The sequence below is a fragment of the Loxodonta africana genome, chromosome 14 (assembly GCF_030014295.1).
Source record: "Loxodonta africana isolate mLoxAfr1 chromosome 14, mLoxAfr1.hap2, whole genome shotgun sequence".
NCBI classification, from domain to species: domain Eukaryota; kingdom Metazoa; phylum Chordata; class Mammalia; order Proboscidea; family Elephantidae; genus Loxodonta; species Loxodonta africana.
The window spans coordinates 2,185,314-2,473,671 of record NC_087355.1 but is presented as its reverse complement, the minus strand read 5'-3'; positions in this window follow the sequence as shown (position 1 = coordinate 2,473,671).

Below are 288,358 nucleotides of genomic sequence, written 5' to 3'. Positions count from 1 at the left end.
AAAACAAAGGAAATGAACCATATGGTCATATCAATTGATGCAGAAAAAGCATTTGATAAAATTCAACAACTCTTCCTGATAAAAATACTCAGCAGAATAGGAATAGAAGGGACATTTCTCAACATAATTAAGGGCATATATGCAAAACCAACAGCCAACATTTTTCTCAAGGGAGAAAGATTGAGAGCATTCCCCTGGAGAACAGGAATGAGACACTCTTATCCAATATTGTACTGGAAACCTAGGCATAGCAAAATGGCAAGTAAGAGAAATAAAAGGTAATGTTTTTTTTTTTTTTACGCAAATAATGTGTACCTTTTACGTTTGTTTGCTAACCATGCCCTCACCCTGCCAGATTTTTTTAAGTGTGTTATGCCAATTTTTTAGAAACAATAACATGTAAAAAAATTGGCATAGTGGCACTTATGAAAATATCTTGTGGAGGGAGCCCCAGGTTGGCAAACAAACAGAAGACATGCATTATTTATGTAAAATATGGCATCCAAATTTGAAAGGAAGAAATAAAACTATCTCTGCTCAAAGATGACATGATCCCACACCTAGAAAACCTTAAAGATTCCAAAAGAAAGCTGCTGGATCTAATAAAAGAATTCAGCAACGTTGCACTGTACAAGATCAACACACATAAATCAGTTGGATTCCTTTATACTAACAGAGAGTTTCGAAAAGGAAATTAAGAAAACAATACCATTTACAATAGCCACAAAAATGATAAAATGACTAGGAATTAACCTAACGAAGGACATAAAAAAAAACTTATATGACGAAAATTACAAAACACTACTACGGTTTTACTACAAGAGACTAAAAGAGACTTACATAAATTGAAGGACATTTGACGTTCATGGATTGGGAGTCTTACTATAGTGAAAATTTCAATACTACCTAAAGCGACCTACAGATACAATGCAATTCTGATTCAAATTCCAACGATGTTCTTTATGAAGTAGAAAAACTAATGACCAATTTTATATGGAAAGGAAAGAGACCCTGAATAGCCAAAGCACTATTGAAGAACAAAGTAGGAGACCTCACACTCCCTGATATCAAAACATACTATACAACCGCTGTAATCAAAACGCCTGGTAGTGGTTCAACAATAAACACATAGATCAGTGGAATAGAATTGAGAACCCAGAAATAAATCCAACCATTTATAGGCAACTGATTTTCAACAATAGGTCAAATATCAATAGGGGAAGAAACAATCTCTTTAATAAATTATGCTGGCAAAGCTGGATATCCACCTACAGAAAAATTAAACAGGACCCATACCTCACACCATGTGCGAAAACAAACTCAAAATGGACCAAAGACCTAAATGTTAAACCTAAAACCATAAAGCTCCTGGAAGAAAACATAGGTTGAAAACTATGGAACCTAATCTTTTGTAAAAATAGAACAGACAACTATGAATGCACAAATAGGAGGAGACAAATTAGATAAACAGAATCTCATAAAAATTAAAAACTCAGGCACATCAAAAGATTTATCAAGAATGTTAAAAAAAAAAACCTATGGTCTGGGAAAAAAAATCTTTGGAAACCACATATGCACATTCATGCAGCCAACAAACATGTGAAATTATGTTCACCATCATTAGCCATTGGAGAGATGCAAATCAAAACTACGGTGAAATACCTTCCCACCCAGGCTAAAATGGCACTGATAAAACAAAAAAACAGATAACAACAAATATTGGGAAGGATGTGGTGGAACTAAACACTTATCCATTGATGGCTGGACTGTAAAATGGTAAAATAACTATGAAAAACAATATGGTGCATCCTCTAAAAACTAAAAATAGAAATACCTCATGACCCAGCAATCCCACACCTAGATATCTAATAAAAGACACACAGACAGACATATGTGCATCTATATTCATTGTAGCATTATTCACAATAGCAAAAAGAAAAAAAAATGGGAATAACATAAGTGCCCATCGACGGATGAACGGATAAGCAAAACTTGGTACATACATACAGTGGAATAGTACGCAACCATAAAGAGCAATATTATAACATGGATGGACCTGGAGGACTTAATGCTAACTGAAATAAGTCAAACACATAAGGATAGATTGTATAATCCCTCTTTTATAACACATGAACAGATACACACGGAGAAATCAGTGTTCATTGTCAGTTACCAGGGAGGGGTAGGGAGAAAGGGGGCATCACATTCTAGATTGTAGATAGTTGTTATTTGTGGTGATGGGAAACACAGCACTGAATGTGAGTATAATAAGCACAGCTTGACCAAAGCAGACAATATCACTAAGAAGCACTTAAGAGAAAAGAATACTTGTAATAAAGAAATTGTCATATATAATTTGGCAACAACACCAACAATGACCACAAACCATGAGTATGGTCACCTCTGTATGTGTATAAACACATACATATATGGGTAGGTAAAGGTGTATACACATGTGTGTACAAATAGAAGTATCTCTATGTATAGTCCAGAAGCTCAGGTGAAACCTGTCCCCTATGAGTGACCCTGCTGGTATTTGAATACTGGTGGCACAGCTTCTAGCACGAATCTAGGAAAATTGGAAGTCATCAAAAATGAAATGGAACGCAGAAACATTGATATCCTAAGCATTAGTGAGCTCAAATAGACTGGTATTGGCCATTTTGAACCGGACAATCATATGGTCTACTATGCCAGGAACAACTTGAAGAGGAATGATGTTGCATTCCTTGTCAAAAAGAGCATTTCAAGATCTATCCTAAAGTACAACACTGTCAGTGTTAGGATAATATCCATATCCCTACAAGGAAGACCACTTAATACAACTACTATTCAAATTTACTCACCAACTACTAAGGCCAAAGATGAAGAAATTGAAGATTTTTAGCAACTTCTGCAGTCTGAAATTGATGAAACGTGCAATCAGGATGCATTGATAATTACTGGAGATTGGAATGTGAAAGTTGGAAACAAAGAATAAACATCGGTAGTTGGAAAATATGGCCTCGGTTATAGAAACAGTTCCAGAGATCCCATGATAGAACTTTGCAAGACCAACAACTTCTTCATTGCAAATACCTTTTTCACCAACGTAAACACCTCGCCAGATGCAATACACAGAAATCTAATCTACTACATCTGTGGAAAGACACAATGAAAAAGCTCAATATCATCAGTCAGAACAAGGCCAGGGACCAACTGTGGAACAGACCATCAACTGCTTGTATGCAAGTTCAAGCTGAAACTGCAGAAAATTAGAACAAGTCCACGAGAGCCAAAATACAACCTTGAATATACCCCATCTGAATTTAGAGACCATCTCAGGAACAGATTTGATGCGTTGAACACTAATGACCAAAGACCAGGTGAGTTGTGGAATGACATCAAGGACATCACACATGAAGAAAGCAAGAGGTCATTAAAAAGGCAGGAAAAAAAAAAAAAAACACCAAAATGGATGTCAGGGGAGACTCTGAAACTTTCTTTTGAATGTCAAGTAGCTAAAGAGAAAGAAAGAAATGAAGGAAAAGAGTTGAACAGAAGATTTCAAAGGGCGGCTTGAGAAGACAAAGTAAAGTATTATAATGACTAGCGTAAAGACCTGGAGGCGGAAAACCAAAAGGGAAGAACACGCTCTGCATTTCTCAAGCTGAAAGAACTGAAGAAAAAATTCAAGTTTCAAGTTGCAATTTTGAAGGAAAATATTAAAAGACTCAGGAAGCATCAAAAGAAGAGGAAAGGCATACAGAATCACTACACCAAAAAGAAATGGTCGATGTTGAACCATTTCAGGAGGTGCCATATGAGCAGGAACCAATGTTACAGAAGGAAGAAGTCCAAGTTGCACTGAAGGCATTGGCAAAAAACAAGGCTTTAGGAACTGACGGAATACCGGTTGAGATGTTTCAACAAATGGATACAGCTCTGCTAATACTCATCAAAGCCAATAAATTTGGAAGACAGGTACCTGGCCAACCAACTGGAAGAGATCTATATTTATGCCTATTCCCAAGAAAGGTGATTCCACAGAATGTGAAAATTATAGAACAATATCATTACTATCACACACAAGTAAAATTTTGCTGACGGTCATTCAAAAGTGGCTTTAGCACTATATTGACAGAAAACTGTCAGAAATTCAAGCAGGATTAAAAAAAGGACACGGAACCAGGGGTATCATTGCTGATGTCAGATGGATCCTGGTTGAAAGCAGAGAGTACCAGAACGATGTTTACCTGTGTTTTATTGACTATGCAAAGGCATTCAATTGTATGGGTCATAACGAATTATGGGTAATATTGCGAAGAATGGGAATTCCAGAAAGCTTAATTGTGCTCACAAGGAACCTGTAAGTTGATCAAAAGGCAGCAGTTAGAACAGAACAAGGGGATACTGCATGGTTTAAAGTCAGGAAAGGTGTGCATCAGCATTGTATGTTTTCACCATACCTATTAATCTGTATGCTGAGCAAATAATCTGAGAATCTGGATTATATGAAGAAGAACAGGGCATCAGGATTCGAAGAAGAATCATTAACAACCTGTATAATGCAGATGCTTGCTGAAGGTTAAGAGAACTTGAAGCACTTCTTGATGAAGACCAAAGACCACAGCCTTCAATACGGATTACACCTCAACATAAAGAAAACAAAAATTCTCACAACTAGACCAATAAGCAACACCATGATAAATGGGGAAAAAACTGAAGTTGTCAAGAAAACAAATCTGGGCAAATCTGGTGCAAAAGACCACTTTAAAGTTTTGAAAAGCAAAGATATCACCTTGAAGACTAGGGTGCACCTGATCCAAGCCATGGTATTTTCATTCACATCATATGCATGTGAAAGCTGGGTGATGAATAAAGAAAACTGAAGAAGAATTAATGCCTTTGAATTATTCTTTTGAAGAAGAATATTGAATATACCTTGGACTGCCAAAAGAATGAACAAATCTGTCTTAGAAGAAGTACAATCAGAATGTTCCTTAGAAGCAAGGATGGCAAGACTACATCTCACATATTTTGGACATGTTGTCAGGAGAAGGACATCATGCTTGGTAAAGTGGAGGGTCATTGAAAAAGAGGAAGGCCCCTGATAAGATGGATTGACACAGTGGCTGCAACAATGGGCTTAAGCATAACAAAGATTGTGTGGGTGGTGCAGGACCTGGCAGTGTTTTGTTCTGTTGCCCCTAGGGTTGCTTTGAGCCGGAACCGACTCAATGGCACCTAACAACAACAAAAACATATATACATGTAAGTACAGATATGTCCATGCAGCCAAGCTCTTAATCACTGTGCCATCAGGGCTCCCATATATTCATAGAAGACACAATTACAGATATTTCTAAAGTATGTAACCAAACACACATTGCGAGATTGTTTTTCTAGGTCTGAAAGCTTAAGACCTTAGAGTCTCAAGGGACAACTCAGTTGATTGGCATAATATAGTTTGTAAGTTCATGTTCTGCATCCTGGTGAGGTGAGTAGCATCCTGGGTCTTAAAAGCTTGTGAACAGCCATTTCAGATACAACTACTGGTCTCTACTCAACAGCAGCAAAAGAGAATGAAGGAAACCAAAGTCTCAAGGAAGAAACTAGTCTATAAGGCTAATAGCCATGGCCTTATCTATCCTGAGACCAGAAGAACTAAATGGTGCCCAGCTACCACTACCAACCATTCTGATCAGGACCACAATAGATAGAACAGAAGAAAAACATGGAACAGAACTCAAATTCTTAAAAAGCCCAGACTTACTGGACCAGTTGAGACTAGAGGACTGCCCAAGAATATTACCCTGAGACACTCTTTAAACCTTGAACTGAAACTATCCCCTCAGATCACCTTTTAGTGAAATAGCTCAGTGGCACACAAAATGAAGGATATTATCCATAAGTACAGTTTTATAGACAATATTTCCTGTAATATTAATTTCATATTCCTCACTCCATAGATGACAAGACTGGGTTATGGAGAGGTTAAGTTACACAGCTAACAGCAGGCAGAACTGCAATGCAACCTCAGGTCAATTTGCTCCAGAAGGCATCTCCTCTCTACTATACCAAGCTGTGGTTCCATCATGCTCTAACACTTGGGGGAAGTCTTAGCCCCAAAACAGTTAAGTTTATGGAAGCAGCTGTCAAGAAATCAAATGACATATGGCACTGGGCAAATCTGCTACAAAAGACCTCTTTAAAGTGTTAAAAGCAAAGATGTCACCTTGAGGATTAAGGTGCACCTGATCCAAGCAATGGTATTTTCAATTGCCTCATATGCATTTGACAGCTGGACAATGAATAAAGAAGACTGCAGGGGAATTGATATATTTGAATTAGGGTGTTGGAGAAGAATGCTGAATATACCATGGACTGCGGAAAAACGAACAAGCCTGTTTCAGAAGAAGTACAGACAGAATGCTCCTTAGAAGTGAGGATGGCAAGACTTCATCTCAAGTACTTTGGATGTGTTTTCAGGAACTCTGGTGGTGCAGTGGTTAAGAGCTACAGCTGATAACCAAAAGGTCAGCAGTTCAAATCTACCAGGTGCTCCTTGAAAACCCCATGGGGTAGCTCCAGTCTGCTCTATAGGGTCGTTATGAGTCAGAATCGATTAGATAGGAATAGGTTTGGTTTGGTTTTGTTTTTAGTTCCTGGAGAAAGACATCATGCTCGATAAAGTAGAGGGTCACTGAAAAAGAGGAAGTCTCTCTACAAGATGGATTGACACAGTGGCTGCAATAATGGGCTCAAACATAGCAATGATTGTGAGGATGGCACAGGACCAGGCAGTGTTTTGTTCTGTTGTACTATTGGTCACTATTGTGACAACTAATATTGTCACTATTAGTCTGAAATTATTCGATGACACCTAACAACACGAAACATATATATACATAACTAACATATATAATTAACATATTGTTGTTGTTAGGTGTCATCGAGTCAGTTCTGACTCATAGGACAAAGTGGAACTGCCCTATAGGGTTTCCAAGGAGTGGCTGGTGGATTTGAATTGCTGACCTTTTGGTTAGCAGCCAAGATCTTATCCACTACAGCACCAGGGCTCCGAATTAACATATACACGCATGCAAATATATATAACAATGTATATATATATGCAAAAATATATACATTGTTATATACAGTTGTTATAGTTGTTCGGTGCTGGAGTCAATTGTGACTTGTAGTGACCCAATATGACAGAGTAGAACTGCCTCAAATGGTTTTCTTGACTGTGATCTTTATGTAAGCAGATTGCCAGGTCTTTCTCTCACAGAGTTACTGGGTGGCTTCTAACTGCCAACCTTTCGGTTAGCAGCCGCCAGGACTCATGTATATATATATATATACACCCTTAAAACCTTCCAGAGCTCTTCCCTTGTCTCTCTCTTTTTACACACAATGGAAGGAAACATACATTTACCTCCAGTTCCACCTATTCTCCATCCACAGATTGAAGATATTTGAGAAAGAGTAAGACAGCAAAATTTACAATAACTCACCCATCATTACTGAAAAAGCATATATCACACATGTGCTGATAAATCCTTTTAGTTCTGGCTTCTCCTCCTAATGTGCTAGGACTGGGAATTTTGTCCAGCAGAACTTTAAATGTTGGTGTTTTTGGTGTTCATCTAATTCCTGTGTGTATTTGTACCACCATGTGCTGGTAGCTTCATTTGAGCACTGGAGGGGTGGGGGTGGGGCAGGGGGTGCTTGCTGTGCAGCTTCTGGGCAGCTCCATGGTGGTTCAGGCAGCTCAAGCTCAGTATGCTTAAAATAAAAAAAAAAAAATTAAGTTCATTAAATTTTCCCAAACCTTTGCATTTCCTATTTCAGAAAATGGCACTGTTTTCTCAAGCTGTGGGTCCTGAAGTCTTTGGTCAAAATGTATTTTGGGTTCTGTGGACTTCACTTTTTTAATACTTTTCATGTTATTTCAACCTGTCCATCCCCTGTGCTGCTGTCTTATTGGCAGGACTTGTTTAGCTCTCCAGTCGTAGTCAATAGCAGTGTCCATATTGCAAGCCCACAGTTTCTGTGCTGTCCCTAGTGTGACTTGCCGGCAGCATTTGGAGCAATTGACTCATTGGTCCTTCTTGTCACTTTTACTTGACTTTACTCCTCAGATGCTACTCATGAAATTTTCTTCTATTGCTGCAACCTATCAAATCTTGCTTCTTTGTGTGTGTGTGTGTGCTTTAGGTGAAAGTTTACAGCTCCAGTTAGTTTCTCTTACAAAAATTTATACACATATTTTTATGTGACCCTAGTTGCTATCCCTATAATATTACAGCACACTCCTCCTTTCCACCCCGAATTTCCTGTGTCCATTCAACCAGCTCCTGTCCTTTCGTGCCTTCTCATCTCATCTCTGGATAGGAGCTTTCCATTAGTCTCATGTATCTACTTTAACTAAGAAGCACACTCTTCACAAGTATCATATTTTCTTAGGGTCCAGTCTAATCTTTCTAATCTTTGTCTGAAGAGTTGTCTTCCGGAGTGGCTAGCAGAGAGTCTGCGGGCTATGTCTTCTGGGGTTCCTCTAGTCTCAGTCAGACCCTTAAGTCTAATATTTTTATGTGAATTTGAGTTCTGCACCACAACTTTCTCTTGCTCCATCAGGGACTCTCTGTTGTGTTCCCTGTCAGGGTGGTCATTGGTGGTAGCTGAGTACCATCTAGGTCTTCTGGTCTCAGGCTGATGAAGTCTCTGGTTTATGTGGCCTTTTTTGTCTCTGGGGCTCATATTTTCCTTATGTCTTTGGTGTTCTTCATTCTCCTTTGCTCCAGGTGGATTAGGACCAATTATACATCTTAGATGGCCACTTGATAGCTTTTAAGACCTCAGATGCCACTCACCAAAGTGGGATGCAGAAAATTTTCTTAATAAACTTAATTATGCCGATTGACCTAGGTGTCCCTGGAATCTGTCCCTCAAAGTGTTTGGCTGTGTTCAGGAAACTTCTTAGCTTTTGGTTTAGTCCAGTCAAACTCTGTTTCTTTTGCTGGCTCTTGCTTTTCTGCATGATTTCTACACGGTGAATTAGCGAGCTCTAAAAAAAAAAAAAGGCTCAGCCTGTGATAGTCTTTGCATGTCTCTGTACACCACATCACTAGGTATCTGCCTGAGTTATCTAGCACTTCTATAACAGAAATACCACATGTGCATGGCTTTAACAAACAGAATTTTATTCTCTCACAGCCTAGGGGGCTACAAGTCTGAATTCAGAACAGCAGGTCCAGGGGAAGGATTTATGTCTTGTTGGTCCTAGGAGAAAGTTCTTGTCATCAATCTTCCCCTGGTCTAGGAGTTTCTTGGTGCAGGCACCCCAGATACAAAAGACACTCTCTGCTCTTGCGCTCCTGTCTTGGTGGTATGAGGTCCCTCTCCTCTCTGCTTAATTCTGTTTTATATTTCAAAAGAGATTGACCCAAAATACAACTTAATCCTGTAGACTGTCCTGCCTCATTAACATAACTGCCTCTAATCCTGCCTCATTAACATCATAGAAGTTATAATTTACGACACATAGGATAATCACATCAGATCACAACATGGTGGACAACCACACAATACTGGGAATCATGGCATAGCCAAGTTGACACACACTGGAGACGGTGGGGACAAAAATCAATCTTAACAGTATCTCATCTGGCTCTTAGTATCAGATACCATTTTACACTAGTGACTTTCTGAATTTGTGTTTCTAGCTCCAGGACTGAGCCCCTAGACATCTGTGTTTAACTCATCTGATTGTCTGATAGACATTTCAAAGCTGATTGACCATTTTAGAGCCTTAACACATAGTCACCACACTCATTTTATTGTTTGTTGTCTCCATGGCAGACAAGAACAGCATCACTCACCAGACAGCAAACCTGGAAGTCATTCTTGTTTTTTTTTTTTTTTTTTCATTTATTACTTCTGATCCTAAAAAGGATATTCTGTCAGTTCTATCTTCAAAATAAGAAACTTGATCTTGACCACTATCACCCTTGTCAAAGCTCCCAAGATCTCTCTAGGGAGTTTTATTGACTTCCTAGTGCATCTACTTGCTTCCACTTTTGCCAGCTACAGAGTCTTATTGCATAGCACACCGAGAGATGTCTTTAAACATGAAAATCAGGTTCTGTCATGCTTTTCTTCAAAACCTATCAGGTCTTCCCATCAAGCTTGAAATAAAACCCCCATCCTAAAAGGACTACGAGTGCACTTAGGAGCTAGTCTTGCTCACTCTGTTACTGTGTTTCCTGTCTCCCCTCCTGCTTCCAACCTCACTCACTCAGCTGAACCCAACTGGCCTTTTCTTCTGCAGCCAAAAAAATCCAAGCTTCGCGTATAGCAGAGCATTGTCACTTACTGTTCCTGTTGCCTGGGGTTTTTCTCATTCAGACAGCATGAGTGAGTTTTCACCTTCATTTAGGCTCTGCCACAGTTGGTGGGCTCTCCTCAAAAGGCTCTATTTACCACCGTATCTATAAGAGCTGCCCCCTTCACACTCCTTATCCTTATTTATCATTATTTTAATCATAGCATGTATTTGAATTCATTTTGATTGGACATTATATTACTAGTTAATTTGTTTACTCGAGTCCATTAAGTCAAGAACTCTGTCTTGTTAATCTTATGTGTCAGCATCATAATACTGGTACAGAGTCCCTGGGTGGTATAAACAGTTAATGCATTTGGCTGCCGACTGAAAGATTGGAGGTTTGGTTCACTCAGAGGCACATGGGAAGGAAGGCATAGTGATCTACTTCTGAAAAATCAGCCATTAAGAACCCGGTGATCGTGTTCTTCTCTGATGCACATATGAGGTCACTACGAGTCTGAATAGGCTCTATAGCACTTGGTAAAACTGGTAAAATTGAGTACACACTCAAAAAATATTTTTGAATGAATGAATGAAAAAATGAATTGTCACTATCCGTTCAAAGAGCTACTGACAATTTACAAAGGTAGACTATTGGCTTTAACCATGCTAGTAGAATTACATCCATAAAAAACTAATACCCACAAATGATTTAGATAAACTTTAGCAGATGCCTATTTGAAAATGTACTCATGTTTTTAACCTCTACCTTTCCATTCTATTGACACTCAGTTAACCTTCAGCATTCCTGATTGAAGTCACAAGAGACTTAGAAATAAAAATAGCAGCATGGTGCCTAACTATCAGCAACCACTCTATAAGTAACTGCTATGGAAGACAGGCCTGGCAATGTGCCTTGAAAAATCCTATGAAGCACTTCTACTCCACATACATGGGATTACCATGAGTTGAAATTAACTTGATGGCAACAATCGCAAAAACACTAAACTATGCACTGATAAAGTTTATTCTCATTCACAGATGCCTGATTTCTACAGCAGAAATGCAGTCTCCATTGCTTTGGTAATATTTGTAATCTCAAAATTAGAACTTTGTCTTCTTTTCTCAACTTTGAAAGATTGTGGCATAGTGTGAGCTAATGATCAATTAATACTGCTTCTAAAATGATAGACAGGTGCCTAATGCTATGGGGAACCTACAAAGGCACCGGTAATATATGTCCTGAAGGAAAAAAAAAGTAAATACTAATGCCTTTCAGAGCCCTGGTAACACAGTGGTTAAGAGCTTGACTGCTAACCAAAATGTCATGGTCTGAATCCATCAGCTGCTCCTTGGAAATCCTATGCAGCAGTTTTACTCTGTCCTACAAGGTCACTATGAGTTGAAATTGACTTGATGGCAACAAGTTTTTTTAATGCCTCTAGGAACAAGGACTTTGGTGGTGCAGTGGTTAAGCACTTGGATGCTAATTGAAAGGTCGGTGGTTGGAACTCAACAGCCACTCTGTGGGAGGAAGATGTGGCAGTCTGTTTCTGTAAAGATTACAGCCTTGGAAACTCTATGGGGCAGTTCTACTCTGTCCTATAGGGCCGCTATGAGTAAGAATTGACTTGAGGCGAAGGGTTTGGTTTTGTTTTTTTAACGCCTCTATTTTTTTTTATTAACTTACATATGAATTGTTCTAATATGTGAAAATTATTTATTGTAGATTTTAAAAGAAGTACAAAGTGTTTCCTTTTATGATCTCATCTTTTGATGAAATATTCATAAGCTCTTTTATGAGTCTGAATGAAGGCGTATGAATTTTGGACAATGAGCTTTCATAAATATTCAATGGAAAATCATAAACATGTCATCTCTTATATGGAAAATTTTCTTAATTAATAGTTAAAACAAACTCTTCCAGAATATTCCCATTAGATATGAAGGAGTGGATTCCGTAACATATACTCTAAACCCATCACAGGCTACAGTTAATAAAACAAATTCAGCAAGTTTGCAGTCATTGTGTGCTGATGTTACAAGCACTGCAAAAGGGTGTGCTAATTTTTCTAGCTTCCTAAATAAAATCTCAGACCAAAGATGTCCCCAAGAAAAAAGTACGACAAAGATTAGCTGTATTTTAATGTTCAAAGGAAGTTTGTTTAAATGAAGCTTAAGTCCTCTGGTTATATACACCCGTGACTCAACACTAGCAGACAGATCCCCTGAGGTTTTACTATAAGAGGCTGAAAAGAGTTCATGATCTTAATGGACCACATCTACCATGGCCTCCACCAGACTGAGTCCAGTACAATTAGATGGTGCCCAGCTACCACCACTGACTGCTCTGACAGGGGTCACAATACAGGGTCCCGGACAGAGCTGGAGGAAAACTGTAGAACAGAATTCTAACTCAGAAAGAAAGACCAGAGTTACTGGCCTGACAGAGACTGGAGAAACCTTGAGAATATGGCTCTCAGACACCCTTTCAGCTTAGTAATGAAGCTACTCCTGAGATTCACCCTTGAGCCAAAGATTGAACAGGTCCATGGAACAAAACAAGATTAAAAGGGTGTATCAGCCCTTGGGCAGGGACTGGAAGGCAGGAAGGAACAGGAAAGCTGGTAATAGGTAACCCAGGGTTGAGAAGGGAGAATGTTGACCTGTTGTGAGGTTGTTAACTAACGTCATAGAACAACGTGTGTATTATTTTGATGAGAAACTAGTTTGTTCTGTAAACCTTCATCTAAAGTTCAATTAAAAAAAAGTTCATGGTCTTTCTCAGATATTTAACGTACAATTATAAAATAACTTAAAACTAAAAGGAGAACACTAACTGGGTTAAATTAGTAACAAGTGGTATAATGTGTGATTTTTTCCCAAATGCATATAATTTAAAGTTCCCACAACATGTTGAAGGATATTTTAATTTTAACAGCCCTACTTTCATAAGGGCTGCCGTGAGTCAGAACAGACTCAGCGGCAACTTAATTTTTTTTTTTTAATCGTTAACATTCACAAGAAGAAATAAGGCACAGGGGAGATTCAGGCTGTCTTGGTTACCCCAGCAAATTTAGACTAAATCCAGACCTAAATGGACTGGCTTCTGAGTTCCATTAGCCCTCCCTATATCAGCAAATATAGATGATATTATACATTATGGGAATTAAATACAGAGTGAGATGACTTGGGGTTTATGTGATTAATTGAAAGTAAAGTCTGGAAGTACTGATTTCCAACTTTCAGTTCTGATGCCTAGATCACTTTCTTCCCAATTCTATGAAATGTAAATAATCCTGCTAAAACATCAACACTTTATAATTAAGTGCTGCATAATCATCAAGTATTATAACTGGTGATTCTGTGACTCATTATTCAAAGGCTGTGCTTAGGCATTTCTCTTGCTTGAGGGGGCCCATTTGGAATACATGAGCAATGAAGACAGTGTCAGTCTTGAAGTGAGAGACCATCAATTCAGGTGCCATCTTGGAAACTACAGAGTAAAAGATCAGCTTGCTGGAGGTAGTTTTTCAATCTTGCTTTGCATATTCAATGTGCATTCAAAGAAAAGTGTATTTTAACTGCAGCTTAAATGCATTCCATATGCTGACATGGCAAAGATTGAAGTACTTTATTTCAGTTAGCTCAACATTTTACAGTTAGCACATTGCTTGCAATGGGATTTCTAAAAAGTTAGTTTAGCTATAAAGTTTCCACTGTTTTATCATGAGAGAAGGGACCTGGAAAGAAAGTAATGTTTTCTCTACGTAGTAAAGAGTCTTAAACCCTAACCTCAGAAATCTCCTTCTCTAGGAAACTTGCTTGATCAGCTCTGTTCTGAAGCTCTTATTCTGTGTTCCCTCAGCCCTTTGAATGCTAATTTCATCAATTTACAGATTTTTTTTAGTGGGTCTTCTTTCTGGGCGTCTGGGCGTGAAATTATATCTAAGAATTGGACTGTAAAAATCCTAATGGCAGGGATATTTCTGATGCCTCCCACTAGGACTTGAAAAGTCATATTGTACAGTCAGAGGTCAGTGATGATCTTGACTGAACAAGTATCATTATTGCTCCATCAGAAATGGTACATCTTCTTACACATGCCCTCCAATATTACATATTATCTTGTTTCTGGATCTGGGTCTAGATGTATTCCCTGGCTGGTGGGGCCTGAGAGAGGAGAAACACAAATGTCTTTGGTTCCAAATAAAGTGAGGATAAGGGTAGGGTTGTCATGGTTGAGACAGGGAATGAAATAGTGAGAGAAATAAGACTTGATCAGGATATAAATAATAAAGTCTTAAAATGGTTATATACATTCAATAATTTGTAATAAGTGTGGATCCATGAGAGGATAACAAGCCTTATCTTTTAAATTCAATGTTATAAATGCATAAATAGAAGATTGAACCATACATAAAAGCAGTTCTGTTTCCAGCAAGTATTTTACCAAAATCTTCTCAAATTGCAAATAAAACTGTCATTTTGGCAAACATTTGCTGGATAATCACTAAAACTGCAAATCTCCTTTAATGTTTTGTGATTGAGTGCAATTGCTTTTGAATATGAGATGATATGATGCTTTAGAAAAGCGCTCTGAGATTAACATAGTACTAACACAGTGGCTGAAATAATGGACTTAAACAAAGCAACAATGGTGGGGATGTCTCAGGACTCAGCAGCATTTCATTTTATTGTACATAGCAGGGTCACTATGAATCAGAATCAACTTGAAGGCACCGAACAACCACAAAAATTGCTTGTGTCTTTGTACAGCTAAATCAAACCAAACCTACTGCAGTTGAGTCAATTCCAGCTCATAGCGACCCTATAGATAAAAAATAGATAGCTATTCATAAATTACATTTAACTATGGTTACATAAAATTATTTTATAATGTTACAATGGATTTGCAATACAAATGAGTTTTCTATGGTTTCTGCAACAGCTTGTCAAGATTCTGCCAAAATAATCTTTTTAAATCCCTTTTTGTGATGAAATGCACCAAGATACACTGCTCTTCCTTACCTGAAGTTCAAAACCCATTTTGAACTTTGGATCATCTGACAAAAGTTAATTCTTGGGCTTAAATTTATTTCCATAAGAGAAAGAAAATAGAAGGTATTGTGGATTGAATTGCGTCCCTCCAAAAATGTGTTCTAAAGTCTAACCTCTATGCCTGTGGCTATAATCCAATTGGGGAATGGATTATCTTGGTTACATTAATGAGGCAGGATTAGCATAGGGTGTATCTTGACTCAATCTCTTTTGAGATATAAAGAAATCAAACAGAGGTAAAGCCAAGTTGGTGGAACAGACAGATGCTTCTGGCGAGCCCTCTTTACAACAAAGACCAAAAAAAAAAAAAAAAAGTGAAATGAGTATATCTGTGACAAGCTGGCAGCACTGAGCATCAAAGGCAAACTTAGGAAACGAACTGAGGGGCAGGAGAAGGAACAGATCTTTCAGAAGTGGAGAGGAGTTACGGGACATAAATCGCAGAGAACCCTCAGGCACCATTCCCAGAGAGGCAGCGCGGCGGGCTGGTACTAGTGTTTGGCCACAGGTTCCTCAGGGAGAAGCAGCCAGCCACACAGCCTACTCACACCTCTGGAACCTAAGGAGAACAGAGCTCTTGGCAAAAGCTAAGTACTTGTGTATATTTTACTGTGCCCACCCCACCCCCAAGCCAGCCTCAGCGGCTGATTCCCTGGGCCTGAGATAGACCCTGGTGAGCACCTAGAGCCATCCTCCCAGCCTTGGGGAAGGAAAAAATTTGCAAGTGGGGGAAAAGATAATTTGCTAGCTCCATTAACTGGGGGAGCTCAGGACAAAGTGGCTTCTATCCAGGCACAAACCGTCTGTGGACCTTGAGCACCTTTCCCTTCTGCATGGACTTGTGTGGTCCTATTTCAGGAGAATAGGCCCTTGTTGGCAAACTCCAACCATTTCAGCTGTGTGGTTGAGAGGTGGGTGTTTGATGTTTGACATTGCTTTGCCTATTAAACAAGGTCCTCACCTACCCACATCAGGGACCTAAGGATGGTAGCTCCACTTAGGTCACCCAGCCAGCCACAACAGGGGTACAAAGATAGCTGGTACCTCCCAGTCCTTACAACCAAAAACTTTGGATGCCCATGGTCACTCTGAAGAACCCACCCACCAGCATGCTCTAGGGAACAGAGACGCGTTTTTTCAGAGATGCTTGGGGGTCGGTTCTCAAGCCCCTGCCTTGTTCTGAGCATGACCCCCTACTACAATCAGATACCAGTATATATGCCAATCACCCCTGGCCCTCTAAGACTGTAGGACAGAGCCTGTACCACACACTTGATGATCAGTTACCTGGAAACCTGAGCTGAATTCATACAAGAAAATTGAATGGACTCCTAGGCTGATATACCTAATAACAGGTCTAGCCAGCTGGGGACAGGACACCAGAGCTCTAAAGGTGAAAATAATCAAGCTAGCTCACTCAAGCAACCCATAGGGGTATACCAAAACAAAACAAAGCAAGCAGCTATGACACAGTAAGCAAGCACATACTAATACAATAACTTATAGATGGCTCAGAGAAAACAGTCACAAAAAGAAACAGACCATTATCACCTCAACAGAATCTCAAAACAAAGAATCCAGGGATCTTCTAAATGAAAGTGCATTCCTGGAATTACCAGATGCAGAATACAAAAGTTTAATACACAGAATCCTTCAAGACATCAGGAAGGAAATGAGGCAATACACACAACAAGCCAAAGAACACACAGATAAAGCAACTGAAGAAATTAGAAAGATTATTCAGGAACATAATGAAAAGTTTAATAAGCTGGAAAAATCCATAGACAGGCAGCAATCAGAAATTCAGAAGATTAACAATAAAATTACAGAAGTAGACAACTCAATAGAAAGTCAGAGGAGCAGAATTGAGCAAGTAGATGCTAGAATGTCTGAACTCGAAGATAAATCACTTGGCACTAATATAGTTGAAGAAAAATCAGATAAAAGAATTTTTAAAAATGAAGAAACTTTAAGAATCATGTGGAACTCTATCAAGAGAAATAACCTATGAGTGATTGGAGTACCAGAACAGGGAGGGATAACAGAAAATACAGAGAAAATTGTTGAAGATATGTTGGCAGAAAACTTCCCTGATACGGTGAAAGACGGGAAGATATCTATCCAAGAGGCTCATTAAACTCCACATAAGGTAGATGTTAAAAGAAAGTCACCAAGACATATTATAATCAAGTTTCCCAAAACCAAACATAAAGAGGGAATTATAAGAGCAGCGAAAGATAAACAAAAAGTCACCTACAAAGCAGAGCCAATAAGAATAAGCTTGGACTACTCGTCAGAAACCATGCAGGCAAGAAGGCAATGTGATGATGTATTTAAAAAATTGATGGAAAAAAATTGCCTGCCAAGAATCATATATCCAGCAAAACTGTCTCTTAAATGTGAAGGTGAAATTAAGACATTTCCATATAAACACAAGTTGAGGGAATTCGTAAAAACCAAACCAAAACTACTAGAAATACTAAACGGAGTTCTTTGGTTAGAAAATCAATAATATCAGGTATCAACCCAAGATTAGAACACTGGGAAGAGCAACAGAAGTCAACCCAGACAGGGAAAAAAAAAAAAAAAACACAAAGCAAGACTATTTAAAAAAAAAAAAGGCCCAAAACACAGTAACAGGGATGTTATTATATAAAAGAAGACAACATTAAAATAATAAAGAGGGACTAAGAAATGTAATCATACACCTTCCATATGGAGAGGAAGATACGGCGATATAAAGAAATAAAAGTTAGGTTTAAATTTAGAAAAATAGGGGTAAATAATAAAGTAACCTCAAAGGAGACAAACTATCCTTCTCATCAAAATAAAATACAAGGGAAAAATACAGACTCAGCAGAAACAAAATCAACAGCAACAAGTATGAGGAAAGGACAATATATAAAGAAAATCTACTCAGCACATAAAATCAAGTGGGAAAAAGAAAATGTCAACACACAAAAAAAGACATCAAAATGATAGCACTAAATTCATACCTATCCATAATTACCCTGAATGTAAATGGACTAAATGCATCAATAAAGACACAGAGAGTGGCAGAATGGATTAAAAAACAAGATCCGTCTATATGCTGCCTACAAGAGACACATCTTAGACTTAGAGACACAAACAAACTAAAACTCAAAGGATGGAAAAAAATATATCAAGCAAACAACAATCAAGAAAGAGCAGAAGTGGCAATATGAATTTCTGACAAAATAGATTGGAAAGTTAAACCCATCAGAAAGGATAAGAAAGGACACTATATAATGATTAAAGGGACAATACACCAAGAACATGGAAACATATTAAATATTTATGCACCCAATGACAGGGCTGCAAGAAACATAAAACAAACTCTATCAACATTGAAAAGTGAGATAGACAGGACCACAATAATAGCAGAAGGCTTTAACACACCATTTTCAGTAAAGGACAGGACATCCAGAAAGAAGCTCAATAAAGACACAGAAGATCTAAATGCCACAATCAACCAACTTGACCTCGTAGACATATACAGAACACTCCACCCAACAGTAACCAAGTATACTTTCTTTTCTAGTGCACATGGAACATTCTCTAGAATAGACCACATATTAGGTCATAAAGCAAGCCTTAGCAGAATCCAAAACATTGAAATATTACAAAGCATCTTCTCTAACCATGAGGCCATAAAAGTGGAAATCAATAACAGAAAAAGGAGGGAAAAGAAATCAAACACTTGGAAACTGAAGAATACCCTGCTCAAAAAAGACTGGATTATAGAAGACATTAAGGATGGAATAAAGAAATTCATAGAATCCAATGAGAACAAAAACACTCTGTATCAGAACCTTTGGGACACAGCAAAGCGGTGCTCAGAGGCCAATTTATATCAATAAATGCACACATCCAAAAAGAAGAAAGGGGCAAAATCAAAGAATTATCCCTACAACTTGAACAAATAGAAAGATAGCAACAAAAGAAACCCACAGGCACCAGAAGACAACAAATAATAAAAATTAGAGCTGAACTAAACGAAAAAGAAAAGAGAAAGACAACTGAAAGAATTAACAAGACCCAAAGCTGGTTTTTTGAAAAACTCAACAAAATTGATAAACCACTGGCCAAACTGACAAAAGAAAAAAAGGAGAGGAAGCAAATAACCCAAATAAGAAATGAGAGGGGCAATATTACAACAGACCCAACTGAAATTAAAAGAATCATATCAGATTTCTATGAAAAATTATACTCAAATTTGAAAACCTAGAAGAAATGGATGAATTCCTAGAAACACACCACCTACCTAAACTAACACAAACAGAGGTAGAACAACTAAATAGACCCATAACAAAAGAAGAGATTGAAAAGGTAATCAAAAAACTCCCAACAAAAAAAAAAACCCTTGTCTGGATGGCTTCGCTGCAGAGTTCTACCAAACTTTCAGAGAAGCGTTAACAACACTACTACTAAAGGTATTTCAGAACATAGAAAAGGACGGAATACTCCCAAAGTCATTCTATGAAGCCACCATATCCCTGATACCAAAACCAGGTAAAGACACCACAAGAAAAGAAAATTATAGATCTATATCCCTCATGAATGTAGATGCAAAAATCCTTAACAAAATTCTAGCCAATAGAATTCAACAATATATCAAAAAAAGAATTCACCATGACCAAGTGGGATTCAACCAGGTATGCAGGGATGGTTCAACATTAGAAAAACAATTAATGTAACCCATCTTATAAATAAAACAAAAGACAAGAATCGCATGATTTTATCAATTGATGCAGAAAAGGCATTTTACAAAGTTCAATACTCATTCATGATAAAAACTCTCAGCAAAATAGGAATAAAAGGAAAATTCCTCAACATAATAAAGGGCATTTATATAAAGCCAACAGCCAACCTCACCCTAAATGGAGAGAGCCTGAAAACATTCCCGCTGAGATTGGGAACCAGACAAGGATGCCCTTTATCACCGCTCTTATTCAACATTGTTCTGGAAGTCCTAACCAGAGGCTAGGCTAGATAAAGAAATAAAGGGCATCCAGGTTGGCAAGAAAGAAGTAAAAGTATCTCTATTTGCAAAAGACATGATCTTATACACAGAAAATCCTAAGGAATCCTCCAGAAAACTACTGAAACTAATAGAAGAGTTCAGCAGAGTATTGGGATACAAGATAAACATACAAAAATCATTTGGATTCCTCTGCACCAACAAAAAGAACATTGAAGAGGAAACCACCAAATCAATGCCATTTAGAGTAGCCCCCAAGAAGATAAAATACTTAGGAATAAATCTTACCAGAGATGTAAAAGGCTTATAAAAAGAAAACTACAAAGCACTTCTGCAAGAAACCGAAACAAACCTACATAAGTGGAAAAACATACCTTGCTCACGGATAGGACGAATTAACATTGAGAAAATGTCTATTTTACCAAAAGTGATCTATACATTTAATACAAATCCCAACGACATTCTTTAATGAGATGGAGAAACAAATCACCAGCTTCGTATGGAAGGGAAAGAGGCCCTGGATAATTAAGGCATTACTGAAAAAGAAGAACAAAGTGGGAGGCCTCACTCTACCTGATTTTAGAACCTATTATACCACCACAGTAGTCAAAACAGCCTGGTACTCGTACAACAACAGATACATGGACCAATGGAACACAATTGAGAATCCAGACATAAATCCATCCACATGTGAGAGGTTGATATTTGACAAAGGCCCCAAAACAGTTAAATGGGGAAAAGACAGTCTTTTTCACAAATGGTGCTGGATATCCATCTCCAAAAAATGAAACAAGACCCATTCCTCACTCCTTGCACAAAAACTAACTCAAAATGGATCAAAGACCTAAATATAAAATCTAAAATGATAAAGATCATGGAAGAAAAAATAGGAACAACATTAAGAGCCCTTATACATGGCATAAACAGTATGCAAAACATTATAAAGAATGTAGAAGAAAAACTAGATAACTGGGAGCTCCTAAAAATCAAACACCTATGCTCATTCAAAGACTTCACCGAAAGAGTAAAAAGACTACCTACAGACTGGGAAAAAGTTTTTAGCTATGACATTTCTGATCAGCATCTGATCTCTAAAATCTACATGATACTGCAAAAACTCAACTGCAAAAAGACAACCCAATGAAAAAATGGGCAAAAGATATGAATATACACTTCACTAAAGAAGACATTCAGGTAGCTAACAGATATTTGAGGAAATGTTCACAATCATTAGCCATTAGAGAAATGCAGATCAAAACTACAATGAAATTTCATCTCACTCCCACAAGACTGGTGTTAATCCAAAAGACACAAAATAATAAATGTTGGAGAGGCTGTGGACAGATTGGAGCACTCCTACACTGCTGGTAGGAATGTAAAATGGTACAACCACTTTGGAAATCTATCTGGCGCTTCCTCAAAAAGCTAGAAATAAAACTACCATACGATCCAGCAATCCCACTCCTTGGAATATATCCTAGAAAAATAAGAGCCTTTACATATGCACTCCCATGTTTAGTGCAGTACTGTTTACAATAGCAAAAAGATGGAAGCAACCAAGGTGCCCATGGACAGATGAATGGATAAATAAATTATGGTATATTCACACAATGGAATAAAGAACAGTGAGATATCTGTGAAACATTTCATAACATGGAGGAACCTGGAAGGCATTATGCTGAGTGAAATTAGTCATTTGCAAAAGGACAAATATTGTATAAGACCACTATTCTAAGAACTTGAGAAATAGTTTAAACTGAGAAGAAAACATTCTTTTGTTGTTAGGAGAGGGGGGAGTGAGGGGGAGTGGGAGAGGGGCATTCACTAATTAGATAGTAGATAAGAACTACTTTAAGTGAAGGGAAAGACAGCACACAATACAGGGGATGTCAGCAAGACTGGACTAAACCAAAAGCAAAGAAGTTTCCTGAATAAACTGAACACTTCAAAGGTCAGCATAGCAGGGGCAGGGGTCTGGAGACCATGGTTTCAGGGGGACATCTAAGTCGATTGGCAAAATAAAATCTATTAACAAAACATTCTGCATTCCACTTTGCAGAGTGGCATCTGGGGTCTTAAACACTAGCAAGCAGCCATCTAAGATGCATCAATTGGTTGGTCTCAACCCACCTGGATCAAATAAGAATGAAGAACACCAAGGACACAAGGCAATTACGAGCCCAAGAGACAGAAGGGGCCACATGAACCAGAGACTACAACATCCTGAGACCAGAAGAACTAGATGGTGCCTGGCTACAATTGATGACTGCCCTGACAGGGAACACAACAGAGAACCCATGAGGGAGCAGGACAGTAGTGGGATGCAGACCCCAAATTCTCATAAGACCAGACTTAATGGTCTGACTGAGACTGGAAGGACCTTGGTGGTCATCGTCCCTGGACCTTCTGTTGGCACAGGACAGGAAACATTCCCAAAGCCAACTCTTAAGACATGGATTGGACTGGACGATGTTTCGGAGAGGGATGCTGGTGAGGAGTGAGCTTCTTGGAGCAGGTGGACACTTGAGACTATGTTGGCATCTCCTGCCTGGAGGGGAGATGAGCGGGTGGAGGGGGTTAGAAGATGGCGAAGTGGACACAAAAGGAGAGAGTGGAGGCAGAGAGCGGGCTGTCTCATTAGGGGGAGAGTAATTGGGAGTGTATAGCAAGGTGTATACGGGTTTTTGTGTGAGAGACTGACTTAATTTTTAAACTTTCACTTAAAGCACAATAAAAATTATTTTAAAAAAGAAATTAAACAAGCAAGCTAGGAAGCAGAGATGGAGCGAGATAAATCCCAAGATACATGGAGAACTCCAAAGAACGAGGAAACGGAAACTGAAGAGACAAAGGTCCTCCTCCAGAGATGACACCCATAAAAAGCCTTCCCCTAGAGATGATAGGCTGAATTTGGATTCTCGCCTCCTAAACTGTGAGAAAATGAATACCATTTGTGGTATTTCACAGCACTGGTAGCACAGTGATTAAGAGTTCAGGCTGCTAACAAAAAGGTCAGCAGTCTGAATTCACCAGCTGCTCCTTGAAAACCCTATGGTGCAGTTCTACTCTGTCCTGTAATGTTGCTATGAGTCAGAATGGACTTGACGGCTGTGGCTTGTGGTATTTCTGTTATAGCAGTAATACATAACTAAAGCAGAATTTTGCACCCAGAAGTGGGGGTGATACTCTAACAAATACCAACAATATGGAAGTGGTTTTGGAGTTGGGTAATGGGTGGGGGCTGGAAGAGTCTTAAAGAGCACTGGTGCTCAGTGGTTAAGAGCTATGGCTGCTAACCAAAAGATTAGCAGTTCAAATCCACCAGCCATTCCTTAGAAGCCTTATGGGGCAGTTGTACTCTGTCCTATAGGGTCGCTATGGGTTAGAATTGACTTGACAGCAATGGGTTTGTTCATTTGTTTTAATAATAAAAGGCACATGTCAATTTGTCATATTGTGGTGGCTTGCATGTTGTTGTGATGCTGGAAGCTATGCCACTGTAGGGGCATCCATGGGCAGGTTTCAGCAGAGCTTCCAGGGTAAGACAAACTAGGAAGAAAGACTGGGGTATACTTCTGAAAAAAAAAAAAAAAATGACCAGTCAAGACCTTATGAATAACAGTGGAACATTGTTTGATATAGTGCCAGAAAATGAGTCCCTCAGGTTGGAAGGCAGTCAAAAGATGACTGGGGAAGAGCTGCCTCCTCAAAGTGAAGTTGACCTTAATGACATGGGTGGAATCAAGCTTTCAGGACCTTCATTTGCTGATGTGGCATGACTCAAAATGAGAAGAAACAGCTGCAAACATCCATTAATAATCGAAACGTGGAATATATGAAGTATGAATCTAGGAAAATTGGAAGCTGTCAAAAATGAAATGGAACACATAAAGATGGGTATCCCAGGTATTAATGAGCTGAAATGGACTAGCATTTTGAACCAATCATATGGGCTACTATGCCAGCAGTGGAAAATTGAAGAGAAAAGACATCATGTTCATCATCAAAAAGAACATATCAAGATCTATCCTGAAGTACAACGTGCTGTTATAGGATAATATCCATATATCTACAAGGAAGATCAGTTAATAAGATTATTATTCAAGTTTATACACCAACCACTAATGCCAAAAGATGAAGAAATTGAAGATCTTTACCAACTTCTGCAGTCTAAAATTGATCAAACATACAACCAAGATGCACTGATAATTACTGTGATTGGAATGCAAAAGTTGGACAATGATACGTAGCTGGAAAATAGCGCGCTGGTGAAAGAAACGACACTGGAGGTTATATGATAGAATTTTGTAAAACCAATGACTTACTCATTGTAAATACCTTTTTACAATAGCATAAACAGTGACTATACACGTGGACTTCACTGGATAGAAAACACAGGAATCAAATCGACTGCATCTGTGGAAAAAGATGATGGAGAAGCTCAAATTGTCAGTCAGAACAAGGCCAGGGCCAACTGTGGAATAGATTATCAGTTGTTCATATGCAAGTTCAGTTGAAGCTGAAGAAAATTAGAGCAAGTCCATAAGAACCAGTATACGACCTTGAGTATATCCCACCTGAATTTGGAGGCCATCTCAAGAATTGATTTGATGCATTGAACGCTAATGACCAAAGACCAGATGAGTTGTGGGATGACATCAAGGACATCATACATGAAGAAAGCAAGAAGTCATTACAAAGAAAAAATTAAGAAGGCAAAATATTGAACAACACAGGTAGTATCAAAAGAAGACGGAATGAATACAGAGTCACTGTACCGAAAAGAATTGGTCAACTTTCAAACATTTCAGGAAGTAGCATTTGATGAAGGAAGGTGTCCAAGCTGCACTGAAGGCAATGGCAAGAAACAAGGCTCCAGAAATTGATGAAATATCAATTGAGATGTTTCAACAAATGGATGCAGCACTGGAGGGCCTCACTTATCTATGCCAAAAAAATTTTGAAGGCAGTTACCTGGCCAACCAACTTGAAGAGATCCATATTTGTGCCCATTCCAAAGAAAGGTGACCCAACAGAATGCAGAAATTATACAATAATATCATTGATATAAGGGCCCTGGTAGTGCAGTGGTTAAGTATTTGGCTGCTAACCAAAAGGTCAACAATTAGAATCTACCAACCACTCTTTGGAAACCCTATGGGGTAGTTCTACTCTGTCCTATAGGGTAGCTATGAGTTGGAAATCAACTCGATAGCAATGGGCTTTTTGTTTTCTATCACACACAAACAAAATTTTGCTGAAGATCATTCAAAAGTGGTTGTAGCAGTACATCAACAAGGAACTGTCAAATTCAAGCTGGATTCAGAAGAGGACGTGGAATGAGGAATATCATTGCTGATGTCAGATGCATCTTGGCTGAAAGCAGAGAATACCAGAACGATGTTTACCTGTGCTTTATTGACTATACAAAGGCATTTGACTGGGTGAATCATAACAAATTATAGATAACATTGTGAAGAATGAAATTCCAGAACACTTAATTATGCTTATTTGGAACCTATACATAGACCAAGAGGCAGTCATTTCAAATGAACGAGGGAATCCTGCCTGGCTTACAATCAGGAAAAGTGTTATTTCAGGATTGTATCCTTTAACCATACTTATTCAGTCTGTATGCTGAGCAAATACTTCAAGAAGCTAGACTATATGAAGAAGAACATGGCATTAGGATTGGATGAAGACTCCTTAACAACCTGCCGTATGCAGATGACACAGCCTTGCATTCTGAAGGTTAAGAGTACTTCAAGCAAATACTGATAAAGATCAAAGACTACAACCTTATGACTACACATCAACATAAAGAAAAGTCCTCACAACTGAATCAATAAACGACATCATAATAAATGGATAAAATATTGAAGTTGTGAAGGATTTTGTTTTATTTGAATCTACAATCAATGCCCACTGAAACAGCAATCAAGAAATCAAAGGACACCTGCCCCTGCTGCCTGGGCTGAAGGGCCTTGGGTTTCACTTGAAGCATGAGCCCCCTCACCTGCAGCCACCTGCGCTACACCGGCCAAGGACAGTGCGTACCCAAGCCCCAGTTGCCCAGCCTCAGGCTCCCCAGGGCCTCCAGCGCGAGCACTGGAGGAGTACTGGCAGGGGATGGTGGCAGGCGAACTGTGGGTGGCCGCCCCTGCCGGGGATTTTGCTGTCAGCTCAGACCTGAGGAAGAAGAACCTGCAGTTCCCCATCCCCTCCCCCTCCGCTAGCATTTAGGACATCCCGCAGGGATTCGTTTCGGGGTTCCCACTGACTTCAAGAAAGGACGCATGCCCCCCTCTGACCCCAGCTCAGGTGGACACCTGTCTTTGCAGCGGTGACCCTTCCCCCATGGGAAGTATGACTGCTAATGAAGCCAAAGAGAAACTAAAAGAGGCACCAGAAGGAACTTCCTAGATTAGAGATAGTTTGCATTCAGACTAAAACTACCTACTAATAATATCTATTAAAACGTCAGCTGGACCAACTAATCTGCAAATTGAATACCAAGATGGGAAATTCAGATTGGGCTCAATCATATGCGTCAAGTCCAAGCTTAAACAGTTTGACAGCATGATTCACCTCATCGACTGCTATGTTTGGATGTGCAAGGATAAGGGTACAGGCCCAGAAGCCCCTAGAAAGGCACTGCTCATCTTTATCTGACCAAACCTCTGTACAGTTCAGCACCATCTCTGCAGCATCTCTGTAGAATTACAAATGTACCGGTGCCATCTGAGGTTTGCCTTTACCAATAAAACTAAAAGATTACTTGGAAGAATATAAATTCCAGGTGTTAAGTGTTTCTTTTTCTAAACGTGTCTCATCTAGAGTATCTCCAAACACAGCTGTGTAAAAGGGAACCAAAACTTGAGTGAGCTCTGGTTTACTACCTATAATTCTTTCTAAGAACAGCTTGAGTCTTTCTAATTTAAATGTGTGACGAGGTAGCTAGGTATTTAAAGTTCCCCCGTGTATTTTTTTTTCACCTGAATGGTGCTTCCATTCCTAAGGCTGACCAAGATCAGTTGATCCCTTTAAATTTAAAATAAAGCTTTCAAGTGAAGGCTGTGGGGGCATTTTATCAGAATACCTTGCCTTTCTGTGGGTCCTTTCCACTCTGTCAGAGGTCCTAGTGCTGGTGGTAGATTAAGAGGTTCTCATAGGAGCCCTGAAGAAGTGGAAGGAACCAAGCTGACCTCTTCAATTTCATATGCCTAGTGATCACAGTCTATTTTAGGAATTTTATATTTTATTTTCTGATGTACTTAGAAGTTTTGTTAAATGGATTGTGCTTCTGAGTATTCATCCCTCTTCTTATGCAATTAACCAAATCAAAAAACAAGAACAATTGACCATGAAATCTTGTATCTGTCTTTTTCCTATGTATACGAACTCTTTCATGTGAATGAGTACTGTAGTTATCCATTTAAAGGAAGCTTTATTTCAGAAATATTTTCAAGCTGGTGCAAACGGAAAAGACTTCCTCTTTTCCTTTAAGGCTAAAGACATGAATGTCGTGCTATACAGGTGCAACTCAATCCCTCTTAATAATACCAAGACATTTTACCCTGTTGAGGTATTTATGTTCTAACCTGTTGCCGTTGTGTTTTTGGAAATGGCTTTAGAAATTTCCAAGTTGTCCTTGAATTGTCTAGCCATGGACATCAGCAGCTGTCCCTTCCACCATGTAGAATATTTTGATTTAATTTTCTTCCAGTTACAGGTAGATACTTGCCTGTTTTTCAAAGTGTTCATTTACCGTTGTTATTATTTGATTAAAAAAAAAAAAACTCCTTGCCGTAGAGTCGATTCCGACTCATAGCGACTCTATAGGACAGAGTAGAACTGCCCCGTAGAGTTTCCAAGGAGCACCTGGTGGATTCAAACTGCTGACCTTTTGGTTAGCAGCCGTAGCCACCAGGGTTTCCACTATTTGATTAGAATGTATTAAATTTAAGAAAGAAATCAAAGGATGCATAGTATTGGGCAAATCTGCTGCATAAAACCTCTTCAAAGTGTTAAAAAACGAAGATGTTACTTTGAGGACTAAGGCTCGCCTGACCCAAGCTGTGATATTTTCAATTGCCCCATATACATGCAAAAGATGGACAATGAATAAGAAAGACAGAAGAATTGATACCTTTGAATTATGGTGTTGTCGAAGAATATTGAATGTACCATGGACTGCCAGGAGAAGGAGCAAATCTGCCTTGGAAAAAAGTACAGCCAGAGTGCTCCCTGGAAGTGAGGATGGCAAGACTTCATCTCATGGACTTTGGACATGTTATTAGAAGGGATCAGTTCCTAGAGAAGGACATCATGCTTGGTGAAGTAAAGGATCAGTGAAAAAGAGGAAGCCCTCAAGGATGGATTGACACTGTGGCTGCAACAATGGGCTCAAACATAGCAAGGATTGTAAGGATGGTGCAGGACTGGGCACTGTTTCATTCTCTTGTACACAGGGGGTCACTATGAGTGAGAATCGACTCATCAGTACCTAATAACAATAGCGAAAGCCTAGATTTCCTTGAAGAGACTGTTCATAGAATTATCCGTGTCAAAGGTAATTCTGTTGGGGACTCAGAAAGAGGTAAGAAGAAATGTAAAGTCTCTATCTTCTTGTAGAATACATATGGCACCAGTAACAGAATGTTGCTATAAATATGTTAAATATCTTCTGGTGAGGCTTTAAAAGAAAATGATAAACATGTGATTGGACAACAGTAGAAGGGAGGTGCTTTTTATGCAGCTACAGAGAGCTTGTCTGAATTATATTCGGATGTTCAGTGGAAAGTAGAACTCAAAAGTGATGAACTTGGATATCTGGCTATGAGATTTCTAAGCAAAATATTAAAGGGGCCACATGATTTCTCCTTGCTGCTTATAGTATAATGTGAGAGGAAAGAGATGGACTTAAAAATGAACTGTGCAAAATGAAAACAGAACTTAAAGATTTAGAAAATTCTGTTGTATGTAGCGAGGAAATGTGTCCTAGAATTTTCAGTAAGCACATGGCTATACTATCATTTGTTAAAGAGATTACACCTGTGGCTGATGGATCTAACCAACTACCACAGCACAAAACCCATCAGCTTAGACTGAAGGGGGCAGAGAAAGAAAGAAAGAAGACTGTCTGCCTCTTGGAATTCTACAGACAGGAAACAGGTCAAAGAAACTACATCTGTTGTCCTTCAAGAAAAGAAAAGTACCATAACTGGAGCAGCTAGAAGATCAACAGAACTGTTGGAAGGAACATGGGAAGCAAGGCCTCCTAGGTTTCAAAGAGTTGGACCTTCATCAGCTTGGTTCCAGAATGCGTGGCTGCCGTTAAGTTGTGCCAGGGTGATGGGGCCATCCCCTAAAGCTGAGAAGGTAGGGACGCCATGCCCAAGGAGCAGAAGAATGGGGGCTGCCAGGGCCTAAGGGGTAGGGTTGCCACTCAGATGGACTAGGAGAATGGGGCCACCCAAAGCCAAGGGAGCAGAGTTGCCTTTCTAGTGGGCCTGGAAGTCAGAGCTCAGGCCCAGGGCTGAGAAGTCTCCATCTAGAATCCAGAAGGCATGACCAACACCGAGAGTCCAGAGGTCAGGGCCATTACCCATATGGTCTCAGAGCAGAGGATTATTTTCAAGTCTTGAGAACTAATGTAATTTGTTCTGCTGGGTTTTTGACTTTTTTGGCCCCTGTTATCTCTTCTTTCTCTCCAGTTTCTAACATTTGTAATGGAAATGTCTACCACATCCCTGTTCTATCATTGTACTTTGGAAGCACATAACTTGTATTCTAGATTTTCAAGGGTTCTCAGGTGAAGAGATATTTTTCCCCAGATGAAATACGACTAAACTCTCACCCATATATAATTTATATGTTTCAGAAGATGAGATTCTGGACATGGAGTTGATTTAAGACATTTGGGATGATGTTATGGGGAGAATGGGTTTTGCATATGGCAAGGACGTGAATTTTGGGGAGATAAAAGGTGGAATATCATGGATTGACCTGTGTCCCCCAAAAGCATGTGTTGTAAATCCTAACCTCTGTAAAAGCCTGTGGTTATAATTCCATTTGGGAATGTGTTGTCTTTGTTATGTTAATAAGGCAGGATTAGTATAGGGTTTGTTTTGAGTCAATCTCTTTTGAGATATGAAAGAGATTGAACAAACAAGCTAGCAAGCAGAGATGGGGTAAGATAGATGCCAAGACACACGGAGATCTCCAAGGAACCAGGAAATAGAAGCTGAAGAGACAAGGACCTTCTTCCAGAGCCCACAGAATGAGAAAGCCTTTCCCTAGAGCTGACACCCTGAATTTGGACTTCTAGCTTCCTAAACTGTGAGAAAATAAATTTCTGTTTGTTAAAGCCACCCATGTGTGGTATTTCTGTTATAACAGCACTAGATAAGTAAGGCAGAAGGGAAGTGAACACTTGAAATTTATATCCTCAATTAAGCAAAAAGAGTGAAAAGCAGCAATGAAATCAACATATTATCAAAACTCTTTTTTTATAGACATGTCTGAAATTTAATTTTTTATTTTAAATAATAATATAATCTAATGATTTAAACATGTTAGTTTCCCTTGGGCTCTTTTATAATTACCAATATTAGTGCACCCTGGTGGTACAGTGGTTAAGAGCTATGGCAAGCTGTAACTGCTAACCAAACAAAGTCGACAGTTCAAATCCACCAGCTGCTCCTTGGAAACCCTACGAAGCAGTTTTACTCTGTCCTACAGGGTCACTATGAGTCTGAATTGACTCAACAGCAATGGGTTTGTTTTGGTTTTAAGTTATTAGAAATATATCTTCTGTCTATACCTCTAAAGGTAAAACCTCTGATTTTAATTCTAAGGAATTATTTTGCATCAGTTTATGGAAGGAAACTCTGGTGGTGCAGTGGTTAAGTGCTACAGCTGCTAACCAAAAGATAGGTGGTTTGAATCCACCAGACACTACTTGGAAACTCTATAGATGAGTTCTGTTATAGCAACTCATCTAGTGGTTCTATAACAGAAATACCACAAGTGGATGGCTTTAACAAAGAGAAATTTATTTCTTCATGGTAAAGTAGGCTAAAAGTGCAAATTCAGGGCATCAGCTCCAGGGGAAGACTGTCTCTCTTATATCTCAAGAGATCACCTCAAAACACAATCTAATCTTGTAGACTGAGTCCTGCCTCACTAACAGAACTGCCACTCATCCTCCCTCATTGATATTATAGGGAGCAGGATTTACAACATATAGGAAAATCACACAATACTGAGAATCATGGCCTAATCAAACTGAAACACACGTTTTGAGTGGGGGGGTATAATTCAATCCATGACAGGGCAGTTCTACTCTGTCCTATAGGGTTGCTCTGAGTCAGAATCAACTTGATGGCAATGGGTTTGGTTTGGTTTAGGGAAGGATCAGCAGGAAAAATCACTGTAGTGTGTGAAATTGTGTGTCAGACAAATATACATATTAGATTATAGCAATAACTATGCCTTCATTTATGAAATGGCACAGGACTGGGTAACATTTTTTTGTGTTATACATAAAGTGACTGTGAGTCAGAGCTGACTCAATGGCAATTAACAACAGCACAACAACAATACATTTATGAGTAAAGATAAATAAAAATGATGTAATCAAGGAAGTTCCTTCTAAACAGGAATTGAGAAAAAGGCATTGGTCAGGTCTATACATTAATTTGCTCAAGCAATGAAACCACATCTAGAAGAGCAGCTACAGTTGGAGTGAACACCTGGTTAAGTTGTTGATAATCCAGTGTCTTTCTCCAAGATCAATCTGTTTTTTGCACAGGCCAAATTGACAATCTGAATGGGGATGTGGTGGAAATCACCACCCCCCCATCCTTTAAGTCCTCATTGTTGGCGGTAATCTCTGCAATCATTCTAGGAATGTGATATCGATTTACTATTTTCCTAGATAGGGGCAGTTCTAATGGCTTCCACTTGGTTTTTCCAACCATAATAGCCATTATTCCACTTGTCAGAGATCCAGTGATGGGTTCTGCCAGATCCTGAGTATATGTGTTCCAATTATGCATTTTGAAACTGGGGAAATCATCACAGGATGGGTTCAGGGACCCACTGGACCCACTGTGAGACAAATCAGAGCTAAGACTCCATTAATAACCTGACCTCCATATGCCCACACTCTGGTGGGTCACAGTTACATTTCGAGTCTCCTGGAATTAGTGTCATCAGAGTCAGTATCCAATAATCCCCCCAAACCTGATTATTTACATTTCCCCAATGAACAGTCACTCTCATAACAGGCTACCAAGCCATTTGAGGAAGGCTAGGAGAAAGATTACCAGTATAAATTTTATGCAGTGTGGTGGAGTCCTTCCTCAAGAGGACCTGGCCTCCCCTTCATTCAAGCAGTTGTGGGTCTGTAAACTGGCTGAAGTCTGGAAGTTGATTGAGGGGCCATGACACTCTGTCTGGTGATTCGAGTTAGACTGCCATTCACTTGACCTAGAATTCTGCTTGTGCAGAATAAGTAAATATTTAGTAAATTTCTCATCTATAACACTCCTAAGAATGTCATGAGTAAGTAGCCTACATTATAAATCCATAAGAGTCAGATCATTCTGTAGTATACCCATGCCGGTCTGGTACTTCAACTTGATTTAGTGTAGGCCATCGCATAATTCATGCTTAGGTGAACCAACGGAATAAACTGTTAGATCCTTTCTAATCTCCCAAGCAGAAATATTGCATGAAGAATCTGTGCTTAGTGGGGCCACATCAATAAACTCACATTGATCCAACTTTATGCTCCTTGCACCATTATCCCACACCCTCTACAGCCATTCCTGCATTTATTCTCCAGGTTTCTGTTTATGCATATTAGAAAACTCAAGCATTTTTTTGGAATGTAGCATACCTCCCCCTGAATCACACTTTGTACTTCACCTTTTGGGGCTCCCTGGGACTTAAGTCCAATTATAGGCCTAGAAGCAAAAATGGGTGGTGGGGATGTACTCAGAGAACATTCAGTAATGATTTGTAAGGCACTGCCTCAGGTGATGCTCCAGGCAAAGACTCAGATGCCACCCCAAGTAATGACTCCAATGCCATCCCAGACAATATCTCTGACAAAGCCTCTTCAGACATAACATGGTTAATCTCATCAGATTGGGGTGGAGGATCTAATGGTCCTACTGAGGAGGATGGTTTAGCAGACAAAGATGGAATAATCTCTTCAGGTGGGAGTGAGAAGTCTGGTTCTTTTGGCAGGAGTGATTCAGCAGAATTTGAGGGCTCAGCTTCCTGATTATTTGTCCCCAACCCAGGTTTCAGGATCCCATTTCTTTCCAATAAATGCCCTAGCTTTAATTTCAGACACCACTTAAGGTCGGGAACTCAAATGGCATTGTAATTCAGCCACTGTTACAATAAGACTCTGGGTTTGTTCTTTGGTTTTATTACTCAAGTAATAATAAGGCTTTCTTTCAGGGTATGAGTGATAACTTTGGGGTCACTTATGCAGTGCTTGAGCTGTGACTTGGAAGCCCTGAGGGCATCTCTTTCTTTCACCACTTTATCTGGAAAAAGTAGGATCAACTAACCAGTTTTTTATACTTCTTATTCTTACAAAGGAGACCCTGGTGGTATAGTGATTAATTGCTATGGCTGCTAACCAAAGGGTCGGCAGTTTGAATCCGCCAGGCCCTCCTTGGAAACTCTATGGGGCAATTCTACTCTGTCCTATAGGGTCGCTATGAGTCAGAATTGACTCGATGGCACTGGGTTTTATTTTTTGGTTTATTCTTACAAAATTGTAGAAAAATATCAAACATGCGATCACTCAGAGCCTCTCTGCTCACCAATACTCAATCCATTGGTGCTGACATTTTGCTTATTTCTATTGTCACCTCACACCATGAATTAGCAGTGCCAAAAAATTTTTTTTTTCTTTACTACTGGAAGCAGAGTCATCTACATCTTTAAGAGTAACAAGACTTGAGACCCAATTTAGAAAAGTCATCCTTACAATTTTGTTTCTCTAGAACCATTCCTGGTACCAAATAGCTTAGGTTGGGTTCTCTCAAACTAGAGAAGCAAAACCAGCCAAGTGTATGTATATATATAGCTCACGTGATTGTAGAAACTGGAAAGTCATAAGTCTATAGGTCAGACATTAGGCTGGAAGCTCCTCCAGCCTCAGGTAGGTGCAGTGGCTGACAAACCCAAGATCAGCAGGTCACATGGCAGGCTGCTGGCTTACATACTGCAGAAGCTAATGAATCTGAGCTAAGCAGGTAAGATGGAAGATAAGCTGTAGTTCAAGGTCCAAGAACCAAAGGTCAGATTATGACAAGCTGAATCCAGGATCCAAATAGAGTAAAACCAGGGAACTGTGCCAGAAAGTCCACCTATATTGCATGCAGGCCACAACCCCAAGGAAACTGCCTTTCAGCTGATTGGCTCATAGCGTATTTCAACATTTAGGTGATTACATTACATTATATCTCATCTCGTAGATGATTGAATCATTATGTAACTGCCAAAATGCATCATGACTGCCATACCACTGAGAATCATGGCCCAGCCAAGATGACACAGAACCTTAACCATCACAACACCTGAGAGTAGAGATGTGTGCTGGAGGCCCATGGGAGCTCTTGTGGGGTTAGGGGTCAATTGGTGCTGTCAGAGAGGAGGAGGGTAAGCACATGTGTGTTTGTAGGTGTGTGAAGACACAACCCTTGATTTTAGAAAGTAGTTTCCTTCTAACTGGCGTGCATCATGAAGGACTGATTATTCTTAAACAAGTGTATGTTTGTGCTAGTTTTATTAAGCACAAAACACTGTTCTAGGTTCCTGGGATGCATAAAGGGATAAAAGAAGATTCTTGCCCACCCGGAGCTTCTAACAACTAGAGATTGTGGTATGCTTTATAAAGCAGTCATGTTTTTTTGTAAAAAAATTATTTAGAGTAAGTTCTATGTGCATATAGAATATATCTTTCAAACAAAACATAAGAGGATACGGACAGTCTCCTGGTTATGAACATCTGACTTACCTACAACCCATAGTAATGAACCAGCCCCCATAAATCCTACTATATTAAAATTCAAGGTACCACAAGAGTTTGTAATAACAGAGCTACTTTGCAACACACATCAAAACATTATGTTGGATGTATTAGTGTTTATGTTTTTTATTCATAGAAAGGTACATTGTATACCATATACTAAGTCGAACGCTCAACTAACTGAAGTTAGATATGAACTGTACCTAACTGTTATGACTTACGTACAAATTTGAGGTAAAGTGAGACTTAGGAATGGAACTTGTTAGTAATTCAGGGACTGCCTGTAATTTTAAAAGTATGTCTCTTTCCCCCCTTTCCTCTTAAATCTAGTTCTCATTTTCTGAGGCAACAATTGTTACCATATTCTTGTGTGCACTTTAAACAATATTTTCGATATTTTACAAAAGGTAAACCAAAACCAAACCAAACCCAGTGCCGTCGAGTCGATTCCGACTCATAGGCGACCCTGTAGGTAAAAAAAAAAAAAAAATTCGTAGGTATAAAAGACAAACTGTGACATAAATGCAGACATTTTAAATGGTAGCATACCCAGTAAAGCATTCTCTGTTTTGCATTTTCAACTTAACAATACTTAAGAATTTCCCATATCTTTAACCTAGTAGAGTCCTGGTGGTATAGTGGTTAAAAGCTCAGCTGCAACCAAAAGGTCAGGTTATTTTTTGTTTTTTGATTTTGTTAATGAGCTTTCTACCATGAAGAAATACTTTCCATGTAGCAAAATTTAACAATATTTCCTTTGTTTACTTCTGGATTTTGTTTCATTATTAGAAACCCTTCTTCACTTGGAATATTTTTGTACTTTTGTAGTTTCATCTTAACATTATTGTTTTCCTATCTACTCTTTATTTTGGCAAGAGATGTGATGAATTGTTCCAGCATTTTTTATAGATAGCTACTTTCTTATTGCAACATAATTTATTGGATAATAAATCATTTTTCCAAAAAATATTTGAAATGGAGACTATTATTTTCCTCAGTGCATTTGGGCTTATATCTGGACACTATTTTTTTGATGTGTATGACTACTCATACAAGACAAGTCATTAATTACCATAACCCCAAAACCCACCATAGTGTTATATTTACACTAATATTTGGAAGGCCTCATTATCCCTCTTTTTTTTTAATTTTTATTTTGAAATATCCATTTACAGTAAGTTACAAAGATAGTACAGAGAGGTCTTGTGTACCTTTTACTCACTTTTTATGTACATATTATGTAATTATAATACAATATCAAAAGAAAAAATTTAACATTGGTACAATATGTGTTTATAGTTATATATCATTTTATCACATGTGTAGATTCATGTAACCACCAATGCAGTCAAAATCCAGAACGAGTCTATCACCACAAAGATCTTCCTTGTGCTACCTGTTATAGTCATAGCCACACTTCCCCTCTCTGACAACCTTAACCCCTGGAGATCAGGGGTTCCCTGATCTGTGCCCGTCTCTATAATTATGTCGTTTTGAGGAAGAGATGTAAAATGGAATCAGACAGCATGTGACCTTTTGTGATTGCCTTTATTCACTCAGCCTAAGGCCCTTAAGGCCCATCTATGTTGTTTTGGGTATTAGTAATTCCTTTTTTATTTCTGAATGCCGGCCTCTGGCCTGGGTATACCACAGTGTGCATTGGTACTTGTTTTTGTATGAATATCTCTGATTTTGTTTCTGTGTTTTCATTTGCCTAGAATGATTTTGTTTAAATTTTTTAAAAATAGATTTTATATTTTTTAGAGCAGTTTTAGGTTTACAGAGAAATTTTTCAGAAAGTACAGAAAGTTCCAATCCCTCCTCTCTTCCTCTTACACACTACTTCTCCTATTATTAATGTCTTGCTTTCATATGTAAATTTATTACAATTGATGAACTAAAAGGGATACATTATTATTAACCAAAGGCTTAGTTTGCCTTAGGTTTCACTCTTTGTGTTGTATCGTCCTGTGGGTTTTGACAAATACCCTGTGTCCACCATTACGGTATCACTGTTCTAAAAATCCCCTGTACTTAAATTATTTGTCTCTCCCTTCTCCACCTGAACCTCTGGCAGCCACTGACCTTTTTACCTTCTCCATAGTTTTGCCTTTTGCAGAAGATCATATAATTGGAATCATAAAGTACGCAGCTTTTTCAGAGAGCTTCTTTCATTTAGCAATATGCGTTTAAGTTTCCTCCAAGTATTTTCATAAGTTGATAGCTCATTTCCTTTCATCATAGAATAATACTTCATTGTATGGATGTACCACAGTTTGTCAATCCATTCACCTATTGAAGAACATCTCAATTGCTTCCAATTTTTGGTAATTGGGATAAGGCTGCTATATTTATGTGTATTTTTTAAAAAATGACATACAGTTTTCAGCTTATTTGAATATACTGTTGACTGCTAAAAGAACAAACAAATCTGTCTTAGAAGAAATATAAATAGAATGTTCCTTAAAAGTGAAGACGGCAAGACTTTCACTGACCTACGTTGGACACATCATCAGGAAAGACCAATCACCAGAAAAAGGCATCAAGTTTGGTAAAGTTGAAGGCCAAAGAAAATGAGGGAAACCCTCAATGAGATGTATTGACACAATAGCTGCGACAATGGATGCAAACATATTAACAAAATTCTGCCCATTGGAAGAATTTCCCTCCACCACTGTCCTTCAGGGAGGTCCACTTTTCAGTACTGCCTGCATATCCTGCAGAACCATCTGTAAACCAGGCACAAGCTTCCTTTTCCTCAGTCATAAGGAACTCCCCATGAGGCCGTAGGTGCAGACTGGGAGAGGGTCAGTAATGTGATAGGAATAGAGACAATGGATATTTCAACCACATCCTTATGCAATTAACTTGTGTCTTGAGGTCCTGCTTGAGCCAGATCCCATACACACAACTTCCATTTAATGATGGAATGCTGCTCTGCTCTTCTGAATTTATGACTCTGTTGGTCAGGCAACTTCCAGTTCATTACGGGCAGCTCAATCCCCACGGCAACTTCGTGGCCCATGATTAAGCATCCAGTCTCTACTAAGGCTTAATAACAAGCCAAAAGCTGTTTCTTAGTCAGAGTGTAGTTATCTACAAAGGATGACCGGGTTCTGCTCCAAAATCGTAAGGGTCTGCACTGTAATTCATCAATAGGGTCCTGAAAAAGATTCCAAACAACATCTCTCTCTGCCACTTCAAGACACTTCAAGAACCATTGGATCAGGTGGATCATATGGTCCTAGGGGAAGAGTGGATTGCATGGCAGCCTGAACCTATAGCAGGACGTTCTCTTGTTCTGGGCACCACTCAAAACCCGCAGCTTTTGACACACTTGAAAAATAGAATGGAGTAACACACCAAATGAGGGCTATGTTGCCTCCAAAATCCAAAGAGGCCTAACAGGCTTTGTGCCTCCTTTTTAGTTGTGGGAGGAGTCAGATTCAGTAACTTATCCTTCACTTTAGAAGGAATATCTTAACATATCCCAAACCACTGGACCCCTAGAAATTTCACTGAGGTGAAGGCACCTGAACTTCTATAGGATTAATTTCCCACCATCTAGCAACCAAATGTTTTACCAATAAGTCCAGAGTCATTGACACTTCTTTCTTACTAGGTGCAATCAGCATAATGTCATCAATGCAATGGACCATTGTGATCTCTTGTGGAAATGAAAGATGACCAAGTTCCCTGTGAACTAAGTTATGACACAGGGCTGGAAAGTTCATATACCCTGAGATAGGACAGTAAAGTTGTATTACTGTCCTTGCCACATGAAGGTAAACGGTTCTTGTGGTCCTTTGAAACAGGTACAGAGGAAAAGCACTAAATTTAGCCAGGTCAATATAGCCAGATCAACAGCTGCATACCAGGTACCAGGAGATGTATTAATTGATACACTGTATTGATAAAAGTTGTGTCCTCTAAGCACTCATGTGTGGGTCTGTGGGCCTAATCTGATAAATCTACTCTAACATGCCGGTTTCCCTAAGCCTTTGGATTCCTCCTACAGTGTACCCAGGCAGGTCTGGCACTTCGACTCAATTTAGTATGGGGCACCCTGTAATCCATGCTTCAACGAACCAAACAAATAAACTATTAGATCCTTTCCTAACTTCTTCAGCTGAAATTTCTTTGAAGAATCTGTTCTTAATGGGCCCATATCAATAAACTCAGACTGATCCAACTTTATGTTCCTTACTCCATTAACCCACACTTGTAATAGCCATTCCCACATGTATTCCCCAGGATTCAGTTTGTACATGTTAGAAAACTCAAGCAGTTCTTTTGAAGTGTACCTCCACCTGGGTTATGCTTTGTACTTCACTTTTTGGGGCTTGCTGGAACTTAAGTCTAGTTGTAGGTCCAAAAGCAAACATGGATGGTAAGAATGTGTTTTGTGAACATTCAGCAAGGTTTTCTAAGACATCTGGCTCAGGCGCTGCCCCCAGGCAATGACTCAGTTGCTTTTCCAGAGGATGACACTTATAAAGGCTCTTCAGGCACAGTAGGATTAATCTCATCAGTTGGGGTGGAGAGGTTAGTGGTTCTCCTGGGGAGGGTGGCTTAGGTGACAAAGACGGAGTAGTCTCTTCAGATTGGAGTGAGAGGGCTCATTCTATTGGCAGGAGTGATTCCATGGAATCTAGTGGTTCAGTGCCCCCAGTTTCCTGATTATCTGCTCATAAGTCCCTACTCCAAGTTTCAGGATCCCGTTTATTCCCAATAATGCCCTCACTTTAACTTCAGACACCATTTGAGGTTGGGAATTCAACTGGTATAATTCGGCCACTCTTATAAGACTCTGGGTTTGGTCTTTGGCAATACCACCTCTGTTAGTAAAAGAAATAAGGCCTTCTTTCAAGTGGAAACTTTGATGTAATTTATGCAACACTTGAACTGAAAATCTGAAGCCCTGAGCTCATCTGTTTCTTTCGCCACTTTGTCTAGCGTAAGTAGGACCAACCAACCAGTTTCTTTATACTTCTTATTCTGACAAAATTGTAGAAAAGTATCTAGCGTGCATGTGATCACCCAGAGCTTACCTCTCACCAATGTCTGATCTATTGGTGATGATATTTTGCATATTTCTATTGCCACACCATGAATTAGCAGTGCCCTCTTTACTACTGGAAGCAGAATCGTCAACATCTTTAAGGCTAACCAGACTTGAGAACCTATTTAGAAAACTCATCCTTACAATTTGTTTCTCTAGAGCCACACTCAGTACCAGATGTCTTAGGCTGGGTTCTCTACAGAAGCAAAATCAGTGAAGAAGCACAGATAGAAAGATAGACAGATAGATAGATAGATAGATAGATAGATAGATTGATAGATAGATGATAGGTAGATACATAGATAGATAAATAGATGATAGATAGACAGACGGATGGATAGATAGATGATAGACAGATAGATGATAGATAGATAGATTGATAGATGATAGATAGATGATAGGTAAATACATAGATACATAGATAGATGATAGATAGACAGATAGATAGACAGATAGACAGACAGATAGATAGATAAAGAGGGAGAGAGAGAGAGAGATCATAGAAATGGCTCATGTGGTTGTACAAGCTGGAAAGTCCCAAGTTCATTGTTCAGGCAGGAAGTTTCTCCTGACTCACACAGCTGCAGGGGCTGGCAAACCCAGTATCGGCAAGCCCCTGGCTCATAGGCTGCAGAGGCTGACAAATCCCAAGATAAGCAGGTAAAATGGCAAACCTCTGGCTCACAGGTTGCAAAAGCTGACAAATTCCAAGATGGGCAGGTAAACTGATAGCTGAAACCCCAAGAACTGGAGATCAGATGCAAAGCCAACTATAAGATCCAGAGCCAGCAGAAGCCATGGAGCTTTGTCAGAAAGTCCATCTATATTGCATGCAGGCCACACCCCCAAGGAAAATCCCTTTCAACTGATTGGTTGCTCATAACAGATCTCATCATGGAGGTGATTACATTATATCAGATCTCATTCTGGATGTGATTACATCATTACACAGCTGCCAAACTACATTAAAACTGCCAAACCACTAAGAACTATGGCCCAGCCAAATTAGCACAGAACCTTAACCATCACTGAAGTGGAATCTCATTCTAATTTTGATTTTTATTTCCCTAATGACTAATAATGTTGAACACGTTTTCATACGCTTATTGTTCATCTGTATATTCCATATGTTTATAGTTCATTTACATACCTTCTCTGGAGAAATGTGTATTCAAATGCTTTGCCCAATTTTAAATTGAGTTATTTGTCTTTTTATTATTGAGTTTTAAGTCCCCTTTATACATTTTGGATATTAGATGCTTATCAGATATATGATTTGCAAATATATTTTCTTATTCTGTGAGTTATATTTTCACTTTGGTGATAGTGTCTTTTGAAGCACAGAAGTGTTTGATTTTAATGAAGTCTAATTTATCTGTATTTTCTTTGGTTGCTTTTGGTGGCATATCTAAGAAACCATCTGCCGGTGAAGATTTAAACTTGTGTTTCTTCTAAGAGCTTAGTGTTTCTTAGGTCTTTCTTGGACATGCTCACAGCCCAACACATGATTCTTCTAGATTCTCCGAATATATCAAGGATTTTCAAAGCCCCATACACATCTCATTCCTTTAATGAGTTTTGTTACCCTGTTGTTTGACCCAGTTGTTACTCACTGCATCAGGAGGTCGTGCTATGATGTTAAACACAACCTTTGACTCTTTTTGATAAACACTCCCCTCCCTTAAGAAAAGGGTGTTCATACTGAGTGAGTTTCCATTTGGTAAGCTCTGAGCTGATCAAATAGAACCAGTCTGGATGGTGAGGTCTTCCAGAGAGCTACTCAAAGGTTCAAATAATAACAATTCTCTGGGAATTGAATTTTGAAGTAGCTCTGGCCCTTTTCTGCCCACTCAAGTGGCTGCCAGAAGGGTGGCACATGGTTGGTATTCAAGGTCACTGTGGAACTGGGGAGAAAAGAGAGGGAAGTATAAATAGAAATTAAAATTTTACAGAGCTCACAGTGCTTACCAATATTCAACCACTTTTCATAAACACTCTTCACTGTAGTGGGCCTTTAGTTAATTTCCAGAGTACTAAAAAAGTTGATTCTGACCATTTTTGCCTGTATTTCTCATTTGTTTGTAAAGGAGAGCATTTTCCAAGGTCTTTATTCTGCCATTGTCGCTGATCTCACGCTGATTCTTTTTAACTTCTTGCTGATTTCCATTTCATTTTGCTTTTTTTCACCTCATTCCTCTCTTCCATGTTTCTTGCTTCATGATTTTCACTCCTTTAAGTTGCAACTACCTTGATCTTGATTACCATGATTTAATTTTTTTTTCTTTCGTTTATGTTGATTTTGTTTTATCTCTTGTTAAATGCCCTCACCTCTTACATTTGTGCTTTTTGGTCCTATTTTATGGATGCCATGCTTTCTTTTCTTCTTATTCATCCTATTATATGTGGCCAAAATTTTTATCTGCTCTTTGGTAACATTTTTCTGTTTGTAATCTTTGACCAAAAGTGCCTTGCTAGCTCTGATAGTTAATCACTAGGCAGTTAATTGAAAGTTTGCCACTTTGAACCTGCCCAGCAGCTCCACGGGAGAAAGCTCTGACAATCTGCTCCCGCTCCCATACAGACTAGAAAATCCTATGGGGCAGTTCTACTCTGTCACATGGTTCAACTATGAGTTGATACTTGACATGATGGCACTTGACAACAACAACGATCTTTGCCTACAATTTGTTCATGTCTTCTCCTTTGTTTCTTATAGAATATTTCAAATATTTTGTGTTTGTCACCTTTCATGTTCCTATTCATTTTTTTTAATAACTTTTATTAAACTTCAAGTGAACGTTTACAAATCCAATCAGTCTGTCACATATAAGTTTACATACATCTCACTCCCTACTCCCACTTACTCTCCCCCTCTTGAGTCAGCCCTTTCAGTCTCTCCTTTCTTGACAATTTTGCCTGCTTCCCTCTCTCTCTATCCTCCCATCCCCACTCCAGACAAGAGTTGCCAACACAATCTCAAGTGTCCACCTGATATAATTAGCTCACTCTTCATCAGCGTCTCTCTCCCACCCGCTGACCAGTCCCTTTCATGTCTGATGAGCTGTCTTCGGGGATGGTTCCTGTCCTGTGTCAACTGAAGGTCTGGGAAGCATGGCCGCCGGGATTCCCCCAGTCTCAGTCAGACCATTAAGTTTGGCCTTTTTATGAGAATTTGGGATCTGCATCCCACTGATCTCCTGCTCCCTCAGGGGTCCTCTGCTGTGCTCCCTGTCAGGGCAGTCATCGATTGTGGCCGGGCACCAACTAGTTCTTCTGGTCTCAGGATGATGTAGGTCTCTGGTTCATGGGGCCCTTTCTGTCTCTTGGGCTCTTAGTTGTCGTGTGGCCTTGGTGTTCTTCATTTTCCTTTGCTCCAGGTGGGTTGAGACCAATTGCTGCATCTTAGATGGCCGCTTGTTAGCATTTAAGACCCCAGACACCACATTTCAAAGTGGGATGCAGAATGATTTCATAATAGAATTATTTTGCCAATTGACTTAGAAGTCCCCGCAAACCATGTTCCCCAGACCCCCGCGCTTGCTCCGCTGACCTTTGAAGCATTCATTTTATTCCGGAAACTTCTTTGCTTTTGGTCCAGTCCAATTGAGCTGACCTTCCATGTATTGAGTGTTGTCTTTCCCTTCACCCAAAGCAGTTCTTATCTACTGATTAATCAATAAAAAACCCTCTCCCACCCTCCCTCCCTCCCCTCCTCGTAACCACAAAAGTATGTGTTCTTCTCAGGTTTACTATTTCTCAAGATCTTATAATAGTGGTCTTATACAATATTCGTCCTTTTGCCTCTGACTAATTTCGCTCAGCATAATGCCTTCCAGGTTCCTCCATGTTATGAAATGTTTCAGAGATTCGTCACTGTTCTTTATCGATGCGTAGTATTCCATTGTGTGAATATACCACAATTTATTTACCCATTCATCCGTTGATGGACACCTTGGTTGCTTCCAACTTTTTGCTATTGTAAACAGAGCTGCAATAAACATGGGTGTGCATATATCTGTTTGTATGAAGGCTCTTGTATCTCTAGGGTATATTCCTAGGAGTGGGATTTCTGGGTTGTATGGTAGTTCTATTTTTAACTGTTTAAGATAACGCCAGATAGATTTCCAAAGTGGTTGTACCATTTGACATTCCCACCAGCAGTGTATAAGAGTTCCAATCTCTCCGCAGCCTCTCCAACATTTATTATTTTGTGTTTTTGGATTAATGCCAGCCTTGCTGGTGTGAGATGGAATCTCATGGTAGTTTTAATTTGCATTTCTCTAATGGCTAATGATCGAGAGCATTTTCTCATGTATCTGTTGGCTGCCTGAATATCTTCTTTAGTGAAATGTGTGTTCATATCCTTTGCCCACTTCTTGATTGGGTTGTTTGTCTTTTTGTGGTTGAGTTTTGACAGAATCATGTAGATTTTAGAGATCAGGCGCTGGTCGGAGATGTCATAGCTGAAAATTCTTTCCCAATCTGTAGGTGGTCTTTTTACTCTTTTGGTGAAGTCTTTAGATGAGCATAGGTGTTTGATTTTTAGGAGCTCCCAGTTATCGGGTTTCTCTTCATCATTTTTGGTAATGTTTTGTATTCTGTTTATACCTTGTATTAGGGCTCCTAGGGTTGTCCTAATTTTTTCTTCCATGATCTTTATCGTTTTAGTCTTTATGTTTAGGTCTTTGATCCACTTGGAGTTAGTTTTTGTGCATGGTGTGAGGTATGGGTCCTGTTTCATTTTTTTGCAAATGGATATCCAGTTATGCCAGCACCATTTGTTAAAAAGGCTATCTTTTCCCCAGTTAATTGACACTGGTCCTTTGTCAAATATCAGCTGCTCATATGTGGATGGATCTATGTTTGGGTTCTCAACTCTGTTCCATTGGTCTATGTGTCTGTTGTTGTACCAATACCAGGCTGTTTTGACTACTGTGGCTGTATAATAGGTTCTGAAGTCAGGTAAGGTGAGGCCTCCCACTTTCTTCTTCTTTTTCAGTAGTGCTTTGCTTATCCGGGGCTTCTTTCCCTTCCATATGAAATTGGTGATTTGTTTCTCTAGCCCCTTAAAATATGACATTGGAATTTGGATCGGAAGTGCGTTAAATGTATAGATGGCTTTTGGTAGAATAGACATTTTTACTATGTTAAGTCTTCCTATCCATGAGCAGGGTATGTTTTTCCACTTAAGTATGTCCTTTTGAATTTCTTGTAGTAGAGCTTTGTAGTTTTCTTTGTATAGGTCTTTAACATCTTTGGTAAGATTTATTCCTAAGTATCTTATCTTCTTGGGGGCTACTGTGAATGGTATTGATTTGGTTATTTCCTCTTCGGTGTTCTTTTTGTTGATGTAGAGGAATCCAAGTGATTTTTGTATGTTTATTTTATAACCTGAGACTCTGCCAAACTCTTCTATTAGTTTCAGTAGTTTTCTGGAGGATTCCTTAGGGTTTTCTGTGTATATAATCATGTCATCTGCAAATAGTGATAACTTTACTTCTTCCTTGCCAATCCGGATACCTTTTATTTCTTTGTCTAGCCTAATTGCCCTGGCTAAGACTTCCAACACGATGTTGAATAAGAGCGGTGATAAAGGGCATCCTTGTCTGGTTCCCGTTCTCAAGGGAAATGCTTTCAGGTTCTCTCCATTTAGAGTGATATTGGCTGTTGGCTTTGCATAGATGCCCTTTATTATGTTGAGGATTTTTCCTTCAATTCCTATTTTGGTAAGAGTTTTTATCATGAATGGGTGTTGGACTTTGTCAAATGCCTTTTCTGCATCAATTGATAAGATCATGTGGTTTTTGTCTTTTGTTTTATTTATGTGATGGATTACATTAATGGTTTTTCTGATATTAAACCAGCCTTGCATGCCTGGTATAAATCCCACTTGATCAGGGTGAATTATTTTTTTGATGTGTTGTTGGATTCTATTGGCTAGAATTTTGTTGAGGATTTTTGCATCAATGTTCATGAGGGATATAGGTCTATAATTTTCTTTTTTTGTAATGTCTTTACCTGGTTTTGGTATCAGGGAGATGGTGGCTTCATAGAATGAGTTGGGTAGTATTCCGTCATTTTCTATGCTTTGGAATACCTTTAGTAGTAGTGGTGTTAACTCTTGTCTGAAAGTTTGGTAGAACTCTGCAGTGAAGCCGTCCGGGCCAGGGCTTTTTTTTTGTTGGGAGTTTTTTGATTACCGTTTCAATCTCTTTTTTTGTTATGGGTCTATTTAGTTGTTCTACTTCTGAATGTGTTAGTTTAGGTAGGTAATGTTTTTCCAGGAATTCATCCATTTCTTCTAGGTTTGCAAATTTGTTAGAGTACAATTTTTCATAATAATCTGAAATGATTCTTTTAATTTCATTTGGTTCTGTTGTGATGTGGTCCTTCTCATTTCTTATTCGGGTTATTTGTTTCCTTTCCTGTATTTCTTTAGTCAGTCTAGCCAATGGTTTATCAATTTTGTTAATTTTTTCAAAGAACCAGCTTTTGGCTTTGTTAATTCTTTCAATTGTTTTTCTGTTCTCTAATTCATTTAGTTCAGCTCTAATATTATTATTTGTTTTCTTCTGGTGCCTGATGGATTCTTTTGTTGCTCACTTTCTATTGGTTCAAGTTGTAGGGACAGTTCTCTGATTTTGGCTCTTTCTTCTTTTTGTATGTGTGCATTTATTGATATAATTTGGCCACTGAGCACTGCTTTTGCTGTGTCCCAGAGGTTTTGATAGGAAGTATTTTCATTCTCGTTGCTTCCTATGAATTTCCTTATTCCCTCCTTGATGTCTTCTATAACCCAGTCTTTTTTCAGGAGGGTATTGTTCATTTTCCAAGTATTTGATTTCTTTTCCCTAGTTTTTCTGTTATCGATCTCTAGTTTTATTGCCTTGTGGTCTGAGAAGATGCTTTGTAATATTTCGATGTTTTGGACTCTGCAAAGGTTTGTTTTATGACCTAATATGTGGTCTATTCTAGAGAATGTTCCATGTGCACTAGAAAAAGAAGTATATTTTGCAGCAGTTGGGTGGAGAGTTCTGTATAAGTCAATGAGGTCAAGTTGGTTGATTGTTGTAATTAGATCTTCCGTGTCTCTGTTGAGCTTCTTACTAGATGTCCTGTCCTTCTCCGAAAGTGGTGTGTTGGAGTCTCCTACTGTAATTGTGGAGGTATCTATCTCGCTTTTCAATTCTGTTAAAATTTGATTTATGTATCTTGCAGCCCTGTCATTGGGTGCGTAAATATTTAATATGGTTATGTCTTCCTGATCAATTGTCCCTTTTATCATTATATAGTGTCCTTCTTTATCCTTTGTGGTGGATTTAAGTCTAAAGTCTATTTTGTCAGAAATTAATATTGCTACTCCTCTTCTTTTTTGCTTATTGTTTGCTTGATATACTTTTTTCCATCCTTTGAGTTTTAGTTTGTTTGTGTCTCTAAGTCTAAGGTGTGTCTCTTGTAGGCAGCATATAGATGGATCGTGTTTCTTTATCCAGTCTGTGACTCTCTGTCTCTTTATTGGTGCATTTAGTCCATTTACATTCAGGGTAATTATAGATAAATAAGTTTTTAGTGCTGTCATTTTGATGCCTTTTTATGTGTGTTGTTGACAATTTCATTTTTCCACATACTTTTTTGTGCTGAGGCGTTTTTCTTAGTAAATTGTGAGATCCTCATTTTCATAGTGCTTGACTTTATGTTAGTTGAGTCGTTACGTTTTTCTTGGTTTTTATCTTGAGTTATACAGTTGTTATACCTTTTTGTGGTTACCTTAATATTTACCCCTATTTTTCTAAGTAAAAACCTAACTTGTGTTGTTCTATATCGCCTTGTATCACTCTCCATACGGCAGTTCAATGTCTCCTGTATTTAGTCCCTCTTTTTGATTATTGTGATCTTTTACCTATTGACTTCCATGATTCCCTGTTATGTGTATTTTTATTTGTTTTTTTAATTAATCTTAATTTGTTTGTTTTTGTGATTTCCCTATTTGAGTTGATATCAGGAGGTTCTGTTTTGTGACCTTGTGTTGTGCTGATATCTGATATTATTGGTTCTCTGACCAAACAATATCCTTTAGTACTTCTTGTAGCTTTGGTTTGGTTTTTGCAAATTCTCTAAACTTGTGTTTGTCTGTAAATATCTTAATTTCGCCTTCATATTTCAGAGAGAGTTTTGCTGGATATATGATCCTTGGCTGGCAGTTTTTCTCCTTCAGTGCTCTGTATATGTCGTCCCATTCCCTTCTTGCCTGCATGGTTTCTGCTGAGTAGTCAGAACATATTCTTATTATTCTCCCTTGAAGGAAACCTTTCTTTTCTCCCTGGCTGCTTTTAAAATTTTCTGTTTATCTTTGGTTTTGGTGAGTTTGATGATAATATGTCTTGGTGTTTTTCTTTTTGGATCAATCTTAAATGGGGTTCGATGAGCATCTTGGATAGATATCCTTTCGTCTTTCATGATGTCAGGGAAGTTTTCTGTCAGGAGTTCTTCAACTATTTTCTCTGTGTTTTCTGTCCCCCCTCCGTGTTCTGGGACTCCAATCACCCGCAGGTTATCCTTCTTGATAGAGTCCCACATAATTCTTAGGGTTTCTTCATTTTTTTAAATTCTTTTATCCGATTTTTTTTTCAGCTATGTTGGTGTTGATTCCCTGGTCCTCCAGATGTCCCAGTCTGCATTCTAATTGCTCGAGTCTGCTCCTCTGACTTCCTAGTGCGTTGTCTAATTCTGTTATTTTATTGTTAATCTTTTGGATTTCTACATGTTGTCTCTCTATGGATTCTTGCAACTTATTAATTTTTCCAGTATGTTCTTGAATAATCTTTGTGAGTTCTTCAACAGTTTTATCAGTGTGTTCCTTGGCTTTTTCTGCAGTTATCCTAATTTCATTTGTGATATCATTAAGCATTCTGTAAATTAGTTTTTTATATTCTGTATCTGATAATTCCAAGATTGTATCTTCATTTGGGAAAGGTTTTGATTCTTTTGTTTGGGGGGTTGGAGAAGCTGTCACGGTCTGCTTCTTTAAGTGGTTTGATATGGATTGTTGTCTCCGAGCCATCACTGGGAAACTAGTTTTTCCAGAAAATCCGCTAAAAAAAAAAATGCAGTCAGATCCCTATCAGAGTTCTCCCTCTGGCTCAGGGTATTCAGATGTTAATGAAGCCGCCTGCATCCAGTCCAAATCCCTGCGGGACGATTCCCCGGCTCGGATGCTGCTCTTTCTGCTCCAAGACCAGTCACTGCCTCCTGGGGACTTCTCCTACTGGCTGCATCCCCCGCCGCCCGTGGAACCGGCTGGTCCCCCTCCCGGGGTTAGTTCAGGAGGGTGGAGCAGGTCTCTGTGCTTGTGCTGTGCCTGACTGGTACGCTGGCTCCAGGCTCTGGAAACAATCGCTGCTTCCCCGTATTAGTTCGTTCTCCATCTCTAAATCTGTGTTTGTTGTTCAGGGTTCGTAGATTTTTATGTATGTGATCGATTCACTTGTTTTTCCGTGTCTTTGTTGTAAGAGGGATCCGAGGTAGCGTGTGCCTAGTCCACCATCTTGGCTCCGCCCCCCTATTCATTTTTCAATGAAGTAATATATTTCTAAACAATTTTTTTTTTAAAGTTTTCTCTGAGGAATGAGTAAGGGTTGTGTATTCTCGGCTAACAGAAATTATCTTTTCATGGGGTTTAGTATAAGTGTGTTAGTTCTTTAAGCCACATTCTCCCAAGACGACCGTAACTGTTACTATAGGATTATTTGCAATACAAAGTATCTGTCGTTCACTCAACTTTTACAGATTCATTACTCCTTCAAAATAAGGCTTACCTGTGTGGGTTTTATTTTATTTTTTAATTTCTCCTACTTCCCAGCTTTATGAAACTCTGTGTTATGTGAAGAGCCCTGGTGGTGTAGTGGTTAAGAGTTTTGCTGCTAACCAAAAAGTGGACAGTTTGAATCCACCAGCCTCTCCTTGGAAACCCTATGGACAGTTCTCTGCCCTATAGGATTGCTATGAGTTGGAACCGACTCGACAGCAACGGGTTTGGTTTTTTTATGAGTTATGTTAAGTGAAGGCAAGGGAAGTGTTCTTCATCAGCTTCACACCTGTTACTATTACTACAGAAAAGTTTAATGATTTTGAACTTCATTCTGTATCATTTCCTATGCAAAGGGAGATACACTGCTTTTTCTAGAATCACAACCACAGTCATCTTTTCTGAGTATCTCCCTGCACTTCTATTTCAACTTCACTCTTTTATACTTTTTGCCTTTCTTTCCTCATATTAGGGATCATGATTTAAACATTCTCTTAACTTCACTGGAGATGTGATTATTCATTATGTTTTTTTTATGCCCTTTTTGTTATCTTAGAGGATTTCTAAAAGGACTAATATGAAATCATGACTTAATTTTGCTAGATTAAAACTGGCACTCCAGTCCACTTGTGTTAATTTCACATACAACTAGAGAAAGACTAATTAGCTTTGACATTTCTAATAAAGAAATGTCTATGTTAGTTATATGGCAATGTCACCATCCTTCATCATTAAAATTATGTTTTGAATTTCACTTGCCGTACGATTAAGAAACTTGAATTATTTGTTTAAAATATATTTCTAGGTCCCTTGGGACCAAAGGATATTATTTACAGAGCATCTATTTTGGGGTACAGAGTGTAAGACTATAAATATAACTTAAATGGCTTACATGAAAATAAAACATAAAAATCTAAGCCTGTGCTACAATTTTGTTTTGGGGTTTATTAATAATGAAATTGTGTTCACCAAAAAGATATGTTGAAGTCCTAACCCCAACACCTGTGAACACGGCTTTGATTGGAAATAGGGTCTTTGAAGATGCTATCAGTTAACTTGTGGTCATACTGGAATAGGGTGTGTCCTAACCCAATCATAGTGATGTTCTTGTGAAAGAGGAGAAAAGACAGAGACACAGACAGAGAAAACACAGATGTATCTATAAGACAAGGAACACTGGGAGAAATAAGGAAGGATCTTCCCCTAGAACCTTCAGAGGGAACATAGCCCTGCTGAGATCCCGAACTTGAACTACTTGCTCCAGAACTGTGAGACAATAAATTTCTGTTGTTTAAAGCCACCCATTTTGTGATACTTTGTTATGGCAGCACTAGGAAACTAATACAGGGCTATAAACTAAACCAAACCAAACCCAATGCCACTGAGTTGATTATACCTTATAATAACATAAGTCAGAGTAGAACTGCCCCATAGGGTTTCCAAGGCTGTAAATCTTATGGAAGCAAACTGCCACATCTTTTTATCCCAGAGCAGCTGGGTTTGAACTGCTGACCTTTTGGTTAGCAGCTGAGTGCTTTAATCACTGTGCCAAATGAGTGAAAATTCCACCTTTAACCCTTACTGGCTGTGTGACTTGGAGAAAGTTTCTGAGCTTTAAGTCTCACTTTTCTAGTCTTTAGCATAAGGATAATAAAAAAAAGACCCTCAAAACTGTCATTTGGGTTTATTGTGATGATGTAATTAAATAGTGTAAATAAAGCTCCTAACAGTGACTGTCATATAATAAATACTTCATAAGTATTACCAGTTTTATAGTGTCTAATAATTAGCCATTTTAATTATGTAGAACCATGCATATAGTATATGTTTTAAGCAAGTGGATTAACCAGCCAAAGAGATTTAGAGCCAAGAAAGATTTTAATACATATATATATAATATCCTATATTTTAAAATGTAATAAAACAATCCTAATGCTTGAAGGAAATAGTGTTTTATCATTTGAACCATCAAATGAAGATGGAAGGATTATACAGTCTCTGTACCAAGAAGTATTTGTTGATGTTCAACCATTTCAGGAGTAGCATGTGGTCAATAACCAAAGGTACTGAAGGAAGAAATCCAAGCTGTGCTGAAGGCACTGGTGAAAAACAAGGCTGCAGGAATTAACAGATTACCAACTGAGATGTTTCAACAAACAGATGCAGCGCTGGAAGTGCTTACTTGTCTGTGCCAAGAAAATTGGAAGATCTGGCCAACCCACTGGAGGAGAACACTATTTGTGCCCATTCCGAAGAAAGGTGATCCAATGGAATGAAGAAATTATAGAACAACATGATTAATATCACACACAAGTAAAATTATTCTGAAGATCATTCAAAAGCGATTGTAGCAGTGCATCTACAGGGAACTGTCAGAAATTCAAGCTGGATTCAGAAGAGGACGTGAAATGAGGGATATCATCACTGATGTCAGATGGGTCCTAGCTGAAAGCAGAGAATACCAGGAAGATGTTTACCTGTGTTTTATTGACTATGCAAAGCATTAGATTGTGTGGATAGTAACAAATTACGGATAACGTTATGAAGAATGGAAATTCCGGAACACCTGAGTGTGCTCATGAGGAACCTGCACATAGACCAAGAGGCAGTTGTTCGAATAGAACAAGGATATGCTATGTGGTTTAAAATCAGGAAAGGTGTACTTTGGCATTGTATTCTTTCACCATACTTATTCAGTCTATATGGCGAGCAAATAATCCAAGAAGCTGGACTATATGAAGAAGAACGGGGCATCAGGATTGGAGGAAGGCTTATTAAAACCTGCCACATACAGATGATACAACCTTGCTCGCTGAAAGTGAAGAGGACTTGAAACACTTGTTGATGAAGTTCAAAGACAACAGCCTTCAACATGAATCCTCACAACTGGACCAATAAGCAACATCATGATAAACAGAGAAAAGATTGAAGTTGTCAAGGATTTCATTTTACTTGGATTCTCAAAATGTCCGCAAAAGTAACAGTCAAGAAATAAAACGATGTATTTGTATTGGGCGAATCTGCTGCAAAAGACCCCTTTAAAGTGTTAAAGAGCCAAGATGTCACTTTAAGGACTAAGGTGCACCTGATCTAAGCTGTGGTGTTTTCAATCACTTCGTATGCATGAGAAAGCTGGCAAAGAATAAGGAAGGCCTAGGAAGAACTGATGGCTTTGAATTATGATGTTGGCAAAGAAAATTGAATATACTGTGGACTGCCAGAAGAACAAAAACATCTGTTTTTTTTGAAGAAGTATGGCTAGAATGCTCCTTAGAAGCAAGGGTGGCAAGACTTAGTCTCACATACTTTGGACATGTTGTCAGGAGGGACCAGTCCCTGGAGAAGGACATCACCCTTGGTAAAGTAGAGGGTCAGTGAAAAAAAGGAAGACTTTCAGCAAGATGTATTGACACAATAGCTGCAACAGTGGGCTCAAGCATAATACAACGATTGTGAGAATGGCACAGGACTGGGCAGTGTTTCATTCTGTTGTATATAAGGTGGCTGTGAGTCAGAACTGACTCAATGGCACCAAACAACATTATTTGCAAACTGATTCCCAATTCATCCTTTGATCTTCACAAGCAACGCAGTAAGCCATACAGATGTGATTTGAAGAGCAATAGTGGGACTAACACTAGATTTCTCCATTTTCTCTGTGAAGAGCCTCATATGGTGACAAGTCTTCCTGACTAACATTATCCTGAAGTTGGGCTCTGTGTGGTGAAATGGAGGGCAGTTTTTTTGGAGGCAGGAAGACTGAGATCTGGCCTTGCCACTTACTGGCTGTGTGATCTGTAGCAAGTTAGCTCCATCGATTACATTACAATCGTAACATGACTGTCTCATCTTACAGGGTTGTTCTAGGGATTAATTAAGATAATATGAATAATGTGCCTTAACACAATGCCTACCACAACTAATGATAATTTTTGTTAGTAGTTACTTCTACTCATTTCTTTGAGGTTTGCACTATTCGTGATTCCCAAACACACATTTTTAATTAATTATTTTCTTACTGGTTCTAAGACTATGGAACTCATAGTTGAAAACATTTAGGGATAAATGGGCAGTGTCAGGAATATTTGAGCGGTTAAATGTTTCTTAAAACATTATCACTAGTACTAGATCGTAAACTTCCTGAAGATCATGTCTAATTCATTTTCTTACGTTAACATCTAGCAGGGAGCTTGGTGATGCTCAAGGAATGTTTGTTGAATTAATATATTTGTATGTCAGGGTCAGCAGCCTCTGTGTAGTGAAAGCAGTTGATGTGTTTGGCTGCTAATCAGAAGGCTGGGGGCTTGAGTCCACAAAGAGGCATCTTGGAAGAAAGTCCTGGCAATCTACTTCCAAAAAATCAGCCAATGAAAATCCTGCGGTGCCCAGTTCTCCTCTAACACACATAGGGTTGCCATGAGCGGGGTGACAGGGGAGTACTGGAGCTAACAACAGCAATGTCAGTGTCAAGGTCAGCTCAAGTTCATTACTAAGTAGAAAAAGGGTAACCCCAAGATTCTATATAGATGCTGAAAGGATGGTATTTTGGTCACTTCCATGTGGGGAGGAGTAAGAAAAACAGAGGAAGCTCCTGTACCAGTTTTCTGTTGCTGCCATAGCAAATTACCACAGATTTGGTGACTTAAAACAGCACAACTTTCTTTTCTTAGAGCTCTGGAGGTCAGGAATCCAACACTCAACAAGTCGCTCACTGGACTACAATCACAGTGTCAGCAGACTTAGTTCCTTTCTGGAGGCTGTATGTGAGAATCCATTTTCTTAAGCCTTGGCCCATGATCCATCCTCCAGCTTCAAAACCAGCAACAACAGGTCTCCTTCTCATATTGCTTCATTCTGACCCCCCTCCTCTGCCTCCTTCTTCCACTTTTTCCACTTTTAAGGATGATGGTGATTACATTCAATAGCTGGATAATCCAGGACAATCTCCCCATCTCTAAATCTTTAATTTAATCATACCTACTCAGTCCCTTTCTGCCATGTAAGTTAACAGTCATAGGTCCCAGGGATTAGGACGTGGACATTTTGGGGGGCCGTTATTCTGGCTAGGTGCAAGGCCAGGAAATGTGCCTGTCCAACAGCATGTAAGGAGAGCTGCCTTTTCAGTGCTCAGGCAGGTCCACCATTATTTATTCTCTTCTAAGCCACAGTGACATTGACCAGGCTCTGAATCTTGCCTTACATTTAGGAATATGTGCTTGCAGCACTCTTCACATTTCATTCTGTTTCTTCCAAACCTATAGCTGGTCCAGGTTAGGAAATGATTAAGCAAGTTTACTGAAGGCAATTGGAAGCAATTATCACCTTGCTGAGCTTTCAGGAATGTCTTATATTGAAAAGAACAGAGGCCACTTGGGAAAAGGACTACCTTTTAAAGCAAATTCTTCTGGTAGCCCACACTACCTTACTGGAAACGACTGTCTCCCACTGAGTTGGCAGATGGCTTGTCAATTGCCCAGTAAAATTCCCAGAATACCCACTTGAGAACTGCCAATTGACACCAAAGTTTGTTTACTGTGCTTTTGTGTGCCCCTCCTCCTCACATCTGCATTTCCCAGCAATTAAATAGGGCTTAGATCAGGCCACCATCACTTCTAGCTGAGTATTCAAGCAAATAGATAGGAAGCAAGCAACTCCTCCTAGGAGCCTCAGACCCTGCATTTGCCTCTCTACATGAGAATCTAACTGGAAGCTCAGGTTTAAGGTAAGCAAAGTTTTTTGTTGTTATTTTGATGGTCTGTACCTACCTTAGACCTCTTTTCAATTCATGTTTTATTCTTGTAGGTGTTTATGTATGTATGCATGCATACATGTAGTTCACTGCCTTACCTAACTTCATTCTGTTCAGATCCACTCATACATACAGGCACCTGTCTCAACATTCTGCCTTATTTTTAAAAAGCTGTGTTTAAAAGATGTTTATACCTATTTGCTTTGCATTATAAAAAACAAGGTCAGGTTCAATTCCTTACTAAATGCAGCTTTTTTTCCTTGCTCTTGAAATCAACCCCTAAGAATTCAAAAACACTGAAATTTAAGTTAGTTTTGTTTTGTTTTAGTTTAATTCCAGAGAACAAAGGAAGCAGGAGAAGACCAAACTGCATTATAGGGAGGAAGTTATCAAAACTGTTCCATCAAAGCCTATTCCTTCCATTAAGAAAGACAAACAGGCTTACTCTGATCCACTGTCCATTTTTTTTTAAAGGGAATTTATGAACCAAGTCACCTGAAGTGAGCTTAAATACGATTTGCAAATGAAGTCAGCATGGTTTTGGAGGGGAAGGGTAGTCATCAGGTCTGCACAGTTTTGAGCTGCTTCAGCTATGTCAAACTGATCTGTTACTGTCTGTTGTAATATGAACCAGCTTTAAAATATTTAAGAGGATATTGCTGTCAAGTCGTCATTTCCCTTCTAACAACCTGGAAATTACTTTGAACAGACACACACATATATACCTATTTGTGGCTTTTTCTGTGTATGTGAACATTGCTCTCACCCACAAACAATCATATTTTGAACGTAAGTGTTCAGTTTAAACATTTCAATTGTAGTTTCTCTGTTCCTCTTTCAGAAGTAAATTGCTTGTTTATGTACCAGTTTATTTATGTATGTCAGCCAGGCTCCTGAGAGGGTGACTGTTCATCAACAGTCATTAGAGAGAACAGAACGTACGTGCACCAAACTTGTTAAAAATCATAACACCGAGTGAGTGTTCTTTTTTGAAAAGGTATTTTATTATTAAAAGATGGGGTAGAAAGCTAGAACATAACTCAAGTGCAAAATTGAATTATATGAGCAGTTTATAGAAATCTAAAATGTTATCAAAAGCAAACATTCTGTATGTGATTAGGAGATACTACGTATTTCTGGAAAAATGGGAAAATTGTTCTGTGATTCCTTTTATAACCCAGAACTCCAAAAAAAAAAAAAAAATCCATCAGTTTTTTGCATTTCATCTCTCACCCTATACACACAAGTGCTATTTATCCCAGATATTTTTGGGAAATTTCCATCTGAAATTTTTTTCTGCATAAAGGATGATAAGGATGGCAACCCCAGAACATGAAGATAACAAGCTAATCAGATGATTGGCCGGGATGGTGAGTACAGAATGGAGTTGTTTGTTTGGGGGGAAGATTATAAAGACATTGCTTATATTGCTTCTAGGGGAAGCGTTGGAGTTTTTAATGCTTACCTAAAGAATGACCCTGATTTGATTCACAAAAAGAGAAAATAATTGTTCTGAGAACGTCTCATTTCTAGCCAGTGCTATTTAAGTTAGTCTAGAATGTATAATTGGAGTCTATTAGAAGTGTTCCTCTGTGTATTGTGGAAACAGCACAACAGAACACCCACCTTGGGATCTGGTGAAAAGTAGATTTGATTATGTGCAAAGCACTATTTAAAATACTTTGATAAATTGCGTCATTTAACACTCACAGCAGTGCTGAGTTAGCCACTGGTGTAAAGTTTCCTCTACGCACTACTTCAAGTGCATTCCATGCTTTTTTATATATTGTTTTTATTATAACTCCTAATTTTCATTTTAATTTCTGGTTTTATTTTTAAATATATTGTATAATTTCCAAATAGTTGGAGATATCTTTCATTACTGATTTCTATTTTAATTCTGTTGTAATTGGAGAAGATTCTCTGCATGAAATCAATCCTTTGAAATTTATTGAAGCTTTCTTTATGGCTCAGTGTGTTGTCTATTCAGTGTGTGATCTATTTTCAAAAGTGTATCTAAAATACAGTTGCTGATGCAGTCTTCTTTAAAAGTCAGTTAGGTCAGTTGTTCAAATCCTCTTTAAAATTTTTGCTTTTCATCTAGTTGTGTGTTCTATTAATTCCTTAGAGAGGAGTGTTAAACTCTCTAAAATGGATTGTCAATTTGTTTCTTTCTCCTTTTACTTATGTCAAATTTTGCTCTGTGTATTTTAAGTTGTGCAATTGTAGTTGTATAAGCATATATGACTTCCTAATGAATTATTCCTTTTGACACTAAAAAAATCTGTCTCTAATAGTGCTGCTTTTAACAAATTTTACATTATATGATATAAATATTGTCAAGTGGGACCTCTTAGGAATAATTTTGGCATGAAATTTTCTCCCACTTATTGCTTTCATCCTGTGTCTTTATATTTAAATTTTGTCCCCTAAAGCAAGATATAGATGAGTATTTTTAAAATAAAACCTAACAATCTTTGTCTTCTCCACGAATTTTTAAATTCATTTACACGTAAGGTAATTGCTATTATTGGGTTCAAGCCTGTTCATGTTGTTAGTTACCATCCAGTTCATTCTGACTCATAGCCACCCCATGTACGTAGGTTAAAGTTTACTATGTTCCTATTTGTTTTCCATATGTTCCAACTACTCTTTCTTGCTTTGCTTAGTTCTAGGTTCCTCTCTTCTTTTGGATTAAACAGATATCTTTAAACGTTCTGTAGTAATTCCTCTATTCTCTTTTTAGAGATATATTTCTTTGGTTTTTGTCATGCTTTTCAACATTTGCTGTATGGACTAATTGCATGTATCCTTCACTTATTACAGTTTAGTATTATGCTGACGAAATACAATGTTACAACCTTACAATGGCATAATTACATTTGTCTCCTTCTGTATTATTGTAAAATAATTTATTCTCTGTATTATAAATCCTATTATGCTTTTATTATATTTTCATTGACATATAATTCACATAACATAAAATTTACCCTTTGGAAGTATACAATTCAGTGGTTTTTAGTATATTCACCAGATTGTGCAAACATCACCACTATCTAACTCCTAAACACTTGTACCACCCCAAAAGATACCTGTACACATTAACAGTTCCTCTTCATTTCCTCCTCCCTCTCATTCACTGGCAATCACTATTCTAGCGCTTGTATTTATGTATTTGCTATTTTGGACACTTGTGTATGTTTAGCTTCTTTTATTTAGCGTAATATTTTCAAGGCTCACCCATGTTGCAGCAGGTATCAGTACTGCATTTCTTTTTACGGTTGAATAGTACTACATTTTATATACATATCATAATTTGTTTATTCATTTATCAGTGGATAGACATTTGTATTTTTTCCCACTTTTTGGCTTCCATGAATAATGTTGCTATTACTAGTCAATGCATTTTTAAATTTTTTTTTGTGAACTTATATTTTAAATTCTTTTCAGTGTATATCTAGGAGTGGAATTTCTGGATCATATGATAATTCTACGTTTAAAGTTTTGAGGAATTGCCAAGCTATTTTTCCAACGTGGCTGTACCATTTTACATTTCCACCAGGAATGTATGAGGGTTCCAATTTCTCTACATTCTTGTTTTATTGTTTGTTTATTATTTTATAGTCATCCTAGTGGATGTGAGGTGGAACCTTCTTGAAGTTTTGGCTTTTATTTCCCTACTGACTAATGATGTTGGCAATCTTTTCTTATACTTATTATCCATTTGTATATCTTCTTTGGAGAAAAGTCTATTCTAATCCTTTTCCTATTTTTTAGTTGGGTATTTGTCTTTTTATTTTTGAGGTGTAATAGTGGAAACACAAAAATTCAAGAAGGAATGAAGAACACAAGAAAAACATATAGGTAGGTTGGTAAATAGGAAAGAAGATAGACTGAACTAAATAATTTTAGCAATTTATCATGAAGCTAAAATATATGCATAATCAAAATGTTTTACAACAATAAATTGAAACACAGGAAAGGTAAAAGGGGTTACAAAGTGTTACAAGGTTTTATTATTTACAGGAAAGTGTTCAAAGTAATAATTTGGAATAGACTTTAGTATGCAGGGTAGCCATTAAAAAGGAATCGTGAAACAATGTATAGTACAAAGTTAATAGAGAGGAAAATGGAATAAAAAAATTATATTTGATAATTTTCAAAGAAGGCAAGCAGGAGAAAAAACAGGTGCATCAAATGAAAATCAAATAGTAAATGACTGATACAAACTAAACTATTTAAATTCTGTGTGTGAAAAGAAATCCAAAACATCTCAAATGTATCCACTTCCTTCCACATCTGCTGCCACCCCTCTAGTCTAAGTTGCCATTATCCAGGATTGCAGGAACTTCTAATAGGTCTCTGCACTTCCACTCTGACTCACCTCTACATGCAAAGGCAAGAGCTATCTTATTAAATGCATATAAGACTGAGTTATCATACTGCTTAAAACCCCCTAAGACTTCTCACTACTTTAGCAGAATGTTGAAACCCCTACACCCTAAAACCTACCAGCAAAGCCCTTGCTTATCGCCCTTTCCTGCTTCGTTGTCATCCTGAATCATTCTCTTTCCCTTGTTAATAAATTTTGTGTATAAAGAACAAAACTGAGATAAAATGATAAATTTTTGTTGAACAAATATAACTAGCAATACAAAAACAAATCAGCAACGTGTAGAAATAAAGAGGAAGACATTATTATATGAGAGAGCTCAGCATCCACATTGTAACCAAATACTGACTTTTAGAAAGGAAAAGTAATAGTAATTTCTTTCCTAAAACTGGGCCACACAGAAACACTGACTAAAGATTATGAAAAGATAGATAATATTAATATACATATTTCTTTGAGGAATTGTGGTATTCAGTGTTCTTTAATGTCATTATTTGTCTTTAAATCTTACACATTTATAGAAGCAATAAGTTTTTTTTTTTAATTTTTATTGTGCTTTAAGTGAAAGTTTACAAATCAAGTCAGTCTCTCACACAAAAACTTATATATGCCTTCCTACATACTCCCAATTGCTCTCCGCCTAACAAGACAGCCCGCTCCTTCCCTCTACCCTCTCTTTTCGTGTCCATTCCCACAGCTTCTAACTCTTTCTACCCTCTAATCTCCCCTCCAGGGAGGAGATGCCAACATAGTCTCAAGTGTCCACCTGATCCAAGAAGCTCACTCCTCACCAGCAACCCCCTCCATCCCATTGTCTTGTCCATTCCCTGTCTGAAGAGTTGGCTTTGGGAATGGTTCCTGTCCTGGGCCAACAGAAGGTCTGGGGGCCATGACCACCAGAGCCCTTCTAGTCTCAGTCAGACCATTAGGTCTGGTCTTTTTACGAGAATTTGGAATCTGCATCCCACTGCTCTCCTGCTCCCTTAGGGGTTCTCTGTTGTGTTCCCTGTCAGGGCAGTCATCAGTTGTAGCCGAGCACCATCTAGCTCTTCTGGTCTCAGGCTGATGTAGTCTCTGGTTTATGCGGACTCCCTGCCTTTTGGGCTCATAATTACCTTGTGTCCTTGGTGTTCTTCATTCTCCTTTGATCCAGGTGGGTTGAGTTGAGACCAATTGATGCATCTTAGGTGGCCACTTGCTAGCATTTAAGACCCCAGATGCCACTCTCCAAAATGGGATGCAGAATGTTTTCTTAATAGATTTTATTATGCCAATTGACTTAAATGTCCCCTGAAACCATGGTTCCCAACCCCCCACCCCAGCTATCCTGGCCTTCAAAGCATTCAGTTTATTCAGGAAACTTCTTTGCTTTTGGTTTGGTCCAGTTGTGCTAACTCACCTATGTTGTGTGTTGTCTTTCTCATCACCTAAAGGAGTTCTTATCTACTATCTAGTTAGTGAATAACCATCTCCCACCCTCCCTTGCTCCCCCTTCTTGTAACCATCAAAGAATATTTTCTTCTCTCTTTAAACTATTTCTCAAGTTCTTATAATTGTGGTCTTTATACAAAATTTTTCCTTTTGCAACTGACGAATTACACTGAGCATAATGCCTTCCAGATTTCTCCATATTATGAAATGTTTCACAGATTCATCACTGTTGTTTATCGATGCACAGTATTCCATTGTGTGAATATACCATTATTTATCCATTCATCTGTTGATGGGCATCTTCCGTCTTTTTGCTATTGTAAACAGTGCCGCAATAAACATGGGTGTGCATATGTCTGTTCGTGTAAAGGTTCTTATTTCTCTAGGATATATTTCAAGGAGGAAACCCTGGTGACATAGTGGTTAAGTGCTATAGCTCCTAACCAAACAATCGGCAGTTCGAATCCGCCAGGTGCTCCTTGGAAACTCTGTGGGGCAGTTCTACTCTGTCCTATAGGGTCGCTATGGGTTCGAATCGACTCGACGGCACTGGGTGGGGTTTATATTCCAAAGAGTGGGATTGCTGGATCGTATGGTAGTTCTATTTATAGCTTTCTAGGAAGTACAAAATCAATTTTGAAAGTGTACTATTTTCTACCCACCAGGAGTGTATAAGTGTTCCAGTCTCTTCACAACCTCTCCAACATTTATTATTTTGTGTTTTTTGGATTAATGCCAACCCTGTTGGAGTAAGATGGAATCTCATTGTAGTTTTGATTTGCATTTCTCTAATGGCTAATGATCAGGAACACTTCCTCATGTATCTGTTAGCTACCTGAATGTCTTCTTTAGTGAAGTATCTTTTCATATCTTTTGCCCATTTTTTAATTGGGTTGTCTTTTTGTAGTTGAGTTTTTGCAGTATCATGTAGATTTTGAATATCAGGCGCTGATCAGAAATATAGGTAAAAGCTTTTTCCTAGTCTGTAGGTAATCTTCTTACTCTTTTGGTGAAGTCTTTAGATAAGCATAGGTGTTTGATTTTTAGGAGCTCCTGGTTATCTACTTTTTCTTCTGCACTGTTAGTAATGTTTTGTATACTGTTTATGCCATGTATCAGGGCTCCTAACTTTGTCCCTATTTTTTCTACCATGATCTGTATCATTTTAGATTTAAAATTTAGGTCTTCGATCCATTTCGAGTTCCTTTTTGTGCATGGTGTGAGGTATGAGGTATGGGTCTTGTTTCATTTTTTTGCAAATGGATACCCAGTTATTCCTCCACCATTTGTTAAAAAGACTGTCTTTTCTTCATTTAACTGACTTAGGCCTTTGTCAAATATCACCTGCTCATATGTGGGTGGATTTATGTCTGGACTCTCAATTCTGTTCCATTGGTCCATGTATCTGTTGTTGTACCAGTACCAGGCTGTTTTGACTACTGTGGTGGTATAATAGGTTCTAAAATCAGGGTGAGTAAGGCCTCCACTTTGTTTTTCTTTTTCAGTAAAGCTTTACTTATCCGAGGCCTCATTCCCTTCCGTGTGAATTTGGTGATTTATTTCTCCATCTCATTAAAAAATGTTGTGGGAATTTGGATCAGAACTGCATTAAATCTATAGATCGCTTTTGGTAGAATAGATATTTTTATAATGTTAAGTCTTCCTATCCATGAGCAAGGTATGATTTTCCACTTATGTAGGTTTGTTTCGGTTTCTTGCAGAAGTGCTTTGTAGTTTTTTTGTATAAGTCTTTTACAACTCTGATAAGATTTAGTCCTAAGTATTTTTATCTTCTAGGGGGCTACTGTAAATGGTACTGATTTGGTGATTCCCTCTTTGATGTTCTTTTTATTGGTGTAGAAGAATGCAATTGATTTTTCTATGTTTATCTTGCATTGTGACACTCTGCTGAGCTGTTCTATTAGTTTCAGTAGTTTTCTTGAGAATTCCTTAGGGTCTTCTGTATATTAGATCATGTCATCTGCAAATAGAGAGACTCTTACTACCTCCTTGACAATCTGGATGCCCTTTATTTCTTTATCTAGCCTAATTGCTCTGGCTAGAACATCCAGCACAGTGTTGAATAAGAATGGTGATAGTGGGCATCCTTGTCTGGTTCCTGATCTCAAGGGGAATGCTTTCAGGCTCTCTCCATTTAGGATGATGTTGGCTATTGGCTTTGTACAAATTCCCTTTATTACATTGAGGAATTTTCCTATTCCTATTTTCTTAATTTTCTGAGAGTTTTTATCATGAATGGGTGTTGAACTTTGTAAAATGCCTTTTCTGCATCAATTGATAAAATCATGCGATTCTTGTCTTTTGTTTTATTTGTATGAGGGATTACATTAATTGTTTTTCTAATGTTCAACCATCCCTGCATAGCTGGTATGAATCCCACTTGGTCATGGTGAATTATTTTTTTGATATGTTGTTGAATTCTATTGCCTAGAGTTTTGTTGAGAATTTTTGCATCTAAGTTCATGAGGGACACAGGTTTGTAATTTTCTGTTTTTGTGGTCTTTACCTGGTCTTGATATCACAGATGTGCTGGCTTCATAGAAAGAGTTTGGTAGTATTCCATCCTTTTCTATGCTCTGAAATACCTTTAGTAGTAGTGGTGTTAACTCTTCTCTGAAAGTTTGGTAGAACTCTGCAGTGAAGCCCTTCCTAGCCTGTCTTAGTCTGGAAGCTCAGCTGAAACCTGTCCTCCATGGGTGACAGCAGTATCTGAATACTGCTGGCATAGCTGCCAGTATCACAACAGCACGCAAGCCCTCATGGTACGACAAACTGACATAATAACATCAGCGTTTCCCTTTTTTGAGAGTTTTTTAATCTTGATTTATTTTTGTGATTTCCCTGTCTAAGTTGACATGTGATTGCTCTGCTTAGCATTCTGGTCTTGGTTTGATACCTGATATTATTGATTTTCTAACCAAAGGACTCTCTTTTGTGTCTCTTGTAGTTTTGGTTTGATTTTTACAAATTCTCTAAACTTCTGTTTATCTGGAAATGTCCTAATTTCACCTTTATGTTTGAGAGACAGTTTTGCTTAATATAGGATTCTTGGTGGCAATTTTTTTCCTTCAATTTTTTATATATGTCATCCCATTGCCTTCTTGCCTGCATGGTTTCTGCCAAGTTGTCCAAGATTATTCTTATTGACTCTCCTTTGTAGGTTACTTTCCGTTTATCCCTATCTTCTCTTAAAATTCTCTCTTTATCTTTGGTTTTGGCAAGTTTGATTATAATATGTCTTGGTGACTTTTTTTTAACATCTACCTTATGTGGAGTTCGATGAGCATCTTGGATAGATATTGCCTCATCTTTCACAACATCAGGGAAGTTTTCTGTCAATAAATCTTCAACAATTCTCTCTGTATTTTGTGTTATCCCTCCCTGTTCTGGTACTCCAATCACTCGTAGGTTGTTTCTCTTGATAGAGTCCCACATGAGTCTTAAGGTTTCTTCATTTTTTTTAGATTCTTTTATCTGATTTTTTTTTAATATATTGGTGCCAAGTTCTTTATCTTCAAGTTCACTGATTGTGCCTTCCACTTGCTCAATTCTGCTCCTGTGTCTTTCTATTGAGTTGTCTACTTCTGTAATTTTTTTGTTAATCTTCTGTATTTCTGATTGTTGTCTGTCTATGGATTTTTCCAGCTTATTTAATTTTTCATTATGGTCCTGAATAATCTTTCTAATTTCTTCAACTGCTTTGTCTGTGTGTTCTTTGGCTTGTTGTGCATATTGCCTGATTTCCTTGCTGATATCTTTAAGGGTTCTCTATATTAATCTTTTGTATTTTGCCTCTGGTAATTCCAGGAAGGCACTGTCATCCAGAAGATCCCTTGAGTCTTTGTTTTGAAAGCTTATTGAAGTGATCATGGTCTGTTTCTTTATGTGACTTGATACTGGCTGTTATCTCTGAGCCATCTATACGTTATTGTTTTGTTTTTTTGTTATGTTTGCTTAGTGTGTTGTAGCTTCTTGCTTTGTTTTGTTTTGATGTGCCCAAAAGTGTTGCTTGAGTGAGCTAGCTTGATTGTTTTCACCTTTGGATCTTTGACATCCTGTCCCCAGATGGCTAGAGATGTTATCAGGTATATTAGTCTAGGAGTCCATTCATTTTTCTTTATGAATTCAGCTCAGATGTCCAGGTAGCTGATCATCAGGTGTGTGGTACAGACTTTGTCCTACAGTCTTAGAGGGGAGGGGTGAATGGTGTAGGTACCGGTATCCGGTTGCAGAAGGGGATCACACTCTGAACAAGGTAGGGGGCTGAGAATTGTCCCTCAAGTATCTCTGAGGAAAGTGTGTCCCTATTCCCTAGAGTGTACAGGTGGGTGGGTTCTACAGACAGACCACAGGCACCTAGTGTTTTTGGTTGTAAGGACTGGAGGTACCAGTTATCCTTGGACCCCTGTCACAGGTGGCTATGTGACCTGAGTGGAGCCATCAGTCCTTTGGCTCTGACGTGAGTAGGTGAGGACCCTGTTTAATAGGCAAAGCAATGTCAAACATCAAACACCCACCTCTCCACCACACAGCTGAAACAGTTCACCTCTCTGATCCAAAGCAAAGGAGTTTCCCTGGGGTGTGCCCTGTACCACCTTTTATCTCTCAAGAGATAAAATGATCCCTCCCTCCCTTCCACCCTTTTTTCCATTTCTCCTTCCTCTTTCCCTCCCTCCTTCCCTTCTTCCTTCCCTTTCTTCTCTTTCTCTCACTCTCTCCCTGTGTCTCTCATACTCTTGTTAGCTTCTCTTGAGTCAACCCCTGATTCATGGTGACCCCATGCACAATGAAACAAAATGCTGCCTGGATGGGAGTATGTCCACGAGCATATATAGGTTTGGCAGAGGCTATTTCTACACATGTATTTGTATGTGCTGCGAATATACCCATGTATATAGTAAAGCACACAGAGGGCAAAGTTATGAAAACTTCTTAGCCATAACCAAACACCTTAAGGGACTGGGTCACTGGACTTGAAGGCTTAGGACCATAGTCTCTGGGTACATTTAGATCAATTGGCGTAACACAGTCCATAAAGACAATGTTCTAAATCCTACTTTGATGAAAAACATCTGAGGTTTTAAAAGCTTGTGAGTGGCCATCTAAGATAAATTACTGGTCTCCTCCTGTTTGGAGCAAAGAAGAGTGGAGAAAATCCAAAGGACTTAGAGGCCACACAAGCCACAGCCTCTGCTAGGCTAAGACCAGAAGAACTAGATGGTGCCTGGTTACCACTCTTGACTGCTCTGATCCTCATCACGATAGAGGGCCCTGGACTGAGTGGGAGAAAAAGGTAGAACAAAATTCAAATTCATAAAAAAGACCAGACTTACTGGTCTGATAGAGACTGGCGGAACCCCCAAGACTATGGCCTTTAAAAAACAAAAACAAAAACAAAAAAACCCCAAGACTATGGCCTTTAGACACCCTTTAAACCTGGAACAGAACCCACTCCTGGAGATCAGCTTTCAACCAAACAATAGACAGGCCTACACCTGTGAGGAACATGCTCCTCAGAACAATCAACCATATGAGACAAAAAGGGAAGCATTTGCCCCAAAACAAAGTTCAGAAAGCAGGAAGGGGCAGGAAACATGGGCAAATAGAAATGGGGAACCCAGGGAAGAAGTAGGTAGAGTGCTGTCATATTGAGTGGATTGCAACTAATGTCATGAAACAAAATGTATATACATTGTTGGATGGGAAATTAATTTGCTTTGTAAACTTTCACAATAAAATATTTAAAAAAAGAGAGATAAAAGGACAGCGAAGTAAGCAGAGAGTGGGGGACTTTATACCACCAAGAAAGAAGTACTGGGAGCAGAGCACATCCTTTGGACCTGTGTTGAGATGGTCCCAGACCAAGGGAAGATTCACAAGTAGGATCTTCCTCCACAGCTGACAGAGAGACACAGCCTGTTCCTGGAGCTGACACCTTGAATTTGGACTTCTAGCCTACTAGACTGTGAGAAAATAAACTTAACTTTGTTAAAGCCTTTCCGTGGAGCTGATGCCCTGAATCTGGACTTGTAAACTACTAGACTGTGAGAAAATAAAATTCTCTTTGTTAAAGCCATCCACTTGTGGTATTTCTGTTATAGCAGCACTAGATGACTAAGACAGAATTTGGTAACAAGAGAGTGGGGTGCTGCTCTAACAGATACCTAAAATGTAGAAGTGGTTTTGAAACTGAATGGATAGAGAACCAGCAGCAGCAGAGAACCTGTAGTAGCAGAGAAGCAGCAGCAGCAGAGAACCGGCAGCAGCAGAACCAGGAGACCAGCATGTGAAGGCACTGGAGCCAACCCATGGAGTGAGAAAGCTGAATGCCTGTGCACAGGAGGCTTTCTGGTGGAGTGGGGTGTCTCTGGGCACTTATCAGAAGAGCTAGGCTTGCCGACCTATAGAGCAAGAGGGATGAGTGCCTATGCACAGGAGGCTTCCTGGTGAAGTGGGGTGCCTCCAGGCACTTATCGGTGGTGCTACAGAGCTTTGGAACACTTGCTTCAGTAGGGCAGAAGTGGGCTTGAGGCCTGAAGTACCAAGAAGCCAAGAAACCAGGAAGCAGAAGCTGAAGAGGCAAGGAACACAAGAAGCCCAGGTGCCTCAGTCTCAAAAGGTCTGGCCAGGACCTCTGGGGTTTCAGAGGGTGGAGCCATGGCCTCTGGTGTTTCTAAGGGTGGAGTCGCCACTCAGAAAGACTAGGAGAATTGTGCGCCTAAAGCAGAGGGAGCAGAATTGCTGTCCCAGTGGGCCTAGAAGGTGGAGCTGAAGCCAGGGCCTAGGGGCCTCCACTCAGAATATAGACAGTGTGGCCAATACCTAGAATCAAGAGGGCAGGGCCATTGTGTAAATTGCCTCAGACAACAGAGGATTTTATTTTCAAAGCCTTGAGGATTAACGTAATGTGTTCTGCTCTCTTTGCTTTGCACCTATTATACCTTTTTCCCCCTCCAATTTCTCCTATTTGTAATGGAAGTGTCTTGCTTGTGCTTATTCTGCCGTTGTATTTTGGAAGCAGATAACTTGTATTCTAGATTTCACAGATAAGGAAGAATTTTCAGATTTGGGACTTGGAGTTGACTTTTGCTATGACGTGATGGGATGAATGTTTTGCATGTTGTGAGGGTGTAATTTTTGGGGGGCCAAAGGGTGGAATGTCATGGATTGAATTACGTCCCCCCAAAAATGTGTGTATCAACTTGGTTAGGCCATGATTCCCAGTATCATGTGGCTGTCCTCCATTTTGTGGTTGTAATTTTATGTTAAGAGGGTTAGGGTGGGATCATAATACCACTCTTACTCAGGTCACCTCCCTGATCCAATGCAAAGGGAGTTTCCCTGGGGTGTGGCCTGTACCATGTCTTACCTCTGAAGAGATAAAAGGAAAGAGAAACAAGCAGAGAGTATGGCACTACATACCACCAAGAACGAAGTGCCAGGAGCAGAATGCGTCCTGTGGACCTGAGTTCCTGTGTTGAGATGCTCCCAGACCAAGGGAAGATTGAAGAGAAGGATCTTCCTCCAGAGCCAACAGAGAAACAAAGCCTTTTCCTGGAGCTGACGCCCTGAATTTGGACTTCTAGCCTCCTAAACTGGGAGAAAATAAATTTCTCTTTGTTAAAGCCATCCACTTGTGGTATTTCTGTTATAGCAGCACTAGATGACTAAGACAGCAGACTAATAATCTTTAACAGTGATGGAAATATTGCATCAATGAAGGAAGGATAAAGTTGCACAGCTGATTATTGTAATTGCTGTCAATAAGTTGTACACTTGTAAAAAGCTGAATTGGCAACAGTTGCGTGATAGATATACTTACAATGACAAAAACATGTAGCTACTGAGGCTACTTATGTACAACCAGAACTTCATGGGATTGGGTTCCTTGGTTTGGAGGTTTAGGGTCATGGTTTCATGGGACATCTCAGTTAATTGGCCTAATAATGTGTTTAGTGCCTCTATTGTACCTCCTAGTTTAATGAATAGTGCCTGGGGTCTTAAAAGTTGGCAAGTGGCCAACCAAGGCACAATAATTGGCCTCTATTTGCCTGGAATAGCAGAAGAAGGAGAGGGTTGCTATGAATTGGAATCAACATGACAGCAATAGGTTTGGTTTTTGGGTGTGGGTTGTGTGGCTAATTGCCTCCATGAACAACTGCCTCCTTTGCCATGAGACCAGAAAAGCTGGATGGTACCCAGCTCTCGTTACTGAATATTTCAATCCATGATTCCATAGAAGGATCCTGATCAAAAGTGGTAAAATATAGAACAGAATTTATAATTCTCATGTACTCCAGACTTTCTGAAGCCATGAAGTTTAGATGAACACCTGAAACTATTGCCCTGAGATAAATCTTTAAACCTTAAACCAAAAATATCCCCTGAAGTCTTCTTAAAGGCAAACAATAGTTTAACCTATCTAGTAAACAATGCCTGCCTTAAGCACTGTGCTCTTTTAAGAACTATATATGGGATAAAATTGACAACAGTAACTCAAAAGATTAGACAGGAGCCTTATGGGTAGTAAATTTATGTTAATTGGGGAGGAAAAACTCAGAAAAGGAGGATGAGAATAGTTACTCAACTCAAAGAATGTAATCAATGTCACTAAATGCTATATGTAGAAACCACTGAATCAGTGTATGTTTTGTTGTGTATATTCTCAACAACAAATGTCAAAACAAATAAAATTATATCAAAAAAACTGCCCTTGCTTTCAGAATAGTCTCTCCTCATATTCTTTCAACAGAATTCTCATAAATTCAAAGTCCTCTTTCTTTCATTTTTTCCTTCTTCCCTAAACGTCTTCCTTCATTATTTGAGATACTCATTTATTACCTACCATACAACATACAGAGAAGACTTGGTGGTGCAGTGGTTAAACACTTGGCTGTTAACTGAAAGATTGGCGGTTCAAATCCATTAGCCATCCCACTGGAGAAAGATGTGGCAGTCTGATTCTGTAAAGACAGCATTTGGAACCCTGGGGGCAGCTCTGCTCTGTTCTGTAGGGTCACTATGAGCCAGAATTGACTTGATGGCAGTAGGTTTGGATTTTTTATTTGTTTGTTTGTTTTTGGTATTATATGATATATACTGCATGAAATGGTGAGACTAGAGAAATGAAGATAAAATCTCAGCCTTTAAAGATCCCCTAATCCAAATGGGAACAAATTAATTCAGATTAACAGTCAAAATACTAATTATAGAGGAGGGGCCAAGATGGCAGAGTAGACAGAGTGCTTCCGACCAGCCCTGTTACAACAAAGACCCCCAAAAGCAAGTGAAACAAGTATATTTATGATAAGCTAGGAACCCTGAACATCAAAGGCAAGGTTAGAAAACGAACAGAGGGGAAGGGGGAGGAAGAGACAGTTCAGAAGTGCAGAGGAGTTACCAGGCCTGAAACGCTGGGAGCCCTCAGGCACCATTTCTTGAAGTGGTTGTGGGGGGCTGGAACTAGTATTCAGCCACGTTTTCCTCAGGAGGAAGCAGCCAGCCACACAACCTACTCACAGGTCTGGAACCATAGAAGAACAGGGCTCTAGGCAAAAGCTAAGTACTTGCATATATTTTACCTCACCCCCTGCCCCCAAGCTGGCTTCAGTGGCTGTTGATTTCACTAGGCCTGAGATAGACCCTGTTGAGTGCCTAGAGCCAACCTCCAGGCCCTGAAGAAGGAATAAATTTGTAACTGGGGGAAAAGATAAGTTGCCAGCTCCCCTAAATGGGGGAGCTTGGGACAGAAGCGGCACCAGTCCAGACATAAATGATCTGTGGACTTTGAGTAGCTTTCCCCTCTGCATGGACCTGTGTGGGCCTGTATCAGGAGAATAGGCCCTTGTTGGCAGACTACAACTGTTTCAGCGGTGCAGTGGAGAGGTGGGTTGACACAAGTGCTTGACACTACTTTGCCTATTAAACAGAGTCTTCTCCTACCCACATCAGGGGCCTAAGGACTGGTGGATCTACTCAGGTCACCCAGCCTCCTGAGGCAGGGGTCCAAGAATAACTAGTACCTCCCAGTCCTTATAACCAAAAATATTAGGTCCCCAATTATAGTATGTCTGCAGAACCCACCCACCAGCATGCTCTAGGGAACAGGGACGTGCTTTCCTCAGAGACACTTGGGGCATGATTCTCAGGCCCCTGCCTTGCCGAGAGCTTGACCACCTACTGCAACCAGATACTGGTACCAACACCAATCACCCTTGCCCCTCTAAGACTGTAGGACAGAGCCTGTACCACACACTTGATGATCAGCTACCTGGATACCTGAGCTGAATTCATACTAGAAAAGTGGATGAGGTCCTAAACTGATATACCTGATAACAGCTCTAGCCATCTGTGGACAGGGCTTCAGAGCTCCAAAGGTGAAAATAATCATGATAGCTCACTCACAAAACACATTTGGGCATATCAAAACAAAACAAAGCAAGAAGCTACGATACAGTAAGCAAACGTAAAATCAACTAATACAATAACTTATAGATGGCTCAGAGACAACACTCAATATCAAGTCACATAAAGAAACAGGCCATGATCACCTCAACAAGCTCTCAAAACAAAGGATCAAGGGATCTTCTAGATGAAAGTGCCTTCCTGGAATTACCAGATGTGGAATACAAAAGATTAATGTACAGAACCCTTCAAGACATCAGAAAGTCAATGAGGCAGTACACAGAACAAGCCAAGGAAGACACAGATAAAGAATCGAAAAAAATTAAAATGGCTATACAGGAAAAAAAAGAAAAATTTAATAAGCTGGAAAAATCTATAGACAGACAACAATCAGAAATTCAGAAGATTAACAAAAAAAATTACAGAAGTAGACAACTCGATAGAAAGTCAGAAGAGTAGAATTGAGCAAGAGGAAGGCAGAATTTGTGAACTTGAAGATAAAGCACTTGGCACCAATATATTTTTTAAAAAAGTCAGATAAAAGAATTAAAAAAAATAAAGAACCTGAAGAATCATGTGGGACTCTATCAAGAGAAATAACCTATGAGCGATTGGAGTACTAGAACAGGGAGGGATAACAGAAAATACAGAGAACTGTTGAAGATTTATTGGCAGAAAACTTCCGTGATATCATGAAAGATGAGAAGATATCTATCCAAGGTGCTCATCAAACTCACATAAGGTAGATGTTAAAAGAAAGTTACCAAGACATAATCAAACTTGCCAAAATCAAAGATAGAGAATTTTAAGAGAAGATAGGGATAAACGGAAAGTAACCTACAAAGGAGAGTCAATAAGAATAATCTTGGACAACTTGGCAGAAACCATGCAGGCAAGAAGGCAATGGGATGACTTATATAAAAAATTGAAGGAAAAAAATTGCCAGCCAAGAATCATATATCCCTCAAAACTGTCTCTCAAATATGAAGGTAAAATTAGGACATTTCCAGATAAACACAAGTTTAGGGAATTCGTAAAAAACAAACCAAAACTACAAGAAACACTAAAGAGAGTTCTTTGTTTAGAAAATCAATGATATCAGGTATCACCTCAAGACTAGAACACTGGGCAGAGCAATCAGATGCCAACCCAGACAGGGAAATCAAAAAAATAAATCAAGATAAAAGAACATTGAAAACAGAGAAACAGGAACGTTATCATGTAAAATAAGATGACATTAAAACAATAAAGAAGGATTAAGAAATGTGGTCATAGACCTTTCATATGGAAAGGAAAATAAGGCAATACAAAGAAATTAAAATGTATGTTCAAATTTAGAAAAATAGGGGTAAATAACAAGCAAACCACAAAGGAGACAAACTATCCTACATATCAAAATAAAATACAAGAAAAAACTAGAGACTCACCAGAAACAAAATCAACAATGAATATGAGGAAAGGACAATATATAAAGATAATCAACTCGGCACAAAAAATTAAGCGGGAAAAAGAAATTGTCGACTACACACACAAAAAACATCAAAATGATAGCATTAAATTCATACCTATCCATAATTATGCTGAATGTAAATGGACTAAATGTGCCAATAAAGAGACAGAGAGTGGCAGAATGGATTAAAAAACGCGATCCATCTTTATGTTGCCTACAAGAGACACACCTTATGCTTAAAGATACAAACAAACTAAAACTCAAAGGATGGAAAAAAATATATCAAGCAAACAATAATCAAAAAAGAGCAGGAGTCGCAATATTAATTTCTCACAAAATAGATTTTAAAGTTAAATCCATCAGAAAGGATAAGGAAAGACACTATATAATGATTAAAGAAATAACCATATTAAATATTTATGCACCCAATAACAAGGCTGCAAGATAAAAAAAACAAACTCCATCAGCATTGAAAAGTGAGAGACAGCTCCACAATAATAGTAGAAGACTTCAACAAACCACTTTTGGTGAAGGATAGGACATTCAGGAAGAAACTCAATAAAGACACAGAAGATCTAAATGCCACAATCAACCAACTTGACCTCAAAGACATATACAGAACACTCCACCCAATAGCAGCCAAATATACTTACTTTTCTAGTGCACATGGAACATTCTCTAGAATAGACCATATATTAGGTCATAAAGCAAGCCTGAGCAGAATCCAAAACACTGAAATATTACAAAGCATCTTCCCTGATCATAAGGCCATAAAAGTGGAAATCAATAACAGGAAAAGCAGGGAAAAGAAATCAAACACTTGGAAACTGAAAAATGCCCTGCTCAAAAAAGACTGGATTATAGAAGACATTAAGGATGGAATAAAGAAATTCATAGAATCCAATGAGAATGAAAACACTTACTATCAGAACCTTTGGGACACCACGAAAGCAGTGCTCAGAGGTCAATTTATATGAATAAATGCACACATTCAAAAAGAAGGAAGGGCCAAAATCAAAGAATTATCCCTACAACTTGAACAAATAGAAAGAGAGCAACAAAAGAAACCCGCAGGCACCAGAAGAAGGCAAATAATAAAAATTAGAGCAGAACTAAATGAAGTAGAAAACAGAAAAACAATTGAAAGAATTAACAAGACCAAAAGCTGCTTCTTTAAAAAAACCAACAAAATTGATAAACCATTCACCAAACTGACAAAAGAAAAACAGGAGAGGACACTAATAACCTGAATAAGAAATGAGATGGGCAATATTACAACAAACTCAACTGAAATTAAAAGAATCATATCAGATTTCTATGAAAAGCTATACTCAAATTCATAAACCTAGAAGAATTGGATGAATTCCTAGAAACACACTACCTACCTAAACTAACACAAACAGAGGTAGAACAACTAAATAGACCCATAACAAAAGAAGAGATTGAAAACGTAAGCAAAAAAATTCCAACAAATAAAAGCCCTGACCTGAACGACTTCATTGCAGAGTTCTACCGCAGTTTCAGAAAAGAGTTAACACCACTACTACTAAAGGTATTTCAGAGAATTGAAAAGGATGGAATACTCCCAAACTCATTCTATAAAGCCAGTGTGTCCCTGATACCAAAACCAGGTGCAGACATCACAAAAAAAGAAATTTACAGACCTATATCCCTCATGAAATTAGATGCAAAAATACTCAACAAAATTCTAGCCAATAGAATTCAATAACATATCAAAAAAGTAATTCAGCATGCCCAAGTGGGATTCATTCCAAGTATGCAGGGATGGTTGAACATTAGAAAAACAATAAATGTAATCCATCACATAAATAAAACAAAGAACAAGAATCAGCATGATTTTAGCAATTGATGCAGAAAAGCCATTTGATAAAGTTTAACACGCATTCATGATAAAAAGTCTCAGTATAATAGGAATAGAAGGAAAATTCCTCAGCATCATAAAGGGCATTTATAGAAAGCCAATAGCCAACATCATCCAAAATGGAGAGAGTCTGAAAGTGTTCCCCTTGAGATGGGGAACCAGGCAAGGATGCCCTGTATCACCGCACTTATTCGGCATTGTGCTGGAAGTCCTAGCCAGAGCAATTAGGCTAGATAAAGAAATAAAGGACATCCAGACATCCAGTTTGGCAAGGAAGAAGTTAAAGTATCTCTATTTGCAGATGACATGATCTTATACACAGAAAACCCTAAAGAATCCTCAAAGAAGCTAATGAAACTAACGAAAGAGTTCAGCAGAGTATCATGATACAAGATAAACATAAAAAAATCAGTTGGATTCCTCTATACCAACGAAAAGAACATGGAAGAAGAAATCACCAAATCAATACCATTTACAATAGCCCCCAAGAAGATAAAATACTTAGGAATGAATCTTAGCAGAGATGTAAAGGACTTATATTATGCAAAACACTTCTGCAAGAAACTAAGAGACCTACATAAGCGGAGAAATATTCCTTGCTTATGGATAGGAAGAGTTAACATTGTAAAAATGTCGATTCTACCAAAATTGATCTATGGATTTAATGCAATTCTGATCCAAATTCCAACGACATTTTTTAATGAGACGGAGAAACAATTCACCAACTTCATATGGAAGGGAAAGAGGCCTCAAATAAGGAAAACTTTACTGAAAAAGAAGAGCAAAGTGGGAGGCCTTGCTTTACCTGATTTTAAAGCCCATTATACTGCCGCAGTAGTCAAACAGGCTAGTACTGGTACAACAACAGATACATGGACCAATGGAACAGAATCGAGAATCCAGACATAAATCCATCCACATATGAGCGGTTGATATTTGACAACGGCCCCAAAGCAGTTAAATGGGGGAAAAGACTGTCTTTTTAACAAATGGTGCTGGCATAACGGGATATCCACCTGCTAAAAAATGAAACAAGACCCATACCTCACACCATGCACAAAAACGATCTCAAAATAGATCAAAGACCTAAATATAAAATCTAAAAAGATAAAGATCATGGAAGTTAAAAGTGTTCCTTCCAGGGAAATAAGGGATTCACTTATATTGGCAAAGGCTGTCCTTCGCTAAAACTGCAGCTCTAAGGTGTGAGAATATTTTCATAGAAGTTAATATTATGCTAGTGAGAAATGGAATCAAGATCTTTATTCATTCTGTTGAGAGGTTCAACATTGTCAAAAGGGCTTGCATGGATTTAAGTAGCTCTGACCAAAGAAATCCACCTCAAAAGATGGGGTTTTGGGCAGGCTTTCTGGGCACAGTAAGTGTGGGTCAGGGGCATGATGTGTGGCTAACCCGGAAACTCCTGACTGGTCGTTACAGCCCTGTGGTATGGCAGGGATGGGTGCCTCTGCATATGTTGTGTGGGGCGTGGGGGCTTGGGGAGTGTTAGAGAGAAGGCTGGACCATAAAAGACCCGCATCATTATAAGTGCAGCTCAGTTTTGTTCCAAACAGCACTACTCTTGAGAGTCTAGCCCTCAGAATCTTGAGAAGATGCTTGGAGTTTGGGCTTCTTCAACAGAAAGAGCAGCACAACCTGAAGACTGCAGACTCAGAATTTCCACGTTTCAGTTTATGCAGACCTCCAGTATTGGTAGTCGAAATAGCAATGAGGTGGCACATTCTGGAACCTCAGTGCCTGTGGTAGGCTAAGCACATTTAATCTTGAAAGGGGAGGAGGCCATGGGCTCTAATGGTAAGGTACCGGCACTTAGACTCACCATTTGGGTTAAGTGATTTTTCAGGTTTTTATAATATCAGAGACTTTAGAAACTAGCTCTAGAAAAGGAAGAATGAATCATATAGCTACAGGGACTCAGAAGCATTTTATTTCAAATGCTAGATTTTATCTCAATATGGTGAGCTTTTCACATATGTGAACCAATCTTTACTAGCTGCTACATATTAAAATTAAGTTGCTTAGAATAACTGGTATGTGATTAATTTGGAAAATGTGATTAATTTGGAAATTAATCACATGAAACTTTTTGAGAGTATATTCCAAATGGAGAGCAGAGTGTAAATGGGCCAGTGGGTTATCAGATAGAGGCATGCACATATTCCTGGTGAGTAGGGTGGAGGAAACTCAGGACAGAAAGGTCAGTGGGAGCCTTGTTCTGGAGGGATTTTTAGAACACATCTGGGAGGATATGTGCATAAAATATGCGGATGCATACAAATGAACACTGGATTAAGGAAGTGCAATAAGAGCTATTCTCTAAAATGAATCATCTTGCTATCATTATGCAAAATTGTAGTGAGAAGCAGCTGGGCCATGGTACTCTCCTGTCTAGCATAACGATTTCACAGAACACCACATCAGACAAGAGCGTTCTGTGACTGTGATAGAATGCAGCAAAAGATCACTTTAAAGTCATGTCTGAGCACAGACATAAACGAGAAGTGTCAAACCAGAAGATGGCTAAACACCCTGCTCCCAGTTCACATAAATGAGTGCTGCTTCTTCATCAAGTGCAGTTTTAATCTTGTCTGATGCTGCCTGCCTCCTAGAGCAAATTATATAGATACGCTGATATAGAAATATCCCCTCTGACAGCACCCACTCGGATTTTCTCTCAAATCAACTAATTTCAAGCCTAGTTCTTATAATAAGCCCTTCCTAACACCCATCTACTGAGACACCCCATGGTTGAAATCTCCTTTGATGAATAAGAACCAATAAGAACTTTTTCAACCACAGGTGTGCTCCAAGAGATCTTTGGTTAGTGAGGGTTAAAATCACTTTTGTCCTAAAAAGAGGTTAGGGATAGTATCTAATGACCTGTTACTTTTACAAATACTAAGTGAAGCTACTGTTTATTGGGAGTGTACCAAACACAATGAATTTGGCTAAGCAATTAACAACACTCATTACATTTAACATGCAAGTTGTTCATATAACACACCATAATTTTAAATACTTTATATACCATAACCCATTTATTCCTAAATAAACTCCTATGAAGTAGGTACATTGCATTTTACACATGAGGAAAATGTGTTAATTCATTTCATCCAGCCCACCAACCTTATGAAGATAACATTATATTCACTTTTCAGATAAGACAATGGAAGCACAAAGAATTCAAGAAATTTACAGACTCAGGATCTGAATGTGAGACTTGGGTCCCAGTAACCACACATCTGAGTATTGTCTTCACTTCTCCAGTTCTGGGTTCCCCTTTTGAATGAAAGATTGGAGAAGTTGAGTAACTTGTCCAATTTCACAGAACCAGTAGGGACAAAGGCATGACTGAAACCTTACTCTGTGGAACTTCAAAACTTTTATCTTTATTCATTACTTAAATTTTTCTTTCTGGAATTGTGGAAAGTTGGTTGGCAGAAAACATCCCTGATTTCATGAAAGATGAGAAGATAGCTATTCAAGATGCTTATCAATCCCCACACAAGGTAGATTAGAAAAAAAGGTCACCAAGACATATTATAATCAAATTTGCCAAAACCAAAGATAAAGAGAGAATTTTAAGCACGGCTACAGATAAACAAAAAGTCATCTACAAAGGAGAGTCAATAAGACTAAGCTCTGACTACTCAGCAGAAACCATGCAGGCAAGAAGGCAATATGAGGACATATACAAAGGCTTGAAGGAAAAAATCATTAGCCAAGAATTATACATCCAGCAAACTGTCTCTCAAATACATGGTAGAATAAGGATATTTCCAGATAAACAGAAGTTTAGGGAATTTGCAAAAATCAAACCAAAATTACAAGAAATACTAAAGAAAGTCCTCCACTTAGAAAATCAATAACATCAGATAACAGCCCAAGACTAGAACACAGGACAGAACAACTAGATATCAACCCAGGTAGGGAAACCACAAAAATAAATCAAAGCTAAAACACTGAAAATAGGGAAACAGAAATGTCAATATGTAAAAGATGACGACAACAACAAAAAGAGGTACTAAAAAATGTAGTCATATATCTTTCATATGCAGAGGAAGTCAAAACAATACAAGGAAATAAAAAATTGTTTTAAACTTAGAAAAATAGGGGTAAATATTAAGGTAACCACAAACGAAACTAACAATCCTACTCATCAAATAAAAAAACAAGATAAACATAAAGACTCAGCAAATACAAAATCAACAACAAAGAAAAAGATGAAAACACTTAAAGAAAAACAACTCACCACAAAAAAATTAAATGAATCCAAGAAACTGTCAACAATACACACACACAAAAACATCAGAATGACAGCACTAAACTCATACCTACCAATAACTACTCTGACTGTAAATGGACAAAATGCACCAATAAAGAGACAGCGAGTGGCAAAATGGATTAAAAAAAAAAACACACAATCTGTCTATACGCTTCCTAAAAGAGACACACACTAGACTTAGAGACACAAACAAACTAAAAACTCAACGGATGGAAAAAAAATATATCAAGCAAACAACAATCAAAATAGAGCAGGATAGGCAATATTAATTTCTGACAAAATAAACTTTAAAGTAAAATCTTCCACAGAGGATAAGGAAGGACACTGTGTAATGATTAAAGGGTCAATACACCATGAGGACATAACCATAATTAACATTTATGCACCTAAAGACAGGGCTGCTAAACACATAAAACAAACTCTAACAGCACTGAGAAGAGAGATAGCTTTACAAAATAGTAGGAGACTGCAACACAGCACTTTCAGTGAAAGACACAACATCCAGAAAGAAGCTCAATAAAGACACAGAAGTTCTAAACGCCACAATCAACCAACTTGACCTCATAGACATATACAGAACACTCCACCCAACAGCAGCCAAGAATAGTTTCTTTTCCAATGCAAGTGGAACACTCTCAAGAATAGACCACATATTAGGCCATAAAGCAAGTGTTAACAGAATCCAAAGCATCGAAGTATTACAAAGCATATTTTCTAAACATAAAGCCATAAAAATAGAAATCAATAACAGAAAAAGCAAGGAAAAAAATCAAATATATGGAAACTAAACCACAACTTGCTCAAAAACTACTGGGTTATAGAAGAAATTAAGGATGGAATAAAGAAATTCACAAAATCAAATGAGAATGAAAGCACATCCTACCAGAGCCTTTGGCACACAGAAAAAGCAGTGCTCGGAAGTCGATTCATAGCAATAAATGCACACATCCAAAAGGAGGAAAGAGTCAAAATCAAAACATTAACTCTACAACTCAAACAAAAGGCAAGAGAGCGGCAAAAGATGACCTTGGGCACGAGAATAAAGCAAATAATAAAAATTAGAGCACAATTAAATGAAATAGGGAATAGAAAAATCTTTGAAAGACTTAACAAGAGCAAAAGCTGGTTCTTTGAGAAGATCAACAAAATCAATAAACCACTTGCCGAACTGACAAAAGAAAGCAAATAAACTGAATAAGAAACGAGATGGGCAATATTACAACAGACCCAACTGAAGTTAAAAGAATCATAACAGAATACTATAAAAAAAAATTTTACTCTAACAAATTTGAAAACCTAGAGAAAATGAACAAATTTCTAGAAACACACTACCTACATTAACTAACACAAACGGAGGTAGAAGAAATAAATAAGCCTATAACAAAAGAAGAGATTGAAAATGAAATTTAAAAAAACCCACAAAAAAAAGCCCTGGCCCTGATGGCTTCACTGGAGAATTCTACCAAACTTTCAAAGAAGAGTTAACACCACTACTACTAAAGGTATTTCAGAGCATAGAGAAGGGTGGGATACTCCAAAACGCATTCTACGAAGCCAGCATAACCCTGATACAAAAAGCAGGCAAAAACACCACCAAAAAAAAAAAACAAAAACTTAAAGACCAATATGAACATTGACACGAAAATCCTCAATGAATTTCTAGCCAATAGAATTCAACAATATATCCAAAAAATAATTCACCGTGACCAAGTGGGATTCATACCAGGTATGCAGGGATGGTTCCACATTAGAAAAACAATCAATGTAATCCATCATATAAATAAAACAAAAGGCAAGAACCACATGATCTTATCAATTGATGAAGAAAAGGCATTTGACAAAATCCAACACCCATTCATGATAGAAACTCTCAGCAAAATAGGAAAACAAGGGAAATTCCTCAACATAATAAAAGGCATTTATACAAAGCCAACAGCCAACATCATCATCATTCTAAATGGAGAGAGTCTGAAGCCATTCCTCTTGAGAATGGGAACCACACAAGGATGCCGTTTATCATCAATCTTGTTCAACATTGTGCTGGAGGTCCTAGCCAGAGCAATTAGGCTAGAAAAAGAAATAAAGGGCATCCAAGCAGGTAAGGAAGAAGTAGAGTTATCTCTATTTGCAGATCATGATCTTATACACAGAAAACCCTAAATGATCCTCAAGAAAACTACTGAAACTAATAAAAGAGTTCAGCAGAGTATGAGGATGCAAGATAAAAGTACAAAAATCAGTTGTATTCCTCTACACCAACAAAGAGAACATCAAAGAGGAAGTCACAAAATCAGTACCATTTACAGCAGCCCCCAAGGAGATAAAATACTTAAGAGTAAATCTAACCAGAGACATAAAAGACCTGTACAAAGAAAACTACAAGTCACTACTGTAAGAAACCAAAAGAGACCTACATAAGTGGAAAAACATACCTTGCTCATGGATAGGAAGACTCAACGTTGTGAAAATGTCTGTTCTACCCAAAGAGATCTATAGATACAATGCAATCCCGATCCAAATTCCAATGGCATTTTTTAATGAGATGGAGAAACAAATCACCAACTTCATATGGAAAGGGAAGGGGCTGGGATAAGTAAAGCATTACGGAAAAAGAACAAAGTGGAAGGCCTCACACTACCTGATTTTAGAACCTATTATACTGCCACAGTAGTCAAAACAGCCTGGTACCAGTACAACAGATACATAGACCAATGGAACAGAATTGAGAACCCAGACATAAATTCATCCACCTATGAAGTGCTGATATTTGGCAAAGGCCCAAAGTCCATTAATTGGGGAAAAGACAGTCCCTTTAACAAATGGTGCTGGCATAACTGGATATCCATCTGCAAAATAATGAAACAAGACCTATACCTCACACCATGCACAAAAACTAACTCAAAATGGGTCAAAGTCCTAAATATAAAACCTAAAAAAGATAAAGACCATGGAAGAAAAAATAGGGACAATGCTAGGAGCCCTAGTACATGGTATAAACAGTATACAAAACATAACTAATAGTGCCCATAAACCAGGAAAGAAACTGGATAACTGGGAGGTCCTAATAATCAAATACCTATGCTCATCCATAGACTTCACCAGAAGAGTAAAAAGATTACTTACGGACTGGGAAAATACTTTTGGCTATGACAAATCCGATCAGCATCTGATCTCTAAAATCTACATGATACTGCCAAAACTCAAAAACAAAAATACAAATAACCGAATTAAAAAATGGGCAAGGGATATGAACAGGCACTTCACCAAAGAAGACATTCAATTGTCTAATAGATACATGAGGAAATGTTCACAATTTTTAGCCATTAGAGAAATGCAAATCAAAACTACACTGAGATACCATCTCAGTCCAACAACGCATGAATCCAAAGAACAGAAAATAATAAATGTTTGAGAGGTTGTGGAGAGACTGGAACACTTATATACTGCTTGTGGGAATGTACAATGGTACAACCACTTTGGAAATCGATTTAGTTCTTTCTTAAAAAGCTAGAAATAGAACTACCATAGGATCCATCAATCCCACCCCTTGGAATATACCCTAGAGAAATAGGAGTCTTCATATGAACAGATATATGCACAATCCATGTTCATTGCAGCACTGTTTACAATAGCAAAAAGATAGAAAGCACCAAGGTGCCCATCAACAGAAGAATGGATAAATAAGTTATGGTACATTCACATAATGGAATACTACACAACAATAAAGAACAGTGATGAATCTGTGAAATATCTCCGAACACAGATGAATATGGAAGGCGTTATGCTGAGTCAAATTAGTCAGTTGCAAAAGGACAAATATTGTATCAGACTACTATTTAAAAAACTCAAGGAAAAGTTTAAATGCAGAAGAAAATATTCTTTGATTGTTATGGGGGTGAAGAGGAGTATTCACTAATTAGATAGTAGACAAAAATTATTTTAGGTGAAGGGAAAGACAACATAGAATACAGGAGAGGTCAGCACAACTGGACTAAACCAAAAGCAAGGAAGTTTCCTGAATACAACAGAAAGTTTTGAAGGCCAGAGTAGCAGGAGTGGGGGTCTGGGGATCACGGTTCAGGGGACATCTAGTACAACTGGCATAATAAAATGTGTTAAGAAAACGTTCTGCATCCCACTTTGATGGGTGGTATCTGGGATTTTAAAAGCTAGCAAGCGGGCATCTAAGATGCATCAGTTGGTCTCAAACCACCTTGGGCAAAGGAGAATGAAGAACACCAAAGACGCAGGGTAAATATGAACCCAAGAGACAGAAAGGGCCACATAAACCAGAGACAACATCAGTCTGAGACCAGAAGAACTAGATGGTGCCCAGCTAAAACCAATGACTGCCCTGACGGAGAACACAATAAAGAATCCCTTTTGGAGCAGAAGAAGAGGCTTAATGGTCTGACTGAGACTAGAGGGACCCTGGAGGTCGAGGTCCCCCGACCTTCTGTTAGCCCAACACTGGAACCATTCCTGAAGCCAACTCTTCAGGCAGGGACTGGACTGGAGTATAAGGCAGAAAAAGATACTGGTGAGGAGTGAGCTTCTTGGCTCAAGTAGACACGTGAGTCTATGTGGGCAGCTCCTGTCTGGAGGCAAGACGAGAAGGCAGAGGGGGATAGGAGCTAGAAGAATGGACACGGGGAATACAGGGTGGAGAGGAGGAGTGTGCTATCTCATTAGGGGCAGAGCAGCTAGGAGTCCATTGCAGCAAGGTGTATATAAGCTTGTGTATGTGAGATTGACTTGATTTGTAAACTTTCACTTAAAGCACAAAAAATAAAAAAAGTATAAAGAAAAAAAAAAATTTGATACTTTGAACAGTAATGACCGAAGACCAGATGAACTGTGGAATGACATCAAGGACATCATATATGAACAAAGCAAGAGTTCATTAAAAAGACAGCAAAGAAAGAAAAGACCAAAAAGTTTCAGAAGAGACTCTGAAACTTGGTTTTGAATGTTGAGCAGCTAAAGCAAAAGGAAAAAATGACAAAGTTAAAGAGCTCAGCAGAAGATTTCAAATGTTGGCTCAAGAAGACAAAGTATTATAATGACATGTCCAAAGACCTGGAGATGGAAAACCAAAACGAAAGAACACGCTCAGCATTTCTCAATCTGAAAGAACTGAAGAAAAAATTCATGGCTCAAGATGCAATATTTAAGGATTCTACGGGGAAAATATTAAACATGAAGGAAGCATTAAAAGAAGATGGAAGGAATACACATAGTCACTCAACTGAAGAGAACTGGTCGATGTTCAATCATTTCAGGAGGCAGCATATGATCAGGAACCAATGGTACTGAAGGAAGAGTTCCAAGCTGCACTGAAAGCACTGGAGAAAAACAATGCTCCAGGAATTGAGGGAATACCAACTGAGATGTTTCAGCAAACGGGTGCAGCACCGGACATGCTCACTCATCTATGCCAAGAAATTTAGAAGACAGTTACTTGGCCAGCAGAATTGAAGAAACCCATATTTATGCCTATTCCTGAGAAAGATGATCCAACCGAATGTGGATATTATCTCACTGTTTCTTTAATATCGCCTGCAAGTAAAATTTTGTGAAGATCATTCAAAAGAGGGAACTCCCAGAAATTCAAGCTGAATTCAGAAGAGGACGTGGAACCAAGGGTATCATTGCTGATGTCAGATGGGTCCTGGCTGAAAGCAGAGAATACCAGAAAGATGTGTACCTGTGTTTTATTGAATATGCAAAGACATTCGACTGTGTGGATCATAACAAATTATAGATAACATTGCAAAGAATAGAAATTCCAGAACACTTAATTGTGCCCATGAGGAAACTGTACATAGATCAAGAGGCAGAACAATGGGATACTGCATGGTTTAAAGTCAGGGAAAGGTGTGTGTCAGGGTTATATCCTTTCACCATACTTATTTAACCTGTATGCTGAGCAAATAATTCAAGAAGCTGGACTATGTGAAGAAGAATGTGGCATCAGGATTGGAGGAAGACTCATTACAACCTATGTTATGCAGATGACACAACCTTGCTTGCTGAAAGTGAAGAGGACTTGAAGCACTTACCAACGAAGATGAAAGACCACAGCCTTCAGTACGGATTACACCTCAACATAAAGAAAACAAAAATCCTCACAACTGGGCCAATAAGCAACATCATGATAAAAGGAGAAAAGTTTGCAGTTGTCAAGGATTTCATTTTACTTGTATCCACAATCAACACTCACTAAAACTACAGTCAAGAAATCAAAAGACACATTTCACTGGGCAAATTTGCTACAAAAGAACTCTTAAAGTATTGAAAAGCAAAGATGTAACCCGGAAGACTAAGGTACACCTGACCCAAGCCATGGTATTTTCAATTGCCTCATATGCATGTGAAGCTGGACAATAAATAAGAAAGACTGAAGAATTGACTCCTTTGCACTGTGGTGTTGATGAAGAATGTTGAATATACCAAGGTGTCATGGATTCAATTATGTCCCCCCAAAAACGTGTATATCAAGTTGGGTGGGCCATGATTTTCAGCATCATGTGGTTGTCCTCCATTTTGTGATTGTAATGTTATAGTGAGAGGATTAGGGTGGATCAGATCACCTCCTTGATCCAATGTAAAGGGAGTTTCCCTGGGCTGTGGCTTGTACCACCTTTTATCTCTCAAGAGACAAAAGGAAAGGGAAGCAAGCAGAGAGTTGGGGACCTCATATCACCAAGAAAGCAGTGCTGGGAGCACAGTGCATCTTTTGGACATGGGGCACTGTGCCTGAGAAGCTCCTGGTCTGGGGGAATAAGGAAGACAAGGCTGACAGAGAGAGAAAGACTTCCCCTGGAGCTGACGACCTGAATTTGGACTTTAGCTTAATTTACTGTGAGAAAATATATTTTCCTTTGTTAAAGCCATCCACTTGTGGTTTTTCTGGCAGCACTAGATGACTAACACAGAATTTGGTACCAGGAGTGGGGTGCTGCTCTAACAGATACCTAAACTGTGGAAGCAGTTTTGAAACTGCGAATGGATAGAGTTTCAACAGCTGCAGAGGACCAGCACAGCAGAGAACCAGCAGCAGCAGAACCAGGAGACCAGTGTAACAAGGTGCTGGAACAGACCCATAGAATGAGAGAGCTGAGTGCCTGTGTGTAGGAGGCTTCCTGGCAGAGTGCGGTGCCCCCAGGCACTTATCAGTGGAGCTACTGAGCTTTGGAACACTTGCCCCAGCAGCCAAGAGGCCAAGAAACCAGGAAATAGAAGCTGAAGAGACAAGGAACACAAGAAGCTGAGCTGCCTCAGTCTCAAAAGGTATGGCCATGACCTCAGGGGTTTCAAAAGGTGGAGCCATGGCCTTTAGTGTTTCTAAGGGTGGAGTAGCCACTCAGATGGACTAGGAGAATGGTACATCTAAAGCCAAGGGAGCAGAGTTGCTGTCCCAGTGGGCCTGGAAGGGAGAGCTGAAGCCCAGGGCCGAGGGGCCTCCACTAAGTATCTGGAGAGTGTGGCCAATAGCTAGAGGCTGGAGGGCAGGGTTATTGTGTAAATTGTCTCAGAGAACAAAGGATTATTTTCAAAGCTTTCAGGGCTAATGTAATGTGTTCTGCTGACTTGCATGGTGCCTGTTATCCCTTATTTTCCTCCAGTTTCTGCCATTTGTAATGGAAATGTCTAGCTTGTGCCTCTTCTGCCATTGTACCCTTGGATGCAGATAACTTGTACTCTAGATTTCACAAATGAAGAGGGATTTTTATATTTTAGACATGGAGTTAAGACTTTTGCTATAATATGATGGGGTGAATATGTTTTGCAAGTTGCGAGGATATGATTTTCGGGGGGCCAAAGGGTGGAATGTCATGGATTGAGTTATGACCCCCAAAAAATTATGTGTATCAATTTGTTTGGGCCATGATTTTCAGCATCGTGTGGTTGTCCTCCATTTTGTGATTGTAATGTTATATAGAGAGGGTTAGGGTGGGATTGTAACGCCACCCTTACTCAGGCCACCTCCCTGATCCAATGTAAAGGGAGTTTCCCTGGGGTGTGGCCTGCACCACCTTTTATCTCAAGAGATAAAAAGAAAGGAAAGCAAGCAGAAAGTTGGTGACCTCATACCACCAAGAAAGCAGCACCAGGAATAGAGCATGCCCTTTGGATCTGGGGTCCCTGCACCTGAGAATCTCCTAGTCTGGGAGAAGGTTGATGAAAAGGCTGACAGAAAGACAAAGCCCTCCCCTGGAGCTGACAACCTGAATTTGGACTTTTAGCCTGCTTTACCGTGAGAAAATAATTTCTGTTTGTTAAAGCCATCCACTTGTGGTATTTCTGTTATGGCAGCACTAGATGACTAACACACATGGACTGTCAAAAAAATGAACAAATTTTTCTTGAAAGATGTACAACCAGAATGCTCCTTGGAAGCAAAGATGGGGAGACTTTGTCTTACATACTTTGGGCATGTTATCAGGAGGGATTAGTCCCTGGAGAAGGACATCATGCTTGGTAAAGTAGAGGATCAGTGGCAAAGAGGAACACCCTAAATGAGATGGATTCCTTCATTTCTTCTAGGTTTTTGAATTTTTTAGAGTACTATATTTCATAGTAATCTGATATGATTCTTTTAATTTCAGTTGGGTCTCTCGTGATGTCGCCCATTTCATTCCTTATTTGGATTATTTGCTTCCTCTCCTGTTTTTCTTTTGTCAGTTTGGCCAATGGTTTACCAATTTTGTTATTTTTTCAAAGAACCAGCTTTTGGTCTTGTTAACTATCTCAATTATTTTTCTGTTTTCTATTTCATTTAATTCTGCTGTAATTTTTATTATTTGGTTTCTTCTGTTGCCTGAGGGTTTCTTTTGTTGCACTCTTTCTTTTTGCTCAAGTTGTAGAGATAATTCTTTGATTTTGGCTGTTTCTTCTTTTTAGATGAGTGCATTTATTGCTATAAACTGACTTTTGAACACTGCTTTAGCTGTGTCCCAAAGGTTTTGATAGGAAGTGTTTTCATTCTCTTTGGATTCTATGAATTTCTTTATTCTGTCCTAATTTCTTCTATAACCCAGTAATTTTTGAGCAAGATGCTGTTCAATTTCCAAGTGTTTGATTTCTTTTCCTTGTTTTTTCTGTTATCGATTTCTACTTTCATGGCTTCATGCTATAGAAGTTGCTTTGTAATATTTCGATTCTTTGGTTTCTGTTATGGTTTGCTTTATGACCTAATATGTAGTGTGTTCTGGAAAATGTTCCATGTGAGTTGGAAAAGAAAGTATATTTGTCTGCTGTTAGGTGGAGTGTTATGCATATGTTTATGAGGTCAGGTTTGTTGATTGTGGCATTTAGATCTCCTGTGTCTTTATCGAGCTTCTTTCTGAATGTTCTATCCTTCACCAAAAGTGGTATGTTGAAGTCTACTATTATTGTGGAGCTGTTTATATCACTTTTCAATGCTGATAGAGTTTCTTTTATGTATCTTGAAGCCCTGTTGTTACATACATACACATTTTATATGGTTATATTCTCCTGGTATATTATCCCTTTAATCATTATATAGTGTCCTTCCTTACTCTTTGTTGTGGATTTAACTGTAAAGTCTATTTTGTCAGAAATTAATATTGCCACTCCTGCTCTTTGTTGATTTTTGTTTGCTTGATTTTTTTTTCAATCCTTTGAGTTTTAGTTGGTTTATGTCTTTAAGTCTAAGGTGTGTCTCTTGTAGGCAGTATATAGATGGATGCTGTTTCTTTCTTTTTTTTTTTAATCCATTCTGCCACTCTCTGTCTCTTTATTTCAGTTTTTTTTCCACTTAATTTTTTGTGCTGAGTAATTTTTCTTTATATATTGTCCTTTCCTCTTTTGCATTGTTGTTGATTTTGTTTTTGCTGAATCTTTATGTTTTTCTTTTATTTTGATGTGTAGGATTGTTAGTCTCCTTTATGTTTACCTTATTATCTACCTCGATTTTTCTAAGTTTAAACCGAACTTTTCTCTCTTTATATCACCTTGACTTCCTCTCCATATGAAAGGTCTATGACTACATTTTTTAGTCCCTTTTTATTGATTTAATGTTGTCATCTTTTACATAATGATATTGCTGTTTCCCTGTTTTGATCATTTTTTTATCTTGATTTATTTTTGTGATTTCCCTATCTGGGTTGATATCTGGTTGCTCTTTCCTATGTTCTAGTCTTGAGTTCTTATTTAATGTTACTGATTTTCTACAGAGAGAACCCCCTTTAGTATTTCTTCTAGTTTGGGTTTGGTTTTTCAAATTCCCTAAACTTCTGTATATCTGGAAATGTCCTAATTTGGCCTTCATATTTGAAAGGCAGTTTTGCTGGATACATGATTCTTGGCGGGCAATTTTTTTCCTTCAATGCTTTATATAGGTCATCCCATTGCCTTCTTGCCTGCGTGGTTTCTGCCGAGCAGTCTGAGTTTATTCTTATTGACTCTCCTTTGTAGGTGACTTTTTGTTTATCCCTAGCCATTCTTAAAATTCTCCTTATCTTTGGCTTTGGCAAGTTTGATTATAACATGTTTCGGTGACTTTCTTCTTGATCTCCCTTGTGTGGGGCTTGATGAACACCTTGGATAGATATCTTCTCATCTTTCACGATACCAGGGAAGCTTTCTGCCAACAAATCTTTGACAATTCTCTCTGTATTTTCTGTTCTCCCTCCCTGGTCTGGACTCCAATCACTGGTAGGCTATTTCTCTTGACAGAGTCCCACACGATTCTTAGTGTTTCTTCACATTTTAAAAATGTTTTTTATCTGATTTTTCTTCAAATACTTTGGTGCCAAGTGTTTTATCTTCAATCTCATTAATTCTGAATTCCAGTTCCTCAGTTCTGCTCCTTTTTCTATTAAGTTGTCTAATTCTGAAATTTTATTGTTAATATTCTGAATTTCTGGTTGTTGTCTCTCTATGGATTCTTGCAGCCTATTAAATGTGTCATTGTGCTCTTGAATAACCTTCTTAATTTCCTTGACCTCTTTATCCATGTGTTCCTTGGCTTTTTCTGAGTTTTACCTGATCTCTTGAAGAGTTCTGTATATTAATCTTTTGTATTCTACCTCTGGTAATTCCAGGAATATCTCTTCGTCCATAAGATTCCTTGATTCTTTGTTTGGGGAGCTTGTTGAAGTGATCATGTTCTGCTTCTTTATATGATTTGATATTGACTGTTGTCTCTGAGCCATCTATTAGTTATTGTATTAATTTATTTTATGTTTGCTTACTGTGTCCTAGCTTCTTGTTTTGTTTTGATATGTCCAAATAGGCTGCTTGAGTGACCTAGTTTGATTATTTGCATCTTTGAAGCTCTAATATCCTGTCACCAGATGGCTAGAGCTGTTACCACAAATATGAGCCCAGGAGTCCACTCACTTTTCTTGTATGGATTCAGCTCAAGTGTCCAGGTAATTGGTCACCAAGTGTGTGGTGCAGGCTGTCTCCTACAGTCTTAGAAGAGCAGGGGTGATTGGTGTAGGCACAGCTATTTGGTTACAGCAGGGAGTCACTGTCTGAGTAAGGCAGGGGGCTGCCAAGCATCCTCTGAGTGTCTGTGAGGAAAGCATATCCCTGTTCCCTAAAGTGCACAGGTGGGTGGGTTCTGCAGCCAGACCACAGGCACCCAATGCTTTTGGCTGTAAAGAATAGGAAGCACCCCTTATTCTTGGACCCCGTCATGTTTTGGCTAGGTGACGTGGGTGGAGCCACCAGTCCTCAGGCCTCTGATGTGGGTAGGTGAAGACCCTGCTTAATAGGCAGAGCAATGTCAAATATCAAAAATCCACCTCCCCATGGCACAGCTGCAACAGTTGAAGTCAGACCTCAGGCACATACACCATTGCAGTCTGGCAACAAGGGCCTTAGCTGCTGAAATGGGCCCACACAGTTCCATGCAGGAGTGAAAGTCATTCAAAGATCATGGACAATTTGTTCCTGAACAGGAGCTGCTTCTGCCCTGAGTTCCCAGTTTAGGGGGATTATCTTATCATCCATTTGTTAATTGGCTCAGGGCATGCAGCAGGGCCTATCTCAGACCCAGGGAAATTGACAGTCTCTGAAAAGGGGTTGGAGGCTAGGGCACAGGAAGGAAGGATCAGTTAAATGGGAGACAGTTCTTTCTCAAAGGGTGCTATTTGATCAGCACAGTAAATTAGACACAAGTACTTATCTTTTGCAAAGAGGGCTGTTCTTCACTGATTTTGGAGGTGTGAAGAGACTCTGTGCAGCTCTCTCTCTCCTGGAGGAAACTGCATCCTGAACACTACCACCAACTCTGATGTGGTCACACTGGGGGATTGTGCCTGAGGGGCACCAGTTTCCATTGAGTCAGGTCTGGCAACTCCTTGCTGCTTCTGAAATTTCTCTCCATCCCCCTGCCCCTCAGTCTGGTTTCCTAACTTTGCCTTTGATGTTCAGGGCTTCTAGCTTGTCATACATAATAATCAGTTCACTTGTTTTTTGGGTCTTCATTGTAAGAGGGATCACTGGAAGCATCTGACTACTCCATCATCTTTTCCCTTCCTCTCAAATACATTCTTGAGATGGTCTCTAAATTCAGGTGGGATATACTCAAGGCTCTACATTGACTCTCATGGACTTGTTCTAATTTTTTTCAGTTTCAACTTGAACTTGCATATGAGCAATTGATGATCTGTTCTGTAGTCGGCCCTGGCCTTCTTCTGACTGATGATATTGAGCTTTTCCTTCGTCTCTTTCCAAAGATCATCCATGTATGCTTTAGAGCCACGCACAAAATAGAGTCCCTGATAAACCCATATGAGTTTAGAATCAAAGCATGGCATTAACTTAAAATACCATCCTAATGAGGGACCATACACCCCCGGGCAATCAAAATAAGTCCTATTAAACCAGCAAACTCCCACATCGTGCCTTCAGTAATCATAAATTGTTATATTTTAAGTTTCTTCAACAACACTACAACTCATTAGTCCACAGCTAATGAGATCAGACAAAGCCACACAATTACCAAATGGGAATTTATCAGGAAGGAAATTGGAGGGGCTCTTGAACCACTAACCTCCCATCCACTGAGTTATTAGGCAAGAGTTGTACCCTACAGACTTGCCTTGTCCATCAGTTTGGTTTTGGGTGAAGCGAAAGTGTCCTCAAGTCAGGGCCTCAGTGCAAGCATGATCAGCCGTCTGGTTACATGGATGTTCTTCTTTGTGAAAGCCTTGACCATGATCATCAAAATGAGTGACAAATGTAGTTCCTGTTCAACTGGCCAGATGCTGCCACAGCTCTCATCCCCATATAGAAGTGCCCTTTATATTCCAGTCTGTGTCTCTCCAGGCAACCTATAACACTGCCAGCCCATTGACCACAGCCCAAGAGTTAGTGTAACTGAAAACAAAAGTTTCTGGTAAGGAGGAGTGTATGGCCATAACCACGGTAAATAACTCCACCCATTGGGCACTTTTCTCTTTTCCAGTTTTGGTATATCTTTGTCCTGTGGGAGGAGAGACTTTGTTTGCTGCCCAGGGCACCCTGGAGGTTTTGAGCTTAGTTTAGCCATCAATAAATCAACTTTGTCTAACCCTTGGGGGCTTCTTTGAGTCATGGTCCTCATTGTGTTTTGAGGAACAGTATATCATGAGGGATCTCATATGAGTCCTACTCTCCCATTGGGATGTTGGCTACCAACTCATGAAGTCTGGACACTCTATGAGGCTTGGAATGCCTCCAGTCTTTAATGTTCCATTTTCATTTAATAATGCTCTGTTGTTGGGCTCCTAAAAGGTGGGTATCTGAACACCCCCTCCCATTACCCAGGATATGATCAGGATTCCTGGGTGCCTGAGCACCTTTTGATCCCTGAGTAATGTGTTTAGTGTCAGTAATAGCTCGATAGCGTACAAGTTACAGACTTCCAAAAAGGATATGCTGAGCCACTGCCTCTGGCAACTTTCTGATCCAGAAATCCAAAGGCTGTCAAATACCAGTAGAGATCTCCTTTTGACAGAGATACCAATTGGCATGAGCCTGTGTGGCCAGTACTTAGAGCTCAAAAAGCCAAGTTTCCAGGGGAAGGGCAGTCACCTTTTTAAAATCTTGGAGTGCTTGGTCTTGCTCTGTATCCAATCGCAAATGTCCTGCTTTTCTGGTCATTAGGCATAAGGAAGCCAGTGAAATTTCCAAGTGGGGTATGTGCTGTCTCCAATAAGCAAAAAGGGCAATGAATTTTTGTGCTTCTTTTTTACTGGTGGAGGGCCTTAGGGCTAGTAGCTTCTCCCAGACTGGATCATAAACTTGCCTCTGTGCTCCAACCTATAAGTGCCCCCAAAAGTTACCTGTTCTGCTGGGCTCTGGATTTTGACTGGAAACCCTGGTGGTGTAGTGCTTAAGTGGTATGGCAGCTAAACAAAGTGTAAAAAAAAAATAGGTGGTTCAAATTCACCAGGTGCTCCTTGGAAACACTATGGGGAAGTTCTATTCTGTCCTATAGGGTTATTATGAGTTGGAATCAACTCGATGGCAACGGGTTTGGTTTTGGGTTTTGAATTTTTACTTGGTTCACAGGCCATTCTGCAGTTTCCAGGGCCTCAAGCATGTTCTGCAAGGTCATTGCTACTACTGACTTGTTTCTCCAACAAGCAACACATCATCTATATAAACCTATTGCCGTCGAGTCGATTTCCGACTCATAGAGACCCTGTAGGACAGAGTAGAACTGCCCCATAGAGTTTCCAAGGAAACTATATCTGTATAGGGCCATGTTATTCCCGCCAAATCCTGCCCCATCCACTGGTGCACATGGTGGTGGAGTGGAAGTAACTCTGGGAAGTAACACTGTAAAGATATATTGTAGGCCACCCCACATGAAGTCAAACTGATCTTGATCCTCTTCCTGGAGAGGAACGGGGGAAAAAAAAAAAGCATTTGCCAGGTCCACTACAGTGTACCATTCTTCCTCTTGAGTTACTATATTTTTAGTCACATCACTATGTCAGGGCCAGCTGGGGTCAGCAAGGTTAGGCGCCAGGCTCTGTTGACCTTCTTGACTGGTCACACTGGGCTATTGAAAGTGGAGATGGCTGCCCACGAGACACTGACAATGAATAAGTCTTTTACTAGCAAGGTAATGTCATTTTCTCCTCCTGGTATTTGGTGTCATTTTTTACTGTACTGTCTTCTGAGGCTTGGGAAGTTCCAGAGGCTGTCTGTCACTAACTTACCTTACAGTAATCTCCAGAATCTGCCTGGATTGAGAAGTATATCCACTCAAGCATCTATGAGCCCTGGTTATACACTGTTGCAGGAGATCTATACCAACAGTGCATTTGGCAAAGGGCAGCATGACCACTGACATGTTGATAGGACCAAAAGGCCCAACTCACAAGCAAGCAATGACCTCCTTCCCCCAAACCTTCTTTTCATGCCTGAAGCCACTCCGCTGGACCTGTTTGCCATTCCCTTTTATGTCTCTTGAAATGATAGTCACTTGAGCTCCATGTAGGTTTGAATAAAAATAAATAAAAATAAATAAAAACCTCCCCCAAATTCCTCTTGCAGTGGGGTCATAGGGCCTCCAGTCCCCTCGGGTTCCCCTGGCAGTCCTGTCAGAGCTGAGGGAAGCACTGGAAATTCCTCTGGTTCTTGGTGGACAGTCCTAACTTGTGGGACCTGTGCCACACAAAGGTACACTTCCCTGTCCCCAATACTTTTGCTTGCCTCTGCTATCTTACATTTTTCCCACAGCTCTGGAGTCAGGAGATCATCAATCAGACTTTTATCTATACCTTGATTTAACAACCATACAAACATTGCCATGAATGTGGGGGACTCATGGGTGCAAGGGAGGGAGAGGATGGCATTCCCCTCTACTCCATCCCAGGCCCCTTGTAGAAGAACCTTTAGTTGTTACTGCCATCCCTTTCTTCTTTGCAGGGTAGGGGTCTGATGATCTCCAAGCTGGGAACGTATGATATAACTTTTCAATGGCTTCCCCAGTGGTGATTCCAGGGCATAACAACATCACCAGTTTATCCTTCCATTGGGGAGGTCCCTTTGCAATGAAATCCTCAATGTTCCTATGCAACAGTGGGGTACTATCCAACTTGAGGGTTGTGTGATCAGGATTAAATATTCTTTCACCCATTCCCACCTGATGCAGAGTCATCACTGCCTTTCCTCAGTTTTTCAGACTTAATAGTAATGCCTGGGTAGTAATGCAAGGCAGATCCTCTAGTGTGGGGATGTACATAATCCACCGGGAAAGAGGCGATGGAAAGGATTCCCCTGCCAGAAGTGGTAGCTACTGCTGTTTGGGCTGTTATTGTGCCAGAGCTGCTAGAGCCGCTGGTGTGGCACTGGCCACAGCTGCCTCAGCAGTTGGAGGCGGGCCACACAGCCCGTATTGTGAGAGTTTGCTGTAAAATAGGTTTAACAGCCAGCCTCCCCACTCTGCCACTCTGACTGATTCATTAAAACTGTCTATGCCCCTTCATGATGGAGGTAGGCAAACCAGGTTAAGAGACCCTGTCCTACCATGTGTTCATGTTGATCCTTAATCTCCAAGATCTCTTTTGCAGTAAAAGTCTGCACCTTAGTGCATGATGTGGCCTGTCCATCGGCATCTACTGGCATGCCCTGTGCAATCACCAGTTAAAGGTTATATTCCCCATCAACCTCTGTCCCAATTTGGGGTGCTTATGTGCAAGTGTGCCCTGAGCTGCTATGGAAACTGCTATAGACCTTGATTAACCAAGGCATGGTACAGAGCATGTCACGTTCCCTGATCTCCCTAATCTAAACATTGACCAAGCCCACCAGCTCAGTTTTCATAACAGGGAGTATATCAAGATCTCATTTAACACCTGCCTCCGCCCACAGTCAGACAAGAGAATGTCTTAGTTCATCTGTGCCTAAGCCACATCATCTGCTCAGATCAGTAAGATGGGGGTCATCCTTTGGCTTGGAACAAAACGCATGTCAATTATTTATTTTTTTCTACACAGCTATGCACCCTTGGCTCACTATGCCAGAAACTGTGGTGAGCTGAGATAAAAAATGAGCTTCTGCAGGGCTTTGTTTTTGTTGTGTGCTGTGGATCCATTTCAACTCATAGTTACTCAATGTGACAGAGTAGAACTGCCTCATAGAGTTTTCTTGGCTGTAATGTTTATAGGAACAGATCACCAGGTCTTTCTCCCACAGAGTTGCTGGGTGAGTTCAAATTGCCAAACTTTTGGTTAGCAGCTGAGCACTTAACTGTTTGTGCCACCATGGCTTTCTGCAGGGATTTAGTTCTCAGCAAATAATTGACATTACCTGGTCATGAGATCACAAGCTTTTATTACCTACACAGTGATTAGGATGAAGAGGAATTGGGTAAGATTTATCATGAGGCTGGTCTTCTTCAGAACCTCGTCCCAGAGTGAATTGACAATGAAAACATTTTCTACACATACATAGCCCCTTGGTGCATCATAGGTGGAAGACAAAGAGACAAAGCCACTCAGGGCTTATGTATTTTAAACTAGAGGGGTATACTTGCAGAAGTGCATGAGAAAGGGGAAAGGGGGTAAAAGGAAAGGGCCTTTGTTCTGCCTGCTACCAGTAAGTTGTCTTTGTCAAGTACAAATAGCATAGCCATCCTGTGACCAAGGTGCACAACCAGAAAAGCATCCCTTCTATTCTAGCTACAAGATTAATCGTGTGAGTCTGCATTTTCTTTTTCTTTTAACAATATTTTATTGTTTTTTTTGGTGAAAGTTTACACAGCAAATTAGGTCCTCATTTGACAATTTCTACACAAATTTTCAAGTGACATTAATTGCATTTTTATAATGTGCCAACATTTTCTTTAATTTCATTCTTGTTTCATTTCCAGTACTCTAGTTTGCATGCCCCCTTCTCTTCTCATTTTGCTTTATAGTAATTGTTGGCCTTTTGGTCTCATATAGTTGGTTTTTCAATGGAGCACTGTACTCACAAGTAGTATCCTTTATGTGTGCCAATCTGTTATTTTGCTAAAAAGGTGACCTCAGGGGATAGTTTTGTTTCAAGGTTTAAAGTTTATCTCCGGGCAATGGTCTCAAGAAATCCTCTAGTCTCTACTAGTCCAATAAGTCTTTGAGTTCTGTTACACATTTTTCTTCTCATCCAGCAGAGTCCACCTATTGTGGCCCTGATCAGAACTGCCAGTAGTGGTAGCCAGGCACCATATAGTTCTTGTTTGAGGGCAGATGAGGCCATGGCTCATGTAGTGTATTACTCATATAGACTAGTTTCTTCTCTGAGACTTTTGTTTCCTTCTTTATCTTTTGTTGTTGGTGAGTAAAGACCATTAGTTTTACCTTATATGGCTGCTTGCAAGATTTTATGACCCCAGACACTACTCACTTCAATAAGATGAAGAACATGAATTCTGTGAATTATATCATGCCAACTGACACAGTCGTTCCATGAGACTAAGGTCCTAAGCCTTCACACCCAGAAAAACAATTTCCCAGGGTATTTGGTAATGTCTGAGAAGTATCTGTAACTGTGTCCTCTATGAATATATATGCATGCACACACATATCTGTACATGCACACACATATGCATGGACTACCTGTGCACACTCATGGGCTCATCAGTACATACCCTACACATAAGTGTCAGTACACCTACATATGTGGCCATACACCCATTTTTTGGTGTATTTCATGTCTCCTTTCTTCAAGGTCTTACTGGGCTTCTGTATTAGTTTTCTATTGCTGTATAACAAATTACCACAAACTTAGCAGCTTAAAGCTATACATATTTATTTTGTCACAGTTACTGTGAACCAGGGAACCAGGGATCTAGTCACAGCTTAGCTGGCTTTTTTTTTTTTTTAGGAGAGTCTTACAAATTTGCAATCAATGTTATGGCAGGGGTTAGGGTCTCATATGGAGGCAGGATTCAGGAAGAATCCTCTTCCAACCTCATTCAGGTTGTTGGTAAAATTTATTTCTTTGTGATTGTGTGAATGAGAGCCCTGGCTCCTTGCTGGTTTTTGGTTGCAGGCTGCCTCCACTTCTAAAGCTTGCCTTCCACCACTAGAGACTGGTCTCAACCCTAGAGGCCACTATCTACCCCTAGAGGCTGTCTTCCATTCCTAGAGGCTGCTTTCAACCTCTAGAGGCTGTGTCTTCCTAAGAGGCTGCTTTCTACTCCTACATGCTGCCTTTCAAGTCTAGAGACTGCTTCCCCCCCACCCCACCAAGGTTGTTTTCTCTCCCTAGAGCCTGTCTTATCACCTTAGAGGCTGCCTTCCACTCCTAGAGGATGCCTTTCACTCATGGAGGGTGCGTTCCACTCATGGAGGGTGCCTTCCACTCATGGAGGGTGCCTTCCACTCATGGAGGGTGCCTTCCAGTCCTAGAAGCTGCCTTTAACCCTTGGAGAATGCCTTCTACTCCTAGAGGCTGCCTTTCAATCCTAGATGCTGCTTTCCATACCTAGAAGCTTCCTTCCACCCCTAGAGGAAACTTTCCACCCCTAGAGTTGTTCTTTCACCCCCAGATGTGGCATTCTAATCCTAGAGGCCACCTGCCACTCACAGAGGTGGCCTTCCACTCCTAGAGGACACCTTCCACTCTTAGATGTTTCCTTCTACCCCTAGAAGACATCTTAGATTCCTGAAGAACACCTTCCACTTCTACTTTCTTCCTTCTAGTCCTAGAGGTTTCCTTCCACTCATCAAGGCTGCCTTTTACTCCTAGCTGTTGCTTTTTCCCCTAGATGCCTCCTTTCATTCCTAGAGACCGTCTTCCATTCTTAGGTGCTCTCTTCAACTCCTAGAGGATAACTTTCACTCCCAAATGCCATTTTTTTAATGCTTAGATGCATTCCAAATATGGACATTTGTAAAACGGTCAAGCTATTTCATATTTACTCATCGCCTTCACTTACATGATACTTTCACAAAGGGAAGAATACTAAATAATTGTCACATCAAGTTTGGGTTTCTATTAGGGGGAAATCCCATAGAATTAATTTAGAAAGAAAAAAAGGAAATGCTTTTGGTTTTGTTTTTGTTTTTTTGGCTTTTGATTTGTGACAGAAAACATAATTTCAGAAGCTTGTAAAACTTTGCAACAAAGGAGGTAACGCCTTTGAACAGAAAGGAAACATTATAGCCAAAAACAAATAATGGTGGTTTGGGATGGTTGTATTTTATATGAGGCAATTAATCTATCATGCATTTAATTTTGTTATTTATACTTGTTTTCTTCATTTTGCAAAATGATTTGTTTTTGTTTATTGATTAGTTGGCTGGCTGGTTCTTGTTTTTGCTGTTAATGTACTTTAAACATGTACTGTTTTCATATTTCACAATTATATAATCAAACCTTGGTAGAAATTGACTAATAAGAAGGGGTGATATTTTAACCTAGCTAATGGAAACCCTGGTGGTGTAGTGGTTAAGAGCTACAGCTGCTAACCAAAAGGTTGGCAGTTCAAATCCACCAGGTGCTCCTTAGAAACTCTATGGGGCAGTTCTACTCTGTCCTATAGGATCGCTATGAGTTGGAACTGACTTGACAGAAGTGGGCTTTGGGTTTTGGTAATAAAACAGAGGTAATACAACTGAGTTTTTCATATTTTTTACTAAGTAGTGTCATTGTAGTTTATTTCATTCGTAGTATCACTACCTGTTGAGGATGTCAGTGAAAATGATATCTTTCCAAAAACATGAGTGATCTTCTATATTCATGAAGATTTATAAAATCAGGACACCAAGAAATGAATGGAGAACATTTTGCAAAGTGAAAAGAGCAGACAAACACGGTCTTTAGCAAAGGAAACAAGAAATAGAAAGCAGTATTTATTATAAGAGAGATGCCTGAAGGCTGTATCAGAGAATGCTAATTGGAAAACTCCACTCTTCAACCCTCACAAATCACTGTAAAAGTTACACTTGTTGTGGTATAATCTTCATATATTGTGAGTTGAGTAACCAATGTAGTTCAAAAATGAAAATATATATTTCTAATGTTTTAGATTAAAATTTTTCTATGCAAGGAATATGACATTTGGTGTGAACTTTTAAGGAACCATTGGGATCAGACAATATACAAGGAGAACTTAACTGTAATTACCTGAGTTGGACTGTAACTTCAATAACAACTAATTTAGAAAAAAAAAAAAAAAAGATGTAGACATAATCTGACTGATCTTTCTGTCGACCAGTTAAGATTTTATATTAACTTTTTAAATCTGTTTTTTTTTTTACTTTAAATCCAAACACATATATTTGTCTTTATAACATTTTATTTTTATGCAAGATTACAAATTTATTGGTATGGTGAGTTAGTTTGAACACTTTAGTGTCTGTCCTAAGGATATTGGAAACATTCTTATCTCTTAGACACTGAATTTTATATCCTGTTACAAAGACACAAATAAAACTAAGTACTAAGTGTTGTATTTAAGGTTCTTCAAATTAGCACTATAATTTACTTCACTGGAATTTCATGTAACCATTGCAAGGAAATTCCTCAGGAAATGGTTTTAGTACAATAATTATGTTCTTAGTTTATTATGAGAGTGAGCTTTCATTTTAAATCCCTGTCACAGGGTCTAAATAAATATAGCATACTCTATATGTTGGAATTTAAAAGGATTTAGGCAGTGATATTGTAAGTCATTATACTATTTTCTCAAAATATTAAGCAGACATATTTTTCTCTATATTCTCGCCTATTGTCAATCAGTGAAAGGAAAGGAGAAAGGGAGTTACTAGATGAAAGATCTAGCTAGAAGACCAATAGAAAATTTGGGGGATGAAAATTTACAATTTTGAATAAATGTCAAGATGATGGATTAGTCAGATGGAACATGCCATCCGTCTGCAGCAAAGACTTGAAAAACCAAGTAAAACAGATATAGATGTTAATACTGGAACCCTGAGCATCAAATGAAGGGATAAAGAGCTAGATTGAATACCAAATGAAAGAAGAAACCGGAAACAGCAAACAAAAAAGGAAGGAATGGAGGTGCTTTGCCAACTGGGGCCATCTGGAGACAAAGACAGCTGCATTCCAGATGAGGAGCATGAGAGGTAACTTCATGGAATTTCCATCAGGGCACAGAGAAACTGAAAAGACACACTGGCATTGAGACAAGGTGAACAGTGCCACAAGCCCCCATCCCTGCCTCCCAGTCTACTCTGAACCACAGTACAAGCCCCACCCCTTTTTCTTTTTTCTTTTCTCTTTCTCCACCCCCACTTGGCAACCAGTCCCACCTAGCCAGACCACCCAAGGCAGCCAAGCATTGTCAGGGAGCTCCAGCTTGGCTTCAACTCTGCCCCACCCCACACCTGACTGACCTGAGCACTAGCAAAGAGCTCCAACTTGGCTTCAGCCCTGCCCACTGAGTTACCCAAGTGCTAGTAGGCTGCTACAGCACGGACCTGAAGACTCATCTTGCCCTTCTTCCCTTCCAACCCCATAGAGTGCTGGCAGACAACTTCAGTGCAACTTCAGCTGTTCAGTTCACATTTGCTGACTCCCCAGTCTTGTATATCACTCCCCACTAGGCAAGCTCCAATGACCGTGAGTCCATGCACTCACACACTCATCATTAACCTCCTTCTGTTCCCAGACCTGGCGAGTGGAGACACCTGCACCTTTGTGCACCTAGCCACCAGTGCCAGAGCTGCAGGCCAGTCACACCTTCTACTTCCTCCATCCACCTGCACCAGGGGCCTGAGGACTGGTGACACACCCTCCCCCCTCAGTACACTCTAGCCTTCCAACTGGACACCCATGGGCTGGCTACATTTCCCCTACCTTTCCCGCACATTGCCTTCCCCTCTATAACTGGATGCTTGCACCCACTCCAACCTCCCCGGCCCAGCCCAGCCTGGTGAAAGTTTCCATGCCACTCACCTTCAATCAGGACTCCCGGCAACCAACAGTGTGCACACACAATACCAAACCCAGAGACCAGTGAGAATGCTCCCTGCACCCATGTTCAGGTGACTGGCCAGAAAGACATCATCTCACTGGAAATGCAAGCTATATCCTCAGCTGCCCTGCAAGACCAGCAAGCAGGGAACAAAGCTCTCACAACCAGTCAGCGCCCCACCCACCCAGAGACAGAAGCTGAGAGCTCCATTGTGGCCAGACTGGCAACCAGACTAGTGCACATGCCCCGCCTACTCAGATATATTAAAACAAAATAAAGCAGAAAATCGGGACACAGCAAACAAACATACAATAAATCAATAAATACAATAATGCTTTGATGCCTTGGGGAAAACTGACAATATCAAATCACATAAAGAAACAGGTCAAGATGGATCTAACAAGTCACCAAAATAAAGAACCAGATAACTTTCCAGAGGAAGAAATGGTAATGGAACTGCCTGAAAAGGAATTCAGGAGACTAATATGCATGGTTCTCTGAGAGATCAAAAAAAAAAAAAAAAAAAAAAATCAGGAAAACACAGGTAAAATCAAAGAAAACACAGATAAAGTCAAGGAAAACACAGACAAGGCAATAGAAGAATTCAGGAAAACAGTACAAGAACAAACTAATAAAACAGACAACTCAAAACCATATAAAAACAGCAATTAGAAATCCAAAAGTTTAACAATAAATTCTCAGAAAAAGACCATTAAATAGAAGGATATAGGAGCAGAATTGAATTACTAGAAGACAGATTTAGGGAAATTGAGAACAAATCCTTTGATACCAATTTGTTTGAGGAAAAATCAGAAAAAAAAAATGAAGAAAAATGGAGAAAGCCTAGGAATTATGTGGGATACTATCAAGAAGAAAAATTTTCTAGTGATTGGAGTTCCAGAAAAGGGAGAGGCAATGGAAATCACAGAGAGAATTATCAAAACTGTGCTGAAAGAAAACTTCTCTTTTGTCATGAAAGACAATAACCATACAAGAAGCTCAGTGATCCCCTTACAGAACAGACCCCAAAGGAAAGTCACCAAGACATATATCAAATTTACCAAAGACAAAGACAAAGAAAAAATTGTGAAAGCAGCTTGAGAAAGATGAAAATTCAGATACTAAGGGGAACCAATAACACTAAGCTCTGATTACTCAGCAGAAATCATGCAGGCAAGAAGGCAACATGATAACATATATAAAACCTTGAAAGAAAACAAAAACTGCCAACTATGAATTATATATTCAACAAAATTGTCTCTCAAATGTGATGGCAAAGTTAGGGCGTTTCCAGATAAACAGAAATTAAGAAAAAATTGTAAAAACTAGACCAAACTTACAAGAAATATTAAAGGGAGTGCTTCATATAGAGAATCAACCTCAGACGACAATCTGAGATTAGGACCCAAGTCAGCATCAGCCAGATACCAACCCAGATAAAGAATTCTTAAAACTAAAAAAAGCTAAATGACTGAAAACAGGGAACATGAGAAGCCAATCTGTAAATGATGTCAACATCAAAACAAAAAAGTGTAATAAATGGTATAGTTATAGAACTTTTATATGGACAGGAAATCAAGGAGATACAAGAAGTAAAAGACTGCTTTAAACTTAAGATGATAAAAGTAAATTTCAAGGTAACTACTAAGAAAGTTAATAAACCTAATCATCAAAATAAAAAGAATAAAAACATAGGCTCATAATTCACAAAATTGATAACAGAAAGAAATGAAAAGAACATTCACAAACAAAAAGAAATCACCACAGATATTTAAGTAGGACAAAGAAATCTTGAACACCATACACAGACACACACACACACACACAAAACACAACAAAATGACATCAGTAAACACAAACCTATTGATAATCACATTGAGTGTAAATGGCTTAAATTCATCAGTAAAGAGCAGAGAAGGGCAGAATGGATTAAAAAAATGATCCATCTATATGCTGTCTACAAGAGACACTCCTGAGACACACAAACATAACAAACTAAACCTCAAAGAAAGAAAAAAAAAATCAAGCAAACAATAACCAAAAAAGAGGAGTGGCAATATTAATCTCTGATAAAATAGACTTTAAGGCAAAATCCACCCTAAAGGATAAGAACGAAAATTACATAATAATTAAAAGGTCTACTCATCAGAAGACATAACCATAATAAATACATACACATCCAATGAAAGGACATCAAAATACACAAAACGAACTTCTAACAGCACTGTAAAGAGAAAAAGGCAGTTCCACAATAATAACAAGAGACTTCAACACACCACTTTTGATGGACAGAACGAGAAACTCCACAAAGATACTGAAGACCTAATTGCCACAATCAACCAAGTTGACGCCACAGATATATGCAGATCGCTCCACTCAATAGCAACGAAGTATACATTCATTTCCAATGCACATAGATTATTTACCAGAATAGACCACATTTTAGAACCTAAAGCGAGTCTCAACGAAATCCAAAACATTGAAATAATACAAAGTTTTTTTTTTCTGATCACAATGCTATAAAAATTGAAATCAGTAATGGGATGATCAAGGGAAAAAATAAAAGCAAACTTAATTACACCTTAGTTAAAAACCAATGGGTAATAGAAGAAATCAAAACCAAAATAAACTAATTCCTAGAATCAGATAAAAATAGAAACATGTTTTTAACAAAACCTTTGAGATATAGCAAAAGCAATCCCCAGAGGACAATTCATGGAAATGGACACACATATCAAAAAAAAAAAAAAGCCAGAATCAAAACATTAACCTTACAACTCAAACAGAGAGAGAGCAGCAATGAAGCCCAGGCACCAAAAGAAAGAAAATAACAAAGATTAGAACAGAAATAAATGAAATGGAGAAGAGAAAAACAATAGAATCAACATACCAGAAGTAGGTTCTTTGAAAGGATCAACGAAATCAACAAACTGTTGCAAAAATTGACAAAAGGAAATCAGAAGAGGAAGCATATGATCTGAATAAGAAATGAGATGGGTGACATTAAAATGGAACTAACTAAAATAAAAGGATCATAACAGAATACTATGAAAAATTGTACTCCAATAAATTTGATAACCTGGAGGCAATGGACAAATTTCTAGAAACACACTACCTACCTAAGCTAATGCAAACTGAGATAGAAAATCTGAACAGACCCATAACAAAAGAAGAGATTGCAGAGATAACCAAAAAAAAAAAAAAAAAAATTCCGACAAAAAAAGCCCTGGTCCAGACGGCTTTACTGAGAAGTCTACCCTACCAAGCATTCAGAAAAGATCTCACTCCAGTACTACTGAAACTGTTTCAGGGAATAGAAAACGAAAGAACATTTCTGAATTCATTCTATGAAGTCAGTATATAACCCCAATACCTAAGCCAGAAAAAGACTTCACAAAAAAAAAAAAAAAATTCAACAGGATATGAAAAAAATAATATATCATGACAAAGTGGGATTCATACCAGGTATGCAAGGATAGTTCAACATTGGAAGATCAATGAATGTAATCCACCACATAAATAGAACAAAAGAAAAGAATTACGTGATCATCTCAATCAATGCAGAATAGGCATCTGATAATGTCCATCATCCATTCTTGATAAAAACTTTCAGCAAACTAGGGATAGAAGGGAAACTGCTCAGCATAATAAAGAGCATTTATACAAAATCATCTGCCAACATTATTCTCAACGGAGAAAGACTGAAAGCAATCCCCTTGAGAATGGGAACAAGGCAGGATGCCCATTATCACCACTCTCATTAAACATTATCCTGGAAGTCCTAGCTAGAGCAATAAGGAGAGAAAAGGAAATGAAGGACATACAAATTGATAACAAAGAAGTAAAACTATCCCTATTTGCAGATGATACATTCTTATACATAGGAAATCCCAAGGATTCCACAAGAAAACTACTGGAACTAATAGAAGGATTCAGCAAAGTAGCAGGATACAAGATCAACACAGAAAAATCAGTTGAATTCCTTCAAAAAGGAAACCTGAAAAACAATACCATTTACTCTAGCACCTCTTAGTATAAAATACATTGGGATAAATCAAACCAGGGACATAAAATACTTATACAAAGAAAACTACAAGGCACTGCTTCAAGAAAGCAAAAGAGACCTACATAAATCGAAAAACATACCATGCTTACGGATGGGAAAACTCAACATTATGAAAATGTCAGTACTACCCAAAGTGATTTACAAATTGTAGCAACTGTCTTTACTGAAATGGAGAAACTAATCACCAAATTTATATGGAAAGGAAAGGGGCTCCATATAAGAAAATCAATATTGAACATGAAGAGCAAGTAAGAGTCCTCACATTACCTGTTCTCTGAACCTACTATATAGTCACAGTAGTCAAAACAGCCTGGTACTGGTACAACAACAGACACATAGACCAATGGAACAGGTCTGAGAACCCTGACATAAATCCATTCACCTATGGTCAGCTGTTCTTAGACAAAGGGTCGAAGACCATTAAATGGGGAAGAAACAGTCTCTTCAATAAATGGCGCTGCTATCTGTAAAAAAAAAGAAACGGGACCCATTCCTCACACCATACACAAAAACTAACTCACATTGGGTCAAAGACCTACATATAAACCCTAAAACTATCATGATCATGGAGGAAAAATAGAGACAACACTAACCAAAAACAAAAAAACAAACCCATTGCTGTTGAGTCAATTCCGACTCACAGTGACCCTATAGGACAGAGTAGAACTGCCCCACAGAGTTTCCAAGGAGCACCTGGCAGATTCGAACTGCTGACCTTTTTGTTAGCAGCCATAGATAGCACTTAACCACTATGCCACCAGGGACAATACTAGGGGACCTAATATATGGGATAGTGTAGCAAACATAATTTAAAATGCACACACAGCACAAGATAAACTAATAAAGAGGACCTCTGAAAAATTAAACACTTATGCTGAACAAAAGACTTCTCCAAAAGTCAAAGAGAACCTACAGACTGGGAAAGAAAAAAAAAAAAAGGTTGGCTATGACATAACTGACAAGAGACTAATCTCTAAAATTTATAGAAAACTTCAACATCTCAACAATAAAAATTCAAACAATCCCCTTAAAAATGGGCAAAGGATATGAATAGACACTTCACCAAAGAAGACATTCAGGCAGCTAAAAACATATGAAGAAATGCTTACTATCATTAGCTATAGAGAGATGCAGTGAGATATCATCTCACCCCATTACTGGCATTAATCAAACAAACAAACAAAAATAACAAGTGTTGGCGAGATCGCGGGGATATCAAAACTCTTATCCACTATCAGTGGAAATGTAAAATTCTATAGCCATTTTGGAGAACGTATGGTGCTTCCTCAAAAAGCTAGAAATAAAAATACCATACGATTCAGTAATCCAACTTCTGAGTATATACCCTAAAGAAATAAAAGTTACAAAATGAATAGACATAAGTTCAGCCGTGTTCATTGCAGCATTACTCACAATAGCAAAAAGATGGGAACAACCTATTTGGCCATCAAAAGATGAATGAATTTAAAAACCGTAGTATATACACAAAATGGAATACTATGCAAAGATAAAGAATAATGAGGAATCTGCAAAACATCTCAAACATGGATGCATTTAGAGGACATTATACTGAGTGAAATAAGTCAATCACAAAAAGACAAATACTTTATGAGATCACTACTATAAAGTAACAACAAAAGATTTACACACAGGAAAGAAAAGAAAAAAAATTCTTTGGTGGTTACCAGGGACAGGATGGGAAAGAAGGGAAAATTACCAATTAAAAAGAAGACACAAGTTAATATTGATGAAAGGAAAAGCAATACATTATATGAGGGGAGAGAGGACACTGAGAGGAACGCAAGAATAAAGGGCAGCTAGGGTCACTATTTGATCTTACTAATGAGGATCAAAGACCACAGCCTTCAGTATGGATTACACCTCAACATAAAGAAAACAAAAATCCTCACAACTGGACCAGTGAGCAACATCATGATAAACGGAGAAAAGATTGAAGTTATCAAGGATTTCATTTTACTTGGATCCACAATCAACAGCCATGGAAGCAGCAGTCAAGAAATCAAAAGATGCATTGCATTGGGCATATCTGCTGCAAAAGGCCTCTTCAAAGTGCGCCTGACCCAAGCCATGGTATTTTCAATCACATCATATGCATGTGAAAGCTGGACAATGAATAAGGAAGACCAAAGTAGAGTTGACACCTTTGAATTGTGGTGTTCGTGAAGAATATTGACTATACCATGGACTGCCAAAAGAATGAGCAAATCTGTCTTGGAAGAAGTGTGGCCAGAATGCTCCTTAGAGGCAAAGATGGCGAGACTGCGTCTCACGTATTTTGGACATGTTGTCAGGAGGCATCAGTCCCTGGAGAAGGACATCATGGTTGGCAGAGTACAGGGTCGGAGGAAGGGGAAGACTCTCAATGAGGTAGATTGACACAGTGGCTGCAACAATGAGCTCAAGCATAACAACAATTGTAAGGATGGAGCAGGACCAGGCAGCGTTTCGTTCTGTTGTGCATAGGGTCGCTATGAGTCAGAACCAACTCGACGGCACCAAACAACAACGGGGTCACTATGAGTTGGAATCCACTCAACAGCAATGGGTATTTGAGTGGTAACTATTATAGCTTAGACATTCCTGTGACAATAGCATTAACAAATAGTAATTTACAAATGGACAAATAGGTAGACAGATATGCCAAGAGGTATGGGAGTATGTAAGGGAACACACCCAGTGGCAATGAAGGTTTGATGGTGGATATTTCTACGTACATAACTGTAGCTTATATAGAGTGCACGAAGGGTATAGTCAGGGAAACCTCTTAGACATAACCAAACACCTCGTGGGATGAAGTTCCTAGAAGACAAGGGATCATAGACTCTGGAAACATCTACATCAATTGGCACAACATGGTATGTAAAGACGATGTTCTGCATCCTGCTTAGGTGATTAGCGTCTGGGGTATTAAAAGTTGAAAGTAGCCATCTAAAGTACTACTATTGATCTCTTCCCATCTGGAGCTAGGGAGAGTGAAAGAGATCAGAGACTCAAGGGAGTAATTATTCTAAAGGACTAATGGACCGCATGAACCACAGCTTACATGACCCTGAGACCAGAAGAACTAGATGATTCCCAGCTACCACTACCAATTGCTCTGTCTGGGATCACAATAGAGGGTCTTGGACAGAGCCAGAGAAAATTGCAGAAAAAAAAATCAAATTCACAAAATATACCAGGCTTGCTGATCTGACAGATTGGACGAACCTCGCAGACTATGGCTCTCTGACCTGGAAAGAAAGTCATTCCCAAAGACTACCTCCCACCCAAACAAAAGGCAAGCATAAAAGATAAACAATAACACCTGATAGGAATGTACTCCTTAGAACAATTAATTACACAAGATCAAAAGGCCATTATCTGCCCCAAAACAAAAATGATAGGGCAGGAAGTGGTAGAAAATCATGACAAAAGAAAATTGGGAAACCAGGGCAGAAATGAGGATAGTGCTGATGTATGGTGGGGAATGAAACCAAGGTCATGAAACACTTATGTGCAAATTATCAAATGGGCAAGTAATTTGCTCTGTAAACTTTCACTTAAAGCAAAAAAAAAAAAAAAAAAAAAAATTCCAGTGTTCTAAAACTGGACTATCTGCAGGTTGTGGCCTAAATTGAAAGCTTTTGCACTAAGATAAAGACAAAATGAAAAGATGCCACTTAATTAATTCTGTCACCAAACTACTAGAGATTAGTATTATTAAAGAAGTAAAAAGTCAAGTAGAATTTTGCTGTAACAAAAATAATCCTTGAAAAATTAGAACAAATCTTTAAAAATAATTAACATTAAGCTTAAGTATGTATTTTTTATTTTATACTTTTTTCAAATCATTTAAAACAATAGTGATGTCACATGTGTTTCAGAGACAATTTTATTCTTCTAAACACAGTGACTATACCAACCAACCACAGGACTGTGTTCTAGACAACAGAATATGAGTTGACTATGAGCATGGCTTTAATGCTTGGCACATAAACACATTCCTTGTCTATTGGCTTGATACAACCAAATGCTTTGATCTTGGAAGCAATTTCTTGGAAATGTTCAAGCCCCAAGATTTTCAAGTCCCTGAATCAAGAGTTGGAAGGGAGTGTTTTTTCAATCGGGCATATCCATTTGGTGTGACTTAGAAATAAACGTATCTTTTGGGTTTACAAATAAATAAAAATAGCTAATTTTTTATTATCAACTGTTATAAAATTTGGTGCCTTGTGTTTTAAAGTGTTTAGAGCTCAAATGTATCTTGGGTGTTAAAAAAGAAAGGCCCAATAATACATAGATAATTTCAAAATTGACTGTAAAATAACAATGATAAATAGTTTCAAACAGTGTAAGAACACTTATAACAACTTATTTTATTAACAAAATTTATTGGTATTTGTTAATAAGACTAGATAATGTGTCGATGTAGAACAAGAGAAAGACCAGAAGAATTAGTCAAAATTAATAGGTTTCAATTTCTGACCTTCTCAATTATTATACAATTTTATGTAAATTACTTATATTTTCTAGGTTGCTATATCTTTCTTATAAAATAGGAATAATAAGGCTTTTTAATATAGTTACAATGAAAATAAAATGAAATATACATCTAGGCTAGTACAGTATGTAGTTATTAATAAATACTATTTAAGTTTTAGGCCCTACTTATTCTAAATAAACAAGGAAAAATGTTAGAAAGTGAGATCAACTATATGTATTTTAAAAGTTTAAGATCCTAAATTTTTATACAATAATAAAAAAAATTTTAGTACCCAAAACCAAACCAAATCCATTGCCATTGAGTTCATTCCAACTCAAAGCAATCTTATAGGACAGAGAAGAATAGCCCCATACAGTTTCTAAGGAGCGGCTGGTGGATTCGAACTGCTGACCTTTTGGTTAGCAGCCAAGCTCTTAACTACTGCATTCAGAAATATATGTAAGGCTATAAGCTCCACTGAGTTCAGTTGTCAATAAATAGATCCAGCCCTGTTTTATTTTAGAAATTTCGTAAAACATCAGAAAGTACACTTACATTTTAGAATTTAAGCTATACTGTTCCTAGTAAGGAAACCCTGGTGGCTTAGTGGTTAAGTGCTACAGCTGCTAACCAAGGGGTCAGCAGTTCAAGCCCACCATGCGCTCCTTGGAAACTCTATGGGGCAGTTCTACTGTGTCCTATAGGGTCGCTATGAGTCAGAATCGACTCGATGGCACTGGGTTTGGCTTTTGCTTTTTGGTTCCTAATATATGATTCTTAAGTGCTCTTCACATAGTTTCTGATACGATTACTTCAATTTTCCTTTTTTAATTGTGATCATTATAACTATAATCATTATAATTTTAAAATAATTATGGTGTCTTTTCCCTCAAGATGATGACATAAGTGGTTGAATATATCCATCCTCTCACAACAATTTAAGAAAGAAAAAAAAAGGAAACAAAATAGCACAAACACTGTAGTGGAACTGATGGACTTGGTGCTCTAGCAACTAGTCCAAGAAATAAAGCACCTGGCTGAAGGCAAAAGGAAGGGCAAGACCAAATGGTAGGAAAAGCTTTCTTTCCATTGCTTACTAGAGCCTCTCCCATCCATCTACCATGTAAACCATGTGCCACAAATACTTCGAGAATTATGCTGAGCAACACTGAAAAGTATAAACAGTGAACTGGCTCACCAGGGCTGGAAGAGCAGTAGAGGAAATTAACTTTTGCTGATTGTCTTCTACTTCAAAGCCCATCTTTCTGAGGGCACCCAGGAAAATAAATCCACATGGAGAAATCAGTCCCCTTCAAATCCTACAAGGTAGGAAAATTTTTCTCTCTGTCACTTAAGAAAGCCCCTCCTGTCAACCCTCTTGTAAACTGAGAGCCACAAACACAGTGAAAGGTGAACGTGCTCAGTACACACACACAGAGCCACTTGGCCAAACCTGGGAGACGTATCAGCTCTAGTCATTTAAAGAAACTGTTGTCCAATCATTAACTAACCAGTAAGCTACTTGAGAAAATAATTCAATAGCCACAAATAAAAAAAGAATGTAGAATTTACAGAATTAATCCAAGAGCTTTTTTTAAACAAATAAACAGCAGAAACAACAAAACATTTCCCATCAAAAGCAAACAAACAACCCTCATATCCTGGCTTTCCTGGTGAACTCAATCAAGCATTTAAAAAATTAATATCAGACCTTCACAAAATCTTCCAAAAAACAGAGGGCCTTCCCAACTGTTTCTAAGATGACAGTAATATCTGGATAGCAAAAGCAGAAAAAAAAAAAAAAATCACAGGAAGAGGAACTACATATGAAGATCTATTATGAATATAGATATTAAAATTATCAACACAACAGTAGCAAATAGAATTCTGCAACATATAGAAACAATTATGTACATGAGGAAATGGGATTTATACCAGGAATGCAAGGGTATTTTAACACATTGAAATTAATTAATACACTGTATTAATACTTCAAAAAAAAAACAAAACCTCATGGTCATCTCAATATATAAAGATTTCTACAACAAAATTCCACACTCTTTCATGATTAAAAAAAAATTCAAAAAATAAGAGATAAAAGGAAACTTCTTCAACCCAAAAAAGGGAATCTATAAAAAACCCACCTCGTAGTTTTCCCAAGTGTCTGTCAGTTTTTCATCCTGTGGTGGCTCCTGTGTTGCTTTGATGCTAGAAACTATGCCACCAGTATTTCAAATACCAGGAGGTCACCCATAGTGGACAGGTTTCAGCAGAGTTTCTAGACTAAGACAGAGTAGGAAGAAGGACCTGGCAGTCTACTTCCGAAAAAATTGGCCAATGAAAACTTAGGAATAGTAGCGGAACATTATCTGGTAAGGTGCCTGTCATGGATTGAATTGCATCCCCCCAAAAATGTATGTATCGATTTGGCTGGGCCGTGATTCCCAGTATTGTGTGATTTTCCTATTATTGTAAATCCTGCCTCTACGATGTTAATGAGGGAGGATGGGCAGCAGTTGTATTAGTGAGGCAGGACTCAATCTAAAGATTCGGTTGTGTCTTGAGGCAGTCTCTTGAGGTATAAAAGAGAGAAGAAAGCAGAGAGACAAGGGACTACCACTAAGAAAACAGTGTCGGGAGCAGAGTGCATCCTTTAGACCCAGGGTCCCTGTGCTGAGAAGCTTCTAGACCAGGGGAAGATTGATGAAAAGGCCGACAGAGAGAGAAAGCCTTACCCTGGAGCTGACACTCTGAATTTGGACTTCAGCCTTCTTTACAGAGAGAAAATAAACTTTCCTTTGTTAAAGCCATCCACTTGTGGTATTTCTGTTATAGCAGCACTAGATGACCAAGACAGTGCCAGAAGATGAGCCCCTCAGGTTAGGAGGCGCTCAAAACACTACTGGAGTAGACCTGTATTCTCGAGGTAGAGTCAACCTTATGACATGGATGGAGTCAAGCTTTCCAAACCTTCACTTGATGATGTGGCATTGCTCAAAATGAGAAGAAACAGCTGCAAACATCTATTAATAATCAGAACATGGAATGTACAAAGTATGGATCTATTATTACTGAAAGTTGTAAAAAATGAAATGGAACACATAATAATCAATATCCTAGGCATTAGTGAGCTGAAATGGACAGGTATTGGCCATTTTGATTTGGGCAATCACATGGTCTACTATGCCAGAAATGACAAATTGAAGAGGAATGACATCACATTCATTGTCAAAGGACATTTCAAGATCTATCCTGAAATACAGTGCCGTTAGTGATAGGATAATATCCACACACCTACAAGCAAGACCAGTTAATATGACTGTTATTCAAATTTATGCACCAACCACTAATGGCAAAGATGAGGAAATTGAGAAGGATCGGTAGTTGGAAAATATGGTTGTCTTAGGCTGGGTTCTCTAAAGAAGCAAACCCAGTAAAGCGTATAAATATATATCAGAAAAACATATATATATAGAGAGGGATTTCTATCAAGGAAATGTCTTACATGGTTGTAGAGGCTGGACTGTCCCAAGTCTGTGGGTCAGCATAAAGGCGCCTCCTGATTCACATAGCCACAGGGGCTGGCAAACCCAGGATCGGCAGGTCAGAGAGCAGGGCTCTTGCTCATAGGCTGGGAAAATCAATGAATCCCAAGATCAGCAGGTAAGACCTCAGGTAAACTGCTAGCTCAAGTCCCAAGAACTGGAGATCAGACGAACAGATGCCAGCTGCAGGATCCAGTGCAAGCAAAAGCTCATGAGCCCTGCCAGAATGTCCACTTATATTTAATGCAGGCCACACACCCAAGGAATCTCTCTTGCAACTGATTGGCTACTCACAGCAGACCCTATCATGGAGGTGGTCACATTATATCAAATCTCATCATGGAAGTAATCACGACATTATACAATTGCCAAACTACATCATAACTGCCAAACCAATTAGAACCTTGGCCCAACCAAGTTGACACACAACCTTAAAACATCACAATGGCCTTGCTGATAAAAAAAAAGACACCAGAAATTATGTAACAGAATTTTGCAAGACCAGTGATTTCTTCATTGTAAATAACTTCTTTTTTCAACAACATAAACATTGAGTGTACACATGGACCTCACCAGATTAAATATGAAGGAGTCAAATCAACTACATCTGTAGAAAGAGACAATGGAGAAGCTCAATATCATCAGTCAGAAAAGGCCAGGGGCTGAATGCAGAACAGGCCATCAACTGCTCATATACTAGTTGAAGTTGAAGCTGAAGAAATTCAGAGCAAGTCCATGAAATCCAAAATACAACCTTGAGTATACCCTACCTGAATTTAGAGACAATCTCAGGAATAGATTTGATACATTGAACACTAATGACCAAAGACCAGATGAGTTCTGGGATGACATCAGTGACATCATACATAAAGAAAGCAAAAGGTCATAAAAAGACAGGAAAGAAAGAAAAGACCAAAACGGATGTCAGAAGAGGCTCTGAAACTTTCTCTTGAATGTATTGTAGCTAAAGTGAATGAAAGAAATGATGAAGTAAAAGAGCTGAACAGAAGGTTTCAAAGGGCAGCTTGAGAAGACAAAGTATTACAATGAAATGTGCAAAGACCTGGATTTAGAAAAACAAAAGGGAAGAATACACTGTACATTTCTCAAGCTGAAAGAACTGAAGAAAAATTCAAGCCTCAGTTTGCAATTTTGAAGGATTCTATTGAATGACACAGGCAGCATCAAAAGAAGATGTAGGGAATACATAGAGTCACTGTGCCAAAAATAATTGTTCGACATTCAATTATTTCAGGAGTTAGCGTATGATCAAGAACCTACAGTGCTGAAGGAAGAAGCCCAAGCTGCACTGAAGGCATTGGCAAAAAACAAAGCTCCAGGATTTGACAGAACACCAATTGAGATATATCAACAAAGGGATGCAGCGCTGGAGGTGCTCACTCATCTATGTCAAGAAATTTGGAAGACCGCTACCTGGACAACTGACTGGAAGAGTTCCATATTTGTGCCCATTCCAAAGAAAGGTGATACAACAGAATGCATAAATTATCAAACACTGTATTTAATATCACATGCAAGTAAAATTTTGCTGACGATCATTCAAAAGCTGTTGAAGCAGTACATCAACAGGGATCATCCAGAAGTTCAAGCTGGATTCAGAAGATGATGTTGAACAAGGGAAATCACTGCAGATGTCGCGTGGATCTTGGCTGAAAGCAGAGATACCAGAAAGATGTTTGTCTGTGTTTTATTGACTATGGAAAGGCATTCAACTGTGTGAATCATAACAAATTATGTACAAAATTGCGAAGAATGGGAATTACAGAACACTTAATTGTGCTCATGAGGAGCCTGTACGTAGGTCAAAAGGTAGTTGTTCCAACAATTCTAGGGGATAACGTGTAGTTTATTTCAAGAAAGGTGTGTGTCAGGGTTGTATCATTTCACCAGACTTATTCAGTCCGTACGTTGAGCACATAATCTGAGAAGTTGTACTATGTGAAGAAGAACTGGGCATCAGGATTGAAGGAAGACTCATTAACAACCTGTGACATGCAGGTGACACAACCTTGCTTCCTGAAAGTGAAGAGAACTTGAGGCACTTGGTAATAAAGATCAAAGACTACAGCCTTCAGTATGGATGCACGTCAACTTAAAGAAAACAAAAATCCTCACAACTGGACCAATGAGCAACATCATGATAAAGGGAGAAAAGATTGAAGTTGTCAAGGATTTCATTTTACTTGGATCCACAATCAATAGCCATGGAAGCAAACCCAGGATTGGCAGGTTATGTAATGTCTTATATAAATCGCAACTAATTAATTCCTGATTGGAGTAAGGGGATCTACTCCTCATTCTATCTGCTTAATAGAGAAAGGGGGTGTATTATCTAGAGTCTCTGAAGTTCTTTTCTACATTATGTTTGGCATAAAATCAAAGGTACTAGACAATTTCAAAGCAGATAAAACAAGGCCAAAAAATCAGAAAAAAAAAATCAATAGAAAGAGAGCCATATATGATCAAGTTCATGGTTTCGTCAGGTAAAAAGGTTCTTAAAACTATGATAAATAGATTTAAAAGTAGAGTAAATTATAAATAGAAAGTAAGAAATAATAGAGAATTTCAAATTAGAATTGGAATCTATTTTAATAATATCAAGTAGTATTCTTTAACGAAAAATTAAAATTACTAAAATTAAGAACTCTGTGAATAAGTTTAAGAGCTTGCAGGACATAGGAGAAGATAGGATAAAAGAACTTGATGGAAGGTCAATAGAAAATTTTCAAGCTGAGACTGAAGAATGGAAACAAAGGTGGAAATTGTAAGAAATTTATGGGACCTAGTCAGAGTCCAGCATAAGTGAAATCTGAGTAGTAAAAGTAGAGAAAAAAGAGAATTAGGCAAAAATAAATATATGAAATAACAATGGCTGAGAATGTTCACACCTAGGAAAATTGCATTAAAATTGTTAAAAGCAAAGATAAATAGAAATTATTCAAAGTAGACAGATAAGAAAGATAGTAATGACAGGATTGACAGCTAATTTTCAACAGAAACTATAGAAGACATTAAACAATATAATGACAACCTTAAAGTGCTGGCAGGGGAAAAATGAGTCAATTTAAAATTCAATTTCAAGGAAAAACGTTTTCACAAAGTAGAGGCAAAATAAAGTCATTTTAAAACAAATATCTGAATTAATCACCAGCAGATCTACACTATAAAAATTCTAAAGGAAGTTCTGCAGACTGAAAAGTAATCACTCTAGAAATTGCAGAAAGGAATAAGAAAGATTGGGAAAAATTAACATACGTGAATATATAAGATTGAATATTTAAAACAACAATAAGGCTAATATTTTCTGGGGTTTATTACAATTATATGAGAAATTAAATATATGAATACAATAGCACAGGAAGAAGGGTTAAGTTAAAATCATTGCATGGTTCTGTAATTATTGAAAGGCTTGAATTAAGGCATTTTTTGGCACATATTAGATTTTTAGTTACATTTATTTAGGTAATTGCAACTTGTTATTTAGAGTCATTCTTAAGAGAATTATTTTCAAGTGTAGGGATAATTTCTATCAAACAATTTATTCGTGATAAAAATACATTATTGTAAGCAAATGGTATTTTGTCCCAAATCATAGATTACTTAGAAAACTTATTGTAGACTTTAAACATATGAGAAAGTGTTATAATGTCACATTGTTTAGTCTCAGGTTTGGCTAATGCTTCAAGGTATAGACACCTTATTCCAAGGAGATTCTGAAACCACCAAAATAAGGAAATAAAACCAGTTTTTCACTTTTAGCCTAAGACAGAAAGGTAAAGTCTGAGGTAAGAGAGAGAGGTGTGGATCTTCTATGATTCCATATATGCAAGGGGAAGAACTGAGGGACCCCATCAATCCACCTCAGACCTACGGAAAGGAGCTGTGATTAGTCTACTCCTAAGAGAAGACATCTGGCTAATAATGTAAGTGGATTTCTAACGCATACTTGAGAAAAGACCAACAAGATCCCCGATAATGGAATTAGAAGAGATGTGTTAGAACCTCTCATTCTGATCTCATAAAAGTCACTGGGGCAAAATGTGCTTAATAGGACATTGTAGACCAACAGGACACATATATGCCTCTTGCAAAAGAGAGTTGGATAAGGTTATCTCAGATTCTGTCCAAGAGGTCCACCAACCTTGTATCTAACCACCAGGCCACAGGGAATGGAAAAAAAGCCCAACAATATGTGTTTACCAAATCTATTTCATTTTCCTCTTGGACACAAAATGCTACACTCCCTTTATTTCTTTGAAATTAAGCAAACAAAGGTTTTTGACTAGGTTTCAGTCAATGGAAGGTGGGCAGAAATAATAACGTTACTTTGATTCCTGGCCTATAAAAATTCCCACAATGGATTCTCTAACTCCATCTCCCCTTTCCCAATCTTGAAAGTCAGATGCTGGACTGGTGTCTTCTAAGAGGAGCCTAGACCCCTGAATGAGTGTTGCATAGAGCAGAGCCCTTGTAATTTGATTTTCATGCAATCAAGCAAAGGAACTATGTGTGTGCGTGTGTGTGTGTGTGTGTTTGAGAGAGAGAGAGAAAGAGAGAGGTCAATGAGATTTTGGGGTGGTTTTTGACATAAGATAATATGGCTGGCAGAGTCATAAACAACCAGCTAGATGAGAGGGTATCCATATCTACCTAGGACACTGTAAACGAGGGAATCCTTGTGCTGGTGGTGAAGGAGGTGGTTGAGCTCTGAAAAGTCCATGAAAGAGTGCTAAGTGACAATGTGCTCATTTTTAACATCTTTTAGGCCCAGAGAGCCTGGTGTCAGCTTATCAGCAATACAGTGCGAGAAAGAACTGATTTCTTCATTCAATCACTCCTTTTTTCAAAGCTCTTAGGGGTTTGCTGTCAACAGAGTTACCTTTTCTAAGAGCTATGATTTTAAAATGAAGTTTGATGTTATTATCATTCACTAGATGTGTTTATTACTGCCTGAAGAAACTTTTATTACCAGGAAGAACCAAGAAGTCATGGAACTTGCCCTACATTTCATCCAGGGGCAAGGGAAGAAATAGTTCCAGAAAATATACTTTAAACACAAAAATAAAGTTGCTTTATTATTTCAGCGCATGGATTGTGATAGTTTAGTATAGTAATTAACAGTATTTTTTTGTTTCCAAATGTAATAAGAATTTAATTACATCCACAGGATGAATTATTCATAAAGTTTGAAAAAAATTGCTCAGCTGTATAATGTATTTTAAAACATTTTGTTTAAAACCCCTAAAACAAATGTTAATTCATTACATAGAATATTTTTCCTTGATATCACCTCGATTGTATTTAACCATGGGTCTATGTGCTTGCATTGTCCTGGTCATATTGGGAAATAATGAGAAAAACATTGCCATTAAAATTTGAGAGAATGTGTTTTCCTTTGAAGTGGTAATGAAGATAAATATCACTTATTTTTTGAACTTTTTTGCTGTAACTTCAGAGGATCTTAGTAAAACTGGCAACTTTTCAAAAAAGTAAAAATGTTATGGAGTAGAATTCCAGGCATTTTATTTCTTCAAAGTCCTTTCATCTTCTCACAGCAACCATCAAGTCCTCATAGCACATCTCATGAGTAAGGACATATATTTTTGCTTCTTTTTAATGTGTGTTTTCAGAGTTACTTTAGCAGGATGTTTTAAGACTAAGATTTTACTACAATTACTGATGTATTAAACAGAAAAAAATTGAATTAATTTTTAGGGACTTTGAAAAATGCAGGTTACGATGCACCCTTGTGTATTTGAAGCTTACTATTTTTCTCTTTGCTTCCTATTATTCATTTCTAAATGTTTATAATAACAATAGCTACCATTTATCAGGATCTCCCTTTATGTCAGGAATAAGTTCAAGAGCTTTGCATAAATAAAAGACTGTCATCCTGAGATTTGGACAGATTAAGTAACTTTTCTAACAATTAATGATGGAGCCAGAATTTGTATGAGACTCTGACTTCAAGACTCCTAACTATTGCTCAATTTTAACCTCATTTTATTGAATAAGTTTAAGAATTCTATGCCACCAATTAAGTAATTAATTTTAGATACTGAAAATATGATTTAAAGAATTAATAGATGGACCATAGTATTTTAAGTTATGCAATGAAGATATAAAAATTTAACTTATTCTACAATTCTGATGTAAAGAGGAAATATAGTTTCCTCCAGAGGCACTTTGAATTGCATATTAAGAAAAAGGAGGGGGTGGAGCCAAGAAGGCAGAATAGACAGATGCTTCTGGAGAGCCTTCTTTACAACAAAGACACGAAGAAACAAGTGAAATGAGTATATTTGTGACAAGCTGGGAGCCCTGAGCTTCAAAGGCAAGCTTAGAAAATGAACTAAGGGGGAGAGGGAGGGGGAGGCAGAGACTGTTCAGAAGCAGAAAGGAATTACCAAAACTGAATTGCGGGGAGCCCTCAGGCACCACTCCCTGCGCTGTGGCGGCGGTGGGCTGGTACTAGAGTTTGGCTGCGGTTTCCTCAGGGAGAAGCAGCCAGCCATACAGCCCAGTCACACCTCCAGAAACTGAGAAGAAAGGCACTCTTGGCAAAAGCTAAGTACTTGCGAATATTTTAGTGCACCCCCCCACCCCCAAGCTGGCTTCAGCGGCTGAATTCCCTGGGCCTGAGATAGGAACAGTTGAGCACATAGAGCCATCCTCCTGACCTTGAGGAAGGAAAAAATTTGCAACTGGGGGAAAAGATAATTTGCTAGCTCTACTAACTGGGAGAGCTCAGGACAGAATCAGCACCTGTCCAGGCATAAACTGTCCATGGACTTTGAGCACCTTTCCTTTCTGCATGGACCTGTGTGGGCCTATTTCCGAACAGGCCCTTGTGGGCAGACTCCAACCACTTCACCTCTGCGGGGAGAGGTGGGCATTTGATGTTTGACATTGCTTTGCCAATTAAAAAAGGTCCTCACTTACCCACATCAGAGACCTAAGGACTGGTAGCTCCACTCAGGTTGCCCAGTCACCCATGACAGGGGTCCAAAGATAACTGGTACCTCCCAGTCCTTACAACCAAAAACTTTGTGTGCTCATGGTCCATCTGCAGAACCCACCCACCTGCATGCTCTAGGGAACAGGGACACGCTTTCCTCAGAAACACTTGGGGGATGGTTCTCAGCCCCCTGCCTCGTTCAGAGTGTGACACCCTGCTGCAATCGGATACTGGTACGTATGCCAATTACCCCTGTCCCTCGACAGAGCCTGTACCACACACTTGATGATCACCTACCTGGACACCTGAGCTGAATTCATACAAGAAACCTGAATGGAATCCTAGACTGATATAACTGATAACAACTCTAGGCATCTTGGGAGAGGACGTCAGAACTCCAAAGGTGAAAATAATCAAGCTAGCTCACTCAAGCAATGCATAAGAGTATACCAAAACAAAACAAAGCCAGAAGCTATGACACAGTAAGCAAGCATAAACTAATGCAATAACTTATTGATGGCTCGGAGACAACAGGTAATATCAAGTCACATAAAGAAACAGACCATGATCAGCTCAACAGGCTCTCAAAACAAAGAATCCAGGGATCTTCTAAATGAAAGTGCATTCCTGGAATTATCAGATGCAGAATACAAAAGTTTAATATACAGAACCCTTCAAGACATCAGGAAGGAAATGAGGCAATACATACAACAAGCCGAGGAACACACAGATAAGGCAACTGAAGAAATCAGAAGGATTATTCAGGGACATAATGAAAAGTTTAATAACCTGGAAAAATCATCAGATGGGCAGCAATCAGAAATTCAGAAGATTAACAATAAAATTACAGAATTAGACAACTCAATAGAAAGTCAGATGAACAGAATTGAGGAGGTAGAAGCTAGAACTTCTGAACTCAAAGATAAATCACTTGACGGTAATATATTTGAAGAAAAATTAGATAAAAGAATTAAAAAAAAATGAAGAAACCTTAAGAATCACGTGGGACTCTATCAAGAGAAATAACATACGAGTGATTGGAGTACCAGAACAGGGAGGGAGAAGAGGGAATACGAAGAGAATTGTTAAAGATTTGTTGGCAGAAAACTTCTCGGATATCATGAAAGATGAGAAGCTATCTCTCTGAGATGCTCATCGAACTCCACATAAGGTAGATTTTAAAAGAAAGTCACCAAGACATATTATAATCAAACTTGCCAAAACCAAAGATAAAGAAAGAATTATAAGACCAGTGAGGGATAAATGAAAAGTCATCTACAAAGCAGAACCAATAAGAATAAGCTCGGACTACTCGGCAGAAACCATGCAGGCAAGAAGGCAATGGGATGACATATTTAAAAAATTGACGGAAAAAAATTGCCTGTCAAGAATCATATATCCAGCAAAACTGTCTCTTAAATATGAAGGTGAAATTAAGACATTTCCAGATAAACAAGTTGGGGGAATTCATAAAAACAAAACCAAAACTACAAGAAATACTAAACGGAGTTCTTTGGTTAGAAAATCAATAATATCAGGTATCAACCCAAGACTAGATCACTGGGCAGAGCAACCAGAATTCAACCCAGATGGGGAAATAAAAAAAAAAAAAAAGCAGAATTATAAAAAAAAGCTGAAAATGGGGTAACAGTGATATTATTATATAAAAAAAAGACAACAGTAAAATAAAAAAGAGGGACTAAGAAATATAATCACACACCTTCCACATGGAGAGGAAAATATGGCAATACAAAGAAATAAAAGTTAGGTTTAAATTTAGAAAAATAGGGGTAAATAATAAGGTGACCACAAAAGAGACAAACTATCCTACTCATCAAAAAAAAAAAAAAAAAATAGAGACTCAGCAGAAACAAAATCAACAACAACAAATATGAGGAAAGGACAATATACAAAGATAATCTACTCAGCTCAAAAAATTAAGTGGCAAAAAGAAACTGTTAAAAACAAAAAAGACATCAAAATGATAGCATTAAGTTCATACCTATCTATAATTACGCTGAATGTAAACGGACTAAATGCACCAATAAAGAGACAGACAGTGGCAGAATGGATTAAAAAACATGATCTGTCTATATGCTGCCTACAAGAGACTGACCTTAGACTTAGAGACACAAACTAAAACTCAAAGGATGGAAAAAAAATATATCAAGCAAACAACAATCAAAAAAGAGCAGGAGTGGCAGTATTAATTTCTAACAAAATAGACTTAAAAGTTAAATCCATCAGAAAGGATAAGGAAGGACTCTACATAATGATTAAAGGGACAATATATCAAAAAGATATAACCATATTAAATATTCATGCAACCAATGACAGGGCTGCTAGATACATAAAACAAACTCTATCACCATTGAAAAGTGAGATAGACAGCTCCACGATAATAGTAGGAGACTTCAACACACCACTTTTGGTGAAGGACAGGACATCCAAAAAGAAGCTTCATAAAAACACGGAGGGATTGGGGGCCAAGATGGCTGACTAGGTAGAAGCTACCTCGGATCCCTCTTGCAACAAAGACTCGGAAAAACAAGTGAATCGATCACATACATGACCATCTACGAGCCCTGACCATCAAACACAGATCTAAAGAGTTGACCTGAGTGACAGAGACTGAGAACGAACAACCAAGGGGAAGGAGCTACTGTTTTCGGAGCCTGGAGCCAGCGTCCCAGTCAGGAAACCCTGGCGCCGGGCTTTGGACTGGATGCAGGGGAGCTGAGCACAGCATCCTGAGACGGTGCAAACACGGGGCGCAGCCCTAGCTCCCTGAACTGACCTCGGGGGAAGCCCAGCCAGCGCACTCAGGCAGCCCAGCAACGCGGCTGACATTAGGAGAATTCACGGGGAGGCAGCGACTGGTTTTGGAGCTGGGAGTGTGGCATACCAGCCGGGGAACCTTGGCACTGGGCTTTGGATTGGGAGTAGAGGAACTAACTGCGGCGTCTGAGACAGTGCAAACACGGGACGCGGGCCTGACCCTCGGGGGCAATCTCTACCCAGCCAGCGCACACCGTCTACACACCCCTTGGGAATCTCAGATAAAACAGTCATCCCAAGCGAGATAAGTAACTTTGTTTATATTCGGGGTGCTACTCTCTCCTATTTGTCTGAACCCTCCCCTCCACTTCCCAGGCGGCTTCATTAACATTGGAATTTCCTGAGCCAGAGAGTGAACTGCTTGCGTTTTTTTTTCTTTTTGGTCTTTTCCTAGCCCATTCTTCTGGCCTGAGAGAAGCAGCTACAAAAAACCCAGGGACCAAAAATCCTTCCCTAATTGGACTAAAAACACAGAACCATCTCCAGCCAAGCATATATGATCCACAGTCTTGGGCTTTCATCCCTACAGGGAACAAGGTGGCTATTATAATGCAAAGGCAATTCTGATAGGGATCTGACTGCAATTGTTTAAGCGGATTACTGGAAAGACAAATTTCCCAGGTCTGATATCTCTGCATATTCAACAGAGCCCTCACTGACCCACAACAGGGAACTGAGGGCTGAAGCTCCCCCCAGACCACCTAGCCTCCTGCCTTAGGGGTCTAAGGAGGGTGACACCTATCGGTCTGTAGAGGTACTTGCATTGGGGGCCTAAGGTACAGCTGCAGAGCCCACCCACCAAGGTGCTTTAGGAACAGAGACACACCTACCTCACTGGCACTTGGGGGAAGCCTGTCAGCATCCTGCCCCCCCTGGAGTGTGAACCCCTGCTGCTACTAGAATCTGGTGCACACAACTATCACCACTGCCTCTCTAGGTATATAGGTCACAGTCTGCTCCACACACTTGATGACCCAAAATCAGATTCTACTCAAGAATGGTGAATGGACTCAGGCTTATATATCTGGTAACAGCCCAAACCAGCTGGTAAGAGGACATAAGTGAGTCAAGGGCTACAACAATCAAGACAGAACAATCTAGTAGCCCATCTACGTATATTGAAAGAAAACAAAACAAGATAAGAATCAGTGAGCAAATATAGAATAAATCACTACAATATCTTAGGGATGGCTCAGAGACAGCAGTCGATATCAAACCACGTAAAGAAGCAGGCCATGATTTCTTCTACAACTCACCAAACTAAAGAATCAAAATCTTTCCCAAATGAAGATACAATCCTGGAATTGCCAGATACGGAATATAAAAAACTAATTTACAGAATGCTTCAAGACATCAGGGATAACCTCAGAAATGAAATAAGGCAAGCTACAGAAAAAGCCAAGGACCACACTGATAAAGCAGTTGAAGAACTCAAAAAGATTACTCAAGAACATAGTGGAAAAATTAATAAGTTGCAAGAATCCATAGAGAGACAGCATTCAGAAATCCGAAAGACTAACAATAAAATTACAGAATTAGACAATGCAATAGGAAGTCAGATGAGCAGACTCGAGCAATTAGAATGCAGAGTGGGAGCTCCGGAGGACCAGGGAATTGACACCAATATAACTGAAAAAAAAAATCAGATAAAAGAATTTAAAAAAATGAAGTAACCCTAAGAATCATGTGGGACTCTATCAAGAAGAATAACTTGCATGTGATTGGAGTCCCAGAACAGGGGGGCATATCAGAAAACACAGAGAGAATAGTTGAAGATCTGTTGGCAGAAAACTTCCCTGACATCATGAAAGACGAAAGATATCTATCCAAGATGCTCATTGAACCCCATTTAAGATTGATACAAAAAGAAAAACACCAAGACATATTATCATCAAACTTGCCAAAACCAAAGATAAACAGAAAATTTGAAAAGCAGCCAGGGATAAAAGAAAGGTCTCCTACAGGGGAGAATCAATAAGAATAAGTTCAGACTACTCAGCAGAAACCATGCAGGCAAGAAGGCAATGGGATGACATATATAGAGCACTGAAGGAGAAAAACTGCCAGCCAAGGATCATATATCCAGCAAAACTCTCTCTCAAATATGAAGGTGAAATTCAGACATTTACAGATAAACACAAGCTTAGAGAATTTGCAAAAACCAAACCAAAGCTACAAGAAATACTAAAGGAAATTGTTTGGTCAGAAAAGCAATAATATCAGATACCAGCACAACACAAGGTCACAGAACAGAACATGCTGATATCAACTCAAATAGGGAAATCACAAAAACAAACTAAGATGAATTAAAAAAAAAAAAGCTCAAAACAGGGAAACATTGAAGTCAATATGTAAAAGATCACAAAAATCAAAAAGAGGGACTAAATACAGGTGGCATAGAACTGCCATATGGAGAGGGATACGAGGCGATATAGGACAATACAAGTTAGGTTTTTACATAGAAAAATAGGGATAAATATTAAGGTAACCACAAAGAGGTATAACAACTCCACAACTCAAAATAAAAACCAAGAAAAACATATCGACTCAGCAAAGATAAAGTCAAATACTATGAAAAAGAGGAACACACAATTTACAAAGAAAAGTGTCTCAGCACAAGAAAGTAAGTGGAAAAATGAAATTGTCAACAACACATATAAAAAGGCATCATAACTTATCTATAATTACACTGAATGTAAATGGACTAAATGCACCAATAAAGAGATAGTCTCGGACTGGGTAAAGAAACACGATCCATCTATATGCTGCCTACAAGAGACACATCTTAGACTTAGAGACACAAACTAAAACTCAAAGGATAGAAAAAAATACATTAAGGAAACAATAAGCAAAAAAGAGCAGGAGTAGCAATATTAATTTCTGACAAAATAGACTTTAAACTTAAATCCACCACAAAGGATAAAGAAGGACAATACATAATGATAAAAGGGACAATTGATCAGGAAGATGTAAACATCTTAAATATTTATGCACCCAATGACAGGGCTGCAAGATACATAAAACAAACTTTAGCAGAACTGAAAAGTGAGATAGACACCTCCACAATTATAGTTGGAGACTTCAACACACCACTTTTGGAGAAGGACAGGACATCCAGTAGGAAGCTCAATAGAGACACGGAAGACCTAATTGCTACAATCAACCAACTTGACCTCATTGACTTATACAGAACACTCCACCCAACAGCTGCAAAGCATACTTTCTTTTCTAGCGCACATGGAACATTCTCTAGAATAGACCACATATTAGGTCATAAAACAAACCTTTGCAGAATCCAAAACATCGAAATATTACAAAGCATCTTCTCAGACCACAAGGCCATAAAAGTGGAAATCAATAACAGAAAAATTAGGGAAAAGAAATTGAATACTTGGAAATTGAAAAATACCCTCCTGAAAAAAGACTGGGTTATAGAAGACATGAAGGAGGGAATAAAGAAATTCATAGAATGCAATGTCAATGAAAATACTTCCTATCAAAACCTCTGGGACAGAGCAAAAGCAGTGCTCAGAGGTCAATTTATATCGATAAATGCACACATACAAAAAGAAGAAAGAGCCAAAATCAGAGAACTTTCCCTACGACTTGAACAAATAGAAAGCGAGCAACAAAAGAATCCATCAGGCACCAGAAGAAAACAAATAATAAAAATTAGAGCTGAACTAAATGAATTAGAGAACAGAAAAACAATTGAAAGAATTAACAAAGCCAAAAGCTGGTTCTTTGAAAAAATTAATAAAATTGGTAAACCATTGGCCAGACTGACTAAAGAAATACAGGAAAGGAAACAAATAACCTGAATAAGAAACGAGATGGGTCACATCACAACAGACCCAACTGAAATTAAAAGAATCATATCAGATTATTACGAAAAAGTGTACTCTAAAAAATTTGCAAACCTAGAAGAAATGGATGAAATCCTAGAAAAACACTACCTACCTAAACTAACACAATCAGAAGTAGAACAACTAAATAGACCCATAACAAAAAAAAACAGATTGAAACAGTAATCAAAAAACTCCCCCCCCAAAAAAAAACCCTGGCCCGGATGGCTTTACTGCAGAGTTATACCAAACTTTCAGAGCAGAATTAACACCACTACTACTAAAGGTATTTCAAAGCATAGAAAATGACGGAATGCTGCCTAACTCATTCTATGAAGCCACCATATCCCTGATTTCAAAACCAGGTAAAGACATCACAAAAAAAGAAAATTACAGACCTACATCCCTCATGAACATAGATGCAAAAATCCTCAACAAAATTCTAGCCAATAGAATTCAACAACATATCAAAAAAATAATCCACCATGACCAAGTGGGATTTGTATCAGGTATGCAAGGCTGGTTTAATATTAGAAAAATCATTAATGTAATCCATCATATAAATAAAACAAAAGACAAAACCCACATGATCTTATCAATTGATGCAGAAACGGCATTTGACAAAGTCTAACACCCATTTATGATAAAAACTCTCAGCAAAATAGGAATTGAAGGAAAATTCCTCAACAAAATAAAGGGCATCTATACAAAGCCAACAGCCAACATCACTCTAAATGGAGAGAGCCTGAAAGCATTTCCCTTAAGAACGGGAACCAGACAAGGATGCCCTTTATCGCTGCTCTTATTCAACATTGTGCTAGAGGTCCTAGCCAGAGCAATTAGGCTAGACAAAGATATAAAGGGCATCCGGATTGGCAAGGAGGAAGTAAAATTATCTCTATTTGCAGATGACATGATCTTATACACAGAAAACCCTAAGGAATCCTCCAGAAAACTACTGAAACTAATAGAAGAGTTTGGCAGAGTCTCAGGTTATAAGATAAACATACAAAAATCACTTGGATTCCTCTACATCAACAAAAAGAACATCGAAGAGGAAATAACCAAATCAATACCATTCACAGTAGCCCCCAAGAAGATAAAATACTTAGGAATAAATCTTACCAAAGATGTAAAAGACCTATATAAAGAAAACTACAAAGTACTGGTGCACGAAACTAAAAAGGACCTACTTAAGTGGAAAAACATACCTTGCTCATGGATAGGAAGACTTAACATAGTAAAAATGTCTATTTTACCAAAAGCCATCTATACATACAATGCACTTCTGATCCAAATTCCAATGACATTTTTTAATGTGATGGAGAAACAAATCACCAACTTCATATGGAAGGGAAAGAAGGCTTGGATAAGTAAAGCATTACTGAAAAAAGAAGAAGAAAGTGGGAGGCCTCACTCTACCTGATTTTAGAACATATTATACAGCCATAGTAGTCAAAACAGCCTGGTACTGGTACAACAACAGGCACATAGACCAATGGAACAGAATTGAGAACACAGATATAAATCCATCCACTTATGAGCAGCTGGTATTTGACAAAGGCCCAGTGCCAGTTAATTGAGGAAAAGATAGTCTTTTTAACAAATGGTGCTGGCATAACTGGATATCCATGTGCAAAAAAATGAAACAGGACCCATATCTCACACCATGCACAAAAACTAACTAAAGACCTAAACATAAAGACTAAAACGATAAAGATCATGGAAGAAAAAATAGGGACAACGTTAGGATCCCTAATACAAGGCATAAACAGAATACAAAATATTACTAAAAATGACGAAGAGAAACGAGATAACTGGGAGTTCCTAAAAATCAAACACCTGTTCTCATCTGAAGACTTCACCAAAAGAGTAAAAAGACCACCTACAGATTGGGAAAGAATTTTCAGCTATGACATCTCCAACCAGTGCCTCATCTCTAAAATCTATATGATTCTGTTAAAACTCAACCACAAAAGGACAAACAACCCAAACAAGAAGTGGGCAAAGGATATGAACATGCACTTCACTAAAGAAGATATTCAGGCAGCCAACAGATACATGAGAAAAAGCTCTCGATCATTAGCCATTAGAGAAATGCAAATTAAAACTACAATGAGATTCCATCTTACTCCAACAAGGCTGGCATTAATCCAAAAACACAAAATAATAAATGTTGGAGAGGCTGAGGAGAGATTGGAACACTTATACACTGCTGGTGGGAATGTCAAATGGTACAACCACTTTGGAAATCTATCTGGCATTTTCTTAAAAAGTTAGAAATAGAACTACCATACAACCCAGAAATCTCACTCCTCGGAATATACCCTAGAGAAATAAGAGCCTTCACATGAACAGATATATGCACACTCATGTTTATTGCAGCTTTGTTTACAATAGCAAAAAGCTGGAAGCAACCAAGGTGTCCATCAACGGAAGAATGGTTAAATAAATTGTGGTATATTCACACAATGGAATACTACGCATCGATAAAGAACAGTGACGAATCTGTGAAACATTTCATAACATGGGGAACCTGGAAGGCATTATGCTGAGCAAAATTAGTCAGAGGCAAAAGGACAAATATTGTATAAGACCACTATTATAAGATCTTGAGAAATAGTATAAACTGAGAAGAACACATATTTTTGTGGTTACGAGGCGGGGAGGGAGGGAGGGTGGGAGAGGGTTCTTTACTGATTAGTTAGCAGATAAGAACTGCTTTAGGTGAAGGGAAGGACAATACTCAATCCACGGAAGGTCAGCTCAACTGGACTGGACCAAAAGTGAAGAAGTTTCCGGGATAAACTGAATGCTTCAAAGGCCAGCGGAGCAAGGGCAGGGGTTTGGGGACTATGGCTTAAGGGGACTTCTAAGTCAATTGGCAAAATATTTGTATTATGAAAACATTCTGCATCCCACTTTGTAATGTGGCATCTGGGGTCTTAAATGCTAACAAGCGGCCATCTAAGTTGCATCAATTTGTCTCAACCCACCTGGATCAAAGGAGAATGAAGAACACCAAGGTCACGCGATATCTACTAGCCCAAGAGACAGAAAGGGCCACATGAACCAGAGACTTACATCATCCTGAGACGAGAAGAACTAGATGGTGCCCGGCCACAACCGATGACTGCCCTGACAGGGAGCATAACAGAGAACCCCTGAGGGAGCAGGAGATCAGTGGGATGCAGACCCCAAATTCTCATAAAAAGACCAGACTTAATGGTCTGACTGAGACTAGAGGAATCCCGGTGGTCATGGTCCCCAAACCTTCTCTTGGCTCAGGACAGGAACCACTCCCGAAGACAACTCATCAGACATGGAAGGGACTGGATAATGTTTTGGAGAGAGATGCTGACGAAGAGTGAGCTACTTGTATCAGGTGGACACTTGAGACTGTGTTGGCATCTCCTGTCTGGAGGGGAGATAGGAGGGTAGAGAGGGTTAGAAACTGGCAAAATTGTCGCAAAAGAAGAGACTGGAAGGGCTGACTCATTAGGGGGAGAGTAACTGGGAGTATGGAGTAAGGTGTATATAAACTTATACGTGACAGACTGACTTGATTTGTAAACGTTCTGTTAAACCTCAATAAAAATTACTAAAAAAAAAAACCACGGAGGATCTAAATGCCACAATCAACCAATTTGACCTTATATATACAGAACACTCCACCCAACAGAAACCAAGTATAGTTTCTTTTCTAGTGCACATGGAACATTCTCTAGAATAGACCACATATTAGGTCATAAAACAAGCCTTAGCAGAATCCAAAACATTGAAATATTACAAAGCATTTCCTCTGACCATAAGGCCATAAATGTAGAAATCAATAACAGGAAAAGGAAGGAAAAGTAATCAAACACTGGGAAACTGAACAATACCCTGCTCAAAAAAGACTGTATTATAGAAGACATTAAGGATGGAATAAAAAATTCATAGAATTCAATGACGATGAAAATACTTCGAATCAGAACCTTTGGGAGAGAGCAAAAGCTGTGCACAGAGGTCAATTTATATCAATAAATGCACACATACAAAAAGAAGAAAGGGCCAAAATCAAAGAATTATCCCTACAACTTGAACAAATAGAAAGAGAGCAACAAAAGAAACTCATGTACACCAGAAGAAAATAAATAATAAAAATTAAAGCTGAACTAAACGAAATAGAAAACAGAAAAATAATTGAATGAATTAACAAGACCAAAAGCTGTTTTTTTTTAAAAAAAAAAACAACAAAATTGATAAAGCACTGGCCAAACTGACCAAAAAAAAAAAAACGGGAGAGGAAGCAAATAACCCTAATAAGAAGTGAGATGGGGGGAGGCGGAGCCAAGAAGGCAGAATAGACGCTTCCGTCAAGCCCTCTTTACAACAAACACCCGAAAAAACAAGTGAGAGGAGTACATTTGTGACAAGCTAGGAGACCTGACCATCAAAGGCAAGCTTAGACAAGGAACTGAGGGGAGGGGGAGGAAAAGGCCGTTCAGAAATGGAGAGGAGTTACCAGACCTGAATCGCAGGGAGCGCTCAGACACCATTCTCCAGCGGTTGTGGCGGCAGCAGGCTGATATTAGCATTAGCAGTTTCCTCAGGTAGAAGCATTCAGCCACACAGCCTACTCACACCTCCAGAACCTGAGGAGAACGGCACTCTTGGCAAAAGCTAAGTACTTGGGTATATTTTACAGTGCCTGCCCCACCCCCAAGCCAGCTTCAGCAGCTGAATCCCTGGGCCTGAGAAGGACACTGGTGAGCACCTAGAGCCATCCTCCGGGCCTTGGGGAAGGAAAAAAATTGCAATTGGGGGGAAAAGATAATTTGCTAGCTCCATTAACCGGGGGAGCTCAGGACAGAATTGGCTCCTGTCCAGGCATAAACCATCCGTGGACCTTGAGCACCATTCCCTTCTGCATGGACCTGAATAGGCCCTTGTTGGCAAACTCCAACCATTTCAGTGGTGCGGTGGAGAGGTGGGTGTTTGACGTTTGACATTGCTTTGCCTATTAAACAAGGTCCTTACCTACCCACATCAGGGACCTAAGGACTGGTAGCTCCACTCAGGTCACCCAGCCACCTGTGACAGGGGTCCAAAGATAACTGGTACCTCCCAGTCCTTACCACCAAAAACCTTGGGTGCCCATGATACCTCTGCAGAACCAACCCACCCGCATGCTCTAGGGAACAGAGACGCATTTTCCTTAGAGACACTTGGGGGTCGGTTTTCAGCCACCTCCCTTGTTCAGAGCATGACCCCCTGCTGCAATCAGATACCGATATATACGCCAATCACCCCTGCCCCTCTAAGACTGTAGGACAGAGCCTGTACCACACACTTGATATCAGCTACCTGGAGGCCTTAGCTGAATTCATATAAGAAAACTGAATGGACTCAGACTGATATACCTGATAACAGGTCTAGCCAGCTGGGGACAGGATACCAGAGCCCCAAAGGTGAAAATAATCAAGGTAGCTCACTCAAGCAAACCACAGGGGTATACCAAAACAAAACAAAGCAAGCACCTACCACACAGTAAGCAAGGATAAACTAATACAATAACTTATAGATGGCTCGGAGATTATAACAGACCCAACTGAAATTAAAAGAATTGTATCATATTACTATGAAAAACTATACTCAAATTTGAAAACCCAGGAGAAATGGAAGAATTCCTAGAAACACACTACCTACCTAAACTAACACAAACAGAGGTAGAACAACTAAATAGACCCATAACAAAAGAAGAGATTAAAAAGATAATAGAAAACTCCCAACAAAAAAAAGCCTTGGTCCAGACGGCTTCACTGCAGTGTTTTACCAAACTTTCAGAAAAGAGTTAACACCACTACTACTAAAGGTATTTCAGAGCATAGAAAAGGATGGAATACTCCCAAACTCATTCTATGAAGCCACCATATCCCTAATACCAAAACCAGGTAAAGACACCACAAGAAAAGAAAACTATAAACCTATATCCCTCCTGAATGTAGATGCAAAAATCCTCAACAAAATTCTAGCCAATAGAATTCAACAACATATCAAAAAAATAATTCACCATGATCAAGTGGGATTCACACCAGGTATGCAGAGATGGTTCAACATTAGAAAAACAATGTAATCCACCACTTAAATAAAACAAAAGAATCACATGATTTTATCACTTGATGCCAAAAAGGCATTTGACAAAGTTCAACACTCATTCATGATAAAAAATCTCAGCAAAATAGGAATAGAAGGAAAATTTCTCAACATAATAAAGGGCATTTATACAAAGCCAACAGCCAACCTCACCCTAAATGGAGAGAGCCTGAAAACATTCCCCTGGAGATCAGGAACCGGACAAGGATGCCCTTTATCACCACTCCTATTCAACATTGTGCTGGAAGTCCTAGCCAGAGCAATTAGGCTAGATAAAAGAAATAAAGGGCATCCAGATGGGCAAGGAAGAAGTAAAAGTATATCTATTTGCAGATGACATAATCTTATACACAGAAAACCCTAGGGAAACCTCCAGAAAACTACTGAAACTAATAGAAGAGTTCAGCAGGGTATTGGGATACAAGATAAACACACAAAAATCAGTTCGATTCTTCTACACCAACAAAAAGAACATCGAAGAGGAAATCACCAAATCAATACCATTTACAGTAGCCCCAAAGAAGATAAAATACTTAGGAATAAATCTTACCAGAGATATAAAAGACTTATACAAAGAAAACTACAGTACACTTCTGCAAGAAACCAAAAGAGACTTACATAAGTGGAAGAACATACCTTGCCCATGGATAGGAAGACTTAACGTTATAAAAATGTCTATTCTACCAAAAGCGATCTATAAATTTCATGCAATTCCGGTCCAAATCCCAAGGACATTCTTTAATGAGATGGAGAAACAAATCACCAATGACATATGGAAGGGAAAGAGGCCCCACATAAATAAAGCATTAGAGAAAAAGAAGAACAAAGTGGGAGGCCTTACTTTACCTGATTTTAGAACCTATTATACCACAACAGTAGTCAAAATGCCTGGTACTGGTACAACAACAGATACATAGACCAATGGAACAGAATTGAGGATCCAGACCTAAATCCATCCACATATGAGCAGTTGATATTTGACAAAGGCCCCAAAACAGTTAAATGGGGAAAAGACAGTCTTTTTAACAAATAGTGCTGGCATAACCGGATATCAATCTGCAAAAAAAAAATGAACCAAGACCCATACCTCCTCCATGCACAAAAACGAGCTAAAATGGATCAAAGACCTAAATAAAAAATCTAAAGTGATAAAGATTGTGGAAGAAAAAATAGGGACAATATTCAGAGCCCTAATATATGGCATAAACAGTATACAATACATCATTAAAAATGCAGAAGAAAAACTAGATAACTGGGAGCTCCTAAAAATCAAACACCTATGTTCATTCAAAGACTTCACCAAAAGAGTAAAAAGACTACCTACAGACTGGGAAAAAGTTTTTAGCCATGACATTTCCGATCAGCACCCGATCTCTAAAATCTGCATGATACTGCAAAAACTCAACTACAAAAAGACAAATAACCCAATTAAAAATGGGCACATGATATGAATAGACACTTCACTAAAGAAGACATTCAGGTAACTAACAGATAAATGAGGAAATGTTCACGATCATTAGCCATTAGAGAAATGCAAATTGAAACTACAATAAGATTCCATCTCACTCCAACAAGGTTGGCATTAATCCAAAAAACATAAAATAATAATGTTGGAGAGGCTGTGGAGAGATTGGAACACTTCTACACTGCTGGTGGGAATGTCAAATGGTACAACCACTTTGGAAATCGATTTGGTGCTTCCTTAACAAGCTAGAAATAGAACTACCATACAATCCAGCAATCCCACTCCTCGGAATATGCCCTAGAGAAATAAGAGCCTTTACAGGAACAGATATATGCACACCCACGTTTAGTGCAGTACTGTTTACAATAGCAAAAAGATGGAAGCAACCAAGGTGCCCATCAACGGATGCATGGATAAATAAATTACGGTATATTCACTGAAACCCTGGTGTCATAGTGTTTAAGCGCTACAGCTGCTAACCAAAGGGTCGGCAGTTCGAATCCACGAGGTGCTCCTTTGAAGCTCTGTGTGGCAGTTCTACTCCGTCCTACAGGGTTGCTATGAGTCGGAATCGACTCGACGGCACTGGGTTTGGTTTTTACTGGGTTGATATAGTCACACAATGGAATACTGGAATACTACACATCGATAAAGAACAGTGAGCAATCTGTGAAACATTTCATAACGTGGAGGAACCTGGAAGGCATTATGCTGAGTGAAATTAGTTGCAAAAGGACAAATATTGTACAAGATCACTATTATAAGAACTTGAGAAATAGTTTAAACTGAGAAGAAAGCATTCTTTTGTGGTTACGAGAGGAGAGAGGGAGGGTGGGAAAAGGGCATTCACTAATTAGACAGTAGATCTATGTCCTTTGTCCACCTTGAAGTTGCTTGCTCTGCTGGCACCTTTGGCTTAAATTCAAAGCTAGTACAAATCATAATCTGGTCTCACGCTGACTTTGCTATTGCCTGATGGTGCTGCTGGTGGCGTAGTGCTTAGACCTTGGCTGTTAGCCAAAAGGTTGACAGTTTGAGTCCACCAGCCACTCCTAGGGAAACCTGTGGGTCAGTTCTAATTCTGTCCTATTGGGTCACTATGAGTCGAATTGACTCCACAGCAACAGGTTGGTTTGTTTGTTTGCTTGTTTGGTGGTGCTCCTGGGTAGCCAGTCTCTCTTCATTTTCTACAGGCTGCAGGCCTTTGAATTTCTGCCTTGTCTGTCATCCAGCCTACCACCTGGTGAAGCACGCTCTTCCCCACATCCAGTGTGGGGCCATTGACCCATGCCATGAAGAACCACCTGACTGGCCCAAGTAGCTCTCAAGTGTGCACGTAGCATATCTTGGATACTCTCTCTGCATGACTGAAGTGAACTACCACTTTGATGTAGCTGGACTCCAGGTTGCAGTTGAGGAGCTGGGGGGTTGAAATTTTAGCCAGTGGATTCCCTCGAGATAAAACTTTTATCGAGTCCTACTAGAGTTACAAAAGATTTCAGTGTCCTCGGTATGACCCTCACCTACTTAACTTATTCCCCTCCTCTTAGCCCTTGCATGTGTCATCACATTTCAGGTTCTGAAGGAAAATACAATGCATTAATTATATAACTCTGTTTCTCACTACACCTAATATAGTAAGTACTTTCAGATGCTAATAATAATAACATGATTTTCCTTTAAAGTTATATATAGCCAAAGAATTATGCTTGGGCATTTCTTTTTTTTTTCCTTTCCTGCAAATGGATTTCAGTTTTTCAATTGTGCCTCATTATGGAGTTCCTGGGTGGCACATATGGTTAAGGGCTTGACTACTAGTTGAAAGATTGGCAGTTTGAACCCACCCAGAGGCACCTTGGAAGATAGACCTGGCAATCTGCTTTCAAAATGTCACAGCTTGAAAATCCTATGGAGCACATTTCTACTTTGGCACATATGGGGTTGTTATGAGACAAAATCGACTCAATGGCAACTGAACAACAACAACCTCACAACTACCTCTCCTTCATCCAAATTAAACCAGTAGAGATGCTAGGCAGTATTATGTTTCTAATTATTTAATGCAATGTTTATCAGGAATCTTATTATTTTTTTCTACTGCTGGCATGTGAATCAACACTGTTGGCTCTTAGGATTTATGTTATATTTCAGTACTGCAGAGGTGAATTTTGGACCATTAGAATGTGTCCTCAGGATGGTTCCAACTCATAGTGACCCTGTGTACAACAGAATGAAACACTGCCTGATCCTGCACGATCCTCACAATCATTGCTATGTTTGGGCCAGTTGTTGCAGCCACTGTGTCAATCCATCTCATTACGGGTCTTCCTCTTTTTTTTTTTTTTTGCTGGCCCTGAACTTTACCAAGCATGATGTGCTTCTCCAGGGCCTGGTCCCTCCTGGTAACATGACCAAAATATGTGAGATGAAGTATTGCCATCGTTGATTTTATGAAGCGTTCTGGCTGTACTTTTTCCAAGACAGATTTGTTCATTTTTCTGGCAGTCCATGGTGTACTCAATGTTCTTCACCAACACCATCATCCAAAGGCATCTTCTTCAGTCTTCCTTATTCATTGTCCAGGTTTCCCATGCATATTAAGGTGGCTGAAAATACCATGGCGTGAATCAGGCACACCTTAGTCCTTAAAACGACATCTTTGCTTTCTAACACTTTAAAGAATTCTTTTGCAGCAGATTTGCCCAATGGAATGCATCTTTTGATTTCTTGACTGCTGCTTCTTTGGGCATTGATCGTGGATTCAAGTAAAATGAAATCCTTGACAACCTCAATATTTTCTCCATTTATCATGATGTTTTTTATTGGTCCAGTTGTGAGGATTTTTTTTTTTTTTTTTGATGTTGAGGTGTAATCTATACTGAAGGCTGTAGTCTTTTTTAAAATAATTTTTATTGTGCTTTAAGTGAAAGTTCACAAATCAAGTCAGATGCTCACACAAAAACCCATATACACCTTGCTACACACTCCCAATTACTCTCCCCCTAATGAGACAGACTGCTCTCTCCCTCCACTCTCTCTTTTTGTGTTAATTTCACCACCTTCTAACCCCCTCCACCCTCTTATCTCCCCTCCAGGCAGGAGACACCAACATAGTCTCAAGTGTCCACCTGATCCAAGAAGCTCACTCCTCACCAGCATCCCTGACCAACCCATTGTCCAGTCCAATCACTGTCTGAAGAGTTGGCTTCAGGAATGGTTCCTGTCTTGGGCCAACAGAAGGTCTGGGGGCCATGACCACGGGGGTCCTTCCAGTCTCAGTCAGACCATTAAGTCTGGTCTTATGAGAATTTGGGATCTGCATCCCACTGCTCTCCTGCTCCTTCAGGGGCTCTCTGTTGTGTTCCCTGTCAGGGCAGTCATTGGTTGTAGCCAGGCACCATCTAGTTCTTCTGGTCTCAGGATGATGTAGTCTCTGGTTCATATGGCCCTTTCTGTCTCTTGGGCTCGTGATCACCTTGTGTCCTTGGTGTTCTTCATTCTCCTTTGATCCAGGCGGGTTGAGACCAATTGACGCATCTTAGATGGCTGCTTGCTAGCATTTAAGACCCCAGACGAGAAGGCTGCAGTCTTGATCTTCATCAGGAAGTGCTTCAAGTCATCTTCACTTGCAGCAAGGAAGCATGTGTCATCTGCATATCGCAAGTTGTTAATGAGTCTTTCCAATCCTGATGCCATGTTCTTCTTCATATAGTCCAGCATCTCAGATTATTTGTTTAGCACACAGATTAAATAAGTATGGTGATGGGATACAACACAGAGACACACATTTCCTCACTTTAAACCACACAGTATCCCTTTGTTCTGTTCGAATGCCTCCTTCTTGGTCTGTGTACAGGTTCCTTGTGAGCACAATTAAATGTTCTAGAATTCCCATTCTTTACAATGTTATCCATAGTTGTTATGATTCACACAGTCAATAAAACACAGGTCAACATCTCTCTGGTATTCTCTGGTTTCAGCCAGGATCCACCTGACATCAGCAATGATATCCCTCATTTCATGTCCTCTTCTGAATCCAGCTTGAAATTCCAGAAATTCCCTGTCAATGTACTGCTGCAACCACTTTTGAATGATCTTCAGAATAATTTTACTTGCATGTGATACTAATGATACTGTTTGATAATTTCTGCCTCCTCTTAGGCCATCTTTCTTTGGAATGGGCACAAATATAGATTTCTTCCAGTTAGTTGACCAGGAAGTTGTCTTCCAAATTTCTTGGCATAGATGAGTGAGCATTTTCAGTGCCTCATCCATTTGTTGAAACACCTCAGTTAGTAATCTGTCAATTTCTGGAGCCTTGTGTTTCGTCAATGCCTCAATGCAGCTTGGACTTCTTCCTTCAGTACCACCAGTTCTTGATCATATGATACCTCCTGAAATCTTCATTATACTGGTATGATGGATTGACTGAATGCCGATATGTTTGAACTCAGTCTCTAGGCTGACTGAAACCATGTGACCCACAGTCTTCACACAAAATCATATGATTTGCCTTTCTGGCTCAGCTAGCACCACCCTAAGACTATTGTGTGTGGCCAGTTCTACTCAGTCATCTCATTTGTATAAAGTATCAAGTGTGGTCCTAGGGGTTCACCATGAATAATGAAGATACTCCTGTCACTTAGGAAATTCCCAGAGTTTAAAGATTACCTTTTTTCAGGAGCCAAGGTTAAAGGTCAGATCTCTCTTTGGGCCAAGTTAAATCCCTTACTACACAGGTCATACATATTTATAACTTAATTTTTACTGATGTAGTAACTCTTTTATCATTAAAAAATATTCTTCTTTGTCTCTAGAATAAATATAGTTTTACTATTTTGTCTCACATTTTTGAGATTCTAAAAGGTATAACCACTATAGCCCTCTTTGGTCACTGTTTCTGTGATATAGCTTTTTATATCCTTTTACTTTCAACCTATTGTGTCTTTGAATCTAAACTATGTCTTTTGTAGACAGCACATAGTTGAATCATGATTTCTAATTTTCTGCCTTTTGATGGAAATTTCCAAAAATTTAATGTAATTAAGATTTATGTTTTTCATTTTTATATTAGTTATCTGTATATTTTATATATTTTTGGCTCCTTTGTTCCCCAGTGATGCCACCTTTTAGGTTAAATAGATATTTTCGAGGATACTATTTTAATTCTCTTTGCTTCTTTTACTGTATTTTTGAGTGGTTTCCTTAATATGTTATTTTAAAACAGTCTAAAAAAACCCATTGCCATCAAGTCAATTCTGACTCATGAGGACCTTATAGGGCAGTGTAACTGCCCCACAGAAATTCTAAGGCTATAAATCTTTATGGAATCAGACTGCCATGTCTTTCTCTCACGGAGCAGTTGGTGGATTCGAATAGTCGATATTTCGATTAGCAGCCATGTATTTAACCACTGTACCACCAGACCTCCTTTAAAACAATCTAGTTCTGATTAATACTAACTTAATTTCACTAGTATAGAAAAACTTTGCTTCAGTATGGTTATGTTCCCTACGCATTCCTTTGTACTATTTTTGTTATGCAAATTACATCTCTATATAAGTCAATCAATGCAGGTTTATAATTATTCTTTTATGCAGTTGTGTTTTAAATAAGGTGGCATAATAAAGAATTTTAAACAAAAATACATGTATATTGTCTTTTTAATTTACCTATTTAGTTACCTTACTGATGCTTTTTATTTTTTCATGTGGATTTGAATTACTTTTGGATATCTTTTCATTTCAGCCTGAAGGACTCTCATTAGTATTTCTTGTAGGTCTGCTAGTGAAATTTTTTCCCAGTTTTTGTTTATTTTGTGATTCCTTAATAAATACATATGTAACAAAACACTTTCCATTTCAACATTCTTCTCATGTACAATTCAGTAACATTAATTGTATTTATCATATTGTTCAACAGTATTATCCATTTCTAAATTTTTCCATCATCCTTAACAAAATCTCAGTGTCTCTAAGCAGTGGTTCCCACTTTCCCTCTGCCTCCTTCCTGCACCTGGTAACCACTAATAAACTTTGGTTTTTAAACAAATGCATATTCTAGTTATTTCTTTTTTATTCATCTTTGAGTTTACTTTTGCTATATGTAGAATTATTTGTTGGCAGGCTTTTTCTTTCAGAATTTTGAAACTCATTCCACTGCCTTCTCGCCTATATAACCTCTGATGAGAAGCTGTCTGTTAATCCTATTGGAGATCCGTCCTCCATGATGTCTCTTCCTCCTTAGTGCTTTCATAATTCTCTCATTGTCTTTGTCTTTCTGAGACAGATAGGGTTAACTGAGCTGGTGGAACAAAAGAGCTGTTAAAGGATTACCATCTAAAAGTTGGGTAAATAGGAACCACACACTGTCAACAATGAGATAAAGTTGAAACAACCCATGAATTACTATCTCCTTCTTAGTGTTTTTCTAGTTCCCTCCCCCTTTACAAACTCCCGCATGTGCAGAAGAACAAAGTGTGACCACTGTTTAACCTTTCTTAGCCCTCCAAAGATGGCGATGTAGCATCAAAGATCAGTGCTCTTGTGCTATATTCCATAATAAGTGATGCCAAGGGCTGCCGAGAAGACTCCATCTTGAATATCAGCAGGTTTCACCTTGGATTTCAGATGCACATGAGACCTAATTAACATACACCTCTATTCTGAGAAGTACCCGCCCCTTGAAAGAAGCCCACTAAATATTCATTACTCTATCGTCTCTACCGAACCCATATAAGCCCTGGCCTTGCTTCCCTTTTTGAGTCAGCCTTTTGGAAAGGCTTAGTCCCCCACTGACTCCTTTTGCTTGACTCAAGCAAAATAAAGCTAAAAAAAAAAAAGAGAGATAAAGTTTGTCTTTTGTGTGTATTCTTACTTGGGAAAAGACAAGGACCCCTTGTGTCAGATTGGTGACTGGTAACATTTTGGCATTTTGACTATGATTTTCTAGGTGTGGATCTCTTTGAGTTTATCTTTCTTGAAGTTTATTGAGCTTCTAAGATGTACAGATTAACATTTTCCCATCAAATTTGGGAAGTTTTTGGCTATTATTTCACTAAATATTTTTTCTGATCCTTTCTCTTGGTCCTTTCTTGGTCTCCTATTATGCATATGGGAATACACCATTCTCATACTTTAGGTATTTACCAATTGCTTCATTCGTTTTTTTTCATTTGTTATTTGAACATGTTAATAATGGTTGATTTAACCACTTTATCTGATAAGTTCAAAATATGGACTTCCTTACAGACAGAGCCTAGTGACTTTATTTTTTATTGTTTCCTGTCTATGGGCCATACTTTCATGTTGCTTTGCATGTCTTGTAATTTTTTTTTTTGGTTGAAAACTGGACATTTTAACTTATTCTATATGGTATCACAATAAATCATATTTCTCCTGCTTCCCAGAGTTTTTAGTTTTTGCTATTTATTGCTGTTGTTTGGTGACTTTCCTGAACTAATTCTGTAAAGTTCCAATTCATTGTCATGTACAAACACTGAAGCTTCTGTTCAGTTAACTTAGTGGTTAAGTAATGATTTCCTTAAATGACAATAATATTCCCAGCCTTTGCTGAAGTCCTCTGTGCATGTGTTGGTATTGGGGTATGCCTTCAATGCTTGAAAAGGCATTTTAATATTGATGCAATAATAAGAGGATTATTGATCCTAATTAAAAGAAAAATAAATATGTGAATTAAACTAGGCAAGTGTCTTGGATTGAATATGTTCCTCAGAAAATGTGTGTATCAATTTGGCTGGGCCATGATTCCCAGTACTGTGTAGCTGTCCTCCATTTTTCAACTGTAATTTTATGTTAAAGAGGATTAGGGTGGGATTGTAACACCCTTACTCAGGTCACATCCTTAATCCAACTTAAAGGGTTTCCCTGGGGTGTGGTCTGCCCCATCTTTTATCTTATAAGAGATAAAAGGAAAGAAAAGCAAGCAGAGAGTCAGGGACCTCATACAACCAAGAAAGTAGTGCCAGATGAAAAGCTCGTGCTTTGGATCCGGAATCTCTGTGCACAGAAGCTCCTAGCCTGGGGGAAGATTGATGAGAAGGACGACAGAGAGAAAAAGCCTTCCCCTGAAGCTGATGCCCTGAATTTGGACTTTTAGCCTACATTACTGTCAGGAAATAAACCACTTGAGGTATTTCTGTTATAGCAACACTAGATGACTAAGACAGTGAGGAATGAGTCTACAAATAAACACTTCATTTTCAAATTTCTAAAATAATAATATATTCAAGAATAATGTATCTAAAAATTAATAATTTGCTATTGCAAATTCATTTTAAATTTGATTAATCCATTTTAGTAGAATAGATAAAATTCTAAATTTAAAAATCCAATTTTTAAAAATGTGCCTAAATCTTGTAAGGTTAAAATTTTCCTAAATAGAACCATAGGTTCAGTGATCATTAAGAAAATTTCAGTGATTTTACATATTAAGCACTGCTTAAATTTTTTTTTTTTTTTAATAACAGAAGTCGATAGATTTTAGGATCAGATACCTATGGTGAATAAATAGAGAGTAATTTGGTAAAAAAAAAAAAATTTTTTTAATTTGGTAAGATACTCCATTTTTTCTTTTTTTAATTTATTTTTATTACGCTTTAAGTGAAAGTTTATAAATCAAGTCAGTCTCTCATACAAAAATTTATATACACCTTGCTTTACACTCCTAATTGCTCTCTCCCTAATGAGACAGCATACTCCTTCCCTCTACTCTTTCTCCTTGTGTCCATTCGGCCAGCTTCTGGCCCCCTCTGCCCTCTCATCTCCCCTCCAGACAGGAGATGCCAACATAGTCCCATGTGTCTACTTGATCCAAGAAGCTCATTCTTTACCAATATCATTTTCCATCTCATAGTCCAGTCCAATCCCTATCTGAAGAGTTGGCTTTGGGAATGGTTCCTGTCTTGGGCTGACAGGTCTGGGGACAATGGCCTCCAGGGTCCTTCTAGTCTCAGTCTGACCATTAAGTCTGGTCTTTTTACAAGAATTGGAGGTCTGCATCCCAGTGCTCTCCTGCTCCCTCAGGGGTTCTCTGTTGTGATTCCTGTCAGGGCAGTCATCGGTTGTGGCTGGGCACCATCTAGTTCTTCTGGTCTCAGGCTGATGTAGTCTCTGGTTTATGTGGACCTTTCTGCCTCTTGGGCTCATAATTACCTTGTTTCTTTGGCGTTCTTCATTCTTACTTACTCCAGGTGGGTTGAGACCAATTGATACATCTTAAATGGCTGCTTGCTAGCTTTTAAGACCCCAGATGCCACTCTCCAAAGTTAAGATACTCCATTTTAATCCTGTGAAAATGTCACAGATAATTGGTAACTGCTGGAAGAAAAACAGGTAAAGTATATGGCTTGGAACCATTTTATATTTAGGGGAGTGGCAAGCTTGGTAAAGCACTGTCCCAATTCTTAAAACAACAGCAACGACAACAGACAAACTATAGCTTCACAACTTCTTTTGAAACTTTTGGAAAATGGAGATCACAGGGCAACCAACTGGCCTATAATTTAATAGCCAAGTGCCTGCAGCAATAGACAAGATACATGCACTTGTTTACTTGAAGTAAACACAATAGACATTGGGTATAATGCAAGAAGTGTGCAATATTCAAGAGCAGATGGGGAATTTCAACAAAGAGATGAAAACTATAAGAAAGAATCAAATTGCAATGTTAGAAATGACATACATGATAAACAACAACAAAAAACACATTCAATGGCTCCATCAGTAGATTTGCTGCATCTGAGAATGGAATTGGTAAACTTGAAGGTAAAGCAATATAAATTACTAAAGCTGAAATACAAAGACGTGAAAAAAACAAAGTACCCAAGAGCAGTATCAAAAGGCTGACACACCAATAATTTAAAGCAAAAAGGGGAACTCAGAGTAAATGCAGTATGATAATTTTGTATTAACAAACAATATCCAGGTATTTTCCAAAATTAATGACAGACACAAACCAAAGTATCAAGAAGCTCGGAGATCACCAATCACACTAAATATTCAAAGAAAACACACACACAGACACACGCACATCTAGGCATTTCATACACAGACTGAAAAAAAAGAAAATATTGACGGCAATCAGAGAAAAGAGGCACATTACATACAGAGGAACAGTGATAAGTATTACAGCACACTTCTTGTCGACAACCATGCGAAACAATGGTTTGACAATTTTAACGTACTCAATAAATCAAAAACTCTGTAACCAGAATTCTATATACAGCAAAAATATTTTTCAAAAGGAAAGGAGAAATAAAGACTTTCTTAGACAAACCAGATCAGAGAAACTTGAGTGGCAGAAGGTCTATTTTAAAAGACAAAATGAAATTTTTTCTTGACAAATGGGACATAAGACATACATTTTGATTTACACAAAGAAAAAAACATTGAAAATGAAATTAATTAATGTAAAATAACATTGTTCTTATTTTGAACTGCTGTAAAAGGTAACTTACAGCCTAAAACAAAAATATTACCCAAGTATTGTGTGACTATATTTGTAGAAGTGAAGTACATGACAACACATCTCAAAGGAGAGGGAGGATTCAGAATATTTTATGGTAAGTCCCTTATTCTACATATAAAGTGGTATATTGTTATTGTTCAGTAGAGGCGGAAACCCTGTTGATGTAGTGGTTAAAAGCTACAACTGCTAAACAAGAGGTTGACAATCTCCTTGGAAATCCTATGGGGCAGTTCTACTCTGTCTCATAGGGTCGCTATGAGTTCGACTCGACTAGACAGTGAGGGGTTTCAGGTTTCAGTAGAGGAGATAAAATAGAATGAGATACTTTTCGTTTCACACTAGTGAAGGGAGAAAAAGATGAAAAAAGAAAGAACAGATTAAAAAATAGAAAACAGTTAAAAACTCTACTAATCTAAATTGCAGTTTAATCATATCAATAATTACATTAAATTTAAAAATTCAGAATTTATTGCTTAAAATAATTGTTACATTGGACAAAAATGCAAGAGACAACTGGATGTGAACCTCTTTAAGAATGTTCTTAGGTGCTGTTGCCTCAGTTCCAACTCCTAGTGACACAATGTAGAACAAAACAAAACACTGCCCAAGTCCTGTGCCACCCTCATAATTATTGTTATGTTTGAGCCCATTGTAGCAGTCACTGTGTCAATCCATATACCTCACTGAGGGTGTCCTTCTTTTTCTCTGACCCACTACATTACCAAGCTTTATGTCCTTCTCCAGAGACTGGTCCCTCCTGATAGCAGGTCAAAAGTATGTAAAATGAAGTCTTGCCATACTGGCTTCTAAGGAGCATTTTGGCTATACTTCTTCTGAGACAGATTTGTTCATTCTTCCGGCAGTTCATGGTACATTCAGTATTCTTTGCCAACACCATAATTCAAAGTAGTCAATTTTTCTTTGGTCTTCCTTATTCATTGTCCAGCTTTCACATGCATGCTAGGCAATTGAAAACACTACGGCTTGGGTCAGGACCATCTTAATTCTCAAAGTGATATCTTTGCTTTTTAACACTGAAAGATTTGCCCAAAGCAATATGTCCTTTGATTTCTTGACTGCTGCTTCCATGGGCATTGATTGTGGATACAAGTAAAATGAAATCCTTGACAACTTCAATATTTTCTCCATTTGTCCTGATGTTGCTTATTGGTCCAGTTACGAAGATTTTTGTTTTCTTGATGTTGAGGTGTAATCCATACTGAAGGCTGTAGTCATTGATCTTCATCAGTAAGGTCTTTAAAATTAAATATACAGAAAAGAAAAGAAAACTAGAAAATTCAATACAAACTGAAAATCAGTGACTTTTCTTGGACCCATCAGTAAACAGAATCGACAAGGCTAATGAGCACTCCAAAATACAGAGAGACAGACACATACAGAGAATTTCAGTCATTGAGATCTGCTTACCTGTAGCATCAGCATCTGATGGCATGAGCAGATGTTGTAACATGCAAACCCCCACAGTACAACAAACTGACAGACATGTGGGGGATTTCACAAATAGCTGGAAGTAGAGTGTGAACCAACTTGAGAGTAAAAAAACCCTTGGGAGCTATAGTCCTCATGCTTTCTCTCCAGGAACCCCACCAACTTTTTACTGTAAGGATTGGCTCTGAGAAAGGTCCCCATATGGACAAGGGGTGAAAATGCAGATCCTTCTCTGTAACAAAGGCCCACCCTAAAAAAAAACATTGCCATCAAGTCAATTCCAAATCACGCAGGGAAAATAACTTTGCCAGATCACAATTCAGAATGGAGAAAAGATTGAGGCTGTCAAGGATTTCATTTTACTTGGATTCACAATCAACACCCATGGAAACAGCAGTCAAGAAATCAAAAGACACATTGCTTTGGGCAAATCTGCTGCAAAAGACCTCTTTAAACTGTTGAAAAACAAAGATGTCACTTTGATGGCTAAGGTGTGCCTGACTCAAGCCATGGTGTTTTCAATCATCTCACATGCAAGTGAAAGCTGGACAATGAATAAGGAAAATCAAAAAAGAATTGATGCCTTTGAATTGTGGTGTTGGTGAAGACTATACCTGGACTGCCAAAAAAACGAACAAATCTGTCTTACCAGAGTGCTCCTTAGAAGTAAGGATAGTGAGAATATGTCTCACATATTTTGGACATGTTATCAGGACGGATCAGTCTCTGGAGAAGAACATCATGGTCGGTAGAGGGTCAGCAAAAAAGAAAAGGACTTTGATGAGATGGACTGACACAGTGGCTGCAACAGTGGGCTCAAGCACAGCATCAATTGTGAGGATGGTGCAGGGCCGGGCAGTGTTTCATTCTGTTGTGTATGGGGTTGCTAGGGTCGGAGCTGACTTGATGGCACCTAACAACCACAAAAACATCCCAGTTGAAGTAAAAATCTTCCCACTCCAGACTCTCCACTCTTCCATTCTCACCTAAGGTGGGAAAAATAATAATAAACAAGAGTCAGGGCTTCAAGGAAACACACTGAAATCACTGAAGACAGTAGGAGGCAGGGGACAAAAATTTATACCACTTGAGAAAACACTTGGGAACTTCATAGCCACTAAAAGATTGAAGTTTAATCAGAAGATTGTAGAACATTTCTCTTCCTCCCACCTAAGATGTAGAGTCTCTCCGAGAACGAGTACACAGAAGTCCAAAAGGAAAAGGTGAGACAAATAGGGAGGCATTAGAAGAATTAGAGCCTCTAGAATCTATAAACAAAAACAAAAAAAACAAACAAACCTATTGCTGTTGAGTTGATTCTGACTCATAGAGACCGTAAAGGACAGAGTAGAACTGCCCCATAGGGCCTCCAAGGAGCAGCTGGTGGATTTGAATTACAGAACTTCTGGTTAGAAGCCAAATGCTTAAACCATTAGAACCTATAGCTGAGATTAATACTAAGCACAATCCAACACCTAGCTGAGTTAACACAAATCTTCACACAAAAACATATTTACTTTCCTAATATCTGATTCAGCATGTCTAGCTTTCTGCAAAAAATAAATAAATAATAAAAGGCATGCCAGGATGCAAGAAAAAACACAGTCTAGAGAGACAAAGCACTCATCAGAACCAGCTTCAGATCTGACATAGATGTTGGAAATATCAGACATGGAAATTAAAATATAAATAACTATGACTAATATGTTAAGAACTCTCATGGAGAAATAGACAATACGCAAGAAGAGGCGGGTAACATAAGTAGACATATGGAAACTCTAAAGAAGAATCAAATATAAATGCTAGAAATTTAAAGCACTAAGAGAAATAAAGAATAGCTTTGACAGGATAGTCAGTAAACATGACAAAGCCAAAGAACAAAAAGCAGTGAATTTAGAGATTTTGTTTTTGATGTTGTTAGATGCCACTGAGTCAATTCTGACTCATAATGACCCATGTGACAGAGTAGAACTGTTCAATAGGGTTTTTTGGCTCTCATCTTTAGCAAAGCAGATCACCAGCTCTTTTTCCCAGGGAGAATCTTTGGTTAGCAACCAAGGGCTTAACCAATTGCACCAATAAAAACCAAATGAAACCAAACCCATTGCTGTCAAGTCGATTCCAACTCATAGCGATCCTAAAGGATAGAGTAGAACTGCCCCCTATGGTTTCCAAGGAGCACCTGGTGGATTCAAACTGCTGACCTTTTGGTTAGCAGTCGTAGCTCTTAACCACTGCGCCACCATAGTGCTTCTTAAATTTAGAGATAGGTCAATAGAAACTTCCAAAACTGAAACACAATTAGAACATATCATTTACGGTAGCACAAAAAAAGAAAAAAAAGAGGTACATAGGTATAAATTTAACAAAAGATGTGTAGGATACTATGAAACACTGAAGAAAGAAATCAATGAACTGAAAGATTGGAGAGATATTTTGGGTTCATGAATTGGAAAACTCAATATTATTAATAAAGTCATTCTTCCTAACTTGATCTATAGATTTAAAACAATCCAATTAGAATCCCAGAAGGCAATTTTATAGATATCAACCAATTCTGAAATTACATGGAAAAACAAAAAACCTAAAAGTCAACACAAATGTAAAAGGAGATGTGTTTTCTACCTGCTAAATGGTTGCTTAATAAAAATCGTTATTGTTCCATCACTTTTTGACATCTATGCTTTAATTAGGAAAATTAATTTTAGTTTAATAAAAACCCAAAACCAAACCCAGTGTCGTCGAGTCAATTCCGACTCAGAGCAACCCTATAAAAAAAAAAAAAACCCTATAGGACAGAGTAAAACTGTCCCATAGAGTTTCCAAGGAGCGCTTGGTGGATTCCAACTGCCAACTCTTTGGTTAGCAGCCTTACCACTTAACCGCTATGCCACCAGGGTTCCCTTTAGTTTAATAGGCTCTTTGATTTCCATTGGCATGTATGTGCTGAGTTAATGTCAAACATTGACTCAATTTCAAAATTATATGTAACATTTTGCCATCATCCAAAGGTAAAAATAAACAAGCAAATATAATGCAACATTTTTAGAGTTTGAAATCAACATAATAAATTGAGAAAGTATTGCTTGATAGAAATTAGGAAATGTGATGCTTATATGAAAAGTTCAGGTCCTGTCAAAATTGGAACTTAAAAGCAAAAAAAAAAAAAGAACCTCTTAAGTCATGGGAATAGAATTTTAATTGCTTTCTGTTGGTGAGTCTTTGATAGATTGTAGCAATCTGGATTCAATCAACTAATTCAGAATATCCAATACATAAAGACCTGATGAGTTTAAAGTGTAGATCCTTACTAAATGTGATTGATCAATTAGGCCCAGATTATACATTCACTGTCCCCTTCACTCATAAATCAGCTTATCCTAGCTCTTCGTTGCTCTTTCTCATTTTGGTTGTACCTGCAGGACTCTTAATTAAATAAAGGTTAGAATCATATTTTGATCATAGAATATTTTAATATCTAGTTAAATCATAATAGCAATTGCTAAGTAATGAGACATTCCTGAGGTAAATTACTTCCTTTAGTCTTTCCAACACTTTGCAAGGGAATTTTTATTTTAAAGACATGAAAATCGAGGCTGAGTGAGAAATTTGCCTAAGTTAGCATAACCAACAATCAGTACAATCACCATGTTCAATGTTCAGAAATTACTCTAGTTTATTCTGAACATTTAAATTTTCTGTTTTCATTTGTTAATTCATATTTCTGAATGTTTATAAGATGAAATAAAATATGTAAAACCTCTAAGACTGTTCTTTTTTCTGTTAAGTGCCTACCAGCCAAATGGCCATTTTCCCTTGAATTGATTTGGTACTTGACATCAATTGTATAGGGCTTTTCCTTCAAGTTTCTCTGCATAGGTCTGTGGAACTACTTTAACCATCTCTTTCATTATTCCATGCTACATAGATTTTCTTTTAGTACAGGCACGCATCACTTAACATCCACAATGCTTCTGTGAAACAGGATGTTATGTGATTTGTTTTGCTAACAAACATTTTGCTAACACCTGTGCCTGTGGGGCGTGGTTCTCCTGGGTGCACTGGCCTGGGGGCTGCTGTATGGCTGAGCTGGGCCCTGCCCAGCTGCCACCACCTTCTCTGCTAAGCCAACTGCAGACAGGGCCAGCTCACCAGTGAGAACCTTCCGGTAGAATGGATGATGCAGTCACGGGGGCCCTGGGAAATTCAGGGTGCTTACCTTTCCATCGGAGCCCTATAGGACTACACCTGGCAAAATGCAGGGACTAGACCCATTGAGAAGCTCTGGTGGTGCAGTGGCTAAGAGCTTCACTGCTAACCAAAAGGCCAGCAGTTCAAACCCATCAGCTGCTCCTTGGAAATCCTATGCAGACAGTTCTACTCTGTCCTATAGTTTTAAGTTGGAATCAGCTGGACAGCCAGCAACGGTTTTAATATTTTTTCCTTTAAGGCCCGCTGAGTTGTGGGAGCCAGCGGGGGCCAGGGTTGGCAGTTTGGGCCTGGGCTTCCATCACCTGCAGACTAGGTGGCTTCTGGGTCTCACACAGCAGCTGGGCAGAAGTGGGCCTGAAGAAGGGGATCTGGCATCTTTGCACTCAGACACCTGAGTGCCCCAGCCCACAGACAGATGTGCGGTTGGATGTTGCCCTAACATACTTTAAATGATGCATACCTGTAATTAAATAGATTTTACTGTTAGCTTTCTTTTTAAAATATTTAAAGTTTTCAATTTCACTTCTTTTATTATCCCAGTTTTAAGTAAATTATTTTACCGACAGGATATCGGCTATCTCACAGTATCATCAGAAAGATGCAAAACTAAATGTAGAAAACAACTAAGGAGGGCCATAGCAATTGCTCAATGTAAGTTTGCTCTGGGCTAGAAACTAATTGCATATATAAGTATTTCAGCAAAAAAAAAAAAAAAGGGATTTTTCTACTTTTGGATCTTTATTTTGTAATTTCTTTCTCTAGTCCCATCTATTAGAAGCAGTTTTGACAAGAAATTGAGAAGCATTTGATCTACTGTATTTTTATGCAAATACCACGTCTTCTCCGTCTATTTGCCAACCCGTGCCCTCTATTTTCATAAGTGTCACTATGCCAATTTTTTTTACATGTTGCTGTAAAAAAAAAATAGCATAATGTACTTATGAAAATGCCTCATGGAGGAAGAGCACATTTGGGAGACAAACATACAGGGCATGAATTATTTGCATAAAAATATGCTAAATCATATCGATATAGTGAGAATCTCTGTGCTATATGTATGACAGTGATTTTCCAACATTTTGTTTTCAATTGACAGATTATTTTATATATATATATAACTTCCCAATGCATAGTTACATAAATTAAAACAAGTTTTCATAATATTCTAGGTATTTTTAACTGTGATATTTATGAATATTTTGTAATCTGTTTTCTAATGGAATTCCGGCTACAAGCCAGCATTGTAACAAAAAATAAATTATTTCCCCAGTCTGCAATCTGAAAAATGGTTGCCTACAAAAAAACTATAGCACAGCGCTTAATTATAAGGACTCCAATATCAGGCAGCTTCCATAGCAACATGTACACCACTTCTCTATAAACCTTACAGCAACAATAATTTTTCATTTATTTGTGTGAATAGTTGGTTAACATCTAGCATACTGTATTTTCACGGCAGTAAGATTTTTGTCTGATCTTATTCAGGGACTATATTATCATTCCCAGGACAAAATAAGTAAAATAAGGAATCACTGATTCTCCTTCTAACTGCATGTAATCATTCAGTGAGTCCTGACTATTTTACTTCCAAAATATATCTGAATCTATCCATTTTCCTCCATGCTACCACCTTAGTTAACATGATTCACTTACTCCACTGTAATTGCCTCCTAATTGATCTCAGTACTTCCATTCCTAGTCTTTCTAAATTCAATTTCCAAACATCATCGGAATGTTCTTAATAAAACTGATCTCAAGCACCCCAATGTGTTTGCATTGCAAGTGCACAACAATCTGAACTATCTCATGTGCTCTACGATGTTCAACTTAATCTTATTCCTACCTGTATCAGTTAACTTTTGATCCAAAACAAATCCATAATTCACCTCAGAGCGTAGTGGATTATTATTACAAATGTATATTTTTTGAATTTGCAATTCTACTGATTGACAAGTTAGGCTGGGCTCAGCTTGGAAGTTATGTTGCTCTGGATCAGGATTATTTGATGTTGGCTGGGGCTCACTCATGTAGTTGGCTGACAGGTCAACTAGAGGCTAGATGACTCTTAGCTGGGGCAGCTCAGTTTTGTTCCACGTAGTCCTCATGCTCTAGCATGCCAATCCAGCCTTATTCATATTGTGGCAGTGTTCTGTAGTGAAGAGTAGAAGTGTACTAAGCTCATTGAGGCATAGCTTGGAAATGATACACCAGTACTTCCACAGTCTTCTTTGCCTCGAAGAAGTCACACAGTCCACCCAGATTCAAGGGATGTGTCTTAGTTATCTAGTGCTTTTATAATAGAAATACCACAGGGGAAATTTATTCTTTCACAGTTTGGGAGGCTAGAATTCTAAATTCATAGTGCCAGCTCCAGGGGAAGTCTTTTTCTCTTTGTCGGTTCTGACGAAAGGTCCTTGTCATCAATCTTCCCCTGGTTGAGGAGCTTCTCAGAGCAGGGACCCCAGGTCCAAAGGACACACTCTCCCAGCTTTTCTTGCTTGGTGATAATAAAGTCCCTGTGTCTCTCTGCTAGTTTCTTTCTTTTAGATCTCAAAAGAGATTGACTCAAGATACAACCTAATCTTGCAGACTAAGTCCTGCCTCATTAACATCATAGAGGTAGGATTTAAAACACATAGGAAAATCACATCAGATGACAAAATGGTGGGCAATCACACAGTACTTGGAATTATGGCCTAATCAAATTGACACACATTTTTGGGGGACACAATTCAATCCATAAAAGGGTGAGAAACAGACTCTGCTTCTTGATAAGAGGTGTTGGAAAGTTACATTGCAAAGGGGTCTTGGTACAGAGGTGGAAATATCTTGCTGTACTATCTACATTTCTTACCTGCAATGTTCCTCAAATGTGATGACTACTACTCACCACTGTCCTATAGGGTCGCTATGAATTGGGATCAACTTGATGGCAACATTTTTTTTTAAAACTCACCATTTGGCAACTCTGGTGATGTAGTGGTTAAGAGTTCGGCTGCTAACCAAAAAGGCCAGTGGTTCAAATCCACCAGGTGCTCCTTGGAAATCCTACGGGGCAATTCTACTCTGTCCTATAGGGTCACTATGAGTTGGATTCAACTGAATGACAATGTTTTTTTTTTTTTTTTCTTTGCTCACCACTTGGAAACCCTGGTGATGTGGTTCAGCTGCTAACCAAAAAGTTTGGCAGTTTGGATCCACCAGGCACTCCTTGGAAACCCTATGGGACAGTTCTACTCTGTGCTATAGGGTTACTACTGAGTTGGAATAGACTTAACGGGTTAAACACATCATTTGCTTAATTTCATCCACTTGCTTACTTTACTCTTTCAAGAGGCCAAGCTTATTTTTAGCTACAGAGTCTTTGATCACGCTGTTGCCTATGCCGAGAACACCTTAAAAAATATCCTTATGTAACTGACTGTTCTCAGCTGTCTGGTCCCAGATCAGCTGATGAATCCCTAAAGTTTAATGGTAGTTAAAACCAGTGGCCCAAACTCTCTAGTTTGAAGGGTAAAAAAAAAAAACCTAAAGTTAAATAATAATTAAAAAATCAAGCACTATAAATTAAATACTGAGTCCCAGGATAATTATATTACAACAGACTGTGAGCTGCTTGAGGACAAGGACTCATTCATGTTAACACTGCAACTTAACACAATGTCTCACAATTTCTGTACCTGGTAGTTATTTTGTAAATGTTTGCTGCTCTAATTTTTGAAATAAGCTACATAATTGCCTCAAACCTGAAGCCATTATTTTACAAAACACTGAGTAGTTTTGGGAAAAAAAATTAATTTCCCACATGGTGAAGAGTTAAAGTACAAATTACTCTAGGACCCTCTTTTCCAAGCAGAAGCCCTTTGTAAGCATCTGTTTTGATTTGACTGTTTAATTTTCTTTTCCCCTCACAATAGGAGAAAGTAATTACTACCTCCCGCTCTTAATTATGAACCTCTTGCCCAGAAATCTGGTTTTGCTTCTGTCTCCATTGTGGTACGTCACAGCTTTTGCTAAGAGATCACTTAACAGCTCCTTTCAAATATCTTTTCTTTCTGTATCATTAACATCTGATTAAAATGAAGAGTTGTAACAAGGCTAGACTTGTTTTATAATTCCTCACTCTCCAGTTTTGGTTTTAGTGTTTGATGGAAGGGAATTTGGGATCCACCCATAAATATGGTACACACATATGTCCAAGTCATGACTTCTCTTTATTCTCCTTCTGGATATCTGACAGACACCTCAAAATTAACACTTGCATTTCTAAATTTAGCATCTTTAACTCAAAGACTGCCTCTGCATCTTCCATAAACTCCACCTCATGTAATAGCACCCCCTCCTCACAATATGGCCGCTATACAGTTTTCCCACCTCATCTGTTGCTACTTCCTACTCTCTCTCCACACTTGGACTGCTTCAGCTAAATGGGTCTGCTTGCTCCTCCTGAATACAGCATGCTCTTCATGGGCAATGTTGGGTGTCTGAGAGCCAAATCTCTCCTCAGAGCACCTGCAAACCAGAGCAGGACATATTTAAAATAATTTGGCAGTTGATCTTTCAAAAAGAAAACCATCCAAGTGTGATGGAAAACTTAAAAAAAAAAAAAAAAAAGCCCAACTTTATTACATGAACATAAACAAATTAGTATTATATTTAAAAAAAAAAAAAAAATGAGCGAGAGATTGGCACAAAAATGGTTCAACTGAGAGCTGCAGAAATAACTAGCTCTATCTTCCTCCTGGAACCCTCTCCCATCCTTTCTGCCTAGTGAACACCACCTTCTTCTTGACTCATAATAAATCACACCTCTTCTGTCAATGCCCCCTCAAACTCACTCCCAAGGTAACCAGTTTTTCTATCTTCTCTGACCCAGCGCACACTGTCTGTCTTTTCTGCAGTAGTCACTTTGCTTCTATGGCAAGACCCAGGCTGAACATAGGCTAGTGCATACTTAGAAAACGGTCAACATTAGTAACTAAATGTTTACAGAAGGCTTTTTTATTTAATATAGAAAAATAAATATCTAACCTGTAACTTTTCAAGCAGTAAGGGAAGTTCGCAGTTGTTAAACGAACAGATATTCTGCTAATTGAGTAACTAACTATATGTATTCCTTATAACCAGACGTATTTAAATATTCAAAATACCACTTATGACTTTGAACAGTTTTTTTTAACCCAACTATTCATTGATGAGATAGTACAAGCTAAAAGCTGTATAGAATCTGAAATTTGTAAACTTACGAAGAATAAATTGATGATATTTTGCTTATTGGCAATTTTTATTTGTATTTTACCATCATGCCTTTTATTATTTACTCAGTTATTTATTTGAAATACTTTTAGTAATTATTTGCCATGGTCAAGATATGCCTGTCTATATTGAAGAGAATTTACCTTTTTAAAAAGTAAACAAATATCATCTGGTTGTTTTTCAAAGTGGATTGGACTTTTATCCTTTTGTGGGTTGACTCATAAAATCTTTAACAGACTTTATTTTTTAGAACAGTTTTAGGTTTACAGAAAAATTGTGCTGAAAGTACAGAGAGCTGTACCTCCCCCCTGCCCAGTTTCTCCTATTATTAACATCTTGCATTTCTATGGTACATGTGTTCCAATTTACGAATTGATATTGAGAAATGAGTATTAACTAAATTCCATAGTTTACATTAGGGTTCACTATTTGTGTTGTACAGTTCTGTGGGTTTTGACAAATGCATAACATCCTGTGTTCACCATTACAGTATTATACAAGATGCCCTGGTTCCACCTATTCATTCCTCCCTCCCTCACCCTGAGCCTCAGGAAACTACTTATTTTTTTTTACTATCTCTATAGTTTTGACCTTTCTAGAATACCCTATAGTTGGAATCATACAGTATCTACCTTTTTCAGACTGACTACTTTCACTTAACCGAAAAAAAAAAAAAAACCGGTTGCCATCAAGCTGATTCCAACTCATGTGCATTTAAGATTCTACCTCATCTTTCTAGCTTGATATCATATTTCTTTTTATCACTGAATAATACTTCTTTGTATGTACGTATCAGACTTTGTAAATCCATTCACCCATGAAGGATGCCTGTGTTGCTTCCAATTTTTGACAGTTACGAATAGAACAGCTGTAAATATTTGTGTGAATGTTTTCATATGGACATATGTTTTCATCTTATGTGGGTAAATACCAAGGAACATGATTGCTCAATCATATGGTAAGCCTATGTTTAGCTTTGTAAGAAACTGCAAGACTGGCTTCCAAAGCTTCTATCAGCAATGACTGAGAGTTCCTGTTGCTCCCTATCTTCATCAGCATTTAGTGTTGTCAGTGTTTTAGATTTTAGCCCTTAGAAAAGTTTATAGAAGCCCCAGTAGCACAGTGGTTAAGAGGTAAGGCGAGCTACAGGTGCTAATCAAAAGGTTGGCAGATTGAATCCACCAGCTGCTTCTTGGAAACCCTATGGGGCAGTTCTACTCTGCCCTACGGGGTCACTATGAGTTGGAATTGTTTCAATGGCAACGGGTTTTCTTAATAGGCTTATAGTGGTATCCCACTGTTATTTTAACTAATGACAAATTATATCGAACATCTTTTCATATGGTTATTTTCCATCCTTTTATCTTCTTTGGTGAAGTGTGTGTTCAGACCTTTTGTTGATTTTTGTAATTGGGTTTGTTTTCTTATTGTTGGGTTTTAAGAGTTGTGCATATATTCTACATACAAACCTTTACTCAATTTTTTGAAAATATTTTCTCTCAGTTTGCAGTTTGTCTTTTCATTTTTTTTTTTTTTGGTTGTTGAGAATATACATAGCAAAACATACACCAGTTCAACCCTTTCTACATCTACAATTCAGTGACATTGATTACATTCTTCAAGTTGTGCAATAGTCCTCACCTTCCTTTTCTCAGTCTTTCCTCCCCCATTGACATAAACTTACTGCCATCTAAGTTTCCTGTCTAATCTTTTGAGTTGCTGTTGTCAGTTTGATCCCATGTAGATAGTTCTTAAAAGAGCATAATGCTCAAGGCAGACATTTTTTTCTAGATAAGCTAGACTGCTGTTTGACTTCAGGGGATACTGTTTGTTTAAGGTTTAGAGATTATTTCAGGGCATAGTTTCAGAGTTTCATCAAGGCTTCATGGATCCAGGAAGTCCGGAATCCATGATAATTTGAAATTATGATCTGCATTTCCCCCCTTTTGATCAGGATTCTTCTATGTAATCTTTGATCAAAATATTCAGTAATGGTAGCCAGGCACCATACAGTTCTGGTCTCATGGCAAAGGAGGCAGTTGTTCATGAAGGCAATAAGCCACACATTCCATTTTTTCCTCCTCTTTCTGACTCCCCTTCTTTCTCTGTTTCTCCAGGCAAATAGAGACCAATTGTCATGCCTTGGATGGCTGCTTGCAAGTTTTTAAGACCACAGGCACTATACAATGAACTAGAAGGTAGAATAACCCAAAAAAAAAAAAAAACCCATTGCTGTCGAGTCAATTCTGACTCATAGTGACCCTATAGGATAGAGTAGAACTGTCCCATAGAGTTTCCAAGGATCACCTGGTGGATTTGAGCTGCTGACCTTTTGGTCAGCAGCTGTAGCACCTAAATACTATGCTACCAGGGTTTAGAATAGAAGCACTAAAAACATTATTAGATCAATTAACTAGGCTGTTCCATGAAGCCATGACCCTAAACCTCCAAACAATGAACCAAATCCCATGAGGTTTTTTGGTTGTACATAATCAGCCTCAGCAGCTACTTTTTTCTTTTTGTCATTGTTATAAATGTATCTGTCACACAACCTTTGCCAATTCAACATTTTACAGATGTACAACTTATTGAGAGCAATTACAAAAATCGGCTGTGTGATCCTGCCCTTATTCAATGTGATTTTTCCATTACTGTTACCCCCATTTTTCCCACCCATGATAATCACTAATAAACTTTGGTCTCTGTATATTTGCTTTTTCTTGCCTTTTTATATAAGTGAGGCCGTACAATATTTGTCCTTTAGTGATTGACTTATTTCACTCAACAATCAAGTTTCATCCTTACTGTAGCATGTATCAAGACTTCATTTCTTGATGGTCTCAACCCTCCTGGAGCAAAGGAGAATGAAGAATGCCAAAGACACAAGGTAACTATGAGCCCAAGAGAGAGAAAGGGCCACATAAACCAGAGACTACATCAGCTTGAGACTGGAAGAACTAGATGGTGCCTGGCTACAACCGAAGACGGCCCTGACAGGGAATAGAACAGAGAACCCCTGAGGGAATAGGAGGGCAGTGGTATGCAGACCCCAAACTCTTGTAAAAAGACCAGACTTAATGGTCTGACTGAGTCTGGTCATGGTCCCCAGACCTTCTGTTAGCCCAAGACAGGAACCACTCTCAAAGCCAACTCTTCAGAGATTGGACTGGACTACGGGATAGAAAATGATACTGGTAAAGAGTTAGCTTCTTGGCTCAAGTAGACACATGAGACTATGGGGGCAGCTCCTGTCTGGAGAAGAGAAGAGGGGGCAGAGGGGATCCTTAGAGGGAGAGAAACTAGGAGTATATAGTAAGGGGTATAATAAGTTTTTGTATGAGAGACTGACTTGGTTTGTAAACATTCTCTTACAGCACAACAAATTTTTTTTGAAAAAGGACTTCATTTCTTTTACTGGCTGAGAAGTTGTTGCTGTTATTAGTTGTCATACAGTCGGTTCTGACTCATAGTGACCCTATGTGCAACAGAACAAATGCTGCCTGGCCTAGTGCCATCCTCAAAATCATCGATATGCTTGAGTCCATTGTTGCAGCAACCAGGACAACACAATTCATTGAGGGTTTTCCTATTTTTCAATGATCCTCTACTTTCCCAAACATGAGGTCCTTCTCCAGTAACTGGTCCCTCCTGATAACATGTCCAAAGTAAATGAAATGAAGTCTCTCCATCCTAGCCTTTAAGAAGAATTCTGGCTGTACTTCTTCCAAAGACCAATTTGTTTGTTCTTCTGGAAGTCCTGATAACATGTCCAAAGTAAATGAAATGAAGTCTCTCCATCCTAGCCTTTAAGAAGAATTCTGGCTGTACTTCTTCCAAAGACCAATTTGTTTGTTCTTCTGGAAGTCCATAGTATACTCAATATTCTTCACCAACACCATAATTCAAAGCATCAAATCTTCTTCAGTCTTCCTTATTTACTGGTCAGCTTTTGCCTGCATATGAGATGATTGAAAATACCATGCCCTGGGTCAGGCACGCCTAAGTCCTCAAAGTGACATCTTTGCTTTATAATACTTCAGAGAAGTGTTTTGGAGTAGGTTTGCCCAATGCAATACGTCGTTTGATGTCTTGGCTGCTGCTTCCATGGGCATTGATTGTGGTCTAAGTAAAATGAATTCCTTGACAACGTCAATCTTTTCTCCGTTTGTCATGATGTTGCTTATTGGTCCTGTTATGAGAATTTTTGTTTCGTGTTGAGGTGCAATTAATACTGAAGACTGTAGCCTTTGATCTTCATCAGTAAGTGCTTCAACTTCCCTTTACTTTCAGCAAGCAAGATTGTGTCATCTACATATCGCAAGTTGTTTATGAGTCTTCCTACAATCCTGATGCCTTATTCTTCTTCATATAGTCCAGCTTCTAGGATTATTTGCTCAGTATACAGATTGAATAAGTATGTTGAAATGATACAACCCTGACGCACCCATTTCCTGACTTTAAGCTATGGAGTATTCCCTTGTTCTGCTTGAATGACTGCCTCTTGGTCTATGTATAGGTTCTGCATGAGCACAATCAAGTGTTCTGGAGTTACCATTCTTCGCAATGTTATCCATAATTTGTTATGATCCACATAGTCTAACATTTTTGCATAGTCAATAAAACTCAGGTTAACATCTTTCTAGTATTCTCTGCTTTCAGCCAAGATCCCTCTAACATCAACAATGATATCCTTATTCCACATTCTCTTCTGAATCCAGCTTGAATTTTGCAAGTTCCCTGTGGAAGTACTGCTGCAACTACTTTTGAACGATTTTCAGCATAATTTTACTTGCATGTGATATTAATGTTATTGTTAGATAATTTCCATATTTTGCTGGATAACCTTTCTTTGAAATGGGCACAAATATGATTCTCTTTTAGTTGGTTCACCAGGCAGCTGTACTCCAAATTTCTTGACATAGATGAGTGAGCACCTCTATTGGTGCATACATTCATTGAAACATCTCAATTAGTATTCTTTCAATTCCTGGAACCTTGTTTTCCTCCAATGTCTTTAGTGTGGCTTGGATTTCTTCCTTCAGCACCGTTGGTTCTTGACCATATGCTACCTCCTGAATTAACTGGACATTGACCAATTCTTTTTGGAACAGTGACTCTTTGTATTCCTTCCATCTTCTTTTGATGCTTCCTGTGTTGTTTAATATTTTGCCCATATTATCCTTCAATATTGCAGCACCAGGCTTGAATTTTCTCTTCAGCTCTTTCATCTTGAGAAATATGAGAGTGTTCTCTCCTTTTGGTTTTCTAGTTTCAGGTCTTTGCACATTTCATTATTCATTTTATTTTGTCTTCTTGAGCCATCCTTCGAAATCTTCTGTTCAGCTCTTTTACTTTATCATTTCTGTCTTTAGCTTTAGCTACTCTATGTTCAAGAGTAAGTTTCAGAGTCTCTTTGACATCCATTTTTGTCTTTTCTTTCTCTCCTGTCTTTTTAATGACCTCTTGCTTTCCTCATGTATGATGAAATTATTGTCATTCCACAACTTGTCTGGTCTTGGGTCATTAGTTTTAACGCATCAAATCTATTCCTGAGTTGGTCTCTAAACTCTGGTTTCCTGAAACACCCTGTTGCCTTTGAGTCCATCCCTACTCTTAGTGACCCTAGAGTATAGAGTAGAACTGTCTCATAAGGTTTCTAATGAGCAGTTGTCCACCTTTCGGTTAGCAAATGACTTCTTAACCACTACACCATCAGTGGATATATTCAAGGTCCTATTTTGGCTCTCACTGACTCCTTCTAATTTTCTTCAGCTTCAGCTTGAACTTGTATATGAGAAATTGATGGTCTGTTCTGCAGTTGCCACCCGGCCTTGTTCTGACCGATGATATTGAGCTTCTCCGTCATTTCTTTCCACAAATGTAGTCACTTTGATTCTTGTGTATTACATCTGGAGAGATCCAAGTTTATAGTCACTGTTTATGTTGTTGAAAAAAGGTATTTGCAATGAACAAGTGGTTGGTCTTTGAAAATTCTATCATGCCATTATCAGTGTTGTTTCTGTTACCAAGGTCGTCTCTATCGATTACTAATCCTTCTCCTTTGTTCCCAAATTTCACATTTCAATCACCAGTAGTTATCAATGCACCTTGATTTCAAGTTTGATCTATTTTAGACTGCAGAAGTTGATAAAAATCTTCAATATCTAACAGATGAATGGATGAACAAACTATGGTACATACACATAATGAAGTACTATACAGTTATTAAGAAAAATGATGAATCTATGAAACATCTCACAACATGGGTGAATCTGGAAGGCATTATACTGAGTGAAATAAGTCAATCACACACAAAAAAACAAATATTGTATGAGATCACTACTATAAAAACTCATGAAAAAGTTTACAGACAAAAAGAAACAATCTTTGATGGTTACAAGGGAGAGGAGTGGTGGAGTAGAAAAACACTAAATAGACAATAGATAAGTGGTAATTTTGATGAAGGATAAGACAGTACATAATACTGGGAAAGCCAGCACAACACGTACAAGGCAAGGTTAAGGAAGCTCCATAGACATATCCAAACCACCTGAGGGACCGAATCACTGGACCGAGGACTGTGGGGACCATGGTCTCAGGGAACATCTAACTCAATTGACATAACAGAGTTTATAAAGAAAATGTTTTACATTCTACTTTGGTGAGTAGAACCTAGGGTCTTAAAATTTGTGAGTGGCCATCTAAAATACTCCACTGTTTTCACTCCATCTGGAGAATGAAGAAAACCAAAGACACAAAGGAAAGCTTAGTCCAAAGGACTAATGGGCCACAACTACCACAGCCTCCACCAGACTGAGACCAGCACAACTAGATGGTGCCTGGCTACCACCACCGGCTGCTCTGACAAGGATCACAATACAGGGTCCTGGACAGAGCTGGAGAAAAATGTAGAACAAAATTCTAAATTACAAAAGATCAGACTTACTGGCCTGACAGAGACTTTGAGAAACCCTGGGAGTATGGCCCCCAGAGACCCCTTTTAGCTCAATAATGAAGTCACTCCTGAGGTTCATCCTTTAGCCAAAGATTAGATAGGCTCACAAAACAAAATGAGACTAAAGGGGCACAACAACCCAGGGGCAAGGACTGGAAGGCAGGAGGAGGCAGGAAAGCTGGTAATAGGGAACCCAAGGTTGAGAAGGGGAGAGTGTTGACATATCATGGGATTTGTAATCAATGTCACAAAACAATATGTGAACTAATTGTTTAATAAGAAGCTGGTTTGTTCTGCAAACCTTCATCTGAAGTACAATTAAATTAAAAAAAAAATTTTTTCATCTTAGCCTTTGTGGTTGGTGCATAAATTTGAGCAGTAGTCCATTTTATCTATGTACCACATTTTGTTTATCCATTCATGTGTTGATGGTTATTTAGGTTGCTTCCACCTTTGGGTTATAGTGAATAGTACTGCAGTTCGTTCTCTTAACAGTGTCTTTTATAGACCAAAATTTAATTTTAATAAATTCCAACATTAATTTTATTTTCTTTTATGAATTGTGCTTTTGGTGTTGAATCTAAAAATCATCACCTAATCTGAGGATATCTAGATTTTTTTCTATGCTACCTTCTAGAAGTTGTAAAATTTTCTGGTGAACATATGAAGCTGCTTTTAAAATAATATTGAGTCTTTCACAGTAGAAGCAGTGAATATACCCAAAATGGTAAGTTCTCAAATCAATTCCTAGAAGAAGCAAATTTAAAAATGTTGTATCTACTACAAGTTTGATGATGAGCCTGACCTGTCAAGCACTTGCTGTGTGCATTTCTGGATGTAAACATAAAAGAGGATATTTTTATTCTCTCTGGATCCTATTTTTTGGCCTGGTTTAAAGTAAAGGTGGAATATATTTTCTATGTGATTTTTATGTCCTCAGCAACCTTATTTTCTGATTCAAAAATCAAACCCTGATTATGAAAAAAAATCACATTCTTCTCCCAAAAACTCTATGAGATGTAACCACTAAGTTTTCAAAAAGATTAACTTTAATAATTCAAAATGCCTCATAATTTCTTATAGTCTTATCTCCATATTTGCTCCTATCTTATTTCAACCACCTGATAATGGAACACTTTTCTAATATTCCACCTTTCAAAGACATCCTACACACCACAAACACAATAAAATGCTAGTTAAGTATACAAAAATAAGTAAATGTTACACAGCTTAATAAAAGAATAAAGAGAAAAACAACACATGGTCACCTCAATAGGCAGAGAAAAAATCATTTGACATAACCAAACACCCTTTCATGATAAAAACACTCATCAAATTAGGAATAAAAGAGAACCTTCGAAATCTGAAAGTCATCTAAGAAAAAAGCACTGCTACTTTTTTATCATCATACTTAATGGTGAAAGATAACCTGTTCTCCCTAATATTAGGAACAAGGCAAGTTTGTCCACTCCTGCCATTTCTATGCAACATTGTATTGGAGGCCGCACCCAGAATAATTTGGTGAGAAAAAGAAATAAAAGCCATCCAAATAGGGAAGGAAGAAATTTCTCCAGATAACCTTATCTTGTACATAGAAAATCCTAAAGAAGACACACACACACACACACACGCATGCACACACAAACTATTAGAATTAATAAACATGTTTAGAAAGGTTCTGGGTTACAAGATGAATATACAAAAATCAATTGTCTCCCTGTACACCACCCATAAGGAGCACTGGTGGTTCAATGGTTAAACACTGGGCTACTAACTGAAAGGCTGGTTGTTCAAACCCACCCAGTGGCTCCATGGGAAAAAGACCTGGCAATCTGCTTCTGTAAAGATTCCAGTCATGAAAACCCTAAGGGACAATTATATTCTTTCAAATGGGGTCACTATGAGTCAGAATCACCTCCATAGTATCAATACCAATATAGTACCTTGAAATGAAATTAAGGAGACAATTTTATTTACCATAATATCAAAATGAATAATGTACTTAAAAATAAAGTAAATGAAGAACAAGATTTAGATACTGAAAAATAAAACAAACAAAAAAGTGTTGAAATATATTAAAAAACATCTACCTAAGTGGAAAGATGTCCTATCTTCATGAATTAGAATATTGTTAAGATGTCATTCTTTCTCAGATTAATTTGCATATTCAAAACAACCTTTATCAATATTTCAGTTGCCTTTATTGCAGAAATTGAAAAGCTGGCTAAATAATTCCTTTGGGAATGCAAGGGTCCTAGAATTTTCAAAACAGTTTGAAAAAGAAGAACCAGGTTGAAAAACTTAACACTTCATGATTTCAAACTTACTACGTATCTGCAGTAGTCAATACAATGTGGTACTGCATAAGTATAGACATGGATCAATGGGAAAGAACAGAGAATTCAGAAATAAAGTCTTACATTTATTCTCAATTGGTTTTCAACAAGTGAGCTCAGGCAATTCAATGGGAAAGAATAATCATTTCAGAAAATGATGTTCGCACACCTGAATATCCACATACAAGAGAATAAAGTTACACCCTCTACCCTACAACACATACAAAGATTAACTCAAAATGAATCATAGGCCTAATGTAAGAGCTAAAACTATAAAACTCTTAGAGGTAAACATAGGAGTAAATCTTCTTAATCCTAGTTTAGGTGATGGTTTCTTAGATATGGCACCAAAAGCACAAGCAACAAAAGAAAAAATAGTAAAGTGGACTTAATCAAAATTACAAATGTGCTGCAAATAACACTATCAAAAAAAATAAACAGTAGCTCACAGAATGGAGAACATATCTAAAAATTATACACCTGAATAGCAACTGGCATCCAGAATATATTTTAAAAAACTCATACAACTCAATTACGTTGATATTATTTGAGTCCACATTGTAACTAACCTTTAAGAAAATACCACTTGTCAAGTTTTTGTTTAGTATTAATAAAAAATGTCCACAATTACCTGAATTGGTTATTAAAATACTGCTTCTTTCAACTGCATATCAGGGTGAGGCTAGATTTTCTTCTTCAACTGCATATCAGGGTGAGGCTAGATTTTCTTCAAATACAATAACTGGAACAACATAATGTAAAAGATTGGATGCAAAAGCAAATACGATAATCTATTTTTTAAAAATTAAGCTGAAGATAAAAGAGGTTTTCAAAATGTAAACAGTACTCTTTCCATTAATTTTTCTGAAGAATAGTTATATCTTAAAACTTTATGTTATTTTTGTTAATATATCAGATTATTGTTATTTAACAAATATTTTTAATTTTTAGTTTTTTTCTTACTTTTAATTTCTAATACGGGAAATACCAATATCATATCTCATGTAACAAAATCTTTTTTGAGTCCTCAATAATTTTAAGGACTATAAAGATGCTCTGGGAGTCCCTGGGTGGTGAAAATGGTTAACTTGCTAGGCTGCTAAACAAAGGTTGGTGGTTGGAGTCCACACAGAGGCACCTTGAAGAAAGGATTGGCAATCTATTTCTGAAAGTCCAGCCATGAAGCACAGTTCTACCCTATGGAGTACAGATCTACTCTGACACACAGGGTTGCAATGAGTCAGAATTGACTAGATGGCAACTGGTTTGGCTTTTTAAAGATTTTCTGAGAACAAAGAGTTAAAGAAGCACTGGTTTAAATCACCTTTACAAATAATTGAGCAGTGAAAAGGAAGAGAAAATTGGAGCAATAGCTGGTAGGAGTTATAAACTCACAGGAGAATTTGTTTTTTCTTGTTAACTATGGGCCAGGCCCAATTTTATTTAAGTGCTAATAGTAAGGAGTAGGCAGAGAAAGAGATGGAAATGTAAGAGAAAGTGTGGGCTATTCAGAAGCAGAACTGTTGGGAGGAGTGGAAAGGCCACCATTTCCTTGGTTTCAAAGTGTGGAACCACTACCTCCTAGGTATGACAGAGTGGGGGTATCGCCTAGTTTCAAAAGTGAAATTGCTGCTACCTAGGTTCCAGGGCATAGGCTGCCATTCAGGTGGGCCCAGGGTTCAAAGTTAAGAGGATGAGGTTGCCATGCCAGTGAGCCAGATAATGGGGCCCCTGAAAGCCAAGGGGGAGGGCTCACTCTCCTTGTGGGTCTGGAAGGTGAGGTTGATCCATAGGGTCAAGAGTCCTCCACCCAGGATCCAGAGAACATGGTCAACACCCTTAGTTGGGAGGGCAGGGCCATTGCCCAAATATGCCTGGAAAACAGAATTATTTTCAAATTTTGAGAGCTAATGAGATTTGTGCTGCCGGGTTTTGAACTTGCTTGATACCGGTGACCACTTAGTTCCCCTCAATATTTTCCTTTTGGAATGGAAATGTCTACTTTGTTTCTGTTCCACCATTGTACCTTGGAAGCAGATAACTTGTATTCTAGGTTTCACAGGTCCACAGATAGAAGGAATTTTGCTGCATGATGGAACATACCTAGAGTCTCAACCTCACATGATTTAGATGATTTACAAGATGAGATTTTGGATTTAGAATTACTGCTGGAATGGATTTAGTCTTTCAGGGATGAGGTTCTAGGATGAATGTGTTTTGCATATGAGAAAGATGTAAAATATGGGAGCCCAAAGAGTGGAATCTTATGAATTGAATTGTGTCCCCCAAAGATGTGTGTTGAAATCCTAACCCCTATGCCTGTACATATGATCTTTTTGAAATAATTTCTGCTTCGTTAATGTTCATACCAGTATAGGGTGAGTCCTAAGCCTAATTGTTTTTGAGTTTTTTTAAAAAAAGCTGAATAGAGACATGCATAGGGGAAAGACAGATGCTAAGTAATGCCAAGAAATGTAATGTCAAGTAATGCCAAAGAACACCAAGGAACTACTGGAAGTACTGATAAGGAAAAGAGTTGCGGCCTGAATTTGGACTTCCAGCCTACTGAACTGTGAGAAAATCAATTTCTGCTCCTTAAAGCCACCCACTTATGTTATTTCTGTTATGACAGCACTAGAGAACTAAGTACCACCTTTTCCAAGTAGTCAAGGTAACATTACCAGTACATATGATTTGTGTATAACATGTACACCCTGATAATAATATGCTGAGATGGTACCACATCCATCTGTGGTATTCTCCCCAGTAATGCTTAATTTCAATCTAGTATGAGATAACATCAGACAAACCCACAACAAGGACATTCTACAAAATATTTGACCTGTACATTTCAAAGGGGTTAAAGTTATAAAAGATGACATGGTAGCAAAAATGCACTCCCCCACAAAATGTCCACACCTTAATCCCTGAAACCTATGATATGTTAAATTGCACGACAAAGAAACTCTGCAGAAGTAATTAAGGTCGTTGTTGTTAGGCGCCATCAAGTCGGTTCTGGCTCATAGGGACCCTACGTACAAGAGAACCAAACATTGCCTGGTCCTGTGCCATTGTTTTTAGCTATCTGAAAATGGAGACATTTTCTTGGATTATAAGCTTGGGCTCTCTAATCATATGAACCCTCAAAAGGATAGAATTTTCTTTAGCTATAACAAAAGATGTGCAACAGAAGAGAAATTCGGAGTGATTCCAAGCATGAAAATAATTCAATGGTTCTGAGATTTAGGGCCTCCTAGTGTTTTTTTTTTTTTTTTAGTGGGTTTTTTTTTTTTTTTTTAGTGGGTTTTGGTTAAAAAGAGGCAAGCCAAACCAACACCTTGATTTTGCTTTGTGAAACCCATAGCAGAGAAGTAAGTCAAGGCAACTGACCTACAGAACTGTGATATAATAAATTTGTGTTGTTTTAAGGGGTAAATTTGTGATGATTTGTAATAACAGCAAGAAAAAAATAATATAGAAAAGGGAATACTGAGGAACTTTAAAATTTAAGGGACTTTGTTAAAATCCAAATTAAGTTTGTAGTATAAGTGTTGTTCAATGTTAAATTCTTAGATTTGACAAATATTTCATGGTTCTACAAAATGTTAAAAATAATGGAAGCTTGGTGAAAAAAATTTTTTTTTTTTTTTTTGTGAAAGGTATACAGGAACTCTGCACAGTTTTTCACCCTCTCTGTAGATCAAAAATTATTTCAATATTAAGATTTTTTTTTAATTTTCTTTATACGCACTCTTCAAGGGATAAGTCCCAATTCTCGCAAAATTGTTCTAATCTCAAGCAGGTCAATATCAAATGAATAGAGTTGACAATATTAACATCTGTGAGAGTAATCTGAATAATAGTCTATAACCTATCCAATTTTTCAATTTTATTATTTAAATAAAATATTAGGCTAGGCTAAATATTTCAAAGTCATTCTATGTCAAACATCTTATTTAGGACTACCCTTGTGTTAACAACTGTTGTGTTATTGTTAGGTGCCGTCCAGTCGGTTCCAACTCGTAGCAATGTTATGTACAATAGAACAGAACACTGCCCAGTCTTGTACCATCCTCACAATGATTGCTGTTTGAGCCCATTTTTGCATCCACTGTGTCAATCCATCTCATCAAAGGTCTTCCTCTTTTTTGCCGACCTTTCACTTTACCAAGTATGTTGTCCTTCCTGATAACAGGTTCGGACTATGTGGGATGAAGTCTTGCCATGCTCCCTTTTAAGGTAATGCTGTCTTTACTTTTTTCCAAGACAGACGTGTTTATTCTTTTGGAAGTCCATGGCATACTCAGTATTCTTCATCAACATCATAATTCAAAGGCATCAATTCCTCTTTGGTCTTCCTTATTCATTGGCCAGCTTATGCATATGAGAAGATTGAAAATGCTATGGCTTGAGTCAGGAGCATCTTAGTTCTCAAAATGACATCATTGCTTTTTAACATTTTAAAGAGGTCTTTTGCAGCACATTTGTCCAATGCAATACATCATTTGATTTCTTGACTATTGCTTTCATGGGCATTTATTGTGGGTCCAAGTAAAATGAAATCCTTGACAACTTAAAACTTTTCTCTGTTTATCATGATGTTGCTTATTGGTCCAGTTGTGAGGATTTTTGATTTCTGTATGTTGAGGTGTAATCCATACTGAAGGCTGTGGTCTTTGCTCTTATTCAGGAAGTGCTTCAAGTCCTCTTCAATTTCAGCAAACAAGGTCATGTCATATGCATATCGCAGGTTATTAATAAGTCTTCCTCCAACACTGGTGCCCCATTCTTCTTCATATAGTTCAGCTTCTGGGACTATTTTCTCAGCATTCAAGTTCAGTAAGTATGGTAGAAGGACACAACCCTGACACACTTCCTGATTTTTAAGCCACACACTATCCCCTTGTTCTGTTAGAAAAACTGCCTCTCGATATATATACAGGCTCCGTATGAGCACTATTAAGTGTTCTGGAATAATCTGTTATTATCCAGAGTTGAACACCTTAGTATAGTCAATAAAACACAGGTAAACATCTTTCTGGTATTCTCTGCTTTCAGTAAAGATCCATCTGACATCAACAATGATATCCCTTGTTCCATGTCTTCTTCTGAATCTGGCTTGAATTTCTGAGGTTTCCTTGTTGATCTACTGTTGTAACAGTTTTTTGTCTTCAGAATAATTTTACTTGCATGTGATATTAATGGTATCATTTGATAACTTCCACATTCCATTGGGTTACCTTTCTTTGGAATGGCATGAAAATGGATCACTTCCAGTCAGTTTGCCAGGTAGCTGGCTTCCAAATTTCTTGGCATAGATGAGTGAGGGCTTCCAGTGCTACATCCATTTGTTGAAACATCTCAGTTGGTATTCTGTCAATTCCTGAAGCCTTGTTTTTTGTCAATGCCTTCATTGCAGCTTGAACTTATTCTATCAGTACCTTTGGTTCTTGATCAATGCTACCTTCTGATATCGTTAAATGTTGACCAATTCCTTTTGGTACAGTGACTCTGTGTATTCCTGCTGTCTTCTTTTGATGCTTCCTCTGTCATTCAACTTTTTGCCTGTAGAGTCCTTCAATATTGCAATTTAAGGTTTTTTTCAGTTTTTTCAGCTTGTGAAATGCCAAGCATGTTTTTCCCTTTTGGTTTTCTAATTCCAGGTATTCACATATTTCATTATAATACTTTACTTTGTCTTCTTTAGCCACACTTAAAATCTTCTGTTCAGTTCTTTTACTTCTTCATTTCTTTCTTTCACTTTAGCTACTCTACATTCAAGAGCAAGTTTCAGAGTCCTTTCTGCTATTCATTTTTTTGTCTTTTTAATGACCTTTTCCTTTCTTCAAGTAAAATGTCCTGGATGTCATCCCACAAATCCTCTGGTCTTCAGTCATTAGTGTCAAATGTATCAAATCTGTTCTTGAGATGGCCTTTAAATTCAGATGGGGTGTACTCAAGGTCATATTTTGGCTGTCATGCACTTGTTTTAATTTTCTTTATCTTCAACTCGAACTTGCATGCTATTAACAATACTAAAATTAAGTTCCTAGCAAACAAAAACCAAGGTATTTTTCACTAATTTTTAATAAATATTTTTTGTCTGCCTATTATGTACAAAGTCCTGTGATAAACAGTGTTATAATATTCACTACATTCTCAAGGACTTTGAAACATAAGGAGGGAAGGAGGCGGGGCCAAGATGGTGGAATAGACAGAAGCTTTCAGTGAGCCCTCTTACAACAAAGACCCCAAAAAACAAGTGAAACCATTGTATTTATGACAAGCTAGGAACACTGAACATCAAAGGCAAAGTTAGAAAATGGACTGAGTGGTGGGGGAGGAAGAGACAGTTTAGAAGCAGAGAGGAGTTACCAGACCTGAATTGCCAGGAGCCCTCAAGCACCATTCCTGGGAACAGCTATGAAGGGTTGATACTAGCATTTGGCCGCAGTTTCTTCAGGGAAAAGCAACCAGCCATACAGCCTACTCACACCTCTGGAACAAGAGAATAATGGCACTCTTTGCAAAAGCTAAGTACTTGCGTATGTTTTACTGCACTCCCTGCCCCCAAGCCACCTTCAGTGGCTGTTGACTTCCCTGGGCCTGAGATAGGCCCTGCTGAGTGTCTAGAGCCATCCTCCTGGCCTTGGAGAAAGAATAATTTGCAATTGGGGGAAAAGGAAATTTTCCAGCTCCACTAGCCGGTGGAGCTCAGGACAGAAGTGGCTCCTGTCTAGGCATAAATGATCCATGGACTTTGAATACCTTTCCCCCTTGCAAGGACCCGTGTGGGCCTATTTCAGAATAGGCTCTTCTTGGAAGACTGCAACTGTTTCAGCTGTGCATTGGAGAGACGGGTGTTTGATGTTTGTCATCACTTTGCCTATTAAACGGGGTGCTCACCTACCCACATCAGGGGCCTAAGGACTGGTTGGTCCATGCAGGTCACCCAGCCACCTGTGACAGGGGTCCAAGGATAACTGGTACCTCCCAGTCCTTGATATCAAAAGCATTGGGTACCATGGTCCATCTCCAGAACCCACCCACCTATGCACTATAGGAAACAGGGATGCACTTTCCTCATGGACACTTGGGGAATGGTTTGTCTGTCCCCTGCCTTGTTCAGAGAGTGACCCCCTGCAGCAACCAGATACCAGTACCTATACCAATCACCCCTGCCCTTCTAAGACTGTAGGAGAGAGTCTGTACCATACACTTGATGACCAACTAGCAGAACACCTGAGCTGAATCCATACAAGAAAAGTGAATGGACTTCTAGGCTCAGATACCTGATAACAGCTCTAGCCATCTGGTGACAGGATGTCAAAGCTTAAAGGCAAAAATAACCAAGCTAGCTCACTCAAGCAACCCATTTGGGCACATCAAAACAAAACAAAGAAAGAAGCCAGGATACAGTAAGCAAACATAAAACAAACTACTACAATAACTTATAGATGGCTCGGAGACAAGAGTCAATATAAAATCACCTAAAGAAGCAGACCAAGATTGCTTCAACAAGCTCTCCAAACAAAGAATCAAGGGATCTTCCAGATGAAGGTGCCTACCTGAAATTAACAGATGCAGAATATTTTTTTAACACTATTTTTTTTTCTTTTAGAATATAAAAGATTAATATACAGAGAATATCCCTGATACCAAAACCAGGTAAAGACATGACAAAAAAAGAAAATTAAAGACCTACATGCCTCATGAAATTAGACGCAAAAATCCTCAACAAAATTCTAGCCAATAGAATTCCACTACATTTCAAAAAAATAATTCACCATGACCAAGTGGGATTCACACCAGGTATGCAGCAATGATTCAACATTAGAAAAATAATTAACGTAGTCCATCATATAAATAAAACACAAGAATCATACGATTTTATCGATTGATGCAGAAAAGGCATTTGACAAAGTTCAAAACCCATTCATGACAAAAAAAAACTCTCAGCAAAATCCGAATGGAAGGAAAATTCCTCAACATAATAAAGGGCATTCATGCAAAGCCATCAGCCGACATCATCGTAAATGGAGAGAGCCTGAAAGCATTCCCCTTGAGATTGGGAACCAGACAACAATGCCCTTTATCACCACTCTTATTCAACATTGCGCTGGAGGTCCTAGCCAGAGAAATCAGACTAGGTAAAGAAATAAAGGGCATCCAGATTGGCAAGGAAGAACTATAATTATCTCTATTTGCAGATGACATGATCTTATACACAGAAAACCCTGAGGAATCCTCAAGAAAACTACTGAAACCAATAGAAGAGTTCAGCAGAGTATCGGGATACAAGACAAACATACAAAAATCAGTTGGATTCCCCTACACGAATAAAAACAAAAGAAAATTGAAAAGGAAATCACAAAATCAATACCATTTACGGTAACCACACCAAGACGATAAAATACTTAGGAATAAATCTTACCAGACATGTAAAAGATTCATACAAAGGAAATTACACAACACTTCTGCAAGAAACCAAAAAGACCTACATAAGTGGAAAAAACATACCTTGCTCATGGATAGGAAGACTTAACATTATAAAAATGTCTATTCTGCCAAAAGCGATCTATACATTTAATGCAATTCCACTCCAAATTCCAACGACATTCTTTAATGAGATGGAGAAAAAAATCACCAACTTCATATGGAAGGGAAAGAGGTCACAGATAAGTAAAGCGTTACTAAAAAAGAACAAAGTGGGAGGCCTTACTCTATCTGATTTTAGAAACTATTATACCACCACAGTAGTCAAAACAGCCTGGTACTGGTACAACAAAAGATACATAGACCAATGGGACAGAATTGAGAATCCAGACATAAATCCATCCACATGTGAGTAGCTGATATTTGACAAGGGCTCCAAAGCAGTTAAATGGGGAAAAGACAGTCTTTTTAACAAATGGTGCTGGCATAACTGGATATCTATCTGCAAAAAAAATGAAACAAGACCCATACCTCACTCCATGCACAAAAACTAACTCAAAATGATTCAAAGACCTAAATATAAAATCTAAAATGATAAAGATCATGGAAGAAAAAATAGGAACAACGTTAAGAGCCCTTATACATGGCATAAACAGTATGCAAAACATTATAAAGAATGTAGAAGAAAAACTAGATAACTGGGAGCTCCTAAAAATCAAACACCTATGCTCATTCAAAGACTTCACCATAAGGGTAAAAAGATTGCCTACAGACTGGGAGAAAGTTTTTAGCTATGACATTTCTGGTCAGTGCTTGATCTCTAAAATCTACATGATACTGCAAAAACTCAACTACAAAAAGACAAATAACCCAATTAAAAAATGGGCAAAAGATATGAACAGACACTTCACTAAAGAAGTCATTCAGGTAGCTAACAGATACATGCGGAAATGCTCACAAGCCCTTAGAGAAATACAAATCAAAACTACAATGAGATTTCATCTCACTACAACAAGGTTGGCATTAATCCAAAAAACACAAAATAATAAATGTTGGAGAGGCTGTGGAGAGATTGGAACACTTATACACTGCTGGTGGTAATGTAAAATGGTACAACCACTTTGGAAATCAATTAGGCACTTCCTTAAAAGCTAGAAAAAGAACTACCACACAATCCAGCAATCCCACTCCTGGGAATATACCCTAGAGAAGTAAGAGCCTTTACACCAACAGATATATGCACACCCATATTCACTGCAGCACTGTTTACAATAGCAAAAATGGAAGCAACCAAGATGCCCATCAATGAATGCATGGATAAATAAATTATGGTATATTCACACGATGGAATACTACGCATCAATAAAGAACAGCAACGAATCTGTGAAACATTTCATAAAAGGAGGAACCTGGAAGGCATTATGCTGAGTGAAATTAGTCAGATGCAAAAGGACAAACATTGTATAAGACCACTATTATAAGAACTAAAGAAATAGTTGAAACAGAGAAGAAAATATTCTTTGGTGGTTTTGGGGGGGGGGAGGGAAGGAGGGTGGAAGACGAGTATTCACTAATTAGATAGTAGGTAAGAACTACTTTAGATGGTGGGAAAGACAACATACAATATAGGTGAGGTCACCACAGCTGGACTAAACCAAAAGCAAAGGTTTCCTGAATAAACTGAATGGTTCGAAGGCCAGCATAGCAGGGGTGGGGGTTTGGGGACCATGGTTTCAGGGGACATCTGAGTCAATGGGCATAATAAAATCTATTAAGAAAACATCCTGTAACCCACTTTGGAGAGGGCATCTGGGGTCTTAAACACTAGGAAGCAGCCATCTAAGATGCATCAATTGGTCTCAACCCACCTGGATCAAAGGAGATTGAAGAATACCAGGGATACAAGGTAATTACGAGCCCAAGAGACAGAAAGGGCCACATAAACCCCAGATTACATCAGCCTGAGACCAGAAGAACTAGACGGTGCCCAGCTACAACTGATGACAGCCCTAACAGGGAATACAACAGAGAGCCCCTGAGGGAGCAGGAGAGCAGTGGGATGCAGACCTCAAATTCTCATAAAAAGACTAGACTTAATGGTCTGAGACCAGAAGGACTCTGGTTGTCATGACCCCAGAACTTCTGTTGGCCCAGGGCAGTAACCTTTTCCAAAGCCAACTCTTCAGACAGGGGTTCAACTGGACAATGGGCTGGAGAAGGATGCTGGTGAGGAGTGAGTTCTTGGATCAGGTAGACACTTGAAACTATGTGGCATCTCCTGCATGGAAGGGAGATGAGAGGGTAGAGGGGGTTAGAAGCTGGCAAAATGGACAGGAAAAGAGAGAGTGGAGGGAGAGAGCAGCCTGTCTCATTAGGGGGAGAGTAATTGGGAATGTGTAGCAAGGTGTATATGGGTTTTTGTGTGAGAGACTGACTTGATTTGTAAACTTTCACTTAAAGCACAATAAAAATTAAAAAAAGTTTAATATACAGAACTCATCAAGACATCAGGAAAGAAATCAGACAGAATGCAAAAGAAGCCAAGGAACACACCGATAAAGCAGTTGAAGAAATTAAAAAGGTTTTTTCAGGAACATAATGAAAAATTTAATAAGCTGGAAGAATCCATAGATAGGCAGCAATCAGGAATTCAGAAGATTAACAATAGAATTACAGAATTAGACAACTCAGTAGAAAGTCAAATGAGCAGAATTGAGCAAGTAGATGGCAGAATTGGTGAGCTTGAAGATAAAGCACTTGGCACCAATATATTTGAAGAAAAATCAGATAAAAGAATTTAAAAAAATGAAGAAACAGGCAGGGATTGGACTGGACAATGGGATAGAAAACGATCCTGGTGAAGAATGAGCTTCTTGGATCAAGTAGACATGAGACTATGTTGGCATCTCCTGTCTGGAGGGGAGATGAGAGGGAAGGGGGAGCAGAAGCTGCCCGAAGGGACAAGAAAGAGAGAGTGGAGGGAAGAAGTGTGTTGTCTCATTAGGGGGAGAACAATTAGGTGTATATAGCAAGGTGCATATACATTTTTGTATGAGAGACTGACTTGATTTGTAAGCTTTCACTTAAAGCATAATAAAAAAAAAATAAGGAGAGAAATAACTGGAGTCTTCCTATAAATAAAGATTAAATAAAATACTTCTTGGCACAGAGTACTGAGGTAGGACAAGAAAGGACTAATTTGTTACAGCAGAGAAGGGTAGCAGTGATAGAAAATTTGTAGAAGGTTTCAGCCAAGAGGTTGATCCACGGACAGAATTTAGGTAAGAGAAAGGGAGAGGGCATTCCAGAAAGACCAATGTGTTTGAAAGCTCATGACAGGTTTCAGAAATGTTGAGTAATCCATGTAAGTAGAATATAAGATTAATGGAGAAATTTAAAATGGGATAAAATAAAAAGGTGGAAAAGGGCCAAATTTTAGAGGCACAATATAGAACACAATTGGAAAGCATAAAGGCATGCGTCCTTCCATTCCTTTAATCCATCAATTAACTGTCAAAATAAATGAGAATACAGGCTTGCCCAGACAGGTTTTGAAAACTACTAAAACTGTATTTTGTAATTAGATAAGGATAAACCAAGGACAAACCAGTAAGTAACAATACGCCTGATGGCCTTAAGTGTGTATTTGAATCAAGGTGACTATCCAGATTTATATTTGTCTCATTCAAGCTTCATAATTTTCTCATTTAATCTGTCAATATGTCCTCTACTCATGCTCTGGGACAGCTTCAACTCTCTGCTGTGACTCTGAAACACTGTTCCATGTGTGTGGAAACCTCTTGGTGATTTTTCACCCAGTGCACCTATTTCCTGGAGGAACTGCCCATCCTCCCGTCTGTGATTCATCACATTTTCCACACAGCCGCCCCCACACTCTCTTGCCCCCTTCCACAGGTTGCACACATTATACAGCTCATCAACCACCACGCCCAAATTCCTCTTGCCCCACTAGATTGCAAGTCCTCCAGCAGTGGGCAGTAACACAGGTTGACTGGAGTCTTTTTCTGAATTGTGGATCAAAAAGCACCCCATGCAAAAGAACTCTATCCCATTTATCTGATCCCTCCTCCCTCTGCCCTAGACCCTAGCCAGTATCAGTGGCGGTCGATTTCCCTGGGCCTGAGACAGATCCTGCTGCGAGCTCTGAGCCATACTCCTGGTCTTGGAGAAGAAACAAATTAACAAGTGGCGAAAAAATAATCTGCCAGCTCCACTAAGCTGGAAACTAAGGCCAGAAGTGGATCCTGTCCAGGCACAAAAGGTCCATGGACTTTGAATGCCTTTCACCACTAGATGGACTTGTGTGGGCCCATTTCAGCACCTTCGGCCCTTGTTGACAGCTGCAATGGTGTATGTGCCTGAGGTCTCACTTCAACTGTTTCAGCTGTGCAGTGGAGAGGTGGGATTTCGACTTTTGACATCATTCTGCCTGTTAAGCATGGTTCTCGCCTACCCACATGAGGGGCCTGAGGGCTGGTCGCTCCACCCATGCCACCTAGCCACCTATGTCAGGGGTCCAAGGATAAGTGGTTCCTCCCAGTCCTTACAGCCAAAAGCATTGGGTACTGATGATCCGGCTACAGAGGCAACCCACCTGGCACCCTAGGGAACAGGAACGTGCTTTTCTCACTGACACTCAGGAGACAGTTGTCATCCCCCTGCCTTGCTCAGAGTTTGATGCCCTGCTGCAGCCAGATACCTGGCCCTACACCAATCACCTCTCCTCCTCTAAGACTGTAGGTGAGAGACTGCACCACGCAGTTGATAACCAACTACCTGGACACCTGAGCTGAATCCATACAAGAAAAGTGAATGGGCTCCTAGGCTCATATACTTGGTAACAGCTCTAGCAATCTGGTGACAGAATGTTAGAGCTTCAAAGGCACCAATAAACAAGCTAAATCACTTGAGGAGCCTATTTGGGCATATCAAAACAAAACAAAGCAAGAAGCTAGGGCACAGTCAATAAATACAATAACTTATAGATTGTTCTGAGACAACAGTCATCAATATTAAATCACATAAAGAAGCAGACCATGATCGCTTCAACAAGCTCCCAAAACAAAGAGTCAAGGAATCTTTCAGATGAAGATATCTTACTGGAATTACCAGAGGTAAAATACAAAAGATTAGTATGTAGAACTCTTCAAGAGATCGGGAAGGTGATCAGGCAAAATACAGAACAAGCCAAAGAACACATAGATAAAGCAGTCGAGGAAATTAAGAAGGTTATCAAGAGCATAATGAAAAAATTAATAGGCTGCAAGAATCCATAGAGAGAGAGCAAACAGAAATTCAAAAATTAATAATAAAATTTCAGAATTAGACAACTCAATAGAAAGAGGAGCAGAATTGATGGAATGAAGTCAGAATTAGTGAGACGGAAGACAAAACACTTGGTACCAATATATTTGAAGAAATATCAAAATGAAGAAACCCTAAGAATCATGTGGGACTCTATCAAGAGAAATAACCTATGAGTGATTGGAGTACCAGAATGGGGAGGGAAAACAGAATATACAGAGAGAGTTGTTGAAGATTCATTAGCAGAAAACTTCCCTGATATTGTGAAAGATGAGATGATACCTATCCAAGATGCTCATAGAACACCACACAAAGTAGATCTCAAAAGAAAGTCACCAAGACATATTATAATCAAACTTGCCAAAACCAAAGACAAAGAGATAATTTTAAGACCTGCTAGGGATAAAGGAAAAGTCACCTACAAAGCAGAGTCAATAAGACTAATCTCGGACTACTCAGCAGAAATCATGCAGACAAGAAGACAATGGGATGACATATATAAAGCCTTGAAGGAAAAAAAAAAATTGTCAGCTAAGAATCATAAAAAAAAAAAAAAATCCAGCAAAACTCTCTCTCAAATATGAAGGCAAAATTAGGACATTTCCAGAAAAACAGAAGTTTAGGGAATTTGCAAAAACCAGACCAAAAGTACAAGAAATGCCAAAGCTAGTCCTCTGGTTAGAAAATCAATACCATCAGATAACAACCTGTGATGGATTAAATTTTTTCCCCCCAAAATATCTGTCAACTTAGCTTGCCCATGAGTCCCAGTATTGTGTGATTGTCCACCATTTTATGTGATTTTCCTATATGTTGTAAATCCTGTCAATACGATGTAATAAGATGGTTTAGTGGCAGTTATATTAATGAGGTCTACAAGATTAGGTAGTGTCTTCAGCCTATTTCTTTTGAGATATAAAAGAGAGAAGCAAGCAGAGAGACAGGGGAACCTCATACCACCACGAAAGAAGCACCTGGAGCAGAACACATTCCTTGGACCTGAGGTTCTGCTCTGAGATGCTCCCAAACCAAAGGAAGACTGATGCATCAGAAGGACCTTGCTTCAGAGCTGACAGAAAGAGAAAGCCTTCCCCTGGACCCTAAACTCGGACTTCTAGCTTAATGGACTGTGTGAGAATAAACTTTTCTTTGTTAAAGCCATCCACTTGTGATATTTCTGTTATAGCCACACTAGATGATTAAGACACAGCACAAGACTGGAACACAGAAAAGAGCAAACAGATATTTACCCAGATAGTGAAATCACAAAAATAAATCAAGATTTTAAAAACACTCAAAACAGGGAAACAGTGATGTCATTATATAAAAGGCTACAACATTAAATCAATACAGAGGGACTAAAAATGTAGCCATAGATCTTTCATATGGAGAGGAAGTCAAGGCAATATAAAGAGATAAATGTTTGGTTTAAACTTAGAAAAATAGGAGTCAATATTAAAGTAAACACAAAGGAGACTAAAAATCCTACACATAAAAATAAAATACAAGAAAAACATAGATTCAGCAAAAACAAAATCAACAACAATGAAAAAGAGGAAAACAAAATATATAAAGAAAAATGACTCAGCACAGAAGGTTGAGTGGAACAAAGAAAATACACCAAACACTTTGAAGGCCAGAGTAGCAGGGACGGGGATCTGGGGATCATGGTTTCAGGGGACATCTAGGTCAATTGGTATAACAAAATGTATTAAAAAATGTTCTGCATTCCACTTTGGTGAGTGGTGTGTGGGGTCTTAAATGCTAGCAAGTGGCCATCTAAGATGCATCAATTGGTCTCAAACCTACCTGGAGCAAAGGAGAATGAAGAACACCAAAGACACAAGGTAATTATGAGCTCAAGAGACAGAAAGGGCCACATAAACCAGAAACTCCATCAGCCTAGATGGTGCCCGGCTACCACGATGGCTGGCCTGACAGGGAACACAGCAGAGAATCCCTGATGGAGCAGAACAGTGGGGTACAAACCTCATATTTTCATAAAAAGACCAGGCTTAATGGTCTGACTGAGAGAGGAACCCCAGAGGTTGTCCCCAGGCCCTCTGTTAGCCCAAGACTAGAGTCATTCCTGAAGCCAACTCTTTAAACAGGGATTGGACTGGACTATAAGACGGAAAATGATACTGCTGAGCAGCGAGCTTCTTGGCTCAAGTAGACACATGAGACTAAGTGGACAGGTCTTGTCTGGAGGTGAGATTAGAGGGCAGGGGGTGACAGGAGCTGATGGAATGGACACGGGGAATATAGGGTGGAGGGGAGGAGTGTGCTGTCTCATTGGGGCGAGAGCAGCTACAAGTACATAAGCAAGGTGGATATGGGTTTTTGTATGGGAGACTGACTTGATTTGTGGACTTTCACTTAAAGCAAAATAAATTTTAAAAAAATTAGAATTTTACCATGTCCTTAAGGTTTTTTTTTTTTTTAAGGTTTATCTTTTGACAAAGAATAATAAAGAACTCTGGCTTTAAAATGACCTCCAGCGTTACATGAGATCTGATCATCCTTATCACTGTATCAGCTGACACAGCACTACCTTCTGACCACAGCTCTCTTTGCACAAATAGCTCTTGGGAAGTGCTTCTTACCAACCTTCATTTAATTTCAATTATGCTGTTATAATAATTTTAAAATCACATATAAAAATAGTTTCTGATGAAATTCATTGTTATTGTTAGGTGCTTTCGAGTCAATTTCAACTTATAAGGACCCTGTGCACAACAGAGCTAAATACTGCCTGGTCCTGCACCATCCTCACAATTATTGTTATGCTTGAGCCCATTGTTGCAGCGACTATGTCAGTCCATCTCATTGAGGGTCTTCCTCTTTTTCACTACCCTCTACCAAGCACAACGCCCTCCTCTAGTGACTGATCCATCCTGATAGATGAAATCCATCATGTGCAAAAAATATTTAAAAAAATTAAATGTATGCCATTTTAAAATTAGTGATAGATAAGAAGGCTGTCAACAAGAAATATTTCATCAACTTATATGGTTATTAAACACTCAGAACTAATTCCTTTCAGTTGTGGGAGAGATTATATACATTTATTAAACTTGGTAGAGTGGTTTAAATACTTATTTAAACTAATCAAGATGTCATATATTTCTGGGTATTTAATCCATGTATAAAGATATGAAGGAAGGTTCTTTCAAGCTTACAACTTTATATAAACAGGGCACTCTCCTTTTCCTATCTTTCCTAGGCAGAACTGTAAGATGGCCTACAAGATTCCTGCGCCTTGTCAAGGAGCCCTGTGTAAATCCCTCCCTGTGAATGTGAGTAGGACTGTTAATATGATGGGATACCACTCCTATGATTAGGTTACTAATTAGTTAAGTTAATCAAATGGGGGATTATTTGGGTGTGCCTGACCTAATCAGGTGAGCCTTTAGAAGAAATCAGGCCCTTCCTGAAATCAGAGAGACATGAAGTGTCACAGTCTACAGAATAGGCCACACGTCAAGGAAATGACCTTCAGGAGTTGAGAGGGGTTTCCAACCAACAACCAGCAAAAAAATGGGACTTCGGTTCTACAGGCACAAGGAAATCACTTCTGTCAACAATCTGGAGGAGCTCAGAAGTGGATCTTTCCCCAATCAGGTGTCCAGATAAGAACACAGCTGGCTGACACACTGATTTTGACCTCATGATTCCCTGAGCAGAGAACCCAGCTAAGGTACTCCTGACTCCTGATCCACAGAAACTCATGATACATTTGTGTTGTTTTAAGCTGCTAAGTTTGTGCTAACTTGTTACACAGAGATATAAACAAATCCCTCAGAGAGTTTCACCTCCCCTGACTTCATATGACTCATGATTGTTTCATGCTGACAAAAGCGTATATTTCCTCTTGGACTATAAATAGACACCAAAAATCTGGTTGTGCCCTGATTTCTCAGATGACCAGAGACCATTTAGTCATCCTATTATCTCATAGTAGGCTATCGGCTACCATCACCCTGTCTACACAGCTGATTAGTATTCCTCAGAAGTTGCTTTTGGTTGGGTTTTGCTGTTTATAGGTTTCTTCTGGAGCCAATTCCATTATTTCCAATCACTCAACATGGACATGAGCTCGCATATACAGACACACCTCCAAAATTTTCCTGTAATTAGTATTTCCACACTTTACAATAGTCCTACTGAGGAATGGGCAAAATGGCTTATCTCTGATTAACACTAGTAGCTGCTACAGTTTTGAGGCACCTACCCTGTGTCAGATACCACATTTATTCATCAGAGAAACCCTACCAGGTGGGTATGAGTGCTCTCACTTTATATGATAGCGATACAGTAGTTGTCTTAGTCATCTAGTGCTGCCATAACAGAAATATCACAAGTGGATAGCTTTAACAAAGAGAAATTTATTTTCTCACAGTCTAGTAGGTTACAAGTCCAAATTCAGGATGTTGGCTCCAGAGGAAGACTTTCTCTCTCTGTTGGCTCTGGAGGAAGGTCATTGACCTCAATCTTCCCCTGGTCAAGGAGCTTCTCAGGCGCAGGGACCTTGAGTCCAAAGGAAGTGCTCTGCTCCTGGTGCTGTTTTATTGGTGGTATGAGGTCCCCAATTCTCTGCCTGCTTCCCTTTCCTTTTATCTCTTGAGAGATAAAAGGTGGTGCAGGCCACACTCCAGGGAAACTCCCTTTACATTGGATCAGGGATGTGATCTGGTAAGGTTGTTAGAATCCCACCCTAATCCACTTAACATAATATTACAATCACAAAATGGAGGATCACCACAGAATAGTGGAAATCAGGGCCTATCCAAGTGGATACACACATTTTTGGGGGCATTAACTCAATCCATGACATCCCATCCTTTGCATCCCCCAAAAAATCACATTCTTTCAACTTGCAAAACATATTCATCCCATCATATCATAGCAAAAGTCTTAACTCCAAGCCCAAAATCCAAAAATTCTTCATCTGTAAAATCTAGAATACAAGTTATCTGCTTCTAAAGGTACAATGGTAGAACAGGCACAAGCTAAATATTTCCATTACTAATGGGAGGAGCTGGAGGGAAAGAAGGGATAACAGGCACCAACTAAGTCAGGAGAACACGTTACAGCAGCCCTCAAAGCTTTGAAAATAATCCTCTGTTCTCTGAGACAATTTACACAATAACCTTCCCCTCCAGACTCTAGGTATTAGCCAAACTCTCCAAATTCTGAGTAGTGGCCTCTCAGCCCTGGGCTTCAGCTCTGCCTTCTAGGCCCACTGGGACGGCAAATCTGCTCCCTCAGCTTTAAGTGCACCATTCTCCTAGTCCATCTAAGCGGCAACTCAACTCTTAGAAACACCAGAGGCCATGGCTCCACCCTTTGAGACCCTGAGGTCATGGCCATACCTTTTGAGACGGAGGCAGCTCGGCTTCTCGTGTTCTTTTGTCTCTTCAGCTTCTGTTTCCTGGTTTCTTGGGCTCTGGGCTCCTCGGGCCTCATGCCTGCATCTGCCCTGCTGGGGCAAATGTTCCAAAGCTCAGTAGTTACACTGGTAAGTGCCTGGAGGCACCCCACTCCTCCAGGAAGCCTCCTCCACACAGGCACTCAGCTCTCTCACTCTGTCGGTAGGCTCCGGCGCTGTCTGGTGCTGGTCTCCTGGTTCTGCTGCTGCTGGTTCTCTGCTGTTGCCTCTTCTTTGTTGCTGCAGGTTCTCTGCTGGCTGGTCCTCTGCTGCTGTTGCAACTCTATCCATTCAAAGTTTCAAAACCACCTTCACATTTTAGGTATCTGGTAGTGTAGTGGTTAAGTACTATGGCTGCTGACCAAAGTGTCGGCAGTTCGAATCCACCAGGTGCTCCTTGGAAACTCTGTGGGGAAGTTCTACTTTGCCCTACAGGGTCGCTATGAGTTGGAATCAACTTGAAGGCACTGGGTTTGGTTTTTTGGTTTTGGTTAGAGCAGCACCCCACTCTCTCGGTACCAAATTCTGTCTTAGTTTTCTAGTGCTGCTATAACAGAAATACCACAAGTGGATGGCTTTAACAAAGAGAATTTTATTTTCTCACAGTCTAGTAGTTTACAAGTCCAAATTCAGGGCATCAGCTCCACAGAAAGGCTTTCTCTCTCTGTCGGCTCTGGAAGGTCATCGACCTCAATTTTCCCCTCAATCTTCCCCTGGTCAAGGAGCTTCCAGGTGCAGGGACCCTGTGTCCAAAAGACATGCTCTGCTCCTTGTGCTGCTTTTTTGGTGGTATGAGGTCCCCAATTCTCTGCTTGCTTCCCTTTCCTTTTATCTCTTGAGAGATAAAAGGTGGTGCAGGCCACACTCCAGGGAAACTCCCTCTACATTGGATCAGAGATATGACCTGGTAAGGCTGTTACAATCCCACCCTAATCCTCTTGTCATAATATTACAATCACAAAATGGAGGGCCACCACAGAATACTGGGAATCATGGCCTAACCAAGTTGAAACACATATTTTCAGGGGAGATTAATTTAATCCATGAGGATAGTCAATTCAACAACACACAGCTAGAAAAATGCACCAACCAAAAAAAAAAAAAAACTAAAACCATTGCGATCGAATCGATTCCAACTCATAGTGATTGTGTAGATCAGAGCAGAGCTGCCCCATAGAGTTTCCAAGGAGTGCCTGATGGATTCAAAGTGCCGACCTTTTGGTTAGTAGCCATAGCACTTAACCGCTATACCACCAGGGAAAAGGAAGTGTCCCATTTTTCCCAGATCTAGCTGATTCCAAAGCCTCTAACTGACAGCACATGCTTAGCATAAGAATAACAGAATTAGAGTTAAATAGTTTACCACTTAAGGGAAAAAAGCTCTGCATGTTTATAGAAACATAAAGAAAGTTTCTGTTAATCACTTTTTAACATTTTTTAAAAAGCTCAAACCACAAATCAGTAATTAAACATATTTAGCATCTTGATATTAGATGTTAATATTAACCTCATTATTTTGGGGGGTTGAGAAATGGTTTGTGTGCACATTTTTTGTTGTTGTTCTCAATCTCCTGAAATGTATCAGAACAGAATAACTTACAAGAAAGAAAAGTTCTGGATTCTCAAAAGTCCTGCCAGTATAAATACTATTAAGATGTCCTTTAGTATGCTCATTCTTTCATTCAACAAATAAACATTTAGAGCCTACTTTATTCTTTTCATTTTTTTAGATGTTTGAAAATAATTATTGATCACAAATTATGTTCCAAAACTACCGGGATGTTTGTTTTCCTCTATCTTGTAAGTCTTAGTATGCATTCTTCTGGTTATATCATTTTCAGAGACAGGTTTTGACTTCGTCAAGTGTATCTAGTCCTGATTCATCTTCTCTTATTTAAATAACGTAATTTTTTTAAAAAAGTTTCCAGGAAAAAAACCACAGAATTCGTTGCAATAACCAATAACATTTTTTTTATTTTTAGTTTATATTATGCCTTTTGCTTGAAATTACCTAAAGTAGAATATCTTCCTGCCATTATCTTTATCGTTATCATCTATTGCTGCCTGCAGACAGTCTTCTTATGTTTAATAAGGTGAGGTTCTTATTTACAAGTCCTAAATACATGTGTAGCTGACCAGGTCACATCTGACAACATTTTCCACATTTAGGTGCATTCTAAAATGGATTCTGTACTGCTAATTCTTTGAATTAGACAAGTAAAACAGAGGTCATGTTCACCACCTTTATAGCAAATTGATTCTACGTGCTGTTTTTACTTACTCTGTATTTATCAATATTATCTACCCTGTTAACATTATGAAAGTTTGTAAAAGTGTGGTTCATTTCTCTTTCAATATCAAAGACTGTTTTACTAGTAACATAACACTTGTAAGTTTATCTATCTAAAAATCAGCAAAAGATTAATTATTCTGAGTCCTCACCTGGGACAAACACTCAACTTTCAATGGTCACTTTGTTGTTGTTGTTAGGTGGACTTGAGTAGGTTCTGACTCATAGTGACCCTATGTACAACAGAAAAACATTTCCTGGTAATGTGCCAACCTCACAATCATTGCTGTGTTTGAGCCCATCACTGCAGCCACTGTGTCAACAAATCTAGTTGAGGGTCTTCCTCTCTTTTGCTGACCCTCTACTTTACCAAACATGATGTTCTCCAGGAACTGGTCCCTTCCGATAACGTGTCCAAATTACCTGAGACAAAGTCTCACCATCCTTACTTCTATGGAGCACTCTGGCTGTACTTCCAAGACAGATTATTTGTTCATTCTTCTGGCAGTCGATAGTATATTCAATATTCTTCACCAATGCCATAATTTAAAAGCATCAATTCTTCAGTCTTCCTTATTCATTTGTCCAGCTTTCACATACATATGAGGCTGCTGAAAACACCATGGCTTGGGTCAAGCACATCTTAGTCCTCAAAATCACATCTTTGCTTTTTAACGCTTTAAAGAGGCCTTTTGCAGAAGATATGCCCAATGCATTACATCGTTTGAATTCTTGACTGCTGCTGCCGTGTGCAGTGATTATGGATCCAAATAAAATGAAAGCCTTGACAACTTCAGTAGTTTCTTTGTTTACCGTGATGTAGCATATTGGTACAGTTGAAAGGATTTTTGTTTTCTTTATGTTGAGATGTAATCCATACTGAAGGCTGCGGTAGTCGCTTCAAATCGGTTTCACTTTGGCAAGCAAGGCTGTGTCAGCTGCGTATTGCAGGTTGTTAATGAGTCTTCCTCCAATCCTGAGGCAATGTTCTTCATATAGTCCAGCTCTGGTGTTACTTGTTCAATATATATATATATTGGATAAGGTGAAAGAATACAACCCTGCAGCATGCCTTTCCCAATTTTAAACTACTTAGTATCTTCTTGTTCTGTTCTGACTGAAAAATGCATAGTAAAATTTTGCATAAATACTCACATATCAGAATGTCATGCTATTAATTTTAAATGAGTCGCAAAACAGTCACAGGAACATAATATCTTTAGTGTGTAAGACCAGACCATTTTTAAGAGTATAAAGTCATTGCGATCAAGTTGATTCCAACTCACCGTGACCTTATAGGAAAGAGTAGAACTGCCCCTATCTAAGGCTATAAATCTTTATGAAAGAAGATTGCTACATCTTTCTCCTGCAGAGCAGCTGGTAGGTTTGAACCAATAACCTTTCAGTTAGCAGTCAAGCACTTAACTACTGCTCCACGGGGCTGTTTTAACAGTATATGTGCGCGTATTTGGGAAGGCAATTCTTAATCAGGTAACTATTAGCATAGAAACAGAAAAAAAGATTTGATAAGACATTTTGAATGTTCATTCACAGTGTAGCCCATACACCAGTTGCCATTAAGTCTGCAATCCTACTCATGGCAACCCATGTGTGTCAGAGTAGAACTGTTCTTCATAGGGTTTCCATGGCTGATTTTTTGGAAATAGATTTGCAAGCCTTTATTTTAAAGAGCTTCTCTGTGTACTTGAACTTCCAACCTCTCAGTTAACAGCTGAGTGCATTAACCATTTGTATCACCCAGGGACTTCCAATCACAGTACAAAGGGGTAATATAAATATCCTTGTAAATGGGTTAAGAATATTCAAAGTCCACTGCTGCAGCATGAATAGCTCCACAAGAGACACATCTGGGTTTGCTCACCATCCCTTGGTGGTAGGTATATTAAAATATTTACTTAATAATATTATTTTTGTTTTTAACAATATTATTAATATGTGACTACATTTGCCTTGGTAACTCAGATATTTCTAGCAATGTATATCAAAGATCAATGCCTTTTAGTTTAATTTAACAAGCCATTTTAGCCTGAGAGTCATTCTCACTCTTGAAGGTAATTTTGTATATGTCCAATCAAGTGAATTATTTATATACCTATAAATTAACTATATAACTATAAATTAACAAATTAACTATTGAGTACCTTCCATATGCCAGTACTCTTCTAACTATTGGGGACAGGGTTTTGATGATAACTGGGTTTCAGTTGTGAGAAAAACAGACATGATCCCCTCTCCCACATGTCTCTCCTTGTTGCTTGAAAGGTGTATACATTAATCAAGTAAACATGAAAATGAAAAATATACTTTAAGATGCCTGTAATTGAATTGTGCTAGGGGATGTTCTCACAATAGATATTTGAGATGTTTGAGCTGAGTTCTGAATGACAAGACATGTCAATTTAAAGTTTAGCTTTAAAAGTGAAAAATAATTTTCTTCAGGTCTACATTCTTAGGGAAAAGTATATAGTTATATAAAAATATACATACACATCATTGAATCATTATAGCTGTAAAAGGAGTACTTTTTTGAATTTCAATTTGTCACCATGTTTCTATATTAACATTATTTTACCTTACTTCAGTTAATTAAAATTATTTATGTTAATTAAATCAGAAAATAAATTTTAAAATTCTAATACTGACATGGAAACCCTGGTGACATACTGGTTAAGTGCTATAGCTGCTAACCAAAAGGTCAGCAGTTCAAATCCACCAGGCACTCCTTGGGGCAGTTCTACTCTGACCTGTAGAGTTGCTATGAGTTGGAATTGACTCAACGGCAACAGATTTGTTTGCTTGTTTGTTTTTTGGAATATTGACATTGAGGACTACACAAGGATATGCATTACTACTATGTCCTCTCAAAATATACAAGAAGTTCTGACTACTACAATAAGAAAAGGTACAATAATGAAAAGAAAGAGAAGTTTTATTTTCTCAGACAATGTATTTGTGTACATAGGAAATTCAAAAAGATATATAAATAATATATTAATTCTCCATAAATTAACCTTAGTGAAGACCCCGGGACACCTGTTTTAATTGGCAATTTGGAATTTGATCCAAATATTCATGTAAAAATGCAAAGGCCAATAAAAGCCAAGTCAGTCTTGTAAAGAACAAAACAGAAGAACCTATACTAACAGATGGCAAGCATATATCAAGATATAAAGCTATAACAATTAAGGCATAGTATTGGCTGAAGGGTACACAGATAAATGAAATTATCTGGTTGCTGACAAAGATGACACTACAATGAATGGAGGAAAAGCTGATATTTTCAATAAATAATGCTGGATCAGTTGAATATCTACATGGAAAAAAATACGTATGGACCCCTACCTCACAACACATACGTACATAAAAATCAATTGAGATAAGTTGCATATCTAAATGTGAAAAAGTAAAACAAACAAACATGCAAGATAAATAATTAATGTAAGTTAATTCATTAATTATCCTTTTAAAAACAAAACATAAAAGAACATTAATAACCTTACACTTAGTTTTCTTTTAAAAAGCACCCATCATAAAAGGAAAAATACATTGAACTATACAAACGTTAAGAATATCTGTTCAACAAAAGATAATGTTTTAGAGTAAAAATGTAACCCATTAAATGTGAAGTATTAGTATCTGACAAAGTATTTGTATCCAGAACTACAAGAAGATGAGAAAAAGTTGTACAACCTAATAAAATCTGCAAGTCTTTAAGAGGCACTTCTCAAGAGAGAATAACAAAATGGCCAATGCAGTTCAATGACTTACCTAATATAGCCCTTCTAGCTATGTTTTTGTGACTCATACACAATGACTGAGTGAGACTACACAAATAAGGTATATGGAACCTGTGATGGTTGGGGTTCTGCATCAACTAGGCTAGGCCATGATTCCCAATACTATGTGATTGTCCTCCATTTTATGTGTTGCGGATCCTGACCTCTACATGTTGACGCGGCAGGACTGGTGTGGGGTGCATCTCGGGTCCTTGGGTTGTAGCCTTGCAGAAGGACATGGCTCAAGTCTCACCCTTATTCAAGTTACACCTTTCCCTGAGGTGTGGCCTGCATCTAAGGTATAGGACGGGGCTATGGCTCTCTGCACCTGTCTTCCGAGTGTGGGTCAATTGTATTAGATTAACCTCCAGTTCTTGAGATTTGAGCCAGAGTCCTGCTGTCTGACCTGCCTGTTCTGGGATTCATGGACCTCTGCAGCCTCATGGGTCTGCGGTATATAATCTGACCTGATTTGCCAGCTTCCACAGCCTTGTGAGCCAGCAGCCTGTGGTCAGAACTACTGCTTTGGGTTCACCAGCCCCTGCAGCCACGTGGGTTGGGAGAAGCCCACAACTGACCCATGGATTTTGGGACATGCTAGCCTCCAAAACTGCACGAGCCGTTTTCTTTATGTGATCAGTGAGCTCTGTGAGGCATTGCAGTGAATTAAGGAACCCAAATACAGGAGGAAGAATACTGCAGGGAGAGGAAGTTGTTGATGTTAGAGATGATGGAGTGCTACAGCAGTTTGGAAAAATTGGACATTTGGGACATCTTCAACCTCTGCCTCATAGGAACCGGCTTTGTGCTGATCCTTGTAAAAGAAATTATTCATTTAGTCAGTAATGATCAATTTTATTATTTCAGAGAAATGCAGATGTGGTACTATCATCTATCTTCCAGATCATATGAAACAGACAGATACACACACACACACACACACATTCGTTAGTAAGAATGTAGGGCTCCTAGGGCTGAGAATGGAAGTTGGTAAACCACTTTGGGAAATCGACACTGTGTACTCAAGCTGAAAGTGTGGTCATTTCACTATTAGGTCATTCCACTTTCTATTCAAAAGGAATGTGTTCTTCAAAAGGCATGTACAAGAACGTGTACAGCAACACTATTGATATTAGCTCCAAATGTAAAACTACCACATGACCAATACAATGGTACAATGTTAAATGAATTTGGTATCTCCATACATTAAAATACTAAACAGCAAAGAAAATTAATTATGTATCATGCTGCACATACAGGTTGCCTTAAAGGCTATCTCTGTGTCCCAAGCAACCACCAGAATACTGGAATGAGAATTCTACCCGGTGGTATCAACTACTTCATGGGTGTTATGTCCATTTAGCCTGATCAAACCATACAGACGAGATACATACAAGGTGATGGTAATAGCTAAATCCGTTTTAATTACTCACAGATGACATACCTTTGGAGGATTCAGGGCAGCTAGATCTTGCCCTATTCACTGATGGCAAATGGCAGGGGAGTTCAAGTACCCCCAGGGGAGAACATAAATTGTAAATTGCAAGCCTTTCTACAAGAAAGCAAACTGATCATGATCCTCCTCCCACAGTGGGATGCTAAAGAAGGCATTAGCAATATCCACAACAGCATACAAATTGCCCTCAGTTGCCATAATTTGTTCAGTCACTGTTGCAATATCTGGCACCACAGGAGCAAGAGAATTCATTTCTGCACTGAGGCAGTGATAGTCAACAGTAAGGCACCACATACCACTTGCCTTCTTAATGATCATGAAAGGCTGTTGTATGTGGAAGTTGCTGCCCTCAACACCCCTGCTTGAACCAAATCCCACATAAGGAGAAAAATCTTTTTCCCACTAGGGATCTAATACTGTTACTGTTGTACCACATGTTTTGGCTTGGGAATCAGCATGGGCTCCCTCAACATTCTGCCAATGGTGATGGTCAGGATTTATCAGTGTGTGTGTTGTGTGGGAGGTGGTGGGGGGTGCATAAACAATGTGGCATCTCTGAATAGTGCATTGGTATAATATATCAATAATAATAAAAAAAAAAGTACTAATGATATATTCAGTGAAAGAAACACAACCACTGCCATGACAAGGCACCCAGAAACTCCCACTCACAAGTGTGTTCTCACCTGCCTGCCAAAATGCCTACAGCTGCTGCCAAATTCACCCGAAGAGACTTGCTCATCCCTCCACTCTAGCTCTGCTCTCCTGGGGCTGGTCTGTCCGAGGGCTCATGACTGCCCACTGCACTGATGTCATAGCCTTCTCTTTGGTGGACCAAAGACCCAGTGTTACCCAAGGGAGATGTCCCAGGGTGGAATATGTTGCCAAAATGGAGCCTACTCCCAGCTTCATTCTCTTGGGCTCCAGTATCAAGTTTTGCACCACCCTTTGTTTTCACCTTGACGGGGACATCAGGCCTGGGGGTGTAGGCAGCAGGAGCTGGTGAGGACCTTGACTTCTGCCCTATGCTACTTGAACTTGGTTAGATACAGATAGAGGATGCTGAGGGGCCCAGCTACTGGAATATACCTGGTTCTTCTACCAGTGGAGCAGTGGGGCTGAGGTTCCTCCACACAGCGTATCTGTTTCTCATCATCCCCCACTCCATCCCTTCTCACTTACAGTTGGAATCTAAGGATCCTTCTTAATTGCCATCCTGAGCTTAGGAGGCAGTGATACCCAAGGGAGATGTCCCAGGGGTAGAATATGTTGCCAAAATGGAGCCTAACACCCAGCTAATAATGGGCTGCTGTGTGTCTGCAGCCTTTGCAGTTTCATTAATTGGCTGGACTACAGAGATCACGTGCTGTAGGACCAGGTTATTAGCCATTTTACCCAAACTGTGCCTTTCCCTTCTGGTCATAGTGCTATTGGTTGCCCTTCATCATAGGGATGAGTCTTTTTCTGGTTTTTGATTGCACCAGTCTATAAGACCCTGAATTTCTTTCTCAGTGAAAACCCTAGTCTTAGTCACCACAAACTCTTGGTGGCAGGAGTTTTCACTGGCCTCTAGTGCAACAACAGGATGCAGCTGGGGATTGGCCAGTTTGTGCATGTACATGGTGCACAGAGGCATGTGGTCTGAACAAACACTGTAAACCAAAGGACAGTCTTAGGAGTGACCTGATTCCCAGACTCACGGCACTCAGCCCCAACCACACAACCAACTTGGATAGATTACTGTGAATAATTTCCTTGCTCCACTTACCCCACACCTGCTAAATTATTCTTCCAGATGTATTTTTGACCTTTTATCCCCCAGGCTGAGGTTTCCCTTGGGACAAAGATTGGGGTAGTTCTATCCTCATGCTTTTGAAATGTCATTGCCTGGCTTAATTAGGCCCTCCTCACTGCACCATAAACTACTTTGCACAGGCAGGATCCCAAGCAACCACCAGAGAACTGTGATAAGAATTCTACCACTCTATGGGTGTTCCTGGAACATACCAAGCTCATTCCTACCTCAGGACCTTTTTACTTACTGTGCTCTATGCCTGGGATACTTTCCCCCAGATTTTCAGAGAACTGGCTCCTTCCTGACATTGCGATCTCAGCTCAAATGTTTATCTCTTTACAGAGAGCTTTCCTTGAGTAACAGATACAGAGTTCTGTGTTCATTCCCCCGTGCTCATTAGTAGATTTATATTACAAAAAAAGTATCAATAATTAATATTTTATTTTGAATTTCATAAATAACCTTTGGTACAAATTTGTTTTCTCTCTCAATGTATAAATACCTGCATATGATTCTTGATTTTACCTCTTAATCTGCAAAATATATATATAGTACAGAAAAAAAAAAACCCCACTGCCATCGAGTCGATTCCAACTCATAGCAACCCTATATGAGAGGAGATGATATATAGTACATATGTATGTATTTTATATATATACTTATTTATATATATGCATTTTTCCCCCAATCTGGTCCTTTACAGAAAGTTTGTCAGCTCTGAGTCTAGAAGATTATATCTGGTTCCATGTTTTTAAAATTAAACCTACATGCTGATGGTACCTAAATTTCAACCCTTATCTTATTTCTTTTTTCTGAAATGCAGCCTTTATATATGTATCTTGATATCTGTACTCAAGTGTCTAATAGATATATTAAAACATAAAGTGTCCAGGTCAAATCTATTGATAAATTCTCCTCCAGACAAGTCACATTTTAATAGCTTTGTGAAATATGATTCAAGTAACATAAAATTAACCCTCCTAAAGGGTAAAGTTTCATAGGTTTTAGTATATTCACAAAATATGCAACCATCACCACTACCTAATTTGAGAACATTTTCATCACTTCAAAAAGAAATCTAGTACTGTTATCTAGTTCAAAAAATCATCCAGTAAAAATCCAATGTATTTCATTATGCATAGGGTTACCATAAGGGGGGGCACTCAGCATCACAGGTATTTTTTTAAAAAATGTTTATTGTGCTTTAAGTGAAAGTTTACAAATCAAGTCAGTCTCTCATACAAAAACTTATATACACCTTGCTTTATACTCCTAGTTGCTCTCCCTCTAATGAGACAGCACACTTCTTCCCTCCACTGTCTACTCTCATGTCCATTCATCCAGCTTCTGATCCCCTCTCCCCTCTCATCTCCTACCTGGGGTCCTTCTGGTATCAGTCAGACCATTAAGTCTGGTCTTTTTAGGAGAATTTGAGGTCTGCATTCCACTGCTGTCCTGCTCCCTCAGGGGTTCTCTGTTGTGTTCCCTGTCAGGGCAGTCATCAGCTGTAGCCAGGCACCATCTAGTTCTTCTGTTCTCAGTCAGCACCATATGCATTTGTACATTTTCATCAGAGAAATATCTACTCAAACCCTTTGCCAACTTTATAATTGGGCTACTTTTTTATTATTGAAATGTAATTATGGATACAAGCCTCCTCAATACATTTTTCAAGTATTTTCTTTAAGTCTGTGTGTTGCCTTTTCACTTTATTAATTATATTGTTTGGCACACAAAATTTTTAATTGCTAAAATCTATCAATTTTTTATGGATCATGTTTTTGCTGTTGTAGCTAAAAAATATTTGCCTAATCCAAGGTCATAAAGATTTTCACCTATTTTTTATTCTGAGAATTTTAAAGTTTAAGCTCTTACATCTAAGGTTATGACCAATTTTCAGTTAATTTTTGCATATAGTGTGAGGAAGGAGTCAAACTTTTTTTTTTTGCATGCATGTATGTAGTTGAACCAGCGCCATTTGTTGACAAGACTGCTCCTTCTCCATTGATTGTCTTGGCATCCTGTCAGAAAAATCATTTGGCCATAAATGGAGGGTTTATTTCTGGACTATTCAACCGTCATGGCAGAAAGTGACAGAAATTGTACAAAATGAAGGAAAGCTGTCAGCCTCCTGGAATTTTACAGGCAGGGTATGGGCCAATGGAATGACTTGGTTGCAAACATCATTTGTCTTCCAAGAAAAGGAAGGCACCATTCCGGGAGCAGTTGATAGATTAGCAAAACTGTTGGAGGGATCATGACAGGCCGGGCTGCTTTCATTTCCAAGGATGGACCCACCACCTCTATTTAAAAGGGTGAAAAAAAAAAATCTCCTAGGTTTTAAAGGATCAATCTCCAACAGCTCGGTTCACAAATGTAGGTCTGCCATTCAAATGGACCAAGAGAATGGGATTACTACCCTGAGCTGAGGGGATAGGGCTGCCATGACCAAGGGCCAGAATAATGAAGCTGCCTAGGGCTGTGGGGGTTGGGGTCACCACTCAGATGGACAAAGAGAATGAGGTCTCCCAAAGCCAAAGGAGGAGAGCTGCCATACTAGTGGGCCTGGAAGGTACAGCTTATGACCAGGGCCATGGGGCCTCTACCCAGAATCTGGACAGCATGGACAACATTCAGAGTCTGGAGGGCAGGGCCATTACCTGGATGGTCTGAGAGAACAGAGGATTATTGTCAACGCTTGAGAGCTAATGCAATTTGTCCTGTTGTGTTTTGGAGTTTGCTTGATTTTCACTAACCTGTCTCCCCCCCAAATTTCTCCCATTTGTAATGGAAATATGTTTGATTGATGCACAGGGACAAGCCAACCTGGCACATATATTTTGTAACTTGTTTCATGTGCTTTGCCTTCTCAACATTGGTCTTGCTTCTAATGCAGATGCAATTAAACCACTGTTGTCGAGTCAAGTCCGACCCTATAGAACAAGAAAGCAATGAAAAAACAGCCAGGAAAAGATCCACCAGCTAGGGTAATGGAATGACCGAGGAATCAATGAAGGGTAGCATTCCCAGTGTTATTTACGAAGCTGTGAAACTGTCACATCAACACTGAATTGCATACCCCCAGATTCTTTTTATGTAAAGAAAAACTAACTAACAAAACTCATGTTTTACTGTGCCACTGTACTCAGGTTTTTCAACATTCAGTAGAGCACTGTACTGATTAAAATATTATTCATGCTGGGCATTGTTAGCCTAGGACCCATGCTCCAGTAGAGGGCTCATACTTCAGTTTTAGAGGTCTGCAACCTTTTGAAATAGCATTTTTCTCTCGAAGGAAACTGAAAAGCAGAATGGTTAAAAATAACTTGCCTAAATCCATACAGTTGATGGCAGAGACAAGAGGTGAAAGAAGCTAGAATCCCTGATCCCCTCATATGTAGCTCATCCCATTATTTCTTACTTCTAAGGAAAAGTGACTTTCTCATCTATAATAAAAGTTTATGGATATAAAACTACAGGGCATTTTCTGATTCTTTGTCACCTTTAATTTTATATTTACCAACATAGATAGACTTGCCACTTGCTTTAAAGAATGTTCTTTTCAGGAAAAAAAAAAAAGTACTGATAAAATTGTGTAAAGCACAATTATAAGTGAAAGAGAATTAAAAAAAAAATTGAGACAACTGAAATAAGGATATTAATATGTGCTCCCAAAGAATATACAGTGTTCATAGAGGAAAAAAAAAAGAGTTGTATTTGAAGTGATGAATACTGGTCATCACATCTTAGTACTTATTCTGGCAGATCCTTTTAAGGCTTACTCCTACTCAATTTTCCTGTCCTTTTTTCTAGGCATATACCCGACCCTATAAAACAGAGCAGAACTGCTCCAAAGGGTTTCCAAGGCATGCCTGCTGGATTCGAACTGCCAATCTTTTGGTTAGTGGCTGAACTCTTAACCACTATGTTACCAGGGCTCCTCTAGGCACATGGGAAGCTTATAAATCTTCACTTCTTTGCTTTTAGGTGGAGCTGTGAGATTAATTCTGGCAGATAGATTATGAGCAGAAATGGTGAGTTATTTCTACAATGTCTTTTTGTTTTACTTCATCGTGAAATTCATGTGCCTGGAACCCTGGGGATTCCCAGAAAAAACCTCTTAGTACTCCTATGCTTGGTAGTAAATGTTAATGAAAACTTATGGCAACTAAAACACGGCAGGGTGAATGATGACTCAGGCCATTCAGGAATAAGAATGAAGGTTGGTGTCGCTCATGTAAAGAATCAAGGCCACCGGGGGGGTCTGGATGAGAGCAAGTTAAATATAATATCAACTGCCACCTTTTAATCAATTTTAGAAATGAGGACTGTCATAACTTTGCATATTTTTCTTTGTTGTTGTATGTATACGCAGCCAAAGAAAAATTTATAGCAGATATCTTGCCTTGATTTTGGAGTATTCTTGCTCACAAAACCAATTATTCACTTTAGTAAATCCCTGAACAAAATCAATCCACCAGCAGCTCTTCTTTCACCCGAAGTTGCAAATTCTTTCTTTCTTGTTGGAAGCCAGGCTTATTAAATTTGAATTTCAAAAGATATGGGTGAGTGGAGGGGCAGAAACCATCTTGTAAGATCAGTTTATCTCAGTAAAAGGAAGGGGGCAACACGTTTCAATCAATCACATTAAGATTAACCAATGGTTGATCTTCTACATTTCTCCCTCCTCTTTTTTATTAGCCTCATTGTAACTATGTTCTTTGAGCCATTTGCTTTTTCTTTAATCAGAACAGCCTCCCAGTATGCATACAGAATAACTGTTGAGAATAAGCCTTATGTTTAAATTTCATCTTTTTCCTGGTAAGTTATCCCATATGCTCTGCCCTTTTCTTTACACTTAGAGGCATTTCTGCCGGGTGCTCAGGTTTCATAGAGAGTTTTCCCATTTGTGTTATCTGAATACTTTCCTTGGACTGGCTTGTAGGGATACCAAACTGAGGTCAATATAAGGTGTTGGATTTGATCTGATGGAGGCTCAGGTAATATTTGCCCCAGTTTGGATGCAAGGGAAATACTTGCCCTGGTCTGGGTGAAAGGTATCTAGGACTGGGTCTGTGGCAAACACCAAATAATAACTTGGACTCTGTTCAAGGGAAATCGACCTGAGTTCAAGGACAACTCCTGTAATTTTAAGATAGGTCAATCTGACTGAAATGTCTTGGAATTGTATAGCTACTTTTGTGTGTGTGTGCTACCTTGTTTTGTGTTGTACTGTTTTAAGAGTACATGGACTGCCAAAAGAATGAACAAATCTGTCTTGGAAGAAGTACAGCCAGGATGATCTTCAGAAGCTAGGATGATGAGACTTCATCTCACATACTTTAGACATGTTATCAAGAGGGACCAATTCCTTGGAGAAGGACATCATTCTGGTAAAGTGGAGGGTCAGTGAAAAACAGGAAGACCCTCAATGAGATGGATTAACACAGTGGCTGCAACATTGGGCTCAAGCATAACAATGATCCTGAGAATTGTGCAGGACGAGGCAGCGTTTGATTCTGTTGTACATAGGGTTGCTATGAGTCGGAACCAACTTGACAGCACCTAACAACAATATTGTTGATTGTCATACAATGGAAAATCATAAGGTAGAAAAGAGGCACAGGCCCTATAAGCCTATTGTTTGAACTGTTTTCACAGGCCAGTCAATATGTGCTTCTTACCAAAAATGGCATCTACATGGACAAATTTTGTGATGGGTTGCCAAAGAAGGTAGATGAGATTTTGTATTGAGGACTTCAGTTTTGACCTAAAGAGAACATTCTATCTGTTATTTGTTTGTTTTTTTCCCCCTCTGTGCATTGTCATGAGGTGGTTGTAAGCCTCAGTTCCAAGAAAAACTGCTTCTTGTGCCTGTCTTATGATCTGGGCTTTCAGTAACTACTCTGAGAAACTTTGACACGAATTGGTTCATTTGAAAATTTCATTGAAAAAAACAGATTGTTATTTTTGTTGGTACAATGAGGCCTCAAAAGACAAAAACTATTCTAAAAGTATTGCTCGAAAAGATTCTTGAAAGCACTCAGAGGATAGGGTTATGAAAATGGAATGCTTTCCTACCGCTGGATGATATTGTTAAATTAGATTATAATATTCCTTCAAAGAGTTTTATTCCGATTGATTTAGTGATAAATAAGCACTTAAATAAATTTAATAGCCCAAATATTTGCAGAAATTAATGAAAGTGAAGTCCTTCTTACTAAAAGCAGTTCTCAAGCTAAAAATTAGGCAAGATTAAGTATATGGACATCGTGCTTGGTAAGGTAGAGGGCCAGTGAAGGAGAAGAAGACCCTCAATGAGATGAATAGGCACAGTGGCTGCAACAATGGATTCAAATATGGCAGCAATAGTGAGGATGGTGCAGGATGGGTCAGTGTTGTGTTCTGTTGTACATAGGGTAGGTATGAGTCAGAACCAACCTCACAGCAACAAGTACATGGAATGTGTTTTGTTGAAGGAAAAGACAGTAATTTTGTCCTGAAATGAAAGAAACTGTTTGCTTCGGAATGAGAAAGTGAAAAGCATTAAAGAAAATTTGAGAAGACCTCTTTAAAGTGTTAAAAAGGAAAGATGTCACCATGAAGACTAAGTTGCACCTGCTCCAAGCCATGGTGTTTTCAATCACTTCACATGCATGTGAAAGCTGGACAATGAATAAGGAAGACCAAAGAAGAATTGATGCCTTTGAATTGTGGTGTTGGTGAAGAATATCGAATATACCATGACCTGTCAAAAGAATCCACCAGGTGCTCCTTCAAAACTATATAGGGCAGTGCTACTCTGTCCTATAGGGTCGCTATGAGTCGGAATTGACTCGACGGCACTGGATTGGGTCAAAAGAATGAACAAATCTGTCTTCGAAGAAGTAAAACCAGAATGTTCCTTAGAAGCAAGGATGGTGAGACTGTGTATTACATACTTCGGGCATGTTATCAGGAGGGATCAGTCCCTGGAAAAAGACATCTTTCTTGGTAAAGTATAGGGTCAGTGGAAAAGAGGAAGACCCTCAAAGAGGTGGATTGACACAGTGGCTGCAACAACGGGCTCAAACATAGCAACAATTGTGAGGATGGTGCAGGAATGGGTAGTGTTTCATTTTCTAAGACCTGGCTTGCCCATGTAACCCAAGTGAGAGTTTGAAGAAAGGACCCCTCCCAACCAGGTGAAGACAGTCAAGGACACAAAGGAATATTTTCAATGATACATAATGTGGATATTGATGTGAGGCTTAAAATAAAAATGCTGTCTTAATACTTCTCAGAAATTAGGTGCATCCTCAACAAAAAAGACCCATAATCAAGCACTCTACTGTAGAGGAGTTTTAAGAAGTCAAAAGATAAAAACCACAATGAAAGAATTCACCCCCTTCCTCAGATGTCTCTGTGTAATAGAACTAAATTACTTTTCTTAAAAGTTGTGAAACTAGTGTTGAGTGTTGAGACCATACTGAAAAGAAACAGTTTCAGAGGAATACAACTATGTGCTTTTGTTTTTTTCAAGGAAAAGTTTTGTTTCCCAAAAGCAATGTTTGTTTTCTTTTACTTATTTGTTTTTTGTTTCTTACTGCCTTTTCGCTCTTCAAACTTTGAGGACATAAAGGAGTTTGTAGGTGCTTTGGCAGGAGGGAAAACTATCAACATTAACCATATCAGAAATTAAAACTGAAGAAAGTTTAATTTAAAATGTTCATTTATTAAATCTTTTGGGGAGAGTAATGATTAACACATTGCATTATGATAGCCTCTTAATAAGATTCTAAAGTTAGCTCTGACTTAGCAGACCCTCTGTGGTGAGACAGAAAATAAAATGTCAGTTTATTCCAGGATATAAAGCACAAAATTTGAAAAATCTTCTTTGCCTTGGTTTATAATATATGAGCCTGAAAACTCTGAGGTATGTTAAAGCCTCAGCAAAGTTGGTCAGTTTTGATGATCTTGTTTCCTTGATTTACTGCTTATTGCCTTTACCTATAATATGAAAATTTATTCTTTCTTGTTTGTAATCTACCTAGAAGGCAAAGGTTCTATGTCTATGAGTTTATTAACTTTTACACCCTTGACTCATAAAACTAAATCCAGTTGTTTTTGAAACATCTAAAAATTTTACTTTTAAAATATATTATTGAGGCAGAGCCAAGACGGCGGAATAGACAGACGCTTTCGGCGAGCCCTCTTTACAACAAAGAAACTCAATAAAGACACTGAAGATCTAAATGCCACAATCAGCCAACTTGACCTCATAGACATATACAGAACACTCCACCCATCAGCATCCAAGTGTACTTTCTTTTCTAGTGCACATGGAATATTCTCTAGAATAGACCACATATTAGGTTATAAAGCAAGCCTTAGCATAATCTAAAACACTGAAATATTACGAAGCATCTTCTGTGACCATAAGGCCATAAAAGTGGAAATCAATAACAGAAAAAACAGGGAAAAGAAATCAAACATTTGGAAACTCAACAATACCCTGCTCAAAAAGACTGGATTATAGAAGACATTAAGGAGAGAATAAAGAAATTCATAGAATTCAAAGAGAATGAAAACACTTCCTATCAGAACCTTTGGGACACAGTGAAAGCAGTGCTCCGAGGTCAATTTATATCAATAAATGCACACATCCAAAGAGAAGAAAGGGCCAAAATCAAAGAATTATCCCTACAACTTGAACAAATAGAAAGAGAGCAACAAAAGAAACCCTCAGACACCAGGTGAAAACAAATAATAAAAATTAGAGCAGGACTAAATGAAATAGAAAACAGAGACTTAATTGAAAGAATTAACAAGACCAAAAGTTGGTTCTTTGTAAAAATCAACAAAATTCATAAACCATTGGCGAATCTGACAAAAGAAAAACAGGAGAGAAAGTAAATAACACAAATAAGAAATGAGATGGGCAATATTACAATAGACTCAACTGAAATTAAAGGAATCATATCAGATTACTATGAAAAATTACACTCTAACAAATTTGAAAATCTAGAAGAAATGGATAAATTCCTAGAAACACACTACCTACCTAAACTAACACAAACACAGGTAGAACAACTAAATACACCCATAACAAAAGAAGAGATTGAAAAGGTAATCAAAAAATTCCCAACAAAAAAAAAGCCCTGTTCCAGACATCTACCAAACTTTCAGAGAAGAGTTAACACCACTACTACTAAAGGTATTTCAGAGCATAGGAAAGTACGGAATACTCCCAACTCATTCTATGAAGCCACGATACTCCTGATACTAAAACCAGGTAAACATCACAAAAATAGAAAATTATGGACATATATCCCTCAAGAACTTAGATGCAAAAATCCTCAACAAAATTCTAGCCAGTAGAATTCAACAACATATCCAAAAAATAATTCACCATGACCAAGTGGGATTCATACCAGGTATGCAGGGATGGTTCAACATTAGAAAAACAATTAATGTAATCCATCATATAAATAAAACAAAAAACAAGAATGCAATGATTTTATCAACTGATGCAGAAAAGGCATTTGACAAAGTTCAACACCCATTCATGATAAAAACTCTCAGCAAAACAAGAACAGAAGGAAAATTCCTCAACATAATAACAGGCTTTTATACAAAGCCAATAGCCAACATCATCCTAAATGGAGAGAGCCTGAAAGTATTCCCATTGAGATTGGGAACCATACAAGGATGCCCTTTATCACCATTCTTACTCAACAGTGTGCTGGAGGTCCTAGCCAGAGCAATTAGGCTAGAAAAAGAAATAAAGAACATCCAGATCAGCAAGCAAGAAGTAAAATTATCTCTATTTGCAGACGACATGAAAACCTAAGGAAATCCTCAAGAAAACTACTGAAACTAATAGAAGAGTTCAGCAGAGTATCAGGATATAAGATAAACATACAAAAATCAGTTGGATTCCTCTACACCAACAAAAGGAACATCGAGGAGAAAATAACCAAATCAATACCATGTACAGGAGCCCCCAAGGAGATAAAATACTTAGGAATAAATCTTACTGGAGATGTAAAAGACTTATACAAAGAAACCTACAAAACCCTTCCGCAAGAAACCAAAAGAGACCTATGTAAGTGGAAAAACATACCTTGCTCATGGATAGGAATTAACATTATTATAATGCCTATTCTACCAAAAGCCATCTATACAGTTAATGCATTTTTAATTCCAATGAAATTCTTTAACGAGATGGAGAAACAAATCACCAACTTCACATGGAAGGGAAAGAGGCCCCGGATAAGTAAAGCATTAATGAAAAAGAAGAACAAAGTGGGAGGTCTTACTCTACCTGCTTTTAAAACCTATTATACTGCCACAGTAGTCAAAACAGCCTGGTACTGGTACAACAGATATATAGACCAAAGGAAGAAATTGAGAAACCAGACATAAATCCATCCACATATGAGCAGCTGATATTTGACAAAGGCCCAGAACAGTTAAATGGGGAAAAGACAGTCTTTTTAACAAATGGTGCTGGCATAACTTGATATCAATCTGCAAAAAAATGAAACAAGACCCATACCTCACTCCTTGCACAAAAACGAGCTCAAAATGGATCAAAGACCTGAATATAAAATCTAAAACAATAAAGATTAAGGAAGAAAAAATAGGGACAACATTCGGAGACCTAATACATGGCATAAACAGTATACAAAACATCATTAAAAATGCAGAAGAAAAACTAGATAACTGGGAGCTCCTAAAAATCAAACACCTATGCTTATCCAAAGACTTCACCAAAAGACTAAAAAGATTACCTACAGACTGGGAAAAAGTTTTTAGCTATGACAATTCGGATCAGCACCTGATCTTTAAAATTTACATGATATTGTAAATTTGAAATACAAAAAGACAAATAACCTAATTAAAAAATGGGCAAAAGATATGAACAGACACTTACTAAAGAAGACACTCAGGTAGCTAAGAGATACATGAGGAAATGCACATGATCTTTAGCCATTAGAGAAATGCAGATCAAAACTACAAGGAGATTTCATCTCACTCTGACAAGGCTGACATTAATCCAAAAAACACAAAATGATAAATGTTGGAGAGCCTGTGGAGAGATTGGAAAAATTATACACTGCTGGTGTAAATGTAAAATGGTACAAGCACTTTGGAAATTGATTTGGCCCTTCCTTAAAAAGCTAGAAATAGAACTACCATAAAAAAAAAAAAAAATTTATTTTATTTTATTTTTTTACCATACGATCCAGCAACCCCCCTCCTTGGAATATATCCTAGAGAAGTAAGAGCCTTTACACGAACAGATATATGCACAGCCATGTTCATTGCAGCACTGTTTGCAACAACAAAAAGATGGAAGCAACCAATTTGCCAATCAATGGATGAATGAATAAATAAATGATGGTATATTCACACATTGATAAAGAACAGTGAGGAATCTGTGAAACATTTCATAACATGGAGGAACCTGGAAGGCATTATGCTGAGTGAAATTAGTTGCAAAAGGACAAATATTATATAAGACCGTTATTATAAGAACTCAAGAAATAGTTTAAACAGAGAAGAAAATATTCTTTGATGGTTACGAGAGGCGGGAGTCAAGGAGGGTGGGAGAAGGGTATTCACTAATTAGATAGGAGATAAGAACTACTTTAGGTGACGGGAAAGATAACACACAATGCAGGCGAGGTCAGCACAACTGGACTAAACCAAAATCAGAGAAGCTTCCTGAATAAACTGAATGCTTCGAAGACCAGTGTAGCAGGTGTGGGGGATTTGGGGACCACGGATTCAGGGGATAACTGATTGGCATAATAAAATTTATTAAGAAAACATTCTGCATCCCACCTTGGAGAGAGGCATCTGGGGTCTTAAACGCTAGCAAGCGGCCATCTAAGATGCATCAATAGGTCTCAACCCACCTGGATCAATGGAGAATGGAGAACACCAAGGACAGAAGGTAATTATGAGCCCAAGAGATAGAAAGGGCCACATAAACCAGAGACTAATCAGCCTGAGTTCAGAAGAGCTAGATGGTACCCAGCTACAACCAATGACTGCCCTGACAGGGAACACAATAAGGAACCTCTGAGGGAGCAGGAGAGCAGTGATATGTAGACCCCAAATTCTCATAAGACCAGACTTAATGGCCTGACTGAGACTAGAAAGACCCTGGTGGTCATGTTCCCCAGACCTTCTTTTAGCCCAGGACAGGAAGCTTTTCCAAAGCCGACTCTTCAGACAGGGATTGGACTGGACATTGGGATGGAGAGGGATGCTGGTGAGGAGCGAGTTTCTTGGATCTATGTTGGTATCTCCTGCCTGGAGGGGAAATGAGAGGGTAGAGGGGTTTAGAAGCTGGCGAAATTGACAGGAAAAGAGAGAGTGGAGGGAGGGAGCGGGCTTTCTCATTAGGGGAAGAGCAATTGGGACTGTGTTGCAAGGTATATATAAGTTTTTGTGTGAGCTGACTTGTTTTGTAAACTTTCACTTAAAGCACAATAAAAATTAATATATATATATATATTATTATCACCTTGGTTAAATAGCTATCCAACTCGGCAGCCCATGAAATATCCTGGCAATTTTGAAACTTCATGGAAAGCCACAGAAGATTGTTCCCACCTTGGCAGGGGAAAAGTGCAAAAAAAAAAAGAGGCTTATTTAATGTGTTATGAGTTGCATGAAACATTTGATTAAATCAGGAGCAGTGCCTAATTTTCTTTGAGTTAAAAATTTGTGTTAATGTCTCCTCTTATATTCTGAATAATAGAAATAGCCCCTGATTTATGACATATCCCAGTTACAATGAAGTATGCTTATGAACTTTTTTTTTACTTCTCATCTATAGTAGTATGTACTGCATACAATGTTGGTGTATGTAATACTCGAATGTTCACTTGTAGATGTTCAAAGATTGGATTTATAAAGAAACTGATAATAAAAGGCAATAATGATGAGGAAAAAAAAGGAGGAATTTCACTGACTTCAGAACCAACTTATTTTGGAGTTGTCAGAAATTACCCAGTCGTAAGTCAGGGACTACTTGTATTAGATGACAAGAGCACAGTATTAGCAGTCATAATTTTAGTTATTGTTTTTAATATTGCTAATTTGTTTACAACTTCCTTCTTTAAATTTAGCAGCATCGACAACAATGGGTTTCAACTGAGGGTTTATTCACCTTCTACAGTTTTATTAATATTCAAAAGTTTAGAAATGGATAATCATAGTATATTCTTGGTAAATACTAACTATATGCATTATGTTCATAGTATGTTATGTCTCAGGATTGTTATATGTTACATCTACAGTATCTGTCAGTTTGTAGTAATGTGGAGGCTTGCCTGTTGCTCTGGTTCTGGAAGCTATGCCACTGGTATTCAGATACCCACAGGGTCACCAATGGAGGAAAAGTTTCACCTGAGCTTCCAGACTAAGACATACTAGGAAGAAGGACCCGGCAGTCTAAGTCCGAAAAGCATTAGCCAGTGAAAACCTTATGAATAGCAGTGGAACATTGTCTGATATAGTGCTGGAAGATGAGCCCCCCCGGTTGGAAGGCACTCAAAAGGTGACTGGGGAAGATCTGCCTCCTCAAAGTAGAGTCGACCTTAATGACGCGGATGGAGTAAAGCTTTCAGGACCTTCATTTGCTGATGTGGCGTGACTCAAAAGGAGAAGAAACAGCTGCAAACATCCATTAATAATCGTAACCTGCAATGTACAGGGTATGAATCAAAGAAAATTGGAAATTGTCAGAAATGAAATGGAATGCATAAACATCAATATCCTAGGCATTACTGAGCTGAAATGGACTGGTACTGGCCATTTTGAATCAGACAATCATATAGTCTACTATGCCGGGAATGACAACTTGAAGAGGAATGCTGTTGCATTCATCCTCAAAAAGAACATTTCAAGATTTATCCTGAAGTAAGATGGGGTCAGTGATAGGATAATATCCATACACCACAAGGAAGATCAGTTAATACGACTATTATTCAAATTTACGCACCAAATAGCTACGGCCAAAGATGAAGAAATAGAAGATTTTTATCAGCTGCTGCAGCCTGAAATTGATCGAACATGCAATCAAGATGTATTGATACTTACTGGCAAATGCAACGCGAAAGTTGGAAACAAAGAAGGATTGGTAGTTGGTAAATATGGCCTTGGTGATAGAAACAATGCCAGAGATCGAATGATAGAATTTTGCAACACCAACAACTTCTTCATTGCAAATACCTTCTTTCACCAACATAAACGATGACTATAGACACGGACGTCGCCAGATGGAACACACAGAAATCAAAATGTCTACATCTGTGCAAAGAGATGATGGAAAAACTCAATACCATCAGTCAGAACAAGGCCAGAACAGGCCATCAATTGTTCATATGCAAGTTCAAGCTGAAACTGAAGAAAATCAGAGCAAGTCCACGAGAGCCAAAATATGACCTGAGTATATCCCACCTGCATTTAGAGACCATCTGAAGAATAGATTTGACGCATTGAACATTAGTGACCCAAGACCAGACGAGTTGTGGAATGACATCACACATGAAGAAAGCAAGAGGTCATTGAAAAGACAGGAAAAAAAGAAAAGATCAAGATGAATGTCAGAGGAGACTCTGAAACTTGCTCTCGAACCTCAAGCAGCTAAAGCAAAAGGAAGAATTGATGAAGTGAAAGAACTGAACAGAAGATTCCAAAGGGCGTTTCGAGAAGATAATGTAAAGTATTATAATGACATGTGCAAAGAGCTGGAGATGGAAAACGAAAAGGAAAGAACATGCTCAGTGTTTCTCAAGCTGAGAGAACTGAAGAAAAAATTCAAGCCTCGAGTTGCAATAGTGAAGGATTCTATGCGGAAAATATTAAACGACACAGAAAACATCAAAAGAAGATGGAAGGAATACACAGTCATTATACCAAAAAGAATTAGTTGATGTTCAACCATTTCAAGAGTTAGTATATGATCAGGAACCGATGGTACTAAAGGAAGAAGTCCATGTTGTTCTGAAAGCATTGGCGAAAAACAAGGCTCCAGGGATTGATGGAATATCAATTGAGATGTTTCAACAAACAGATGCAGCACTGGAGGTGCTCACTCGTCTATGCCAAGAAACATGGAAGACAGCTTCCTGGCCAACTGACTGGAAGAGGTCCATATTTATGCCTATTTCCAAGAAAGGTGATCCAACCGAATGTGGAAATTATAGAACAATATCATTAATATCACATGCAAGCAAAATTTTGCTGAAGATCATTCAAAATTGACCACAGCAGTATATTGACAGGGAACTGCCAGAAATTCGGGCCAAACTCAGAAGAGGATGTGGAACCAGGGATATCATTGCTGATGTCAGATGGATCCTTGCTGAAAGCAGAGAATACCAGAAGGATGTTTACCTGTGTTTTATTGACTATGCAGAGGCATTCGACTGTGTGAATTGTAACAAATTATGGGTAAACATTAAGAAGAATGGGAATTCCAGAACAATTAATTGTGCTCATGAGGAACCTGTACATAGATCAAGAGGCAGTTGTTCGGACAGAACAAAGGCATACTGATTGGTTTAAAGTCAGGAAAGGTGTGAGTCAGAGTTGTATTCATTCACCATACCTATTCAATCTGTATGATGAGCAAATAATATGAGAAGCTGGACTATATGAAGAAGAATGGGGCATCAGGATTGAAGAAAGACTCATTAACAACCTGTGTTGTGCAGGTGACACAACCTTGCTTGCTAAAAGTGAAATGGACTTGAAGCACTTACTAATGAAGATCAAAGACCAGAGCCTTCCACATGGATTGCACCTCAACATGAAGAAAACAAAAATCCTCACAACTGGACCAAAGAGCAACATCATGATAAATGGAGAAAACATTGGAAGTTGTCAAGGATTTCAATTTACTTGTATCCACAATCCACAGCCGTGGAAGCAGCAGTCAAGAAATCAAAAGATGCATTGCATTTGGGTAAATCTGTTGCAAATGATCTCTTTAAAGTATTGAAGAGCAAAGGTGTCACCTTGAGGACTAAGGTGTGCCTGACCCAAGTCATGGCATTTTCAATTGAATCATATGCGTGTGAAAGCTGGACAATGAATAAGGAAGACCAAAGAAGAGTTGACACCTTTGAATTGTGGTGCTGGCAAAGAATATTGAGTATGCCATGGACTGCCAAAAGAACGAACAAATCTGTCTTAGAAGTACAACAAGAATGCTCCTTAGAAGCAAGGATGGCGAGATTGCATCTTACATACTTTGGTCATGTTGTCCAGAGGGATCTGTCCCTGGAGAAGGACATCATGCTTGGCAAAGTACAGGGTCAGTGGAAAAGAGGACTACCCTCAATGTAGTGGATTGACACAGTGGCTACAACGATGAGCTCAAGCATAACAACAATTGTAGTATGGCTTAGACCAGGCAGTGTTTCGTTTTGTTGTGCATAGGGTAGCTATGAGTCAGAACAGCTCGATGGCACCTAACAACAACAACAACAGTTTTTTCTAAGGATTATGGTCATCCTTTTTCAAAAATTAGGAAAGGAGGTTAATCACTATGATTTGAAATATTTTGTCTAAAGTTTTATTTTGGGTTGACTTTTGTTTTGCTGTGCATTACTCTTCAATGAATTCTTATCAGGTCTTTCACTTGTATGAATGTATTATTAATAATAAGGTAACCATCACTATTTTTAAGTCTCGTTATCCACAGATAGGGTTCTTACTGTGATGAAGCCCTGAAGGTGCCTGCAATAAATGATAGATCAGAGATTTTTGTTTCCAAAACAGGACTCATAAAAGGGACTATGCCAGATATTTGGACATTGACTTCTAAATTGCACTGCTTATACTAATGGACTCCATCAAGATTTCCAGACCTCTTACGGTTAAGTTGATGGGTTCACGACTGCCGAGCCAGGGTAAATGGAAATGAAATTAACTACAGGACTGATTGGACTAAAGTATTACTATAGGTTATGTGGGTGTCATGGATTAAATTGTGTTGCCCCAAAATATGTGTTGCCTTGGTTAAGCCATGATTCCCAGTATTGTGTGGTTGTCCTCTGTTTTGTGATTGTAATTTTATGTTAAAGAGGATTAGGGTGGTATTGTAACACCCTTACCCAGGTCACGTCCTTGATCCCTTGTAAAGACCTGTACCACCTTTTCTTTCTCAAGAGATAAAAAGGAGAGGAAAGTGAGTAGAGAGGTGGGACCTCTTACCACTAAGAAAAGTGCTGGGAGGAGAGCTCTTCTTTTGGACTGGGGCGGAGTAGGGGGGTGGCCCTGCTCGGAGAAGCTCCTAGTCTAGGGAAAGAGTGATGAGAAGGCCAAAAGAGTGAGAAAGCCTTCCCCTGGAGCTGACACCCTGAATTTGAACTTTTAGCCTAATTTACTCTGAAGAAATAAATTTCTCTTTGTTAAAGCCATCTACTTGTGGTATTTCTGTTATAGCAGCACTAGATGACTAAGATGACTAAGACAGTGGGGGATATTACCTGATGTTTTAATGTTCTATTTTTTGGCTATAAAAACTATTTTCTTTCTTCTCCTAAACTATCTATAACTTATAATAATTTTATAGACTGTGTTTATTCAAAAAAAGATGAAACATCATTTCGTTCACCATATTCCCACCAGAATTGGTAAGCTCTTCATGAGCGTTCTTATTTACTTATTTATTTTTGCAGTGTAAATATTTGCATAAATTCAATAAGAATCTGTTCCCTGGGCGGGGCCAAGATGGCGGCCTAGGCAGACGCTACCTCGGATCCCTCTTGAAACAAAGACACGGAAAAACAAGTGAATCGATCACATACATAACAATCTATGAACCCTGAGCAACAAACACAGATTTAGAGATGGAGAACGAACAAATACAGGGAAGCAGTAATTGTTTTCAGAGCCTGGAGCCAGCGTACCAGTCAGGTACGGCACAAGCACAGAGAGTTGCTCCACCCCCGTGAACTAACACCGGGAGGGGGCCCAGCTGGTTCGCGCGGGGGGCGTGGTGACACAGCCGGTGGGAGAAGTCCCGGGAGGTAGTGACTGATCTTGGAGCAGGGAGACCAGCGTCCCAGCTGGGGAACCGTCCCGCCGGGATTTGGACTGGAGGCAGGTACGACATAAACACGGAGAGCTGCTCCACCCCCCTGAACTAACCCTGGGAGGGGGCCCAGCTGGTTCGCTTGGGCGGTGTGGGACGCAGCAGGTAGGAGAAGTCCCCGGGAGGCAGCGACTGGTCTTGGAGCGGGGAGAACAGCGTCCCACCCGGGACACTCGGTCACGGTACAAGCACGGGGAGCTGCTCCACTCACCTGAACTAACCCCGGGAGGGGGCTCTGCCGGTTCTCGCGGGCGGCACGGCGACACGGCTGGCGGGCCGAGAAGTCCCTGGGAGGCAGTGACTGATTTTGGAGTCAAGAGTGCACCGTCCCAGCAGGGGAGCCTTGACCCTGGGCATGGGGCTGGAAGCGGAGGATCTGACCGTGACTCCAGCGGGCCAGACCTCCCGGGGGCAATCTCCACACAGCCAGCATACATAGGCAATGCGCCCCGCGGGAATCTCAGATATAATAGTCATTCCAAGCAAGACATGCAACTCTGGCTATATTCTGAGGTGCTACTCTCCTAGCTCTCTGTTCCCTCCCCCACCCTCCCCAGGCGGCTTCATTAACATCCGAATAGCCTAAGCCAGAGGGAGAACTCTGATAGGGATCTGACAGCATTTTTTTTTAGCAGATTTTCTGGAAAAACTAGTTTCCCAGTGACGGCTCGGAGACAGCAGTCCATATCAAACCACATACAGAAGCAGACCATGACAGCTTCTCCAAACCCCCAAACAAAAGAATCAAAATCTTTCCCAAATGAAGATACAATCCTGGAATTATCAGATACAGAATATAAAAAACTAATTTACAGAATGCTTAAAGATATCACAAATGAAATTAGGCAAACTGCAGAAAAAGCCAAGGAACACACTGATAAAACTGTTGAAGAACTCAAAAAGATTATTCAAGAACATAGTGGAAAAATTAATAAGTTGCAAGAATCCATAGAGAGACAGCATGTAGAAATCCAAAAGATTAACAATAAAATTACAGAATTAGACAACGCAATAGGAAGTCAGAGGAGCAGACTCGAGCAATTAGAATGCAGACTGGGACATCTGGAGGACCAGGGAATCAACACCAACATAGCTGAAAAAAAATCAGATAAAAGAATTTAAAAAAATGAAGAAATCCTAAGAATCATGTGGGACTCTATCAAGAAGGATAACTTGCGGGTGATTGGAGTCCCAGAACAGGGAGGGGAGACAGAAAACACAGACAAAATAGTTGAAGAACTCCTGACACAAAGCTTCCCTGATATCATAAAAGACGAAAGGATATCTATCCAAGATGCTCATTGAACCCCATTTAAGATTGATCCAAAAAGAAAAACACCAAGACATAATATCATCAAATTCGCCAAAACCAAAGATAAACAGAAAATTTTAAAAGCAGCCAGGGAGAAAAGAAAGGTTTCCTTCAAGGGAGAATCAATAAGAATAAGTTCAGACTACTCAGTAGAAACCATGCAGGCAAGAAGGGAATGGGACGACATATACAGAACACTGAAGGAGAAAAACTGCCAACCAAGGATCATATATCCAGCAAAACTCTCTCTGAAATATGAAGGCGAAATAAAGATATTTACAGATAAACACAAGTTTAGAGAATTTGCAAAAACCAAACCAAAGCTACAAGAAATACTAAAGGATATTGTTTGGTCAGAAAACCAATAATATCAGATATCAGCACAACACAAGGACACAAAACAGAACGTCCTCATATCAACTCAAATAGGGAAACCACAAAAACAAACAAAGATTAATTAAAAAAAAAACACACACATAACAGGGAATCATGGAAGTCAATAGGTAAAAGATCACAATAATCAAAAAGAGGGACTAAATACAGGAGGCATTGAACTGCCATATGGAGAGTGATACAAGGCGATATAGAACGATACAAGTTAGGTTTTTACTTAGAAAAATAGGGGTAAATAATGAGGTAACCACAAAAAGGTATAACAACTCTATAACTCAAGATAAAAGCCAAGAAAAACGTAACGACTCAACTAACATAAAGTCAAACACTATGAAAATGAGGATCTCACAATTTACTAAGAAAAATGTCTCAGCACAAAAAAGTATGTGGAAAAACGAAATTGCCAACAACACACATGAAAAGGCATCAAAATGACGGCACTAAAAACTTATTTATCTATAATTACGCTGAATGTAAATGGACGAAATGCACCAATAAAGAGACAGAGAGTCACGGACTGGATAAAGAAACATGATCCATCTATTCGCTGCCTACAAGAGACACACCTTAGACTTAGAGACACAAACAAACTAAAACTCAAAGGATGGAAAAAAATATATCAAGCAAACAATAAGCAAAAAAGAAGAGGAGTAGCAATATTAATTTCTGACAAAATAGACTTTAGACTTAAATCCACCACAAAGGATAAAGAAGGACACTATATAATGATAAAGGGACAACTGATCAGGAAGATATAACCATATTAAATATTTATGCACCCAATGACAGGGCTGCAAGATACATAAATCAAATTTTAACAGAATTGAAAAGCGAGATAGATACCTCCACAATTATAGTAGGAGACTTCAACACACCACTTTCGGAGAAGGACAAGACATCCAGTAAGAAGCTCAATAGAGACACGGAAGATCTAATTACAACAATCAACCAACTTGACCTCACACCCAACTGCTGCAAAGTATACTTTTTTTTCTAGCGCACATGGAACATTCTCTAGAATAGACCACATATTAGGTCATAAAACAAACCTTTGCAGAGTCCAAAACATTGAAATATTACAAAGCATCTTCTCAGACCACAAGGCAATAAAACTAGAAATCAATAACAGAAAAACTAGGGAAAAGAAATCAAATACTTGGAAAATGAACAATACCCTCCTGAAAAAAGACTGGATTATAGAAGACATCAAGGAGGGAATAAGGAAATTCTTAGAAAGCAACGAGAACGAAAATACTTCCTATCAAAACCTCTGGGACACAGCAAAAGCAGTGCTCAGAGGCCAATTTATATCAATAAATGCACACATACAAAAAGAAGAAAGATCCAAAAGCAGAGAATTGTCCCTACAACTTGAACAAATACAAACTGAACAACAAAAGAATCCATCAGGCACCAGAAGAAAACAAATAATAAAAATTAGAGCTGAACTAAATGAATTAGAGAACAGAAAAACAATTGAAAGAATTAACAAAGCCAAAAGCTGGTTCTTTGAAAAAATTAACAAAATTGATAAACCATTGGCTAGACTGACTAAAGAAATACAGGAAAGGAAACAAATAACCCAAAAGAAACGAGAAGGACCACATCACAACAGAACCAAACGAAATTAAAAGAATCATTTCAGATTATTATGAAAAATTGTACTCTAACAAATTTGCAAACCTAGAAGAAATGGATGAATTCCTGGAAAAACACTACCTACCTAAACTAACACATTTAGAAGTAGAACAACTAAATAGACCCGGAACAAAAAAAGAGATTGAAACAGTAATCAAAAAACTCCCCCGCAAAAAAAAGCCCTGGCCGAGACGGCTTCACTGCAGAGTTCTACCAAACTTTCAGACAAGAGTTAACACCACTACTTCTGACGGTATTCCAAAGCATAGAAAATGACGGAATACTACCCAACTCACTCTATGAAGCCACCATCTCCCTGATACCAAAACCAGGTAAAGACATTACAAAAAAAGAAAATTATAGACCTATATCCCTCATGAACATAGATGCAAAAATCCTCAACAAAACTCTAGCCAATAGAATCCAACAATAATTCACCATGATCAAGTGGGATTTTTACCGGGTATGCAAGGCTGGTTTAATATCAGAAAAACCATTAATGTAATCCATCACATAAATAAAACAAAAGACAAAAACCACATGATCTTATCACTTGATGCAGAAAAGGCATTTGACAAAGTCCAACACCCATTTATGATAAAAACTCTTACCAAAATAGGAATTGAAGGAAAATTCCTCAACATAATAAAGGGCATCTATGCAAAGCCAACAGCCAATATCACTCTAAATGGAGAGAACCTGAAAGCATTTCCCTTGAGAACGGGAACCAGACAAGGATGCCCTTTATCACTGCTCTTATTCAACATCGTGTTGGAAGTCCTAGCCAGGGCAATTAGGCTAGACAAAGAAATAAAAGGTATCTGGATTGGCAAGGAAGAAGTAAAGTTATCACTATTTGCAGATGACATGATCTTATACACAGAAAACCCTAAGGAATCCTCCAGAAAACTACTGAAACTAATAGAAGAGTCTGGCAGAGTCTCTGGTTATAAAATAAACATACAAAAATCACTTGGATTCCTCTACATCAACAAAAAGAACACAGAAGAGGAAATAACCAAATCAATACCATTCACAGTAGCCCCCAAGAAGATAAGATACTTAGGAATAAATCTTACCAAGGATGTAAAAGACCTATACAAAGAAAACTACAAAGCTCTACTACAAGAAATTCAAAAGGACATACTTAAGTGGAAAAACATACCTTGCTCATGGATAGGAAGACTTAACATAGTAAAAATGTCTATTCTACCAAAAGCCATCTATACATACAATGCACTTCCGATCCAAATTCCAATGTCATTTTTTAATGTGATGGAGAAACAAATCACCAACTTCATATGGAAGGGAAAGAAGCCCCGGATAAGTAAAGCATTACTGAAAAAGAAGAAGAAAGTGGGAGGTCTCACTCCACCTGATTTCAGAACCTATTATACAGCCACAGTAATCAAAACAGCCTGGTACTGGTACAACAACAGGCACATAGATCAATGGAACAGAATTGAGAACCCAGATATAGATCTATCCACGTATGAGCAGCTGATATTTGACAAAGGACCAGAGTCAGTTAAATGGGGAAAAGATAGCCTTTTTAACAAATGGTGCTGGCATAACTGGATATCCATTTGCAAAAAAATGAAACAGGACCCATACCTTACACCATGCACAAAAACTAACTCCAAGTGGATCAAAGACCTAAACATAAAGACTAAAACGATAAAGATCATGGAAGAAAAAATAGGGACAACCCTAGGAGCCCTAATACAAGGCATAAACAGAATACAAAACATTACCAAAAATGATGAAGAGAAACCCGATAACTGGGAGCTCCTAAAAATCAAACACCTATGCTCATCTAAAGACTTCACAAAAAGAGTAAAAAGACCACCTACAGACTGGGAAAGAATTTTCAGCTATGACATCTCAGACCAGCGCCTGATCTCTAAAATCTACATGATTCTGTCAAAACTCAAACACAAAAAGACAAACAACCCAATCCAAAAGTGGGCAAAGGATATGAACACACATTTCACTAAAGAAGATATTCAGGCAGCCAACAGATACATGAGAAAATGCTCTCGATCATTAGCTATTAGAGAAATGCAAATTAAAACTGCGATGAGATTCCATCTCACACCAACAAGGCTGGCATTAATCCAAAAAACACAAAATAATAAATGTTGGAGAGGCTGCAAAGAGATTGGAACTCTTATACACTGCTGGTGGGAATGTCAAATGGTACAACCACTTTGGAAATCTATCTGGCGTTATCTTAAACAGTTATAATAGAACTACCATACAACCCAGAAATCCCACTCCTCGGAATATACCCTAGAGATACAAGAGCCTTCACACAAACAGATATATGCACACCCATGTTTATTGCAACTCTGTTTACAATAGCAAAAAGTTGGAAGCAACCAAGGTGTCCATCAACGGATGAATGGGTAAATAAATTGTGGTGTATTCACACAATGCGTTGTCTGATTCTGTAATTTTATTGTTAATCTTTTGGATTTCTACATGCTGTGTCTCTATGGATTCTTGCAACTTATTAATTTTTCCACTATGTTCTTGAATAATCTTTTTGAGTTCTTCAACTGTTTTATCAGGTGTTCCTTGGCTTTTTCTGCAGTTTGCCTTATTTCATTTGTGATATCTTTAAGCATTCTGTAAATTAGTTTTTTATATTCTGTATCTGATAATTCCAGGATTGTATCTTCATTTGGGAAAGATTTTGATTCTTTTGTTTGGGGGGTTGGAGAAGCTGTCATGGTCTGCTTCTTTATGTTGTTTGATATGGACTGCTGTCTCCGAGCCATCACTGGGAAACTAGTTTTTCCAGAAAATCCGCTAAAAAAAAAATGCTGTCAGATCCCTATGGGAGTTCTCTCTCTGGCTCAGGCTATTCGGATGTTAATGAAGCCACCTGGGGAGAGTGGGGGAGGGATCAGAGAGCTAGGAGAGTAGCACCTCAGAATATAGCCAGAGTTGCTTGTCCTGTTTGGAATGACTATTATATCTGAGATTCCCGCGGGGCCCATCGCCTATGTGTGCTGGCTGTGTGGAAATTGCCCCCGGGGGGTCTGGCCTGCTGGAGTCAAGGTCAGATCCTCTGTTGCCAGCCCCACGCCCAACGTTAAGGTTCCCCTGCTGGGACAGTGCACTCTCGACTCCAAAATCAGTCGCTGCCTCCCGGGGACTTCTCGTCCCCAGGAGCTGCGTCTCCGTGCCGCCCCCGAGAACTAGCTGGGCCCCCTCCCAGGGTTAGTTCAGGTGAGTGGAGCAGCTCCCCGTGCTTGTGCCGTGACCGCGTGTCCTGGGTGGGACGCTGCTCTCCCCGCTCCAAGACCAGTCACTGCCTCCTGGGGACTTCTCCCACCAGCTGCGTCGCCACGCCACCGGCTAGAACCGGCTGGGCCCCCTCCCGGGGTTACTTCAGGGGGTAGAGCAGCTCTCTGTGCTTATGCCGTGCCTGTTCCCAGTCAAAATTCTGGCGGGACGGTTCCCCAGCTGGGACGCTGCTCTCCCCGCTCCAAGATCAGTCACTGCTTCCCGGGGACTTCTCCCACCGGCTGCGTCACCACTCCGCCCTCGCGAACTGGCTGGGCCCCCTCCCGGAGTGAGTTTGGGGGGCTAGGGCTGGGCCCCTTGTGTGTGCCATCTGCTCCCCTGGGCTCTGCCCCAAATTGGGCGCCGAAGGTTACCTGACTGGTACGCTGGCTCCAGGCTCTGAAAACAATCGCTGCTTCCCTGTATTTGTTCGTTCTCCAACTCTAAATCTGTGTTTGTTGCTCAGGGTTCGTAGATTGTTAAGTATGTGATTGATTCACTTGTTTTTCCGAGTCTTTGTTGCAAGGTAGCATCTACCTAGTCCGCCATCTTGGCCCCGCCTCGGATTCTGTGAATTTCTTTATTCCATCCTTAATGTCTTCTATAACCCAGTCTTTTTTAAGCAAGGTTTTGTTCAGTTTCCAAATGTTTGATTTCTTTTCCCTGATTTTTCTGTTATTGATTTCTACTTTATGGCCTTATGGTCAGAGAAGATGCTTTGTAATATTTCAGTGTTTTGAATTCTGCTAAGGCTTACTTTATGACCTAATATGTGGTCTATTCTAGAGAATGTTCCATGTGCATTGGAAAAGAAACTATACTTGACTGCTGTTGGGTGCAATGTTCTGTGTATGTCTATGACGTCAAGTTGGTTGATTGCGATATTCAGATCTTCGATGTCTTTATTGAACTTCTTTCTGGATGTTCTCTCCTTCTCCAAAAATGGTATGTTGAAGTTGTGCTACTGTAATTGTGGAGCTGTCTATCTCACTTTTCAGTGCTGATAGAGTTTGTTTTATTTATCTTGCAGCCCTGTCATTGGGTGCATAAATATTTAATATGGTTATATCCTCCTGGCATATTGTCCCTTTAATCATTATATAGTGTTTTCTTATCCTTTTCGGTGGATTTAACTTTAAAGCCTGTTTTGTCTGAAATTACTATTGCCTCTCCTGTTCTTTTTGATTATTGGTATATTTTGTTGATATATATTTTTTTCATCCTTTGAGTTTTAGTTTGTTTCTGTAAATCTAAAGTCTCTTGTAGGAAATATATAGATTGATCGTGTTTTTTCTTCCATTCTGCTCCTCTCTGTTTCTTTACTGATGCATTTAGTCCATTTACATTCAGCGTAATTTTGTATTTTTTATTAGTTTAGTGCTGTCATTTTGATGTCTTTTTTTGTGTGTGTTGTTGATAGTTTCTTTTTCCCACTTAATTTTTTGTGCTGAGTTGTTTATCTATAGGCAGTTTGAATCCGCCAGGCTCTCCTTGGAAACTCTATGTGGGGCAGTTCTACTCTCTCCTATAGGGTCGCTATGGGTTTTTAGTTTAACTTTATATATTTTCTTTTCCTCTTTTCTGTTGTTGTTGATTTTGTTTCTGCTGAGTCTATTTTTTTCTTGTATTTTATTTTGATGAGTAGAATCGTTAGTCTTCTTTGTGGTTACCTTAATATTTACCCCTATTTTTCTATGTTTAAACCTAACTTTTATTTCTTTAAATTGCCTTGTCTTCCTCTCCATATGAAAGATCTACGACTACATTTCTTCATCTCTTTACTTTTTTAATGTTATCTTCTTTTACATAATAACATCACTGTTTCTCTGTTTTGAGTGTTTTTTTTTGTCTTGATTTATTTTTGTGATTTCCCTGTCTGGACTGACATCTGATTGCTCTGTCCAGTGTTCTAGTCTTGGGTTGGTATCTGATATTATTAATTTTCTAACCTGGGAACTCCCTTTAGTATTTCTTGTAGCTTTGGTTTGGTTTTAACAAATTCCCTAAATTTCTTTTTATCTGGGAATGTCTTAGTTTTGCCTTCATATTTGAGAGACAGGTTTGCTGGATATGTGATTCTTGGCTGGCAATTTTTTTCCTTCCATGGTTTATATAAGTCATTCCATTGCCTTCTTGCCTGCATGGTTTCTGCTGAGTAGTCCGAGCTTATTCTTATTGACTTTCCTTTTAGGTGACTTTTTGTTTATCCCTAGCTGTGCTTGAAATTCTCTCTTTATCTTTGGTTTTGGCAAGCTTGATTATAACATGTCTTGGTGACATTCTTTTAAGGTCTAGCTTATGTGGTGTTTGATGAGCATCTTAGATATTTTCTAATCTTTCATGATATCAGGGAAATTTTCCTGCAGCAAATCATCAATACTTCTCTCTGTGTTTTCTGTTATCCCTCCTGTTCTCGTACTCCAATCACTCATAGGTTATTCCTCTTGACAGAGTCCCCCATGATTCTTAGGGCTTCTTCATTTTTTAAAAAATCCTTTTATCTGATTTTCTTCAAATATATTGGTGCCAAGTGCTTTATCTTCAGTCTCACCAGTTCTGCCTTCCACTTGCTCAATTCTGCTCCTCTGACTTTCTATTGAGCTGCTTATTCTGCAATTTTATTTTTAATCTTCTGAATTTCTGATTGCTGTCTCTCTATGGATTCTTGGAGCTTATTAAATTTTTCATTATGTTCTTGAATAACCTTTTTAATTCCTTCATCTGCTTTATCTGTGTGTTCCTTGGCTTGTTCTGCTTGTTGCCTGATCTTCCTCATCTCGTTCCTCATGCCTAAGGGTTCTGTATATTAACCTTTTATAATCTATAATCTGCATCCAGTAATTCCAGGAAGGCACCTTCGTCCAGAAAGCACCTTCATCCAGAAGATCCTTTGATTCTTTATTTTGAGAGCTTATTGAAGAAATTATGGTCTGCTTTTTTATGTGATTTGATATTGACTGCTGCCTTTGAGCCATTAGTAAGTTATTGTATTAGTTTATTTTATGTTTTCTTACTGTATCCTAGCTGCTTGCATTGTTTTGTTTTGATAAGCATAAATAGGTTGCTTGAGTGAGCTAGCTTGATTATTTTCATCTTTGAAGTTCTAATGTCCTGTTGTCAGATGGCTAGAGCTGTTATCAGGTATATATGAACCTAGGAGTCCATTCACTTTTCTTGTATGGATTCAGCTTAGGTGTCCTGGTAGTTGGTCATCAAGTGTGTGGTACAGGCTATCTCTTACAGTCTTAGAGGGGGAAGGGTGATTGGTGTAGGTACCTGTATTTGGTTGCAGTAAGGGGTCATTCTCTGAACAAGGCAGGGGGCTGACAACCATCCCCCGAGTGTCTGTGAGGAAAGTACATCTCTGTTCCCTGGAGTGCATAGGTGGGTGGGTTCTGCAACTGGACCATGGGCACTCAATGTTTTGATAGTAAGGTCTGGGAGGTGCCAGTTATCCTTGGACCGGTGTTGTGGGTGGCTGGGTGACCTGAGTGGAGCCACCAGTCCTTAGGCCCCTGATGTGGGTAGGTGAGGACCCTGCTTAACAGGTAAAGTGGTGACAAACATCAAACACCCACCTCTCCACTGCACAGCTGAAACAGTTGCAGTCTGCCAACAAGGGCCTATTCTCCTGAAATAGGCCCACACAGGTCCTTGCAAGGTGGAAAGGTATTCAAAGTCTGTGGACCATTTATGCCTGGACAGGAGCTGCTTCTGTCCCAAGCTTCCCAGTTTAGTGGAGCTGGAAGATTATCTTTTTCCCCATTTGTGAATTTATTCCTTCTCTAAGGCTAGTAGAATGACTTAGGGCACACAGCAGGGCCTATCTCAGGCCCAGGAAAATCAACAGCCACTGAAGCTGGCTTGGCACCTGGGGACAAGGTAAAATATACACAAGTACTTAGCTTTTGCAGAGGGCGCCATTCTCTGGTTCTGGAGGTGTGAGTAAGCTGTGTGGCTGGCTGCTTCTCCCTGAGGAAACTGGGACCAAAAGGCAGTATTAGCCCGCCACAGCGACTCCTGGGAATGGTGACTGAGGACTTTCGATGATTCAGGTCCTGCAACTCCTCTCTGCTACCGAACCGTCTTTCTCTCCCACTGCCACTCAGTCCATTTTCTAACTTTTCCTTTGATATTCAGAGCTCCTAGCTTATCATAAATATAATCGTTTCACTTGTTTTTTGGGGTCTTTGTTGTAAGAAGGTTCACCAGGACCATCTTACTACTCCACCATCTTGACCCCACCTCCTGTGCTTTATTTTTGAATGAGTTAACACATTTTAACCTGTTGAGAATTAAAAATAAAAAGATTTCCCACATTTCTAGGGGAAAAAATCCACTGATTATCTTGTAGACAAAGAGCTTAAACATACTAACATTTACTAGGATGGTGCAGTACTAGACAATGTTTTGTTCTGTTGTATATAAGGTTACCATGAGTTGGATTGGGCTCAGTGGCAACTAACGACAGCAAATTACTTGGGAGTCAAAAGACAGGGGTTGATATTTTAGCTCAGCCACTGTCTGATGTTGGTCTACTTAGTTTACCTCTATGGGTCTTTATTTCCTCATCTGTTGAAAAAAGTTTCTTTAAAAAGCCCATAAAACCCACTTTTATACTCTTCCTGGCCAATGAAAATAAGACCCCTGCTGCAGTAGAAGTTTGAATCATCACTCTAAAACCCGTTTCCCACTCCTATCCTACCCTCATTCTCATCCTAATGAGACTCCCACTTGGGTTGTTCTCCCTGGTTCTGAGCTTCTTAATCTGTCCTGGATGACTGCTCTATCGAGCTACAGGATTCATCATCTTCTTGACTCTCCCAGGCAGAGTGTAGGCACCTCTCTGGAAGAATATAACATAACAGGAAAACCCTGGATGTGTGTTAGTTAGGGTTTATGGTATATTATATTATTTTTATAATTCTTGGAGTCTTTTTGTTCTTTTCTCTTTTGCCCACCTTTATCATTTATTGGAAGCTTTATGGATTGAATTGTGTCTCAAAAAATTATGCTGACATACTAACCCCTGGTACATGTGAATGTGACCTTGTTTGGAAATTGGACATTGGAAGAGGTTATCAGTTAACATGAGATCATACTGGAGTAGGGTGAGTCTCAAGCCAATCTGAGTGGTGTGCTTACAAACAAAAAGAGACACAGAGACAAACAAAACAAAGATAGCTGTGGTGGTTATGATTGTGTGTCATCCTGGCTGGGCCATGACTCTCAGTGTTTATTTGTTATCACAGCCGTGATGAGATCTGTTATGAGTAGCCAATTAGTTGAAAAGGAATTTGCTTGGGCATTTAACCTGCATCCAAATATAAGTGGATGTTCTGGCTTTTGCCCGCTCAGGATCCTGCAGCTGCCTCTTGTTCATCTGACCTCCAGTTCTTGGGACTTGAGCTAGCAGCTTACCTGCCAGTCCTGGGATTTGTTGATCTTCACAGCCTGTGAACAAGATTCCTGCTATCTGATCTGCCGATATCGGGTTCACCTGCCCCAGCAGATAAGTGAATCAGGAGGAGCCTCTAATCTGTTCCACAGACTCGGAATGTTCCGGTCTCTACAGTCACGTGAGCTGTTTCCTTGATATAAATCTCTCTCTCTCTGTATGTATATATTTATAGGCTTTACTGGTTTTGCTTCTCTAGAGAACCCAGCCTAAGACAACAGCCATGGGAAGACAGACTGAGATGGAGTTTTGCTGTAGCTGCAAACCAAAGAACATCCAGGGCTACCAGAAGATGGAGGAGATAAGAAAGAAACTTCCCCTGGAGACTTTGTAGAAATCATGTCTCTGTTGACACCCTGAATTCAGACTTTTATCTTCTATAACTGTGAGACAATAAATTTCTTTTTTTATTAATCCACTCACTCTGTGGTACTTTATTTTGGTAGTCGTAGGAAACTCATGCAAGTGGTTTGTAGGAAATTCTGTTGTGGTTCACCTGTGCTCTGAGCATACAAAAGGAGTTTTATCCAGTTTAAGCTAGAGCATTAAAGATGGAACAGTAGTCACGTGGGACTGATATTGTAGGAACATTTACTTCCATCCCTTGTTTCTACTTTAGGCATTTCTCTGACCCCCTAGCCCCCAAGCTTCTTCTGTAGTGAATTCATGTAAGGGGGGTCAAGTAAGGCAAGACAGGAAGAAGTCACTAAGTATCTGTCAGCCTCAGGGAATGTACATTTTCTGCTTCTCCAAGGCATAAACTCAAAAGTGGTGGGATTCTCTGCTCCTACATACAAGAGAACCGAAGGTTGTAGTGGTCAAGTTCAATTCTGGGAGAAGAGAGTAAGAATCCCTGTTTGCAGCAGCACATTAAGCTACAACCTCCAAACCAGTCAATTCCGTTATAGAGGTGTTATTTTTATTGCCATCTCTCTGGGTCTAGGCAAGCATGGGCTAACAGGAAGAAGACAGTCTTCTAGGGCCAGGAAAGGACCACATAAGGACAGGCAGTACCTCAGCTCATGGGCTTTTTAGCTGACAGTGGGAGGAATAATTTTGTGCTTTTTTTTACTGTGTTCTCAACAAGGGCTGTAAGCCAGGACTTAAAATTGCAAAAGCAGATAAATTCCACTTTGGTCACAGAGGACTAAAGCATGAGTGTCTGATCTTGAAATGGAAAAACCAACCATGAATGAATCAACTGCCCCATGTCCTTAGAACCAGTCACTGTTGCCATGAGTTGGAGCCAACTCTGCAACTAACAACAACATGAATGCCAATCAACAAGTCTCACCTAAGTAACCACACTTATAAATATTTTTAACATAATTTCACCTCTGAAATGTTGCCAATACATACATTCAACAAATTAAAAAAAAAACCTATATAAAATTAGAATTCTGCTCTGCTCAAACAGCTCTGAGCAGCCTAGCTAGCCCTTTCTATAGTAAGTAATACATTTATTCAACAGGTTTATTGAACACCTACAGTCATTTTTCAAAGTGCTTATTAGAAAAAAAATTTCCTTGATGACCTGGTTTTCTGTCATTTTCTCTAACTGGAACCTTCTGTGCCATCATCTGTCCGAAAGACACAATGCACATGCACTATGGTTATAGGAATGGCTCTTTTGAGGAGTGTATGCTTACATCAAGTCTAGACTGAAAGCAGATTCCACCATATCAATATTATGGCACATTGTGTTTAAACAATCTCTAGTTAAAATGATTTATAATTAAGGACTTTAATGCTACTTTGTAACCACTTAATATTGTAGATATAAATATGTGCTTTTTAGAAGACTAGAACTACATTTTCAAATTTACCATTATATATAAATGTTTATAATGTTTGTTAAAGAAGAATAAAATTGTCCAGATGAGCTACCTGCCCCTCTTCTCAGGAAAAACATAACAAAATAAAACAAACAAACAAGCAAACAACAGCAACAAAAATATCTTGGGTGTGGGAACTCACTATATTCAGTATCTAGTAAAATTTCAGTCAGTGCAACAAAGCAAAATGAGTTGAAAGTGAGCATACCTCTGATTGATTCTTCATTCATAAAATAAGGAATATAATTATAAAAAAATTGTCATTGAGTCAATTCCAATTCATGGAGATCCTATGTGTTGGGTTACACAGTGGAAATGTTCCATAGGGTTTTCTTGGCTGTAACCTTTACCGAAGTAGATTGCCAGACCTTTCTTCCATGGTGCTGCTGGGTGGGTTTGAATCACAAATTATTTGCACCACCCAGAGACCACAGAATATAATGCTCAGTAAATGTTACCTCACTTCCTGCATGTCTTAATTCAGTGACACCTCCTCAAAGCGGCCTATGGTGATCATCTTAAAATTGACACTAGCTTAAGCCTCCACACTCAACCCCAGCACCCTCATATACTTTATTTAGTCAATATCTGTTGTCCCTTCTTTTAGGTCTGCTAGAATGTAAATTATACAAAAGAAAGAGTTTTTTCATTTGGTTTTGTTTAGTTTGATTTTTCTTTGTTTTGGTTGTTGATGCATCTTGAGGAACTACAAGGGAACCTAGTGCATAATAACCAGGGTGTTACTATTTTTAATGAGCAATGGATTAAAAAATGAATGAATAAGTGAGTGAACAAAAGAATGAATGTTAGTTCTTGTGCTTAACCTTAGCTGTTATCTCCCAGAATTACTGTTATCTCTCAGAATCTCAGGGGCTAAATGCTTGCTTTCACTGGAGGTCTTTTCACCAACTGGGTAGATATTCTTGGCAGGTAACCCAGTATGCCTACTGACACCAACCCTACATGATTTCAAGGGTTCAGAACTCAGTGAGCCCTAAGTACAGCTCTTTATTCCTTAATTTTTATTCACAAAACCAAGAATGTTATTGTTCCTCTTAATTCCAATCGCCTGTGTCTAAGGTAAGAGCAAGGTCAGGTGAAAGGATCATGACAAACTATGCATCCCTGTAAGCAGGGCACCTGGCCAGAGGCAGATCTCAGGAGAAAACTCAAGGTGGGACAGACCTGCTTGCTGGAGCATGGCTCCTAACTCCTCTGTTCTAAACTCTCATGTTCTTTAACATCTTCATTGCTTCTTACACAAATAGTAATGCTAATTTAGATATGTAGTTTTTAACTCAATTAAAACTTTTTTTTTTAAATATTTCAGTATTCCAGTTGCTGTAGAAGTAATTTAATTGAGGTTTCAGAGAGGGTGCCTATTTTGGCTTTAATGCTATCCTTAAGAAATAGCATTTTACATTAGTTAATTCAACCTGGCCACAGGAAAGACTTTTTATTTCACCTATTAATCAAACACTGTCTTGCACATTAAAGTAGAGTGGTTGAGACAATAATTTTAAGCCACCCACTCCTCAGCCTATGAATATTAAAAGAGAAGAAGCCATTGAACCATTCTGATTAATCCAATTAACAATGGGTACTGTCCTGATGGAGAGCAGCTAGGTGAGTCTCAGACACAAACCAGGGCTGCTACTGGTGCCACTTTACAGCCATCTGTTCAAACTACTGCAAAAACCAAGCTTTACTCCTTTAGTTGTTTCCACATATGACCTTGAAGCAGATCACAGGGCCTCAGTGATGATTCTGAGGTCTGGCAGTTCCAAAACTCTGAGTCTGGAATTCAGTACGGTGCTCAGGAGTGATGAATATCTGCCACCTATTTCTCTTTCCTTCTAAACAAAATAGAGTCAGACAATGTAGAGGAAAAGGCTGTTATGTCCTTTTAGCTTTAGCAGGGTAATTTGTCTAATTCTTCTTTTTATACCTTTCAGCTCTCTTTGGAAACACTGGTGGTGCAGTAGTTAAGAGCTACACCTGCTAGCCAAAAGGACGGCACTTTGAATCCACCAGGAGCTTCTTGGAAACTCTATGTGGCAGTTCCTCTCTGTCCTATGGGGTCACTATGAGTTGGAATCAACTGGACAGCCATGGGTTTGTAGCTCTCCTTTCCTAGCTGAACTCAGCCTCACAGCAGTTTGTCCAGCTTCTGTCAGTTGCTTTTCCTCTGACTGGATCCTGTCTCCAAAGTTTAATTTTCAACAACATAAAAGATTTAAGTGTCCTCATTCATGGCTATCTTGAGAAAAGTCACATCAATGTTTTATCAACTTCCTTGCAGGGTAATGTTCTAAAAGAGTCCATGAAAATAAATTCCCCTTTCATATTCTTATTAGCACTAAATACTTTCTTAGAGATTAAAGGATCCCCTGAATTTAAATTAGAAAAAACCCTCTTCCAGTAATGCTTTTAAATGGGTTGCTGCTGTATCTTATCACTCACTTTTCTACATTCATGTCCACATGTTTCTGCTTTCTCTTATTGCTACCCGGTGGAAACCCCAGGCTCTTGCTCAGCATGACTGGTATTGGCCAATAAATGAGAGGCTGAGGAGGGAGAACAGGAAAGGCACCTTTATTCCACTGTACAAGGAAAAGAGTCAGTCAGAGCTGCTGCTGCCAAGGCTGCTTGATAAAGGCGGGCAAAAAGGTAATTTTTTTTTAAAGCTTTGAATTATTTTTATTTGGTCATAAAGTTACTGGAGTTAAGAGAGAGCAGTTATATTTTGGAAATTAATTATTTTTTTTAAATATCTTTGTGGCTGTTTTTTTAAAATAATTTTTATTGTGCTTTAAGTGAAAGTTTACAAATCAAGTCAGTCTGTCACATATAAGCTTATATACCCCTTACTCTATACTTCCACTTACTCTCCCAAATGAGTCAGCCCGCTCCTTCCTTCCAGTCTCTCCTTTCCTGACGATTTTGCCAGTTTCTAACCCTCTCTCTATCCTCCTATTTCCCCTCCAGACAGGAGATGCCAACACAGTCTCAAGTGTCCACCTGATACAAGTAGCTCACTCTTCATCAGCATCTCTCTCCCACCCATTGTCCAGTTCCTTCCATGTCTAATGAGTTGTCTTCGGGAATGGTTCCTGTCCTGGGCCAACAGAAGGTTTGGGGATCATGACCGCCAGGATTCCTCTACCCTGCTCCCTCAGGAGTTCTCTGTTGTGCTCCCTGTCAGGGCAGTCATCGGTTATGCCAGGCACCATCTAGTTCTTCTGGTCTCAGGATGATCTAAGTCTCTAGTTCATGTGGCTCTTTCTGTCTCTTGGGCTCATAGTTATCGCGTGACCTTGGTGTTCTTCATTCTCCTTTGATCCAGATGGGTTGAGACCAATTGATGCATCTTACATGGCTACTTGTTAGCATTTAAGACCCCAGACGCCACACTTCAAAGTGGGATGCAGAATGTTTTCTTAACAGAATTTATTTTGCCAATTGACTTAGAAGTCCCCTTAAGCCATAGTCCCCAAACCTCCGCCCTTGCTCCACTGACCTTCGAAGCATTCAGTTTATCCAGGAAACCTCTTTGCTTTTGGTCCAGTCCAGTTGAGCTGACCTTCCCTGTATTGAATATTGTCCTTGCCTTCACCTAAAGTAGTTCTTATCTACTATCTAATCAGTAAATAACCCTCTCCTACCCTCCCTCCCTCCTCCCTCTTGTAACCACAAAAGAATGTGTTCTTCTCAGTTTGTACTATTTCTCAAGATCTTATAATAGTGGTCTTATACAATATTTGTCCTTTTGCCTTTGACTAATTTCACTCAGCATAATGCCTTCCAGGTTCCTCCATGTTATGAAATGTTTCACAGATTCATCACTGTTCCTTATTGATGCGTAGTATTCCATTGTGTGATTATACCATAATTTATTTAACCATTGATCTATTGATGGACACCTTGGTTGCTTCCAGCTTTTTGCTATTGTAAACAGAGCTGCAATAAACATGGGTGTGCATATATCTGTTTGTGTGAAGGCTTTTATTTCTCTAGGGTGTATTCTGAGGAGTGGGATTTCTGGGTTGTATGGTAGTTCTAACTTTTTAAGAAAACGCCAGATAGATTTCCAAAGTGGTTGTACCATTTTACATTCCCACCAGCAGTGTATAAGAGTTCCAATCTCTCCACAGCCTCTCCAACATTTAATATTTTGTGTTTTTTGGATTAATGCCAGCCTTGTTGGAGTGAGATGGAATCTTATCATAGTTTTAGTTTGCATTTCTCTAATGGCTAATGATCAAGAGCATTTTCTCATGTATCTTTTAGCTGCCTGAATATCTTCTTTAGTGTAGTGCATGTTCATATCCTTTGCTCACTTTTTTTTTAATAATTTTTATTGAGCTTTAAGTGAACGTTTACAAATCAAGTCAGTCTGTCACGTATAAGCTTATATACACCTTACTCCATACTCCCACTTACTCTCCCCCTAATGAGTCAGCCCCTCCGGTCTCTCCTTTTGTAACAATTTTGCCAGTTTCTAACCCTCTCTACCCTCCCATCTCCCCTCCAGACAGCAGATGCCAACACAGTCTCAAGTGTCCACCTGATACAAGTAGCTCACTCTTCATCAACATCTCTCTCCAACACATTGTTCAGTCCCTTCCATGTCTGATGAGTTGTCTTCGGGAATGGTTCCTGTCCTGGGCCAACAGAAGGTTTGGGGACCATGACCACCGGGATTCCTCTAGTCTCAGTCAGACCATTAAGTCTGGTCTTTTTATGAGAATTTAGGGTCTGCATCCCACTGATCTCCTGCTCCCTCAGGGGTTCTCTGTTATGCTCCCTGTCAGGGCAGTCATCAGTTGTGGCCAGACACCATCTAGTTCTTCTGCTCTCAGGATGATGTAAGTCTCTGGTTCATGTGGCCCTTTCTGTCTCTTGGGCTCATAGTTGTCGTGTGACCTTGGTGTTCTTCATTCTCCTTTCATCCAGGTGGGTTGAGACCAATTGATGCATCTTAGATGGCCGCCTGTTAGCATTTAAGATCCCAGATGCCACATTTCAAAGTAGGATGCAGAATGTTTTCGTAATAGTATTATTTTGCCAATTGACTTAGAAGTCCCCTCAAACCATGTTCCCCAGACCCCCGCCCTTGCTCCGCTGACCTTTGAAGCATTCATTTTGTCCCGGAAACTGCTTTTGGTCCAGTCCATTTGAGCTGACCTTCTGTGTATTGAGTATTGTCCTTCCCTTCACCTAAAGCAGTTCTTATCTACTAACTAATCAGTAAAAAACCCTCTTCCACCCTCCCTCCCTCCCCCCCTTGTAACCACAAAAGTATGTGTTCTTCTCAGTTTATACTATTTCTCAAGATCTTACAATAGTGGTCTTATACAATATTTGTCCTTTTGCCTCTGACTAATTTCGCTCAGCATAATGCCTTGCAGGTTCCTCCATGTTATGAAATGTTTCACAGATTTGTCACTGTTCTTTATCGATGCGTAGTATTCCATTGTGTGAATATACCACAATTTATTTACCCATTCATCCGTTGATGGACACCTTGGTTGCTTCCAGCTTTTTGCTATTGTAAACAGTGTTGCAATAAACATGGGTGTGCATATATCTGTTTGTGTGAAGGCTCTTATTTCTCTAGGGTATATTCCGAGGAGTGGGATCTCTGGGTTGTATGGTAGTTCTATTTCTAACTTTTTAAGAAAACGCCAGATAGATTTCCAAAGTGGTTGTACCATTTGACATTCCCACCAGCAGTGTATAAGAGTTCCAATCTCTTTGCAGCCTCTCCAACATTTATTATTTTGTGTTTTTTGGATTAATGCCAGCCTTGTTGGAGTGAGATGGAATCTCATCGTGATTTTAGTTTGCATTTCTCTAATGGCTAATGATCGAGAGCATTTTCTCACGTATCTGTTACCTGCCTGAATATCTTCTTTAATGAAGTGCGTGTTCATATCCTTTGCCCACTTCTTGATTGGGTTGTTTGTCTTTTTGTGGTTGAGTTTTGACAGAATCATATTGATTTTAGAGATCAGGCGCTGGTCGGAGATGTCGTAGCTGAAAATTCTTTCCCAGTCTGTAGGTGGTCTTTTTACTCTTTTGATGAAGTCTTTAGATGAGCATAGGTGTTTGATTTTTAGGAGCTCCCAGTTATCGGGTTTCTCTTCATCATTTTTGGTAATGTTTTGTATTCTGTTTATGCCTTGTATTAGGGCTCCTAAGGTTGTCCCTATTTTTCTTCCATGATCTTTATCGTTTTAGTCTTTATGTTTAGGTCTTTGATCCACTTGGAGTTAGTTTTTGTGCATGGTGTGAGATATGGGTCCTGTTTCATTTTTTTGCAAACGGATATCCAGTTATGCCAGCATCATTTGTTAAAAAGACTATCTTTTCCCCAATTAACTGACACTGGGCCTTTGTCAAATATCAGCTGCTCATATGTGGATGGATTTATATCTGGGTTCTCAATTCTGTTCCATTGGTCTATGTGCCTGTTGTTGTACCAGTACCAGGCTGTTTTGATTACTGTGGCTGTATAATAAATTCTAAAATCAGGTAGAGTGAGGCCTCCCACTTTCTTCTTCTTCTTCGGTAATGCTTTAGTTATCTGGGGCTTCTTTCCCTTCCATATGAAGTTGGTGTTTTGTTTCTCCATCACATTAAAAAATGACATTGGAATTTGGATCGGAAGTGCATTGTATGTATAGATGGCTTTTGGTAGAATAGACATTTTTACTGTGTTAAGTCTTCCTATCCATGAGCAAGGTATGTTTTTCCACTTATGTAGGTCCCTTTTAGTTTCTAGTACTCTATAGTTTTCTTTGTATAGGTCTTTTACATCTTTGGTAAGATTTATTCCTAAGTATTTTATCTTCTTGGGGGCTACTGTGAATGGTATTGATTTGGTGATTTCCTCTTCGATGTTCTTTTTGTTGATGTAGAGGAATCCAAGTGATTTTTGTATGTTTATCTTATAACCTGAGACTCTGCCAAACTCTTCTATTAGTTTCAGTAGTTTTCTGGAGGATTCCTTAGGGTTTTCTGTGTATAAGATCATGTCATCTGCAAATAGAGATAATTTTACTTCCTCCTTGCCAATCCGGATGCTCTTTATTTTTTTTTCTAGCCTAATTGCTCTGGCTAGGACCTCTAGCACAACGTTGAATAAGAGCGGTGATAAAGGGCATCCTTGTCTGGTTCTCTTTCTCAAGGGAAATGCTTTCAGGCTCTCTCCATTTAAGAGTGATGTTGGCTGTTGGCTTTATATAAAAAAGAAAAATCTTTTTTTTTTTTTTTATAGATGCCCTTTAATATGTTGAGGAATTTTTCTTCAGTTCCTATTTTGCTGAGAGTTTTTATCATGAATGGGTGTTGGACTTTGTCAAATGCTGTTTCTGCATCAATTGATAAGATCATGTGGTTTTTGTCTTTTGTTGTATTTATATGGTGGATTACATTAATGGTTTTTCTGATATTAAACCAGCCTTGCATACCCGGTATAAATCCTACTTGGTCATGGTGGATTATTATTTTGATATGTTGTTAAATTCTATTGGCTAGAATTTTGTTGAGGATTTTTGCGTCTATGTTCATGAGGGATATAAGTCTGTAGTGTTCTTTTTTTGTGGTGTCTTAAACTGGTTTTGGTATCAGGGATATGGTGACTTCATAAAATGAGTTAGGTAGTATTCCATCATTTTATACACTTTGAAATACCTTTAGTAATAGTGGTGTTAACTCTTCTCTGAAAGTTTGGAAGAACTCTGCAGCGAAGCCGTCCGGGCCAGGGCTTTTATTTGTTGGGAGTTTTGATTACCGTTTCAATCTCTTTTTTTGTTATGGGTCTATTTAGTTGTTCTACTTCTGATTGTGTTAGATTAGGTAGGTAGTGTTTTTCTAGGAATTCATGCATTTCTTCCAGGTTTGCATGTTTGTTAGAGTACAATTTTTCGTAATAATCTGATATGATTCTTTCAATTTCAGTTTGGTCTGTTGTGATGTGGCCCATCTTGTTTCTTATTTGGGTTATTTGTTTCCTTTCCTGTATTTCTTTAGTCAGTCTGGCCAATGGTTTATCAATATTATTAATTTTTTCAAAGAACCAGCTTTTGGCTTTGTTAATTCTTTCAATTGTTTTTCTGTTCTCTAATTCATTTAGTTCAGCTCTTATTTTTATTATTTATTTTCTTCTGGTGCCTAATGGATTCTTTTGTTGCTCACTTTCTATTTGTTCAAGTCGTAGGGAAAGTTCTCTGATTTTGGCTCTTTCTTCTTTTTGTATGTGTGCATTTATTGATATAAATTGGCCTCTGAGCACTGCTTTTGCTGTGTCCCAGAGGTTTTGATGCGACGTGTTTTCATTCTCGGTGCATTCTATGAATTTCTTTATTCCCTCCATAATGTCTTCTCTAACCCAGTCTTTTTTGAGCAGGGTATTGTTCAGTTTCCAAGTATTTGATTTCTTTTCCCTAATTTTTCTGTTATTGATTTCCACTTTTATGGCCTTGTGGTCTGAGAAGATGCTTTGTAATATTTTGATGTTTTGGATTCTGTGCAGGTTTGTTTTATGACCTAATATGTGGCCTATTCTAGAGAATGTTCCATGTGTGCTAGAAAAAAAAGTATAGTTTGCAGCAGTTGGGTGGAGCGTTCTGTAGAAGGCTATGAGGTCAAGTTGGTTGATTGTAGCAATTAGGTCTTCCGTGTCTCTATTTAGCTTCTTACTGGAAGTCCTGTCCTTCTCCAAAAGTGGTGTGTTGAAGTCTCTTACTATAATTGTGGAGGTGTCTATCTCACTTTTCAGTTCTGTTAAAATTTGTTTTATGTATCTTGCAGCCCTGTCATTGGGTGCATAAATATTTAATATGGTTATATCTTCCTGGTGTATTGTCCCTTTAATCATTATGTAGTGTCCTTCTTTACCCTTTGTGGTGGATTTAACTTTAAAGTCTATTTTGTCAGAAATTAATATTGCTACTCCTGCTCTTTTTTGATTGTTGTTTGCTTAATATATTTTTTCCATCCTTTGAGTTTTAGTTTGTTTGTGTCTCTAAGTTTAAGATGTGTCTCTTGTAGGCAGCATAGAGACAGATCATGTTTCTTTATTCAGTCCGAGACTCTCTGTCTCTTTATTGGTGCATTTAGTCCATTTACATTCAGAGTAATTATAGATAGGTATGTGTTTAGTGCTGTCATTTTGATGCCTTTTTATGTGTGTTGTTGACAATTTCATTTTTCCACTTACTTTTTTGTGCTGAGACGTTTTTCTTTGTAAATTGTGTGTTCCTCATTTTCATAGTAGTCAAATTTATGTTTGCTGAGTCGTTGTGTTTTTCTTGGTTTTTATTTTCAGTTATGGAGTTGTTATACCTCTTTGTGGTTACCTTAATATTTACCCCTATTTTTCTAAGTGAAAACCTAACTTGTATTGTCGTATATCTCCTTATTTCCCTCTCCATATGGCAGTTCTACGCCTACTGTATTTAGTCCCTGTTTTTGATTATTGTGATCTTTTACATTTTGACTTCAATGATTCCCTGTTTTGAGCATTTTTTTCTTTTTAAAATTAATCTTAATTTGTTTTTGTGATTTCCCTATTTGATTTGATATCAGGATGTTCTGTTTTGTGAACCTGTGTTGTGCTGGTATCTGATATTATTGGTTTTCTGACCAAATAATTTCCTTTATTATTTCTTGTAGCTTTGGTTTGGTTTTTGCAAATTGTCTAAACTTGTGTTTATCTGTAAATGTTTGAATTTCACCTTCTTATTTGAGAGAGAGTTTTGCTGGATATATTATCCTTCGCTGACAATTTTTCTCCTTCAGTGCTCTATATATGTCATCCCATTGCCTTCTTGACTGCATGGTTTCTGCTGAGTAGTCTGAACTTATTCTTATTGATTCCCCTTTGTGGGAGACCTTTCTTTTATCCATGACTGCTTTTCAAATTTTCTCTTTATCTTTGGTTTTGGCAAGTTTGATGATAATCTGCCTTGGTGATTTTCTTTTTGGATCAATCTTATATGGGGTTCAATGAGCATCTTGGATAGATATCCTTTCATCTTTCTTGATGTCAGGGAGGTTTTCTTCCAACAGATCTTCAACTTTTCTCTCTGTGTTTTCTGTTATCCCTCCCTGTTCTGGGACTCCAATCACACGCATGTTATTCTTCTTGATAGAGTCCCACATGATTCTTAGGGTTTCTTCATTTTTTTTTTAATTCTTTTATCTGATTTTTTCAGCTATATTGGGTCAATTCCCTGGTCCTCCAGATCCCCCACTCTGCATTCCAATTGCTCGAGTCTGCTCCTCTGACTTCCTATTGAGTTGTCTAATTCTGTAATTTTACTGTTAATCTTTTGGATTTCTGAATGCTGTCTCTCTATGGATTCTTGCAGCTTATTATTTTTCCACTATGTTCTTCAGTAATCTTTTTTTTTTTTTTTTATTAAGCTTCAAGTGAACATTTACCATTCCAATCAGTCTGTCACATGTAGGTTTACATACATCTTACTCCCTTCTCCCACTTGCTCTCCCCCTATTGAGTCAGCCCTTACAGTCTCTCGTTTCGTGCCAATTTTACCTTCTTCCCTCTCTCTCTATCTTCCCATCCCCCCTCCAGTCAAGAGTTGCCAACACACTCTCCCGTGTCCACCTGATTTAATTAGCTCACTCTTCATCAGTATCTCTCTCCCCGCCACTGACCAGTCCTTTTCATGCCTGATGATTTGTCTTCGGGGTTGGTTCCTGTCCTGTGCCATCAGAAGTTCTGGGGAGCATTGTCTCTGGGATTCCTCTAGTCGCTATCATACCATTAGGTGTGGTCTTTTAATGAGAATTTGGGGTCTGTATCCCATTGGTCTCCTGCTCCCTCAGGAGTTGTCTCTTGTGCTCCCTGACAGGGCAGACATTGATTGTGGCCGGGCACCAACTTGTTCTTCTGGTCTCAGGATATTGTAGGTCTCTGGTTCAAGTGGCCCTTTCTGTCTCTTGGGTTCTTAGTTGTCGTGTGACCTTGGTGTTCTTCCTTTGCCTTTGCTCCCGGTGGGTTGAGACCAATTAATGTATTTTAGATGGCTGCTTGTTGGCATTTAGGACCCCAGGTGCCACAATTCAAAGTGGGATGCAGAGTGTTTTCATAATAGAATTGTTTTGCCCATTGATTTAGAAGTCCTCTCAAACCAAGTTCCCCAGACCCCAGCCCCTGCTTCGCTATCCTTTGAAGCTTTCATTTTATCTCGGAAACCTCTTTACTTTTAATCCTGTCCAATTAGGCTGACCTTCCTTGTTTTGAGTGTTGTCTTTCCCTTCACCCAAAGCAGTTCCCATCTACAGATTGATCAATAAAAAGCCCTCTCCCTCCCTCCCTCCCTCCCTCCCTCCCCCCTTTGTAACCACAAAAGTATGTGATCTTTTCCGTTTTTTCTATTTCTCAAGATCTTATAATAGTGGTCTTATACAATATTTGTCCTTTTGCAACTGACTCATTTCCCTCAGCATAATGCCTTCCAGATTCCTCCATGTTATGAAATGTTTCAGAGATTCGTCACTGTTCTTTATCGATGCGTAGTATTCCATTGTGTGAATATACCACAATTTATTTACCCATTCGTCCGTTGATGGACATCTTGGTTGCTTCCAGCTTTTTGCTATTGTAAACAGAGCTGCAATAAACATGGGTGTGCATATATCTGTTTGTGTGAAGGGTCTTGTATTTTTAGGGTATATTCCGAGGAGTGGGATTTCTGGGTTGTATGGTAGTTCTATTTCTAACTGTTTAAGATAACGCCAGATGGATTTCCACAGTGGTTGTACCATTTTACAATCCCACCAGCAGTGTATGAGAGTTCCAGTCTCTCCGCAGCCTCTCCAACATTTATTATTTTGTGATTTTTGAATTAATGCCAGTTTTGTTGGTGTCAGATGGAATCTCATCGTAGTTTTAATTTGCATTTCTCTAATGACTAATGATCGAGAGCATTTTCTCATGTATCTGTTGGCTGCCTGAATATCTTCTTTAGTGAAATGTGTGTTCATATCCTTTGCCCACTTCTTGATTGGGTTGTTTGTCTTTTTGTGGTTGAGTTTTGACAGAATCATGTAGATTTTAGAGATCAGGCGCTGGTCTGAGATGTCATAGCTGAATATTCTTTCCCAGTCTGTAGGTGGTCTTTTTACTCTTTTGGTGAAGTCTTTAGATGAGCATAGGTGTTTGATTTTTAGGAGCTCCCAGTTATCGGGTTTCTCTTCATCATTTTTGGTAATGTTTTGTATTCTGTTTATGCCCTGTATTAGGGCTCCTAGGGTAGATCCTATTTTTTCTTCCAAGATTTTTATCGTTTTAGACTTTATGTTTAGGTCTTTGATCCACTTGGAGTTAGTTTTTGTGCATGGTGTGAGGTATGGGTCCTGTTTCATTCTTTTGCAAATGGATATCCAGGTATGCCAGCACCATTTGTTAAAAAGACTATTATTTCCCCAATTGACTGACACTGGTCCTTTGTCAAATATCAGCTGCTCATACGTGGATGGATTTATATTTGGATTCTCAATTCTGTTCCATTGGTCTATGTGCCTGTTGTTGTACCAGTACCAGGCTGTTTTGACTACTGTAGCTATATAATAGGTTCTGAAATCAGGTAGGGTGAGGCCTCCCACTTTCTTCTTCTTTTTCAGTAATGTTTTGCTTATCCGGGGATTCTTTCCTTTCCATATGAAATTAGTGATTTGTTTCTCTATTCCCTTAAAGTATGACATTGGTATTTGGATTGGAAGTGCGTTGTATGTATAAATGGCTTTTGGTAGAATAGACATTTTTACTATGTTGAGTCTTCCTATCCATGAGCAGGGTATGTTTTTCCATTTAAGCGTGTCCTTTTGAATTTCTTGTAGCAGAGTTTTATAGTTTTCTTTGTATAGGTCTTTTACATCCTTGGTAAGATTTATTCCTAAGTATTTTATCTTCTTGGGGGCTACTGTGAATGGTATTGATTTGGTTATTTCCTCTTCGGTGTTCTTTTTGTTGATGTAGAGGAATCCAAGTGATTTTTGTATGTTTATTTTATATCCTGAGACTCTTCCAAACTCTTCTATTAGTTTCAGTAGTTTTCTGGAGGATTTCTTAGGGTTTTCCATGTATACGATCATGTCATCTGCAAATAGTGATAGCTTTACTTCCTCCTTACCAATCTGAATACTCTTTATTTCTTTGTCTAGCCTAATTGCCCTGGCTAGGACTTCAAGTACGATGTTGAATAAGAGCGGTGATAAAGGGCATCCTTGTCTGGTTCCCGTTCTCAAGGGAAATGCTTTCAGGTTCTCTCCATTTAGAGTGATATTGGCCGTTGGCTTTGCATATATGCCCTTTATTATGTTGAGGAATTTTCCTTCAATTCCTATTTTGGTGAGAGTTTTTATCATAAATGGGTGTTGGACTTTGTCAAATGCCTTTTCTGCATCAATTGATAAGATCATGTGGTTTTTGTCTTTTGTTTTATTTATGTGATGGATTACATTAATGGTTTTTCTGATATTAAACCAGCCTTGCATACCTGGTATAAATCCCACTTGATCAGGGTGAATTATTTTTTTGATGTGTTGTTGGATTCTATTGGCTAGAATTTTATTAAGGATTTTTGCATCTATGTTCATGAGGGATACAGGTCTAAAATTTTCTTTTTTTGTAATGTCTTTACCTGGTTTTGGTATCAGGGAGATGGTAGCTTCATAGAATGAGTTGGGTAGTATTCCGTCTTTTTCTATACTTTGAAATACCTTCAATAGTAATGGTGTTAAGTCTTCTCTGAAGGTTTGGTAGAACTCTGCAGTGAAGCCATCTGGGCCAGGACTTTTTTTTGTTGGGAGTTTTTTGATTACCATTTCAATCTCTTTTTTTGTTATGGGTCTATTTAGTTGTTCTACTTCTGTATGTGTTAGTTTAGGTAAGTAGTGTTGTTCCAAGAATTTATCCATTTCTTCTAGGTTTTCAAATTTGTTAGAGTACAAGTTTATGTAGTAATCTGATATGATTCTTTTGATTTCATTTGGTTCTGTTGTGATGTGGTCCTTCTCGTTTCTTATTCGGGTTATTTGTTTCCTTTCCTGTTTTTCTTTAGTCAGTCTAGCCAATGGTTTATCAATTTTGTTAATTTTTTCAAAGAACCAGCTTTTGGCTTTGTTAATTCTTTCAATTGTTTTTCTGTTCTCTAATTCATTTAGTTCAGCTCTAATTTTTATTATTTGTTTTCTTCTGGTGCCTGATGGATTCTTTTGTTGCTCACTTTCTATTTGCTCAAGTTGTCGGGACAGTTCTCTGATTTTGGCTCTTTCTTCTTTTTGTATGTGTGCATGTATCGATATAAATTGGCCTCTGAGCACTGCTTTTGCTGTGTCCCAGAGGTTTTGATAGGAAGTATTTTCATTCTCGTTGCTTTCTAAGAATTTCCTTATTCCCTCCTTGATGTCTTCTATAACCCAGTCTTTTTTCAGGAGGGTATTGTTCATTTTCCAAGTATTTGATTTCTTTTCCCTAGTTTTTCTGTTATTGATTTCTAGCTTCATTGCCTTGTGGTCTGAGAAGATGCTTTGTAATATTTCGATGTTTTGGATTCTGCAAAGATTTGTTTTATGCCCTAATATGTGGTCTATTCTAGAGAATGTTCCATGTGCGCTAGAAAAAAAAGTATATTTTGCAGCAGTTGGGTGGAGAGTTCTGTATAAGTCAATGAGGTCAAGTTGGTTGATTGTTGTAAGTAGGTCTTCCGTGTCTCTATTGAGCTTCTTACTGGATGTCCTGTCCTTCTCCGAAAGTGGTGTGTTGAAGTCTCCTACTATAATTGTGGAGGTGTCTATCTCACTTTTCAATTCTGTTAAAATTTGATTTATGTATCTTGCAGCCCTGTCATTAGGTGCGTAAATATTTAATATGGTTATGTCTTCCTGATCAATTGTCCCTTTTATCATTATATAGTGTCCTTCTTTATCCTTTGTGGCGGATTTAAGTCTAAAGTCTATTTTGTCAGAAATTAATATTGCTACTCCTCTTCTTTTTTGCTTATTATTTGCTTGATATATTTTTTTCCATCCTTTGAGTTTTAGTTTGTTTGTGTCTCTAAGTCTAAGGTGTGTCTCTTGTAGGCAGCATATAGATGGATCGTGTTTTTTTATCTAGTCCGTGACTCTCTGTCTCTTTATTGGTGCATTTAGTCCATTTACATTCAGCGTAATTATAGATAGGTAAGTTTTTAGTGCTGTCATTTTGATGCCTTTTTATGTGTGTTGTTGGCCATTTCATTTTTCCACATGCTTTTTTGTGCTGAGACGTTTTTCTTAGTAGCTTGTGAGATCCTCATTTTCATAATGTTTAACTTTGTGTTTATTGAGTCGTTACGTTTTTCTTGGCTTTTTTCTTGAGTTATGGAATTGATATTCCTTTTTGTGGTTACCTTTTTATTTACCCCTATTTTTCTAAGTAAAAACCTAACTTGTATCCTTCTATTTCGCCTTGTATCACTCTCCATCTGGCAGTTCAATGCCTCCTATATTTAGTCCCTCTTTTTGATTATTTTGATCGTTTAGCTATTGATTTCCATGATTTCCTGTTGTGTGTATTATTTTGTTTATTTATTTATTTTTTAGAATTAGTCTTAATTTGTTTGTTTTTGTGCTTTCCCTGTTTGAGTTGCGTTGATATCAGGACGTTCTGTTTTGTGACCTTGTATTGTGCTGGTACCTGATATTATTGGTCATCCGGCCAAACAATCTCCTTTAGCATTTCTTGCAGTCTTGGTTTAGTTTTTGCAAATTCTCTAAACTTGTGTTTATCTGTAAATATCTTAATTTCTCCTTCATATTTCAGAGAGAGTTTTGCTGGATATATGATCCTTGGTTGGCAGTTTTTCTCGTTTAGTGCTCTGTATATGTCGTCCCATTCCCTTCTTGCCTGCATGGTTTCTGCTGAGTAGTCTGAACTTATTCTTATTGATTCTCCCTTGAAGGAAACCTTTCTTTTCTCCCTGGCTGCTTTTAAAATTTTCTGTTTGTCTTTGGTTTTGGCAAGTTTGATGATGATATGTCTTGGTGTTTTTCTTTTTGGATCAATCTTAAATGGGGTTCGATGAGCATCTTGGATAGATATCCTTTCTTCTTTCATGATGTCAGGGAAGTTTTGTGTCAGGAGTTCTTCAACTATTTTCTCTGTGTTTTCTGTCCCCCCTCCCTGTTCTGGGACTCCAATCACTCGCAAGTTATCCTTCTTGATAGAGTCCCACATGATTCTTAGGGTTTCTTCATTTTTTTTAATTCTTTTATCTGATTTTTTTGCAGCTATGTTGGTGTTGTTTCCCTGGTCCTCCAGAAGTCCCAGTCTACATTCTAATTGCTCGAGTCTGCTCCTCTGACTTTCTATTGCGTTGTCAAATTCTGTAATTTTATTGTTAATCTTTTGGATTTCTACATGCTGTCTCTCTATGGATTCTTGCAACTTGTTAATTTTTCCACTATGTTCTTGAATAATCTTTTTCAGTTCTTCAACAGTTTTATCAGTGTGTTCCTTGGCTTTTTCTGCATTTTTCCTAATTTCATTTGTGATATCTTTAAGCATTCTGTAAATTAGTTTTTTATATTCTGTATCTGATAATTCCAGGATTGTATCTTCATTTGGGAAAGATTTTGATTCTTTTGTTTGGGGGGTTGGAGAAGCTGTCATGGTCTGTTTCTTTATGTGGTTTGATATGGACTGCTGTCTCCGAGCCATCACTGGGAAACTAGATTTTCCAAGTAGTCAGCTAAAAAAAAATGCAGTCAGATCCCTATCTGAATTCTCTCTCTGGCTCCGGGTATTCGGATGTTAATGGGGTCGCCTGGGGAGGGTGGGGGAGGGATCTGAGAGCTAGGAGTGTAGCACCACAGAATATAGAGCTGAACACCACGTTCACGCTCCGCCCCCGTTCGCCAAAATCCGGGCTGGACGGGTCCCTGGCTAGGACACTGCTTTCCTTGCTCGGAAACCAGTCCCTTCCTCCTGGGGACTTCCTCCGGTGCGCGGCACCGCTCGTGGGCACTGGGTGGGCATTTCCCGCACGAGCGGGTGGGCCCGCCCCCAGGGTCTATTCAGGAGATTATAATTAGATCCCGCGGTCACGCCCCGCCTGTGCGCGCGCCCAAATCCCAGCGGGATGACTTCCGGGTTGAGACGCTGCTTTCCCTGTTCGGGAACCAGTCACTTCCTCCCCGGGACTTCTCCTTCCGGAGCGCCACACCTCTCACGTGAACTGGGTTGGCGTCACCTGCACGGCCAGGTGGGCCCGCCCCCTGGGTCAATTCAGGGCAATAAAAATGGACTCCGTGCTCACGCCCCGCTCGTGCGCGCGCCCAAGCCCCGGCAGGACGGAACCCCGTCTGGGACGCTACTTTCTGCGCTTTGGGACCAATCAGTTCCTCCGCAGGGCCAGGTGGGCCCGCCCCCTGGGTCAATTCAGGTCGATAAAAATGGACTCCGCGCTCACGCCCCGCCCGCGCGCGCCCAAGCCCCAGCAGGGCGGCACTCTGTCTGGGACGCTACTTTCTGCGCTTTGGGACCAATCAGTTCCTCCCGGGGACTTCTCCTTCCAGTGTGCCACCCTCTCGCGCAAACTGGGAGGGCGTCACTCGCACGACCAGGTGTTCCCGCCCTCTGGGTCAATTCAGGGTAATAAAAATGGACCCCACGCTCATGCCCCGCCCGCGCGCGCACGCGCGCGTGCCCAGATCGCAGCGGAATGGCTCCCCGTCTGGGATGCTGCTTTCCCTGTTTTGAGACCAGACACCTCCGGGGATTTCTCCCTCTGGTGTGCCGTGCCACACGCGCGGACTGGGTGCGCGTCCTCCCGCACGAACGCGTGGGCCCCGCCCTGGGGTCACTCCAGGGAAACACAGCTGACCCCCCCCCCGCGCGCGCCCCGTCGGCTTCTCGCCTAACTCCCGACGGCACGGCACCCCAGCTGGGACGCTGTTCTCCCCCCTCTCAGATCAGTCACTGCCTCCCGGGTGTTTCTCCCTCCGGCTGCGCCCCTACGCCGCCCGCGCCAACCTGCTAGGCTTCCTCCCGGGATGGGTTCGGGGGGGAAGGGGTGGGCCCCCTTTCTGTGCCGTCTGCCCCCCTGGGCTCTGCCCCAGATCGAGCTCCGAAGGTCACCTGCCTGGTGCGCTGGCTCCTAGTTCTGAAAACAGTCGCTGTCTGCCCGTATTTGTTCGTCCTCCGTCTCTAAGTCTGTGCTTGTTGTTCAGAGTTCATAGATTGTTATGTATGTGATCGATTCCCTTGTTTTTCCGAGTCTTTGTTGCAAGAGGGATCCGCGGGAGCGTCCACCTAGTCCGCCATCTTGGCCCCCCTCCCTGAGTAATCTTTTTGAGTTCTTCAACTGCTTTATGGGTGTGTTCCTTGGCTTTTTCTGTAGATTGCCTTATTTCATTTCTGAGGTCATCCCTGATGTCTTGAAGTATTCTGTAAATTAGTTTTTTATATTCTGCATCTGGCAATTCCAGGATTGTATCTTCATTTGGGAAAGATTTTTATTCTTTAATTTGGGGAATTGTAGAAGCAATCATGGTCTGCTTCTTTATGTGGTTTGATAGCGACTGCTGTCTCCCACCCATCTCTAAGCTATTGTAGTGATTTATTTTATATTTGCTCACTGAGTTTTATCTTGTTTTGTTTTCTTTCAATATACGTAGATGGGCTATGAGATTGTGCTGTCTTGAATGTTGTAGCCCTTGAATCACTTATGTCCTCTTACCAGCTGGTTTGGGCTGTTACCAGATATATAAGCCTAAGAGTCCCTTCACTATTCTTGAGTAGAATCTGATTTGGGGTCATCAAGTGTGTGGTGCAGACTGTCACCTACCCACCTAGAGAAGTAGTGGTGATAGTCATGTGCACCAGATCCTAGTAGTAGCAGGGGTTCACACTCCAGGAGGGCAGGATGCTGACAGGCTTCCCCTAAGTGCCAGTGAGTTAGGTGTGTCTCTATTCCTAAAACACCTTGGTGGGTGGGCTCTGCAGCTGTACCTTAGGCCCCCAACGCAAGTACCTTTACAGATTGGTAGGTGTCACCCTCCTTAGACCCCTAAGACAGGAGGCTAGGTGGTCTGGGGGAGATTCAGCCCTCAGTTCCGTGTTGTGGGTCATTGAGGGCTCTGTTGAATACACAGATATATCAGACCTGGGAAACTTGTGTTTCCAGTAATCCGCTAAAACAATTATAGTCTGATCCCTATCAGAAATGCCTTTGCATTATAATAGCCACCTTGTTCCCTGTAGGGATGAAAGCCCAAGACTGTGGATCACATACGCTTGGCTGGAGATGGTTCTATGTTTTTAGTCCAATTAGGGAAGGATTTTTGGTCCCTGGGTTTTTTGTAGCTGCTTCTCTCAGGCCAGGAGAATGGGTTAGGAAAAGACCAAAAAGAAAAACTGCAGTGCACTTCACTCTCTGGCTTAGGAAATTCCAATGTTAATGAAGCCACCTGGGAAGGGGAGGGGAGGGATCAGATAAATAAGAAAGAGTAACACCCCGGAATATAGACAAAGTTACTTATCTTGCTTGGGGATGAATGTTTTATCTGAGATTCCCAAGGGGTGTGTAGCCTATGTGCATTCGCTGGTTTGAGATTGCCCCCGAGGGTCAGGCCCACGTCCCGTGCTTGTGCTGTCTGAGAAGCCGTGTTCAGTTCCTCCGCTCCCAGTCCAAAGCCCAGCGCCAAGGTTCCCCAGCTGGGACGCCGCACTCCAGGCTCCAAAACCAGTCGCTGCCTCCTGGTGACTTCTCCTCCTGTCAGCCGCATCACTGCGCTGCCTGCGTGCACTGGCTGGGCTTCTCTCAAGGTCACTTCTGGGGCTAGGGCTGCATCCCGTGTTTACACCGTCTCAGGATGCCGTGCTCAGCTCCCCTGTGCCCAGTCCAAAACCTGGCGCCAAGGTTTTCTGACTAGGACGCTGGCTTCAAGCTCTGAAAACAGTCACTGCTTCCCCGTGGTTGTTCATTCTCAGTCTCTGTCACTCAGGTCAACTCTTTAGATTTGTTTTTGATGGTCAGGGTTCATAGATTGTCATGTATGTGATTGATTCACTTGTTTTTCCGAGTCTTTGTTGCAAGAGGGATCCGAGGTAGCTTCTACCTCGTCAGCCATCTTGGCCCCCAAACAGGTTATTTTTAAAGGGGCTTACAGGTGGGGAGTTCTTACAAGTTACGTCAGCAACATTCTTAATCATATTACACAGGTGCAATAGGGTTTACACATAGTCTCCAAGCAAAAGCAGTATTCAAATTCAAAGCTGTGGGGAGGGGTGTGTGTGCAGCAAAGGAAATAGGAATTTTTAGTACAACACTGTGGGGGAGGAAGCCGGGCAAGGAAAACATGATTTTTAATACAGCATTGTGGGGGCTGTGTCTTTTACTTTTCATTCCACAGACACACTCTTCTTTAAAGAGCATTTTAGTTTCCTTTTATAAATCTGGAAACCCTGGTAGTGTAGTGGTTAAGTGCTATTGCTGCTAACCTAAAGAACAGCAGTTCAAATACACCAGGTGCTCCTTGGAAACCCTGTGGGGTAGTTATATTCTGTCCTGTAGGGTCACTATGAGTCAGAATTGACTCGACGGCAGTGGGTTTGGGTTTTTTTTTTTTTTTTTTTGGTTTTTACAAATCTTAATTTCTTTAGCATCACTTTTGTTTCACAGTAATTAAGGGGAAAAAAAGGACAATACATAAACATCTTTTTTTTTTTCTTTCTGTAAGTAATTTAAGTTAACTCACCATAGGAAATCTCTACAAGCTACCTTATAAAGTAACGAATGTTGAGTACCCTGAATTCCTTAAAGTGGTGTGCATCAAATTGAAGCATACGTTAGACTTCATTATCAATGTTTTGAACTGTCCTTCATAAAAATGTACTTCAAAGGTTGTAAAATGCATATCCATAAACCTAATTCATTGTTAAAGTGATCGTGATATAAGTTTACAAAGGCTTTTTCTGCAAGAGATGATCTCAAGGAGATAGTCAATAACGAAGATGACATGATTTCACAAATTGAATGATTTTCCTTATAAAATTTAAAGATTCTGTTTGTTACACTGCTCCTTTACATTTTGGTCAAAATTATTTAACACTCCTCAATATCATTTTCTAAACTCTTGAAGGTTGCGTCTCTTCTTACTTGAATATGATGTGTGTGTGTGACCGTGTGTGTGTGCGTTTAATTCTCCTGGTATGTACTAACAGATGATCATTTCTATTGTAATTTTACAGCAAAAGATTTTGTATTTCATATCTACACTATTAAAATTGTGTAAGATTTCATCAAGATCAAACTATCCAACTTAAAAACTTGCTGATGTCATTGGGTACCGTTGAGTTGATTCTAACTCATAACAACCCCATGCGACAGAACTACACCATAGGGTTTTTTTTTGTTTGTTTTGTTTTTTTGGCTGTAATTTTAATTTTTATGGAAGCAGATTGCCATGTCTTTCTCCTACAGAGCAGCTGGGTGAGTTCCAACTGCCAACCTTCAGGTGAGCAGCTGAGTTTTTAACCATTGCAACATCTATCCTGGCATAATTAAATTCATTTTTTTATGTTAAAATTGTTACTCATTTTAAGACATTTTATTCTATTGAAACAGAACTTTTTTTTTTTTAACCTTTTCTCAGTTCCAAACCATATGGAATTTCAAATTCAAAACCAATTTCACCTCACATTTGATTGCCAAAATCATTGCCATATCTCACTGGTGCCCAGTGGCACTGTCACTTGGATTGAAGGCTACCCTTCCACAGTACCTATTGCAACTTTATTGCTTCATCACTGCCTAGAAGTTAAACCAAAACTCCACCAAAAATAATCATGCTCCTTAGGGGCTGTTTCTCAGTGTAGACTTCAATATTAAATCTTTTTGATCCTTAGTAATAAGTGATTATTTCATGAACTTAATGTCCCTTTCTTCTGATTACAGGAGTCTGGGAAAAGGGATTCAAAGTATCACATTATATATATGCTTTAATTAGCTTACATGTATAGTAATTAATACCATAGTTTTATATAATAAAGGGGAGTGATTAAGGCTTGGCTACTAACCGAAAAGTCAGTGGTTCCAACCCACCAGCCGCTCCACAGGAGAAAAATGTGGCAGTCCACTTCTGTAAAGATTTAACAACCTTGGAAACCCTATGGGGCAGTTCTCTGTTCTTTAGGGTCTCTATGAGTTGGATCAACTCTAAGGCAGTGGGTTTGATTTTTTGTTCTGTTTTTTATATAATAAAACCATGACAGATATTTCTTATCTTATATTTCACTTCTTATTTGCCAGTAACATTTTCATATTTCTCATATATTGATTCACAGGGTTTTATTCAGCCTCTTTTCCCCACTTCCACCCAGAAAGCATTATCAAAAACTCCTTTGTTTCCAATATTTTAGCCTTTATGGAAAACGTATTGACTCCATTTGCTTTCATAGCAGTCTCCAAGGGTTCCAGTTGCTTTCTGATCTGTTAGTAAAATTGTTCTTTCCCAGAGTAGATGGAAACTCTTGTTAAGAGGAGTTGAAAGGATTTTATACTATTAAAATAACAAAGGTCTCCCTCTCTTCTTATATGTTGTTATTACTTCAACAAATTTATTTATACCTGATTTGCCCATGAAAATGAAGGCAATTTTTTCAATGGTCCTAATAGTAAATTTGTGTAAATTTGTCTGCAATTGCCTGTAGTAAATGGAGGGTTTATTAAATAGCCATTCGTTGGGTAAAAGTTTATCAAGTACTTTCCATATGCCTGGTATTGTTTGAATAGATTGTTGTTCGTTGTTAGGTGCCGTCAAGTCAGTTCCAACTCATAGCAACCCTATGCACAACAGAAGGAAACACTGCCCGGTCCTGAGCCATCCTTACAATCGTTTTTATGCTTGAGCTCGTTGTTGCAGCCACTGTATCAATCCACCTTGTTGAGGTTCTTCCTCTTTTCTGCTGACCCTATACTCTGCCAAGCATGATGTCCTTCCCCAGGGACTCATCCCTCCTGACAACATGTCCAAAGTATGTAAGATGCTGTCTCGCCATCCTTGCCTCTAAGAAGCATTCTGGTTGCACTTCTTCCAAGACAGATTTGTTCATTCTTTTGGCAGTCCATGGTATATTCAATATTCTTCACCAACAGCAGAATTCAAAGGTGTCAACTTTTCTTCGGTCTTCCTTATTCATTGTCCAGCTTTCACATGCGTATGATGTGAATGAAAATACCATGGCTGGGTCAGGCACACCTGAACAGGGTGACATCTTTGCTCTTCAACACTTTGAAGAGTGACATCTTTGCTCTTCAACACTTTGAAGAGGTCCTTTGCAGCAGATTTGCCCAATGCAATGGATCTTTTGATTTCTTGACTGCTCCTTCTATGGCTGTTGATTGTGGATCCAAGTAAAATGAAATCCTTGACAACTTCAATCTTTTCTCCGTTTATCATGCTGTTGCTCATTGGTCCATTTGTGAGGATTTTTGTTTTCTTTATGTTGAGGTGCAGTCCATATTGAAGGCTGTGGTCTTTGATCTTCATTAGTAAGTGCTTCACATCCTCTTCACTTTCAGCAAGCAAGGTTGTGTCATCTGCATAACACAACGGATAACATTGCGAAGAATGGGAATTCTGGAACACTTAATCGTTCTTATGAGGAACCTGTACATAGACCAAAAGGCAGTCATTTGAATAGAACAAGGGGATACAGCATGGTTAAAGTCAGGAAAGATGTGTGTCAGGGTTACATCCTTTCACCATACCTATTCAATCTGTATAATGAGCAAATAACCTGAGAAACTGGACTATGTGAAGAAGAACAGGGCATCAGGATTGGAGAAAGCTTCCTTAACAACCCATGTCATGCACATGACCTTGCTTGCTGAAAGTGAAGAAGACTTGAAGCACTTACTGCTGAAGATCAAAGACCATAGCCTTCAGTATGGATTGCACCTCAACATAAAGAAAACAAAAATCCTCACAACAGGACCAATAACAACATCATGATAAATGGGGAAAAGATAGAAGTTGTGAAGGATTTCATTTTACTTGGATCCACAAGCAACATCCATGGAAGCAGCAGTCAAGAAATCAAAAGATGCATTGCATTGGGCAAATTAGCTGCAAAAGACCTCTTTAAAGTGTTGAAAAGCAAAGATGTCACCTTGAAGACTAAGGGGCACCTGAACCAAGGCACGGTGATTTCAATCATCTCCTATATATGTGAAAGCTGGACGATGAATAAGGAAGACCAAAGAAGAATTGAAGCTTTTGAATTGTGGTGTTGGCAATGAATATTGAATATACCATGGACTGCCGAAAGAATAAACAAATCTGTCTTGGAAGAAGTACAACCAGAGTAGTCCTTAGAAGCAAGGATGGTGAGACTACATCTCACATACTTTGGTCATATTATCAGGAGGGATCAGCCCCTAGAGAATGACATTATGCTTGGTGAAGTAGAGGATCATTGAAAAAGAGGAAGACCCTCAATGAGATGGATTGATACAGTGGCTGCAGCGATGAATTTAAGCATAATGATTATGAGGATGATGCAGAGTCAGGCAGTGTTTTGTTCTGTTGTACATAGGGTCGTGATGAGTGGGAACTGACTCAATGGCACCTAACAACAACGACATGGTCAACTTATAATAATAATTCTTGAAAGTGAAAGATTTGATCGGAATTAACTAGAAAAGTAATGCAAAGCCAGATAAAGTCAATGAAAAGGAAACAAATAAAAATACCTCTAAATAAAACAACGTGAATTTTCTAGTTAAAGCATTGGTTTTGATGATATTCAATTTAAAGGAAATAAAGCTGCAACTGAAATAAAATTATGACATAATAATGTGTGTCTTTTGTCTCATATTAAGCATATATTATTGACATATAAAATTTAACTTAAAGAGGATTTGGTTTTTCTCTTGATTTGGCAGCATGTGTCATAACATATTAAACAAATATTTTTATATTTTTCTCCTCATAAAATAGAAACAAATCATTTTTGATTACTTTCCTACAAAGTTTTAAAATTGTCAGAAGTTTATCATGGGAACAATAGTTGAGTTATTTTATCAAAGGTCTTAAAACTTTAGCTTTTTCTAAAGCCAAGTGGATTGGTGTCTCAGTCATGGACATAAAAATTAACAGAAACATTAAATTTATGTTTTCCATTCAGATTACAATAATAAACAGTAAACTAAGGAAACAGGACTGTTAAGATTGAGCAAGCTTTGTTTTAACATATTTAACAGCTTTTGAGATTCAGGGTTTTATTTTTTTGGAACCCTTGCCTTCAAGGCAGATTGAACAAAAAACAAAATTAGTTCTTCAACCCAGTAATTAAAGAAAATTTTCTTATTTTAATTGTGAGAAATGTAACTATTTGTTATTTGACATTAAAGCTTGTAAAAATTTTCATAAACTAATCCATTAAAATTTTAGTTGCAGCAAATAAGAACTTGATTAAATTATATATTATAAAACATAATTACTATTATTATAGTAAAAGCAGTTTAGCTTTTTCCCATGTTATATTTTCTTCTGTTTCAGCTAATTGCTGATGTTTTAAAAGTCTCTCTAAAGTTAGTTTATGGAAATTAAAGTCATCAATAAACAAATTTGTAAAATTTCTTTCCTTATTCATTATAGCAGCAAAGTTGGCGAAACCCTCAGTCTTTTGTGGAGTCATGCTTCTACTGCTTCAAATGCTAGCAGCAAGGGTCCAGTCCGGTTACATGGTAACAAAGAGGTGGGCCCTACTATTTCAGTTTCCCACTTATTATTGCAGCATCTCAATTATCTTGGCAGAAACAGTTATCAGAGGATTCCGGAGAGGGCCTTCTAAGGTCTCTTGAAAGCCACTTCAGCATAAGCTATCTTGAAGGGTTTTTTACTTTGTTTCTCTTGCTTTGGACTAGGTGTTCTCAGGTCTAGGGACTCAGAAAGCTATTATATGGGAGTCTAAGTTTTCTCAGCCCGGTGAGTTTTTCCTGTCATTCTGGAATTAATAAACATTATTTCTTTTCCTTAAATAAAATATATTTTATATAATATCTAGCTTAACTTACTTAGAAAGATTTTGCTTTCAAGATTAAGAAAAACATAAAGTCTTCGCTAGAATAAATTCATTTTCATTAATTCCTGGGAATATTAAGAGTATTCAATTTATATAAGTACTTATTTATTATTAAGCCAGTCAGAGTAAGTTCTTTGAAGAAATATTGCATCTAATTTAATAAAACCATATGGAGGTAGAAAATTATTATATTTTCATAACCCTGTTTTTGCATGCCTTATAGGTTCCTTTAGAGAAGAAATTTAGAATAAGTTGTCTCTTTTTTCAGGTCTTGTTTTTTATACCAGTCAAAATAAACAATTCTTTTTCAGTGCACTTTTCAAATAGACTGATTTATATCAAAGCTTTTTAGAATAAAAGCAGTTTTCCTTGGAAGAGAAAAGACTTGAGAATTTTAGACAGCCAGCCATAGCCATAACCTTCAACTTGGTACAGAAACTCAGGCACGGAAGAATTCTAGATTAGATGCAAGCTTCTCAAAACAAACCAAAATACAAAGGCTACATTCTCCCAAAGCGATCACTGAGATTTTAAATTACTTCAAGTACATTCCGGTATAGTGTTTTTTGCACATGAATTCCAGTAGGGGGGAATTCAACATCATTTATCGAGGATGTTACACAGTAGTTAAGAGTTCAGCTGCTAACCAAAGGATAGACAATTCAAATTCACCAGCCACTCCTTGGAAACACTATGGGGCAGTTCAACCCTGTCCTACAAGGTCAATATGAGTCAGAATTACCAGTAGTGGGTAGCTTGGTTTGGTTTCCCAGAGTGAAATAAAATTCTTATAAGGGAGTCAATCTTCTGGGATTCCTCTGTAACAACCATATGAAACCTAGTTAGAGAAAAAAGAAAGTATATGGTCTCCAGGACCGGAGAAAATAACAAAAGCAGAGGTCAAAAGTTTCATAGAATTTCTTTGTCCTAAAACATAGCTAAGAGAAATTTGATGATTTATGATGTACAGTTCTTAGAAGCTTGATAAAAAGCTTAATGGTTTATGGCAATAATTCATTAGAACAACTAGATTCAATGTTCTCAATTAGTGAGTTGGTACATAAAATAATAAAATCCACCACATATCTATCCATTTGTTGTGCTGTGGTGGCTTGTGTGTTGCAGTAATACTGGAAGCTTTGCCATCAGTATTTCAAGTGCTAGCAGGGTCACCCTTGGTGGACAGGTTTCAGAGGAGCTTCCAGACTAAGACGGACTAGGAAGAAGGGCCTGGCAGTCTACTTCTGAAAAAATTAGCCAGTGAAAACCTTATTAACAGCAGCAGAACATTGTCTGATATAGCGCCGAAGATGAGCCCCTCAGATTGGAAGGCGCTCACACTACGACTGGGGAAGAATTGCTTCCTCAAAGCAGAGTCAACTTTAATGACATGGATAGAGTCAAGCTTTCAGAACCTTTATTTGCTGAGATGGCACGACTCAAAATAAGAAGAAACAGCTGTAAACATCCAGTAATAATCGGAATGTGGAATATACAAAGTATGAATCTAGGAAAATTGGAAGTCATCAGAAATGAAGTGGAACACATAAATATTGATATCCTAGGCATTAGTGAGTTGAAATGAGCTGGTATTCGCCATTTTGAGTCAGATAATCATATGGTCTACTATGCTGGGAATGACAAATTAAAAAGGAATGGTGTCAAGCTCATCATCAAAAAGAATATTTCAAGATCTATCCTGAAGTACAATGCTGTCAGTGCTAGGATAATATCCACATGCCTACAAGGAAGACCAGTTAATATGACTGTTAATCAAATTTATACATCAACCACTAAGGCCAAATATGAAGAAATTGAAGATTTTTACCAACTTCTGCAGTTTTAAATTGATTAAACACGCAGTCAAGATGCACGGGTAATTACTGGTGATTAGAATGCAAAAGTTGGAAACAAAGAAGGATTGGTAGTGGAAAATATGGCCTTAGCTATAGAAACGACACTGGAGATGGTATGATAGAATTTTGCAAGACAAACGACTTCTTCATTGCAAAGCCTTTTTAGAAACGACACTGGAGATGGTATGATAGAATTTTGTAAGACAAACGACTTCTTCATTGCAAAGCCTTTTTGTCAGCAACATAAACAGTGACTAATCCACATGGACCTCCTCAGATGGAACACACAGGAATCAAGTCGACTACATCTGTGGAAAAAGATTACAGAAAAGCTCAGTATCATCAGTCAGAACAAGGCCAGGGGCCGAATGTGGATCAGACTGTCAATTGTTCATATGCAACGTTCTTGCATTGTGACTCATAGACTCATAGCGACCCTATAGGACACAGTTGAACTGCCCCATAGAGTTTTCAAGGAGCACCTGGCAGATTCCAACTGCCAACCCTTTGGTTAGCAGCCATAGTACTTAACCACTATGCCACCAGGGTTTCCTGAATTGACTCAGTGGCACTGGGTTAGGTTTTTTTCGTTTTTGCATTGCGAAGAATGTAACCAATGTCACTGAACAATATGTGTAGGAATTATTGAATGGGAACCTAGAGTGCTGTGTAAACCTTCACTGAAACACAATAAAATATTATTTTAAGAAAATCTTATTTTAATATTTAATAACTTTAATAATTAATATTTAAATATTAAATTAATATTTAATATTTAGTAATTTTAATATTTAATATTTTAAAGAAAATATTATTTTAAGAAAATTGGAGGTTAATTAAAAAAAACAAATTTCCTCTTAGTAATTTTACCTGAAATTTTTGTAGATGTCTTCAATTTAATGAAATCGTAATAAGGCTGTGCAACGCTGTGCAACTCCAACGGTTACGCAGTCTTCTCTACACCATAATTCCTATTTCTTTACAGGGTCCAGGGAGCCCTGGTGGTGCAGTTGTTAAGTTGTACAGCTGCTAATCAAAAGGTCCAGCAGTTCAAATCCACCAGCTGCTCCTTGGAAACCCCACGGGGCAGTTCCACTCTGTCCTCTATGGATGCTATGGGTCAGAATCGACTTGACAGCAATGGGTTTTTGTCTTACAGGGTCCAAAATGTCTGGCACATTTCAGGTGGCATTTGCCAACATATCTCAGTGTGTTTAAGGTTTTCTGCTGTGCCACTCAGTTTGACATCTGGGCAGTCAGGCTCAAAACACATTTTAGAGTGTAATTACTTTAACACAAGGGGTATCTGAACATGCACTTTATATCCCAAATAATATATGGTAGCTTCCGAAATTATAGTTCTTGTAAATGTCTGACGCATAAGAATTCACCTATTTCTAGTGCCTGGAGTTAAAACAGAAGCCATTAAGCCTAAAATAGTTTTGAAATTCTTTAACAACAGCATATTATTTCAACATCATGAATAGCACTTTTAATTGCCATAATAACTCTTTAAATAATTGCCACTATTTATTTCCTTCCCATATACTGCCCTTTTACTCAGCATTTGCTCTTGTGTCCCTCTCCTTTAAATTGCATCCATGCCTCCTCAGTCACTAAAGACTATTTTTAGCCTCAGCATTCAGACCTTGATTCTCCTTTTAATGCATTGCTTTTGTGTTACTGGTTTGCCACACCACGTCAGACAAATTCCCTTACCTATCTGCTCCTAGATCTCCACAAAGTGGGTAAGGAAACACAATAGAAGAAAGGAAAGAAGTAAAGGATCAGGGAATGGTAAAGAGAAAAACATGGAGCAGGAGGCTGACGGTGAGGCATACTGAGAAGAAGACAGCTGGTGAGAAAGGCAGAGGCAGAACGGGGAACTGTGCAGAGAGGAGGGAGATGAACAACATGAGTTATGAAACATAAACATGAGCCAGCTGTGGCGAAACAGGCAATTGAAGATGGTGAGGATAAAGGTTGCAGACAAGAAGAAACAGGAAAGTGATAAAAATGATTAAAAGCAAAAAAATGGAGAAAATTAAATTAAAAAGAAAGATAGGCCTTTGTGAACCATTCACATGCCACTACGTGTCTGATAATTTAAGCAAGACCCCATCCAGCAGGGTTCCCTGCATGTGTCTTCCTTTCTCCCTCCTTCCCTCCCTTTCTTTCTGTCAGCCTGACAGGAAGAAAAAGAAATCGTGAGTGCTAAATAAACCTACAGCAGCTGATCATTGTTACCTGGAGGTATCTCTCTCTCTCTCTCACGCACACACTGAATACATGTAACACACGACACGGAGTGCAAGCTTTAGATCCAGGCTGCCTGGGTCAGAATCACAGTTCTATCTCATACCAGCTATATAATATTGTTCCAGTTACTGTACTTTCCTGTGCATCCATTGATTCATCAGAAAATTGGGATTATTAATAGCACCCAATTTATATAGAGTTAACTAAATTAATACATGTAAACTGCTTAGGGTGGTGCTCAGCAAATACTAAAAAAAAGGCACACAATAAATCATTATCAGTCAGGACTTTGCTGCAATCGCTGAGGTCAAGAATTCATCCTGCTCCTTTGTAGAAGAGACCTAGCCCCAGGGCAGAGTAGGGATGAGAGAATTCCCTGAGGCACCAGGCCAAACCTCTAGCTGCCCAAGAGAACTTCTCACTCCCCATGCTTCTCACTTCTTCAGTCCTCCCAGTGCTGTCCTTCCACAACTAGCTCACCCATGATGGGAGATTTACATTCTTTAACGGAAAAAGGTCAATCAGAAAAAAAATCATTTATTGGGGGTACATGTTATGCAACGTGTTGTGCTGGGCATTTCTCATACATTATCTCATTTAAACATCATCAGAGCACATTTACAGATGAAAAGGTGTCTGTGAAATGTTAAGCAGCCTCTCCATTCTCTCCCCAGCTAAGGTCACATCAACTCATAAGTGGATGGAATTTAGGTCGGTCTGGTTCCAAAGTCTCCTCTAAGTCCAACGAAACATCGTATAGCCACATAAAATGTTATTGTTATTTTTATACCCCATAGTGGGTAACGTGTATATTGTTAAATAGTAGTTCCCTGAAACAACATAGAGTGGTGAGAGAAGAAAGTCTTCTTTTGACTTGTGTCGTTTTTATAAGTAGGAAAATTTCATCTACAATTTTCAAAGTGCTTTCGTGTAATATTGTGATATTCCGAAATTCCGAGTTTTCTGTATTTCAAGCAATTATTTTTCTTAGGTTTACCTTTACTATCTTCTCATAAATTCCACTAGAGGGCACTGTGGTCCTTTCGTCTTTCAGTGCTGAGTCAGAATTTCTCTCTGAGGCTTTATCTCTGTTACTATAGGTTCTAGTCTATCTCCGCACATTTTAGGTGTTTTGGAAAGTTTTAAGTCTCTGCGTGCTTACTATGCCTGGTTTTCCATAAGGTGACTGATCTTTACTGGTATGTAACGGTCCCTCTGTCTTCCGTGGATTTGTCTGTAGCCTTCCCCACCTGACTGCACACCTGGGCTGGATTATTTCATTTCCTTTTGTAGGGCTCGTGCACAGCGTTCCGTCTGTGACTAACTGCACATGCGCAAGACTTTTTCACTGGCCATCTGTGGAAGTGGTGGTACTTGGATTTCCCAAGGCAAGGGTGGGGAGTGCTTTATGCCCTTCACTCACAGGAGAGGCTGTGTAGGCCCTCCCATGGTGCCTAGTTGTGGTTAGGGAACCAGTTGTTTCCAGCTGCATTTCCTATTTGATGTATTTTTCTTGTCCTGGTTGAGGAATTGATCCTATGGCTCTTCTGTGGCCCAGGGTCCTACTGCCTGTGAACCTTGGGTCTCTGCAAAATTCAGCAACACTCATTCACACCATCTTGGCTTCCCTGTGCCCCTTCCCTAGTGCATGTCTTGTGAATTTGCATAACCAATCTGTGCCCTCTTAATTATACTACACTTTCCTCAGTTTAGTTCCTGTCGTATGTTCTTCGCTCAGGGCGTTGTCCACCCTGATCCCAAAATGGCTGCAGTGATCCAAGTCCTCTGGAGGCCAGCAGGCAGAAACTGCCTGCATCTCAGCTGACCCTGCTCCTCCTCTCCCCTGTTTCAGGACTCACTTCAGTTCTCCAGCACTTTAACTGCTGTCCAGAGCTCTGAGGGCTCAGTCCATACCTGTTTTAATCTGTTTTTCAGGGGAACAAATGGGAGTGAACATGGACCAATTCTTTTTGGTATAGTGACTCTGTGTATTCCTTCCATCTTCTTTTGATGCTTCCAGTGTCATTGAAAATTTTCACCATAGTATCCTTCAGTATTGCAACTCGAGGCTTGAAGGAATACACAGAGTCACTATATCAAAAAGAACTGGTTGATGTTCAACCATTTCAGGAGGAAGTGTATGATCAAGAACCTATGGTACTGAAGAAAGAAGTCCAAGCTGCACTGAAGGCATTGGCATTAAATAAGTCTCCAGGAATTGATAGAATACCAATTGAGATGTTTCAACAAAGGGATGCACTGCTGGAAGTGCTAACTCTTCTATGCCAAGAAATTTGGAAAACAGCTACCTGACTGACTGGAAGAGATCCATATTAAGTCTATTCCCAAGAAAGGTGATCTAACTGAATACAGAAATTATCTAACAATATGTTTAATATCACACACAAGTAAAATTTTGCTGACGATCATTCAAAAGTGGCTGCAGCAGTATATCAAGAGGGAACTGCCAGAAATTCAAGCCAGATTCAGAAGACTACTTGAAACAAGGGATATCACTGCTGATGTCAGATGGATCCTGGCTGAAAGCAGAGAATACCACAAAGATGTTTCCCTGTGATTCATTGACTATGCAAAGGCATTTGACTGTGTGGATCATAGCAAATTATGGATAATACTATGAAGAATGGAAATTGTGCTCATTGAGAACTTATACGTGGATCAAGAGGCAGTTCTTCGAAAAGAACAAGGGGATACTTTGTTGTTTAAGTCAGGAAAAGTGTGTGTCGGGGTTGTATGCTTTTACCATACTTCTTCAATCTTTATACTGAGCAAATAATCCCAGAAGCTGGATTCTATGAAGAACAGGGCATAAGTATTGGAGGAAGACTCATTAACAGCCTGTGTTATGCAGATGACACAACCTTACTTGCTGAAAGTGAAGAGGACCTGAAGCACTTACCGATGAAGATCAAAGACCACAGCCTTCTGTATGGATTACACCTCAACATAAAGAAAGCTAAAATCTTCACAAGTGGACCAATAAGCAACATCATGATAAATGGAGAAAAGATAGAAGTTATCAAGGATTTCATTTGACTTGGATTCACAATTAATACCCATGGAAGCAGCAGTCAAGAAATCAAAAGACACATTGCATTGGCAAATCTGCTGCAAAGGACCTCTTTAACATATTGAAAAACAAAGATGCCACCTTGAAGACCAAGGTGCTCCTGACCAGAAGCATGATGTTTTCACTTGCCTCATATACATCTGAAAGCTGAAAGATGAATAAGGAAGACTGAAGAAGAATTGAAGCCTTTGAATTGTGGTGTTGATGATGAATATTGAATATACCATGGACTGCCAAAAGAATGAACAAATCTTTGTTGGAAGTAGTACAGTCAGAAGGCTCCTCAGAAACAAGGATGGTGAGATTATGCCTCATATACTTTGGGCATGTTATCAGGCGGGATCTGTCCCTGGAGAAGGACATCATACTTTGTTAAGTAGAGGGCCAGTGAAAAAGAGGAAGACCCTTGAAGAGATGAAGTGACACAGTGGCTGCAAAAATGGGCTCAGGCATAATGATGATTGGGAGGATGGTGCAGGACTGGGCAGAGTTTTGTTCTGCTGTAATAGGATCACTATGAGTTAAAACCAACTCAGTGGCATGTAACAACAAGAACAACAAAAGGGAGTGACTGTTTACCCTGCTTCCCTGGAGAAGATGATTTTGAATCTAAAAATCCAAATTCATCAAACTGTCACAGACATAATTTTAGTGAGAAACTGAAGTAATTTTATAACCGAGTGTTCAGAAGTTACACCACCACGTAACCACAGTGAAAGAAATCATTATCAATGTAATTCAATGCGTTCTCTAAGGAGTGTTGGTGGTGCAATGGTTAAGTGCTTGACTGCTAACCAAAAGTTTGGTGGTTGGAACCCACCCAGTCACTCTGTGGGAGAAAGACCTAAGGATCTACTTCCATAAGGATTACAGCCTAGAAAACCCTATGGGGCAGTTCTCTGTCACATGGGGTCACTATGAGTCGAAATCGATTCCCTGGCACATAACAACAACAACAATAATCTGTTCTCTAATTCAATAATTTCCAAAACTGAACATTAGAATCTCCTGAGGAGCAGATACAATGGGAGAGGTAGACTCTCACACTCTAATGTAATGAACCTAATGAGCCTCTGTACTTCCAAAGTTCGTCAGGAGATTCTGATGTGTTGCTGGATGGGAAATGGTGACTCTGAAGAATACAGGGGAAGCTTCTTCAAGAAAGACACATTTCATCAAATATATGAAGGATACAGCTATCACTTCGCAGGTGTCCTATATTAAATGTTTCATCATATCTTTAGTCACGAGAAATGATGATACTCATATCGCAAATTTTTGTTTTGTAGTTAATATGTTTTTGGCAAAGTAGGAAAAAAAAAAAAAGATGTACATTTTAGGATCCAAGGTGAGTGATATTACCCCTCCCATTTCCCTGACCCCCCTTCCAAACCAGTGTCTGGATAAAAGGTTAATTGCATGAGTTTTGCTACACAGAACATAGCAATGCTAAAACAGGAACAATGCAGACGGTGATATAAGAAGGACAATAATAAAGGACAATTCCTTAACTAAGCCTCTGAGAATTTCTATTTTTCTAGGGAAAACAAACGTTTCTGACTTTGTGTTTAATTGCAAATTGAACTCGTTAATCTCTTCTCTTACCTGCTGCCCAAGCCCCAGTTATATCTTCTCTTTTTAACATATTCTGGTGGCATAGTGGTTAAGTGCTGTAGCTGCTAACCAAAAGGTTGGCAGTTCAAATCCATCAGGTGCTCCTTGAAAACTCTATCGGGCAGTTCTACTCTGTCCTATAGGGTTGCTATGAATCAGAATCAACTTGAAGGCAACAGGTTTAACGTATTTTTTTAACATACAGGAAACAATCTACACTGTTTTACAGCTTGCTTCATCATTTACACATATATATTTCTATCAAAATCTAGTTTAACTACATTATCTCAACATCTGCACTGTTCTTGGATGTTTTTAAAGATGACAGATGATGGCTGTGATTGAGGTAAATGAAAATTCATATAAAACCAAAGATACTGGAAACAAATATTCTTTATAATTATATAGGAAAGGATGATCTGAGATGACAGATTTGGGGTCTTTGAATTTATACTAATGTCTGGTTTAGAGTTCAGACTGCCAGAAAAAAATACCAGCATGTTAACACTAACTGTCTCTGAATGGTAGTTGATTAGACTATAAAGGTGAGACCCCAGGTATTTTGGAAGTTTTAGTTACAGGCAATCTAAGAGACCTTCAGGCTAAGGTGTTGCCAAGAATATTTCACAAATATGAAGGATCTCTTCTTGTGAAAGGCCATTTTAAATGAAAATTAAAAGAATGGAGCTTTTCAGATACATTGTGTAGGCAACTACTAACTAGGAGGTGGAGTTATGAAAATATCTGTCCTGATTTCAGGAATGTATAGAAAGAAACAAAGTGAAACAAGAAGAGTACAGCACATGGATTAGGGCCTGAGCCCGGTAGAAATAAACCATCGATGTCTTGGATGGTCTAAACATCTATAAAAAGACGATGAAGTAACAGAAGATAAGAAAATTTCCAAGGAATAAAATAGGAACTTAACACAGCCTTGAACAATGGAAGGAAGGAGGGTAAATAAGAATCAGGTCTTGGAAGTGGAGACTGGAAACTAAAAGGACTTTCCATTGGGTCACTCAGAAAGTGAATTTTGTACTTAAGGGAAAGCATTTGATTAATTTGAGCTGCCCCTGAGAAACAGCACGGCCTTAAATATTTGGAGGCTCAGATTTTCCTTATATCAGAATTAATTCAGTGATTGCTTGCTTCCAAATTCACATTCACTCTATAAAAATAACAACGTTATGCTTACATACAAAAACTACGCATTTAACTATTATCTATAAGATTAAGGAAATGTAGATGCTTTTAGGTTAGGAAACAAAGAAAACAAGACTCAAGGATTTGGCTTTTGTTGGGAAAACTCTTTGGAGGTTCAAAAGAGCAGTACAAACCTTCTAATAATAGGATATATAGTATTTTTTATTTTCTTACAGATGTCGGTGGGAATATTTTACTGTTGGCATTATGTAAAAATTGTAGTAAAAGAACAAAATTAACCTCAAAAGAAAAATATGAGGAAAGCTTCATAGAAGAAAATTTTCCGGCTAACAACCCAAACTTTGCTGCCAATTACCTCTGCAGCCCTGGAAAACATCACTCCAAAATTCGGCACTACAGTTTCCTCATCTGCAAATTTAGGATAGCAGTACCTACATCATAGGAGCGTAGTGAGGATATAATGTTTTCATACCTAAAGCACTTTACAAAGTCCCTACAATACAGTCTAGTATTAATATGTTCAGTTGTAAAGTTGTTTATATATCCTGGATATGGTATTCTTACCTGATATATGGTTCCCCCAAATTTTCTACCAATCTGGAGGTCATACATTTAGGTCTTTGACCCATTTTGAGTTAGTTTTTGTGTCTGCTGTGAGGTATGGATCTAACTTCATTCTAAAATCCAGTTTTCTCAGCACTATTTATTAAAAAGACTATTCTTTCCACATTGGATGGATTTAGCACTCTCGTCAAAGATAAATTGACCATAGATATGCACACTTAACTCTGGACTCTCAATTTTATTCCATTGGCATATATGTCTATCATTAAACAAATACCAGACTGTTTTGATTACTGTAGCTTTCTAATATGTTTTGAGATCAGGAAGTGAGAGTCCTCCTACTCTGTTCTTTTTCAAGATTGTTTTGGCTATTTGGGCCCTTCACATTTCCATATAAATTTGAGGGTTGGCATTTCCAATTGTGCAAAGAAAAATGTGTATTCTTATTCTACTTTTGTTGAGAGAAATGTCCCAGAATTATCTGTTAGGTCTATTCAGTTTATGTGTCAGTCAAGCATTCCATTTTCTTGCTGACCTTGCCTAGTTGTTCTATCCATTGTTGAAAGCGAGATATTGAAGTTTCTATTACTGTAAATTGTCTGTATTTATCTTCAATTCTGTCATGTTTTCTTTGCGAATTTTGGGGCTCTGTTGTTAAGTGTGTATGCTTATAATTGTTCAGTCTTATTGATGGGTTGACCCTTTTATTACTAGAAAATATTCTTCTTTGTCTCTCATAACAGTTTTTGCTTAAAGTCTATTTTTTTCTGATATTAGTACATCCACTCAAGCTCTCTTTGGATTACTGTTTGCATGGTACACCTTCTTCCATTATTTCACTTTTAACCTAAGTGTGTTTCTTAATCTAAAGTTTGTGATAGATACCATATAGTTGGGTTACTTTTAATCTACTCTCCCTGTCTCTGCCTTTTGATGTTAATATTTTACATTTAGTGTAATTAATGATAAGCTACAATTTATGTTTAGAACTTTGGTACTTTGTCTATGTATCATGTCTTTTTCCCATTTTTCCATTCCTGCCTTCTTTTTTTGTTAAATAGATATTTTCTAGCATACAATTTTAATGCTCTTGTGGTTTCTTTTACTATGTTTTCTGAGTTGTTTTCTCAGTACTTGTGCTGGGGATTACAACTAATAGCTCAATTTATTAAATCTAGTCAGATTAATATCATCAAACACTCAATGCTCAGACAGCACTTCATGTGCCTTTATTTAGTTCTTTGAACATCGTTATAATAGCTACTTTGAAGCCTTTGTCTGATAAGTCTGAAATCTAGGCCGTCTCACAGGCAATATTGGTTTCCTGTCTATTTCCTTTGTATGGGTAATACTTTCCTGTTTCCTGCATGTCTCATAATTTTTCATGTGTAACTGAACATATTACATAAGATCTTGCAGCAACCCTGGATACTGCCCCCCTGCCCCTTTACAGAGATCATTATTGTGTTTTTGTTGCTGCTGGTTATTTGTTTAGTGATCTTGTTGAATAGCAAAATCTTTAATATTCTGTTGTTTGTGGCCACTGAATTCTCTGCTCAGTCAGCTTAGCAGTAAGCTAATGATTGGATAGGGTTTCCTCAAATATCCGAAACCATTTGTTGAGGGGCTTTGTGTCTATGTTGAAGCATGCCTCCAATTTACAACTCTGCCTTAGCCTTCACTTCCTGTCTGTGCAGAGCCTCAAAATCAGCTGAAGGTGAGTGTTTAGTGCTTTCTTAGGTATTTTATGTACATTTACACAGCCCCATATATGTACATGACCCTGCATATGTATGTTAACTTCCTAATTCCCAGAGATATGTCTAATATTTTCAAATTTATGTTTAGCTCATTCTCCATCTTTTCTTTTTAAGTGCTACAAGTGAGGGTCTTCAGGTAGCTGTCAGACAGGTTGAATGAGAATTCTATGGGTATGTTGCTTTTGGGGAGCTCTAAGCTCACCTCGCTGTTCCAGTGGCTCCTAGGCTGATGATTTTCACTGTAATTGCAGGCTTGTTGATTCCACAGTCTACTATGGAGCTGAGAAGAGGGCTAGAGCAATAAAAAGAAAAAGAAAAATAAGGCAAGTTAAAATGTCACAGAGCTCACCGTTCTCACCAAACTTCAACTACTTTTCTTGAATAAATATTCCTCAGATTGTTCCAAGTCTTTGTATAGCTTGCCGAGTTCTAAAAAAGTTGATTTTGAAAATTGTTGTCAGTGTTCTCTTTGCTTTTATGGAGGAGAGGATTTTCTGAGGTCCTTATCCTGCAATTCCTGCTGATGTCACTTTGTACATTACTTTTAAACACTCTAAACACTAAAATGAATTTCCAATCAGTAATAAAAGTTGGTGGCACAAAGTTAACCTGGCAGTATTGACTATATGTCTGTCACTGATGTGTTAGACTAGAGGTAGACAAAGAATGGGAGACAGCAGTATATGCACCCAGAGCCTTTACTGATGGATTGTGTAGGACAAGAGTGGCATACGCAGAGGCTGGCTTCATGAAACATAGCTTTCTCTGATGCTGCTGATGGCTGAGCTCTGGCAGTAGCATGCCACAGTCAAGAATGTTGCAGAAAAGTTTCTTTGAATAAATACTTCAGTCAGGTTATGAGATTAAGATAAAGGAATTAAAAAAAATTGAAAGAGCAACAAATAACTGTATTTGAAAATAAAGCTTGTCTTTCCAGGTGTGCAGGATACGCTGAGAGATCATCAGCATGCATTGGTCTGTTCAGTAAACACCCTCACACAGAGAATGATTGCACTCAATAGTGTTGTTGTACAAATAGGAAGGGTGACAATGTAACATGGGGACAAATTCTCAAAACAAAAAGAAAATGACTATTATTATATCATCTGATTTTAACCCGAGTTATTTTAGTCCACTTGCTGGTATTTTTCAAATAAGGCCACGTTCCCTTTTCTTTGTAATACTTGAAGTCAGTTCCCAAGAAATTGAGATAATCTGGCTTAGGGTTGTGGGAAAATTATTATGACATTCATTTTTAGAACTCTATCTTAGTTTGGAAACCCTGGTGGCGAGTAGTTAAGTGCTACGGCTACTAACCAATGGGTCGGCAGTTCGAATCTGCCAGGCGCTCCTTGGAAACTCTACGGGGCAGTTCTACCCTGTCCTATAGGGTCGCTATGAGTCAGAATCGACTCGATGGCACTGGGTTTGGTTTTTGGTTTTGGTATCTTAGTTTACTTCAAATAGCTGGAAAACTTTTAAACCCGTCTCAGGAATTAGATGATAAAGTTAGGCTTGTCTATTTTTACAATAATAAATTTGATGCTCATTAACACAAAATTTTCCTGTTCATTACATAGTTTCTCACTCACTTTTCAACAATGCCTCAAAATAAAGGAAAATCTATGCAACTATCTTCCAACCCTATTTTGAATAACAATAAAAATAGCTAATATTCATTGTGTGTTTGCCGTATACAAGGCCCCAAGGTTAAGCCCTTGCCTGTATTATTTCCTTTAACAGTCACAAAAATTCTACAAGGCTAATATTGTTTTTATTCTAATTTTTAGATGGGAGTCTGAAGCCTGGAGATAATACGTTATCCAAAACTGAGAGTGCAAATAATGGAGCAAGGACTCGAGTCCTGACCCGGCTGACTTTCTCTCCATGCTCTTCTTGATAACTCTGCTTCATTATGAAGCTACCACTGTCCTTTTTAACATCTGTGAATGGAAACACAGGAAGCCAGTTCCTTTCCAGAGAGCAGTTTAAGAGAGAAATAGTCCTCAGTTTCTACAGCCACTGCTTTTGAGGCAAGAAATTGAACACTAGAAAGAAAAACCAAAATGTGGAAGGGTGAGTCTTACAGATTTACCATGTAACCTTAGGCACTTTATTTATTTATTTTAGTATCCTATTCAAACAGCAGAATCCCTAATGGTGAAGTGGTTAAAGTGCTTGGCTGCTAACTGAAAGGTTGGCGGTTCAAACCCACTGGTCGCTCCACAGGAGAAAGGCGTGGTAGTCTGGTTCCATAAAGATTTACAAACTTGGACACTCTGTGGGACAGTTCTACTCTGTTCTGTAGGGCTGCTATGAGTCAGAATCAACTGGATGGCAGTGGTTTTTTGTTTGTTTTTGGTATTCAAAGAGGCAGTACATCTTGTGTAAAGACCCAGACCCCAGAGCCAGATTATCATTTAAAATTTGTGGACCCTTGGACCAGTTCCTGACATTGTCTGTATTTACTTTCCTAATCTGTACCTAATACCTATCTCATAGGTGTCATGGAGATTAAATTATAAAATTAATTAGATAAATATCCTGACATATCTCATCTAGTTATCAATAAAATGTAAAATTTTAGCCCCAGTCCATTGTTGCAGTCACTGTGTATTTTGAGTGCCTTCCAACCTAAGGGTCTCACCTTCCAGCACTACATTGGACAATTGTCTGTTGTGATCCACAGGGCTTTCATGCATCAATTTTTCAAAGTAGATCTCCAGGCCTTTCTTCATAGTCTTAATTTGGGAGCTCCACTATAACCTTTTCTACTATGGATGACCCTGTTGGTATTTGAATACCAGTTGCATAGCTTCCAGTATCATAGCAACACACAAGCCACCACAGTACGTATGAAAAACTGACAGGTGGCGGATTTATACAGCAGCCAAAATTTTATTCTTCCTAAGAATTCTAATTGACTTTTTTTTTTTCTAATCAACATTTCTTGTATTTTCTCTTGTGATAGTTAAGATTGTGTGTCAACTTGGCTGGGCCATGATTCTCAGTGTTTTGGGAGTTGTATAATGTTGTGATCACTTTCCTGTTGAAATTTGGTATGTGATCACCCCCATGATGGACTCCGCTGAGTGGTACTGGCCCAGCGGGGTGGGGCCTGTGGCAGCTCGCCACCCCCTCAGCCTTCATCTCTCCACCTTCCACTGCCTACTTCTTTTCTGCTTGCTGTGCAAAGGTTGTTGGCTTGTTCTGGATCCAGCAGCTGTCTCTTGTCTGACCTCTGTTTCTTGGGACTTGAGCTAGCAGCTTACCTGTCCATTTTGGGATTAGCCGATCTTCACAGTCTGAGAGCAAGAGTCCTGCTCCCTGACCTGCTTATCTTGGTTCACCAGCCCCTGTAGCTAAGTGACTCAGGAGAAACCTTGTGGTCTTGCCTACTGACATTGGGGATTCTTCAACCGTCACAACCTGTGAGCAGGATCCCTGCTCTCCAACCTGCTCATCTTGAGTTCACCAGTTTCTGGAGCTCCGTGAATTGGGAAAGGACTCTATCCTGATCCAAGGATTTGGGATGTTCCAAATCCTACGATAGCATGAGCTGTTTCCTTAATATAAATCTCTCTCTATATATTTATACACATCACTGATTTTGCTTCCCAAGAGAACCCAGCCTAAGACATCTCTGTTTTAGTTAGAATAATTTTGGATTGTTTAAGATTGGAGAAAAAAATACAGTACCTGTGATGGAAAATGTTGTGTCAACTTGGTTAGGCTATGATTCTCAGTGGTTTGACAGACACTATGTAATAACCTCCCATTTTGTAATCTGATGTAAGCAGCCAATCAGTTAGAAGAGGAATTTCCTTGAGGGTGTGGCCTGCATCCATGATATAAATTAACGTTCTGGCTAACCCCTCTCTTTCTCTCTCTTGATCCTACATCTGACCTCTGGTTCTTGGGACATAAGCCAGCAGAGGCCTTCAGCTTGTCTCCTGACCTGCTGATTTTGGATTCGCCTACTCCTGGAACCCATGAACCAGCAGAGATAGTCAACCTATTGTCTGACCCAAGGATTTGGGACTTGCCAATCAACACAATTGCATGAGCCATTTTCTTGAAGAAAATTTCTCTCTATATATCTAATATGCTTCACTGGTTTTGCTCCTCTAGAGAATCCAAACTAAGACACTATCCTCTTAAGATAACTATCTCAGTATGAGAAACAGCTTCTGCCTTACTCCTGCTTGAACATGGCCACTATGTCACCATGTGGCCTGACGCAGTAAGTACCTTATCATAAAGTGAAACGGACAGCTGAGATTGGGCACAAACAAATTGTGTCATTAAATGGCTGAGGTCCCCTTGGCATCCACTCTAGGAATATTCCTTCCTTTTTAACTGTCTAAATGGTGTGTTCTCTATAATCTGTGGACTAAGGAAAGAAAAAAATTGTGCCTGGTTTTCAGATTGTTCTAGCACCATCCAGCACTGGATAGCTGGAGTTCCACTCAGGCATGTTCCTGAAGGACTATAACAAAGAATATCCTACCACCCACCTTGTGCCCAGTGAGGGGAACAGTGAGCAGGGCATCTGCTTATTCTTTTAGCCTAGAAAGAAAGAAAGAAAGCCATATGGGTCCTACTGATTTCTGAACAATGGCTAATTGTTTGACATGATAGTCAGGGACTTTGAAAGAACATAATTGGAAAATCAGTGAAAAGAGGTCTTAGAAGGAAATATGTGAATGAGTCTTTCAAAATGAGCACAGAGAGTGAAAATATTTGTGTTTTATGCAAATGCTTACTGAAGAGCAGCCTCAATAGAAGAGGACCTTAATAGTCAGAGGGACAGGATGAGCTGCTAAGTGGATGTCTGGCAACTTCTTCCCACGACCATCTCCAAGCTTACCCATTGATCTTATGAACAAATTGTGCATGCAGAAGGGATGGGCATTACAAATAGGCTCAGCAGAATGGGCCTCTATTCATAAAGGCCAGTCTGATTCCCATTGCTAGTTGCATAGCTTGGTGAGAGCATGACCAAAAGACCTCAGATGGTACTTTTCTCTAAGGAGATAATCCAGGCACTTGTCATGTTGATTACACTGGACCACTTTCTATTATGAAAGGGACAGTATTTGGTTTTTGCTGGATTAAACACTTGTTCTAGATATGGCTATGCCTTCCTTCGCTGCTCAAAATGCTTTTGCCAAATCCCCCATCTGTATTCTTACCTAATGCCTGATCCATTAATGGTTATGGTGAGTCACATTACACCATTCCTGACCAAAGAACTGATTTTATAGCAAGTGAATTGTGTCATATCATCTGCTCATGGAATTCACTGGTCTTCCCATATTCTTTATCACCTTGATACAGCTAGCCAAATAGAATGGTGGAATGATTTCTTTTTGCCTTTGATATATAGTGTTTTTAAAAATAGAATTTATCTTTTAAAAAAGTTTTAGGTTTATAGAGAAAATTGAGAAGACAGCACAGTTTCCACATACCCCGCACTCAGTGTCCTTTATTATTAACATATTGCATTATTGTGAAACATTTCTTACAATTAAACAACCAATATTGATATGTGATTATTCAGAAAGTTCATACTTTATTTAGATTTTCTTACTTATTAATTTATCCAGTTATTGAAGTCTGTGCTATGATATCAGTTGAGTGACACAATTTTTGATGCTGAATCAATCCTGAGTATGTGGTGCTCATTCTTCCCTAGCCAGGATTTGCAGATCTGGGAATCAAGAGCAACGTTGGGAGTGGTTCCTTTTACTATTATTCTATTGATCTACTGGCAAACTTTTTACTTCCCCTTTCCACAACCTTAAGCTGTATTGATTTAGAGGACTTTGCTCCCAAGAGTTTAATTCAGGGTACACAATACCAAAACCAAATCCATTGCTACTGAGTTGTTTCCAACTCATAGAAACCCTATAGGATAGAGTAGAACTTACCCATAGGGTTTCCAAGAAGCAGCTAGTGGATTCGAACTGCCAACCTTTTGGTTAGCAGCCAAGCTATTAACTACTGTGCACATTAAATTTAAAGCTTAGAATGAAGCCCTAATACATGGCATAAATAAGATACAAACCATAACTAACAACACACAAAAGCCAGAAGATAAGCTAGAAATACTGAGAAAACCCTTATGCTCATCTGAAGACTTCACCAAAAGGGTAAAAAGAGAACCTACAGACTGGGGAAAAACTTCGGCTATAACAAATCTGCCAAAGGTCTGATCTCTAAAATCTATAGGAAAATTCAACACCTCTACAACAAAAAGACAAATAATCCCATTAAAAATGGGCAAAAGATATGAACAGACAGTTCATCGAAGAAGACATTCAGTTGGCTAACAGACACATCAGGAAATGTTCACAATCACTAGCCATTAGAGAAACGCAAATCAAAACTACAATGAGATACCATCTTTCCCCAACATTACTGGCATGAATCAAAAAAAAAAAAATGTTAGCGAGACCTCAGGGAGATTGGAGCTTTATGCACTGTTGGTGGGACTACGAAATGGTACAACTATGGAAAATGATATGGTGCTTCCTTAAGTGCTAGAAATAGAAATACCATAAGATCCAGCTATCCCACTGGTAGAATATATTCTAGAGAAAAAGAGCTGACACATGAATAGACATATGCACACCCCTGTTCATTGCAGCATTATTCACAATAGCAAAAAAAATGAAAACAACCTAAGTGCCCATTAACAGGTGAATGGATAAAAAAAAAACAAACTATGGTACATACACACAATGGAATACTGTGCAATGATGAAATATGATCAATCTTCAAAGCTTCTCACAATGTGAATGGATCTGGAGGATGTTATACTGAGTGAAATAAGACAATCACAAAAGGACAAATACTGTATAAGAATACAATTATAAAAACTCATGAAAAGGTTTACACACAGAAAGAAATAATCTTTGACGGTTACGAGGGGTAGGGGAAAAACACTAAATATACAATAAATTAGTGGTAACTTTGGTGAGGGGTAAGACAGTACACTATCCTGGGGAAGTCAGCACAACTTGACAAAGGCAAGGTCATGGAAGCTTCATAGACACATCCAAACTCCCTGAGGGACTGAATTACTGGGCTGAGGGCCGGGGACCATGATCTCAGGGAACATGTAGCTCAATTGGCATAACACAGTTTATAAAGAAAATGTTTTACATCTTTTTTGGTGAGTAGCGTCTGGGGTCTTAAAAGCTTGTGAGTCGCCATCTAATATACTCCACTGGTCTCATCCCATCTGGAGCAATAGAGAATGAAGAAAACCAAAGACACAAGGGAAAGATTAGTCCAAAGGACTAAAGTACCACAACTACCACAGCCTCCACCAGACTGAGTCCAGCACGACCAGATGAAGCCCGGGTACAACCACCAACTGCTCTGACAGGGATCACAATAGTAGGTCTTGGACAGAGCTGGAGAAAAACATGTAGAACAAAATTCTAACTCGCAAAAAAAGATCAGACTTACTTGTCTGACAGAAACTGGAGAAACCCCAAGAGTATGGCCCCCAGACACTGTTTCAATTCAGTGATGAAGTCTCTCCTGAGGTTCACCCTTCAGCCAAAGATTAGACAGTCCTGTAAAGCAAAACGAGACTAAATGGGCATACCAGACTAGAAGGCAGTAGGGGGACAGGAAATCTAATAATGCAGAACCCAAGTTCAAGAACGGGAGAGCATTGACACATCGTGGGGTTAGCAACCAATGTCACAAAACAATATGTGCATTGATATTTTAATGAAAAACTAATTTGCTGAGTAAACTTTCATCTAAAGCACAATAAAGAAAAATTAAAGCTCAGAATGGATTCTAGTCACATTGGGCCCTTCAGGCCAATGAACCAGCTGGAAAAGAAGGTGGTTATTATGTTGGCTGATATAATTGATCTTTGATATCAGGGGGAATTGGATCTCTAGGACACAATGGGGGATGGAGGCAAGGAGAAGTTTGTCTGGAATTTAAGAGTCCTCTAAAGCCCTGGTGTGCTTCTTCATACTCTCAAGTTCTGTGATAAGTAGATGGCAAACTGTAACAACCCAACACAGCCAGAACATTTAATTCAAAGACCCTTCGATGATGAAGGCTTGGGTCATTTCACCAGACTCGGAAACATGACCAGCTTAACGGCTTACTTCGGGAGTTGAAGAATAAGGAATTTATAAATACAGCAACCATGTGAGCAGTTACAGAAATGAGAGCTATAGTATTTATGAATGTTTGGTCCTTACTTTGATATTTTATATCTATAAATCTGGTCTGTTGTTGTACCAGTTCCAGGATGTTTTGACTACTGTGGCTGTATGATAGGTTCTAAGATCAGGTAGTATGAGGCCTCCTATTTTGTTCTTCAATAATGCTTTACTTCTCCGGGGTTTCTTCCTTTTTCATATAAAGTTGGTGATTTGTTTCTTCATCTAGTTAAAGAATGCTGTTGGAATTTGCATAGGGATTGCATCATATCTGTAGATCACTTTGGGTAGTATTGATGTTTTTACAATGTTGAGTCTTCCTATCCACGAGCATGGCAGGTTTTTCCATTTATGTATGTCTCTTTTGGTTTCTTGCAGTGGTATTTTGTAGTTTTCTTTATATAGGTCTTTTATGTCCCTGGTTAGATTTATTCCTAAGTATTTTATCTTCTTGGAGGCTATTGTAAATAGCATTGATTTGCTGCTTTCCTTTTCAAAGATCTCTTCGTTGTTGTGGAGGAATCCAAATGATTTTTTGTACGTTAATCTTTTATCCTGCTACTTTGCTGAAATCTTCTATTAGTTCTGGTAGGTTTTGTGTGGATTCTTCAGGGTTTTCTATGTATAGGATCACGTCATCTGAAAATAGGGATAGTTTTGCCTCTTCCTTACCAGTGTGAATGTGCTCTATTTATTTTTCTTGCCTTATTGCTCTAGCTAGGACTTCCAGCATGATGTTGAATAAGTGTTATAAAAGGCATCCTTGTCTGGTTCCTGTTCTCAAGGGGAATGCTTTCAATCTCTCTCTGCTGGGAATGGTGTTAGCTGTTGGTTTTGCATAAATATCTTTTATTATGTCTAGGAATTTCCTTTCTATTCCTATTTTGCTGAGAGTTTTTTTTTTTTATCATGATTGGATGTTGGATTTTGTCAAATGCTTTTTCTGTGTCAACTGAAATCAACATGTGATTTTTTTCTTTCATTTTATTTATGTGGTGGATTATGTTGTTCAGTTTTCTAATGTTGACCCATCCTTGCATATCTGGTATGAATACCACTTGGTCATGATGCGTTATTTTTTTTGATTGGCTGTTGAATTCTATTGACCTGAATTTTGAGAGTTTTTGTATCTATATTCATGAGGGATATTGGTTTGTATTTTTTTGTGTGTGTGCGTGGTATCTCTGCCTGGCTTTGGTATCAGGTTATGCTGGATTCATAGAATGAATTCAAGGGTATTCCTTCCTTTTCTATGCTCTGCAATAATTTGAATATTATTGGTGTGAGCTCATCTCTGAAAATTTGGTAGAATTCTCCAGTGAAGCTGTCTGGGCCAGGGCTTTTTTAAATTACCTCTTCAATCTCTTCTTTTGTTATGGATCTGTTCAGTTTTTCTACCTCAGTTTGTGTTAGTTTAGGTAGGTAGTGTGTTTCTAGAAATTTGTCCTTTTCCTATAGGTTTTCAAATTTGTTGGAGTAAAATTTTTCGTATTATTCTGTTATGATCCTTTTTATTTTAGTTGGATTTGTTGTGATACCATCTGTCATGGATTGAATTATGTCCCCACAAAAGTGTGTGTAATCAATTGGGCTGGGCCATGATCCCAGTATTGTGTGATTTTTTTCTATATGCTGTAAATCCTGTCTCTATGATGTTCATGAGGGAGGATAGGCAGCAGTTGTGTTAGTGAGGCAGGACTCAATCTACAAGATTAGATTGTGTCTTGAGGCAATCTCTTGAGATATAAAAACAAGAAGCAAGCAGAGAGAAAGGGGGACCTCGTACCACCAAGAAAGCAGTGCCAGTAGAAGAGCGCATCCTTTGGAACTGGAGTCCCTGCGTGGAGAATATCTGGGGAAGATTGATGAGAAGGCCAACAGAGACAGAAAGCCTTCCCCTGGAGCTTACACCCTGAATTTGGACTTTTAGCCTACTTTACTGTGAGGAAATAAACTTCTCTTTGTTAAAGCCATTCACTTGTGGTCTTTCTGTTATAGCAGCACTAGATGACTAAGATACCATCTGTCCCCTTTCTTATTCAGGTTATTTGTTTCCTCTCCTGTTTTCCTTTTTTCAGTTTAACCAATGGTTTGTCAATTTTGCTGATTCTTTCAAATAACTAACTTTTGGTCTTGTTGCTTCTATTTTATTTCTCTTCTCTATTTCATGTATTTCTACTCTAATCTTTATTATCTCCTTTCTTCTGGTGACTGCAGACTTCTTTTGCTGCTATTTGTTCAAGTTGTAGGGTTAATGTCATGATTTTTGTGCTATCTTTTTTTACTTTTTGATGTATGCATTTATTGCTATAAATTAACCTCTGAGCACTGCCTTTCCTGGGAACCAAAGGTTTTGGTAAGAAATATTTTCATTCTCGTTTGACTCTATGATTATTTTTACTCCATCCTTGATTTCTTCAATTAGCCAGTAGTTTTTAGCCAAGATGTTGTTCAATTTCCATGTATTTGATTTTTTCCTTGCTATTTCTGTTACTAATTCCTCCTTTTATGGAATTATGTTCAGGAAAGATGCTTTGTATTATTTCACTGTTTTGGATTTTGCTGAGGCTTGTGTTGTGGTCTAAAATGTTGTCTATCCTGGAGAATGTTCCATGTGTGGTTCAAAAGAACGTATACTTCGTTGCTGATGTGTGGAGTGTTCTGTATATGTCTATGAGGTCAAGGAGTTTGATTGTGGCATTTAGATCTTGTGTGTCTTTATTGAGTTTCTTTCTAGATGTTCTGTCCTTCACTGAAAGTGGTGTGTTGATTTCTCCTACCATTATTGTGGAACTGTTTTCAATGCTGTTAGATTTTGTTTTATGAATTTGGGAGCCTTGTCATAGGGTGCATATATATTTATTATCGTTATATTCTCCTGGTGTTGCTGTTGTCGTTATGTGCCACTGAGTCAATTCTGACTCACAGTGACTGTATGTACAAAAGAATGAAGAACTGCCTGTTCATGAGCCATCCTCACAATTGTAGTTATGTTATGTTTGTTAGCCACTTGGCACCACTATGCAATCCATCTTGTTGAGGGTCTCCCTCTGTTTTGCTGACCACCTACTTTACCAAGCATGATGTCCTTCTCCAGGGAATGGTCCCTCCTAATAACATGTTCAAAGCATGTGAGACAAAGTCTCACCATTCTCGCTTCCAAGGGGAACTCTGGCTGTATTTGTTCAAAGACAAATTTGTTTCTTCTCCTAGCAGTCCATGGTATATTCAATATTCTTCACCACCAATGTACTTCAAAGACATCAATTCTTCTTCAGTATTCCTTATTCATTGTCCAGGTTTCGAATGCATTGTGACGATTGAAATTATCATGGCTTGGGTTAGGCACACCTTAGTCCTCAAAGTGACATCTTTGCTTTTTAACACTTTAAAGAGGTCTTTTTCAGTAGATTTGTCCAATGCAATACATCCTATGATTTCCTGACTGCTGCTTCCATGGGCATTTGAGTGTGGATCCAAGTAAAAAGAAATCTTTGAGAACTTCAACTTTTTCTCCATTTATCATGATGTTACTTATTGATCCAGTTGTGAGAATTTTTGTTTTAATAATGTTAAGTGTAATCCATACAGAAGGCTGTAGTAATTGATCTTCATCAATAAGTGCTTCAAGTATTCTGAGTTTTCAGCAAGCAAGGTTGTGTCATTTGCATACTGCAGGTTGTTAATGATCCTTCCACCAATCCTGATGCCACCCTTTTTTCATATAATCCAGCTTCTTGGACCTTTTGCTCAGCATACACATTGAATAAATACAGTGAAAGGATGCAACCTGACACACACCTTTCCTGACTTTAAACCATGCAGGAACCCCTTGCACTCTCTTGATCTATGTACAGGTTCTGCATGAGCACAATTAAGTGTTCAGAAATTCTCATTCTTTGCAATGTTATCCATAATTTGTTATGATCCACACAATCAAATGCTTCGAATAGTCAATAAAACACAGGTAAACAGCTTTCTGGTATCCTCTGCTTTCTGCCAAAATTCATCTGACATCAGCAATGATATCCTTGTTCCACGGCCTCTTCTGAATCCAGTTGGAATTACTGGCAGTTCCCTGTGTACGTACTGCTGCAACCTCTTTTGAATAAGCTTCAGGAAAATTTTACTTGCATGTGATATTAATGATATTTTATTTGCCTGTGATCTTAATGATATTGTTTGACAATTTCTGCATTCTGTTTAATCACCTTTTTGGGACTGGGCACAAATATGGATCTCTTCCAGTCCATTGTCCTGGTAGCTGTCTTCCAAATTTCTTGTCATAGACAAGTGAACACCTCCAGGACTGCATCTGTTTGTTGAAACATCTCGACTGGTATTCTGTCAATTCCTGGAGCCTTATTTTTTGTCAATGCTTTCAGTACAGCTTGGACTTTTTCCTTCAATTCCATTGGTTCTTGATCAAATGCTACCTCCTGAAATGGTTGAATGTCAACCAATTCTTTTTGGTGTAGTGACCATATGTATCCTTTCCATCTTCTTTTGATGCTTCCTGCATTGTTCAATATTTTGCCCATAGAATCCTTCAATGTTGCAACTCGAGACTGAAATTTTTTCTTCCGTTCTCTCAGCTTGAGAAATGCTAGAGGTGTTCTTCTCTTTTTGTGTTCCAACTCCAGATCTTTGCACATTTCATTATAACACTTCTCTTTGTCTTCTCGAGCTACCCTTTGAAATCTTCTGTTCAGCTCTTTTAGTTCATCATTTTTTCTGGCTATGGATATTACCCTATCACTGACAGCATTGTACTTCAGGATAGATCTTGAAATGTTTTTGTTGATGATGAATGTGATACCATTCCTCTTCAATTTGTCATTTCTGGCATAGTATACCATATGATTGATTCAAAATGGCCAATACCAGTCCATTTCACCTCCCTAATTCCTAGGATATAGATATTTATGTGTTCCATTTCATTTTTGACAACTTCCAATTTTCCTAGATTAATTCTTTGTACATCCTAGTTCCTATTATTAATCAGAGTTTGCAGCTGTTTCTTCCTATTTTGAGTCATGCCACATCAGCATATGAAGGTCCCAAAAGCTTTATTCCATCCATGTCATTGAGATCAACTGTAATTTGAGGAGGTAGCTCTTCCCCAATCAGTCATATTTTGAGCACCTTCCATGCTGAAGGGCTCGTCTTCTAGCATTATATCAGACAATATTCTGATGCTATTCTAAGGTTTTCAATGGCCTATTTTTTCAGAAGTAGACTGCTAAATCTTTCTTCCTAGTCTATCTTAATCTGGAAGCTCCACTGAAACCTATCCATCAGGGTGACGCTGATGGCTTTTAAAATACCAGCGGCAAAGCTTCCAGTATCACATCAACACTCAAACCACCACAGTGTGATAAACAGATACTTGGTGACCTCCTGGGGTAATAATCCTTTAATAATTATATTAATGTCCTTCCTTATCTTTTATGGTGATTTTTCCTTTAAAGACTATTTTTTGGAGATTAGTATTGCCACTTCTGCTCTTTTGGTTATTGTTTGCTGGATATATATTTTTTTCCATTCTTCAAGCTGTCATTTGTTTATGTCTTTGTGTCTATGGTGTTTCTCTTGTAGACAGCATATAGACGAAGAATGTCTTTTAAATCCATTCTGCCACTCTTTCTCTTTATTGGTACATTCAAGACATTTATATTCAGTGTAATTATCAATAGGTATGAGTGCACTGCTTTTTTTTTTTTCTGTGTGTGTGTGTGGTGTTGACGGTTTTTTTTGTGGTGAGTTCTTTTTGTTTATAGATTTTCTTTTCACTTAATTCATTACTGTTTATTTTGTTTTTGCTAAGTCTTTATTTTTTCTTCTCTTTTATTTGATGGATGGGGTTGTTAGCCTCCTTTGTGGTTACCTTGAAATTTACTTTATTTTCCTAACTTTAAAACAGTCTTTTATTTCTTGATATCACTTTGACTTCCTCTCCCTATGGAAGTCCTATAGCTATACCATTTATTTCTTCTTTTTTTGTTCTGATGTTGTCATTGTTTACATATTGATGTCTCTGGTTCCCTATTTTCTGTCTTTTAGCTTTGTTTTATTCTTGAGAATTCCTCATCTGGGTTGGTATCTGTTTGATCTGTCCTGTGTCCTAGTCTTGGATTATTGTCTGATGTTTTTGGTTCTCTAACTGGAGGACTCCTTTTACTATTTCTTATAATTTTGGTCTAGTGTTTATATAGTCCCTTAGTTTCTGTTTATATGGAAACATCCTAAATTGGCCATCATATTTGAGAGAAAATTTTGAAAATTTATATTGGTTAAGTGCTATGGCTACTAACCAAAGGGTCAGCAGTTTGAATCTGCCAGGTGCTCCTTGGGAACTGTATAGGGAAGTTCTACTCTGTCCTATAGGGTCACTATGAGTCAGAATCGACTCAACGGCACTGGGTTTGTTTTTTTGGTTATATATAATTCTTGGCTGGCAGTTTTTCCTTCAAGGTTTTATATACGTCATTCCATTGCTTTCTTGCCTGCATGGTTTCAGCTGAGTGGTCAGAGTTCAGTCTTATTCATTCTCCTATGTAGGTGACTTTACATTTTTCTCTAGCTGCTCTCAGTATTCTTTCTTTGTCTTTGGTTTTGGAGAGTTTGATTTTGATATGTCTTGGTGACTTTCTTTTATGGCCTATCCTGTATGGAGTTCATCGTGTTTCTTGGATGGATATATCCTCATATTAGGGATGTTTTCTGCCAGGAAATCTTCAACAAATCTCTCTGTGTTTTCCATTATCCCTCCTTATTCTGGAATATCAGTCACACACAGAGTTTTGCTCTTGATAGCATCCTACATAATTCTTAGGCTTTCTTCATTCTTTTTTCTCATTTTTCCTCAAACAAATTGGTGTCAAGGGATTTGTCTTCCATGTCACTAATTCTGTCTCCCATTGTCTCAATTCTGCTCCTATGTCCTTTTATTGAGTTGTCTAATTCTGACATTTTATTGTTAATCTTTTGGATTGTAGTCACTGTTTTTTTATGGTTTCTAGTAGGCTATTTATTCTGTCATTTTGTACTTGTATTGTTTTCCTGTTGCTTTGCCTGTGTTTTCCCTTATCTCTTCTTGATCTCTCAGAAAGCTCTGTATATTAGTCTTTTAAATTCATTATCAAGTATTTCTATTGTCTTATCTTCCTCCTGAAGGTTTTCTCGTTCTTCGTTTTGGTCTCTTGCTGGAGCCATCCTGTCCTTTTTTAGGTGATTTGTTATTGACTTTTGTCTCCAAGACATCAAGAAGTTATTATATTCTTGATTAATTTAATTTAATATTCTATTAAACATACAATATTGTATGTTTGTTTATTGCATTCTGAATTTTTGTTTCGATATATCCAAGTAGGCTGGGCATGTGTGCTACTCTGGTTGTTAATCTGGCCCCATTGAAGTTCTCACTTCCTGTCTCTGCCTAGGCAGAGCAGCTACTAAGTGTGTGAGCATGGGACCCTGTTCACTGTTCTTGCGAGGATGCTGAGGATGTAGGTGGCATTTTTCATGATGTTATGTATCTGCCCTGCCGGTCACCTGGCCATAGGTGCAGGAGGTGTTCTCCTTGGTCTTTGGGTAGGGTGTTGTGCGTGAGCTCCGCAACTTGCTGGATGTTTGGGGTGAAGGCGGCCAGGGCATTAATTACTGGGTGTATGGTGCAGAGACTCACCCAGAATCCTGGGTGGGCAGGGCTTCATTGGGTTTCGGAGCAGGCACAAGTCTCTGATTGCAGTACAGAATGATGCCCCTGACTGCTAGAGCACATCGTAGGCAGGTTTGTGCACCTGGTCCTTGGGCACCCAGTGCAGTTAGCTGGAGGGGTTGGGGGCACAACTACTCTTCAGGCCCCCATCTTGGGTGGCTGGATGGAGTCGGCAATACTGCCAATCTACAGGCCCTTGGCGTGGGTGGTTGAGCTCCCTTCTTAGATGGTGGGATGGTGTTGAATGCTATAGCTCAGCAGTTACCACCTGGCTGTTGCAGTGAAGTGGGCATCAGGTGGGAACACTGCCTGCCTTGAATCAATATGGGCACGCTGTGCCAACTTGGCCAGTAAGGTGCTGGTGCAAGTGATCAGATGGGGTGTATGCTCTGTGCCAGTGACTGGGTGAAGCGTTGGGTACCTCTGGACTGGGGCCATGGGTTCCTGAACTAGGGGGTATGGCAGTGTTGAATACCACCAGGCTGGTGTCAGAGTTGGGAGGCAGAAGGGTGTGGGGAGAGTGTGCAAAATGGGTTGGGTGCATGCACTTGAATTTCTCATGTATGGCATCGCTCCTGTTTGACTCTGGAAGTATGTGCACAGTTGCTCCTGCTTAGCTCTACCAGGTGGGGTGAATTTCAGCTTGGGATGCTGCTGCTTGACAGTGTGTCCAAGCTTTGCAGATTTGGCTAGCAGGACACCAGAGATATGTAATTCTCTGCTTATACAGTTTTTGAATTGTCTCTCCTTCTACTTGCTCTTCAATCCAGCCCTTCAGCTTTGTCCTTGATGCTTAAGGGTCCTAGATTGTCATATGCATTTGACTCACTTGGTTTTTTTGGGGGAGGGGGTCTTCATTGTAAGAGAAATGGCACTAAGTGTCTGACTATTCTGCCATCTTGCCCCACCTCTCTATATACTTATTATCAGAAAATTTGAACTGTCAACAGTTATTCAGCACCTTGGCATATCGATTTTCTTTCTAATTCTGTTGGTAGAAAGGGCAAAGAACTGTTCTTATTACAAGAATAAGAGAATTAAAAAATAGTCCAAATACCACTGACCAATAATCTTGAGAACAGAATGTTTACTAAGGAAGATTAGTTTTACAAGAAAGCTTCATGTAAAAAAAAATTGTTCAATAAAAGTTACAAACTGTGTTATTTAAACTCCTTAGTAAAAATAATTCACGGCAATACTGATTTGGTTCTAATTTTGTCTGTTAAAAAAAGAACTGAAACATTTCCTTTAGTAATTACAAAGGCATATGCACATTTCCAACTTCTTAAATATATTAAGATGATGGATTCTAACAGGGTAGTGCTAAAATGCATTGTTTTTAAAAAGGAAGCTCCATCACAGTGGTCTCAATAGAGAATCAATGAGGGCATTGATAAAGCATCAGTATGGGCCACTTCCCTTCTACCGTAACTGGCTAGTCCATTTGGAGAAAGGACTGAGCATGCTTGGCTCCATCCATTCTCTCTCCCTTTTTCCCTTTCTTTGTCATCCTCTCCCCATCTCTCTCTCAATCTTTCACTTTCTTCCTTCCCCTGTTTCACTTTTTCCATATTCCCTCCCCTTTCTCTCTATATCTGTCTGTCTCTTTCTCCCTCCATCACTCCCTTTCTCTCTGCCTCCTCTGTATGCCTGCAGAGTAGATCCCTGCACTGCTGGCATATGAGCTGTAAGCAGCCTGTACCTGCAGGGAAAGCCTTCAGTTCTCTATTCGTGTCAGGCACTGGGGAGGGATGTGTGACTAATAAACATGAAGCATGGGAGGAGTCCACTGAAGATATGCTCCTCAGCACCACAAAATCAGCCCCACCAATAACACTGACTGTTTTCTCATCTGTAGGTCCCAGCATCTTCTTTTCCATTGATTTATGAATTTGACAAAGGAGGGGTAAACCATATTTTATACTAACTACATATATATATACACACACATTTATCTCAAGAAAATGGCTCATACAGTTGTAGAGGCTGGCAAGTACAAAGTCTGTAGGTGAGCCATCAGGCTGGAGGCTTCTTCTGACTCATGTAGGTGCAGGGGCTAATGAACCCAAGATCCACAGGTCAGATGGCCAGCTGCTGACCCAAGTCCCAAGAACTGGGGGTCAGATGCTAATAAGCTGAATGAAGGATCAATAGTAGAAAGAAAGCCAGTGAGCTTTGCCAGAAATTCCACATCTATTTAATGCAGGCCACAGCCCCAAGTAAACTCCCTTTCAGCTGAATGGCTACCTACAGCAGATTCCATCATGGAGGTGATCACATTATATCAGATCTTATCATGGAAGTAATTATGCCATTATGTGACTGCCAAACTACATCATAACTTCCAAGTCACTGAGATTTATATCATGGCCCAGCCAGGTTGACACAGAACCTCAACAATCGCACTTCGTCCCTTGTTATTTGGTACCTGTAAACATCTCTTTAAACCATACATAATCGCTGAATAAAGACAATTATAAAGTCATACTTGCACCTAACATCATACAACTAACACGTGTACAACTGAAAATGCACTAACTCTGTTTACATCTTACACTTTATAAGTGAAGAAAACAAAATATCTGATGCAGACATACAAGAAAGAAGTACTCATAATAATTACAGTCCTCATTTCTGCAACTGGTCACATGGCTATAACTGGTATTTAGAACTACTTTATTCCACCACCCATTTTGTATTCCCTTTGTCCTCAGCGAAAGCCTCAGCTAGTTGTGGTTCTTTGTCTGGTGTGATGTCCCAAACTTTCATTCCTGAAGGGTCTGTGCCATAGCAGTCATGCTGGAACTGTTACCATAGTTTTCAATTGGCTTTAATCACAGGGCATGGTAGTAATAGGAGATATCCTAAGGGATCCTTAGCATTCCAGGCATACTCTTCTTTACCTCCACTATGTAATACCAATCCAATTTCCTCTTGGTAATCAGGATCAATTACACCAGCCAATATGGAAACTCCCTTCTTTCACTGTTGGTCCAGAGGCATAAGGAGCCCAAAGTGGCCAGGTGGCATTCCTAACTTCCAGTTCAAAGGAATTAATGATGTGTCTCCAGGTGGGAGGATTCTCTCCTTTTGAACCAAGACCTCTAGACCTGCAAAGCATAGGGTCAAGGGGGCAGGAAGCAAACATTTTGTGAGTGGATCACTAAGGTTGATAGTGAGTGGTGCCACTCCCATTTCCACCCCTTGATTCCCACACCTGTGAATCGTGGCTATGGGAGAAATAGCACCATATACCAGAAGCTGGTTTATAGCATTTAGAGATTCCTGGAGAACATTGCCACAACCTTGCAAAGTATTCACCTAGCTGGGACTACAACTGTGCCTTTAAAAGTCCATTTCAACATTCTGTCAAGCCAGCTGCTTCAGGATGATGGAGAATATGGTAAGAGCAGTTAATTCTGTGATTCCATTGCTGCACTTTATTTGCTATGAAGTGAGTCCCTTGATCTGAGGCGATACTGTGTGGATACCAGGATCGTGGAAAAGACATTCTGTAAGTCCACTGATGGTAGTTTTGGCACTGCATTCCAGGAAAGCGAATCTGCATCCAGAAGAAATGTCTATTCGAGTAAGAACAAAACACTGCCTTTTCCATGATGGAAACTGTCCAATGTAATCAACCTGCCACCAGATTGCTGGCTGATCAGGAATGGCACCTCAAAGAATGGTGCCATATCAGGGAGTTAATGTTGGTCTCTGCTGTTGGCAGACTGGACACTTGGCAGTGGCTGTAGCCAAACTGGTTTTGGTGAGTGGAAGTCCAAGTTGCTAAGCCCATATAAAACCTCCATCTCTGCTACCATGGCCACTTTGTTCAGGAGCCTGTTTGGTAATGACAGGAGTGCCAGGGAAAGACAATAACTGGTTCCCACAGAACACAACATCCTTTCCACTAAAAAATTCCACTAGATTGTTAAAATCCTACTCTGCTGAAGTCACCCTTAGGTGAGGATTCATATGAGACACAAATATCTTCACTTCTTAGGCCCATTCAGAGAGGCCTATTCACATGCCTTTTCCACATTCTTCCTTGTCTCTGATTTTATAATCGAGTTCCTTCCAAACCTCTGACCATCCAGCCAAACAATTGGCCACTGCCCACAAATCAGTATACAATCAAACATCTGGCCATTTCTCCTTCCAAGCAAAGTGAACAACCAGGTGCACTGCTCAAAGTCCTGCCCAATGAGAGGATTTCCCTTCACCACTGTCCTTCAGGGAGGTCTTAGAAAGGGACTATAGTGCTGTCGCTGTCCACTTTCAGGTGGTACCTGCATAACTCACAGAACCATCTGTAAACCAGGCATGAGTTTTCTCTTAGTCAACTGATCATAGCGAATGCCCCAGGAGGCCATAAGTGTACACCTGGAGATGGAAGATAATGTGACAGGAGTGGAGATCATGCACATTTGGACCACTTCCTCATGCAACTTGTGCCTTCAGGTCCTGCTGGGGCCTGATCTTGTATATACCACTTCCATTTAATGATAGAATGCTGTTGTGCACACCCAACTTTATGACTTAGTGGGTCAGACAACACCCAGTTCATAATGGGCAACTCAGACTATGTCATGAATTGAATTGTGTCCTCCCAAAATTTCTGTCAACCTGGCTAGGTCATCATTTCCTTATATGACTGTACGGTTGTCTACCATTTTATCTTCTAAAGTGATTTCCTTATGTGTTGTAAATCCTATCACTATGATGTAATAAGGATGGATTAGTAGCCGTTATACTGATGAGGTTTACAAGATTAGATAGCATCTTAAGCCATTCTCTTTTGAGATATAATAGAGAGAAAAAAGCAGAGAGACGGGGGTCCTCATACCACCAAGAAAGCAGCACGAGGAGCAGAGAGCATCCTTTGGGCCTGAGGTTCTTGCACTGAGATGCTCCCAGACCAAGGGAAGACTGATGCATCACAAGGACCTTCTTCCAGAGCTGACAGAGAGAGAAAGCCTCGCCCTGGAGCTGACAACCTGGATTTGGACCAGCAGTCTACTAGGCTGTGAGAGAATAAATTTCTCTTTGTTAAAGCTGTCCACTTCGGTATTTCTGTTACATCACTAGATGACCAAGACAAGCTGTATGGTGACTTGGAGTCCCATGGTTAAGCGTTCAGTCTCTCCTAAGGCCCAGTAATAAGCCCAAATCTGTTTTTCCAAAGGAAAGTAGTTATCTGCAGAGGATGGTAGGACTTTGTTCCAAAATTCTAAAGGTCTGAGCTGTGATTCACTGAAAAAGGTGAAAGACTCCAAATAATCCAAACAACATCTCTACCTGCCACTGACAGTTCAAGCACCATTGGATCAGCCTGATCATATGGCCCAGTGGCAGAGCTGATTGCACAGCAGCCTAAACATGGTGTAGAGCCTTCTCTTGGTGTGGACCTCATTCAAAACAGCTTTTCTAGGCAGTTGATAAATAGACCAGAGTAGAACACCTAATGAGGGTATGTTGCCTCTAAAATCCAAAGACACACACTAGGTATTGTGCATCCACTTTAGTTGTGAGAGGGGCCAGATGCAATAACTTATCCTTCACTTTAGAAGGAATATCTTGACATGCCCCACACCACTGGACCCCTATAAACTTCACTGAGGTAGAAGGCATCTGAATTTTCATTGAATTAATTTGTTACTCTATAGCAAATCCCCTACATATCTGTCAGTTTGTTGTACTGTGAGGGCTTGTGTATTGCTGTGATGCTGGAAGCTATGCCACCAGGATTCAAATATCAGCAGGGTTGCCCATGGTGGACAGGTTTCAGCTGAACTTCCAGCCTAAGACAGACTAGGAGGAAGGACCTGGCTTTCTACTTCTGAAAAGAATCAGCCAGTGAAAACCTTATGAATAGCAGTAGAACATTGTCTGATATGCTGCCAGAAAATGAGCCCCTCAGGTTGGAAGGCACTCAAACTACCATTAGGGAAGAGCTGCCTCCTCAAAGTAGAGTAGACCTTATTGATGTGGATGGAGTCAAGCCTTTGGGAACTTCATTCGCTGACATGGCAAGACTAAAAATGAGAAGAAACAGCTGCAAATATCCATTTATAATTGGTATGTGGAAAGTATGAGCCTAGGAAAATGGGAAATCTCTAGAAATGAAATGGAATGCATAAACATCCATATCCTAGGCACTAGTGAGCTGAAATGGACTGGTAATGGCCTTTTTGAACTGGACAATCATGCTGTCTACCATGTCGGGAATGACAACTCAAAGGGAAATGGCATTGCATTCATCATCAAAAAGAATATTTCAAGACCTATCCTGAAGTACAACACTATCCATACTTCTATAAGAAAGACCAGTTAATACAACTATTATTCAAATTTATGCACTAACCACTAAGGCCAAAGATGAAGAAATTGAAGATTTTTACCAACTTCTGCAGTCTGAAATTGATCAAACATGCAACCAGGATGCATTGATAATTACAGGAGATTAGAATGTGAAAGTTGGAAAGAAAGGAGAATCGGTAGTTGGAAAATATGGACTTGGTGACAGAAAAGATGCTGGAGAAGACATGATAGAATTTTG